This window comes from Cyprinus carpio, unplaced genomic scaffold (assembly GCF_018340385.1).
Source record: "Cyprinus carpio isolate SPL01 unplaced genomic scaffold, ASM1834038v1 S000006449, whole genome shotgun sequence".
NCBI lineage: Eukaryota > Metazoa > Chordata > Actinopteri > Cypriniformes > Cyprinidae > Cyprinus > Cyprinus carpio.
In genome coordinates, this window is record NW_024879132.1 from 307 (window position 1) to 288,664 (window position 288,358).

The window sequence follows — 288,358 nt, forward strand, 5'->3', positions numbered from 1 at the left end:
TCAATACTTAACATACTTCACTCTTAAACTTCTGAATACAAACTGTCACAAAACATGAAATAAATAATTTGCCAAATTGAAGAAATTATATAGGCTGTGTATCTATAGCAAAAATGTAACAGCAGCAATTACATGGCATTTGGCTCCCTGTGCAGGCATTTGTAATAACATGTACATAAATTGTTTATTTTTGTATGTGCCTACAAATAGGTATTTTAAACAGTGTTATTATTAACCAATCATTATTGCCTCATATTTTTTTTTTTTTAATATATAATGCAATAATTTATTGAAGTTCATTTAAAGGCTATTGATGGCTTAGGTCTGTAACAACAACCAACAACAACAACAACAACAAAAATATTACAGTATATTAATACTTCTTTGTAAATTATTATTTGAAGTAACAAAACCATGGTTTAATTTGAAGTTGCCATGGCTACAAGAACAATGATTTGTGGTGTTATTGATAAACCCATGGGTAATTTTTGTAAGGGAACCTGAGAAGAAGAAAAAAAAATGAAGAACTTTAACAGGAATGTGCCTGACAGTGATAAACGGGCCTCGTGTTTTACCTAAATGATTTATAATTTATTTTAATATATATTAAAAATGTATAAGGTGACTGCAAGTCTTTCTCCTCAAATGCTAATGAGCTTCAAATTTGCCTTTGAGCCCATGTGAAAAAGTAGCATAATTTACATATGTCTTACAGTTTGTTTTAATAAATATTCAACATTATATTCAACTGTGCATTATAGCTGACACATAGATGAACAATTACAGTGGTTTTTTTATGACTGTAAGTCATTCTCCTCAAATGCTACTGACGTTAGAAAGTGTATAACAATATCGCATGTAACTTTAGAGACGGTCCCTAAATTTGAGACTCTCGAACGTACAACGACAAGCCACCTTTATGTCCTTTTCTGCGGTCTCTTTTCGGCACCAAGAGGGATACATCCTTTTTGTGACATGGTTTATCATTTATTACAGTGACGCGCACTTGCGTGCCGGCGCGAATTGTCAATGCACGCAAGGTGTCTATGTGCAATTGCGTATGACTAAAACGCTAGCAGACACAGCAGCAGTTGTTGGTAAATAAGTTTTTTTTTGTCTTGAATTATTCATTTATTCGGTTCATTATTCATTCATTCATTCATTTATATCACTTGTTTAAGTTATTTAATTGTAAAAAAAAAAAAAAAAAAAAAAAAAAAAAATATTGGGGGGCCCCCTGGTGGCGAGGGGGCCCCAAGCAGCCGCTTAGTTCGCTTATGCCTCGGGCCGGCCCTGCCCTAATTAACATTAAAACCTTACAAAACTCAACAGGACTTTGCTTTCTGCCATCTCGGTCTACATTAACTTCTTTCTGAAACATCAGAAATGAACCAGGCTCATGCATCAGACGAACCATGTCTAGCTGGACATGTCTACTTTTAAAATAAGCCATTTAAATAGAATAACAATTATAATAATAATATTTTTATATTTAGGCCTATGTAATTCAAATGAAACCAACCAGAGGGTGCAGTGTTTCCCGTCTGAACTCATTATCTGTAATTATGTCACACCATCACTATATTCAAAAGGTCATCTACAGAATTCGTGAATTCAGTTCATAATTCTAAGTAGCCTATAGCCTATAATTAAAATATTTAAAGTAGACTAATTATGGGGAAAACTTATTTTAATATACATTTTATTATAAATGTGGGGTTGGATTTTTCCCATTTTATTTTTTTAATGAATGGCCTAGAATAAAATAAGTAGGCAAAAAAATTAGTAGTAGCTAGGCCTATATTTTATTCCATGTCGTTGTAGATCACCGGCTAAAGTAAAATTCAATTGGTGTTTTATGAATAAAGTTGTCAAGTCTGCTTTGTCAATAATATGTAGCAGGCGGAAAAATATAATATTATTTTTTTATTTTATTATTTATTTAATTAATTTATTATTATTATTATTATTATTATTATTATTATTTTATCTTGCAAGCACCACTAGCAAAGAATCCGCAGGATTAATAAACTCTGCTGTCTGCCGCTTCTCTCCTGGTGAAAATGAACTGCTGAGCTTGCGGTTGCTGCTTGTAGGTGTGGTACAGAAGGGATGAAAGGGGCGTTCAGCGCCGCCCACGCATTCAAACAAATATTAAAACATAATCTCATTTTTTACCCACAAACAAAATACGTAAAATCCAGCTACATTTTCTTTTTCCGTTTCTTAAACACAAAACGAAAAAACGAAAAAATCAAACCGTTTCTCATTTATCTTTATTTATTATTTTTAAATAGAAAATCGAATGACCAAAATATACACGGACCCAACAGCTACAGCGGAAAGTAGTAGAAAGAGAAGAGCGACAGCAGTTGAATTTCGGGGCTGAGCTCCGTCGGGTTTGTCTTGACAAAGTCGGACCAACAACAATATCTAAAAGCTGCTAAATTTGCTGCAGTGGCAGGCAAAATTTATTTTTAATTGCAGATTCTGAAATGATAGCCAGGGGACTAAGGTTTTCACGGATGAAATAGTGCACATAGAAATGTCTCTGTGGACGGCGACGTCTTTTATTTCAACCCGTTATATTCGCAGTAGGCTATCACTGCAATAGTTTGACCAAACTCCCCACCACAATCATTCCCTTTAAATAGATTCCATTATGGTTTGCCAGCTGCTGCTGCTGATGATAACAATAGCCTAATAATAATAATAATAAAAAGAAAGAAAGAATGATAATAATAATACAAATTAAAAAGTTATGTAGACTATTTTTTGTTATGTTTTTGGGCTACATAAATTTGTACAAACTTTTACAATATATAATTTGATTTGATCTTTGAAGTAGCCTATTAGATAGAGATTTTTGATCACTGTGGTTGGTTACAAAGACGTTACTATTCTGAAAATAATAACGAGATAAAACCTGTAAATATTCAATCGACTTTTCTTAAATTCAAAACAAAATATTAATGCATTCGTTATTTCCATTTCTGAATAGTTGCTATATGGTCACGCAGGTTTGCGCGTTAAACCCATGGCCCCGAAAAATATAGCCTATCAACAATTATGTTGTGTTTCCCCGAACATGACCCCTCTCTGCCAACTTTTTGAGCATTTGGTCATTTATTTATTATTATTATTATTATTATTAGTCTATTATAATTATTTAGATAACGCATAGGCCTAAATATAAATGATCAGAAACAAATCGCTTCAACACGTCGAGTTGTTTTTGATTCGGTGTATCAAACGAGTGGATTGAACTCACTCATTAAGACAGTGACTTTCTGCCACCTGGTGTCTGTTTTAGTTTCAATATTAAACGTAGGATATCACTTCATTGATTCCATCATGTCATATTTATGTCTTCAAAATGTAGGCCTAAGACACTTCATAATATTTGTATGCACTTGTAGGCTGATTGCTGTGTAAATGCATTAAGTTTTATTTTGTATTGATGGCTCTGATGAAGATCTGGTTGGATTTTAGTGGGTAGGCTAACTGCCCTATAGGCTACAGTCTTATCCTCTAACTGAATTTATCAATGTGGATTAACGTGACGTTCATACATTTAATAAGGCTGTTGCTGTCAGTATTGTTTTTGGAAATTAGGCTACATTCAAATGCAATGGTCTCGTTTAAAAAGCATTGGTCAATATGCTTGCGTTGACTTCACTGTAGCCTATGTGCCCTGCTTCCTTTCCGTGAGTTTTGACCGAGAAAAATGGAAAAAATAAAGCGCTTCCGTTTCAGAGTTCATGATTTCATGTTTGTTAGCCCAGGACATTTTACAAATCCAGACCAAACGATGTTCTACGACCATGTCCGGAATAAAGACGAGCATATCCATGTCACACAGTAAGATTTTAACCATATACCTCGCAGTCACAGACCGTATCAACGTCAGTGATACTTATTGTATTTCGCCACAGGGGTGTCACTGTGGACTCAACCCTTCGCCTTCGCTTACTCTGAGCTCGATTGCTATGTCTGAGGTAAACCACGCCCTCCTCATTACCCTACGCAGGAAGAAATGTAGGAAGAAATAAATGAAGAAATAAATAAATGTAGAAAAACATAAATGTATAAATAAATAAATGTAAAAATAAATAAATGTAGAAATAAATAAATGTATAAATGAATAAATGTATAAATAAATAAATATGGAAAAAAATAAATATGGAAAAAAATAAATATATACATAAATAAGGAAATAAATGTATAAATAATTATTTATTTTGTTTTTTTGCTTTTCTATGTATATTTATTTAAATATATATTTATTATTTTTTTCTTTTTTTACATTTATTTGTATATTTATTTATGTATTTATATATTTTTTATTTTGGCAGACTTGGCATTCCATATCGCCCAGCCCTATTTATATGCTGATGACATTTTACTCTTTTTGCAAAATCCTCAATCATCTCTGCAAGAAATAACTAAAACCATTGATTCATACTCTACAATCTTAGATTAAGCAGTAAATTGGAATACATACTCAATTCTTCCACTACAGTAGGTTGACAACCAAAGGTGATGGAGATTTAGTGGTAATCACGGAACCGGCTTTACTGACTAGATGCGCATGATCATATCGTTCGATATATCGCCCAGCCCTACATATAAACAAATCTTATGTTGTGTTTGGGGGTGTGTGGATTCCTCTGATGAGTGGGTTCTGGTGGATGGCTGCTTGCCTAGTCCCGCTGTGCAGTGTGAAGCTTTGTAATGTTAGTCCATTGGTGGTGAATGTGGCAGAAGGCATTGTGTATAAAATCTTGATCCAATTAATAAAAAACTCCCCAAAGCCACATTTTTGTAATGTGGTGAATAAAAAGTTCCAGTTGACTCTGTCAAAAGCTTTTTCTGCATCTAAAGTGACTATAATGGTATTTTCCTTTTGTAGTGATGAATAATGGATTAAATCGTATAGTCTGTGTGTGTTGTTGGATGTCTGCCTACCTTTGATGAAACCAGTATGATCTGGGTGGATTATGAATGGGATAATGTTAAATGTTTTCAATTCTATGTGCAAAAACTTTACAGATTTTTTTTGATGTCTGTGTTGATGAGAGATATAGGACGGTAGTTTGACGGAAGGGGTGGATCTTTATTACGTATGAGGATGAGTAAAATAGTGGCTGCGTTCATGTGCACTGGTAATCTTAAGTTTTCTTTTATTTCTGTTATTGCTCTGAGGAATAATGGAGATAAAATGGACCAGAAGTGTTTATAGAACTCAGCAGGGAAGCCATCGGGTCCTGGTGCTTTGTTGTTAGGCATTCAATGTTAGAAACAAAACCCTTCACCTAGGCCATCAGTGTGGAATGTGACTGTGAGGCAGGTAAGAAAGAATGTGAGGAAATTAAGGGAATGGGATTTTTGATGTTTGTATTTTATTTACAACACAATATAATATACATAATAGGTCATAGGTCAAAGTCACATTATTTAGCACACTGGTCTAAACACAGAAACTAAAACAGTCACCATTGTGCAATTGCTGGAAACAGTTCCTGTTCAGCTGGTGGAACTAGTAAAAACCATAACTGGTAAATCCAGTGTGTTTGCTACTGCTTTCCATGCACTGAAAAAAAAAACACCTCATCAGTAGTCATGGAGCTTACTTTATATCCATGTAGAATATCAGCCCACTGCAAGTAAACATCTGATGTTGGTACAGCGGCTGGACTCATTTATGGTGCTGGTATCTGGTCACTTAAAAAAAAAAAAAAAGACATCAGTGAGCATGTTGATATCAGGAGCATTAAGTATATTAAAACATGATTTTGTAGTCATAGACATACTCATGTTTGTATACTATCATGAAGCACAAAAATGGCAATTTTATATCAGAGAAACTAGCTATTGTCAAGCACATTATAAACATCTAATTTTGAGCATTTATTCACAGACAGAGCATTACACAATAAACATTGGTCTGAACGAAAGCATCCTCCTGTCGTACAAAATTTTTAAATGTTTCATTCAGTTTCAAACATTTTAGTCTGAAATTATAGTTTGGGAAATACCAAACTAGTAAAATTATATATATATATATATAAAAAAAAAAATCAAGTTTATGTCACATTAACAAGTTAATTAACGTGTGACACTAATCTGCTTACCAATCATGTGAAACTGCACATATTTAATTGAGACCCTTTATTTTTTCCATATTTGCAGGAAGTACACTAAAATATCAGTCAGTAAAGTTTTTAGAGCTTTATAAATTAAAACCTTTTTTACGGTCAGGGGTCGGCAACCTTTAAGGCATGACGTGCCATTTTTAATTTTCCTTGTTAACCACTGTGCCAACAACCCCCCTTTTAATGCATTATTATACAGAATGCATTAACTCTTTGTACCATTGTACACGCGCACACACACACACCACTGGCACACAGGTCTTAGATCACGCTGTGCAAAAAGTAACATTCAGGAGCTCATAAACTTGTTATATTTCTCAGCAAAGAGGGGGTAATTTTTTTTTTTTTTTTTTTTTTTTTTTTTTTTTTTCATTTTTTCAAAAATGTATAAGTTTTTTTTTAGTTAATATAATCTTCATTGTTTGTAGAGAGAGACAGACGCAGACAATTTACACATCTCTCTCTCTCTCTCTCTCTCTCTTTCTCTCTCAAAATGGCCATGTTTGAGAAAAAATTTGCATCACTGGATATAGCTGTCGGTAATTTAACATTTCTATTGTAAACGTATCGTTAAAAGTTGACTAATATTAAATGATTTGCAGCTTTATCTTACCTCGCTCCAGTGGCATAGCCAGAATTTTATTTTTTGTGGTGCTAAATAGCCTTAGAAATAAGAATTTTGTTGGTAACAGACGGAGTCCAGTGGTGTAGTGCAAATCCACGGCCCCCAACCGCGAACTCAAAACATACTTTGTGTTAAACATTTTTTTTTTTTTTTTTTTTCCTTTTTAAAATAAATAAATTGAAATAAAGCTTTTTCATTGATGATTGCAGTGTTAATAATTTTATTTATAGTTCTATAATTTATTGTATAATAAACCTGTTTTTAAAGACCTTTTTAAAAACATTTTCAGTGAGGAGTAAACTAGCCTAATCTTTATTATCCTCGCAGCATGTCAGTTATGCGGTGATGCGCTATGAAATTAGTGCAGGCCAAATTAATTGGAATATTAATTTAATAATAAAATGAACTTAATAATAATAATATGCCTAATAATCAGAAGAATGTATTAATTGAAAATGCCAAATTAAATATAACTAAAGTGTTTAAAATTATTTTATTCAGAAATGTCATGCTTGTGATTTGTTATTATTTGTTAATTCGTTATTTAAATTAATAAGCTTACAAATTATGAAACAGGTGCAGTTAGTCGCTGGTGTCAGTCACAAAATTTATATAGGCCTTTATAAAAAAAAAAAAAAAAAAAAAAAGAAAAAAAAAAGGCTAATCTTCCTGAGGACGACTGGCTACAGCTGGTCTTAAATTCTTAAGACACCGCACACCAAACGACTTTGAACACCAACCGAAAACACTGACTGAGCTCAAATGACATTCATAATCGGTCTGACAGTATCCCAGCTTGACAGAATGAACCGGTTCGTGCGTGGAACTGAAAGTCTTACCGTTACTTGAAGACTGATGGACGGGCTTTCTTCCTCGTCAGAGTTTTTTAAATGAGTTTTTACAGAATTATTCATTGCTGCTGTTTTTCTAACATTTTCTAACACAAAGCTGCAAATTATAGTCCAACTAAATAGGTGAACAGACACGCAAGAATTTACATGCGCGACATGCCCTAAAAAGCCTGGATAACAATTGGCTAACACTGCTGTCCATCATACTCATCAAGAATTCTGCAAAAACACTTTTATTTATTTTAGTTATTTGAGATGTTATAGTTATCTAATTGTGTTAAAATAGATGAAACAATAATTAACAAATATTATATTTGTTATATCCACTGCCTACGCCCCTGCCTCGCCCTCTTTAACGTTAAGCTGACGCTTTGCGCTCTGCTTCTGTCAACAGTAAACCCGGCCTATTTTGATTTGATTGGCCATCTCAGTCATTTTGACATTGACGAGCGTTGTTAGACCGCTGAGGCTCTAAACTGAAGCGCCTAGTATGTGCAGCGGTCACGCGCACATCCGTAGACTAACGCAAGTTAATTCTCATACAATTCTCAATAATATTTATAGCTCCTAACAGGCTGTGTGACTACGATAAGTTATTACCTCAAAATGTATGTCAGTATGCAGTGTTCCCTATTGCTCGCATGCCAGCGATTATCTGTTGTCACTGTTGGCACGCATGCCATAGGTTGCTGACCCCTGCCGTAGAGGATTAAATGGGTTAAAATGAAGATAGTTATCAATATAAGTGATATCCAAAATGGTAAGCAAGTGCTGCTTTGTTTACGTTTTATAAATCTGCATATATCTCGTGTATTCTTGTTTCAGTTTCTCATTTTAAATTAGGAATATATACTATTGATACCTGCTGATACAGACAGTTGATTCCTCTCACGCAGGCGCAGAACACACAGGCTAGTTTGCAGTCGGCTGTAGTCTGTGCTATGTGTTCTAGCATTGCTTACTGGTCTGACGTTGCCGACCCAAAACTGAAGGATGAATATGTAAATATATGCTGCACACTTTCCTCAACAACAAAAACTGACAGCAATGTGAAAGCAGAACCCATCTGTTTACAGTGATGTGGAAGTTTGCTATATATATATATATATATAGTTTATGGGATGTTTATTTATATAGTAGCTTATCCAATAGATAGCCTTAGATCAAGCAGTATTAAACCTGAAAAATCAGAGTCAGTGTCGTTTTCAGTTAGAATTACAACTTGATTTTCTGCTATAAAGCTTGATAATGATATGATAATGATAAAATCTTTTTATTATTGGGTAAAAAAAATCATTAAAGTGATAGTTTGTTTTGCAGAGATCACAGCTTTATCTAGCTCAAGAATGTTTTGATTATCATAACCCTCTAAGGTATTTTAAGAGAGATTATGTTGTGTATAAAATTTTGAAACCAATAAAATTAGAATAGAATGATGATAATAATAATAATAATAATAATAATAATAATAATAATAATAATATATTAAATATTAATGTTATTCCTATGACAGTAGCAGCCATATATTGTAAAACAATTGCACTGTAAAATAAATTGACAATGAACATGTCATGGGTATATTATTTTTGCTTTACACTACAGTAGGGAAATTTCAATACTTATTTCCAAATTTCTACACTTGAAAGATATATTTTGAATTTGGACTGCATTTTAACCTCTGGCAGTGAGCAATTCATACTGCACTTTTTAGCTTTTATGTTGACAGAAATGGCAGTAGAGCTTTTATTTTGATGGAAAACTCCAGCTTCAGTGAAAACATGCTTACAAAAATGTGTCTCACTACAAATCTAGTAAAGTGCTGTAATCATCTGCCTAACTAGTGGCCGTTGCGTTCCCAAATGCACGCTAAACTCAAAGCACGTGCAATAAACAAGTTCACTGCATTAATTCACTATTAACTGAGCCATTCTGAGCTGCGAAAAACACTGAATAACAATCTGCAGAGCCTAGCATTTTTGGGGCCCTAAGCAGACTTTCAAAAGGGGCCCTCGCTACCTACGGCTTCACCTAACTACCACCTCCTATCTTCCAATGTGCATGTCCTACACTGACACCATACTGTAAAGTTTTAGAAAATTCTCTTAATTTTTCTTTCATGATGTAAATATGAAGATCGGTCTACATTTCATGTAAGAGACAAAAACGTTAAATTAGAAATGTTTGACTATTGCTTTACAAAAATATATCAAAATGTAAGATTAATGCTTTAATAAAGCATAAACACCTGCCAATTGGTTATGGAAATTTGGATTAATTAAATTATAAGTATTAATTATTAATGTTCAATAATAATAATATCTTTTCTAGACTACCTTGTTTAATACCAGATTAAAATGCAATATATATATGCAAACAAGCAAATGAAAACATGTAAATACTGTTTTGACTTCCTTTCTTCTTTGTGATAATCAAGTAGACATGGAAATAAGTGCCACCTCCTGTCAGAGAATGAAGTTGCAATTTTATTCTGCCCGTCTGCGTTTTTTTAAAATTTATTTATTTATTTATTTATTTTTTTAATCAATGTTAAAATCAGACCTAATTTTCACTCAGTGAGGTCAAGTTTAATTGGTCAATAATATAAATATATAAATAAGCTACAAGCTCCTACCTCTAAACCTAACCACAAGTATTTCTTTACAGTATAAGAAAAACATGACAGACAGATAAGTGCAATCACAATCATTTTTTTTATTGCAAAAATGTCAAAAGCAGTACCAACAGCAGGGCCGGCGCTCCGCACACGCACATCACGCACTGCGCGTAGGGCACCAAGTGCTTGGGGGGGCACCAAAAAATCTGGGTCGTGAAAAAATCATCACAATACGCTACTAGTATAAATAACAAATAAAATATTTCTAAAAGCATGTTAATATACAAAAGCAATACAAAAGTAATATAGGCCTAGACCAAATTAGTCGAGAAAAAGGTGAATCTCTGTGCCAGTCTCCCTCTGGTGCCCCCCCCCCTTCCCCACCTCCCCCACCTCCCAGTGGTCTGTTCGATTATGCCTCAATCAATGTCAAATTTGGCAGACACCGACCTCAGACATGGCCTCGAAAAGGCACCAAGAGTCGGGGGCGGAAAAAAGAAAAAAAGAAGAGACAGCGGGATGATGCTCACGCGTCGCTTGCAGGTAAGACAATGTTTTAAATAAAAATGTTAGTTTTGTAGCCCTTGCGTGTAGTATGCATGTCCAGGGGCGTCGGCGCGTCCGCGTCGCTAGTAGTGCAAAAGATCCAGGGCTTTTAGCCCTGCATGTTGAGTCTTTTATTTTAACGGGGTCCGGGGAAATTGTGAAACTTGGGCTGTTAAAGATGCAGTTTGTTTGAGAAGGAAAGGAAGGCCAATCGTTTGGGTCCTCATCGTCATATTTGAATGACAAATAAAGCTAATTTTCCCCGTACGTTACAGATGTGTCATGTGTGCATATAGCTATTAGTGCAGAACGTTCCCTATTGTAATTTCTTCGCTTCAATACAATGTCTATCTGCCTCAGTCTGAACTTTAGAAAAACCCTGCAACTGAACGTGATGTGATTTTGCCAAATTAGACCGCTTAGATAAAGATTTTTCATTGTTGTACTATGGCATGCGGTCATTTTCAAGAGGTTCGGCCAAGGGCGACATCTGTTGGTGAAACTGCAATTAGAAAAAAAAAAAACACAATCTCAGTGGCTGATGACAGCTAAGTGGTCTGGCTGTCATCAGCATCAATGGGGACGTGGCTCAGAAACTGTCATATGATGACCTGATAGCTGATTTTGCAGCTAGGAAATGTAGGCGTGTGCCTCTGTAGGGCCTCTGACAACTGATGGTAGTGAAAATGTTTAATATAGTTCTATAGAATAGCAGAATGGTCTCTTTATAGAGATGTAGTCCCTCTGTTGAGTAATTTCTACTGTGCAGTTATGCATGGTTATTTGCAGTTTAAAATGTGCACTTTAAAATTCATACTTCATACTTCATAAAAGTGCTTAGGGCACCCAAATGGCTAGCGCCGGCCCTGACCAACAGTAATCCAAATGAGGATGCATTGCAGCCACAGTCCTCTCTGGTGGAATGCAGTAGGTTTGTGTGAGGTGCAGAGCAGAATTTAAGTTGTCAGTCGCTGAAAATATGATCACATTTCTTATTCATACACACCTCACCAAAAACATTGTTGTTAATTATTATGGGTATAACTCTAGATCAGTTATTATTTGTTTTGGAAGATACACTTACTTATTGGCAGTCAAAATTTACAAATGCTTATTTGGTGATTGGTGGTGATTTTAATACTGTCCTGAATGAATCCCTTGATAGGTAACCACCTGGTTGCCCAACAAACTTAAACACAGCTTTGAAAGCATTTACACACAGGTGAGAACTTATAGATATATGGATGGTTAAAAATGCAGATGATAGAGCATACACGTGGAGCAATAAAAATTAATCTAGACATTTATGAATAGATTTTTGGTTAGTCTCTAGAAATTTTTGATAAGAGAATTTTAGGTTTAAGGAAGATAGGTTTAACAAGGGCTCTTCTTATTGGAAAATGAACAGTCCATTACATAATCTTAATGAGATTTATTGGAGCAAAGCTAAATGAGAAAATTAATTTGGTATAAATTGGGAATTGTTAAAATATGTATGAAACTGGGAAATACCTAAGAAAATCAGTGCTAATTTGGCTTAAATAAAATGTCTTGAAGAAGCTAATATTGTTAGTGAAATCTCGTCTATTACCAAGATCTTACCTGAGAATTTGTCCAGTAGTCAGAGAGCCTATTTAGTTGATTTGCAAACTAAGTTGGATGACTTGTATAAATTAAGAGCAGAAGGTGCTTTCATAAGGTCGAGGCAAAGGTGCCTTGAATACAGTAAACAGATGTCTTCCTACTTTTTTAACCTTGAGAAAAATAGGGCTAAACATAATTCTGTTTGTCAATTAAATATTGGAGGAGTTGTCTTAGAAAATCCTAAAGAAATTTTCCAATTTTGTTATAAGTTTTACTCAAATTTGTATAAATCTAAATTTAATCTAGCTGATCTGCATACTTTCAGTAAACATGGTAATGTTTATTGAAAGTAATCTTGGTAATGTTAATTCTATTAGTCATGATGAAACATTTTTATGTGACTCGCCAGTTATTATCGATGAGGTTGAGGAAGCAATTTAACATTTAAAAAATAACAAGTCGCCTGGTAGTGACGGGATAACGGCTGAATTTAATAAATTGTATTCTGAGCTTTTATCTCCGTTCCTCCTGCAAGTGTATATAGAGAGTTTAAATTGCTCTGAGCTTTCTGTTAGTATGAAGCAAGGTGTCTTTTGTTTAATACCTAAACCTAAAAAGGGCATGCTTGTCTTAGACAACTGGAGACCTATCAGCCTTCTTAATAATGATTATAAATTGTTCCTCTTCAGGAACTCGAGCTGCATCAAACGCTATGGGGAATGCCCTCTGTGTGACCACACTCTGAATCACATGTGTAATCAGCCCAATGGAAAGGCAAGACGTCATAGGCGGGTGACGTCATTGACCAGGAAGCTTAACCCTCTGAGATCTAGGGGGTTTTGGGGACCTGGAGAAGTTTTGACATCCCCTGACTTTTGTGCTTTTTTTCAGTTGCTTCTAAACATATACATGGCTGAAGTTAAGTTGAAGTTATGGCTACAATAACGTGTAAATAGCATGTATGTACATGATTGTGTTTTTGAGAAAACAACGTTTATGCGTTAATATTTACTAACTAATATTTTGAAGTCACTGAAATAAGGTCATAAAACAAACACACAGCATTTGTTCACAAGACTGTCAAACCTGGAGCTTGTAGCCTAGAATTTTTGCTTCAAAATGATGTGAAAATCATCTTGTTTACTCACTCACAGAAAACAACAGATTGATTTAAATTTTCTATGACATTTTTTTTTGTAAAGGGCATATGCGAGTAGGCGTCAGCTATCATGAATATTTGTGTGATTCACACCTGAGAAGACAAAGCCCCGCATAATGAGCTGCATAATGAGCCTTTCAGCCAGGTGTGTTACTAAGAGGGAAGAGTTACAAGAAAGAATGTGAGGACAAAATAAATGTATATATTTTTATGTTTGTAGTTTATTTAGAATATATTTAATTATCCCACAAAATAATTTGAGATTCACTTGCAAGTGCAGTTTTAACAGTTTATTAGGAACAATCAAAGCTGACTTTCAAAGCTGAATATTTAGCATCATTACTCCAGTCACACGATCCTTCAGAAATCATTCTAATATTCTGATTTTCTACTAAAAAAACATTTATTGTTATTATTATTATTATTATTATTAATGTTGAAAAGAGCTGAGAATATTTTTTTCAGGTTTTTTTTTTTTGATAAATTGAAAGAACAGCAAGACTGAATGCTGAAAATTTAGCTTTGATCACAGGAATAAATGAAATGGTAAAATATATTCAAATAGAAATCAGTAATTTTAAATAGTAAAAATATTGAACAATATTACTGCTTTAGCAAACTGGTATTGACTGGTATTGTGTAATGTTGAAATATATAAATGAACATCACATAACTAGCATTTCCAAAGTGTATATTGTTTATGTTCTCTCAAATAAACTAAATGATAAACTGCATTATTAACATTATTGTGATGGTCACTGATACTAGTAGTACAGTAGAACATTTAGATGATGTAAATTAAACTTCATAAAGTTTCACTCGATTATACATTTAGTCGGGAATTATAGTTTGGAAAAAGTCTAACTAGTAAAACGTGTACACGTTATGTGAATCCTAATACAAGTATATAAATAAATAAAAAAGACTTACTCATGTTTATGATCTCAACTGGTTTATTCGTTTCATTCTTTTTTGTGTGTATTTTTTATGTGCTCTCAAATAAACTAAATGAAGCGCATCTTCTTGGGGTGAATTATGTCTTATTCCTCTCAGAGCGAAGCAAACAGTAAAATATAGTAAAAAAAAAAAAAAAAAAAATTGAACAGTCTCGCTGCTTTGTTTTCTGTATGGGCGTTTACACGCCGCAAGCTTCACATGGAACATTAAGATATCAATACCGCATTTAGCGCGTGGGCGTGGTCGCATTAGATATAATGAAGGGAGACGTGAAAGACGGATATTGCGTTGTTTTCATATGTATTACTTTATCACAGAATATTTGTTTTTGGTAGAACTTGCTTGTGTAGCGGCCCCTAGTGCTAACCAATACCAGAACAGGGCAACTATCTATCCAAGTCCGGGGTGTGGTCTGCCTTGAGTGACTCACAAAAGAGTTAGTAATGAGTTGAACAGTTGATAATTTTATTACATTAGGGGACACAACAATGAACACAGTACTATAATGTACCAAGAATGAAAATAAAATAAAACAAAAATAGAGCTCTTTCAATAATAAAAGGAAAAGAAAATGTCCGTTTGAGCTGACACTTCAGCTCAATGCTCCTTTAAGTTGAGGAGTATGAAATTGAGTTCAGAGTTCAGTTCCTGGTCCTTTTGTGTGTGTGTGTATAAAGTCCAGTACTACTACCCGGGTAGAGTTAATAGCGTAAGTGTATTCTTATCTGTATCCTGTCTGAACGAAACTAGTCCGACGTCCTCGGTGGCTGGTCCCACGGCTGGCCACACCGTTCTCACGACCATCCACCGTCACTCTGGGCTGGGCTCGCCATCTTTGATTCGTCTATTTCTCTCGTAGTGATCAAAATAACAAAAAAAACAACCTACACAAGCAGTGTAAAGTAGTCAGTTATTCTGTTCTATTTCTCCATTTCCAACATGAGATCTCATTAACTTATTTCTGTCATTTAGTGCATCTTATAGTGTATGACCAATGGCTAAAGACATACCTTGCTTACTGTAAAATGAATTACCACATGTAATGGCAACTGGTATTTTAGCACTAAATACATATCATGAACTCTATATATATCACAATTTGCACTTAACATTGACATATTAATTATTTATCATCACATTTATATGTAACATTCTTTTTCCTTAGCTGCTTTTAAGGTAACACACATCTTAATATTAACGCTTTTCAACATGAATTGAATTAAATTATCAGTGCTAACACATATAACATTATAATAAACCAAATCAAACACTGTAGTTTGCTACAAATCATTAGTGTGCCATTAGTATTTAACTCCATTAACTAAATGTTTTAATACCAACAAAAATGAATGTACAGATGGTAGACAACCAAAATGGGTACTACTGCCGCGTGTACCGCCGCCGCAGGGCCGCGGCGTTAACTGCAAGTCAGTCGCGTGTTAAATTCATTCGCGAAACTACCGCCAGGTGGCGCAAAGAGACGGATTGCGAACTGAATGTAATTGTAAAATGAGATAAAAGGAGGAGGTAAAACAACAATAACATTATGATATAACATTGTACCATCTTTAAAAACCATTAAAAAATGTACAGTGAGTTCATTTCAAAATGTAGGATAGTCTTAGGCTACAGTCTACTCATCAGAAATTAAAAGAAGACCTTTACACAAAGGATCTTATGCTTGCTATTGTTATTAAACAGTCATTAAATATAAGGCCTATATATACGGATAAAAAGCTAAATGATTTCATTTCGGTTCATTCTCCTTCAGGTTCCATTTGCAGATCGAAATGAGAACGGTCCAGCATTTAGCAATAATTATTATTAATTCTGTTATTATTCTTGATTTTTCAAACTGCTAACACTTTGCATTTTTGAATTATGCCTTTACTGTGTGTGGACCAAAAATTTAGTATTTTTCTGTTTCAGCTTTTTTGATCGCGCTGGTGTCTCGCGCACATTCATTGGAAACAGTAGCCGTTCACCGTGCCATTCGCCGCGAGCAGCGGTCCACTTTGGCATATTTTTTGCTGGTAAAGAGTTTTTTTTTTTTTTTTTTTTTTCCGTTGATACTGAAACATGCGTGAACTACAAAGCCTATTTTACCTAATGAATAATAGTTAAGCTTGATATAGGCAACATCACGAATATGGAAACGTTTGGATTTCTCCCGAATGAGAGCCCAACCTTACCTTATGGTTCGCTTTAAATTATTATTCATTTATTTTTTTTGTTTGTTTATAGCTAAGCCTATATTATTATATACTGCAATTTTATTTATCCATTAGAATTAAATATTTTTAATTCTTGTGTCTTTTCTGATACATTTGTTAAATTTAAAGGATTTGTTGTAAAGTGAAGGGGAACTAAAAATATCCTGTTGGCACATTATAACATTATTGGGCCAGCCGTTATTATTTCTGAATGTAATAAAATGCAACTTATACATTACTTATATATATTTTTTTTTTCCTCTCACAAACTTAATTTATTTTTTAGCCTGTTTAAAAATAAATAAAAAATAAAAAATGCAGCAAACGAAAATAGGCGATTAATCGGTTAAAATTTGTTACTGTGGGTTAACAGTAATTATAATTATTATATACTTAGAAACAGAGTCTGGGCCTAATCTAGGCTATCCAGGATTTTTTATTTTTTTATTTTCATTGCATCTGAAAATGACTTTGTGCAGGACATTCACATCGCACGCTCAACCTGCCTCGCGCGTTGCTCAGCTGTGGACGATTTCAAAATGTTTAATATAAAGGTTGATGTCCATTTTTATACAGGAATTGTTCATTTAAAAAAAAAAAAAAAAAATCGAATTATATTGTTAGTCTAAATGAACTTGTTATCAATATAATTAGAACTATTTAACATGCACTGTGACATTTTACCCTTTTTACTTATAATAAACTCCTTGTTTTTTTGTAGTTTTTATAGTATTGATGTTGTTGTTTTTTTAAAAAAGGGTTTTTATGTGAAATGTCAATATTCTCATATATTAGGCCTATATTTTAATTTATATTTTAAAATTCCTTTAATAAAACAACATGCATTTTTGTTATTCGTTACCTGTCCTTTATTTTGACAGACAACTTCTTGGGAAAATATATTTGTCTGTACACTGATTAAGAAATTGTTGCGTGTTTTTATAAATTATTTTCTTTATTTTAGTAAAACGTGAGGCACTGTATAATTTCGTTCCCATTATTTAGGCCTAATTAAAACAAGAAACGAATAAATTAAACCTGCACGATTTAGCTAAATCATTGAAAGTCTAAAGAATGGACGGATTAATAAAACATTCTCATTTTTTCCTGATAATGAATTAACTTAAAATTGTGGTGTCTCACATACATGAGAAATATATCAGCAGAAAGCTTGAAATGTCTTTTAAACGAATCAATTCAGAACGAAAGCATTATGTAATCTGTGAAGGTTGTATTTCTCTTTAAAGGCGAGTCCATGTGGATAAAGTCAGCACTGTGAATTTCATCTTGCAGCCGACAAGAAAACAATTTGTTTATTAATAAATAATTAATGTCTCCTTTTTTACAATTATTGGGCTACTTCTGCCTGTGCTTTGTGGCAAACTTAATGCATGTGCTTGAGCGCAGAATATATTAAGGCTCATTATGGATTATAGATGTAAATTTAATATAAACCTGCGATTAGTTGAATAATGACAAATGAACGGCTAGTAACTAGAAAAATCTTATGTGGGGGGCAGACCTATTAAATACCCTCTAGACATCTCTGTTAAAGCTTTTAAAGCATTTTATACGCGTTTGCATTAAATTCTTCTTTCAGAACGGTCTGGAATGGAGAGATGCTTTAACACTGTTTTTTCCTCTGAAACACAAAAACGAAAATTGAAATAAAATTGATATTTTATGTTTTGAGAATGGCCAACCCTTCTCTGCAGATATTGTTGCTTCTGGTTTGTGCATTGTAAATACAGTAGGTAGACATCCAAAACGTTGTTTCTACCGCCGCTCGTACCACCGCCGCGGCGTCTGCAAAGTGCATTTGCAGCTTTTGACCGCTGAGTGGCGCTTTAATCACAGGTTTTCAAACAAGCGCATCAAAGCACATTTTCGCAAATAGACGTCAGCTTTGCCTCACCGAAGTGTTATATTTGATTGCAGTCAGGGAAAATGAAAGAAAAAATATTTAATATTCACAGATGAAAGTTTAGTCCTTATGAAGATATGTTTGTTTCTTAGAACGAATTCAAGCAGGATAAATGTCAAGCCTATGAGCCTGTGCTTATATTTTCTCTACAAGAAAACATTTGTTTATTAATAAATAATTAAAATGTCTCCTTTTTCATAATTATTAGGCTACTTCTGCCTGTGCTTTGTGACGAACTTAATGCATGTTCTTGAGCGTGGAATATATTAAGGCTGGATTATAGTTGTAAATTTAATATAAACTTGCGATTAGTTGAATAATGACAAATGAACGACTAGTAACTAGAAAAATCTTACGTGGGAAGCAGACCTATTAAATACCATCTAGACATCTCTGTTAAAGTTTTTAAAGAATTTTATACGCGTTTGCATAAATTCTTCCTTCAGAACGGTCCTGTAATGGAGAGATGCCTTACTGATTTTTCCTCTGAAACACAAAAAACGAAAATTGAAATAAAATAAATATTAAATGTTTTGAGAATGATTGGGCTCAACCCTCCCCGCGGGTTTGAGACACGCTGCCGAGCAGAGTATGAGCGGAGCGGAGTGATTCTGACTGAAGAGGAGCGGATTTATTAAAAGTCAGGAGCGTCGTGGTTTTCACTCGCTCCAGCACCGCTCCATCACGAATACAATTCATGCCAACAGCCCGTAATATAACTGCATATTTAGCAAGAATTCACATGATAAACATATTTAGCTAGAGCTTGATACACATAATCTCTCCGATCAGAAGACTATAATGACGGCAATAGTCGAGCGGGATGTTACAGGCTAGTTCTCAAGGAATTTGTCTTCCTTTTACTGATTATTTTCGGGTTAAAGCATGATTTAAACAGATACAGCACATTCACACGTAATCGCTGTCGCAATAATGCATTCATACAAATGTAATCTTACAGTAGGCTACTTCATCTGTATTCTGATTTTGAATGAGCAGAAATCTGTAACAAATGCATCGATCTGTAGATAAAATAACTGATGTAAACTGTTATTTTCATCACAAACAAAATTTGCACAGCAGAAAGCAGCAATTATACCTTTTAATGCTGACAATTTTATTAGTTTGGCGTTTGGTAGGACAAAAAGTTTGCACACAATAGCCTAATCCCCTTTGAAACTCTACTGTAATTTTATTTATTTATTTATTTTTATTTTATTTTTATAAGCTATTATGAACATAACATTTCAACTTTAGCCACGGAGTGAAGGCGGAGCAGTGTTTCTGGTATCAGTGAACCGCGGAGCTTAGTGATTATTAAATGCTCGGAGCGCGGAGGGAAATTGTTGCTGCTCCACTCCGCTCACAGGCCTACTGTACTGCCGAGTGAGAGAGATGTTTCGCCCTATATGAACAAGGCCGTCCGGTGTAGACACAGTTAGACAGTGTCTGCTATATTTACAAATAATTGATATAAGAAATAAAAATAAATACATAACCTAAACCAGCGGCATAACAAGATGAAAATATAGACTAGAAAAACTGATTTAGGCCTACACTTGGTCTGTCCTCCGTCCATGACACTGACTCACTGCGGAGCTGCCAGTTTTAATCTGAACAGCTCTTAACGCCGAGTGGATGGCGTGATGGGCTAGTATTAAAAAATAATATATTTGTATATTAAAACTTGTTTTGAACAATTTCTTTGTCATTTGAATATTGATTTTAAGTAGGTAGGCAAAAAAAAAAAAATCGATTAAAAATTGTAAATCGGATTTTTTTGTGAAAAAAATCGGGGATTTTTTTTAGGCCATAGGCCTATAGCCCAGCCCTAATGTAACAGTTTTTTTTTTTTTTTAAGTTAAGGCAACTTCCTCTGAAATTAAGTTATAATAACTAATAAACTTCATTGCGCTATACAGTAGTCAACATTTGAAGTGATCAAACCTTTCTTTAAAGTTGTCCTAAAACCTGTTCTGCAAGTTTGAAACCCTCATAAGACTGTCCATATGAAAGAGCAAGAAATTCACACCTTTATCTTGACCCCCACAAGCTATACAGAACTATGTCCATGTGAAATAGAGATTAATTAAAATCTTTATGTTTGTTGGCTGTGAGGAACGCTGTGTTGTCATGTTACTGGGTTGAAACATGCCTGCACTCACAGCAGCCCTTCTCTTTTTATTCATTATTTTCCCACAGCCCATATTATTATTTTCACTAGACCAAAATAATAACAAATTATCAATTGATAATTAATAATTATTTTTGCCAAAATCATTGTTATTTGTGAACGTAGGCGTTTGCGGAAGGCTTTAAGACCAAGAGGAATCCTCCGTAAGCTGCTCCCGCTTCACAGAGCGTGGGACGCGCGCAAACTGACCCAACATTTAGCAAGGCAGGAAAACATTCAGTCTGCCTGAAGGAAGACGTATTTAACAGTTAATGCTGTTAAATAGAGAGTAAAAAAAAGAAAGAAAAAAAATACAACTAGTGTAGGCTATCCTTAAACTTGGAGCTCATTATATTGAAGTACAAATCCAAACACCAGAAGCCTACACTCTCAACTTTTTAACTGCAGGCAGATATAGGCCTATATTATTGTACATTACAAATATTTGGATGCCTTATTTTATTAAAGAATAAAATACTTATTTTCTTCAAAGAATAAACATTATAAATAAATAATAAAAGAAAGAACCTCTATTAGCCCTTATTTGTAGGTTGTAGGAGATATGCGAGCGATTCATAGATTTAAAAAAGAAAAAAGTGGGTGCTTGGTTTCAGAAAACGAATACAGCTCGTAAAAAATGCTATGATGCAAAAGTCATGCTAACTTATTAATTCATAGAAATAATTTAATAAAATTTTTTTTTTTTCGAGATTCAACTTGAATTTCAATACTATTAAACTGACTTTAAAATCTCAAGGAGTTTATAAATTGAAACGGTAAAATGTCACAGTGCATGCTAGCCTAAATGAACTTGTATCTTGTATAGTATCCGAAGACTTGAGTGCATGTTAGCATAAAACTAACAATATGATTTGATTTTTTTTTTTTTAATGAACAATTCCTGTATAAAATGTGACAGCAACCTTTATATCAAACATTTTGAAATCGTCCACAGCTGAGCAACGCAGGAGGCAGATCTGAAGTTATATTTGTTTGTTCACGAAGTGAATGTGATGCACAAAGTCATTTTTAGATGCAATGGGAAAAATAAAGCTGGATAAAAACATACACGAAAACACGCTAAAATATAAATTACATTTTTGAGAGTTGCATTTTATTACATTCAGAAATAATAACGGCAGGCCTAATAATGCTATAGGCTAATTTACCAACAGGATATTTTTAGTTCCCTTCACTTTACAACAAATCCTTTAAATTCAACAAATTTATCAGAACAGAACAATAATTATAAATATATAATTCTAATGGATAAGTATAATTGCAGTATATAATAATATAGGCTTATAAACAAAACAAAAATAATAATTAAAAATAATTTAAAGCGATACATAAGGTTGGGCTTATCTCTCTCATTCGGGACAAATCCAAAGTTGCCCATTTGAAGCTAAACTCTTATTCATTAGGTAAAATAGGCATTGGATTTCACACGTGTTTCAGTATCGACAGGAAAAAAAATCATAATGAGCAAAAATATGCCAAAGTGGACCGCTGCTTGCGCCGCATGGCTCGTGAACGACTGCTGTTTCCAGATATGTGCACGTGAGGCACCAGCGCGATCAAAGTCACAATTCACAATTTTTGGTCACACAGCAAAGGCATAATTCAAAAATGCAAAGTGTTACCAGTTTGAAAAATCATGAATAATAACAGAGTGAATAAAAATTATTTGTACATGCTGGACCGTTCTCATTTCGCTCTGCAAATGAAACCTGAAGATTATAATTATTATTATTTTTATTTTTTTTTAACCAAGACTGAACCGAAATGAAAACATTTAGCTTTTAATCCGTATATGACTGTTTAATAACAATAGCATGCATAAGAGCCTTTGTGTAAAGGTCTTTCTTTAAATTTTTGATGAGTAGACTGCAGCCTAAGACTATCCTATTTTTTAATGGCTTTTAAGGATGTTATAATGTATATTATAATGTTATTGTTGTTTTACATCTTCCTTTCATTTTACAATCACATTCGCGAATTGCAGTTAACTGACTGACTGACTTGCAGTTAATGCCGTGGCGGTAATACCCATTTTGTTAACAGGTTGAGCGCTCCAATGGGCAGAATCATTGTGGCATTGTGGCAATCATTGTGGCAATGGACCGGTCACTCAATCCTTGAATGCCTTTATTACCCACTTCCGCAAAGTATTTGGTCGGCCAGTAGGAGATGCTTCAGTGGGTGAGGAATTATATCATCTGAAATGAGGCAAAACCTCTGTGCAAGACTATGCTCTACGTTTCTGCACTCTTGCAGCCTCAAGTTGTTGGATGACTGTTGATGACTTAACACCAAGGACTAGAGCCCTCTCTGCAGTTGCATCTCGCCGCTTATGATGACACCATGGGGCTTGAGCGTTTTGTCCAACTTTCCATCTGGGTGGCTAATTGGCTTTATGGCTGTATGGAGGATATTCAATGTCAAAATACACCCATTCCGCTCCGCCAACCAGAGCTTCCCAGCCCTCCAGAACCACAGTATGAGTCCTCGGGCAAACGTCAATGTTGGCTGAACCAGGGATTGTGTCTCTACTGTGGCTAGGGCGGACATGTAATACGGATATGTCCCATCCATCCCCCATGACCAGTGGTGAGTGCAGTTTCCTCTTCCTCAGTAAATGTGCATCTACAACCTGCAGCTCACTACCCCTCTCAACTGTGTTTCAATCCATGCCCTCCTCAATTCTGGGTCAGCTGGCAACTTCATCTCCGCCGACCTATGCAATCAACTCCAGCTCAAGAAAAGACTCAATGACATTCCGTATAAAATTCAGTCAACGACTGGAAGTGCCCTTGGCCGAGGACAAGTTTGACACTGCGTGGGTCCCATCCAGATGCGTGTTGGCCGGTTAGACGAGGAAAATATTTGTCTGTTGGTTCTGGAGGGATCCACCACTGGGATAGTCCTAGGGCACGCTTTGCTCGTTTCCCACAATCCCTCCATCTCGTGGACAACGGGAGAAGTTCTGAAGTGGGGCAATGAATGTTTTCCTGGATGTTTTCCCCCCTCCCAAGACCCATCTTGTCAGTTCTAATGATCATGTTATTGTTTACTTATGTTGAGAGTCAAGTGGAATTGCATAGCATCGACATTTCAAAGGACTATGCCCACTTCATTGACGTTTTCTGCCCGAAGCGAGCCTCCAAATTACCACCTCACAGACCATGGGACTGTGCCATTGAACTCCTACCCAGTGAACCAGTATCCAGAGGTAAAATATACTCCTTTTCCATCCCCAAACAGAAGGCCATGGAGGAGTACATTGAGGAGGCATTACAGCAAGGTCACATCCATCCATCCACCTCCCCTGCTGCTTCTATCTTTTTCTTCATGGCCAAGAAGGATGGAGGCTTGCGGCCTTGCATAGATTACCAGGCTCTAAACAAGATCACCGTCAAATACCGGTACCCCTGAAAGGACTACCAACTGCTATGGAGACTGCATTTTTTTAACCATGTCTTTAACTAGCTGTGAATAGTTCCACACTGAAATCATGAAGGCTGTCTTTATAGATGCTATAGTGAATCTCAAATTTCGTCTTCCGCCACATCTGCTCAGCTTTTCTGCATTGTCTTTACATACTCTGTATTGCTGCTGATTTTCTCCAGGGTGCTTTTTGTCTGCCAGTCTTCTTGCTGACTTTCACAATATCAGAGCAATATCATCAATAACATTCTTAACTTTTGAGTTAAAGGAATCAAGGAGAAGATCAACCGAGTCTGCAGAAATGCTTGGTGTTTTGGCATTATAGACACTATTTAATACTGTAAAGTGCTTTGACACAATCTGTATTATTAACCCTTAAACGCATACGATCACACCGGTGTGATCGGTCTTGGCTGGTCCCTGGAGCGTACGATCACACCAGTGTGATTAGAACTTTCAGTGCGTCACATCATCAACTGCTGAATTTAAATCCGCTTTGGTTGGCGCAGAGCCAGATCGGACGCACTGAGTGCTTGTCATATTATCACAAATATTCAGTGTTTTCAACTATATAATGCTTATTTTAGGTTTCAAACATTTAAATACACATAAGTACTATCAAAACCATACATTTACAGTTTGTAAAATACACGCTGATGTCTATGGAAACAGCAATAATGATCCTTACAATTATAATCTGACTACATGTTTTATTGATATCATATACAGATTGTGTAGGTAACTATAGAGTTTACTCTGCTCTTCTCCCAGTTTACCGGAGACCTACTTTAACGTGTTTCGGGAGGAGAGGATGAATTTACGTGCTGTAAATCCCACTGCTCGGATTCAGCGTGAACTAACATGGCGGCACCCATCACCCGGTATAGATCAACTAACACGATATAAAAGTGTTTAAACTACCAAATAGATTTACTTACACATATTTCAGAATCGGAATATCAGATATTTTATAATATAATGAGCATGTTTGTGAATATTTTAAATAAAACAGGAGAAATGAAATAAAAGTGATCCATGTGTCATACAGATCTATTGTGGCTGCGTTGTGTCACATGACAAACATAACGCGTCACCATGGAAACAATAAGGCAATACATTCTAAAATAACAGTTGCCTAGAAAAAACTCACGCTGGGGGCTCAGCTAGAATATTTTAAACTTACGTGCGAAAGGGTTAAAAGCGCTATATAAATAAAGGTGACTTGATTTGACTTAAAGATATAGCCTTCACAAATAGCACACTAGTGTTCTCGTTAATGCATCTCATTCAGACAGAGCTAAATCTAGATTCAGTGGTAGCAGAGATCAATATATCAAAGAAAATACAGAAGTGATCAGTAAGTCTGCTGTGTGTCCTAGATTGTGTGTGGGTCCATGCACACGCTGAATCAGGTCTAGTGTTTAAAACGGTTATAATTATAAACGGTTATAATAAGTTATAAGCAAAACAGTCAAACTCTGAGGAAATCATTGATAACAGTTCTGCAAACTCTTCAACAAAGACTGGAGAGCATTTTGGAGGCCTGTAGATCATGATAAACAGAATGCATGGAGCACCTTTCAGCACAATACCTAAATATTCAAAAGACAATTACTGACCAAATGACACTTGCTTGCATTGAAATACATCTGTAAATATAGCATCTACACCTCCACATCTCCTAACAGCTCTGCACATACGTATAAAAGAAACGTTAGGAGGGGCTGTTTCATTGAGGACTGTTGCACTGCAGCTGTCTTCTAGCCATGTTTCATTTAGAAATGTAAAATCCAGGTTGTTTGTGGTTAAGTCATTGATCAGAAAATATTTTTTTAGTGAGTGAATGTTAAAAATTGCTAACATGAAGGCATTACTTTTTGTCTCTACAGCAATCTTAGTTTGATGCATAATAGGCCGCAGATTTAGATGGGTCAGCCATACGGCTTGAGAGAAGGCCTTAGAATTTCTATCACATGAAAAAACAGAAATAGAGAAAGCTACAGGCACACTGGGTTGCTGCTTGTTATGTAAACATTTGTGAAAGTTGCTGCTATCATAGCGGGGACTCGACATGTCAATGAGAGCTGTCATCAGTGTTTTTTGGTTAGCCTACAGCAGATGGAGTAGGGTTTGGGCTCTGGCATTGTGGCAGCAGCCGGAGAGCTCTCACAGTAGGCTTTGGTGGTTGTGGAGGGCGCCTTTTTTTGTCTAGGGGCTTGCAGCGAAGAGTGGGAGAGTTTGGTCCCAGCATATACCAGTTCCTCCATTTTCTGTGAGAAGTTTAGAAGTGGAGATGCTGGAGAGAGGCACAATGTGTCTGGTGAGCAGGGCTCTGTCTCTGGTATTTCCGGTGGCTGTGATATGTTGTCCTATTGCCGGCCCGAGACTCGAACTCACAACCTTAGGGTTAGGAGTCAAACTCTCTAACCACTAGGCCATGACTTCCCCACATCTGTCTGTGATGAGCTCTGTTGGCAGGGCTCAGCCAGGATAGTTTCCATGAGCAGTGCTTGTTGTGGCTGCCTGGTGTTATCAGTATCCTTGTGGGATGTTTCAACCACATGATGACTCTGATATAAAGTTCTGTCGTCACCCATACTTAAATAGATATAGTCCTTTAGCGCTCTTACACAAAGTTTGTTTGGGTGGAGGCCATCCAGTTTAAACAGTTGTCTGTGACCCCAGAAAAAATTGAAGTTGTCAATGAAGTTGACTCCTTTTTATACTTCATGTTCTTTGTTGCCATGTATTCATCCCAAAGCAACCGTGAAAACATGTTAGTTCCCCTTGCTGGGAGTGGTCCACTGATGAATGACTGAACATCAAGTCTCTGAAGTGTTTCAAAGTGAAATATATACTACTTAAGGATTTCTGACTGGTTTTTACAAATATCATTCTTCCCCACATGGATGATGATCTGATTTTCTGTCTTATGCTTCATTAGAATGTTCCGAAGTTCCTTGTTCACATCAGAGACAGTTGCTTGGGGAAAGCAGTAAGTAGTTGTAGTCCTGCTACTGATGTTTTTGATAATGGAGTTGCCCACTATCAGAGCCCTGGGCTCGGCTGCACTCTGAGCTAAATGCCGCTGTCTGCTTGACCTTGAGCGCCTGTTAGTAGCGATGTTAGCTGCTGGCTGATACGATCCATGTTCAGTCACATTTGGGGATTCCTCACCTACATACATTAATGCATCAAATCTGTTCTCAAGCTGTATGGGGGTGGTAGAATACCAGTGTTTGCAAGCCTTGTCATAGCCGTTTCTGGGGTAGAGGATGCTACGGCAGCAATCCAAGATACTCGTCTGATGTCTTAAGTACCTTTGGGTCTCGCTCCCTGTTTGTGCCATCGCTTAGTCTGTCGATCAGTTTGGCTTGTTTCTCTAAACTTGGTATAACTGTTGAGATTCACTAGATTCATAGAACTCACCGGCTGTATGCTGAGGGGGTCTATGATGATGATCTGGTGTGTATTCCGCCTGTTTTGGAAGTCCAGCAATTAACTTTGTTTCAAGAACCGCAATCCTTTGTAGAAGTCTGTGGCAGTTCATGCAGCAAGTAGAATCAGTACAATAATTGACGATTAGTTGATTAATCTAATAATCGTTAGATTAATCGATTTTCAAAATAATCATTTATTGCAGCCCTAATAGGAGGTAGCACAATCTGAGTGGGTTGCACAATTCATCAGTTTGCTTACCTCAGAGGGTTAATGACTGTCTTTTGTCTGGTGGTATTTTGATAGTTTATATATATTCAGAATATTTTACATTAGATGAATCAGTGGGCATAGATTTCTAAATTAAGGGAATAATTTACAAATCCATGGGAAGGTGCAGTTGATCAAATCAGTGTGTACAGTTTTTAAACTGAATAAAGAAGCAGAGTACAGAAATCCTACTACTTGGCCTTAGCTAAAGTCCATCTATTTTTAATTTTTTTCTAATGGTTTCTCATTTTGACCAGTGAGATATTCTTTATTTTTTTTAAACAACATACAGAATATGACAGTAATCAAATGCCTTGAGATATTATATTTCAGAATTCAAACACACAAATGCTTCATCTTAAAGGGGTGGTTCATTGCAATTTCACTTTTTTAACATTAGTTAGTGTGTAATGTTGCTGTTTGAGCATAAAAAAAAAAAATATCTGCAAAGTTAAGAAGCTGAAAGTTCAATGCAAATGGAGGAATCGTCTCTCAAAATTCTGGCAGTTAAATGCCTACAAAAACGGCTGGTAGGGACTACAAAAAGTTACTTCCCGGGTTTGTGATGTAACAAATGCAGATAAACCCTGCCCCCAGGAAAAGACAGCAAAGGTGGCGAGGCCATGCTGCACTGCTTTAGAGAAGGGGAAGAAAAAAATAGAGGGGCACGTAAAAATCTATTCATACATGAATCGTGATTCTGTCTTCTAACTATTCTAATGGATTCACAAGTTTCAAAATCAGGGATCTAAAGCAGAGGTTCTTAATACTGTTCCTCATGTCCCCCTGCTCTGCACATGCTTTGCATCTCTCTCTCTCTCTCTCTCTCTCTCTCTCTCTCTCTCTTTCGCTCTCTCTCTCTCTCTCTCATTCAGCTCAGCTCCAACAATGAACTGTTCCAATTATACACTTATTTTCACTAGGGCTGTGCAAAAAATCGAATACGATTTTCATGCGCATCTCATTTGTAAAGATGCTCCTGTAATTAGTAGTATATCTCCAGCACGTGCGTTAAGATCAGGGTTGCCAAGTTTTCACAACAAATCCTACCCAGTTGCTTCTCAAAACTAGTCCAAAACTAGCCCAATCGCGCTTCCAGGAGGTTCCCCGATAAAAATTGCATCCTGGGGTTAAAATATATGTTTTTTTGGCAGGGTTGCCTTGGTAAAATTCTCATTTTAGGGGCTAAATATCATGTTATTGGTATTGGGGTCTCTTCAAACTGCGGACATGAAAAACAACCGCAGACTTGGCAACACTGGTTCAGGTGGAGCGGCATTTACTACACAGAGCCGTATTCCACCGACAAGCTACACAAAATCACTTTCAGAATCGACAAAGAATCGCATGCGATTTTAAAATCGATTTTGTGTAGATTGTCAGTGAATTACGGCTCTGTGTAGTAAATGTCAACCAGTGTTGCCAAGTCTGTGGTTGTTTTTCATGTTCACGGGTTGAAGCGACCCCAATACCAATAACGTGATATTGATGAAAATCAGAGGTAAAAAAAACTACATAAAAACTGTTCAGTTTCTTGCAAAGACTGATCGTTTTGTGTCTTTACACATCAGTGTATCATCAGGAGCCACAGGGTTTAATGTATGTTTTATGACTTTCAAAGCTGTGATTCCCATTCACTGATATTATAGGACTAACAGATTGCAACAGTTTGAGTTAAAAATCTCTGTTTGTGTTCTACTGAAGAAACAAAATCACCTACATCTTGGATGCCCTGTGGGTAAGCAGATAAACATCAAATTTTAATTTTTGGGAGAACTATACCTTTAACACATGTTAGACTGCACCCCATAAACACAATCAAGCCTAGAAAAAAAAAGAAACAAAAAAAAAAAAAAACACAGTCAACCACCCCTTTAACATTTTGATCACTGACATAAGTCATTAAGACATGCTGTGTTAAATGTGCTGTGACTCTCCAATCAGGACTGGGAAGATGACGTCAGACGTTTTAAACGGATCTTCCGTCATCCTAGTGACACAGAGCTTGTGGTTCTTATTGGAAATCATGACATCGGCTTCCATAATGAGTGAGTTTGAGGGTTACACAATTAACCTTCAGGGCAAATGTGTAGTTCATTTGTGGTTTTCATGCTCACACGTTGTCCATGAGAGCTTCTGAGTCAGTGTTTATGATACAGCATGTTTTTTCACTGCTATGGTATTACAAAAATTACATTATATTTATAATATTTTCAGTATTGAATGATATTTAAAAATAATCACTTTTTTGGCTAAATTATGAATTCTTACTTTGAAGTGATGTTAATTTATTATTATTATTATTATTTATTTTATTATTATTTTTTTAAAGAAATGTTTGTTTTTAACTCAAATGTGGATTTTCAAGTTTGAGGTTTTTTTGTAACTTGCTGTCAACATCATTGTTGAATCAGGTCATTGTACATTCAAGGGACTTTTAGCGTGTGTGTGTATGTGTGTGCACAGGTGCCTGATTTGACTAAGGTGTGGTTCCTTGTCTTTCTCTTCCCTTTGGCAGAATGACTAAGCAGAAGTTGGAGAGGTTTGAGAAAGTGTTTAACGTGACATCAGCGCGGATCCTCACCATTAAAGGAGTCAAGTAAGAATTATTAACTACATAAAAAAGTTTGTCAAGACAAACGTTAAATTGGCTTGAGAAAGCCTGACCAGAAAGTAAAAAAAAAGTTTTAAAAGCTAAAATTTTAAAGTTCTTTTTTAGTTTTAAGTAATTTGAAGTTTAAATTAGTTTTAAAGAATAAAGAAAGATAGATACAGTCACTGGCCACTTTATTAGGTACACCTGTTCAATTGCTTGGTAACACATATTGCTAATCAGCCAATCACATGGCAGCAACTCAATGCATTTAGACATCTAGATGTGGTGAAGACGAATATATGAAGTTTTTTGGGGTTTCAAGAATGGGGAAGAAAGGGGATTTAAGTGACTTTGAACGTGGAATGGTTTTTGGTGCCAGACAGGCTGGTCTGAGTATTTCAAAAACTGCTGATCTTCACACACAACCATCTCTAGGGCTTACAGAGAATGGTCCGAAAAAGAGAAAATATCCAGTGAGGGGCAGTTGTGTGGACCAAAATGCCTTGTTGATGTCAGAGGTCAGAGGAGAATGGCCAGACTGGTTAGAGAGGATAGAACGGCAACAGTAACTCAAATATCCACTTGTTACAACCAAGGTATGCAGAATACCATCTCTAAACGCACAACACGTCGAACCCTGAAACAGATGGGCTACAGCAGCAGAAGACAACACCGGGTGCCACTCCTGTCAGCTAAGAACAGGAAACGGAGGCTACAATTCGCACAGGCTCACGAAAATTGGACAATAGAAGATAGGAAAAACGTTGCCTGGTCTGATTAGTCTCGATTTCTGTTGCGACATTCAGATGGTAGGGTCAGAATTTGGCGTAAAGAACATGAAAGCATGGATCCATCCTGCCTTGTCTCAACGGTTCAGGCTGGTGGTGGTGCTGTAATGGTGTGGGGGATATTTTCTTGGCACATTTTGGGCCCCTTAGTACCAATTGAGCATCATTTAAACGCCACAGCCTACCTGAGTATTGTTGCTGACCATGTCCATCCCTTTATGACTACAGTATACCCATCTTCTGATGGCTACTTCCAGCAAGATAATGCACCATGTCACAAAGCTCAAATCATCTCAGACTGGTTTCTTGAACATGACAATGAGTTCACTTTACTCAAATGGCCTCCACAGTCACCAGGGGTCTCATTTATAAAACTCTCTGTAGATTTCATCTAAAAGTGTACGTATGCACAAAAGTTTTCAGACATATAAAACCATGCATAGACCAGAACCTGTGCAAAATACAGACTATGGTTACAGACTGTAAATGCCATTTGTGCCATACACAATTTTTATTGCTAAAAATCATCCAGTATCCTTGTTATGTTTTAGCACAAATATATAAAAATAAAAATCCATAAAAACAAAACTGTTTAAAATAGTTATCAGATAAATATTTTAGAATAGAGTTGGTCTCATTATTTTCCACTGGCCAAATAAAATGTTTAAATTGTTTTAAAACAATTCAAATCAAATTTAAGTAATGCAGTTTTGCTGATGAGGTGAATATCTTTTAGCTATTTTTAGCCTATATTTATTGCAGTGTAAATAGAATTGTCTGACTTGGCGCGTCACTGACAAAGTAGCCTGTTTTAAAAAGAAAAGTTGTATCCTTCAAATACAGTGGTATTTTTCATAATGTTGTGGAGATGCCTTCACACCGCATCAACACCTCCGTTCAGCTGCGGTTGTATTACAATAAGCTATTATTATTGGACCTATTCACACCAGACAATGGACCGTTCGACCACTGAATCCAGCAGTGTCTGCCATAATATCGAAGTTAGTGCGCGTCATTGATCATTGTTCTCACTAAAATATTTTCGCATAGCATGAGATCTGCAGTTTAGTTTAAAGATGAATTATTGTGCACCTATAGCAGTCCTCGCTGTCATTAAAACAGCATGCCACAGGAAATGCGATCAAGCGCATTCCACTAAATATGTCTAAATTCATATCATTTTTAACTTCTGCATAATGACTTTATGCATTTTACAGTGCTTATCTCCATAATGAGTGGAATATTTAATGTAAATGTGTATATCGAAATGAAAACCATTTTTATTAAGTCGTTGCTTACTTCATTACTTTTCTTACACTAGGGAAAAAGAGTGCGTACACATGGTCTAGAATGTCCGTAAGGTGCATACATATTTACGCCAAGTTTATTTTTTATAAATTCTGATATGTGCATGAAAAATTGTGTACGCAATTTCTATGCCTATTTTGTGCGTACGCAACCCCAGATCTCAATCCAATAGAGCACCTTTGGGATGTTGTGGAACGGGAGATTCGCATCATGGTTGTGCAGCTGACAAATCTGCAGCAACTGCATGATGCTATCATGTCAACATGGACCAAAACACCTTGTTGAATCCATGCCACGAATAATTAAGGCAGTTCTGTAGGCAAAAGGGGGTCCAACAGAAAACTGAGTGTACCTAATAAAGTTAGGTAAATCTTGTCTAACTGATCGGACTTATGGTTTTCCTATAATGAAGATTAAAAATCATAAAAAATCCCATAGACTTACATTGTTGGAATGTTCAGATGAGCCAAGACTCATCAAGCTCCAACTGACAGACATTCAAATGTAAACAAACTGAAGCTCATTAGACTCCATTAAGCTGCAACATGGAAAAGAAGTGTCCGTGACATCACTCATAGGTTTCTGAAGAGCATTTTTGAAGCCTAAAGTGGGGGGAGCCGACCGCACGTGTCACACACAAAATCATTAACAGTTCGCAATTAAATGCTTTTCTAAGGTGATGCATTGCTGCCACACATATTATTTTTTCCACTCAATTATGTCGTAATAACGAGATGTTATGTTGTTTTAACAACATCTTTTCTCGTAATAATAAGATGAAATGACAACTTTTCTCGTATATAATACTCAAATAATTTCCTGTTATAATAGATGTATGGTACATTATGTGAACGACCTAAGCGATTGTCTGCACTGCTGTCGCCAAAGTCTGACATAAACGAGGAACTGCACACTGCTGAAATTATTGAAATACACTGTTTTAAATATTTTAATGTAATGGTTTTAAGTGTAGCGGCATGTTTATTAGGATTAATCTTCAAACTATATAATATAGTGCTATCCAATAACTGCACTCAGACCCATGACTCATTTAGGCTATAGCCTATGATCATATCAAAACTTGGAATATTTCTTTATTTAAATAACTGAAGTTTAATTCAACAACAAATCGAAATACGAACAAAAATAGATTTTCTAATGGGCTAATAATAATAATAATAATAATAATAATAATTATTGTTATTATTATTATTATTATTGTTGTTGTTATTATTTCGTTCTTTTGAGAATGAGAAATTATGTCGTTAAAATAACATCTTGTTACTACGACATAATTGAGTGGAAAAAATTATGTGTGTGTGGCAGCAATGTGTCACCGTACTTTTCCTACCTTTTCTTGTAACTTGATAAAATCCATGGCAATAAACGTCAATCTGAGATGTATATTTCACAGTCATTCTGAGCATTATTTCTACTTGTTGGTGTTCACATCAATACATAAGTTGTTCTTATAGGTTAGGCTATTTTCATTCAATTCGACTGTAAAAGAAGGCTAAGTATGTCTTGCATCCTTTAGCAAAAATTAGCAAACATTTCAAATAAATTAGTTTTTGTCTGGTTGTTATGGTCAGAAAGAAATTTAATCACGTTAATATATGTTATAGCCTTTGAGACAGATCACTAGATTATATACAGATGTTACTATAATCATTTTGTTAATAATATGTAATATGATATATAATGTGGAAATTACAGCCTTTTGCCATGGCATGACATCTCACTTTTTGCAGACAATGCAAAGGCAGAGTACAATAACTTCAAAATAGTGGTAAAAATCAAGTTTGAGATCATTTTCATTAAAACATCTAATTGTCAGATTTCCAGTGTCCTACCTATAATAATATGCCATGTCACAAAGTTCAAGTAATCTCAAACTGGTTTCTTAAACATGGCAATGTACACTTTGTCATTGTCTCTGAATTAAACTGAAATGTATAATTGATTTTCATCAGCATAAAAATGGTAATTCATGTTATATTTTTGAAATATATTGCCTAAAGGGAGAATGTTTAATGAAAATAAAAGTCTCCCAAGAATTGATACTTTGGGAACACCATATAATATTTCATATGTCTTTGATATACAGGCACCAAAAATTGCATTTGTGTAATATATATTTAGAAACCAACAGTGTCAAATGCTGCAGTTAGGTCCAGGAGAATTGAAACTGGTTCATTACCTTTATCTGTATTTAATCTAAAATTATTTAACGTATTGTTCTGAATATAAGACAAATCGTTTTTTTTGGAAATACATCTGAAAAAAAGGGATAGTTTCAAATTCAGGATATTGACTTTTACAAAGTCGTGGCCTAGTGGTTAGAGCGTTTGACTCCTAACCCTAAGGTTGTGGGTTCGAGTCTCGGCTCGGCAACACCATCGCTGCGTCCGAAATCGCATACTTCCATACTATATAGTAGGCGAAAAACAGTATGCGAAGCAAGTAGTATGTCCGAATTCTTAGTATTCGAAAAACAGTAGGCGAGATGTACCCGGATGACCTACTACTTCCGCCCGAATTCCGTAGCATGCATACGATGGACACTACACTATCCCATGAGGCCACGGGAGAGGACTCGTCATATTCGAAAATAACGGAAAACCGCGACGCGGCTGTTTTGAAGTGTAAGTACTTTATGGCTAAACATTGTTCATTGTGGGTAAAGTGTACTTGTTTAACATAATCCAAGTAAATGACTGACTTGTTGAAGGTTTACACATTGTAGACCGATGAGACGATTTTGTTAATTGAGTGTAAAAAGATGTTTAATCATCATTATCAATCAGATGCTGTGCATCAGCTTGTTAACGCTGATTTATTTAAACAGACTGCTCGTTAAGTAATTTAATGAGATAAAGTTACAAAACTTTAAGTAATTAAAACGGGTTAATTTATATTTTACTAGTGTTGCTATTTTGATAAAAAAAAATAGTTGGATAACTTACATGACAAACTATTGTTAATAAGTACCTCAGCTTGATCATTGATCATAAATCATCAGTAATGTGTAAATCCTGTTTTGATGTTACAGGGACTGATGAACACAGCCTTGTTCTCATCCACTGATGAAGACTTCTTCACTGAAGGCATAATGCTGCAATCAAAGGGTTTCAGTAAGTATATAAATGAAAATTAAACTTAACTACACACTCTTCACTGGATCTTCATTGATTTATGCTGTTTTTATTATAATATAAATTTCAGGGTATTTCCAGTAGCTATTTTGTCAGTTGCAAAGTGCTAAATAGTGAGTAACTTTGTGTGTTACATTTGTGCACACTGATTTTGTAGAAGTTTCCAGTTGTTTTTTAAACAAGCAACATCTTAACATCTGAAGAATGTTGTCTTGAGAATGGGTGGCACACTTTAGAGAAATACCCATGCACCAAGTCACATTTAGAATTATTCTCTTTATTTATTTATTTATTTTCTACATGGATAAGAGCACAAAGCTTCAGACAAAACCACATTAACTTTTGCATAAAGTAGTATAATAGAGCTTAAAGCAACACCAAAAGGGAATTTCTTAAGATGTTTTTATAATAAGGAAAATGAACTTCAGCAGCTTCAGTTAAGTAACTGTATGTGTACAAGATGAGGACTTTAAATTTGGGTATAAAAAATGAGTGGGAAAAAAGTGGAAGTCTAAAATTTACTCCAGGGATAAAGTAATAAATCTGTAAAATTAAACTCAAAGTAATATAACCCCCAAGTGACATTTGTGGTATGTTGCTAGGATTTCAAATAACTGTAATACAAATGACTAATTATGTGTGTATTGTGTATATTTATATGTATATATAAATACACATTTAAATTAAAATATTTAAAATTACCTTCATTGCTTAACAACACCTATTTATATATTAACTAACAACATGAACTGATTTGCAGAGTCTTAACCTGTTAAATTGTCCTACAGGTAATCATGCTCTTGAAGAGCTGGCACACTGTTGTCTGGTGTGACACACCTGTGGACAGATTGTCCCAAACATGCTCTCCTGCGCTGGCTTCTGTGTTTTGGTATTCCAGTGTATCATCGTCATGATCCTCACAACTTCTTGATCAACAATGTCCTCATTCAGAAGACGGAGGTTGTGGAGCACTGCACAGCATGCAGCAACATCTGGCACAAAGGCAGGACTCACCAGCTTGTCTTCAACATCTCGAAGGCTCTCTCAACAATGTTCCGTGCACAAGCATCATTGGTGTTGAAACAAAGCTGTAAAGGTTTCTGTACAGGCTGTCTGTATGGTGTGATGAGGCAGGTGGGTGCACTCAAGCAAGGACACTCACCATCTCCCAGGATGCATTTTCCTGCAGGTGGATACAGGCGGCCAGTGTAAACAGGGCTGTTCTCCAGCACCATGGCATCGTACACAGACCCAGGATACTCAACAAAGATATCAAGGTACTTCCCCTGGTGGTGGCCTGCAGCTGAACAGATTGAAACCATTTCCTGTTGAAATAACATTGGGTTTCACTTGCCGGTGGTTCAGTTTGTATGTGACAGCATCTATTGTTCCAGCTACCACAAGGAAACCTGGTCCCACTACCTCCAGGTCATCTGCGGTGGAGAGGGCAATCAGCCTTCTCAAAATCTCCATGACAGACCTGCTCATTCTGTGCACAATGTTATGCAGCTCTTGGATGTCGAAGGCCAGTGACAGCAGCCTTTATGATGCTGCTCACAGTCTGTAAATATGTCGGGGTTTTTTTAGAATGTAATTTCAATAGGTTACACTACACATTTTTTGCTGATTTATCTATATCTTTCTTTATCTATCTATCTATCTATATATGTGTGTATATTATCTTTAATGTATATATTATGTATTTATGTATATATTGGGTGTGTTTGTACAGATATATATATATGTGTGTGTGTGTGTATGTGTATATGTGTATGTCAGAATTTGAAGTTCTTTTTGGAAAACTGGGACACCATGTCATCCGGACTAAAGAGGACAAGGACAACCCAAGTTGTTATCAGCGCTCTGTTCAGAAGCCTGCATCTCTGATGGTATGGGGTTGCATGAGTGCATGTGGCATGGGCAGCTTACACATCTGGAAAGGCACCATCAATGCTGAAAGGTATATCCAAGTTCTAGAACAACATATGCCCCATCCAGACGTCGTCTCTTTTAGGGAAGACCTTGCATTTTCCAACATGACAGTGCCATACCACATACTGCATCAATTACAACATCATGTCTGCGTAGAAGAAGGATCCGGGTACTGAAATGGCCAGCCTGCAGTCCAGATCTTTCACCCACAGAAAACATTTGGCGCATCATAAAGAGGAAGATGTGACAAAGAAGACCTAAGACAGTTGAGCAACTAGAAGTCTGTATTAGACAAGAATGCGACAACATTCCTATTCCTAAACTTGAGCAACTTGTCTCCTCAGTCCCCAGACATCTGCAGACTGTTATAAAAAGAAGAGGGGATGCCACACAGTGGTAAACATGGCCTTGTCCCAACTTTTTTGAGATGTGTTGATGCCATGAAATTTAAAATCAACTTATTTTTCCCTTAAAATTATACATTTTCTCAGTTTAAACATTTAATATGTCATCTATGTTGTATTCTGAATAAAATATTGAAATTTGAAACATCATTGCATTCTGTTTTTATTCACAATTTGTACAGTGTCCCAACTTTTTTGGAATCGGGTTTGTACATACACACACACACACATATATATGTGTGTGTGTGTGTGTGTACAGTTTGTATATCTAAGTTTACTATGTGCATTCATTCAAGTTAATTGATTCATGTTCCTTTTGTTTCTTCTGTGTATTTTTATTTGTATTCATTTATTACAAGAAATTATATCCTTACATAAAATTAGGCTGTCGTTCTGTTCACCGCTGTAGCTGCTGTTATTCTGAGGTAAAAAAAAAAAAAAATAATATATATATATATATATAAAAAATTACAAGCTAAATTTATTTAGTAAAAGATTTACAAGCTGTCTATGTAGGCGGTAAGAATAACGAAAAACATCGCCGATGTTCGCTCAGTAGAGTGTGGCCTCTTTAAATTTTCGCGCTGTTGTGACGACGTATGTCACGTGACAATGTCAACATGGCGGATGTAGTACGTCCGAATTTCATTCATACTACCCACATTCATACTATATAGAACGTACTTTTCTAACTGTCGAGTAGTACGTTCAAATTCAAATGTAGTACCCAGTACGCAGTATGCGATTTCGGATGCAGCTCAAGACTGAGGTGCCTCTTGAGCAAGGCACTGAACCCCCAACTGCTTCCCGGGCACCGCAGCATAAATGACTGGCCACTGCTCCGGGTGTGTGTTCACGGTGTGTGTGTGTTCACTGCTGTGTGTGTGCACTTTGGATAGGTTAAGTGCAGGGCACCAATTCTGAGTATGGGTCACCATACTTGGCTGTATGTCACGTCACTCAAGTCAGTTATATACCTGCAAAAACAGGTGGCACCAAATATGTGTGAAGTGAGTGTGCTCCCCAAAGACTAAAGCCGACCTACTATTGCTTATTGCACTTCTGTGTTATGCCAACTAGCCCAGTGTTTCTCATCTGGTGGCCTGAAACCCAGACGTGGGTTGCAGAGTGTGCAGTCAAAGAAACAACAACAAACATTCTGTTTTTTATGATGCAATTTTATTAAAAAAAAAAAAATAATAATACAAAAATAAATCAGAAAAATAAGCATTCCAAAAGAAAGTACAAACTTGCAACATTGTAGTTATGTTGGTAAATTATGAAATTAACAAAATGTACCAATAAATTGCATAACTGGTACTAGCTGGGAAGGATTTATATGCAGGTGTCAGAGTATGTGAGCGGAGTGGAGCGGCAACAATTTCCCCTCCACGCTCCAAGCGTTCAATAATCACTCTGCTCCGGGTCCACCATTTCCTGCTCCTCGCTCCACTCCTCGCTCCACTAATCAGAAAAACCGCTCCGCAGCTAAATTATTTCACTATGCTTTGAAAAAAAAAACAAATTTCTGTTCAGAAATTATATTAAGCAAAAAATAAATGCATAATACTAGAAGAAATGTTTTAACATGGTTTATTGGAACACTACAATTAGCCCAAGTCCATATTAAATGACTGCTTAACTCACTTAGCTTACTTGTTTGTGCAGCGTCTCTCTCTACTATGGCGAAGCTGAGGGTAGTTACTTCAGAAACAGAAAGAATATGCTGTAGCTGAATAGTTAACTTTGTTTTTCTCCAAAGGCACTATGACCTATGAAATACCCTCTTAAAGACTGTGTAAAGGCATTATAAATGATAGAAATTTTGGGTGGGCCTGAAATCATGTCTCGATGATGCACTTGAGCCACTGAACATGGCCCCTCCCCTAACACTGTAATAACTGGAGTGCAATAGCATCAGTGATTCACCAGCTTAGTCGTGAACTATACCTTTGTCACTTAAATGCATGTATGGCTGTGTAAATTTAGTTAACCCTCTGGAGTCTAAGGGTATTTTTGGGGCCTGGAGAAGTTTTGTCATGCCCTGACATTTGTGCTTTTTTCAGTTTCTTATAAATATCTAAATGGCTAAAGTCAAATCGCACTGTAATCAGCACAAACTGGGCTATAATAATATGTGAGCAGCATGTATGTACATGATTGTGTTTTTTGAGAAAAAAAAAAATGTTATGCGTGGTTAGTGAAAAACTAAAAATGTTAAATCACTTGAATAAGGCATAAAAACACATACAGAACATTGGTTCCCGGGACTTTTGAGAACTGGAGCTTGTAGCCTAGAATTTTTTTTTCTTTCTAAATTATGTGAAAATCATCTTGTTTACTCACTTACAGAAAACAATATATTGATTTAAATTTTCTAAGACACTTTTTGTTGGTAAAAGTCATATGCGAGTAGGCGTCAACTATCATGAATATCATTGTAATTCACACCTGAGAAGACAAAGGCCTGCATAATGAGCCATTCAGTCAGGGATGAGTTACAAGAAAGAATGTAAGGACAAAATAAATGTATATAATTTTATGTTTGTAGTTTATTTAGAATATATTTAATTATCCCACAACATAATTTAATATTCACTTGTGAGTGCAGTTAAACATTTTATTAGGAACAAACAAAGCTGACTTTCAAAGCTGAATTTTTAGCATCATTATTCCAGTCACACAATCCTTCAGAAATCCTTTTAACAATCTGATTTACTACAAAAAAAAAATATATATATATATATATTGTTATTATTATTATTATTATTATTATTATTATTATTATTATTATTATTATTAATGTTGAAAAGAGCTGAGAATATTTTTTTTTTCAGGTTTTTTAGGGGGGATAAATTGAAAGAACAGCATTGTTTGTTACATTTGTTACAGTTACATTTATTTGTTACATTTATATTGTTTAGATCAAGCTTTTGAATGGTATAGTATTGTATATTGTTATTGAAACTTCATAATGTTTCACTTGATTATACATTTAGTCAGGAATTATAGTTTGGAAAAAGTCTTTTGAAAAAGTCTAACTAGTAAAATGTTTACACGTTATGTGAAAACTAGTACAAGTATATAAATAAATAAAAAGAGACTTACTCATGTTTATGATCTCTGCTGAATAAAGTGCTTCATTCTTTTTTTCTGAGGAAATCCAAATCTCAAATCCTCAACCACATCACATCTTTTTGAGGTGAAATGTCTTATTCCTCTCATCGTGAAGTAAACAGTAAAATAAAAAAACTTGAAGAACAGTCTCGCTGCGTTGTCTTCTGTTGTGTGGGCGTAGTCAAGCCGCGTGCTTCAGTGGAACATTAGAATCTGAATAGCGCGTTCAGCGCGGGGGCGTGGTCGCATTAGAAGATAATGAAGGGAGACGTGAAAAACGAACATCGCGTTGTTTTCATATGGATTACTTTATCACAGATTATTTGTTTTCGGCAGCACTTGTTTAAAAGTAGACATGTCAGGCTTTCTATAGATATATCTCTCATGTCTCTTTGTTAAGTATTCACTGAGTTACATTTCATTTTAATGACGCGTTTGTAAATGAAGATCAGCGCAGACAAAGGCTGCAGACAGCACACCTTGTTTGTTATCTTTATTTTATAAGTGCACAAAGTTTTGTTGTTATTATGTCTGTATAAAAAAGGTGACCCTTTACAGATTCGATTGATGTATTGCTCTTATCTGTACGATCAAAACTGAAAGTTTAATTTAAGTTCTTTTCTGGGTTATCAGGAGAAAATGCCTCATAACGCGTATACGCGTTAATCGACTTCAGAGGGTTAAAGTGTCAATTGTACTTTTTAAATCTTCTACTTGAGCAATTAGTTCTTGTATGGTCTTTGTCTTGCTCTTTTTCTGCATTTTGGAGTTTGATTCACTCTCGTCGAACCCTGAGTCAATTTGTAAGCTATGAGTCTTTGCTGTATGTCTTGGCCTAATCTTCAATGGCGTTCACTTTCCTTACTTGAGATCTTTGTTATTGTTTCAGCAGTGCTTCATCAGTTACTGTGTGATCTGTGAGCAAAGGTTTCAGTTCACTTCTGTTGTCGCTGTACTTCAGAAGGAAGCCTTGCGTGAATGGTACGCAGGAACACATCCTTAACTGTTCGTGGCTTATATTCAATGTTAGTGTTGCTCTGCTTGGAAGTGAAAATTACTTTGTTTCAGTCCGATTACACGATATAGAAACTGTTGTGGAGTTTCATGTTCCCATTGTCTTGGACTTATTAATTCCTGTAAAAGCTCACTACTGCCTCTCTAACTTAAATGCGACTCTAGGAAACTTTTAAACTCTGGCACAGTCAGATTGTCTTTATGATGAGCATTTCCTTGAACTGTCCCAGTTTCACTATCCACAGAACAGCCTGAATGATTTCACTCTCTGAGTGATTCGTCTTGATGCCTTCATCAATTTGTTTACATCGGTTATTGTAGCCGATGTCTGAAGCACTATCACCTTATCTGACCAACGTGTGTCTTGAACTCTTTATGCGGTATGAAAAGTCTCTTGGACACATTATGCTTTCTCTCTGCTGTCGTGGTAAGTAATCGGGGTAAGAAATCTGTCTTGAAGTTTGTATCGTTTTATCATCTGCCTGTGTGGTCTTGTATTCAGACAGCTTTTTCCCTAACTCTTCATAACAAGCAGTCAGTTTCTGATACTCATTTAACTGCGTATGTGTGAATGCGGCAGTGGAATCTGTGTGCCTGTGTGTGTATTTGCATCAAATTCATTCTCAGTAGAGACAGATGGAACACTCTTTCATTAATCATGTCTCTTAATGTTAGTAATTGTGCAAATCCTTCATCTAATGATGTTTTATTAACAAGGTTCGGGAGGAGCACGTCAGATACTTAGCCTAATTAGCACAGGTGGAGCTCATTTAAGATAATCAACACTAGGGTATAAATACAGCTGACTTACCCCTATCCATTGACAGTTTATCAGCATTCGGTTTGCACCTTTTGCCATTAACGTTATATGGCAGACTCAGCTTCTCTCATTTAGAAGACAAGGTCTATATTGGGGATTTTCCAGTTCTCTGGCCAATCTGCCGGGCCCAGGATCGCTCCTTCTCTGCTAGACACCGCCGCCGAGCTCCGTGTTCCATAGCTAGACCAGCCACACGCTCCCCACGACGCCGAGGCTTAACCTCGCATCTACCGGTGTCACGTCCAATTTTTCCCCGGCGTCCTTTTATCTTTAGGCTGTGCCTACAATTCCTCCAATCGGAAAGTGGACCGCATGTAATCCCGAGGCAAACAGCGATTAATTCCGACGCTCAGTCCTCGCGAAGGTAAACAAAGCGGATCTGTACGATCTAAGTTATTAGTCTCCCAACAATCCGCCAAACCTCACTCCTAAATCCACAACAACAGGGCGGCCAATATTTCAGGCAAAACTCGCAAGGCCCCGAACTCGCCTCCCTCGACACCTCCATCGCCCCGCGTCACACAAAACCCGGCTCTCCTTAAGTGCAGGCTTGCAGTGGCAGGCTTCCAACGAGCCTGGGCAGCGCCCCCGATCTCACCACAGCAAAACCTCACTGGCTTCCCGCTTCGACTCAACCTTTTACCGTGGCTCATCCGGCCGCAGCGTCATCATGTAACCGGGCCTCAAGCTCTCGAGCTAGCGGCACAGGCCGTGTTGCAAATACATTTTTAGGTAAGTCGCTAAAAGGTGTCATTGGTTGCTGAATGTTGTTAAAGACGTTGTGACACAAGGATCCTGCTATTATTTTTAGCCATGTCGCAAACGGCGTAGAATACAAATAAATTTCTAAGATTTTCTTAATTTCGCGAGTATTTTTTCCTGTACTTTAAATTACACTTCACTCAGATAAACGGATGAAAAAGATTGATTTGTGAGAAAATGATTTCAGCTATGTATCTAAACGACTATCGATTATCTACCTTTTTCCTCAACGCGGAAGTAAGCCTATGGTTGAGACTTCTGTTTCATTAGCTGCTATAGGTAAATAACGAGGAGAATAACAACGTGCAATAAACAGTAAAACTGTTTGCAGTACAAACTAGTGTTCTTAATTAAGATAACAGATTAAAATAATATGATAGGAAACATCAATTGTCAATATCAAGCAGCAAAACCAACTGTTTTGTACAGCTAAAAATAAGGTTTACCACAAAGAAACAATCAACAAGTGCAACCTAATTCACATGTGATGTGAGTATTACTAGGCACCTCTCTCCAAGTCTAGCCAACGTGCACATCGGCTAGTTGTTCAATACTTTTTTCTTTCTTCACATGATTTAAGAGGAAATGCATGTTTTTAAACCTAATAACCTTAAAGTTGCACGTTTTTATATATATTAAAAAAAAAAACCCCGCTGCAGTTCTCGCTCCCGCAGGAGCCTCTATCTATGTTTCTCCACTGCCGCTGCAGTTCTCGCTCCCGCAGGAGCCTCTATCTATATCTCTCCATTGCCGCTGCAGTGTCTGCACCCGCAGGAGCCTCTATCTATATCTCTCCATTGCTGCTGCAGTGTCTGCACCTGCAGGAGCCTCTATCTATATCTTTCCACTTCCGCTGCAGTGTCTGCTCCCTCAGGAGCTGTTCCCTATTTTCTCCACTGCCGCTGCAGTGTCCGCTCCCGCAGGAGCCTCTATCTATATTTCTCCACTGCCACTGCAGTGTCTGCTCCCGCTGGAGCCTCTATCTATGTTTCTCCACTGCTGCAGCAGCGAACACTTTCACAGAAGCCAAGGAAAGGAGAAAGAGAGTGAAGGAGAATTTTTTTTTTTTGACTTACTGTAGCAGGCAGATCACTCACTGTTCATGATGCACAAACTATTGGAGGAAAATCCCCAGTACTGATTTGGGGGTTTATATGAACGTGTTTCTGAGGGGAGCTGACTGTCTAATAAAAAGTTTACGTGGTATAATTTCACCAAGCTTGTGAGAACATTTTGTTTTTGCTTCAAATTGGGTTATTAAATCAGATTATGTGTATGATTATTGTTATATAACTAAATGATATGAAATGATACGTACATGAATTATATAACTAAAATTAACTGTAATTACATATTTAGGTTAAATAAAGATGTCAGTCTTCATTTATTTTTCCTTCTCCTTTTTAGGAAACAAATCAAAGAAACAAATCAAATGACTTACCCAGTCATTTATATATATATAAAAATAAAAAAATACTGTAAATATACAGTGATATTTTTTGGCTTAAGGCTGTCATACCGGTCCATACCCATTAACGATCAGGCCTTTCGATGCCCCGCCTTCTCAGTTTTGCATTAGCCACTGGAGTGGCTACTTGGAAAATTCTGGGGTGAGAAACTCCTAATCGATCTGTCAGCTCCGTATAAACGGAGCTGACAGATTTTGAAACATAATCACCTCGATTACTCTTGATGATTACTCTTGATGATTTCTGAAATTCTGAAAAAAAAAAAAAAAAAAAAGCTTATATTTCATGGGTCTTAGCACTTGGCTGGCAAAAGTCGACATCACCTCAGATTTCAGAGTTATGCCTATGCATCCAGATTCACAGCACTTATTTTGGGTACACTGGCACAGGAAATTCAATTTATTTTATTTTTTGTACGCTTAACTTTCGGTTGTGTTGAGCGTGAGTTGTTTTTATGTTATGTTATCGGAAGCGGCTCATCGGATTTTTTAAACAGTCACACAAAGTAATCCTCATAGCATCTACCCATTTAGACAACCCAAATTGTTCTTAGTATTGAACTCCCTGGCAGGTGCTGCAAGAGCTTTCCCGGTCGAGTGAATGTTTTTCTTTCAACTATCGGTGTTGCTTAGCCATCCGCGCAGTCAGTATTGAACTCCCGTCGTTTTCAACTTGCTTAGCCAGTCGCCGCCGTTCAGTATTGAACTCCCGTCGAATGCTGCAAGAGCCCTCCCGGTCAAGCGATCTTGGCCTTTCCATCCGACTACCGGCGAACCTGACCAGTCTGTGTTGTGAGTATTAAGCTCCCACTAGATGCCGTCAAGAGCCTCCCGGCTACACTTCCTTACTTTATAAAAAAAAAAAAAAAAAAAAAACCTTCACTGTCTGGCCAAATACTGGCCAGTCAACTTTACCTTTCCATCTTATGTTCGGAGAGGCTTACCCGTTTGATTTCGCGAGTATTTACCTCCCATCAGACGTCGGCGAGAGCCTCCCGTCTAGACAAACATTACTTTTCCTTTCTACGGTCGGCGAGGCTTACCCGTTCGGCGCTGCGAGTATTGAGCTCCCGTCGGATGTCGGCGAGAGTCTCCCGGCTAGACAACTTACTTTTTTCATCCTACGGTCAACAAAGGCTTACACGTCCGATGTTGTGAGTATTGAGCTCCCATCGGACGTCGTGCGAGAGCCTCCCCGCCCCACACACCCTTACCTTTTCCTCCTTCGGTCAGCGAGGCTTACCCGTTCCATGCCTTGAGTATTGAGCTCCCATCAGACGCCGGCGAGAGCCTCCTGGCAACACAACTTTACCTTTCCGTCTTGCGTCCGAGAGGCTTATCCGTTCGATGCCTTGAGTATTGAGCTCCCATCGGATGGTCAGCGAGAGTCTCTCCCAGCCACATAAACTTTACTTTCTCCATGCTATGGTTGGAGAGGCTTACCCGTTCGATGCCTTGAGTATTGAGCTCCCATCGGACGTTGGCGAGAGTCTCACGGCCACCTAACTTTTTGTTCCTGTTTGACGGGTAGCGATGCTCAGCCGTACGACGTTAAGAGTCTCGACCTCCTGCCAAACGCTGTCCAAATCTTTTCCCCCCTCCTGGTGAGGCTTACCCGTTCGATGCCCTGAGTCCTGATCTCTCATCGGATGCCGCGAGAGCCTGCGCAGTCCAGTTTTCCTTTTTTCTGCTCCCCGGCCGACGAGGCTTACCCGTCTGATGCCGTTGAGTATTGTGCTCATGTAAGATGTCGGCGAGAGTGCTCCCGGTTGGGTTTCTTTACTTGCTGCCCACAATGCATCTGATGCCGTGAGTATTGATCTCCCGTCGGATGTCCCCCTAGAGTCATGATCTATCTGCCCTGGGTTCTGCGTCCCTTGCCTCCTCTGCGGCCGGGTAGTGCTATATCCTTTCCTCACTTGTTTCTCAAAACTTTTCTACAACCCCCCATTACTCATTTTGCATCATCTAAATCTGAGATGTGCTTACTTGTTGACTGTGCTGGTTGCAAAGACACATAACGCGTCTGTATACAGTTGAAATGCTGACTTTCACCATATGGTTGTGCTTCACAGTGTAAATGATTAGCTCAATCTGGGATAATCCAATGCCTGTATTCCCCACTCTCTCCATGCCTCGTATGAACAGAAGAGTAGGACACCACTGCTCCCGGTGCACGGCTACCTGGGGGCTTGTTGTAATCTGTAATTAAGATTAGTCTAGTAATGATTTTAATACAGATTCTCGAGCACTGCCCCTGTTACACAACCTACCCGCACACAGCACAAAAAAACAATGCATGGCCCACACAACAGGGGCTCAGCCAGAACCGGTAAACACATCCCTTTGTCTGTAACACATAATATCTAAAGGGGCGTCCAGGCTGATGTGACACCAGGGTATGATATCTCTCCGTGGAGATAGCGAATATTGGTTGGTTGATAACCTTTAAAATAACAGAAAGAGCAATTTAAAATTAAATAACCTATACAAGGTTTTGCTTCAGGTAAACCCTTAAATGTATTCATGTTTTTTTGTTTTTTTGGAACTTCTTGTGCACAAGATTTCCTCTTAGTGTTTCGTGCAATTAAATCACGTGCTCTCTTGATTTGTTTATTTTGTACCTCACATGACTCCAGTAAGCCTTCCTTTCTTTTAGGGCTCACGAGCTGATTGGATTTGACACAGCATGTCCTCAACGTTTCTGACCTTCTCCACGGCAACTCTGATATAGCGCATGAAACCTTCGTTCATACGTTTAAGAGATCTTTGCCACCCCTCCACAGGGTAATGTTACAACCAATATATACGTTCATCAAGAGATAAGTTTAAATATATTGACCTCAAACTGTATAAACCACTTTGTTTTTTTTAACAGTTCTTCTTCCCAGTTCACACAAAATAACATTAAAATTCATCATCATATTACTCATCTCATGCCATTCCAACCTGTATATTTTCTTAATCCTGCTGCTTAACAAATAAGATGATTGAAAATGTATATTGGACAGTCAATGGTTTTTTGGTTTCAAACGTTTTTTGGTTACCACATTCCCTCATATCTACTCTTTGTTAGCCGCAGAATAAAAGAAAGTCATACAGTTTGGAACATCATCGAATGATGAGCAATACATCATAGAATCTATCTGGTTTTGTTTTTGACCACTTAATCTGCACAGGATGTAGATCAACTATTTTTTCAAAACGAAAGGCAGATCTAATTAAACTGCCCAGTTTAGTTTTACCCTGCTTCAATCTTTTTTTTTTTTTTTAATTGTGTCTGTGTTTTTTGAAAACATGCACACTTTGGTTTCACTTTATGAATGATGGTATATATGGTCCTTTATTTGCTAAATTGGCTACTTTTAAAGAATCCTGAGCTCTGACATAGCAAGGGCCCTTAAACCGTCTGTCGTTGTTCGCGACCGCCGACTTACACTATATCTGTGGGACTTTTCCTAAAATTGGCCCACAAGCTGGTAGCTATCCTGTAAATATCTGCGTGAACTCCTACATCTATCACAGCGATTTCTGGTTTCCCCTCCTCTGTGTGCCAGACATATGAAGCACCTCCCCACATTCCATTAACCTGTTAAAAAGTGATATAACCCCCAAAGCCCGGCCCAAGACACTCTTACCTTATAGCCTATACTCAACACACTACCTTGCATCCTGATTGATAACTTTGATAACCATTTGAGAACCTACTTCACGCTCAGCCTATAATGTAGCTGCAGTCATCACATACAGGGTATCAGATGTATATGAACATGATAAATGGACCAACAACACTGCAAAACATGGTCCGCAAACACATAACACGCAAAGCATTTTTTCCACCTGTAAATTAATGGATGGTAGTACATATTAACCCTGGCCTCTGAACTGACCTCTACTACTTTGGAGAATTAAGAACTATTCATTGAGAATATGGGGCCCTCGCCGAGGATGTGGCATACCATAGGAACAGTTGCGGCTCGTGGTCGTTTAAAATAGAGGAGGCACACTAATTGTATTGGTCTGTGTATCCCTGGCTGATATTATTTTATTATTATTACTAATTTTATATATTATGAAAGTAATTTGTTCTACCCACTTTAAAACGTTTTTTGTGGTTGCTTTATAGGCAGAAAATGTCAAAGAAAACAACACATTCCAAACAATATACATCTAATTGCACTTACCTGGCCTAGCAACTTGAAGCAAAATTGAGCCCTTCTTACAAAAGTCTTTGTTAAAATAGAGCTGGCTCTGTTGTGCGCGCAATCTAAAAGGGTCTATGACGTTGCTAAAAAAGAACAATAGATTTTGTGTATTTGGTGTAATGAAATTGTGACGTGTGTTTAAAGTCTTAAAAAACAACATTATGTTCCCACCTGTCATTATTGTTTCTTCTCCCTCTATCCCCGCCTTTCTGAAAGCACGTCGTTTTTTACAAACGCTCCTGCGGCTCTGAAAACAACAGGTGTGCTCCTGATTGGCCCCAGCTAGCCAGTGCTTTGTTATGGCCCAAATGCCCCAGCCGTGTGACGGAAATGTCTACGCCCCTTAACATACTGTGGTGCGTCGTGCTGGTCAGAACACTCGCTGAGACAAGACAAAACACAATAAACCCCATTACAACGAGTCAGGTTGTTGCATGCAGTGGGACATAATTACGGATCTAATAATGAGTTATACTTGCTGTTCCTTTTTTAACTCGCGTTGTGTTGCCAATCGCGCCGCGTAAAGCTAAAACTCATGTCTGCATTCTGTGATCGTCAGAAATGGCCAACAACAAGCTCTACTCCTACAACTAACACCAATCAGTTCCTCAATCCGTCCTGCCGCGCCCCCCCCAGCTCTGCATATTTTTGGCCAACCTTCTCTTTTTGTTAACACACCTGACATTCAAGAGTTATCAGCTCATTAAAGTTGAGCTCCGTGACATCGAACTATGTTCTAACTGACATGGGCCCTACACCATGTTCATCCTTGCTCCCAACACACCCTGAGCAGGGGAAATCCTGGTGAGTTTACCTCACGTCGGAACATTCTTCCGTATTTTCAACTGCGCAACATCTTCACCCACACTGAGAAGGTGACATCAATACCTCTTAAATAAAAAATTTTAAATTTGCATCTCGCACACACTATCCCATGCACTTCTGAATGGAACATAAACCGCGTCCTTCGACTGGAATCATGGTGAGAGACATAATCCTGTGAGGTCCCCACTTCGTCATTGCACTTACGTTCGAATAGAACAAACCTGTCTTAAGCACATATGGCGGAAACATACAAATGTCTCAGAGCAGGGGGCACGCGAGGAACTGAATTGAGAACTGCTCGCCTACACTGTTCAAAACTCGCATTGAATCATCAGTAGGCAAACTCCTTTAATTTAAACATAACTTACAGACTGTGGTCGCAAACAGCCAGCATTATAGTCTTCTTTCACCAGGATCAACGAAACGTCCTCCATCAAATGTGCTGCACACTAAATATTTGGGGGGGGCTTTGACTTTTCTGGAACGTGTTGTAAATACAACTTACCACTGATTTCTAGTTGTGTCATCTTTTGGAAGGCCAACAAAAGTATTTTTTTGCTTTCAAACGAACGCAGCGTCTCCAAGAACATGCGCCATCGGCAAAAGCTAAAATCACTGTTTACACCGTCTTCTGCGTTAAATTTGGGGCGGTGTTATGCACTCTTGCCACACATTGTGAATAGACTATGTTGGGCTTGTGAAATGAGGCGTTTTAAGAGGGTGGTGGACAAGTCCTAACGTTTATAAAGACATATCTACTTTGGTTTGAACTTTTAGTATTTGCAACTAACAGACTTATCTATTCACTTGTACCACTCAAAAACTCCCAACAGAGAACAGGAACCCTTGAATCACATCACATGACCCCCGTTAAGTCTCCTCCCATTTTCACCTCAAAATTTACGAGTAGCCACTCGCATAGGAGCCGATAGAAATTGTTTACTAAAATAATATATGGGGAAAAATGTCCTGCAGTACAAGTGAGCTGTTATTTTTCTGGTACAGTTATCAACACAATGTTGGGTTTTGCATGCTTGACTCCGTTTATTGTGTTATGATTGATAGTTTTCCTCCTCTACATTTCCCTCAGTTTTCTGTCCTGATCCCTGCAGTTTCCGAATAGGGTGGCGGACAGCCTGTGATAGTCTCTGGCTGGTGTCGGTCTCTTCTTCATGACAATGAGACACCATCGTCTCCTGGGCAAGTCCACAATTCCCAGGTAACGTCTCCAAAAAGTCATCCTTTAGAGATTTTGACTAGTGGAAACATTATCTTTCATATTTTTAACTACGGAATAATAAAATAAAACTAAAAATAAAGAACTGCTAGAATAAATGATTTAAAATGCACTGTTGCTGATTTTCCTAATCTTATTTTCAGTGTTTAGTGATAGTCACCTCAGATGTGGATTGTTTTTCATTTGCAATTACAAGCAGTATATGTTCGTTTCTTACATGGCAACTGGCATCTCGTTCTATGAAAAAGCTATACCATAGCAAGCCCTATTCAACCTATAATAATAATAAATAGCTTTTGGTCATATGACCTCTGCAAGCATGAGACCTTTACCAACATTAATGTATTCTTTAAAGTGTTAAGGCTGGCGGGCTGGGGCTGTTAATACAGGCGCGTGTTATAGTACATAAAGATGAAAACAAATGATTTGAAAACTTAAAGTATAAGAAAAACTAAACTAACATAATTGGATCACAAAGTCAGATCGGCTCCTGTTTTGCTGAGCTTCGCATGTGCTGTATACTGCTTAATTCCTGTGTTTTTCTGGATTCCTTTGACATACATATAAAGTTTCTTCTTCTTTCATGTGATTTTTGATAAACTAGAAACAGTGTTTTTGTTGTTTCCTAATACATTAAATTACTAAAACTGAGGCTTAAAGATAAGAAACAAAATACTCCATCGCAACTCTTAAGACATCTGCTGTGAAACTCAACAAATCTGAAACTTGAAAACCAGCTACTAAACTTTTGTCCACCTTTGCATTAGCGTTAGTTGTATAGCTCCTCATTCTGTACTTACTTTTAGTGGAAGGGCTTTTAATCATACGTTATGGTGAGTTTTTAGTTCACTGGAATATTTTTAGCAGTTGAGTCATAAAGGAGCCTCAAGTGCTGCTGACTCATGGTTTGGGTGTATAGGCGGTTTCATAGCTGTCTTGACAGTTGCTGTCCACAACGGTCATCCCTTCTCCAAGATGGTGACGCCTGTGGGCGGCCCAACCCCCCCCCACACTGTTGAGCCACTGAAAGGAAATGATCCAAGTAATTTAATGAAACTGCTGGGAAATGCGGGGCTGCTCTCAAAATGTGTCCATGTTGTAGAGAGAACATTATACCTCTGTAGGACCACTAGACTGATGAGGAACTTTCAGCCTTTCCTCATAGAGCCTCTGTGCGCTGTTTCTCTTTGACTTCACGCTGGTTTCTCATCAACCTATCCTGTCTGTCAGCAGGAATGATGAGATGCTCGCGGAAGCAATAACTGAGTCCCGTGCCCGTGCTACCATGCGAGCTGTTTTTCCAGAGGAATTACAACTTCTCCCCGCTCTGGATACTGCCTGAGGAACCCAACTCTTCTCCACACACGGTACAAGCTCAATTGAGGGAAACTCCTCAGCGAAGATAGTGTGCTTGTCAGGACATGGTACATTTGTGAAATCACAAAGCAGACCAATTTTAAAGAAACCATGTCTTCTCTGCTGCCAGTCGTCTGTGTTTCTTGCTTCGTCCAGCAGTATTGTCTCTCAGTGCGTGTATCGTATAGGTAATTGCTGTAGACAGCTAATTGGTCAGGACAGAATCACAGTACAAACCAGTTTAAACAATTTAGTGCCAACAACAACTAATTGTGAAATCAAGAGATTGTTAACAAGATCTTGCCTACAGTATTTGTCTGGAGTTACAACAGTCAATCTCCTACATAGTACAGGTACTTTAGCCTTTGCGCTTTATTTGTACAGATGGGATTGGCATGCTTAAAGGGGATTTTCCTCGTACACAGCTCCATAGTTCTCAAAAGCAGTTTGTGCTCTCCAATTTTATTTATTTACAAGAAATTGCTGGAGTGTTTTTTTAACTACTTATTTCTCTTTTTGAGAGTAATTATTCGTACAATATACATATTTTTCTTTTGAGCAGGCAGACGACAATACTTTTTGGGCTTGTGTTTGACACAATAACATTTTACTTTTACAGAAAATCTGCAGAGGGCAGCATAGATCTGTGGGAAGGAAAAGAAAAAAAAAAATAATATATAGTTAATTTGCTGATGCATGCGACTGACAATCATGCATTAATCGAAATCTTACGTCTTTGTTTACCACCCTAATAACCATAATGTATACCATTCGTATAGTCACAAGCACTCACAAAGCCTTTATAAACTTTTGTTTTTTTGTTTAAAATGAACAGTTGGACTCAGTTGTGTGATTGATTGTTAGGGGGTTCAAGCATGAAAGTGCTGAAACCCTATTGTATTTTGTAACGGATTTTGTATTGCAGACCAAACCGTAAGCCTAGAGATTGAAACTTGGCCAGATGGTACAAGCACAGCTTTGGGGAGGCACTGGCAAAGACCTCTCCCCAATCGGCCAATAAGGGCACTACAGTGATCAAAATTCAAAACCGTTCGTACTCTTCCTAGACCGTTCTTGCTTTGTAGACTCAGTGTCTTATTCAATGGATTCCTTGACTCAAAGATAAGCAAAATACGCCTTCATGAAAAAGTTTCTACTATTTTGAAGTTTTCACAAAGCCTAATCCAATGCTTGATCACTGGTGTCATGTATAACAGGGCAAAAAAACATGAAAACTGTCTGTATTTATGCAAACTTTGATTCCAACTGAGCTATGTTTTTAATCCGAGGTGCCACCGATATCTATGAGATTATTGGTGGTATCTCAAGAAGCACGGCCGCCATCGCCAACGTCTTGAGCACCCATTAGACCAAGGTTCGAAGGCTGATCAGAGCAAAAACTCATGGCCTGTCTTGTACGCCATGCCTAGAGGTCTTCTAAAATTTGAAAGAAATTGCCCACTAGGTGCGCTACATCATGTTTTTCTGGCCTTGCAGACTTCACATTTTCCATAACACCAATTAGATTTCCATATATTCTGAAAACTCTTGCCTCTAGAACCACTGCTGTCAATCAAACGGTTTTGTTAAATATTTGACTTAGTGTAAAACAATTTTTTTCAAACTCATCCTAGACAGTTCATCTTATTTTCACCCACAATTGATAATAGACCATCTCTCCGATGACTCCTAACAAAAATTTAGCAAACGCTTTTTGATAGCACCCAACCATTGTCTAATACTTAGAAGAGATTTGCCAAATTGACATGAGGAAAATCTCCCTCAATGCTTATCATTTTAAATTTTGCGTTGTTTCTGACACCATGTCCTGATCTTTCACTTGCCAGTTTCAGCACGTGCCACCTAGTGTCCGGAGATATGCAAAAATGCCAACATGGACTCATGGCTGTATTTCTGCAATGATGTGCACGTTGATTGGCACCAAACTAGGTGTGTGTCTTTTTTTTTCGACACCCTAGCTTAACCCAGACACCATACCACACCATCATTTGCTGGATTCTATGTTACCCTTATTCAGCCCCACTTGTGTGAACTGTGGTAAACAAGAGTATTAAAACAGGATTTGTTCAACTTTTAATTATGGTTTTGTTGAAATATCCATATGTATTTCAATATTTAGCCATTAAAATGGCTGTTAGAAGTTAAATGTTTGCTATAAATTATTTTTTTTTATTTTAAGGACTGCATTTAGAGTCGAAATAGATAAAGATGACCATATTTCTTGTGTCCCTGAAATGTAATCCCGATCTGAAGGGTTCTTTTTTCAGGACCAAGGGATGGTCCTCTTCAAGTTCTTTTTAGAGAATATTGTGAAATGTTCACCTTCCGCTTTTGTCCTATTTTTTAAGATCCGTCTTCTGAAGGACAACCGATTCAACTCTCAAACCCACTTACATTGTTAAACCGCGACAGTGATCCAGGTCGCGACGGTATTCTACCTCATCCGTGACCCCCGTGAGCTCGGGTCGTCTCAGGTGCCCTCCAATCAACAAGCGTTGTTCTGAAGACTATATCCTAAACGCCCTGTGCTCATTGATAAACCAGTTGATCATCCGCCTCCTATGTTCTGGTCCGGTTCATTGGAGCCTCTAGATATCTCCACTTGCTAAAGAGGTTCTGTCCAGTGTCTGCACGACCCTACACACAAGAACCCAGCCATGCAAGAACCTCAGTCATGTTTTTATGCCCTTACCCAACTCTCCCTTCATGTCACAGCGGAACTTTGTCCACACCCTCCGACAGCTGCAGCACGTGCAGTAAACCGCACCTTCTCTAGCAGTCTCTATCGCCTGGCATTTTCCCTTTTAAGGACGTGGACATCAAGAAGGTCTGGTCAGAATTATTGCTTTGGTTATCAAGACGGTATATTGCACTTGTCCCTGAAGGCTAAGTGTACACCAAGGCAGATATAACCACCTGGAAAACCAGGACCGACACTGTTTTCTAGGTATATTTACAATGAATTCATTTTTGTGTGTGTGTGTGTGGTGGTTGCTGTGTGTGTGTGTGTGTGTTGTGTTTGGTATTTGAGTGGCCTGCATCGTTATAGCAGTCAACTGAGAAAAATGCACACAAACAAATCGCTGTTAACTTTGTTTTGCTTTTCACCAGGTGACCATAATCCTACGTCATCTTCTTGATTTTTCAAGTCCAATAAATAATAAATAACAAACTAGATGTGTACAAATTTTAGATCCTGGCTTTGATATCCTGCTGATGAAAACTTGAACCGCCTATCATTTACCTAGAGTCAATGCAAATCCCAGCCTGAGATTGACATGACATGAGGCTGAGGGTGCAGATGCCTCTTTTAGCGTGATGTGATTATTCAAATTTAAACTGGTACCAGATAACAATATAACTGTGGCGTAACGAAAGATAAAGATAGCTTTGATATGTCTTTGATATCATTATTTTACAGTGGTTACGTCTTTCAAAAATACCATTGTACATGTAAAAAAGGTTTAATACTATATAATATATAATAATAATATACATATCCCACCAACAGTTAATAATAACATGGTATTGTCACAGTACATGTCCCAAAACCATAGTACACCACCTACTGTGTCAAAAGTTCGGGGTTCGATAAGTTGCTATATTTTTTTTCCCGGGACAGCCTGTCATAAAATTAATTAATTGACCACAAAGACATTTATAGTGTTACAAAATATTTGCATTTCAAATTTCTTTTAAATTAAAAAAAAGCCACAGTTTCCACATAAAGTCTAAGCAACTGTTTTCAACACTGATAATAAGAAATGTTTCTTTAGCAGCAAAACATCCTATTAGAATGATTTCTGAATGATTATAGGACACCGAAGAATGGAGTAGTTGCTGCTGAAAATACAGTTTTGCCATCCCAGGAATAAATTACATTTTAAAATATTTAAAAATATAAACTTATTTTTAAATGGCAAAAGTTAATTGTAGATGTAATTAATTTTCATCAACATTGCTGAGTTTTTAACTTATTTTTTGCCCAGATAAAAACAGCTTGGTAGCATAAGAAACTTTTTCCTCTCCAAATGATTACAAACATTTGTCTTTCTGCACGCTAAGCTGATACACTGCATATATTTGTTGTTTACCAAGACTAACCTGAGTCTGTTACGAATGCTGAGCATTGCCATCCTGGGTTGCGGTGTCCTGGTATGTGTCTTATATTTATTCCCCGGTCCATTAGATGAAGAGGTGAAAGTGGGTGTGATCAGAAGACACCAACGCTGCGGCTCCATGGACCCCTCTCAGAGGAAAAACACCGCAACTTGATTCCATAGGCCGTGTGTGTTTGTGTGCATATCCTACCCGGGCGTGTATGTCTTCCGCGCCTCAGCTTTGCTGGAGCTGAAATAATTGTCTGCTGAGCTGCAGTTATAATCCCCTTTCAGCACGGAGAAATTAAATCAGGAATGCCGTGAATGGATCTTCACACTTGTGTGGCCACCTTCCCTCTATCTCTCTCAGTCATGAATGCAATACTCTCATGCCCCATGATCAAGTTTGTGTGTCTCTGCATCACTTTTATTGCTTGCTCATTCGTAACACGACAACCTTCACTCGTCCTGGGCCTGGGGGGAAACTAAAACTCAGAAGCCACTGGTCTTTTGAGGAAAGTGTGGAGTCAGCAGAGTTTAATTTGGACTTGCATGTGCACCATTTTGTTTAAATTGCTAATTTAACCTTTAGACTTGCACTTTTTTAATGATAAGCACCAGTTGGTTTCTGAGAAATGAAAAACAGATTTACTCAAGTTTTTCTTTGCGGTGTGTCTTGTTTCAGGTCTTGGATTTATGAATTCTTGCAAAAAAAGTGTAAAATCTGGTGAAATCATTTTGATCAGAAACACCTTTCTTGCTATTATCACCTTGAAAAGAATTTTGCTCCGACTATATTTTTGTTGTAGACCAGATACTTTTCTTCCTAAGTATCGTTTTGTTGTATTTTGTTTTGTTGTAAGATAAGTTTTATTTTTTTTGTATTGATTAATATGAATGCTAATGTCAAAAGAACGTCCACAAAACATTTAAATAAATTAAATTTCATTAGGTTAAATCTGCTGTCCTTTTATTTTCTTAACTTTTGTTTTTTTTCAGTTTCCTACAGGGAGAACGTAATGTGTGTCAGAAATCCATGTACATAAATCATCTCCCCTGCCAAACATAAAGCTCAAATCGGCACAAAAGATAGATAAATAAAATAAATGAAGGCCACTCAGAGAGAAAGTTCTTCATACCTCATGCCACGATCCTCTTTCATCTCGTGTCCATCCTTCAGTGAACCTGAAATAACACACACTTCAGTCGACGGGCAATGGACCATCTGAATTAACCACCGCTCACAAAATCTTCTGATTCAAGTCCTTTGCTGCTTTTTTGAACTATTCTGTCCCATGAGTACAATTGATCACACTCATACTGACAAGTACAAAGTCACTAAGGCTTTACCAAAAGCCAGAACGTCTTCACTAGTGTTTGTTAATGACACCCTTCCTCGCACAGGGCTCTCCAGTTAGATCTTGTGCTGCTCCCTCTATGCGTCCGTCGTTTTGACCAGTTCATCTTGCACGTTCCAGAGGCCTTCTGTGGGAAATTGACCTGTTTAAGACATTTACTTCTATGTCAATGTGGTAATATGTTATTAGATTTTATTAATAATGGGCTGCTCCTCGCACTGTTTGCCCTGTGTATAGAGCCTCCGGCAGTCCAGAAGACAGGTGTGATATTTTAAACGGAATATTCCCCAGGTCAATTACCACGTTAAGCTCGTTCCCGTCATACAGCTTTCTGGGAGTATATAACGTTTGGATGAGCATTACAAATTTTATTGCGCAATAACTACACTTGTACAGCTATTTGCCTGCGTAAAGACAACAGTAATATATTGTGAAAGACGTCATCTCACAAAATTGATGCTTTGTGTAAGTTCGGCAATAGGTGTATGTGAGAGAGAAGACCTCTGCAGTCTTTGGGTAAACCCATTAAGTGTGTTAGTTCACGTCTTATCTCGTTAGCCTCTTGACCCTGTATGTTCAAGCCGCCAACCTCAGGTCAGAACGCCAATGAAGTAACTCTACTTGTACGAAAAGTGCCGAGTTCTTACAGCAACTGCTGACTCATCTGCAGTAACTCCCATCGACGTCCACAACAAACTGCTTTGTGCCTCCAATTCCTCGGCCATCTGGGCGCCGGGCACGTATGAGAGGACCTGGCTGAGGGTTCGTGCCTCTGGGTGGTTTTGTGATTGTCTCCGATTCATGTGTGTTAGTTTTAACAGATGATCTGTGCTTCTCGGGGATCCTGCGAGAGAGAAAAGGAGTTCATGTACAGAAGACATGTCACGGCGGTCGTGTGTGGGGTTTGTGATGCTGATTCACGCTGAGCGATTCGGTTCTAATTTTCTGTTTGTTTGTTCTAGTCCGTCTAGATCCAATAGGGCTATTGCTCTTGATGCCTATGGGCCTACCGTGCCAAAGGCGACATGCAGGCTCGCTCGACTGCTCCCGGGCCGGTGTGGTTGAACAAGGCTGGTCCGCTGTTACCGTGGGGATCCACACATAGGATCCGCAAAGCCCACCAACTCGGTCTGACCGGGGATGTCAGCCTAAATGGAGGGTCTCTGGAGTTCTCTCTCGTAGGGGACCATGACTCGCACGGGTAGTGGGTGGCACCAGTGGACGTGGCGCGCGTGGGTCGCCCTGGGCGCGGCTGTGGCGTGTAAAAGGGGACAACATATTGAAGACAGAGCAAGAACAGAGGCGTAGCGGTGTACGAACGAAGAGACGGACGGTGAATAGGAAAACACAGGGTGTTGCAGCAGGATGGACCATAAGGTATAACGTCTAAGTGGGGTCCGGGGACAGGGTGATATATGAAGTAGAGTGGAAGTCGGGGGCTGTGTCGGGGGCATTGAAAACGTGGTGCGTAGTGTGTGATAGATGAATAAACGCGATCGGAGGCGATAGTAGGAGGAGAACCGATGTACGCGCATATGAAGTCGGACGGTGAAGGAGAGAGTCGGCAGAGGGGCGGTGCTGAACCCCGGGACGGGGCGAGCTCGTGTGTGCCATGTCGACAGTCTGAAGAAACATAGAAGCACAGTATTAGAGGATATGAAAAGAGGGTAAGGATGGCGGGTGCCCGAGTCGGGGGTAAACATTTGTAGGGGTGCTGGGAAGGCACGGGAAAGGGTACAATAGCGAGAAAAGGAGAGGAGAAAAAATAACAGGGGACAGGAAGGGGGGTGTATAGGTGGGGTGGGGACAGGTGGGCTCTCGTACTCGCACGTGTGCCAACAGGTCGTCAACTACGTGGGTGTGGGTCGGGGCAGCGCTGGCGTGCTATGCACCAGATTAACTGGCGTGTGGTGTGGACCACTGCTATGAAGTTGAGTGATAGGCAAAAGGGCAGGCATACGTGTGCGGAAGCTCTCTCTCCTATACTTTGGGATATTAAATAGCCGATCCTCACACAGACCAGATCAAGCTGTACTAGAATATTCATAGTCTACTTGTGCGTGTGGATCGGCTTGAAACGCATCGCGACACCATGTATCATTTTCTGATCTGTGACCTTCGGCCCTGGAACCCAGTGATTCATGTCAACCAAACAGTACAACACTACACACCAGTGCACAAACCTTCTCAGGCAACGTCAATTAGGGCCTAGCCTCAACTGCTAGAGTCCGACACCAGGCTCAAGTCATACTGTGTATCAATGGGTAATCGGTGTGACACACAAGTCAACATTCATCAGTCGAAGTAATAGAATACTGGCAGAGTGTAGAGCATAAAACGGGGTAGTATAGCTGTCGACAGGGCATGAGGGGCTCAAATGTGAAGATGGAAGGCGAAGGTGGTGAGTCTGCCGCTCTCCTATCTAGCCGCGCTGCGGTAGGGCTTTCAGTGCCAGTGGATAAGGCCAGGCAAGGGGCACGGGACCACAAGTATCCCGAGTGTCTCCCCCTGTTGCACCTGCACACCGCACTGAGTGAAACAGCACTTATCGGCTGTCACTCAGCGGGAGCACACTGTATACTAGCGTGCACACCTTCTGCTGCTATACCTGGAAAGAACTCCCCGGGAACCTAGTACGAGGCAGCTACAGCCGGGACCGTCACAATCAGTGAAGCAATTTTACCAGGGCAGCATGCTGGAATGCAAGCCGGGCCAACCACACAGCAATCAAGTCTGGTGTGAATCGTGTGTACAAACCATACACATAACACAGATCGACGGTGGGGGGCGCACTGAGGGCTACTGTCTCTGTGCGATGTTGGCAAGTGCCCTGTCATGTGGGCGGCATAAGTGAGGCACTCGCCGGTATACAGATCTAACGGGGAGACAATAATAGGCACACGGAGGCGTTGCTTATGGCATAGGGGGGGGCACGGACGGTGGGCTAACAGGTCGCAAAAGGAGTGTGTGCGCAATCTAATTGAGGCCACAGGAAACCAACAGTGGGGAAGGGCGGCCGCAAGCTGGTCGAGGTGCTGGGGGGGGGGGGGGGTGGGGTCGGGCCGGTGAAAATGACGGACGTGGGGGGTAAAGGGCGGACCGATACGTGGTGCATACAGCGGAGGGGATCTCCTATACTCAAAGGCGTAATGCGCTTGTGACTCCACAAGGGCCAACACGGCGTCGCGAGGGGCTGGCTTTGGTGAACTCCGGCAGCCTCCGTGGGGGGAAGCAGCGTTGCGGATAGCGTTGTTGTCTCATACTTTTTACAATTGCTTTTGTGGTGTTTGTAAATGCTACTGTTTCTGTTAGCTTTTAATATATGGTTTTATTTTGATTAAAGCTTTAATACAGCACAGCAACCTTACGCACATCCATGTATAACGCTTCTTATTGTTATGTGAAAATAAGTGTATAAATGGAACAGTTTGTTGGAGCTGATCTGACGATCTGAATGAGAGAGAGAGGGAGAGAGATGCAGAGCAGGGCGACGCAAAGAACAGTATTGAGAACCGCTGCTTTAGAACATTGGTTTTGAAACTTGTAAATACATTAGAATCGTTAGAAGACAGAATCGCAATTCATATATGAACAGATTTTTACGTGCACCCCTAGTTTTCTCTTCCTCTTCTCTAAAGCAGCACAACATGGCCTTGCCCCCTTTGCGTGTTCCCGGGGGCGGGGTTTATCTGGGTTCGTGACGTAACAGACCTGGGAAGAAGCTCGGTGTAGTCCCTTACCAGCCATTTTTGTAAGCATTAAACTGCGAGCATTTTAAAAGACGATATCTCCATTTGCATTGAACTTTCAGTACTACAACTTTGCAGATATTGTTTATGCTCAAACAGCAACATTACACATTACACATGTTAAAAAAGTGAAATCGCAATCAACCACCCCATTAAGTAAACTCACTCTGCGTATAAGAAATAATGAAATTCAAACAGCTTTCCTCATCATCCTTGGAGATAGGGGTTGGAATCAAACCTGCAACTAGAGTGATTCTGTCAGTGACCCCAGTTCATGCACAGTCAACATGTGTAGGCTCTTCTTTATGTTCCAGATGAGTCTGTTCCTCTCGTTCGCCATCTTATCCAGCTTCAGACCCTCTCACAACTCTGTAGCAATGTGCCACCTTCCACTAAGCTCTCTGGATGTTAGCAGCAACCCTCGTTGTAGTCTTGTCTCCGTGAAGCCTGGATCCCAGCACTAGCCTCACACTCTGGATGTAGATCTCGGTGGAACCTCCATGAATCTGATACAGGTCCCGGCCGTGGAACATCTTGGCAGATTAAAAGTACCTGAATTATCAGGAAAAACAAAAGCACATGCAAACTTCAATGTTTTTCCACAGGCACAGCTTGGTAGAGTCTCTTTAATGTGATGTAACGTGACGTGACTTGATGTGACGTGATGTGACATACAGCCAAGTATGGTGACCCATGCTCTGCATTTAACCCATCCAAAGTGCACACAGCAGTGAACACACACACACACACCGTGAACACACCCCCAGAGCAGTGGGCAGCCATTTATGCTTTATTATGCTTTATTAACATAAACTTATAGTAACAGTATAATATCAATTATATCATCAATTTTCTGCAATGTCCTTTTTAGGTTGACCATCCAGCTAAATTTCATATAATCACAAATCATGTTCATTTAATTAAACACAGTTATGTACTCTTTTGTGTTTGTTTACTTAACCTTAACTTAACCATATATATATATATATATATATATATATATATATATATATATATATATATTTTTTTTATTTAATTTTTTTTTAATGAGACCATACCTGAATTATCAGGAGAAACAAAAGCACACGCAAACTTCAGTGTCTTTCCACAGGCACAGCTTGGTAGCGTCTGAGGTAAACAAAATGCACATCACCATGGTAGCCAAAAGCGCGTGCTTTCTCTGGTGGCCAGAGCTTTATTGATTCAAAACTCAGTCTTTAGTGGTGATAATTGATAGATGACTGTGTGCACAATAAACTCTTCTTCACATCATACAGTAGGTGGCCAACCAGAGTGTGTTTCTACCACCACGAGCACCGCCGCTTCTGCGAAGTGCATTTGCAGCTTTTGACCATTGAGTGGCGCTTTAACCACAAGTTATCAAACAAACGCACCAAAGCACATTTTCGCAATAGCCGTCAGTTTTGCCTAGCCGATGTAACATTTGATGGCGGCAGTCAGAGGAAAATGAAAGAAAAAAAATGTAGTTAAAATATTTAATATTCACAGATGAAACTTTAGTAGCAAACTTAAGTTATGTTCATTTCTTAGAATGAATAAAACACGCACATACTTTGTTATTCGTTACCTGTCATTTATTTTGACAGATAACTACTTGGGGAAAAGATATCTGTCTGTACACTGATTAAAAAATTGTTGCCTGTTTTATAAATTATTTCCATTATTTTATTAAAACGTGAGGCACTGAATAATTTCGCTCCCATTATTTAGGCCAAACTAAAACAAGAAATGAATAAATTAAACCTGGCCACAATTTAGCTAAATCATTGAAACTGAAAAGAATGGACGGATTAATAAAATGTCCTCATGTTTAAACTCAAGTTCTCTCATTATAATCAACAAAGTGCACACAATGTAAAAAAGAGCTTAATTAATTGACAACTTCAGTGATTTTAAAGGGAGCCTTCTTTACTTGCTTTAATACAATTTAATTAAAACTCAAAAAAAAAAAAAATGCAGCCGCATTTAAATGCAGGAGTGTATTCTATTTCTTTATATCAGAGTGCAAGATTTGTGTGACGCGCATGAAGCTGAGTGCGACGCACAACATTTATTCTTATTTGTCTACATATGTTTTCATAATTACACATCTTTTTTGGTTTTATTTTGTATCATTGCATGTAAAAAATAATTAACTTTGTAATGCATATGCAAAATGTGAAAGTGCAATCTTATTCGCAGTCTATAGCATTTTATAATTATTTGTACAATAATATCTAACTTAACCTGCTTTGTGTAACGAGGAGTCAGAGACATTCGGATCCATGTGCAATGTTTATTAAGAAATCGTAGTGATAACAGGCAGGGTTCAGACAACAGCATCCGCGATTTCAGAGACAATCAAAGACAGTGTCGATTACCAGGCTTGAATCGGGGCAGGCTGCAGACAGTAGACAGGTCGTGGACAGAGCAAAGGGTCAGTAAGGTAGGCGGCAGAGAATCGTCAGGATCAGAACAGTTCAAGGTAATACACGGAAAGGCAGACAGGGATAAATGCTCAGAAATGTCAGACAGGCTAAACAAGACTTCACACTGTGTGTGTGTTTGGCTGCAGCTTAAATAGGGCGTGGAATGAGGAACACCTGGTGGTGATTAGTCCGAGGTATGGGGCCGCTGGGTAATGTAGTCCATGAGAATGTCAGTATTCCGGTGAAGGTGCCCTCCGGTGGCTGTCGGAGAGAGCGACAGAGGCCTGAGTCGTAACACTTTGTATCTTTATTATTTAATGTTAAAACAATCAAAATCAACGAATTGGAGCAGCATCAGCCATTAGATCATTTTAAAATGTCAAATAGCCTTTAATTTACAGGTTAAAACTGCATCTGTCTCTGTTGTAGACTTGTGAAGATTTATTTTTAATACGGATCCCATACTGTAACCTAATAGAAATTATTGATGCACATGCATGACAGGGAGGCGCCCTCGTGATCATTTTTTTTTCTTCTTATTTCCCCTTTTTTTCCTGATAATGAAATAACTTAAAACTGGGGTGCCTAACATATCTACAGAAATCTTGAAATGTCTACTTTTAAACAAACCAATTCAAAATAAAAGCAAATACTCCCTGATTATGCGCATCCTGTGGAAATGAGAGTCATCACTGTGAATTTTTATCTTGCAGCCGACAAGAAACCATTAGTTTATTAATAAATAATTAAAATTTCTCCTTTTTCACAATTATTAGGCTACTTCTGCCTGTGCTTTGTGGCAAACTTAATGCTTGTGCTTGAGCGTGGAATATTTTAAGGCTCATTAGGGCCCGAGCCAATGGGCGCAGGGCCCTATTGTTTTTCTAAGGATTATTATTATTAGGGCCCGAGCACCGATGGTGTGAGGACCCTCTTGTATCTGCTTCGTTTATTCTTCTTCTTCTTCTTCTTCTTCTTCTTCTCCAAAATGAATCGCATTTTTGAGGGCCTAAACATGCTCGAAAAGTCCTGAAACTTTGCACACGCGTCAGACCTGTTGAAAATTTACGTCTGATATAGGTTTCAGAAGAGGGTGTGGCAAAATGGCTCGACAGCGCCACCTACCCGTAAAACAAATCAACAGCCCTCGAGCTGTGTTTCACGTACATGCACGAAAATTGGCACACATATGTAAAGCATCAGTACCTACAAAAAAGACTCTTGGAGCAATATCCGAAACCCAACAACAAGAAGTCGGTTATTTTTAATTTTATGAGCAAATTTTGCATCATTTTTGTCATTTGCATGCCTTGTATTTTAACGAACTCCTCCTAGAGATTTATTCAGATCAACACCAAATTTGGTATGCCTAAACTAAAGGCCTTTGCGATGTTAAATTGCGAAGATCTTGAGTTTTCGTTGAAGGGTGTGTCCGTGGCGGCCTGACGAATTTCGATGATTCGCCATGAAAAATGAAGTTGCTATAACTCAGACATACAATGTCCAATCTGCCACAAACTTCACATGTTTGATAAGACTCCTGACCTGAACAGATTGATATGCCCATATTCAGTTATAGTCATAGCGCCACCTACTGGCAACAGGAAGTGACATATTTTACACTGTAACAAACTACCCCGAGAAATTTTATGACATACATTTTTTTTTTTCAGTCACTCAATTCTAAAGGCCTGTGCGATGTTAAATTGTGAAGATCTTGAGTTTTCGTTAAAGGGCGTGTCCATGGCGCCGTCACAAAGTTCGATGTCTCGCCATGGGAATAAAAGTTATTGTAACTCAGGCATATAATGTCCGATCTTGCCCAAACTTCACATGTTCGATAAGAGTCCCGGCCTGAACATATCTGAAGGCCAATATTCCATTGGGTGTGGCAAAATGCCTCGATAGCGCCACCTATACATTTTCAACGAAGTGCGCCTCGAGCTTCATTTCACGTACATGTACAACAATCGGTACACACATGTAACACACCAGTACCTACAAAAAAGTCTCTGGGTACAAAATTTGAATCCCAACAGGAAGTCAGTTATTTTGAATTTTCTTTGCAAAATTTGTGTCGTTTTTGCCATTTTCAGGGGTTGTACTTTAACGAACTCCTCCTAGAGATTTATTCAGATCAACACCAAACTTTGTCAGTGTAATCTAAAGGCCTTTGCGATGTAAAATTGCGAAGATCTTGAGGTTTCGTTTAAGGACGTGTCTGTGGCGGCCTTACAAATTTTGATGTTTCGCCATGAGGAAGAAAGTTGCTATAACTCAGACATACAATGTCCAATCTGCCCCAAACTTAACATGTTTGAGAAGACTCCTGACCTGAATATATCTACATGCCAATATTCAGATATCGCTATAGCGCCACCTGCTGGCAACAGGAAGTGACATGCTTTATGCCGTAACAAACTACTCCTAGAAATTTTATGACATTTTATAATTTTTTTTGGTCAGTCTAATCTAAAGGCCTTTGCGATGTTAAATTGTAAACATCTTGGGTTTCCATTAAAGGGTGTGGCCATGGCGCCGTGACAAAGTTTGATGTCTCGCCATGGGAATAGAAGTTGCTGTAACTCAGGCATAAGATGTCCGATCTTCCCCAAACTTCACATGTTCGAAAAGAGTCTTGGCCTGAACCACATCTGAAGGTCATTATTCCACTATAATCATAGCGCCACCTGCTGGCAACAGGAAGATTGGCATATATAAATGGCTTTGTCATATTCCTCCTATATTTACCACTTTAAATGCATATTTCTCGCTGTTTGCTGTTTTACTAAAGCTGCCCACTGGCGGTGAGCCCGGGTGCGAGGGCCCGTTCATCGCTGCTTGCAGCTTTAATTATTATTATTTTTTATTTTTTTTTACCTTCCAGGGGTTTTTGGAGGCCTTAACATACTCAAAAACTTGTGAAAATTGGCACACACATTGGAACCTGCGGCCATCAGGACGCCGCAGAGTCTGGGACCCGGGCGTGGCACAGGGGCTCTACGGCGCCCCCTGGTACACAGTCAGAAATCTTGAACCATAGCTCACACATACTTGCATGTATTTATATGAAACTCTGTACACTTATAGATCTCATTGAGCCGAACAACTTTCGCGCTCTATGTCATAGGCTCCGCCCAACAGGAAGTGAGCTATTCAGGGCTGTTTAAAAAAAGCATGCTCTGGAATTTGAAATACTCCTCTGAGGTTTTCCACCCATTCTCCACGAAACTCGGTGAACACGATGTCAAGACATTGGGGATGAAAATTGCCAGGGGATTTTTGATATCTCGAACAGTTTGTCCGTGGCGAGGCGTTGAAATTAGGGCAAAAAATGAGAAACAGGAAATGTCTAATAACATCCACATACATCACCTGATTTAGATCAAACTTCATCTGATTGTTCGATGTATGATGCCGATCGCATATATGTGACTATTAGGAGTCAAAGTTATAGCACCACCAACTGGCAGCAGGAAGTGTGTCATTTTCAAAATGCTTTGAATTCAGCATCTTATTTTCACTCGATTTGCTTCAAACTTCATCAGAATAATGACAATACATGGCCGATGTAAATCTGTTGTGGGGATATTGATATTCTAATATAGTGTTGCCGTGGCAACGTGTCAATCTTGAATATTTTATTCTGGTGATTTTGAGGCAGATAAAATGCTCAGAATTACATGAAACTCAGAACACATATCAGTATTAATGATAGCTAGACAATGGAAAAAGCACATGAAAGGGGGGTTAGTTTTAGCTACAGACACCAAACTTGGTACATATATTGTTCTTATCAAGACGGACAACTTTCTAATTTACAGTCATCATCTACGACCAACAGGAAGTCGGCTATTTTGGTTTAAATGTGGATTTTTGGAAAAATATTGCTGTGAATTAATGCATACTACTCAGAGGAAAATTACACTATACACACTAAACTTTGTCTACATGATGACAAAACATTGAGGAACCTAAATTGCGAATGAATTTTGGATAGCTTGAACGGTTTTGCCGTGGTGATTTTTTGAAATAACAGTAAAAAGGGAAACATTACTTGTCTTGTATTTTTAAACTGCAGCTTGCAAACACTTCAAAACCATTTTTCATACAGAGTAGAAGTCATTCTGAGGAAATATGCATAGTTTCACGACTTTACAACACTGTATGGATAACAGAAAATTAAAAAACTGTCAGACATCTGATCTCACTCTAAGACCACTCTCTCTGTGTGAGGGTAGGGAGGGGGAGGGGGGGGCTGGCTGACAGAGAGAGAGAGAGAGAGAGACAGGGAGAGAGTTAACATCTCTCAACAATCAGTAATTGTGTGTTGTTGTTGTTTTTTATCATTACAGCTTAAGAAATCTCTTAGGCCTTATCCTTTTCTGTCAGTTTTAGGGACAAAAAAACCTAGTACAATTTGTAGGGCACAGACAACATGATTTTAAATAATTAGGTTAAGAATTATGTTAATTGCAACATAAAAAGATATAAAAACAAAACGTAGACTTAGCTGTAATGCAGGCAAAAATATTTTACAAATGCTTATAAATCAATAAAATCATTAAAAATGCTTTTTCGTTGAGTGCATAATAATTAGTCACATTGATATTCTTATTTTTTTTTTCCAAGCACATTTTATTTAATTCCAAATCACATCAGTCTTAATAAATACTATACATTTGGTATTAATTCATTTATGAGTGATATATAATTGTCCTTGAAGACTGGAAGTGAAAAACTCCTTATATTCAGGAGTGCTGAATTATTAGGCATGTTTTCTTGTCATGCATTGGTCATAGAGCTCATTGTAGTGGTGCCTCGTGTTGAAATAGATTTTTTTATAAGTTATATAGGTTCACACGTACTCCGTCTGCAGTGCGTATACAGTATGTGTATGCGGTGCAGAAGCAGCAGCGAGAGCGAGTTATTGTAACGCGAAAGCACATTAAAATAATGCGCGAGCGCGAATCTATCCGTTGGCACACAGATTTCCTTTTCTTTGTCACAAAAAACAGACACGCGTGCTCATATACATGCTGCTTCTCGCTCGGAGAGAGCGCGCGCACTTAAAACGCGTCTCATCTGCTCAAAATGTGTCCTGCGAACTCACAACTCTCTCTATGCTCATGAGCTAGATATTCATTCTTTTCGCACCTTTCTATTTCTAACCTTTTTTGTTCACATCCTTTACTGTGTGCAGTGTGAACGCTCTGATCCATTAACATGGGCTCTGAAAAAATACGCATTAACAGACAGCGTGTGAACCTGGATTTACGGAGGCATATGTTCTGTTCTCTCGCGCTCCATTTAGGCGCCCTTCATTCTGACTGGTTCAGATAGCAACACCAAACGTGCAGTGTGTAATACCAATCATGACCACCACTAGATGGAGCTATAGGATTACTTTTAAATAATTGTTGTAGAAACGTGTATAGAGCATTCAATCATTTATAAAAATCTTTCAAAGAAAAGTAATATGTATTTTAAAAAGCTAATGAATTTGACGGCTAATATAGTTTTATATAATCATTTCACAAATGTTTATAGATCATTAAAAGGATTTTTAAAAATGGTTATAGATCATGAAAAGTGTTGGCAACATTTTATAATAAGCTCTCTTTAGTTTACATTAGTACATGCATTAACTAACATGAACTAACAATGAACAATCTATTTTTCAGATCATTTATTAATCTTTTATTAGTTAGTTAATCCTATCATTAAAAATATTAATGTTAATGTTATTTCACAGTACATAAACTATCTTCAAATAAAACTGTAAATAAAAAATGTATTAGTAAACAATGTATTTAAATATTTTTTAACTAAGCTTTAATTAACATATATGTGTGTGTGTTAAATGATATAGTTAAATAATATAGTCTTTAACATTAGTACAAGCTAAGTATTAACAACATATTTTTACTGCATTTGTGTTAGTAAAAAAAATAATATGTTAATTCATGGTACAGTAACTGATGTACATTAACTATAAATTTTAATTAATAATGTAGTAATCCATTTTGAACATAATATTAACTAAGATTCATAAATGCTATATAAATGATGTACATGTTGACTTATATAATGTTAAAAACTAAATCCTTATTGAAAAGTGTTAGAATAATTTTAGAATAATATATATATATATATATATATATTGTTCTTTGTGTGTGTGTGTGTTTGTGTGTGTTTTTGTTTGTGTGTGAGAGAAAGACAGATAGAGAGAGACTCACATTAATAAATGCCATACAATTGTTGTTAATGTAATTTAATATAATTAATGTTAATAACTGAAACCTTATTGGAAGTGTTACTTAAGTTTTATATGTTGTGTTGTGTGTGTGTCTCTTGATGGTTCGGATTAACGCTTTCATTGCTGTATGCCTTAATTCCAAACTGCTAAATTAAGTGTGTCCAATCCTGTTCCTGGTGATCGACTGTCCTGCAAAGTTCAGCTCCAACTCTAATCAGTTACACCTACCTTTAATTTTCAAGTAATCCTGAAGACATTCATTAGTTGCTTCAGGTGTGTTTGAGTAGGGTTGGAGCTAAACTTTACAGGACAGTCGATCGCAATTAACAGAGTTGGACACCCCTGTGCTAGAGGGTTATTGTGTATGTGCCGCTGGGCACAGTTTTCCTGATGCCACCGGCGTGGCGTTTGCGCTGACGGCTCGGGCCCGCCATCGCTGCTTGCAGCTATATTTATGGATTAGACTGTGTTAATTTAATATAAACATGCGATTAGTTGAATAATGACTTAAATGAATGACTACTAGTAACTAGAAAAATCTTATGTGGGGGGGCAGACTTATTAAATACTACGGAAGCCCTGAACCGCATGGTGGAGAAAAAAAAAAGGAAACTTATCTCGTTATTTCGACTTAAGACGTTATTTCGACATAATATCTCGTTATTTCAACTTAAGTCGTTATTTCGACATAATAACTTATTTCGACTTAAGTCGTTATTTCGACATAAGTCTCATTATGTTAAGGCTTGTGTTAAGTTCAGTATGAGCCACTAGAGGGCAGAATAAGACCGTGAATCAAAGAACGCATTGTAGTTATTTTGACCTTAAGCACTTTTACAAATTGGTGCTCCAATTTCTCAGCGGTTTTGTGCTAATTGCCAGTTCAGTATGAGCCACTAGAGGTTTGTGCTAATTGCCAGTATTGCTTTTCATCCACCTTTTTATCTGTTTGAGTTGCTTTAGGTGTTAACTTTAAACAATCATATTATCGCCTATTATTTTTTCTTCAATATTTTGCTTCATGTGCTTGACCTTTATTGTCCTGATTAGAAATTCTGTTTTAATCAACTTGGCTTGCACTGTGTTAGCCTGCGACTACTACAGGTTCCACTACTGTGGCTATTATTATTTTATCTGTTATTGTTGTTGCTGTCCGTGATAAGAGTAGACTATTATGAAACCTACACTGAAAAAAAAAATGAACATGGCAGGTCTTTGAATTTACAAAAATGAAACATGTACGTACAACTCAATTAATTATGTTTCGGTTGTGAACATGCTTTAATCAAGTAGATTTCAGGTCTGTGTATCTTTTGGTCATTTGATTTTCTACTTAAAAAGAAATAAAGAGAAATGAGAAACGGTTTGATTTTCGTTTTTCCGTTCTGTTTAAGAAACGGAAAACTAAATTTTAGCTGGATTTTTTGTATTTTTGATTTTGGGTAAAAAAATAGATTATGCTTTAATATTTGGCTGCATTTACACTGCAGGTCTTGATGCCCAAATCCGATTTTCTGACTATATCTGATTTTTTTGACGACCCACTTACATCATCTTTTAAAAGTGACCCGTATCCGATTTTTGCACTTACACTATACACTGCTGAAACTACCAAACAAAGACGTTCTGACATGGAAAAGGAAGTAAAACAGCACGAAATACAATGGATGCAGATGCAAATAAAATTATATGTTTTGCTTTCCACAATATTTTGAAAAGTCAACAAAAAAATCAGCAAAACATTGGTCTCGTACGGCGGATAAAAAAGCACTTAAACCATGCCTCCCCATATCTCGTGAAATGTCTTCAAACACAGATTTATTTCTGTAACAACCCTGCATTTTTGCCTGCACTGTCTCTTCGCCCCAAAGACTTAAAAGACATGAAACCTCTGCATTTCTCCACTGTGTGTATCCTTCGTCCTCCATCGCGCCTATAATAAGTCATGTGATCTCAGTTGGTGGTGTTCACCTGAGTTGACGTCACTTTTTTAATGACGTACGACTCGCATTTACTGGGGAATATCCGATTTGTCTCCTTACATGGCACACGCAAATGCACGTATCCGATTCATATCCGATTTATTACCACATATGAATGAGGCCTGAATCCGATCTGAGAAAATCGGAATCCATGCGGTTTTTTCCTGCTTACACGTTCACCGGTCATATCCGATCTTAGTCACATGAGAGGAAAAAAATCGGAATTGGGTCACTTGAACCATGCAGTGTAAATGGGGCCTTTGTTTGAATGTGTGGGCGGCGGTGAAACGCCCCTTTCATCCCTTCTGTAGCTACTGCACCGACAAGCGGCAACCGCGAGCTCAGTTCATTTTCAACAGGAGATAAGCGGCAGACGAGCCGAGTTGATTAATCCCGCGGATTCTTTGCTTGCGGTGCTTGCAAGATTAAATAAATAAATAAATAAATTAAAACAAAATGTAATATAGCTATATATATATATATAGAGAGAGAGAGAGAGAGAGACTCTCTCTCTCTCTCTCTCTCTCTCTGTATAGGCCTATATATTGTTTTCACGACTGCTGCATGTTATTGCCAAAACGGAAATTAATTTATTTACTGACATTTTAATTTTACTGTATGTGTCACATGTGATCTACAACGACATGAAATATGATAGGCTAGTCTACTGATTTTTAGCCTACTAATTTTATTCTATGCCTGTTTAAGAAAAACCTCAAAGGTAACATGTTTTCCTTTGCTATTACAGCAACAGCAGCAGTAGCTAGGCTATATCTTGTAGAGTCTGCTGCACTTCTCCGATCGCCGGATCCCGATCCACACTCTCCATCCCGATAACAGAGGAAAAGAGCTTCAGCTCCGTCAGTTTTGGTCGGAAGACACCCTCAACAACATGAAAACGTTACAAAACTTAACAGGATGTGCTTTCTGCCATCTCGGTCTACATGAACTTCTTTCTAAAACGTCAGAAATTAACCAGGCTCATGCATCACAGACCAACCATGTCTATAAAAGGGACATGTCTACTTTTAAAATAAACAATTTAAATAGAAAAATAATAATATTAATTTTATGTTTAGGCCTATGTAATTCATATGAAACAAACGAGAGGTTTTTCCCGTGTGAACTCATTATCTGTAATGTTGTCACACCATCACTCTGTTCATACGGTCAACCACGGAATTTGTGAATTCAGTTCATAATTCCAAAGTAGGCTATAGCCTATAATTTAAATAGTTTTTATAGTATTTTATTATAAATATTATTATAAATATAGCCTATTTATGTGGTGTTGGGTTTTTTCCCATGAAACTGTGTTATGATGTAAAAAAAAAAAAAAAATGAGAAGGCTAAAAATTTGTAGTATCATATTTTATTCCATGTTGTTGATCACAGGCTAAAGAAAAATTCAAATGGAGTTGTATTGGTTATGAACAAGGCCGGATTAAGGTGGGTGCTATTGATGCTGCAGCATTAGGCCCAGACCCAGATGAAAATGGACGAGAATTTTCCGGAAGCTGAACAGTTTTCCTTTGCTATATTAACCTCAAAATAATTCTTATAATGAAATTTGGAGTCCGACTTTCGGATGCACAAACAGCATTACTTATTATACAGTTGCTATTATTCTATATTGTTTTGCACCGTGATGTTATTGACGTAACTAGGGATTTTAATTTCATTATTTTTTTCCCTAACCAACCGATTATTAACCATTAACCAACAAGATTATCTTAAATTAGAATTGAATTAAATTAGAAAGGTGTCTGTGACCCATAAAAAATACTAACAGAAAAACATAAAGTTTGGCTATATATAGGCCTATATAAATATAACGAATAAATAGGCCTACACCAGAAATATTTTTTACTAAATCATAAATTAAGAAAATGAAAGAAAAACTGTGCAAAGAGTACCTGAGTTTCGGTTCATTTTTGTGCTGCGCGAAATGAAGTCGGCAGAAAGCGACTTCCTATTTTTCTTTAGGCTTATTTTACAAAATCACAGAGATTTGTTTTTATTGTGAATGTACACAAATAAAGGCATACCTTTTACAATTCGGATTATATTTATGACTAAAAGGAGTCCTAAAAAATCAAGTGATTGCAGCCGTGCACCATGCACACATACAGTTGACAATGCAGCCTGTTTATCATAATAAAATACAGTCAGTCTTACATGAAGGAAAAACACACACACACACACACACACACACACACACACACACACATACTACTCAGTTTAAATATTAAAATCTGTTCCATTAAGTGTTATCACCATACAGCCGTGAATCGTGATGTTGGGCCTATGCAAAACATTTAGTTTTACGTGGATATTGGAACGTGAGTGAAGTACATTATAAATAATAATTTGACATTCAAATACATCGCATATACGGAAACATATGATTTTGTGGTTTCAGTTTTGTTTTAGCCTAAATTAATTCGTTTTTGGCTTGTCGTTAATATTGCTATAGCTTCTTATATTTTTAATTCTTGTTCTTTTCTAAATACTGTTAATTGAAAGGATTTGTTGTGGAGTGAGGGGAACTAAATAGCCTAGTTTACAGTGTTTATTAGCCTAATATTTGTTAATATTTGTGTCTGCATTAGGTCTATTTCTGAATTAAATAATAATCTTTTTTTATGCGCGTAGTGTATTTTAACCATTCAGTAAACCTTTTTAAACCGTTTAATTGATTATTAATCGGTCAAAATTAGCTGATTCAGTTTGCTGCATTTATGCGCACTCAGAAACCGGTGACTGTGAACGAATCAGCAGAGCTTTTACAAGCTTTTGTCATCGTTGAATTTTTCTCAGACATTTCCAAACGTCGAAATTGGGTTGCGCATCTATCTGTGCACGATGGTGTCCAATGCCTCCGGCGAGCGGAGCTTTTCAAAGTTGGGAATAGTCAAAGGAGAGCTGCGGTCTTCAATGGGGCAGGAAAGGTTAAGCTTATGAGCATTGAGCATGAGCTGCTGCGCAGCCTTGACTTCACTGAAATACGCTCTTGCAATAGGCTGTAGGCAGCTAGCGCAGTAGTAAGAGTTATATGCTTAGGATAAGTTTATCTGGCTCAGATTGTTTCATTTTTCAGACAATTGCTTTTTAATGTTGATATTACATAGCTTGATGTTAATCTCGAGTTGTTACAATAATAAGTCGTTATTATTATTCATGTTTAATAAAGGCTGGCTGGTTGCGTCACTTCTTGGTCGGTCTGAGTGCGTGTGCATGTTGAGTGTCGAACGCACAAAAAAAATAAGAGAAAAAATAGGCCCTTTTTGGGCTGCAGCATCAGACCCAATTTGGTCTTAATCCGGCCCTGGTTATGAATAAAGTCATTTCTGTTTTGTCAGTAACATGCAGCAGCCGTGAAAATATAAGATTATTTTATTTATTTTTATTATTATTAGCTATCATTTTATCTTGTAAGCACCGCTAGCAAATAATCTGCAGGATTAACAACCCGATCTCACGGCAATTCATACATATTTTACGAGGTGGTTTATTCGTACGAATTCGTATGACCACACTCGTTTTGCCAAATCGTCTGCTCTTATCATGGACAGCAACAACAATAACAGATAAAATAATAATAATAATAGCCACAGTAGTGGAACCTGTAGTAGTCGTAGGCTAACACAGTGCAAGCCAAGTTGATTAAAATAGAATTTTCTGATCGGTACAATAAAGGTCAAGCACATGAAGCAAAATATTGAAGAAAAAAAATAATAGGCGATAATATGATTGTTTAAAGTTAACAGATAAAGCAAATCAACAGATATATAAAAAAGTGGATGAAAGAGCAATACTGGCACATTAGCACAAAACCTCTGAGAAAATTGGAGCACCAACTTGTAAAAGTGCTTAAGTTGGAGCACCAACTTGTAAAAGTGCTTAAGTACGGAAGCATTCTGCCCTCTAGTGGCTCATACGGAACTTAACACAAGCCTTAACATAATGAGACTTATGTCGAAATAACGACTTAAGTCAAAATAACGACTTAAGTAGAAATAACGAGTTATTATGTCGAAATAACGACTTAAGTCGAAATAACGAGTTATTATGTCGAAATATTGACTTAAGTCGAAATAATAGCGAAATAACGACTTATGTCGAAATAACGAGATAAGTTTCCTTTTTTTTTTTCTCCACCATGCGATTCAGGGCTTCCGTAAAATACCCTCTAGACATCTCTGTTAAAGTTTTTGGTCCCACTTTATATTAAGTGGCCTTAACTACTATGTACTTACATTTTAATTAATCATTTGGTACAATGTACTTATTGTGTACATGCATGTTTTACATTGTACTTATATTTTAAAAATACCTTTGTGTAATTACATCTGTAATTTATTTCTGTAATTACATTTATAATTACACTGTTGACCCATCTCTTACACCTTAACCCACCCTTAAACCTACCCATACCACCAAACCTGTCCCTAACCTTACCCATATTCCACTTCAATAGCAGCAAAAGTGTTTTGCAATACAGTATGAACACAATAAATACATTGTACTTATTTTTTGATGCAAGTACATAGTAGTTAAGGCCACTTAATATAAAGTGGGACCAAGTTTTTAAAGCATTTTATACATGTTTCCATAAATTCTGCTTTCAGAATGGTCCGTAATGTAGAGATGCCTTAACATAGATTTTTCCTGTGAAACACAAAAACAAAAAATTATTTAAAATTGATATTTTATGTTTTGAGAATGGCTAACCCTTCTCCATTCTGCAGATATTGTTGCTTCTGGTTTGTGCATTGCAAATCACAGAAAGTCTGCAAAATGGTGTCTCAATATATTTTTAATGTCGCAATATATTTTTACATTTGTATTGCCAAAACGACTGCAGCGTTGCTGCGTATAATTAAAACTACTTAAAAGCAGCATTGGCTATAGGCCTACATTAAGAACAAAATTTTTTGTCTCTTTGGCAGATGTGCTCTCTTTCGCCAGTTTCGTTGTCTCTCTCTCAGAAGCACCTCATCTCTCCTGCGATAAAAACAAAAACATATTATATTGTATGTAATACTCATCAGACACTGTCCATATGAAAGAGCTGACTAACTTGATAAATGAAACTTCCCTTCTCCAGACACGCTCTTCATTCATCTCACTTCGCAATAAAAAAATAACCGTGTCATCAGGCAGATAATTCTTGTGTTTTTTACACATCAAGTTTTTAAACATCTTTTGGTAACACTTTATTTTGATAGCCCACTTTAGACATTCTACTAACAGTAAGTAACTCTGGAACTACATGTCAGCTAGCAGTTATTAGAGTATTAGTAGACTGTTTGCTTAATATCTTCAAACACTTTATTTTGATGGGTCCACAACGTACAACATACTGGCTATGAGAAACTTTGCAAGTATATGTCAACTTATTCTACTAACCATAAATCTAACCTAACAGTCTACTCCGAGAGTTAGTAGACATGAAGTTGCAAATGAATGAGAATTAGTTGGCATGCCGTTGCATAGTTACTTGTAGTTATTAGAATGTCTAAAGTGTACTTTCAAAATAAAGTGTAATCCATCTTTTATGTGAAATATCTTATTCAGGTCAGGACTAAATAAACAATGACATGCATTTTGTATGATCCCTCTTATTTTGGTAAAATAATTAACATTTTGCAGATTCTGCAAGGTGTATGTAAACTTTTGACTTTAACTGTAAATATTTGTAATTGTTTCTAAAACGGAAAGGTCATCCTCAGTTGCGCACACCACAAGGACTCTTTGTTCAATTGAGCACAACTGCATCCCGCAAAGCTTCAGCCATGATACTATGATTTCCTAAAGGTCACATATTTTACACCTTTCTGGAGCTTTATTTTAGGATTTGATGTCCTTAAGAATTTATATTTGCGGTATAGGTACCAAAAACCATTTCAATATATTTTTACAGCTCCTTTCTCAGGAGCTCTGCTGAGAACAGGCCTGTTTGGCCTGTTGTTTTCTGAGTGACGCACGGCCAGGCCAATCACAGGTAACTACATTTACATTTAATCATTTAGCAGACGCTTTTATCCAAAGCGACTTACAAATGAGAACAATAGAAGCAATCAGATCAACAAGAGAACAACAACGGTATACAAGTGCTATGACAAGTCTCAGTTAGTCTAGTACAGAACACATAGGCAGTATTTTTTTTTTTTTTTAAAGAATATGATAGACAAGAAAATAAAAGGTAAGTACTAGTATTAGTTGGTTAAGTGCAGGCGAAAAAGATGAGTCTTTAGATGTTTTTTGAAAATGAGTAAAGACTCAGCTGTTCGAATTGAGATCGGGAGGTCATTCCACCAGCTGGATGCAGTCCAGGAAAAGGTCCTTGAGAGTGATTTTGAACCTCTTTGGGATGGTACCACAAGGCGTTGTTCACTTGCAGAGCGCAAACATCTGGAGGGCGGCGCATAAGATTGAACTAATGAGCTTAGGTATGTTGGTCTTGTAGGCAAGCATCAGCACCTTGAATTTGATGCGAGCGGCTACTGGTAGCCTGTGTAACCTGATGAGGAGAGGAGTAACGTGAGCTGTTTGTTTGGTTATTTTGGTGAAGTGTCGGTGGTGTTTTTTTGGTCAGTTGCAGAGGCTTGATAGTACATGCAGGAACTAGGGTCAGTCGACGTCACAGCACTAGCTGGAGGCAGCACATTCAAACCAGCGCAGATTTGGGTACATATGGAGCTTAAAATATAATCTTGTTGTGATCTTGGGTGCCAGAATTGACGTAATACAGCCTCAAATTAGAATCGATCAAATTTGATCGCATATCTGCTGCCACTGCCAGACAAAAAACAAAAAAAACAAAAACGATGACAGCTGTGGTTAAACGCGATAAAACAAGACTGGACAGAAACAAACATCAAAAATGCTTGCGTTTGCAGTGCAAACTTATTATCAGAAAAGGTTCAATAAAGTATTGTCTTTTGTTGTTATGGACGCGTCTACAGATTTCTTGCCATATGTTTATTGCATCTAATGACTATGTTGTGTATGAAATAATGTCTGTGTGCATGTGTGTAAAACAACAAACTGATGATTTATATATAATCATTTGTAATTGTATATACACTCACCTAAAGGATTATTAGGAACACCACACTAATACTGTGTTTGACCCCCTTTCACCTTCAGAACTGCCTTAATTCTACGTGGCATTGATTCAACAAGGTGCTGAAAGCATTCTTTAGAAATGTTGGCCCATATTGATAGGATAGCATCTTGCAGTTGATGGAGATTTGTGGGATGCACATCCAGGGCAGGAAGCTCCCGTTCCACCACAACATCCCAAAGATGCTCTATTGGGTTGCGATCTGGTGACTGTGGGGGCCATTTTAGTACAGTGAACTCATTGTCATGTTCAAGAAACCAATTTGAAATGATTCAAGCTTTGTGACATGGTGCATTATCCTGCTGGAAATAGCCATCAGAGGATGGGTACATGGTGGTCATAAAGGGATGGACATGGTCAGAAACAATGCTCAGGTAGGCCGTGGCATTTAAACGATGCCCAATTGGCACTAAGGGGCCTAAAGTGTGCCAAGAAAACATCCCCAACACCATTACACCACCACCACCAGCCTGCACAGTGGTAACAAGGCATGATGGATCCATGTTCTCATTCTGTTTACGCCAAATTCTGACTCTGCCATCTGAATGTCTCAATAGAAATCGAGACTCATCAGACCAGGCAACATTTTTCCAGTCTTCAACTGTCCAGTGAGCTCGTGCAAATTGTAGCCTCTTTTTCGTATTTGTAGTGGAGATGAGTGGTACCCGGTGGGGTCTTCTGCTGTTGTAGCCCATCCGCCTCAAGGTTGTGCGTGTTGGGGCTTCACAAATGCTTTGCTGCATACCTCGGTTGTAACGAGTGGTTATTTCAGTCAAAGTTGCTCTTCTATCAGCTTGAATCAGTCGGCCCATTCTCCTCTGACCTCTAGCATCAACAAGGCATTTTCACCCACAGGACTGCCGCATACTGGATGTTTTTCCCTTTTCACACCATTCTTTGTAAACACTAGAAATGGTTGTGCGTGAAAATCCCAGTAACTGAGCAGTTTGTGAAATACTCAGACCGGCCCGTCTGGCACCAACAACTATGCCACGCTCAAAATTGCTTAAATCACCTTTCTTTCCCATTTTGACATTCAGTTTGGAGTTCAGGAGATTGTCTTGACCAGGACCACACCCCTAAATGCATTGAAGCAACTGCCATGTGATTGGTTAATTAGATAATTGCATTAATGAGAAATTGAACAGGTGTTCCTAATAATCCTTTAGGTGAGTGTACATTGTTGTGATTAATTGTGGCTGGAAGAATAATGTAGCTGTAAAAATATTTGCCTGCTGAAATTGAAATGTATATACATATTCATCATGACTAGATAGACGAGTTACTATACACGTTAGATGTGATCCACTTCACAGTAACAATCCTGTCAGATCGTCCATCCTTTGAGTGAGAGTGTAACGTTACAGGTCGGCCGATCTGGTTTTGTGGTTAAAGTTAACCTTTTCGACATGCTTCCATGTTGTTGTTGCTCAGCACTGTTACGGACGTGATGTTGTCTGGGGGTTTGGCAAAAGAAGAGTGGAATGGTGGGTGGTGACTGAAGGCCGTGACTTAGTAGTTCTGATGTCAACTTTTTATGGAAGTCACAACCATTTGTGAAAAATCACAGCTAATTTATGCAGGCTGTGTGCATTTTACTGTGGACTGACTGTTTTGAAACTTATATGGTAGTTAAATAGCCTCTAGTCCTTAGTTATTGTGAAAAAAGCCAGGAAATTTCAGTTTTGACAATATGGGACCTTTAATGTATTAAGCATTTCCATATTTTGTCATTGTTTTGTGAAGATTTATAAACTTGCTCAAAAAAGAAAGTAAACAAACATAGCTAATTGGTTCCCTGTATTATTATTATTATTATTATTTATTTATTTATTTTTGTCTATTTTCACAGTTTTTTGCTGGTGAATAGTGTTGCATTACATGGCGATCACTGCCCCATCTGCCAACGTGTGGAAAAGGAGTTACACAAACTCTCACATGCTCTTAACTGCTCCATTCAGGTAATAAATAATAAAGATATAATTGTTTCATCAGTAATTGTAATTACTGGATTTTTTCTTTTTTTTACTATAACCTGCTGATTTTTAGATGTTTTGATGTTGTAGTATAGTTGTAGGAGTTCTCACAAGAATGTACAAGAATGTACGAGAAGCGACGAGATGAGGTGATTGAGATGAGTGATGGACAAGCAGAACACTGTCCATTAAAATGTTACTTTCAAAGTAGCTACCAACGGTGTTTTTCTTTTATTTGATTATGACATCACTACAAATTTGGTGACGAGGTTTAAAAGGGGAAATCTGTCATTGGACTGGCTTTGGAATAAAGAGAGATCAGAACTTTGTGTCTACAAAGTGCATTTGCAGCTTTTGATCACTGAGTGGCACTTTAACCACAAGTTACCAAACAAACGCATCAAAGAGCATTTTCGCAAATAGTCGTCAGCTTTGCCTTGCCAATGTGTTACATTTGACGACTGCAGTCGGGGAAAATAAAACAAAAACACTGTAGTTCAAATATTTAATATTCACAGATTAAAATTTAGTACCCTACTTGTTATGTGCGTTTCTTAGAAATAATTCAAGCAGGATAAATGTCAAGCCTATGAGCCTGTATATTTACTCTAAGCTACACAGTATTACACCATATTTTAGATTTGAAACATTTAACAGGTTTGCAGTATTATTTATATAATATGAATATGTTATATTGAATATGTTATATTATCCTAAAGAAATGGTGGTTTACTTTGCACAATGGTGGTTTACTATTTTAGTAGGCTACGCTATATACATGGATTTATATGAAAAATGTCAATATTCTCACATTACTTAATATGTGTCACAAGTACATTTTTAATTAAAATTCCTTTAATAAAACAACATGCATTTTTGTAACGCACGTACTTTATTCGTTACCTGTCCTTTATTTTGATAGATAACTGCTTGGGGAAAAGATATCTGTATACACTCATTAAGAAATTGTTGCCTGTTTTATGAATTCTTTCCTTTATTTTAGTAAAACATGAGGCACAATAATTTCAATCCCATCATTTAGGCCTAACTAAAACAAGAAATTATAAATTAAATCTGGCCACGATTTAGCTAAAGCATTGAAACTGAAAAGAATGGACGGATTAATAAAACATCCTCACGTTTAAACTCAAGTTCTCTCATTATAATCAACAAAGTGTACACGATGTAAAAAAAAAAAAACCTTCATTAATTGACAACTTCAGCAATTTTAAAGGGAACCTTCTTTACTTTCCTTTCATACAATTTAAGGAAAAAAAAAATAAAAAAAAAAAAAAATTATATATATATATATATAAAGTATACACAGGTGCTGGTCATATAATTAGAATATTATTAAAAAGTTGATTTATTTCACTAATTCCATTCAAAAAGTAAAACTTGTATATTATATTCATTCATTACACACAGACTGATATATTTTAAATGTTTATTTCTTTTAATTTTGATGATTATAAATGACAACTAAGGAAAATCCTAAATTCATTATCTCAGTAAAATATAGAATATTACTTAAGACCAATACAAAGAAAGGATTTTTAGAAATCTTGGCCAACTGAAAAGTATGAACATGAAAAGTATGAGCAGCACTCAATACTTAGTTGGGGCTCCTTTTGCCTGAATTACTGCAGCAATGGGGTGTGGCATGGAGTTGATCAGTCTGTGGCACTGTTCAGGTGTTATGAGAACCCAGGTTGCTCTGATAGTGGCCTTCAGCTCTTCTGCATTCTTGGGTCTGGCATATAGCATCTTCCTCTTCACAATACCCCATAGATTTTCTATGGGGTTAAGGTCAGGCGAGTTTGCCTGCCAATTAAAAACAGGGATACTATGGTCCTTAAACCTGGTACTGGTAGCTTTGGCACTGTTTGCAGGTGCCAAGTCCTGTTGTAAAATGAAATCTGCATCTCCATAAAGTTGGTCAGCAGCAGGAAGCATGAAGTGCTCTAAAACTTCCTGGTATATGGCTGCGTTGACCTTGGACCTCAGAAAATACAGTGGACCAACACCAGCAGATAACATGACACCCCAAACCATCACTGACTGTGGAAACTTTACACTGGACCTCAAGCAACGTGGATTGTGTGCCTCTCCTCTCTTCCTCCAGACTCTGGGAATCTGATTTCCAAAGGAAATGCAAAATTTACCTTCATCAGAAAACATAACTTTGGACCACTCAGCAGCAGTCCAGTCCTTTTTGAAGCGAGACGCTTCTGATGCTATCTGTTGTACAAGAGTGGCTTGACACAAGGAATGCAACATGCCCATGTCTTGCATACGTCTGTGCGTAGTGTATCTTGAAGCACTGACTCCAGCTGCAGTTCACTCTTTGTGAATCTCCCCCACATTTTCGAATGGGTTTTGTTTCATAATTCTCTCCAGGATGCGGTTATCCCTATTGCTTGTACACTTTTTTCCTACCACATCTTTTCCTTCCCTTCGCCTCTCTATTAATGTGCTTGGACACAGAGCTTTGTGAACAGCCAGCCTCTTTTGCAATGACCTTTTGTGTCTTGCCCTCCTTGTGCAAGGTGTCAGTGGTCGTCTTTTGGACAACTGTCAAGTCAGCATTTTTCACACATGTTTGTGTAGCCTACAGAACTAGACTGAGAGACCATTTAAAGGCCTTTGCAGGTGTTTTGAGTTAATTAGCTGATTAGAGTGTGGCACCAGGTGTCTTCAATATTGAACCTTTTCACAATATTCTAATTTTCTGAGATACTGAATTTGGGATTTTCCTTAGTTGTCAGTTATAATCATCAAAATTAAAAGAAATAAACATTTGAAATATATCAGTCTGTGTGTAGTGAATGAATATAATATACAAGTTTCACTTTTTGAATGGAATTAGTGAAATAAATCAACTTTTTGATGATATTCTAATTATATGACCAGCACGTGTGTGTCTCTGTGTGTGTGTGTGTGTGTGTGCGTGTGTGTGTGTGTGATATGTATGTATATATATATATATATATATATATTATATATATATATATATAAGGCACTGGGCACTGTATATGTGTGTTTTTTTTTTTTTTTTCTTTTTTTTTTTTTTTTTTATATATATATATATATATAAATATATACGGACGGAGTATGGTTCATTTGAATTCTGCCGAAGGCATTCAAATTATGTTCAATAAGATGTACTTGTTAGTAATTATGCGCATGCAGTGCACTCAAACATAGTAGTTTGACGACGACTCTTCCCCTGCGCCTACATTGCTTGGCCCAGCATCTTCTGCATTAGCTAAGGGATGCTTTGCGATTAGGTGGTACTTGAGACTGGAAGAACTCCTGCAGTAAAGTAATTCTGCATTGCACAAGTTGCAAACAACCTTACGCCTGTTTCACACATACTCCGTCTGCAGTGCGTATGCGTTGCATTTTTTATTTTTTTTTACGCACCCATGTTAACGGATTCCAGCGTTCACGCGGTTGTGGTCCATCAGTGCGTTCCAGGAGCAGTGCGTCTGCAGCAGTGCAGCGATCGTTTACGTACCGAGTCTATTTTTGCGGTGCTGCATGCGCTGAATTCAAATGACAGCGCTTTGTTCGCGGTAAAAATTAACATGGATTGCCATGGAAATGCAGTAATTTCACAATAAATGTATACTAATTAAAGCCTACTGTTTTTCACATGCAACACATGGGTTTTTGGCTAGGTTTAAAACAAGAAAAAGAACACCTTTAGATAAACGAGGCAACATGATATAGGCCTATGCACTTTTATGGAAGCAGAAAAACAAAGTTCATTAAGAATCGTGCGATTGTTTGTAATAAAGATTTAAATGCGAAAGGCACGAGGGTCGATTGTTTCTGTCAGTGGTGCTTTAATTTTAAATATTTGCAATATCCCAACAAGAAAAGTAGGCTAATTGTTGTGTTTAAATGTTTTGCCGTTTGCTTGAGCAGCTTATTGTACAAACCTAGAAGTCAAATGCATGAATAATATGTTGTTTATATTTATTAAGTTTAAACTAATGTCTATGATTATGAAAGACTGCAACTGTTCGGTGAACAGAGTCACAATTTTTTATTTTTTTAACATGGTTTGAAATATAGAATGATGAACAAATGTTGTGTTTGTGTACTAAACAGCCGCGGATCAGTAGCGGACTGCAAACGCGTCCTGTGTGAAAGCACAATGAGTCCGTGCTGCTTCTGCACCACATACGTAGCGCACACGGACTGCATACGCATTGCAGACGGAGTATGTGTGAAACAGGCGTGAGTCTTGTCTAGGTTTTTTTTGGGAAGCTTGGTAATTTCACAGTAGGCATACACACAGGTTTGAAGACTCGTTCTCGTCCCCTACAGTGCAAATCGTCTAGGTATACATCCGCGCTAAACTATCACGGTGAAAGTCATCATAGCTTGCGTAGTATAGACCCAGCTCCCAACCCAACTTTGAGAATAGATTAACGGCGATATTTTTTTATCGCAGCACGTTAACACCGATAACGGCCCACCACTAGTGTATATATATATATATATATATATATATATATATGTATATATATATATATATATATATATATATATATATATATATATATGTATATATATATATATATATATATATGTGTATATGTTTGTTTTTGTGTGTTTGTGTTTGTTTGTGTTTTTTTGTATCAAAGTTCAAGATTGGTGAGTGCGGTGCGTAAGAGATGTGCTGTGGGGTTACACCATTTATTCTTATGTCTACATATTTTTTCTTCATTGCAAATATTGTTTGGTTTTATTTTGTATTACTGCATGTAAAAAAAATATTTTCATTTATTACAACACTTTGTAATACATATGCAAAATGTGAAACCTGCTTTGTATCCGTATAATTTAATGCAAAAGAGATTTATTAAAACAAGTTTATGAGAGTCATCTGTTTAATCTTGATCAATAACAACTAATGATCAATGAATTGGAGCATGAAGATCTTAGATCATTTTAAAATGTCAAATAGCCTTCAATTTACAGGTTATAACTGCATCTGTCTCGGTTGTAGACTTGTGAAGATTTATTTTTAATGCAGATCCCATACTGTAACCTAAAAGAAATGTGCTCTATTTTTATTCACATTCAGGTGTTTTTGCGGAAAATTATTAATGCCCATGCATGACAGGGAAGCACCCTCGCGATCACTTAGATTTTTTCCTAATAATTAAATAACTTAAATTTGGGGTGCCTCACATACTGTACATGAGAAATATATAGGCCTATACAGAACGCTTGAAATGTCTACTTTTAAACGAACCAATTCAAAACGGAAGCAAATTCTGCCTGATTATTGTAATCTGTAAAGGTTGCATTTCTCTCTAAAGGCGCGTCCAGTACTGGGTAGATGAGAGTCAGCACCATGAATTTCATCTTGCAGCTGACCATAAAACATTAGTTTATTAATAAATAATTTAAATGTATCCTTTTTCACAATTATTAGGCTACTTCTGCCTGTGCTTTGTTGCAAACTTAATGCCTGTGCTTGAGTGCAGATTATATTAAGGCTCATATGGATTAGTAGACTGTGTTAATTTAATATAAACATGCGATTAGTTGAATAATGACTTAAATGAACGACTACTAGTAACTAGAAAAATCTTATGTATGATTTATGTGTAAATCTCTGTTAAAGTTTTTAAAGCATTTTATACGCGTTTACATAAATTCTGCTTTTGGAACGGTCCGTAACAGAGAGATGTCACTGATTTTTCCTCTGAAACACAAAAACGAAAATTTAAATAAAATTTATATTTTATGTGTTGTGAATGGTCAACCCTTCTTCATTCTGCAGATATTGTTGATTCTATTTTGTCCATTGTAAATCACAGAAAGTCTACAAAATGTCTCCCAAAAACTTGTCTTTTTTTTTTCACGTCCTTAATGCATGTGTATTTCCCAGATCTAAAATAGCCTATAAAACATTCAAACAGATACTTTTCTGATGTCTGAACTCTATTTGGGATTTAGAAAAACATAAAGAGATGGTTCAATATATTAATAATGAATAAATTCTGTGAGAATTTATATTTCAGGTTTTGACTTACTTGTCACGTCAGTAATGCAGGAATTGCCAGATAATGAAACTAAACTGTCTTGGGACAGTTTTATTTACTGCAATATATTTTTACATTTGTATTGCCAAAACGACTGCAGCGATGCCGCGTACAATTACAACCATGCAAAACTGAAAATAGTATAAAGCAGAATATATATATATATATATATATATATATATATATATATATACACACACACACACTGTATATATGTGTATATATATATATATATATATATATATATATATATATATATGTATATATATATATATATATATATATATATAAACACACACACACACAGATGCTGGTCATATAATTAGAATATTGTGAAAAGGTTCAATATTGTAGACACCTGGTGCCACATTCTAATCTGCTAATTAACTCAAAATGCCTGCAAAGGCCTTTAAATGGTCTCTCAGTCTAGTTCTGTAGGCTACACAATCATGGGGAAGACTGCTGACTTGACAGTTGACCAAAAGATGACCACTGATACCTTGCACAAGGAGGGCAAGACACAAAAGGTCGTTGCAAAAGAGGGTGGCTGTTCACAGAGCTCTGTGTCCAAGCACATTAATAGAGAGGCGAAGGGAAGGAAAAGATGTGGTAGAAGTCTCTTTTAGCCAGTTTTTTTGTCTCTCTCTCAGAGGCGCCTCATGTCTCCTGAGAAAAAAACAAAACCATATTATATTGTATGTAATACTCTGTTTGCCATTGCAAAAATTGCAAAAGCCAAATAAAATTAGGCATTTGTCCTAAAACAGACACTATGCCTAAACCTGCTCTGCAAGTTTGAAACACTCAACACACTCTCCATATGAAAGAGTAAGAGATCCACACCTTTATTTCAAGAACCACAAGCTATACAGAACTACCCCCAAACCCCAACCTCCTCTAGCTGGACTGAATTCAGGCACACTACTGGTTGCTTAGTGTAAAATGGACATGCTCTATCTAAAAGAAAAACAAAAGTTGTAACATTAACCAGCGACCTGAAAAATACACACATCTGTATTAATCATTTTATATTTCATTTTATTAATAAAAAAAAAAAATAAAAAAATCACAAACACCCAAACCGGGATTTGAACCTATGTTGCTGAAATCACTGACTAGCTTCTACCACTGGACTACCAACTTCCCTTTTCCATTGCGTATTTGCGCAACCAAGACAGACTTGCTTTTAATTCATCTCACTTCGCAATAATAATAAAAAAAGTGTCACCATGCAGATAATTCTTGTTTTAATTATAGTGTTCAAATGCTGATATAATCTAGGCCTTTTTTTAATAATGAACTGGACTGCCCGCGAGCACGCTGCTTTTGAAATCCGTCATTTTGTAAGGATGTGTAGAAAAAATGAAGCAGAACAGAAAACATAAAAAGAGAGACAAATTGGAATTTAAAGAGAAACTCATAAGAACTGTGCATGAGAATGATTCGGATGATTCAGAGGAATTTGTCTTCTCTATTGACTCAGAAGGTAAAGAGACTGTAAATTTGCAGGGCCAGAGAGTCATAATGATAGCAGATACAGGGAGTGGAAAAAATTTAATCAGTGAGCAATTGTATCAGAAAATTTTTGCACATACAGGTCCTTCTCAAAAAATTAGCATATTGTGATAAAAGTTCATTATTTTCCATAATGTAATGATAAAAATTAAACTTTCATATATTTTAGATTCATTGCACACCAACTGAGATATTTCAGGTCTTTTATTGTTTTAATACTGATGATTTTGGCATACAGCTCATGAAAACCCAACAATTCCTATCTCAAAAAATTAGCATATTTCATCCGACCAATAAAAGAAAAGTGTTTTTAATACAAAAAAGTCAACCTTCAAATAATTATGTTCAGTTATGCACTCAATACTTGGTCGGGAATCCTTTTGCAGAAATGACTGCTTCAATGCGGCGTGGCATGGAGGCAAGCAGCCTGTGGCACTGATGAGGTGTTATGGAGGCCCAGGATGCTTCGATAGCGGCCTTAAGCTCATCCAGAGTGTTGGGTCTTGCGTCTCTCAACTTTCTCTTCACAATATCCACACAGATTCTCTATGGGGTTCAGGTCAGGAGAGTTGGCAGGCCAATTGAGCACAGTAATACCATGGTCAGTAAACCATTTACCAGTGGTTTTGGCACTGTGAGCAGGTGCCAGGTCATGCTGAAAAAACGAAATCTTCATCTCCATACAGCTTTTTTCAGCAGATGGAAGCATGAAGTGCTCCAAAATCTCCTGATAGCTAGCTGCATTGACCCTGCCCTTGATAAAACACAGTGGACCAACACCAGCAGCTGGCATGGCACCCCCATACCATCACTGACTGTGGGTACTTGACACTAGACTTCAGGCATTTTGGCATTTCCTTCTCCCCAGTCTTCCTCCAGACTCTGGCACCTTGATTTCCGAATGACATGCAAAATTTGCTTTCATCCGAAAAAAGTACTTTGGACCACTGAGCAACAGTCCAGTGCTGCTTCTCTGTAGCCCAGGTCAGGCGCTTCTGCCGCTGTTTCTGGTTCAAAAGTGTATATTTTAATTAATTGTGTGAAGCACTTTGTGACTTTTTTGTCTGTGAAAAGTGCTATAGAAATAAAGCTTACTTACTTACTTACTTACTAAAAGCACACGCCTGTGCACGGTGGCTCTGGATGTTTCTACTCCAGACTCAGTCCACTGCTTCCGCAGGTCCCCCAAGGTCTGGAATCGGTCCTTCTCCACAATCTTCCTCAGGGTCACGTCTTCTCGTTGTGCAGCGTTTTTTTGCCACACTTTTTTCCTGCCCACAGACTTCCCACTGAGGTGCCTTGATACAGCACTCTGGGAACAGCCTATTCGTTCAGAAATTTCTTTCTGTGTCTTACCCTCTCCCTTGAGGGTGTCAGGTCGGCAGTCTTACCCATGATTGCGGTTTTGAGTAATGAACCAGGCTGGGAGTTTTTAAAAGCCTCAGGAATCTTTTGCTGGTGTTTAGAGTTAATAGTTGATTCAGATGATTAGGTTAATAGCTCGTTTAGAGAACCTTTTCATGATATGCTAATTTTTTTGAGATAGGAATTTTGGGTTTTCATGAGCTGCATGCCAAAATCATCAGTTTTAAAACAATAAAAGACCTGAAATATTTCAGTTGGTGTGCAATGAATCTAAAATATATGAAAGTTTAATTTTTATCATTACATTATGGAAAATAATGAACTTTTTCACAATATGCTAATTTTTTGAGAAGGACCTGTAAAGGAATCACTCTGAGCCAGGCGAGCAAAAGATTTTATGCTTATGGTCAAAAAGTTCCCCTGAAATGTGTAGGCTCCTTTGATGCTTGCTTAAAATAAAAAGACAGAACCATAAAATATACTATTTATGTGACTGAAGGAGCTGTAGAACCACTTCTAGGGAGGAATGCATGTTTCAAGTTGGGAGTTCTACAGACGCGGGGAGTACACCTTTTTTATATAGCACTTTTAACAATACAGATTGTGTCAAAGCAACTTTACAGTATTAAATAGGAAAACAAACCTTGAGGTCATGAATGCATGAATTAATGTTTCTTTATTAGACATTGAGAGCATAGGTTGTAATTTAGATAAATTTTTGAGATTGAAAAATGCAGTTTTACAAATGCTAGAAACATGGCTTTCAAAGGAAAGATTGCTATCAAATATTACACCTAGGTTTGTTAGTGATGTTGATTTATTGGCAGAGCAGCCATTGAGTCTTAGACAGTGTTGTAGGTTATTACATGCAGGGGTTTTAGGTCTGGTAATTAACACATCTGTTTTTTTCAGAATTTAGCAGTAAGAAATTGCTTATCCAGTTTTTTTTTTATCGACTATGCATTCCATTAGTTTTTCAAATTGACATGTTTCACCGGGTTGAAAGAAATATAGAGCTGCGTATCATCAGCATAACAGTGAAAGCTAACACCGTGTTTCCTGATGATATCTTCCAGGGGTAACATGTAAAGCATGAAAAGTAACGGCCCTAGTATTGCACTTGTGATCGATATGATACCACTTCATTCACTGCTACCAACTGATAGCGGTCAGATAAGTACAATTTGAACCATGCTAATGCACTTCCACTAATGCCACTAATAAAGTTTTCTAGTCTATTCAAAAGAATGTTGTGGTCAATAGTGCTGAATGCAGCACTAAGGTCCAGTAGCACTAATAGAGAGATACAACCACAATCAGATGATAAGAGTAGGTCATTTGTAACTCTTATGAGAGCAGACTCAGTACTATGCACAGATACCACTTTCTCTAAGAAGGAATATAATTGTGAGTATACTACCTTTTCTAATATCTTGGACAGAAAAGGGAGATTCATGATCGGTCTGTAATTAACTAGTTCTTTGACAATGACGAATTACTAATGACGAATTACTAATAGCCAGAAGAGGATCTATGACTTCTGGAAGCACCTCTTTTAGGATCTTAGTTGGAATAGGTTCTAACATACATGTTGTTGGTTTAGATGATTTAACAAGTTTATAAAATTGTTCCTCTCCTATAGTAGAGGATGAGTAGAATGGTTCCTCAGGGGATCTATAGCGTACTATCTGATGTGATAATGTAGCTGATAGCTGCATGGTTACAATCTCTAATAGTATCGATCTTGGAAGTAATGTAGTTCATCAAGTCATTACTCCTGTGCTGTTGGGAAATGTCAACACTTGTTGATGCTTTATTATTCCTTAATTTAATTTAATTTTAATTTAATTGTGCTCCTGTAGCTCAAGTGGTAGAGCATTGCGTTACGAAGTGCAAGGTTGGGGGTTCGATTCCCCGGGAACACATGATAGGTAAAAATTGATAGCCTGAATGCACTGTAAGTTGCTTTGGATAAAAGCGCTGCTAAATGCATAAATTTAATTTAATTTAATTTTAATTTAGCCACTGTATTGAATAAATACCTGGGGTTATGTTTGTTTTCTTCTAAAAGGGACTAAATGTAATCAGATCTAGCAGGTTTTAATGTTTTTCTGTCGGATAGAGTACTTTCCCACCAAGCAATACGAAATACCTGAAGTTTTGTTTTTCTCCAGCTGCACTCCATTTTCCAGGGTGCTGTCTTTAGGGTGCGAGTGTGCTCATTATACCAAGGTGTCAAAATGTTTTCCTTAATCTTCCTTAAGCGTAAAGGAGCAACCGTATCTAAAATGCTAGAAAAGAGAGGGTCCATAGTTTCTGTTACTACATCAAGTTGTTCTGAGCTATTGGATATTCTGTGGAATTGAGATAATTCAGGAAGATTACTTACAAAGTCTTTTGTTGTAGAAGTAATGGTTCAACCATACTTGTTACAAGGATTAAAATTTACAGCTTTAGCTATATGAAGTTTGCACAAGACTAGATAATGATCTGAGGTGTCATCGCTTGGCTGCATAATTTTAACAACATCAATTCCATGTGGCAGTATTAAATCTAGAGTATGATTTTGACAATTAGTAGGTCCTGACACGTGTTGTCTAACCCCAATAGAGTTCAAAATGTCTATGAAAGCTGATCCCAATGCATCTTTTTCATTATCAACATGGATATTAAAATCACCAACAATTAAAACTTTATCTGCAGCCAGCACTAACAAAAATCAGCACATTCTTTAATAAATTCTATATGGTGCCCTGATTGCCTGTATACAGTAGCCAGTACAAACATCACAGGGGATTTATCTTTAAAACTTGTTTCTCTGGATATTGCTATATCGAGCACCATTACTTCAAACGATTTATACTTGAAGCCTGACCTCTGAGAAATACTGAAAATATTGATGTAAATTGTAGCAACACCTCCCCTTTACCTTTTAGACACGGCTCATGTTTATAATAGTAATCTTGGGGGGTAGACTCATTTAAAATAGTGTAATCAACATGATTTAGCCAGGTTTCTGTCAAACAGAGCACAAACAGAGCACATCTAGGTTATGATCAGTGATCATATCATTTACAAAAAGTGCTTTCGTAGAAAGGGAACGGTTATTCAATAAGCCAAGCTTTATCATTTGTTTATCTGTATTACATCGTTTTTTACTCTTAAATTGGTTTGGATGTGTGTTTTTTTTTTATTTTATTTTTTTGTATTTGCTAGTTCAGGGACCAGACACAGTGTCTATAGTGTGATATCTAGGTGAAAGAGTCTCTATGTGCTGAGAATTATCTGACTTCTGTGACATGAGGCGGCTAGCAGACGGTTGGTTTAGCCAGTCTGTCTGCTTCCTGATCGGGGCCCCAGTTAGTCAAGTGCAAACTCTAAGACTATGTGCCATATTTCTAGAGAGAAGAGCGGCACCAACCCAGGAGGGATGAAGACCATCTCTTTTCAAGAGGTCAGGTCTGCCCCAAAAATTTGTCCAACTGTCTATAAAACCTATGATTTAGACATTCAGCCATTGAGTGACGACAGTTGGATATGTCGTTGCCACGTTAAGCAGGGAGGGGACCAGAGCATATTACAATGTAGACAATTCCCGAGACAGGTTTAGCAAACTTGCCAAAGAGTATGAGCCACTTTTCAAAGGACTTGGACACATTTCTGGATATTCTCACAGAGTCACAGTGGATGCAAAAGTAACACCTGTGGCACAAGGACTGAGATGAGTTCCATATCACATGATTGAAGCTGTCAATCAAGAGCTTGATAAGATGATTGAAGAAGGAATTATCGAGGAGGTCAATGAAGGAGCAGAATCAATCTCCAACCTTTTACTGATACCAAGTAAAGACACTTCCGAAGTGAAGATCATGTGTCGATTTACAAGAAGTCAATAAAGCAGTAATTCGTGAGAGGCTTCCAGTTTCTACAGTATATAGCATTCTTCAGGATTTTGGCAGGTTGATTTAGCAGAGCAGTCAAGAAATCTGACAACCTTCATCACACATCAAGGGTGCTTCCATTTCTGGAAAGCTCATTTATCAAAAGGCCATGGACTCCATACTTTATGGGCTACTGGGCGTAGTTTGGTTCATGGATGATGTAGTAGTGTATGCATAGACAGGCAGTGAGCTGGAGGAAAGACTGAGAGCAGTGTTTGAACGATTCAAAGAAAGAGAACTTAAACTGAACCAAGACAACTGTTCTTTTGGACTAAGACAATCACATCTGAAGGAATTAAACCTGACCCCAAGAAAGTGGAGCACCCAGACCACAAAATGTAAGTCAGCAGGGATATTTTCTGGGTACATGCAGATATCTGATGAAGTTTATTCCTAACTTTGCAAACATCTCAGAACCACTCAGATGACTGACAAGAAAGGATGTTCCATAGGAATGGACAACTCCAAATGAACAGGCATTTAACAGACTGAAAGTAGCTCTAACAAGTGAACCTTGTCTTGCATATTTTCAACTTAATGCACCAACATATGTTATGAGCGATGCTAGCACTGATGGTCTAGAGGCTATTCTGCTCCAAAGACAAGGAGATGGACACAGCAAGCCAGTCGCTTATGCAAGTTGTTCCCTAACTGCCACAGAGATGATATTCCTGAATAGAGTGTGAAGCTCTGGCTGTGTTTGGACTGTTGATCATTGCAGAACTGTGGGAAGGAAAATTTACATTACAGACTGATCATAAGCCTCTAATTTACGTTTAATCCTGAAAAAGCCATACTGCACACTTGTTCCACTACGTATTCAGTGTTTAGGATGGAGGCTACAGCCATATAAATATAAAATTGAGCACATAGTTGGTAAGACAAATGTTGCTGATTTTTTGTCCAGGCTTCCCTTGCCAAAGACGGAAACCACTGAATATGTGGAGGATTATGTGAAAAACGTCTTGCTGGTGCAGACACATGACTTACAGGCACTGACAATTGATGTCATTAAACAGGCAATTGAACAGGATCAACAACTTCAGCAGCTGATTAAAGTGATTCAAAGAAACCAGTGGCCCAACCCAGTTCCAGAAGTGTTAATTCCATATCACAGCTGTGCAACTGAATTGTCAGTATATGATGGACCTGTACTTACTGTAAGTAGAATTGTGCATCCCTCATCTCTAGTAAAAAGTGCTTTGGTACTCGCTCATGAGACACACCAGGGTGTTGTGAGAGCAAAGTGGTACATGACGTGTAAGTTTTACTGGCCCAACATGGATTTGGATGTTGAGAGAGTAGTCAGAGATTGTGCAGCATCTGTTATAAACCAACCTCTTCAGGAGGATCAACTGCTGCAACCTCTTGAGCTGCCCCCAAGGCCATGGACAAAACTGGGAATTGACTTAGGACCAGTTCAAGGTGAATATGTTCTGACTGTCATTGACTACTACTCTTCTTTTCCTGAAGCTGCAGTGATAGCTGACATCTCCTCACAAACAGTTACCGCAGAACTGATGAAAATGTTTGCTCGATTTGGCTATCTATTAGAAGTAGCAACTGACAATGGCAGACAGTTTGTCAGTCAAGCGTTTGACACGTTTCTTAGGAATGGAGGTATCAAGCACATACATGCTTCACCTTATTATCCTAAGAGTAATGGGAAGATTGAACGGTTCCATCAATACCTCAAAAAGGCATTTTGAGCATTCAAGTGTGAAAACAAAGTGGAAAGAGGAGTTTCTGAAAATTCTAATGTCTTACCGTGCCACTCCTTATCATGCTTCAGGAGAAACTCTAGCATTTCTTACGTTTTCTAGAGATATTAGAACAAAGATGCCAAGTGTTGACCAGTTACAAGAACAGAGCACACAAAAAGTCAAAATACATCATCAGTTGTACAAGGAGAAAATGAAAGACTATGCAGATAAAACAGAGCAAAGGATAATTTCTTCAAAGTTTTGGATGTAGTCCACATTGCGATCATGGAGCAAAGCAAGTTGGACTCAAGTTTCAAAAGCATTAGATATGTCCTTCTGAACAAGATGTCAGACAGCCCATTTGAACTTGAATACAGAAGATAGTTCTTCGATCAAAAAAAATGGAACAGATAAGACAGTGCTCGTCTTGTGAAGAAACCAGCCAAGTATAAAGATATGGTTACTTAAAGTAATAGTTGTGTTATAGTTAATTAGAACCCTTCTTTGTTTAGCATGAAAAGAAAAGAAGAATAAATTGGTTAAGTTTTTTTGTGTGTGTTTGTTTATTAAGTAAAGAAATTAAGTTGTAGACTTACATTTTAACAAGGGAAGGGATGTAGTATAGTTGTAGGAGTTCTCATGTGGCACTGTGTTCATTTACATCCAAGCAGCTTGTATGACTGTTTGCAGTGACTCGATTTACAGTAAATGGTGCTTCTCACAAACGCTTCGAGTTTAACGTGCAACATGTTTGTTTGGCTGTTTCTCAGTTTTGTTTAAAGGAAGGATTGCAGAAAATAATACACCCTTAATTAAATTTACCAAACATGTAATATTCTAGGACTTAATATGTCCTTCATAACTTTAAGTATACTGCTCTGACCCTTCTTGGCACTCCACTGCATTTCTATCAAGGTCCTTTAAGTAGAAAGTCTTTACTTTGTATCAGCTTCTAAAGACAATGGGTGATTTTTTTTCCTTTTCTAAAATTAAAAATTTTAAGAATTTGAATAATAGAAATGTGTCAGAGTGTTATGTAGTCATGTTAAACAGATGGGTCTTTAATCTAGATTTAAACTGACAAGAGTGTGTCTGCCTCCCGAACAACTCTAGGTAGATTGTTCCAGAGTTTGGGTGCTAATATGAAAAGGATCTGCTCCCCGCAGTTGATTTTGATATTCTAGATATTATCAAATTGCCAGAGTTTTGAGAACGCAGAAGACATGAAGGACTATAATTCGATAAGAGGTCACTCAAGTACTGAGGAGTTAAACCATTCAGGGCTTTATAAGTAATTATCAAGATTTTAAATGTATACCATGTTTAATAGAGACCCAGTGCCAGTGCAGGAGTGTGATATGGCTCTATATTAGCATAGATGTTGGATGGATCATTACTTTTGGCCTTGTGTCTACAGCTGAATTAAATAAAACACAACCAAGTAGTGTCTTAAAACCATCTTGTTTTTAGAACCAGCGATGACGGCAGCGGTATAGCTGATCTGTGTACTTTTGCGTCCATTCGTTTTTTGTGTTTTTAACCATAATGGGGAAAAAATTAAATAAAAAAGAATGGTTATTGTAATTTTAAATGCTATGCTGAAAACCAAAATTGAAATTAGAACTTTACACACAAAATGCTGCCCGAAAATGTAAAATATTGACTTCTTTCCAGATTTTTGTTAATGAATTTTTGCACTTTTAATAAACAAATGCAAAATGCACAAATGAATATAGAAAAATGTGATTTTAACAAGTTTTCTTTGGCCAAATTTAGTAATGCTTCTCCCGCACGTTTGGTTGCGAACTAGAGCCTCCTTTGGAACAATGCAGAGACTTAATATGATTTTTAAAATAGAGGTTGCGGAATCCTGGGAAATCTATCATCATGAAATGATATATTGGGATATAATTTTGTCGTAATTTTGTGTGCTATTTTGGTACGTTATCGGAGAGTTCACTCAACGCATGTACAGGCATTGTGTTAGAGCACTACACATGGTTTAAACATATATATATATATATATATATGTATATGTGGTGGCATCTGGATGTCATGCTGCAGGATGCTGATCTGCCCGAGAAGAGAGGAGAACACATCAGAGAACTGACTGACCAGGTGCTGCAGCTCCTGGTGGCAGGTGGCCAGGTACTGGGTGGCATAGTCGACGATTACCAGGATGTGTTCATGTCCCCCGGCAGACTTAAGCAATGGCCCCACAAGGTCCATCCCGATGCACTCGAAGGGCACCTTGATGATAGGCAGCGGTATCAGCGGACTGGGGGGAGGCATCCTGGGTGACGTCACTTGGTGGGTCGGTCAGGCTTGGCAGAACCGCTTTACTTCGGCCTCCAAGCCCGGCCAGTGGAAGCGGTCACGGATCCGCTGGATGGTATTCGTGGCCACGAGATGCCCTATTAAGGGATGTGAGTGGGCCAGCTCCAATATGGTCTCCTTCTTTGTGCGTGGCACCACCAACAATAATTTTTCCTCCCCCCTTCACTGAGCGACCCAATAGAGCAGGCCGTTTTGGACGAGGAAGTGTGGGAGAGGATGGGGGCCAGGCTGAGCTTCCTTGCCTTCGATGACCCAGACCTGGGTCCAACAATGCTTCAGCCAGTCATCCTCGCATTGTTCCTTTCCAAATGAGCTCCCTCCCGTCACCTGTTGGAACACATCATGGAAGGTTAGGATTTTGGGAGGGGGATTTCGGCGGCCCCCTCTTGGGCTGGCAGGCTGTGTAGCCGTGGACAGCAGGTGGTCAAACCCGGGCCAGTCTCTCCCGATCAACATGGGGACGGGAAGATACTTCATTACACCAACTTCCGCAGGCCCGGCGCCGGGAGCGGCAGAAATGGTCACTCAGCGAGCTGGAACTTGTGGTGTATCTCTGTGGACACAGATTATTGGGAGGAAGGTTTATACTCCATTCGTGGGGCGAGAATATGAGACCGTACCAGAATGACCGCACTGCTGGAGTCCAGGATGGCCCAGTACGGCTTTCCATTTACTTTCACGTCCACTTCTGGAGCTCCAACCGTCAGGTCGTGGTGCACAATGCAGTCTGTCAGCCAGCTCTGTGTGGGAAGCGTGGGGGCCTCCATCGGCATGGGCTCATCCCGCGGAGAGGGAGCCGCCGGCCTGCTCACTGGTCGCCCTCCGGTATGCATCGCTCCTGGACCACCCTCCGGGGAAATGGTGGCACTCGCTCCCCAGCATCCCGATGTTGGGCCACATCTGCCAGCTCGATAGCCTCCACAAGCTCCAAGGTGGTGGTTGGGTTCCTCATTCCAACTATCTGTCGTGAGATCGGGGAAGGGCCCGGAGAAGATGGTCTATGACCACGCGTTCGCCCAGCTGACTAGCCGATGAAGCCCCCTCCAGCAGCCAGTGGTGTGCGAGTCGCGTGAGTTCGGCGGCCTGGGCACGGGCGGGCAGACGGGACTTATATCCCCATTCGTGGAAGTACTGAGTGGCACATATAGAGGATAACCCCAGGTGGGCTAGAATTTCCTTCCTGACCTCCTTATACTGATTGGCGGGAAGAGTGAAGTATGCACGCTAGGCTTCACCCGTCAGCAGGGGAGCCAGCACCCGTGCCCAGTCGTCCGTATGCCATCCTTTAGAGGTTGCCGTTGTTTCAAACATCTGCAAGAATGCTTCCACATCATCATGAGGGGTCAGCTTGGGTAGCAGTTTAGCAGCTTGTACTCGGGGGTCCGGCAGCGGAATGCGTTGAGCTGTGGCGACACGAAGAGCCACGAGCTCCTGCTCCATCTCCCCTTGATGGGTGGCGAGGTGCTCAACGATCTGTTGCTGGCAGATGCTAACTTTGGTGAGCTGCTGGAGTATTTCGTCCATGTTGGGGGAGGAGTGCTCGCTTGTGACAGAAAACCGGGGACAAAAAAAAAAAAAAAAAAGATGAGGTGAAGGAGATCGCTTGCCAGTAATTCTTCACTGATCTTCCTGTATTCTCCACCAGTGTCACAGGGTGAAGAATCACACGACAAGGACTTCTCAAATAAATGCCCCGGAGAGTGGATTTATTTACAAGAGGGAGTGTAAAAGAGAAAGGTCCAGGTGCGTGCTCCAGTGCAGTGAGTGCTCTCTTCCTTCTTTCCAGTGCAGTGGGTCCATGCTGTGCTCCTGTGGGGCTGATTGGTTACACACTGCTGTCTGTGGGAGAAATGAGAGGGCGAGTTAATGCTCAGTCTCATGGAGAAGTGTCTCAAAGTTGGCAGGGCTTGCGTGGCTTATGTAGCCACCACCTGATGAGCTGCAGCTGTGACCGATCAGCCTTTGATGAGGATGGGCAGGTGTTCCTCGCTTGTTTCCAGAGTCGATGCTGATAAAGCTTCGGGATGCTCATCACAATATATGCTAATATAGAAATATATAAAGTTATAATCTCCAGATACAGGCAGGACCGGTTCCTAAATCAAAATACTGAGGGTGCTTCTCTTTTGCCCTGTTCACTGATAGTGGCATCCGCATATAGTCTAAATTTCTCAATTGGTCGCAATTTTTATTTATTTATTATTTATTTATTTACTTATTAATTTGTATTTGTTCCCTGCTTTAGGAAGCGGTCTATACTTTACTTTAGCATGAAAACCAAATCCAAAAATTGTCACAAATGTGACCACTTTAGTTGCAGTCTATAAGCTGATGTCACTTCCGACACTTTGCAGCGTGCAGCTGTCACTGGTCCAATAGCATCATGAAAAGGAAAATGTATTCAAATTCTGAATGGATTAGCCAAGAAAGAGTGCATAGTAAAATATTATTAGTTTATCTCATAAATATTAATTTACTTCGCACCTGCACTCACAACTACCTACCAACCTAAACATCTTTGGCACACCTTTGTACCAAAGCACGGGGAGAATGTATTTTAGACAAGCGAAGACCACTATTAATTTATGGGAACATAGGTAGTTTTAGACAATAAGCTGAGTTTTTTTATTTATTATTATTGTTTTTAATTTATTTATTTATATTGAGTATTGGCCAGCTAACAGATGGCGTACAAAATACTGGCATACAATAGGCACATAGAATGATGAACCTCTTATATGTCTCAAGATCAATGGAATTTTGGTCTCTCAATTCATGACCCTTTAACTGCTTAATTTTTTTGATTTGCAGATTGTACACAGTCATTGTTGCTTGAGGCAATATTGATCCGCTTCTCTCTCTCTCTCTCTCTCTCTCTCTCTCTCTCTCTCTCTCTCTCTCTCTCTCTCTCTATTTTTGTGTACTGTCATAAGAGACTAAATCATAGAGACCCCAAACTTGGTAGGATGGTCCTAATGCATATCTACTAAGGTGCACAGATTCACATTTTTCTAACACTAGGTGGCCTATAATCAGGCAATTTGCTTTTTGAATCATAATTCTAGAACAGTGGTTTTTAATCCTGGTCCCTGCTCTGCAGATTTTGCATATCTCCTTTAACACACCTGACTGACATTATTAGCTCATAAAGAGAGAGCTTCATGAACTGAACTCAGTCAGGTAAGGAAGACATAAAAAATGTGCAGAGCGGGGGGTCCCCAAGACCAGGATCAATAACAACTGTTCCAGAATAATCCAACGGTTTTTATTTTCTGAAAACCTTTATTTTTTATTTTTTTTTAATCCTATTTTTTTCCTTCTTAACATTAAGTTATAAACTATCAGCCATTTTAGCTGAAACATAAAGGTTGTAATACTAATGTAGTAAGAAATTGTTTGTTATTTTTCATGTTTTAATCAGTTTTCATCCTTTTGAATGATAAATAAATACTTAGAACCAGTTCAATTGTAGTTTTATATAATTAATTCTCAAAGAAATCTAAATTAAATCTTATAGATAATAGTATAACATTTCTATTAAGACACTTATGAAGTGTTGCGACACAAATAATAGAACTAGCTTATGTGATTTGTATGAATATTAAGTAATTCAGCACATTTTCACATAAACTGATGCCAGCTCGGAAACACCTGCAGCCCGATCATTTTTTTTTACTTTCTTCTAACATATTGTCCTTAGTATTATGACAGTTTGTTTTTGTTATAATTATATATATTATTATTACAAACCTTAATTATTATTATTATTAGGGCCCAAGCAACGCGTTGCGAGGACCCTCTTGGAATTACACACACACACACACCTCGGGCCGGGTCGGGCCCTTGATAAAGCACGTCATGTGTCATGCACAGCGTCTCGTCCACTCGCATTCGCAGTCTTGCACGCGTGACTCATCACACCTGCTGTGCGTGCTGTACTATTCAGTAGCTTAAGTGCAACAAAAAAAATTAAAACAGGAGAATTAACTTTGAGCAAGTTTGGAGGAAAATCGGAGGTATGGAAACATTTTAAACTAGTCATGGGGAGTGACAATATATGTGTTGGCTTTGTCTCGTGCATAAAATGCGGCACGCTGCTCGTCTATGACAGCAAAAAAAAAAAAAAAAAACGGTCTTAGGCCATCATTTTCTGTGTTCATCATTGTTCACGGTTTATTTTTTATTTTATTTTTTTTACGTTTCTTCATTCGGAATTTCAGATCCATTTACGATCCATTCAGTTATTTCTGAATAAACAAACAATGCAGTTTACATGCTTCTTCCTTGTTGTATTATTCATTAAGATAATAATTAATAAATGCACGCACAATTATGAACTTGATAAATGTTACAGATATTTTACTATGCACAAACAAATGCCTTTCAACTTACATGTGCAAAATTCAGAATTAAATGATTGTGCTGCAATTTGTACAAAAAGAGTCTGTAGTAGCATATGTGTTTTAGCCATTAAATAAGCACATTTAGTTTCAAGTTTGTTTTGTTTTGAAGAAAGATTTTCTTTAAAGTGATTTTCGTTTAGTATAAATTGTATCTTAATTTTAATCAATTTTTCATCAACCAATTGCCTGGATTTAATACATAAAAAGCAATATAGCAGACAATTTAATAATGACATGGAGGCGCCGGCGCACCACGGTCACACTTTCACCATTTGAAACTCACCGAATTTACAAATGCACATCTTGCTTGTTGCTCACACACATATTATGTTGAAATAACAATATGTTGAAGTAACATTATTAATAATAATTAATCTTTAAGAATATTTGATTGAATGCTGAATGTTGTGCTTGTTCAGTTTAATAAAATTAAAACTTTAATTATGATAATTAAAATAATTGAATATTTAATATTGAGTGGCCAATTTTTGCTCATTTATTAATAGTATTTATATAATATATATATATATATATATATAACTGCGCAGCTCCCCCCTGTAGCCTAAATGATCTAGCACAGCAGCACCTGCGTTAAAAAAAAAAACATCTGGCGCCGCCCCTGGTTATAACGGCCCACATATTAAAAATGGTCGGGTTTATATCGGGCTCGGGCTCATAATTACAGTGAACGTGCCGGGCCGGGCTCGGACACAACGTCCTCGGGCTCGGGTAGGGTCGGGCTTGATTTGTTGGGCCCGATCTAAGCTCTATTTGTGCTGCAAATAATAATTTCAAACTCATTTGATACTGACCTATGAAACCCTGTGACATGACATTTATTTGAATTTACATAATCTCATGGATGTAACAGTAAACCTGTTCAGCTCAGAGATGAAGACTAAGCTGTAATGGAAGCAGAACTATTTCACAAATGTTTATAGGTCAATAAAATCATTACAAAATGATGTTTCATTAACAAGGTTCGGGAGGAGCACGTCAGATACTTAGCCTAATTAGCACAGGTGGAGCTCACTTAAGATAATCAACACTAGGGTATAAATACGGCTGACTTACCCCTGTCCATTGATGGTTTATCAGCATCCCCCCTCCACCCCATCTCCTCCACTTAGAGTTCATTTTACACTTATGTGGGGGGGTACTCTAGGTTCGGGCCATTCCCGAGCTCGGAGCCCTTCCCTGGACAGCACGCCAAATATGCATTTTATACTTCAGCTAATTATATGTAAGTGTGAACTCGTGAAACACTTATAAATCATTAAAGGATTTGGTAACACTGTAAAATAATGTTTCATTTGTTAACATTAGTAAATTAATTGGTAACACTTTATAATAACTGCACTCATTAGTAAATAGTCAGTGCATGCGTTATAAAGCCTTGTCCCAACATTAATAGTCATTAGTAAGCAGTTTATAAATCCAGCTATAAATAACTTGTTCTTGGTTTATAAGCACATCTATTACAAAGGAGATTAAAGGCTCAGTTATCTTCCTAAGAAAAATAAATAAAAATAAAAAAATAAACACAACACAGAGTGATACAGACCTCGGAAATATTTATTTCAAGATGCAATAAAAGGAAACTGTACACTTGAATTTATATATTTATCTTCACATTAATTTACATTTACATTTAATCATTTAGCAGACGCTTTTATCCAAAGCGACTTACAAATGAGAACAATAGAAGCAATCAGATCAACAAGAGAACAACAACGGTGTACAAGTTCTATGACAAGTCTCAGTTAGTCTAGTACAGAACACGTAGCCAGGTTTTTTTTTTTTAAGAATATGATAGAAAAGAAAAGGTAAGTACTAGTATTAGTTGGTTAAGTGCTGGCGAAAAAGATGAGTCTTTAGCAGAGGTGGAAAGAGTACAAAACTATTCTACTCAAGTAAAAGTACCATTACATTAATGAAATTTTACTTAAGTACAAGTAAAAAGTAGCTCATTTAAAATTTACTCAGAGTAAAAATTACTTAGTTACATTTTAACAGTGGGAGGGAGGCAAAAATGGGATAGGCCAAGGGTGTCAAACTCAGTTCCTAGAGGGCCACAGTCCTGCACAGTTTAGATATACCTAAATTCCTAAATCCAGCTAATCTAATCATTTAGGCTTATTTGAAAACTACATGATATGTGTGCTGGAGCAGGGTTAGAACTAAACTCTGCAGGGCTACGGCCCTCCAGTAACTGAGTTTGACACCCCTGGGATAGGCTTATTAATCTCAAACTAGTTGTTTTTAATTAAAGGAATCAGTTATTTAGAATAATAAGACATTTGGGTTGTTACCAGGCAAATCAGTATTAACAAACTCATCTTTTCAATGCAGAGGAAATGCAGAAGCTTCATCGGAAGTGGCGTTTAGATGTATTTACACACTGTTTAGTGCAGGACAAGAATGCATTTAACCTGCAGTTACAAATGCATGAATAATGTTTTGATATACAAGACATAAAATGTTGAATACTTATTTGAAATTATAAGAAATAATTTTTTTTTAAAAAAAATCTAAAGATACTTTAAATGTGAAATTAAAATGGCCAGTGTGTGTCAGCAAGTACTGTTAATAAGTGAGTCATTGCGATTGTCTCTTAATTAAGACAAGTCTCTTAATTAACTTGTTTACTGACCTGTTGTAAAGTGTATATATATATTTCTTTTAATTTTGATGTTTATAATTGACAACTAAGGAAAATCCCAAATTCAGTATCTCAGAAAATTAGAATATTGTGAAAAGGTTCAATATTGAAGACACTTGGTGCCACACTCTAATCAGTTAATTAACTCAAAACACCTGCAAAGGCTTTAAATGGTCTCTCAGTCTGATTCTGTAGGCTACACAATCATGGGGAAGACTGCTGAATTGAGAGTTGTCCAAAAGACGACCATTGACACCTTGCACAAGGAGGGCAAGACACAAAAGGTCATTGCAAAAGAGGCTGGCTGTTCACAGAGCTCTGTGTCCAAGCACATTATTAGAGAGGCGAAGGGAAGGAAAAGATGTGATAGAAAAAAGTGTACAAGCAATAGGGATAACCGCACCCTGGAGAGGATTGTGAAACAAAACCCATTCAAAAATTTGGGGGAGATTTACAAAAAGTGGACTGCAGCTGGAGTCAGTGCTTCAAGAGCCACTACACAAAGACGTATGCAAGACATGGGTTTCAGCTGTCGGGTTCCTTGTGTCAAGCCACTCTTGAACAACAGACAGTGTCAGAAGCGTCTCGCTTCAAAAAGGACTGGACTGCTGCTGAGTAGTCCAAATTATGTGCTCTGATGAAAGTAAATTTTGCATTTCCTTTGGATATCAGGGTCCCAGAGTCTGGAGGAAGAGAGGCACACAATCCACATTTCTTGAGGTCCAGTGTAAAGTTTCCAAAGTCAGTGATGGTTTGCGGTGCCATGTCATCCGCTGGTGTTGGTCCACTGTGTTTTCTGAGGTCCAAGGTCAACACAGCCATATACCAGGAAGTTTTAGAGCACTTCATGCTTCCTGCTGTTGACCAACTTTATGGAGATGCAGATTTCATTTTCCAACAGGACCTGCCACCTGCACACAGTGCCAAAGCTTCCAGTACCTGGTTTTAATTGGCCAGCAAACTCACCTGACCTTAACCCCATAGAAAATCTATGGGGTATTGGGAAGAGGAAGATGCGATATGCCAGACCCAAGAATGCAGAAGAGCTGAAGGCCACTATCAGAGCAACCTGGGCTCTCATAACACCTGAGCAGTGCCACAGACTGATCGACTCCATGCCACGCCGCATTGCTGCAGTAATTCAGGCAAAAGGAGCCCCAACTAAGTATTGTGTTCTGTTCATGGTCATACTTTTCATTTTTATACTTTTTAGTTGGCCAAGATTTCTAAAAATCCTTTCTTTGTATTGGTCTTAAGTTATATTCTAATTTTCTGAGATACTTAGTTGTCAGTTATAATCATCAAAATTAAAAGAAATAAACATTTGAAATATATCTTTGTCTGTGTGTAATGAATGAATATAATATACAAGTTTCACTTTTTGAATGGAATTAGTGAAATAAATCAACTTTTTGATGATATTCTAATTATATGACCAGCACCTGTGTGTGTGTGTGTGTGTGTATATATATATATATATATATATATATATATATATATATATATATATATATATATATATACAGTACAGACCAAAAGTTTCTTCTGCTCATCAAGAAGTTTCTTCTGCTCATCAAGCCTGCATTTATTTGATCAAAAATACAGAAAAAACAGTAATATTGTGAAATATTATTACAACTTAAAATAATAGTTTTCTATTTGAATTATACTTTAAAAAAATAATTTATTCGTGTGATGCAAAGCTGAATTTTCAGCATCATTACTCCAGCCTTCAGTGTCACATGTAACATCCAGTCTATCACATGATCATTTAGTAATCATTCTAATATTCTGATTTATTTTGAGTGTTGGAAATAGTTCTGCTGTCTAATATATTTGATGAATAAAAGGTTAAAAAGAATTGCATTTATTAAAAAAAAAAAAAAAATCTAATATGTATTCTAATAATATATTTTCTTTACTATCACTTTTTATCAATTTAACACATCCTTGCTGAATAAAAGTATTGATTTTATTTAAAAAAAGAAAGAAAAAAAATTACTGACCCCAAAATTACTGACCAGTAGTGTATATTGTTATTACAAAATATTTATATTTTAAAAACATAGCTTCTTTTTTTTTTTTTTTTTTTACTTTTTATTCATCAAAGTATCCTAAAAAGAGTATCACATGTTCTGAAAAAAATATTAAGCAGCAGAACTGTTTCCAACTTTGATAATGAATCATCATATTAGAATGATTTCTAAAGGATCATGTGATAATGATCCTAAAATTCAGCTTTGCATCACAGAAATAAATGATAATTTTAAAGTATAATAAATGTAAAAACATTATTTTAAATTGTAATAATATATCACAATATTACATTTTTTTCTGTATTTTTGATCAAATAAATGCAGGCTTGATGAGCAGAAGAAACTTCTTTCAAAAACATTAAAAATAATAATGTTTCCAAACTTTTGGTCTGTACTGTATATTTATATATGTACTGTATGTATAGGCTATATGTATATAGACTATATATATATAGGCTATATATATATATATATATATATATATATATATATATATATATATATATATATATATATATAAATGTGTATGTGTGTGTAATCATGATGATTTTTGGAGGGAAAGACGTCATTTGTGTGATTTTGATTTACTATATGACATGATATAAATATGTAAATTTTCTGCCCCTATATCTTCAGTTTTGTGATCATTCTAAATGCATTTTACAAGACTGAATCACACAGTGAAAGAACGCACTATAAATGCGCGCGCACATCATTAAGACAACAATTATGATATTATCGCAGACGATATATATTGCACACTCCGCACCACTGTCTTTTTGGCTAATTTGTGCAAAACCTCTTGCAAAAATGTCAAAGCTTCATTTTAACCACCAATGCAACGATGCAATTATTTAGCTTACCTCTACATGCTTGCGAAGGGTTGATGTCTTGTCGAGATTTTGTAAGCTGCTAGTTTGGTCTCCCTAGGCAAGCACAGTTTAGACTGCATAATAAAGCATAAATATGGGCAGGGGTTCATTCCATTTCCTTCTAGTTCAACTTCAGAATATGACGGGGTTTCGTTTTCAGCGGTGTCTGTACCACTAACACCTGTTTTGTCCGCCTGCATCTTTCTTGTGATTTTAGCGTCAGTTTGCTCTCCTGCCCATTATTTACTGCAGTAGTTTCAGGGAGCGAATTTTTTTTTTTGTTTGTTTTTTTTACTCCGTAATTAATGTTTTTTAAACTGTAGCGAAGTACAATACTTAAAACTAAATATACTTAAGTAAAAGTAAAATTACAGATTTTAAAAATTACTTTAAAAAGTAGAAGTACACAAAAAAAGCTACTCAATTACAGTAACGCGAGTAAATGTAATTCGTTACTTTCCACCTCTGTTCTTTAGATGTTTTTTGAAAATGAGTAAAGACTCAGCTGTTCGAAATTGAGATCGGGAGGTGAGTGATTTTGAACCTCTTTGGGATGGCACGACAAGGTGTCATTCACTTGCAGAGTGCAAACTTCTGCAGGGCGCATAAGATTGAACTAATGAGCTTAGTTATTTTGGTGCCGTGCCAGTGGTCGTCTTGTAGGCAAGCATCAGTACCTTGAATTTGATGCGAGCGGGCTACTGTTAGCCAGTGTAACCTTATGAGGAGAGGAGTAACGTGAGCTGTTTTTGACTCATTGAAGACAACCCTCGCTGCTGCATTCTGGATCAGTTGCAGAGGCTTGATAGTACATGCTGGAAGGCCCGCCAGGAGAGCATTACAATAGTCCAGTCTGGAGGGAACAAAAGCTTGGACAAGAATTTGGGTGGCTTGCTCTGACAGGAAGGGTCTAATCTTCCTAATGTTGTATAAGGCAAATTTGCAGGACCGGGTTATTGTAGCAATATGGTCTGTGAAGCTTAACTGATGATCCATCACAACTCCTAGGTTTCTGGCTGTCCTGGAAGGAGTTATGGTTGACGAACCCAGCTGCATAGAGAAGTTGTGATGAAACGATGGGTTAGCTGGAACCACCAGCAGTTCAGTCTTAGTAAGGTTGAGCTGAAGGTGATGGTCATTTATCCAGCTAGAAATGTCACTCAGACAGGCTGAAATGCAAGCAACTACCGTCGGGTCATCTGGTTGGAATGAGAAGTAGAGTTGAGTGTCATCAGCGTAGCAGTGATAGGAGAAGCCATGCTTCTGAATGACAGATCCTATGACGTCATGTAGTTGGAGAAGAGAAGTGGACAAGTACTGAGCCTTGAGGAACCCCAGTAGCAAGTTGTTGTGACTTAGAAACTTCACCCCTCCGAGACACCCTGAAGGATCTATCAGAAAGGTAGGACTTAAACCACTGGAGTGCGGTTCCAGAGATGCCCATCTTTCTGAGGGTGGACAGGAGAATCTGGTGATTAACGGTGTCAAAAGCAGCAGACCAGGTCCAGCAAAATGAGTACTGAGGATTTTGAAGCTGCTCTTGCCAGTCACAGGGCTTCAGTAACTGAGAGCAGGGCAGTCTCAGTTGAGTGGCCGCTTTTGAAGCCAGATTGGTTGCTGTCCAGGAAGTTGTTCTGTACTAGAAACATAGAGAGCTGGTTGAACACAGCTCGTTCAAGTGTCTTTGCAATGAATGGAAGAAGGGATACCGGTCTGTAGTTTTTTCTAGAAGTGCTGGATTTAGAGATGGTTTCTTCAGCAGTGGGCTTACCCAAGCCTGCTTAAATGCTGAGGGAAATGTTCCAGAGTGAAGAGAGGAGTTGATAATGTGAGTAAGTGAAGGTATGACTGAAGAAGAAATCGCTTGAAGGAGGTGAGTGGGGATCGGATCAAGTGGGCAAGTAGTAGGATGACTGGACAGGATAAGTTTGGAAATGTCCGTCTCTGAGAGTGGAGAGGAGGAGGAGAGAGAGTGTGCATTAGTCGTTGTGAAGTAATCCTCAGTCTGCGGTGTGGAGAATTGGTCACTGATGGTTCTTGTCTTATTTGTGAAGAAAACTGCAAAGTAGTCAGCTGTAAGAGTCGATGGAGGAGGAGGAGGTGGAGGCGGATTAAGAAGAGAAGAGAAAGTTTTGAAGAGTGTCCGAGCATCACAACAGTTGTTAACCCTCTGAAGTCGATTAACTCGTATACGCGTTTTGAGGCATTTTGTCCTGATAAACCCGAAAAGAACTTAAATTATCCTTTCAGTTTTGATCGTACAGATAAGAGCAATACATCAATCGAATCTGTAAAGGGTCTACTTTTTTTGTATACAGACATAATAACAACAAAACTTTGTGAATTTATAAAATAAAGATAACAAACAAGGAGTGCTGTCTGCAGCCTTTGTCTGCGCTGATCTTCATTTACAAATGCGTCATTAAAATGAACTGTAACTCAGTGAATACTCAACACAGAGACATGAGAGAGATATCTATAGAAAGCCTGACATGTCTACTTTTAAACTAAACAAGTGCTGCCAAAAACAAATATTCTGTGATAAAGTAATCCATATGAAAACAATGTGATGTCCGTTTTTCACGTCTCCCTTCATTATCTTCTAATGCGACCATGCCCCCGCGCCGAGCATGCTTTTGAGATTCAAATGTTTCACTGAAGCGCGCGGCTTTTGAATACGCCCACACAACAGAAGTCAACGCAGCGAGATTGTTCTTCAAGTTTTTTTACTGTTTGCTTCGCGATGAGAGGAATAAGACATAATTCACCCCAAAAAGATGTGATGTGGTTGAGGATTTGAGATTTGGATTTCCTCAGAAAAAAAGAATGAAGCACTTTATTCAGCAGAGATCAGAAACATGAGTAAGTCTCTTTTTATTTATTTATATACTTGTACTAGTTTTCACATAACGTGTAAACATTTTACTAGTTAGACTTTTTCCAAAGACTTTTTCCAAAATATTACGTGTAAACATTTTACTAGTTAGACTTTTTCATTATGAAGTTTCAATAACAATATACACTACTATACCATTCAAAAGCTTGATGTAAATAATATAAATGTAACAAATAAATGTAACTGTAACAAATGTAACAAACAATAATGTTCTTTCAATTTATTCCCCTAAAAAACCTGAAAAAAATATTCTCAGCTCTTTTCAACATTAATAATAATAATAATAATAATAATGATAATGATAATAACAATAAATGTTTTTTTTGTAGAAAATAAGATTGTTAAAAGGATTTCTGAAGGATTGTGTGACTGGAGTAATGATGCAAAAAATTCAGTTTGAAAGTCAGCTTTGATTGTTCCTAATAAACTGTTTAACTGCACTCACATGTGAATATTAAATTATGTTGTGGGATAATTAAATATATTTTAAATAAACTACAAACATAAAATTAAATACATTTATTTTGTCCTCACATTCTTTCTTGTAACTCATCCCTCTCAGTGACACAGCTGACTGAATGGCTCATTATGCAGCTCATTATGCAGGCCTTTGTCTTCTCAGGTGTGAATTCATGATAGTTGACGCCTACTCGCATATGACTTTTACCAACAAAAAGTGTCTTAGAAAATTTAAATCAATATATTGTTTTCTGTAAGTGAGTAAACAAGATGATTTTCGCATCATTTAGAAAAAAAAAAAATCTAGGCTACAAGCTCCAGTTCTCAAAAGTCCTGGGAACCAATTTTCTGTATGTGTTTTATTGCCTTTTTCAAGTGATTTAACATTTTTAGTTTTTCACTAACCACGCATAACATTTTTTTCTCAAAAACACAATCATGTACATACATGCTGCTCACATATTATTATAGCCCAGTTTATGCTGATTACAGTGAGATTAGACTGTAGCCATTTAGATATTTATAAGAAACTGAAAAAAGCACAAATGTCAGGGCATGACAAAACTTCTCCAGGCCCCAAAAATACCCTTAGACTCCAGAGGGTTAATTTTGTTGTGGTAGTATGATGTTTTAGCAGTGAAGACATTTGCAGAGAAGGAAGAGAGGAGAGACTGATACACACTGAGGTCTGTAGAGTTTCTTGATTTATGCCATTTCCTCTCTGCAGCCCTGAGTTTAGAGTGATGTTCACGGTGAAGAGTGCTGGTCTAGATGACAGTGGGCAAAAGTTGTCCAAGCAAAAGGTTAGAGTGGAGCAAAAAGTGTCCTGTTCGTGTCCAGAGCTGAAAACTGAGAGAGTGAAGGAAGTGAGCATGAAACCACAGAGGATAGGCGAGATGGAGAGAGTGAGCGTAGGTTCCGTCGAAAGGTGACCTGCGTTGGAGCGTGTGCTGCTTCAGGAGTAAGTGCTAGGTTAGCAGTAATGAGGAAGTGATCTGAGGTGTGGAGTGGAGCAACTATAAAGTTGTCCACGGAGCAACAGCGTGTGTAGATGAGGTCCAGTTGGTTGCCTGATTTGTGAGTCGCTGTAGTAGACACTCGCTTGAGATCAAATGAGGCAAGCAGAGTGTTGAACTCAGCAGCCTGGGGTTTATCTAGATGGAGGTTGAAATCACCAAGCAGTACCAGAGGAGTACCATCTTCAGGATAGTTTGATAGCAGCACGTCCAACTCCTCCAAGAAGTTTCCCAATTGACCTGGACGATAAATGATCACAAAGTGGATTTTTTACAGGGTGGCTTACAGTAATAGCATGTGATTCAAATGAACCGTTACCTGTAGGTGGTGGTTGAAGGTCAAATTTCCAATCTTTCGATATAAGGAGACCAGTACTTCCACCCCTCCCAGTCGTACGAGGGGTGTGGGAACAAGTGAAATTAGTGGAGAGGGCTGCGGGAGTGGCAGTGTCTTCAGGTTTGATCCAAGTCTCAGTCAGTGCCATGAGGTTGAGACCGGAATGAGTAGCAATAGAAGAAATGAAGTCTGCTTTGTTAACAGCAGACTGGCAGTTCCAGAGACCAACTGGAATAGAGAGTGTAGTAGTAGAGGTCAGAGGGACAGGCCGTAGATTGGTCGGGCAGGCCTTTTTTCGACGTACATAGCGTGCTCTGAGTGTTAGTAGTGATAGTAGAGATCTGAAAGCACATAGTGACTACAAGTGACCGAAATAAGTAGTTGAAAACAAGCTATAAAAAAAAGAAAAGAAAGGGACGAAAAGCAATACTCAAGTGCCTTGTCTGTGTCCTTGCTCGGTGGAGTCGCGCAGGTAGAGTCGATGTTCTTTACACTTGTCGGTCTTCACACGAGTAGGCTTCACACGAGGGCTGCTGCGACCGCTGCCGCGGTGAACTACCCACTTTTATATTTGCCTGATTACCTGCTATTGAAGTCAGCTGGTCAATTAATTCTTAATTATTTTGCAGTTATCTTGTGTCTTTACTTCTACACCTGTTTTTTTCTAACCCCACTGTCCCAGTCAGCATTTTTTTGACCAATGGTCATGTCTTAATTTAGCAATTTCTGTATTGCAATAGTTTTGAATATTTCTCATGGGGATTTAATAATTTTTGACTTTTCAGTCTGAGTTAAAACTCTTTTTTTTTTTTACTTATTTCATCTGTAAAAGAAAATTGGCTAATAATTCTGCACACCTGAATATAAGGAGTTTTTTCTCTTCCAGCCTTCATGGACAATTATATATCACTCATAAATGATTAAATACAAACTTAATGGTAGTTATTAAGATTGATGTTGTTTGGAATTGGTAAAATGTGCTTGGAAAATAATCAGAATATCAACATGCCTAATAATTATGCACGCAGTGTGTAAATCAATAAAGGTTTTAGTAACATATAAGGTCTAATTTGTTAACATTAGTAAATACATTAACTAACATGAACAATATATTTTCACAGAATGTATTAATGTTTGTTGATTTTAGTTCACAGTGCATTAACTAATGGTAACAGATGAAACCTTTTTTTTTAAGTTTTGAATATTAACTGACATTGACATGCTATATAATTATTGTTCATGTTAATTAATATAGTTAAAGCTAATAACTGAAACCTTATTAAAAAGTGTTACTAAAGTTTTATATATTGTTCTTTGTGTGTGTCTTTCGCAGTCTTGATGGTTCGTATTAACCCTTTAATTGCTGAATCCTTTAAAACCAGACTGCCGGAGAGTTACTGTAAATGCATGTGCCCGCTGGGCACAGTTTTCCTGATGCCACCGGGGTGGCGTTTGCACCAATGGCTTGAGCCCGCCATCGCTGCTTGCAGCTATATTTATTAGGGCGCGAGCACTGGTGGTGCGAGGACCCTCTTGGAATTGCTATGTTTATTATTATTATTATTAGGGCGAAGAGCCCTATTGTTTTCCTTAGGATTATTAGGGCCCGAGCACCGATGGTTCGAGGACCCTCTTGGAATTGCTCCGTTTATTAGAGCCCGAGCACCAGGGGTGCGAGGACTCTCTTGGAATTGCTCCATTTATTATTATTCTTCAGATTACTTCTTTTACACTAACTGAAACATGCAATGTCTGATCTGCCCGAAAATTTGCATGTTTGGTAAGAGTCCTGGCCTAAAGACATTTACATGCCGATATTCAGTTATAATCATGGCGCCACCTGTTGGCAGCAGGAAATGTGGCACAAATATTTACCTTTTTTTAAGCATATGGCCCAACGTTCGCTGTTCTCCTTTGGCCACCGGGTGGTGGTGAGCCCGGGGGGCGAGGGCCCTTTCATCGCTGCTTGCAGCTTTTATCTCTGCTTGCAGCTTTAATTAGGGCCCGAGCCATTGGGCACAGGGCCCTATTGATTACCTAAGAATTATTATTATTATTAGGGACCGAGCACCGATGGTGTGAGGACCCTCTTGGAATTACTCCGTTTCTTCTTTTTCTTTTTATTATTAGTTCTTATTTTTTTTTTTTTTTAAGGGCCTAAACATTCTCCAAAACTTTGCACACGCATCAGAACTGGCGAAAATTTACATCTGATATAGGTTTCAGAAGTGGGTGTGGCAAAATGGCTCGATGGAGCCACCTGTTAAATTTCAACGGATTGCGCCTCGAGCTACGTTTCACATACATGCAAGAAAATCGGTACATACGTGTAACACACCATTACCTACAAAAAAGTCTGGAAGGTGGGATGAATCCTCCTGTACGCCGTAGGTAGTTTGAGGCGGACTGTCACCGGACTAATGATCTTGGTGACAGGAAACGGGCCAATAAATTTGGGAGCTAACTTATTAGAAACGGAATGTTGTAAGTAGAAAGCCACACTTTTTGACCCACGACGTATACGGTAGGCTTCGACCGGTGGCGATCGGCCTTGGCCTTGGTGCGCGCCCTTACCTGGAGCAGAGTCTCGCGGGCTGGTAACCTATGCTACCTTGAAATGGAGAGTGGCCCGTGGCAGACACTGGTAACGAGTTATGAGCGTACTCAACCATAGAGAGCTGTTGGCTCCAGGAAGAAGGATTCTTGGAGACTAAACATCACAACGTTCTCTCTAAATCTTGGTTGGCTCGCTCAGACTGACCGTTGCTCTGAGGGTGATAACCCGAAGACAGACTAACCGGCGCTCCTAACAATTTACAAAACTCTTTCCAAAATTTGGATACAAATTGGGAATCCCTGTCAGAAACCACGTCTACCGGGAGGCCATGTAACCGAAAGACGTGATCAATAACAGTGACCGCTGTCTCCTTGGCTGAAGGTAATTTGGGAAAGGGAATGAAATGTGCCGCCTTTGAGAATCGGTCCACTATGGTCAAAATGACCGTCATGCCATTAGAGGGCGGGAGGGAGGTAACAAAATCTAGTGCGATGTGGGACCAGGGTCTCGAAGGGACAGACAGCGGTTGAAGAAGCCCATCCAGGGGTCGGTTAGACAACTTACCACTGGCGCAAACTGAGCAAGCCAACACAAAATCGTGAACATCGCTAGCCATCAGTGGCCACCAGAATCGTTGCTTTACTAAGCACTTGGTGCGGATTATCCCGGGATGACAAGCCACATTAGAGAAGTGACGAGACTTAAGTGGCCACCAGAATCGTTGCTTGGGCAAAATCAACTGATTCGGTGGGCACCCGGGCGGAGGCGTTACCCCTTCTAAGGCTGTCTTAACCTTCGATTCGACCTCCCATATGAGTGATGAGACGACTACACTCTAAGGTAAAATGCACTCGGGAGTCACTGGGCGTTCGGAAGGATCAAAAAGACATGACAAAGAATCGGGTTTTACGTTTTTGGAACCCGGGCGGTACAATAGAGAAAAATCTGGAATTGAGTCTTTTGGCAGTTCTGATGTATTCTAGGTTCTTATGATCGGTCCAAACAATGAAAGGTACCCCCGACCCCTCCAACCAGTGACGCCACTCCTCTAATGCTAATTTGATGGCCAACAATTCTCTGTTACCAATGTCATAATTACGTTCTGCAGGAGATAAACGATGAGAAAAAAACATATGCAAGGATGCATCTTGTTGTCTGAGGCAGCACATTGGGAAATAACTGCACCTACTCCCACCTCTGATGCGTCGACCTCCACCACGAACTGACATGTGGGATCAGGGGCTATTAAGATGGGAGCCGAAACGAAGCGGCTCTTGAGGTTGGAAAAATACAGTTTCGGCTGTATTAGACCACCTGAACATAGTACTGGGGGAGGTCAAGGCGGTCAGAGATGAGACTAGTTGGCTGAAATTACGAATTTACGACGTCGATAAAAATTGGCGAACCTCAGAAACCGCTGTAGGGCCTTACAGGAATCTGGGCTTGGCCAATCTATCACAGCCTTAACTTTGTCAGGATCCATACGTATTCCCTCAGACGAGACGATGTACCCTAGGAAGGGAAACAGACTGTGCGTGGAATACGCATTTCTCCGCCTTGACAAAAAGACCATTCTCTAGCAATCTCTGGAGCACTCGTCTGACGTGTTGCACATGGTCCTGGGAGAGATGAAGAAAAAATCAGTATGTCATCCAGGTAAACATATATAAACTGATCTACCATGTCTCTCAACACGTCATTCACGAGTGCTTGGAAAACCCCTGGCGAGTTGGAGAGCCCGAACGGCATCACCAAGTATTCAAAGTGACCTCTAGGGGTGTTAAAGGCGGTTTTCCACTCATCCCCCTTCCTGATGCCGACCAAATGATAAGCGTTACGTAAATCCAATTTTGTGAAGATGGATGCTCCCTGTAACCTCTCGAACGCTGAAGACATCAACGGCAAAGGATAGGTATTCTTTACCTTGATGTTGTTCAGCTCTCGGTAATCAATACAAGGTCGCAGAGAACCATCCTTCTTCCCCACAAAAAAGAATCCCGCCCCCGCTGGAGAAGAGGAAGGGCAGATGAACCTCGATGCCAAAGAATCAGAAATATATTTCTCCTCTCCGGAATGGAAAGAGAGTAAAGTTTGCCTTTAGGCGGAGACCTACCTGGAACTAAATCTATGGCACAGTCATAGGGACGATGCGGAGGGAGAGAAGCAGCACGGGACTTACTGAACACTTCCTTCAGGTCCAGGTACTCCGCGGGCACGTTTGACAAAACCATGGTCTCCTCCTGTAAGACAGAAACAGCAGGACAAGCAGAAACCAGACAAGACTCATGACAACTTTCACTCCACAAGGGGTGACAGTGTTGGAACCCCAATCCACTCGTGGGTTGTGCTTGACCAGCCAGGGATGACCTAATACCATGGGTGCCACAGGGGAGTTCATGAGGAGAAGGGGTAGGGTTTCGTTGTGGTTGCCAGATGTGAGGAGAGTTATGGGTTCCGTGGTGTGGGTGACGGGCGGCAGTTCCTGGCCATTGAGTGCGCTGACATGGATCTGACGGGACAGGGGAAGGGACAGGAAGGTTCAGGTGATGTGCAAGGTCAGTGTCAATGAAATTACCTTCGGCTCCAGAATCCAGAAGGGCGTGACAGGTGTGAGTGTTGTTGCCCCACCGCAGTTTCACCGGGAGGAGAGTTGACGATGTAGTTGAGGACTTCCCGGCGGAAATCCCACACGATAGTAGCCTCAAACTTACTACCGGGCTGGCTCTTTTACCGGACACGTGCGTAGGAGATGTCCCGAGCCACCGCAGTAGAGACATAGTCCTCGGGACCTCCGCCTCTCTCTCCTCCCGGGACAGTCGAGCTCTACCCACCTGCATGGGTTTGTGATCGATGACGGGACCGACCATGTTCTCTCGACTCGAGTTACCACTCTCCGGGATGCTGAGAAGGCGTGTGACTGGTCTGCGCCCCCAGGCGGTTAATCCAAGCGTCCACGCGGAGCGCCAAGTCGATGAGCCTGTTGAGACTGGTTGGCAAACTCGAGGAGGTAGATCTCCTTGTGAACACGGTCGGCCAGCCCATACAGGAATCTATCCCACTGCGAAACTTGATGGAATAGTCAGCCACGGATAGATCTTCTTGCCTGAGATCCGCAAGCTGACGGGCTGCTTCCTGGCCAGCCGCGGCCCGGTCGAACACTCTCTTCATCTCTTCCGAGAGGGAGTGGAACGAGGCCCAGCATGGGTGGTGGTTCTCCCACACCGCCGTTCCCCACAAAGCGGCCCTACCGGAGAGTAATGTGAGGGCGAATGCTACCTTGGACTCCTCCGTTTCGAAGGTGCGAGGCTGTAGGGAAAAGTGCAAGGAACACTTGGTTAGGATGTAGGAATGTTCTGTATGGATCTGGATAGTAAGTGTATGTTTCTGGTGGAGGAGGTTATGGTTTTTAGTGGGCTTCGGGTTGTCCCGGGGAACGAGTGGTGGTGCGGGGGGCGCAGCAGGAGAGGTCAGCTGATGGATCTGCTGGGTAAGCTCAGACCACCTGTGTCACAAGCACTTGATTCCCGACCGCGCGTCCGGTGTTATCTCCTGCTGCTGATCCTACGGGTGACACTGTGATGAATGAAGTCCGTGAGGAGAAGTGGTGCTCGCTGCTTCCATGGTGGGGTCCGAGCGTTCTGTAATGATTTTCAAGAAGGTGAGGAAGCAAGTGCGAGTTAGGATATTTATTAGATAACAAAACAAACAATGAACATGAAAGACAGGTGGTACGGGGAATCTAGAAGGTCACGGAGATATCCGAGAAGAGGGCAAGGGCTCACGGGGTGATCCAAGGTGTGATGGTGACTTGGCAGCAGGAGAGTGTGACACAGGAACTGCGGGGGAAGAGCCGCGAAGGTGAGTGGTGAGATCCGGGGATGAGGAGGAGTGGACAGGGTTCCGGAGACAGGACAATCCAACGATGAGAAGTACATAAACAGGAACAAGAGAAAACATCGAGGAACACTTGAGATCGACAAACAACACTCTGACAAACACGAGACGAAAGACAAGGCAACATGTAGGGAAAGGGTAACGAGTGGCAGCTGGTGATCATGAACAATTAGCGGAGACACCCACACGAAACAATCAGTGCTGACGCAAGACACACACACTCACTCCACCCACATAGTGCAAAACCCGAGACCATGGTTTACCAACCGTGACAAGCAATGTCTGATCTGCCCCAAACTTGACACAGTTGACAAGAGTCCTGTCCTGAACACATCACCATGCCCGTATTCGGTTATAGTCATAGCGCCACCTGCTGGCAACAGGAAGTGTCATGTGTAACACTGTTATGGACTCCTAGCAACATATTAAAAAGTGTCAGCAAGTGCTAAATACACTGTTAACATGCTAGAACATACTAAAACATGCTAGCAACGCTTAGCTAAATGCTAAAGCATCCTATTAATGCAGTGAAACAGGAAGTTACTGTAATTCAGGCATACAGTGTCCAATCTGCCCCAAATTTAACAAGTTTGATAAGAGTCCTGTCCTGAACACATCACCATGCCCGTATTAGATTATAGTCATAGTGCCACCTGCTGGCAACAGGAAGTGGCATGTTTAACACTGTTATGGACTCCTTGCAAATAATAAAATGCATCAACAAGTGTTAAATAGGCTGGCAAAATTCTAGAAGCATGCTAAAACATGCTAGCAACACTTAGGTCAGTGTTAAATCATGGTACAAATGCAGTGAAAGAGGAAGTTGCTTGTAACTCAGGCAAGCAATGTCCGATCTGCCCCAAACTTCACACCTTTGACAAGAGTCCTGTCCTGGACACATCAACATGCCCAAATTCAGTTAGTCATAGCGCCACCTGCTGGTAACAGGAAGTGACATGGTTAACATTATGGTCTCCTAGGAACATATTAAAAAGTGTCAACAAGTGCTAAAATAGGCTTGCAACAAGCTAGAAACATACTAAAACATGCTAGCAACACTTGGCTAAGTGCTGAAGCATGCTACTAATGCAGTGAAAAAGACGTTTTTGTAACTCAGGCAAGCAATGTCCGATCTGGCCCAAACTTCACACGTGTGATAGGTGTTCTGTCCTGAACACATCAACATGCCCATTTCAGTTATAGTCATAGCACCACCTACTGGCAACAGGTAGTGTCCTGTGTAACATTGTTATGGACTCCTAGGAACATATTTAAAAAGTTTCAACAAGTAAGCTACTGGAATCACCTGACTAAGGCATTTTATAAATGTTATCCACTTCAAAACAAATGAATTACTCTTCTTAAAAATAGTGCTTTAACATACCTGCATGTTTGTCCTTTTGAACACAGACCAGCTAACAAATTCGCCAATAAATCATATTCTGATAATTTCTAATGGTTTGTTCATCATTTGTTCATGATTAACAATTGTTTATTGAGATAATTATACAAAACAATTTTGACATAAATACTTCAATGATTTATAAGTGATAAATAATGTATCAACTAATGACTTATAAACCATCTACTAATGATCAGTTTGATTTATTTTACGATTTGAACTTTTTTTAAGATAACTTGCAACACATTTGTAAATCGTTAGCATACCACTCATTAATCATTTATAAACATATAGTCATGTTTTTGTAAAATGATTCGTTCATCATTAACCAATAAATTATAAGTGACTTATAACTGAATTAATAAAACATAACTAAATGTTAACTCATTACTTATTAATCATTTATGAAAGTATAGTCATGTTTTGTAAATGATTAGTTCATCGTTAACTAATAATTTATAAATAACTTATAACAGAACGTTATTTTAAGTGTGTACTTTTATAATAACTACACTCTATGAATCATTAGCTAAGCATTAGTAAATAGTCAATTCTTCCTTTATAAAGCCTTGTCCCAACATTAACCCTCTGGGGCCTGAGGGTGTTTTGGGGGCCTAGAGAAGTTGGTGAAAAACTTCTTGTTTACTCGTTCACAGAAAACAATATATTGATTTAAATTTTCTAAGACACTTTTTGGGTAGAAAGGGTATATGTGAGAAGGCGTCAACTATCATGAATATTAGTGTGATTCACACCTGAGAAGACAAAGGCCTGCATAATGAGCTGCATAATAAGCCTTTCAGGCAGGTGTGTGACAGAGAGGAGTTACAAGAAAGAATGTGAGGACAAAATAAATTTTTATATATGTTATTTGTAGTTTATTTAGAATATATTTACCTTTCACACAAAATAACTTTAGAAGTTATTAATAACACAGAAGACACAATCAGGGCAAAACTGTGCAAAAAAAAAAAAAAAAGTGGAACTGGAAGAATGCAAGATAAAAAAGGGTGTAAGGTTTGTATAAGCCCACAAACCTACTCTCTCAATAGTACACAGAATTTAACAGCTATACATCTTTGTGCCACTCTAGGAAACAGTTCCTTTTCAGCTTGAACACACAAGTGAACATCACATGCCTGGCAGAAGATTCATAACTGATATTAAATTGCATCACTGATAAGAAAAGGACGCGGGTATATGGTCTGTCGATGGGCCCTTATCGGTGACATTTACAGCTTTCTTATACATTTACACCTCGGACGATCGCGAATGGCAATAGCCGGGTATAATGCATTTAAAACATTTACCACATCAGGGCTAAGTTGGTGAACAATTTCACCATTTGGAAAAATGTAGTCTAAACAATCCATAAATGTAAAAAAACAAATATAAAACATGTTTAATTTTTGTAAGAGATATAATATTGTATTTATGTTTATATCAGCCTGTAGCATTATATATATATATATATTCTATTATATCATTATATAGGCTATATATCATAATTATATATCATTATATACTGTTAAAGATCAGGTCATATGGTATTTTTAAAGTGTCCTAATATTGTGTTGGAGTGCCCTACAACAGGTTTAAATGCATCTAAGATCAGAAAAACATTGTAATTTTCTCTCAAAATATACATTTAATATTAGAGTCATTTGCCAATGATTTCGAAACGATTCGTTCCAAGCAAGTTCGGAGCAAGCCCCTCCCTTCCTCAAGCGTACTCTGCTCTGATTGGTCAGCTGGACAAGCCTGTTGTGATTGGCACAGAGAGGAGTCCTTGAGCCGTTAGCCAGCGCTACCATTGACAAAGCACCTTTACATAAAACAGTAATATATCAATCCGTTCTTATAATGACATAAAATGCAAAAACACTTATGCAGATACATGCAAGCAAATCGTGCCCATAGCTAAAGTTTAGCTGCTAAACTGTGAACACTAGGTGGATACGTTAGCCGAGTGTTAACGTGACTAACTGATTAAAACAATACAGTTTGTAAACCCAAAATATGTCTACTGTAATGTTTGAAGAACGACAGACAAAAGACGCTCATAGGAGCACCAGCCGAAATCACTCATCTCTCCCGCAATAACCCTGTAACTGCCAGTGCAGCACAATAAACAGCAGTTTCACAATTATTATAAAGTTCTGTGTGCTACACTACATTCTTTATTATTAAATAAAGTAATTAGAACAACGTCGAGCTCAGTCTACAATAATCAACATATTCTTAGGTTCCCTGTGAATTTTTAGAACTACTTCAGTAAGACAGTAATATTGTGCTTTACCTGGAAACACCATTTATATGTACTTGAAAAGATAGAAAGCATATATAAAAAAATTAACAATAGTAATAGTTATTTAACTGGGGCTACAACTACACAGAAACAATTTGCAACTTTAAAATACTGATCAGACACACAACGACAAACAATTCACATATCTCAATACAGTTGTCATGAAGACTAGAAGCTAAACGGTTGCTTACACAAACAAACAAAAACAATTATTAAGCATGCTACATAAAAGTGTAAAAGCATCAATTATTAATAACACTTACAGGTTGTGATACGGAGGAGGAAGCTGATGCAAATACACTTTGGAACTGAACTCTTCCTTTCAATATCAGCCGGCTCGCGAATCAAAGTTTGATTGCATTTAAGTTGTGTAAGCAATCGTCTTCAAAATGGCGTGAACAAGCACAAGGCTCGGACTATACTTCTGTGGTACAGTTGTATATATGAATTTGTAGCCACTTAGTCTTCAAATGCTCATCCTTGGGCAGATGAAAAAAAGTTTGCTTTTGAGTCGCACTCTCAGAACACAGCGTCTCGTCGCCATGAAGGTTTTCTAGTTTTCACTGGGTCGTGGAGCGCAATTAGTGGGTGTATCGTATTCAAATAAACTTGTGACAAGTTGACGTCATCTAGTCAGAGAAAAAGATTCGGTCTTCTAACGATTCATAAAAATGACTCAGAGACGACTCTTACTTTTTTTCTCGAATAGACAATAACTTTATATACGGTTGCACTGTTCATATTTCAAACTTTGCAGGATTGTTGTTTGTTCGACTTAGATCTTATGTTTACACACTACCTGAAAGGTAAATTTCACAACACACACAAAAAAACAAAACAATTCTTCAACAATAATCCATGATAGGTGGCTCTTTAAAATACCCGCTTTGTACAACATTAAAAATATATTGCTAATGTAGGCCGGTTTAATAGTGATGGATTTCATATTACCAATTTTATTCTGAAAGCGGATTTTAGTCGTGACAATAGCCGTTTGTGTGGAAAACAAATTCCAAATGTACAAAATTAAAACTAGGCTTATAAGCTGAGGCATACATTTTAATCATGGACTGGTAAGTAATAACAGGGATTACTCGTTCAGGACTTATATTCTCCGCTGGGTACCAGCCGTTCTTCATAAATCCTTAGTATGCAATTTCGTAATGTTATTCCTCTGAGAGAGAAAGTGAGCATCTTTCATCACTGTCCCAGAATCATCAGAAGTGTTCTTCTCACCCGCGGTGTGTATGCCAGTCATGCAAAGCCGCGCAGTAGAAAGTTAGTAATCTAATATCGATGACAGTTGAAGTTTTTTCAAGAAGCGGTCTGGCGTGCAGACTTCATATTTGCACTCTCAGACTTGCATTTCTCAGACTTGCCACTATCAGACTAGGCACTCTCAGACACTTGCCACTTACGGTAGTGACATACTTGCACGTCGTTATTTTATATTTTGTTCTATTTATTTTTTGTGTTGAATCTCTCAACATTTTTACAACAGCAGCCAGCGTTGGTGAAGACAGGAAAAAGCAGAACTAAAATTACGAAGTCACTTTGCCATCGCCACTTGCACTCTCGCTACCTGCGACGTCACTTGCAACCCAAACACAAATCGCTGCATGTTTGCAAATGGAGACAAAGACGGCTGTGGTGAGTTAACACGATTAACAACCCCCACTAAAACAAGTCAGTAACGCATCACATCACAGGGGTCCTGCAAGGAAAAAACAAAAACAACCCGCACAATGACGTGGACCACAAAAACGCAGAATATGAATGCAATGCGCCAAGTATCTCATTAAGCGTTTTCCTCCCGCTAGAAAACATAAACACTTAATATGGCTTCAGTATTAAGATGCTATTCAAATATCAAGCTCCCCCTTCTATTCAATATAGTTATGAATACTAAACGAATAACTCGTGCCAAAACAGGCGCAAAACAGTGGCATAATGTGGCATAATAATAGACTAAGAAGATAAAGAGAGAAAATCAATATGCTCCTCTGCTTATTATGAAAAGTATACTAAACAATATGTAAAGTGCACCACCTAAGCTGAGCCCAGATGTAGAAGTGCGTTTGATGACATGCATGCAAAGTTTCGACGTTATTAAGCGTTTTTCCATTTATAGCAATAATGTCTAAAGCTTCGATTTAGTTTCTTTGTATTTGTCCATAAGCGATGTGTTTTATTTATACTGTTTTTCACCGGAGGGAATGAAACGCTTAACGTAGAGAGACTTTGTGCATTGCGATAAGGATTCTGCTGTTCTGGTGGCCGAGGGTATTTGCGGGTTTGTTTTTTTTCTTGGCAGGGACCCCTGTGATGTGATGGTACTATTTAGTTTTAACGTTTAATCACCACGCAGCGTCTTGTCTCCAATGGCAACAAATACGATTGTGTGGGATTGCAAGTGACGTCGCAGGTAGCTGAGAGTCAAGTGACACGTATTTTGTTTCTGGTTTTCTTGTCTTCATCACCTGCTACTGTTGTTAAAAGATGAGTAGATTCAGAACAAAAGTAACACATAAATAGAACAAAATAAAAAAGACGGCTTGTCACTAGCCGGTAAGCGCAGTGTCTGAGCGTGCAATTGAGAATGCAAGTCTGAGAATGCAAGGCCAAGTCTGCAGCCAGGACCCTCTCACGTTTATTGCATTTCTTTGTGGGGGCGTTGTACATGATTGCCTGACTCACTTCAGTCATTTCCCTATGAACAAGCACACTACAGAGTCGATACGGGAGAAACTGGACAACTCCTTAATTTCATATGGCTACATAAAAATAGATTCAACAAAAAGTAATCCAATAAATAGAACAAAATAAAAAAGACGGATGTCACTAGCGGAAGCGCAAGTGCGAGATGTGCAAGTCTGAGAATGCGCAAGTCTGAGAATGCAAGTGCAGTCTGCAGCACAGACCTTATCGGACGTTTTATGCCATTTCTTGGGGGGCGGGTACATGGATTTGCCTCCTGAATCACCAATTCAGTCATTCACATATGAACAGCACACTCGAGTCGATACAGGGACAAAATGGACAACTCCTTAATTTCTATGGATTACATAAAAATAGCTGATTTGTTTTTGCTGAATTGCGTTTAATTTAAAAGGTAGACAGTGCAAGCTTTCTAGAATATATTCTTTGTATTGAGGCAAGTATTCGCTGAGATTCGGTTACGTTTTATTTATTGTGTCTGTGAAGAGAGAGGCAACACAGGCCGAGTGGAATAACCACGCTCTTGATTCTTCTTTATTCTACAAAAGCACAGCGTGTTGTTGTTATTAGGAGTGTATAAAAATAAAATTGTTGTAGAATCTTTACAGAGCGTTTCGATGGACTGTATTGCTTTAGTTATCTGTACAATTCAGAAACATAGCCGCGCCCTGATGTTCAACCAGGGAGGATATCGCCCCATAAGTACATCGCGAATCCATAAATATAGGGACTAGAAAGACAATTCAGACTAAACAAGTATTCATGACCACACTGTCAATTGACTTGATTGCATTGGCCACGATCCAACTAAAACTTTTGATCGGAGGTGAAGGTCTTCGGTGGGGGTTTATCTCCTTTTTTGTAAGCCGAGCGAGCAGACATGTAAACACATACAGTATTAAAAAACCGAAACCGGAAAAGTATTCTTGCCGCCATTAGACATGGTGTGTGCCGAGATCTAGCGTAAGAACGTACGTAGCCTATGACGGGCGGAACGAGGTGTTCTTCCAGGAAAAAAAAAGTTTGTCCGTATCTATCCTTATACAAACTCCCCCTTTTACTCAGCGTAGGTTGCAGTGGAACAGGGACCATGTTCCTCCAGTACTTGTTTAAGCTCTCATCAACAGACGTATTAGTTTTGGGCTGCGGGATAGGGGCAATTTTACAAGTTTTATTTATTTATTTTAACAGTAACGTTTGTCGCAGCAAAACCACGTTCATGTGCCTGTTGCCGTCTAGCTTATAGACCCGAAAAGGACCCAGACTACATATCGTCTCCGTTTTTGTGCTTTTTAAGACACAGTATGTCATACAGCAGCGGGGATAAAATGTCTATTCATGCAGTGTGCAATTGTTCAAAAATCGTAAATCCGATCAGAAAGTCTTGTGACATATACAACGCACATCATCAATTCGGATCACTTTAGTTTAGCGTTCATGAACATACTACAGTTCGGATTCGTAATCAGAACTGGAATTTCATTCCGATGGAAGCAAAAAGTGGTCACATGTAAACACACCTACATCGAAAAGTGTCATTTTTAAGGTAATTTTCGTCTTGTATCAGGAGAGCGTATGCGACAGACAGGCATATACGGTGTTGTCGGCCCCCTACGGGATGTTAACAATAGTCATTAATACGCAGTTTATTGAAATTACAGCTCTAAAAGTACCGTATGCTCTTGGTTATAAGAACATCTATTACAAAGGAGATTAAATACTCAATTATCTGTTATGTTAAATGCGTTGCAAGGTTAAAAGATGTCCTCACTTTAGATGAGCTCACAAAAACGTAGATGGCTGGCAAATACGAAATATTTAAAGCAGAACAACCTTGACCTTAAATTAGAACTTACATCGAGGACTATGTGTGTCAGATAAAGCAAGGTTCAACACAGCTGAGCAACTAGGATTAGCTATTCATGTTTCTAATAATAAGTCTATATATTGTACATCTTTAATAGTTTATTAATCATTTTATTACACTTTTTTTATGATCTCATGAACCACAGACTAGCCTCTAAACAACTGGGTTTGTAAATAAATAGGGCTGGGCCAGATTAGCCGCGTCTATTATCGTAGTTAACGCCATTAATTGATTAACGCACGACAATTATTTTATCGCGCGTTTAACACGTTTTTTTTTATTAGTATGAAAAGTCCGTTGCTCACTTGCTCTGAATACAAATAACAGAAAATCATGTGTCACAGGATGGTGGATGTCCTTATCAAATTAGGCATCACAACAGTCACAACACCACTTCCACTGTTTTGTTAACACAGAAAAGAATGCAACGAGCTTGTAAATCATGACTTTTATAAGTTGGAAATAGGAACAGTTTCCATAGCACGTGAAGACAGCAGAAAAGTGCTCTCGCCTCAATAAGTGATCGTTTTGTTACACCTTATGGTTTATTATTTTGAGTCAGTACTGGGATGTGGTAACACCACGTCCATCACAATATATTGCTTTAAAGGTCTATCGCTTGTGCCGCTCAGAAATATTCACGCATCATGGCAGCGTTGTCATGAAGATCTGCACTCCGGCCCAGTTAGTGCTCACACTCATGATCTATATAGCACTGAACCGCGATCCTTGTCCAAACTCTTCCAACCGATCCAGGGACTGCTAAACGGAACGATCACAATACTGTAGTCGAAACGAACCGATGATTTGGGGGTCAAAAGCACTCCAGCACGGTGTTACGATTGCTTTAGTGTGAGCACACCCTATTTATTCTCCCTGCATCCTGCCCGCACACGCGATGGTCTATACCGCCCCCTCAGTGGTTTCCCGCCGCCGCACTTCTGCTGCGCTTGGTCGCCGCGATCGTGGCCCCCCAGGGTCTCTAATAGGGAAGGTGCCTGTTACATTGTGATGAATCGAGGCTCTGTCTTGAGCATAACTTGTTTTCTATACAAACTAAATAGTTTCTATAAAACGTTAATGCCCTGCAGTGACAAAGAGTTGTTTATAGTTAATTTAATTACTTATGTATACGTTGAGATTTAAGCTCAATAAATATTTTAACTGCTACTATGTAAAGGAAATACTGCTGTAAAAAAGCACCTTATTTGTTTAAAGTGTTTGCAAAACCAAATGTTATTACACTTTTGTTCATATAGCAGTAGGCCAACCTTTAAATGAAATTAAGTGCACAATACACTACTTTTGAATGCATTATTAGTTTTTTTGCATAGCAATGTGATTCATTGTGATTAATCACAGACAATAATGCATTAATCAAGATAAAAAAAAATTTAATCGTTGCCCAGCACTATAAATATCATAATAATTTAGAAATGATAAATTGATCAGTAAAAAGTATGAAAATACATTGACTGAACATTATAGATATGCTCAAGAACAAACATTTATAGCTGTATTTATAAACTGCTTACTAATGTCTATTAAAGGGGGGCTATTATGCTTGTTCACATTTTCAACTTTTAGTTAGTCTGTAATGTTGCTGTTTCAGCATATAAAAAGATCTGCAAAGTTACAAAGCTCAGTCCAATCTAAAAGGAGATATTTTATTTAACAAAAGTCACTTTTCAAAAACTACAACGAAAAACTTGTTTGGACTACAACACATTTTTTCTGGGATTTGTGATATCACAAATATCGACGAATGGGACGAGACTTGGTTGAGCTGCACTAGAGGAGGCAACGAGTGTGATATATACGTAATTGACCATGAAGGCTGGATGAAAAAAGCTCCTTATATTCAGGTGTGCAGAATTATTAGGCATATTTTATTTTTACTGATAAAATGAGCCAAAAAAGAGGTTTAACTTTATATATATATATATATATATATATATATATATATATATATATATATATATCCCCATGAGGGAAATATTCAAAACTAGTGCAATACAGAAATTGCAAAGTTAGGTTTAGTTTTAGCTACAGACGCAAACTTCGGTACATATACTGCCTCTTATCAAGCCAGACAACTTTCTAATTTACAGTCATTAGCTCTAGACCAACAGGAAGTCGGCTATTTTGGTTTGAATATGGATTTTTGGAAAAAATATAGCTGTGAATTAATGCATACTCCTCAGAGGAGAATTAAACTATACACACCAAACTTTGTATATATGATGCCAAAACACTGAGGAACTTAAACTGCGAATGGATTTTGGAAATATGGAAATATGCATAGTTCACAACTTTACAATATATGTGAGGAAGGGGAGGGGGTGGGTGAGTGTGTGTGTGTGTGTGTGTGTGTGTGTGTCTTGAGTGAGGGGGTCGGTGAGTGTGTGTGCTAAATGTGGGTGGGGTGAGAGAGAGAGAGAGAGGTCTGTTTAAACACTTTTGATTGTTTAAAATTTGTTTAAAAGTCACAGTAAAACAATTCAGCTCACAGATTAAGACTAAGCTGTAATGCAGGCAAAAATATTTCACAAATGCTTATAGATCAATAAAATCATTAAAAAAAATGCTTATAAATCATTAAAGGTTTTGATAACACTAAAACAGTCTCATTTGTTAACATTAGTAAATAAATTAACTAACAAAAACTATCAATGAACAATGTTTTTAGAGCATTTATTAACGGTTGTTGATGTTAGTTAATCAAAATGTTTGTTAATTCACATTGCATTAACTAATGTTAACAGATAAAACTTTAGTTTAATAATGTTTTATATGCGGTTATACGCAGTGTAAATCTACATGCCAATATTCATTTATAATCATGGCACCACCTGTAGGGCAGCAGGAAATTTGGCATACATTTTTTACCATTATATAAGCATATGACCCAACGTTTGCTGTTCTCCTATGGCCGGGTGTGAGGGCCCTTTCATCGCTGCTTGCAGCTTTAATTATTATTAAAATCTTGACCTTTTTTAATTTTAATGGCATTGATGCATGCATTAACTGAATCCATTGTGGTTGATATTGTTTACATTTAACTCTTTTTATTTTGTTAGAGTGAACAGCATTATGACCAGTGCAAGAACACAGAGAGTTTTGCCTCAACAGCACCTGTTCTACTACAGGTGAGACTTTGTGTGTTTTTTCAGTATCTATCAGGGTAACTAAATGCATTTTGTCATGCACATGTAGTTGAAGTAAAGGCAGTATTATATGGTATTTCTTATAAATGCATTGCTTTAGAAATTTCAGTACTATTTTCTTCACTATAATAATGGTATTGTTGATTCCAGCATTACCCTCTGTATAGAGTGAGTGATGCCATGTGTACAGGTATAGATGCAGCACCTCTGGATGAACGATACCAGCTATTTCAGGAGCGTTATGATGTTATATCTAAGAATGCCTCCAAAAAGGTAAAACAAGATGCTCAGTAAAAAACACAAACACATGCATGTTACTTTTTAAAAGTAATGTTCTACATTTTGGCCTTACACCTGGCTACACTACACAATGAATCTGTTTCAAAATCAAGATCATTATATATAATGAACATTAAAAGCCAATAATCTTCTCAATAACAGCTCTTGTGGTGGTTCAAGCCCGCCCTAATTCTCAGTGGCCACACTCACCATGGCTGTGAGGTACTGCATGAAAACCTCTATCCTGAGATCAGTATCCCATCCTTCAGCTGGAGAAACCGCAACAACCCGAGCTTCATCCTGGTAATTAAAGCCCAAGTTTTGTTTACCCCTCATGCCGTTTCAGAGCACTTACTGTCTTCCATGGAACAGCATAACGGAGAAGTTTTTGTAAAATGATCACATTGCACTTTTTTTTTTTTTTTTTTTTTTCATTTAATGACAAGAAGCTTTCAAGCTTCAAGAAAGACAAAGAAACATAAAGTATTAAAGAAATCCATATGACCTTTATGGTAGCAGCCAATAAACATCAATTATTGTGATTATATGATCAGATCAAGACCCAACCCTGCTAAATGCATTTAACAAACAGACAATTGTATTATTTACAAAAGAAACGCAGGGAGTACTTCCAGAAAGCATTAAACATTATGTAACATTAAACGAACCATTACTTTAATTTACATGATTTGGAATTAGTTCAGTCAACTCAGTTCAGTTTATGCATATCCAGTAGTCATATCAAATCAGTGTGTAAAGTACAAATTTACTTAAATAATGCAGAATGTGGAAACTTGATGGGCCACCATATGACAAAAATTAGATAGGTGACCGATCATAAAAATTCCATAACCCCACCACCCCTCCCACCCAACTGGACACTGTTCATACACCCCCCACTGCACCACAAGTGGACATCACTGTGGACATCTTTTTATCCAGCCCACCAATCCAAAGGAATTTCTGACCAAATAAACTTTAAAATGTGAAATGGTGTAGGCTATTGGTTGGTAAAATAACTGTGATCAAGGGAGGTATTTATTAAAGTTTTTTTTTTTTATACACCGCTTTAATAAAAACATCTGTCATAAAAGCAGTAGATTCAATGTAATGCCTTTTCCAGAAAAACAGTAAAACAAGTCAAGAAGAACATTAACCATATTGTTACACAATTTTAGAAAAAACAAGTCAAGACATCATTTATGGTCCGCGACGTTTTGATCATTTTATTTCCTATTTGGAATGGATAAACTAGAAATGAAAAGACGGCTAAGTTTTTGTTTAGTTTAACAAACGGAAGATGAGATTTTGGCTTGATTTCTCATGTTTCGTTTGTGTGTTTTTCAATCGGATTATTGTTTTGATATTTCATTCGCATTATGTGGGCAGTGCCGAAACACCACTTCATCTGATTGGTCAATTCGCTCCGACTTCAGTACGAGTTTTAATTCTGTCAGACAGAATAAGAGTGCGGTGCTGAATATTGCTATTTAATAAAATATGTCTGGAAACCACCAATCACTGTTAACTACGCATAACATTTTTGAAGCAGGAATATGTTGCTAGGCACCAACATAATTTGTGTTGCTGCGACTTGCAAGCGAACTATAGGCTACACTGACAGATTATTTCTAGGATATAAGATTGTATGAATATTCTGTGTCCCATTGGTAAATGCAGTGCAAATAGTTTTATGGATAAAAGTGAAGTGGAAGTAAAAAAAAACAAAAACAATAATAGGCTGAACAGTACCACCTTAATATTTCTGTAACATTTCCCAACTCTCATCTTTTATTTAGATCAAAAGGAACTAGGTGTGTGTGTGTCACATGAATGAATAGGCCTAATTTTGAACATTCTAAATATCTGAGAGAAAATAACCCTTGTCGGTCGACCTCTGTTGCTGACACTTAAATTGTTCTTTATGCACTTGTTATTGCACTTGTTATTGATGTATTTTAAATGCAAAGGATGCTTTATTTTTTCACAAAAAAATACAAAATGGAGGCGGGTCCAGATTGAAATTCCCTCCGGGTCGGATCGGACCGGAGTCTGGACTTTGAGAAGCATTAGGCCCGTATTCACAAAACATTTCATCTTACCACTAAGAGTTCTCCTAAATAAAGGTTTTTGAAAATGCAGGCTAAGTGTCACTAATTAAACAACTGAACAACATTCAGCTAATTGTCAGCCTCTTATAATCTTCTCGTAAACAATTAATCAGTCATGCACTAGGGCTGCCCTTGACAAAAGTTTTATTGGTCGACTAGTAGTTGTTCATTTTAAAGCATTAGTCGACTAGTAGTCACACTTTTATTTAATAAAACATATAAAATCATGATAATGAGACTTTAATTGCCTACATAGCCTAATAAGCGCTCAAACGCACTGGAAAAAAGGCTTGCCACAGCCCACCAGCAAATATAATAATTATGAATGTGTTAGACAAAAACAGCAAGTACACTGCATTAACATTTTAATAATTTATTGTTACACTGGTGCTTTTTGTTTTCAGTTTAAGAGATGATGCCTGTATGCATGTTTCACATGGATTATATAATCTGAGAATATTTGCATTCTATTTGAATTGGACCAAAAATAATGAAGTATTTTAAGAGCAAATCATCGCGCTTTGGCGTCTCCATCTGTCATGCAGTAGGCCAAGTACTGTTCATAGTTTCCAAACTCCACACAAACACATAAACAGTGCACTTTTTTTTCTAGGCTAACATTACATTGAAGCTACCATGTAAAGTTAAAGCTACTACATACATATTTCAGATGATAAGCTATATTTGAGGTCGATGAATGTTAGGTGAGCATATGGATGTCCTACATGATGTACTAGTCTATATTACCACATATACCAGCCGTTAACGATTTGTCCGTCACAGACTTTTTGATTTCCACTTCTTGTGGATTATTGGTTTTGTTTTCTTCCCCTCAGCATCATATATCAACCTTTGTCTGCCCTGAATTCTAAATATCTGCATTTGCCCGAGAAAAACCCTTGTCAGTCGACCTCTATTGCTGACACTTAAATTAATTGTTTTGCCACTTTGCACTTGTTATTGATGTATTTTTAAATGCAATCGATGCTTTATTTTTTTCACAAAAAATAATGCTTATTTGTTATGCCTGTTTTGTATGTTATGACAGTGATGAAAATTCAGATTTGGACCTTTGAATGTAGACTTTGAAAACCCCTGCTCTACACTGAGTCAGTTACTCTCTCATGATAATAATTAATAGCAATGTTTAAATATAAGTTGTCTTGCAACCATTTTAGCATGTAATAAAACTATAAGGCATGCCATACACTCAAACCACAGGTATTTTAATTGTCCCAAACCCTGCTAGTTTTTGCCAGTTTTAAGTAATATGCATATAAACAGCTTTTTAACCCTCTGAGGCCTGAGGGTGTTTTGGGGGCCTAGAGAAGTTTTGACATGCCCTGATATTTGTGTTATTTTCAGTTGCTTATAAAAATATAAATGGTGAAAGTCTAATAACACTGTAATCAGCACAAACTGGGCTACAATAATATGTGAGCAGCATGTATGTACATGATTGTGTTTTTGAGAAAACGCGTTTATCGTGGTCAGTGAAAAACAAAAATTTTGAAGACACTGAAATAAGGCAATAAAACTCCTAGAGAACATTTGTTCAAAAGACTTTTGAGAACAGATTTTGAGGCCTAAGATTTTTTGCTTCAAAATTATGTGGAAATCATCTTGATTACTCCCTCACAGAAAACAATATATTGATTTTACATTTTTTAAGACACACATTTGTGTAGGAAAGGTATATGCATTTATTCTTATTTGTCTACATATTTTATCTTCATTACAAATCTTGTTTGGTTTTTTATTTAGGATAATTGCATGAAAAAATTGCTTTGTAATGCATATGCAAAATGTGAATAATTCATATTCAAGTGTTTGTGCGAAAATTATTACGCATGCATGACAGGGAGGCGCCCTCTCGGTCACGTGATTTTTTTTTTCCTGATAATGAAATAACTGAAAATTGTGGTGTCTCGCATACATGAGAAATATATCTATAGAAAGTTTGAAATGTCTTTTAAACGAATCAATTCAGAACAAAAGCATTATGTAATCTGTGAGGGTTGCATTTCTCTCTCTAAAGGCGATCCATGTGGAGAGAGTCAGCACTGAATTTTCATCTTGCAGCCAGCCGACAAGAAAACATTTGTTTATTAATAAATGATTAAAAATGTCGTCCTTATTTTTCACAATTATTGGGCTACTTCTGCCTGTGCTTTGTGGCAAACTTAATGCATGTGCTTGAGCGTGGAATATATTAAGGCTTAATTATGGATTATAGATGTAAATTTAATATATAAACCTGCGATTAGTTGAATAATGACAAATGAAGCGACTAGTAACTAGAAAAAATCTCTTACGTGGGAGGCAGATCTATTAAATACCCTCAAAGACATCTCTGTTGAAGTTTTTAAAGCATTTTATACACGTTTGCATAAATTCTTCTTTCAGAATGGTCTGTAATGGAGAGATGCCTTAACACTGATTTTTCCTCTGAAACACAAAAACTGATAAAAATTAGAAAACATTTAAATAAAAATTATATTTTATGTTTTGAGAATGGCCACCCTTCTCTGCAGATATTTGTGCTTCTGGTTTGTGCATTTTAAATCACATAAAGTCTAACAAAATATAAAAACTCTTGTGTTTTTTGTCACGTCTGAAAAAAAAAAAAAACCCTATAAAACAATGTTCATAAAGCAGGATGCTTTTACTGATGTCTGGACTCTGTTTGGGATTTAGAAAAACTTCAATATATTTCACACTCTAAAAAATATTGTATGGATGCAACAAAATAAAACCGCCGACACTCCACTCAGGGCTCCTGTAGTTCTGATTGGGCTCAACCCTCCCCCGCGCGGCTTGAAGACCACGCTGTCCGGCAGAGTATGAAGCGGAGCGGAGTGATTCTATGACTCCAGAGCGAGGAGCGGATTTTTTTTAAAAGTCGGGAGCGATCAGTGGTTTTTACTCGCTCCAGCACCGCTCCATCACAGAGTAACAATCCATGCCAACAGCCCCGAATATAACTGGCATATTTAGCAAGAATTCACATGATACAACATATTTAGCTATACAGCTTGATACACATAATCTCTCCGATTAGAAGATTATAATGATGGCAATGATAGTCGAGCGGGATGTTACAGGCTAGTTCTCAAGGATTTTTGTCTGTTCTTTTACTGATTATTCTCGGGTTAAAGCATGATTTTAAACAGATACAGCACTTCACAAAAAACGCAATCGCTGGTCGCAATAATTTGCATTCAAACAAAGATAATTTTTAACAGTGTTTGCTTCATCTGTAACTTGATTTTGAAATCTGTAAAAATTCATCGACTGTAGATAATAACTGACAAAAATGTACTGTTATTTTCATCAACAACAAAATTTGCTTTTAGCAAGAAAGCAGCAATTAATATCCTTTTTAATGCTGACAATGTTATTATTTTTTGGCGTTTGGTAGGAAAAAAGAAGTTTTGCACACACAATAGCCTAATCCCCTTTGAAACTCTCCTGTTATTGTTATGTATTTATTTATTGGCTATTTTTTTTTTTATAGGCTATATTGCTGAACATAAAATTTCACTTTATCCCGGAGGCGGAGGTGCGGTTTCTGGCCACATACCGCGCGGAATGACGGCGATGACTCAACTGAGTCGGGCTGACATCTGGCCAAATCTGGCCCAGTGGTTTTGTCCTGACAGAAATCAGCCACAAACTGTACCATATCCATGCCGCATCTCACAAATGGCATGCGACACCTGCCCAGATGGGTTCACCACGCCATTTCTGAGATGTTGCCCATATCCGTCCCAGTTGTGCGACTTCTGGGTTAATATGCCCAATATTTACCCTTTCTAGACACAAAAGCATATGTAATTCCAGCCAGAATAAAGAAAACACTCAATGTGTGAGGCTAAACCCGCGGCGCGATCTTCTTGAACTCTTAAAAATTAGCCAAATAATATACATACATGAATACAAGGCAATTAGAGATATACAACGAATTACATTTATTCCATTATTACAACAATAAAAATTACAGATAAATATGTATAAATTATATGTTAAATACACGCGCAGGAACATGAAATTTAACATTTAGCAGACTCTTGAATATCCACAGCCACTTGACAAATGAGGAACAATGGCAGCAATTCAAATACATACTACATAAGAGCAAGTGACGATATATAGTGGATTTAACACGTCTGTTATGCTTAACACCAGTCACACACAAAGCAAGTTTTCTTTTTTATTTTTATTACCTATAATAAAGAATAAAACCCCGAGAGTAGAGAACAAAAGAACAAAAGAAGCCAGCTAGTTTGAAGGCCCTTTTTCTTGCTTTTGTTATTTTGCGTGGCGTCATGCATAATATATATATGTATATATATATTAATGTATATATTATATATATTATATATATATATATATATATATACATATATATATAAATTAGATAACACAGCCTAGAGTAGCTAGTATTATTTTATGTTTTTTAACATGAAAACAAGCAGTTAGTAAATCGAATAGACAACATGTACACATGACTTTATACCACATAACATGCGATTTGGGGCAGAATAGTCTAATTGTGATTTTCTTTTTTACAGATAGTGTCCCGTTGCGATTTGATTTTTGTGAGTGTTTTAGATGTTTGAAAGTCAAAGCTTTAGCTTAAGATTGTACAATAGTGTAAGGTGCAGCACCAGTATGGGTTCGTCGTTACCCCTGCTGAGAAAACACAAAAACGAAAAACAATAGAAAAACCATCATCAGAAATTCTTATGGTGTTTTCCATTAAAACATTAAACACAATTACTTTTTTGTAGTGTGGTTTAGGGCATTATTCCAATAATGAATTATTGTTGTTCTATTTATTCCCATCTGCCAGATTACATCCCACCAATAGAATCCAATCAAAATACCAGCAGACACCATGTTATAGTTTACCTTACAAAGCCATAATACAATTCCATAAATTATAAGGTTTTGAGGGACGATTTATTCATTGTTTTTTAAGTATTTAGGATTTTAAGAACAAGTGGAAAATGTGGTGAATGTTTCATTTCTTCTAAGTGAAATTAGCCAATGCAGTTAAACTGAATTTACATTTGTGTTAAAATACAGAGAACCAAGACCGCGTGAGTTGACACAGGCTGCAGCCGTGCATCAAGCCTTGTCCCATATTGCCATTATGTGCTCGTAGAGTCTTGCGGTTTGGAGTATCCGAGTATAAACAACAAGCATTACGAAACAGGCTTCTGTAATGATTTGCTCCTCTGTGAGACGCGGCATGAGAGGAGTGAGTATGATAATCATTTCAGATACACAGGGCTTATTCAGTCTTCTGAATTGGGAGTAGCGAACATGCATTATAAACTTCTTTCAAATTAGAAATCTGTTGGGGAGATATAAATGTGCATAGATAAAGGTATATGTACTAATAAAAACATCCAACAAAAAACATCAAACATAAAAAATGTATCTTTTTACTCTCCAGTACTGAAAGCAGAACTGATAAGGGGAGCCCTTGATACTGTGACACAGCTCTTTCAAATTAACATTACCTTTTTTTGCAGTGGCGGTAGTTGGTATGTCCCATCTATAGTTGCCATCATCTAAGGTCTTTGAGTACTGGTATCATCTGAAGTCCTCACAAGTCCTGCAAGTCCTGTGCTGTGCAGTTTCTAATAACCCTGGGATGGACATTTGCAGAAACAGGAAGGCAAAGGGAGAAAGATTAGCAATAGCTGCTGTTCATCATTTCAGGCAATGTGCACTTTTTACTATTTTCATCCATGGAGAGTACATTGAGTACTATTTTTAATCTAGTAGGTTTTAAACTGAAATAATTTTTCTAGATCCCTTAATAAACATATTATTTTGTTGTCTGTTTTTGGGAACAGATTCCAGTCTCTATAGAATGGACTGCATATGCCAGAGTAACATTTAATTATTTGAATAAAAATGTTAACTGGGAGGAACCATCATAAACTGAATTTACACAACCATTCAAGAGTTTGGGGTCTGTAGATATTTTATGCCTTTATAAGAAAATCTCTTATGCTCACCACGGCTCCATTTATTGAATCAAATTACAGTAAAATAGTAACACTGTGACTATTACAATTCAAAACAACTCATTTATTCCTTTGATCAAAGCTGAATTTTCAGCATCATTACTCCAGTCTTCAGTGTCACATGATATTCAGAAATCATTCTAATATGATGATTTACTGCTCAAGAAACATTTCTTCAGTGACAGATCAATGTTAAAATACAGACGTGCTGAATTTTTTTTTTTTTTTGGATTCGTTGTTACATAGACTCCAAACATTTGAATGTTAGTGTTACATGCATCAAATTGTTTCAAAATCATCTGTTTCAAATAAATGCAGGTCTTTTGAACTTTGTATTCATCTGTGAATCCTGAAAAATAAAAACTCTGGCTCTCACGCGGTTTATCTCACAACACAAAATGCAGCAGGCACAACTGTTTCGATGCTGGTAATAAGTTTCTTGAGCAGCAAATCAGCATTTCTGAGGGATCCATGTGACACGGAAGATTGAGGAATGATGCTGAAAATACAGCTGCACATCACAGGAATAATTACTTTATAATGGTATTCACATGAGAAACAGCTATTTTAAATTGTAATAATATTTCACAATATACTCTTTTTACATATTTTTAATCAAATAATTACTACAGAGGTGAGCAGAAGATAATTATTACAATTGTATCAACTTCAAGCTTTTGAACACTAGTGTACTGGTATATTTGAGTTTGACTTACTGTACTAGTCTTGTGGTCATAGCATCTTGGAGATGTTGTCTTACAGTAGGTTCACTCTGACTCTGCTGGATGCAGCAGGCCATCAGCACTGAAGAATCTAGGAACAAACACAGCAATTTGACACAGAGCCAACAATATTTAGTCTGCAGTTCCAGGTTTATTAGATGGAAACAAGCTATAGCAGGTGAAATGCAAAAATAAATAAATAAAATAACAGTTTTTCATTGTGACATATGTTGTGAAAAAATGCATATTAGGTTACTTAACCGTTTTCAGCGCTTCCTACATCTCTGTCAGCAGCTCCCTTCAGAAATATTGAAATCTTGGACCTCCCTTCTGTTGTAGAAGGATTATTGTGTCACGCTTGAAATCGCAGAACAGTTTTATGTTTAACCATAAAAGATCAAAACAACTCTAGTTTTTCAGCCAATTTTCGCCGCTCCTTGATAACGGACGGTCATCGATAAACAGTAAAGTGTAAATGTTAAGGTTAAATAATAAATTAAGCAATTTCCAATCATCCATTGAAAGATTACCGAACAAAACAGTCAAAAGCTATCATCTACAGATAAAGATTTGATTAAAAGCCCAAACTTTCATAAATAAGAGCACAATAGAGTTATCACACCTGACGATACGTCGTCTGAAAACGGTAGAAATGCTAACGGACTTTTTCGAAGACATTAAACCATTCCTATAAGTAAATAAAACAACAGAAGCGAGTCAATACAAGTAAGAGAAGTTGTCCACACAGTTATGAGTAATATTTGGGTGTGTGATTTTTATGGACTAAACTCCCCTGAAAACAGTGAAAATCACGCGGAGAAGAAACGGGCAACTCGTGACATTTGCAGTGGTGCCCTCCGGTTCCATGGCAACTTTATATCCGGTCCGAGCCCAGCGCCCGCCCATGAAGCACGTCACGCATTAAAGTCACACGCTTACGTTACATAAATAAACATATGAATAAACATATGCCCCCTTATTTGTTTTGTTTCTGTACGAGGGGCGCGGCCATTTTGTAAATTTAATGTTTCCTGGCGTTCGGTGTCATTCCGCTATATTAGCTGTACAAACAAAACAGCTTGTTTTGCTGTTTTACTGTTTGCGAACTTGTTTAGCTTACCATGTTTATTTTTAATGTATTGTCTTAATTATGACGTACTGGTTTGTAGTGCACACAAGTTTTTACAGTTTACTGCACTTTGTTCTTCTTGTTATTTCCCTATCAACATGATCCATAAGTCCAACACATTCACATACAATTTGCTTGGTGGATAGAATTAGCATCACCTACATAAACAATTCAAATGTCATTTTCAATTTATGATATTGCTAATTTAAATTCATTTTGTAGTTCTATAGCCCAGTGCAAAATGCCAGGCCTGCACATAAAGTGGGGACAAAGTGGCACTTTATAGTTTAAGATTTGTATTGTTGGCTTTTCGAACCTCATATATGTATGTATAATAATAATAAAGTGTGTGTGTAATATAATGTGTGTGTGTGTGTGTGTGTGTGTGTGTGTGTGTGTGTGTGTGTGTGTAAGGTGCATCTTGAAGAAATGTGAATATCATGAAAAAGTTCATTTTTTTGTAACTTTTTTTATTAAAAAGTGAAATTTTCATATATTCTATAGATTCATATTTTTTTTTTTTTTTTTTTTTTTTTTGAATGTTAGGGCTTAATTTAATGACATGTAATTATTGCATTTAAGGACACTGAACAAATTATCCAAAAAGTATAAAAAGGAGTTAAACAAATATTATTCTTTTAAAATGAGTTTTAAAAGAAAACTTTGTCCTGTGGTGTGACCGTACAGGTGTCACACTGGAGGAGTTTTTTTTTTTTTTTTATTTGAGCCACACCAAAGGACTTTTCATCGCCTTTTCTGTCAATTAATGACCTTTTGCTATTCCAAGCTAACACCTGTCATTAGTGGCAAGCCAGACACATTTGCAAAATGTTCTAATGATTATGTAGCGTAACATGCACTTTTTAATTACAAACATATAAATTTCGAGGGTGTCAATATTACTGCACAACAAATCATACAACATTTGTAGTGTTCCCCCCAAAACAAAAAAAAAAAGTGCAAGGACTGGTGCGCACACCAGATACATGGTACAAAAAATGTAAAACAAAAAAAAATCGAATACCTTGCCAGCTTATAACAGTTTCCTTAGACAAATAAATGGGGGTATGTATATAAGTAGCGTGTCCTGAAATCTTATGGGCGTCCAGTACTCAAAATATTTTGACCACTTGACTATTAAAGTAAGGTGATCTCCAGACTTGTCAGGGAAAAATGGCACATCGTTCACCTGGATAGGCCCATATCTGGCCCACATACAACAACCTCCGAACTCTACCTGAAACCGGTTTGTCACACATGGGCCGGTAGCTGGCCCACCAGACAACATTCCCTAACTGACGACTGCCTAAAACCGGCTTGAGTGTGTGTGGGCCAAATCTGGCCCAAATGACCTCTGCCACTGCCAGAACTCAGCCATATGTGCCATATTTGGCCCAGATAAGCCCGGAAGTGTATGCTATCAGGGCAGTGGTCTGCTATATTTACAAATAATTGATATAAGAAATCCAAAATAAATACATACCCAACCAGCGACATAACGAGATGACAATAAACTCAGAAAATATTGAAAAAAAATTTTTTTTTGACACGTGCTCTGCCCTACTCCATGAACACTGCTGACCACTCAGAGTCAACAGTTTTAATCGAGAGCGCTCTTAAACGCCGATTGGATGGTTAGATGCGGGTGGCTAGTATTAAATTTTAATAAATAAATAACAGGTCGTTCCAGCATTAAGGTGAAAGACCAAGAGATTCTACACCTTTATCTCGATCTCGACCCCCACAAGCTATACAGAACTACCCCAATCCAGTTGTTGTAAACCTCATGGCAGTGTCTGCAGGGCTGCAGTGTGTACATTTTGAAGAATTCCTGGCATGGCTCAGACTTGTTCTCCAGGTTGTAACACGTGTATATTGAGACGAGGAGCATAAAAACAGCATTATTACAAAGATAAACATTCAGACATGGCAACTGAGAAATTCAATGGTATGGCACCATTTTAACCCTCTAATCAAATATTTAAAATAAAATGCATACTGTCAAGCCAGCAGAAGTGTGTCCTCTTTCGAAATGAGTCTGTATACAACAGACTTCTGAATTTGGAACAAAGTATAGACAGATTTAATAATGCAGCATCACCCTCCTCCAGGACCATGTGAAGAAGAATTTTCCCAAAAGGACAGCATCTGGCAACTATTGGGCATTATAAACAAAACAAATAATATGTCAGTGCCATGGTTTTGTCTCAAGATGGACATCAGTAATGTTTTTTCTTCTAAGGCATGCTTATAAAAGCTACTTCAATGTTCTATTTTAACTATGGCCTAATCCTGGCTTAATCCAAGCCCTGTCTGTGAAACCAGGCCTAAAAGTTATAAGGAATGATGAACAGTTACATTATATTTTGTATAGATTTAAAAAAAAAAAAAGACAACCAAGTGTTTTGCATTCACATGCTTAGAACTTAAACCGGAACACAGAACAGTTTTTTTTCCCCCATGGAACAGAATTATACAGTATGTAAACCTGAACATAGATACAGAAGAATCAATAAGTTAATGGATATCAGACAATCTCCTGAAAGACTAAACTCACAAAAATATATGGTTAGTGTTTCATGTGTATCTTTTGTAATTCCAGTCAAACAACATTCGTTTTTTATTATTCAGTAGACTCTGTTAGCACGTTAACAAACGTTAATATTTAATGGTACGTTAAACGTAATATTTGAAGTTAATGGTAGCCCCCTAACATACTAACAGCAACAATTATACATGATGTAACATTGTACACAATCTACGTTTCTACCACTAATTAGATTACATTGAACAATTAAACTAAAGTAGGCAAAGTTACATTGTCGTTCACTAAGATAACAATTAAAATCAAACTTACAATGCAAAAATTATTAATTACTCATTGATCATGAGCCCAACATTTAGCTAGGTGGGAAAACATTCAGTCTACCTGAAGAAAGACGTATTTCATTGAGCTAATGCTGTTAAATAGAGATTAAAAAAAAAACACTAGGCTATTCTTAATCTTGGAGCTCATTATATTGAAGTACAAATCCAAACACCAGAAGCAACCTTCACTCTCAGTATTTTTTCATTGAAAAGTATGCATTTTATTTATTCACAGGCTATATGGTTGAAATAATATTTTAGTTGAAAACTTTAAGTGCCATTGTTTACAAAAAAATGCATCATAGAAATGTTTCATAGACCTTCAGTTGTCATGCTTTAAAATCCAATGGACAGACATAGGCCTATATTATTGTACATTACAAATATTTGGATCGCCCTTATTTTCTTAAAGAGTAAATACTTATTTTCTTCAAGAATAAACATTATAAATAAAGAATAAAAGAAAGAACCTCTATTAGCCCTTATTTTCCATTTATGAAGTTAATTTGCAACTCTAATGATGATGTGACTCCCCTGACAGTGGCACGTTCCTCAAAAAATAAAATAAAATAAAATAAAATAAAATAAAATAAAATAAAACCTTGTTAGAGCTATGTGAGCGATTAATATATTTAAAAAAGAAAAAAAGTGTGTGCTTGGTTTCCGAAATGGAAAACGAATACAGCTCAGTAAAAAATGATATGATGAAAACAAAAAATAAAAAATAAATAAATTTATTGATAGAATTTTTTTAATTAATTAAAACTTTTTTTTTTTAAATACCATATTCAACTTGATTTCAATACTATTAAACTGACATTAAAATCTTAAAAATTTATAAGTTGAAACGGTAAAATGTCAAAGTGCATGTTAAATAGTCTAAATGAACTTGTATCTAATTATAGTATCTGAAGACCTTGATTGCATGTTAGCATAAAACTAACAATATATTTTGACTTTTTTTTTTTTTTTTTAATGAACAATTTCTGTATATAATATGTGACAGCAACCTTTATATCAAACATTTTGAAATCGTCCACAGCTGAGCATCACGGGAGGCAGCTTGAGCGCGCGGAGTGAATATGTCACGACACGCACACAAACAGGTAGATCCAATTGCAGTATGTTTTATTAGGATAATCCAAATCTCATGGTCAGCCAGGCAAAGGTCACAATCCAGGTAAGCAGTCCAGAAACAAGAAACATAAACAACATCCGAGAACCACGACAAACCAGGGTGACATTCAACAAGGACTGCGTGACAATGACAGAACAACCGGGGTATTTATACACAGGAAATGACAATGCTAACGGGAATTGGATGAGTGCAATGATTGATTAACCACGGACAGCTGAGTGCAATGAGCAGTGAAGAAACAGACAAGACTATGGGAAATGCAGTTCTAAAGTGGGGTGACGATAAGGGGAAGTGAGACCTCTAGTGGCCACCCAGGGAGACACAGAACAGACACCGCGGACACTACCCCCCTCTAAGGAGCAGCTACCAGATGCTCCTCAGAACAAAATAACCACAAAACAAAGAGACCAGGAGGGAGGTGGACTGGTGGAGGCAGAACAGGGGAGGGATGGCGGCCAGGCCCGTAGGGGAACTGGGACCGCAGTGATGGCTCCCCTGGTAGCCCAGGTGGCTCGGTCAGATCAGGGGGCCATGGTGGACCCTGAAAGTTCAGGGGACCACGAGGGACCAGGCAGTTCAGGTGGCCACGGTGGACCCGAAGTTCAGGGGGACCACGAGGGGCCAGGCAGTTCAGGTGGCCACGGTGGATCAGTCCATTCTCGCAGCAGACGGCCAGGAGGAATTCGCCATTTGAGTGGTCTCGAACGGAACCTGCCAATCGGGAGCCAGTAAGGAGCAGGCTGTGGCGATGGCCAGGTCACGGCATTGGGAACGGCATCGAACGGCCTCAGACAAGGGCACCGCCCGGAACGGCCTTGACACGGTATCGCCCGAACCATCTCGGCCCCGCATCGCCTCCGGAACAGCATCGGCACCGCCTCGGAATGGCCTCAGGAACGGCATCGGACAAGGACACCGCCGGGAACGACCTCGCATCGGGCTCCGGGAACGGTCTCAGGAACGGCCTCAGGAATGGCCTCAGGAACGCATTGGACAAGGACACCGCCGGAACCGCCTCGGCCTCGCATCGGCCTCAGGAACGCATCGGACGGACAAGGCACCGGGAACCAGCCTCAACATCGGGCATCACCGGCCTCGGAACGCATCGGCACCGCAGCGACCCCACCGGAACAGCCTCGGTCTCGCATTACATCGGGAACGCCTCTGGCACCGCCTCTGGCACCGCATCGCACCGGGCATCGCCGCCGCATCGGCAACGCCGCTCGGGCATCGGGCACCGCCGCATCGGAACAACATCGGCACCGCCGCATCGGCAACGCCGCATCGGCACCGCCTCGAACAATCTCGCATCGGCACCGCCATCGGAACGGCACGGTCTCGCATCGGCACCGCCGCATCGGGCACCGCATCGGAACCGCCTCGCATCGGCACCGCCGCATCCGATCGGGCACCGCCAGCACCAACCGCCTCGCATCGGCACGCGCCGCCTCGGCACCGCATCGGCACCGCCGCATCGGCACCGCCGCATCGGCACCGCCGCATCGACATTGCATCGGAACCGCCGCCACCGCGATCGGGCACCGCCTCGCACCGCCGCATCGGCACCGCATCGCATCCGACATCGGCACCGCATCGGCAACCGCGCATCGGCACCGCTCGGCATCGGCACCGCCGCATCGGCACCGCGATCGAACACCGCCGCATCGGGCACCGCATCGGCACCGCATCGGCACCGCCGCATCGGGCATCGGCACCGCACCAGGCACGCGCCGGCACCGCACCGCATCGGGGCACCGCACCGGCACCGCCCGCATCGGGCACCGCCGCATCGGGCACCACCGCATCGGGCACCGCCGCATCGGGCACCGCCACCGCACCGGCACCGCATCGGCACCGCATCGGACATTGCATCGGAACCCGCATCGGGCACCGCCGCATCGGCAATCACCGCATCGGCACACCGCATCGGACCGCATCGGGCACCGCCGCATCATCGGCACCGCCGCATCGGCATTGCATCGGGCACCGCATCGCACCGCATCGGCACCGCTCTCGGCATCGGAACCGCCTCGGCACGGCCTCGGCTGGACACCTCGCACCGCTCGGGCACGGGCACAGCCGGCAGCGCCTCGGAACGCCCTCCTGGACGCAGCGCCTGCTCGAACATCCTCCCTGACGGCAGCGCCTGCTCGGGAACGCCCTCCTGACGGCAGCGCCTGCTCGGGAACGCCCTCCTGACGGCAGCGCCTGCTCGGGAACGCCCTCCGGCTTTGAGGAACCGCTGACGCCTGTCTCCTCCTCCCGCGCCTCTATGATGACGCGGCCGGTGGCTCTTTGACGGAAGACTCAGGCGTTGAGTCAACCATCTTGGCTGCCAACACAGGTGTAGATTCGTGCAGTGGTGCTGGGCTGGTGGTCATCTCGTGCTGTGGTGCTGGGCTGGCGGCCATCTTGTGCTGTGGCGCTGGGCTGGCGGCCATCTTGTGCTGTGGTGCTGAACTGGCGGCCATCTTGTGCTGTATACCGGGCTGGCGGCCATCTTGTGCTGTGGCGCTGGGTTGGCGGCCATCTTGTGCTGTGGCGCTTGGGCTGGCGGCCCTCTTTTTCTGGAGACACAGGTGTGGTCGGTATCCCATTGAGCACGATGGCACAGGTAATGGGTAAACCCCCAAAGTCTAGGATCTCCAGCCCTTCATCTCCCATTGAGGTAAAGGGTCATCCAGACAGTTGTTAAAAAGTCCTTCAGTGCTGCATCATTATAACCCATCCCCACTGCCATGGTCCAAAACACCATTGCGCCAGTCCACCCACCTCACTCCCCCTTTGACGAAGGGTGGTTAAGTTCGAATCTCCCCTCCGCTCCTCCATGGTGGCTGGGGAACAGATCCAAATCCCACACCGCTGGATCTAGGCATGACGGAGTCCTTCTGTCACGACACGCACACAAACAGGTAGATCCAATTGCAGTATGTTTTATTAGGATAATCCAAATCTCATGGTCAGCCAGGCAAAGGTCACAATCCAGGTAAGCAGTCCAGAAACAAGAAACATAAACAACATCCGAGAACCACGACAAACCAGGGTGACATTCAACAAGGACTCCGTGACAATGACAGAACAACCGGGTATTTATACACAGGAAATGACAATGCTAACGGGAATTGGCTGAGTGCAATGGTTGATAACCACGGACAGCTGAGTGCAATGAGCAGTGAAGAAACAGACAAGACTATGGGAAATGCAGTTCTAAAGTGGGGTGACGATAAGGGGAAGTGAGACCTCTAGTGGCCACCCAGGGAGACACAGAACAGACACCGTGACAGAATACCCATGCACAAGTCATTTTCGGATGAAATGGAAAAATAAAGCTGGATAAAATTATAGCTACATGAAACTTGTAAATAGTTAATAACATAGCCTAGATTAGGCCCATACTCTGTTCCTAAATATATAATGTAAATTTGTTAACCAACAATAACACATTTTAACCGATTAATCGCCTATTTTCGTTCAGCTGGATTTTTTTAAACACGCTTAAAAAATAAATAAAATTTGTGAGAGTTGCTTTTTATTACATTCAGAAAGAATAACGGCAGGGCTAATAATGCTATAGGCTAATGTACCAACAGGATATTTTTAGTTCCCCTTCACTTTACAACAAATCCTTTAAATTCAACAAATTTATCAGAACAGAACAAGAATTACAAATATATAATTCTAATGGATAAATATAATTGCAGTACATAATAATATAAGCTTATAAACAAAACAAAAATAATAATTAAAAATAATTTAAATCGATACATAAGGTTGGGCTTATCTCTCTCATTCGGGACAAACCCAAACATGCTGCCCATTTGAAGCTAAACTCTTATTGATTAGGTAAAATAGGCTTTGGATTTCACACGTGTTTTAGTATCTACGGGAAAAAAAAATCATAATGAGCAAAAATATGCCAGTGGGATCGCTGTCACACATGCATGGCTCGGGTGAACGACTGCTGTTTGCAGATGTAAGCTACAGAGGCACCAGCAGAGTCGGCCAGAGCAGATCTACTGAGGGGCATTGGATCATCGGCGGGGGGCACTGTCGTTTGATAAATATTTTTGACGATTGGCAACATCATAGTAGCATGGAAATCCAGACCTAAATCTGAAAGATCTATATAGAATGACAATGAACGATTTAGACTTGGTTTTTATCTAAAAGAGGAACAGAAGACAGCGCTGAAATTTGCTGTTTTGCCGAACGGATACCGCAAGAGTCAGTTAGCTCCAATGATCTATATAGAATGACATTCTACCCTAGAATGTTAGCTCCAATGATCTATCTATATAGAATTGTGACGCGTGGGGCGGGGCAGAGAGCCGTGGGAACGGAGCGAGGCCGGTGGAGTGATTGGGAAATGAGCGACACCTGCTCCACTCACCGGTCTCGAAGTCCCACGGAGGAGATTGGGAGGATACAAAAGAGGAGCAACGACAGTGAAGGACGAGAGAGGACCAGGCCTGGGCTTTATTTTATGGTTTGGTTTTTTGTTTGTGCGCTGCAGTTGACCGTGAGGGGCTGTCGGCATTGTTTTATCTTTATTTGGTTATTAAAGTTTTATTTGAATGTTCGCCGTTCCCCGCCTCCTTCTTCCCGTGACTATGGAGTTTTTTATTATTACAAGAATGTCATTGTATAATTTTTTTATTTTTATTTTTACCTGTCTTGATTCCTAATGCACAACAGATGACGCATTGTTAGTTAAAACGCTCAGAATACGATTCCATATAAGGTTAGTATAGCCTAGTTCAGCACTTTATAATGGACAGCTTACTCAAGCAGCACGTAGTAGCCTATTCTCGCTTCTACAAGTTCAGTAGCCTACATTTTGGGAAACGCACAGGAATTGCGGCTAATGTTTATAACCTTGCAAGAGAGAGCTTTTAAGAGCTAAGATAGGCTAGGCTACATCGTTATCGGAAACCCGCCCAGAACAGATAGCCTAAACAACAGAACAGGACAGAAAATAATAATATAAATATAATATAGGCTAAATAAAAAAACATAAAATAGGCCTACAATAAATGAAGCAATATATATTTTTTATACTTAAATAATTAACAAATTACTAATTTTAAAAAAAAAATAAAAACACTGAATCAGTTTGAAGCTTTGAAAAACCGCAAAAAAATGTCCCCATCAGACAAAGTTTTTTTCAGATAGATGTTTCTTCTAAAAACTTAAGGTTTTTTTTTTCTTCATAAAACGAAGTTGGACATGATCACACAAATGTTCATGATAAATCTTTTGGCGGTTGCCCCGAGCTAGCATTTGCAGAAGAAGCGCCAGCTCGGCTCTCATAGACCGTGGTACTGGTGGTCGGGCCGGAGTATCTAAGTCTGCTGATTGACGAGGCTGCGAAGGTCTAAACCATTTTCGTAAATCCATTTGTTTTTTTTTTTAGAAATTTTTTAAATTAGCTGCTAACAACTGTCTATAATATAGACGGACAAACTGTTCTTCAACTTGAAATGGATTTTGCACGCTGCTGCAAATCAAATGTAACAAGTTTACTCGGCCACCAATAAGCATTCACCATGACGAAGCCTAGTAACGTGCTATGAACAACCAAAGTTATGCATTTTCCCCATTCTTTTTATTTTTTATTTAATTTAAGTTACAGTTTGAACATTGAATATTAAAATAATAACTAAAAGGGGATATTTTTTTTTGGGCCACGCTTATGGTACTTTAGGAGGGGCATCAATGACCGCTTAGGGCGGCACGCCCCTCAATGCCCCGCCACAGCCGGGCGCTGGGCACCAGCGTGATCAAAGTCACACCCACAATTTTTGGTCACACAGTAAAGGCATAATTCAAAAATGCAAAGTGTTAGCAGTTTGAAAAATCAAGAATAATAACAGACTTAATAATAATTATTTGTAATGCTGCACCGTTCTCATTTTGCTCTGCAAATGGAACTTGAAGATTATTATTATTTTTTTTTTTTAACCAAGAATGAACTGAAATGAAAACATTTAGCTTTTAATCCGTATATATATATATATATATTTATTTATATATATATGCCTATATATGTAATGACTGTTTAATAACAATAGCATGCATTAGAGCCTTTGTGTAAAGGTCTTTCTTAAAATTTTTGATGAGTAGACTGTAGCCTAAGACTATCCTATTTTTAAATGGCTTTTAAGGATGTTATAATGTATATTATAATGTTATTGTTGTTTTAATGCCTTCCTTCCATCTTACAATTACATTCAGTTCAAGTAATTTGTCCCTTTGCACCACCTGGCGGTATTTTAACTTTGCGACTTTCAGTTAACGCCACGTCCAGTGTAATACCCATTTTGGTTGTCAACCTATTGTAGCACACATATTATCAGTGATATTTACAGCTTGCTTGATACATTTACACCTCAGAGGATCCCGGGATAACTAACATTCAAAATACTTACGCCAGAGTAGATATATATGAACAGAAGCTTAGTTACATTCATAAACACAAGCATGCTTTGTATGTAGGTCTATACAATATATATAGTTATAAACATATTTGGCTATATTCGTGAACAGAGAATAGACTATCTCAGTAAAGTTTTGTCTAACCATTCTTACTGATATTAGGCTAGCAACAATATCTATTTTTTTAATATCGTATTGCTGTTTATGTTATATAACATTAAAAAAAAAACATCCTGGTGAGAGATTTAGATGCTGTGAATTAAACTTTATAATGTTTCACTTGATTATACATTTAGTCAGGAATTATAGTTTGAAAAAGTCTAACTAGTAAAATGTGTACAGGTCACGTGAAAAACTAATACAAGTAGGATAATAAAAAAAAAGACTTTACTCATGTTTAGGATCTCTGCTTGATCAAGTCAGCTGCATCAATAATCCAAAGGTTCTTGAGGTGAATTCTTTCTTATTTGTCACAGCAAAGTTTTTCTCAGTGAATTCAGTCTTATTCCTCTCAGCACAAAGTGCAAAAGCAAAATGTAAAAAAAACCCTCACTGCTTTGTTTGTTGTTATGGGGCATTTACCCCGCCGTGGAGCTTTACGATTATAATGGCAATAACTTCGCCGGGCGCTGGTCGCATGATTAAATATAATGAGGGGAGACGTGAAAGACGGACATCGCATTGGGTTTCATATGGATTACTTTATCACAGAATATTTTTTTTTGGTAGGACTTGCTTAGTTTAAAAAGTAGACATGTCAAGCTTTCTATAGATACATCTCTCATGTCTCTTCGTTGAGTATTCACTGAGTTACAGTTCATTTTAATGACGCATTTCTAAATGAAGATTACCGCAGACCGAGGCTGCAGACAGCGCTCCCTGTTTGTTTTCTTTATTTTATAAATGCACAAAGTTTTGTTGTTATTATGTGTGGATACAAATAAAACTAGACCCTTTACAGATTTGATTGATGTATTGCTCTTATCTGTAAGCGATCAAAACTGAAAGTGTAATTTTAAGTTCTTTTTGGTCTTATCAGGGGAAAATGCCTCAAAACGCATATTTTCGTTAGTCGGCCCCAGAAGGTAAATTAACAGAGTAGAATAATCATGGCTGATAGTAAGACATGCAAACATAAAAGAAAACCAAACTGGACACAAGAACATCTATACATGAAGGATATAATCAAAAATCTGAAATTGGGAAAACCTCCAAAGCCGATACCTTTTTAAAAGCTCATTATTGTCAATCTTTTCTGAAATGTTTATATTCCGAGGCAGATTGCCGGCAACAGCTATTTTTAGGATAGTTCAGATTTGTGAGTTATGGGAACTGCTTTTAGGTTTAAGATGTTTTGTGAATCATGGACCCCAGTCTAGATACTTTTAATGCTTCACCAAACTCGACTCAGACCTTCAGACTAGTCTGACTCTTTTCAGAGTAGTTTGTTTAAACCCCATTGACTTGCGTTATCAGAGCAATGAAGTGTGACGCTTGTTCTTGTACACAGATATGGCCTATTCATGTCAGTACAAATTAAATTCATGCATTTATTTGTCATTTAAACTGATGTCAACAGAGAGGAAAAAATAGTTAAACTGAAAAATTTCTGTATCCTGTTTGCCCCATCTAGTGGACAGCATTAAGTATAACGGCCTTGTTGCTCCGATAACGCAAGTCATGGAATTTGAACAGTTCTAACCAGTTAGAAAAGAGGCAGACCAGTTGACATGTCTGAGCCGAGATGGTGAAGCATTAAAGCTCTATACTGGGGCACATATTCACACAAACTTCTTAAGGCTAAAAGTAGCTCATAACTCACCACTTTAGGAGAAAATCCTGAAGAGAACTACTACATTTTGTGTTCTAAGCGTATTAAAGCTCCTAGACTGAATCATTTACTTCTCATGATAATAATTAATAGTAATGTTTTAAAGATACCGTTGGCTTGCAAGCCACCATGAATAAGAGAAAACATCAACCAATTTACCATGTAATAAAAACACAACTTAAGACAGGTTGTACACTCAAACCACAGGGACTTTATTCGTCCAAAACCCTGCTAGTTTTTGTCAGTTTTTAAGTAACATTCACTGATTATCGCTTGGCTCATTTTTTTTCGTTGTTTTTTTTTTCATGTGAACAGAGAAGGCCTACACGCTTACATTCATAAATGTAAACTTGATTTCTATTAATGTACCACAAATACGCCTATTGTTCATGTGTCACACCCACCTAGTGCCTTTTGATCTAAATAAAAGATGAGAGAGGGCCAATGGTTACAGACATATTAATGTTGTACTGTTCAGCCTATTAGGGATTTATGTACTTACACTTCACTTATATCCAAAGCACGAGTTTTGCAACTGCATTTACCCATGGGACACACATTGAGGGTCCCCGAGGTCCAGGACTCAGTATTTTTCTAATAAAAGAAGTTGTAAATAATTCCATATTTGGTAGCACTTGACACTAAGGTTGTATTAGTTCACATTAGTTAATGCATTAGTTTAACATGAACTAAAATCAATGAACAAACTCCACTGTTCAGGATTACTTATGTTTTGTGAATGTTAACTTACACATGTACTAATGCATTTCTTCACATTAACAGATTAACTAGTTAGCCGTTGTGGTTAAACATTAGTTAAAATTAACCTAAATTAACAACACCATCTGTTTCAGCAATACTTAATCTTTGCTCAGTTTAATTATTCGTATACGGAATGCATTAGTTCATGATATTAGTTAACATGAAACTAACAATGCACTATGCGCATGTTGATCGCTGTTATTTAATATGCTTTATTTAATTATAATAAAGTATGTACAAATACTTTTATTTAGCACTAACACATACAGATGGAATATAACAATACTAACTCCACCATTTGGGCACTGATTGGGGCTAATTGGTAAACTTAGAAACCATCTAAACATCAACTGATAATGTTGTAGACCTGTTTATTAAACATGACTTACTACTAACAAATCATTATTTAGGGAATTGTGAACCTTATTGTTAAAGTTACACTAGTCACAACATGCATGATGTTGTCTACTAATAATGTAGACTGTTTATTAACACGATTTAGGCATACCACTGCAAAAAAACAAACAAACAAACAAAAAAAAAAATCCTTAAAAAAAACCAGATTTAACAGCTCTGTTCCTATAGAGTGAAAGCCTTTTTTTTTTTTTTTTTTTTTACAGTCCATGGTGACAGCACACCACACACTAATAGATTCTGTTCACATCAAAAATAAATTAAATTAAATTTAATTTTCATTCTGAAACACTTTTTACAATACAAATCATTGCAAAGCAACTTTACAGAAAATTAGATTCTACAATACTTAATAGTAACTTATCAGTGGTGACTGTCAGGTTATGTGCTTACGGCAGAAATGTTCAGACATAAACAAACAGACGATTAACACTATAAACAGCAATTATGCAATCAAACTTATAGCAAAATGTGGTAGTTCTGTATATTGTCTCTGGGTTAGCATCATCTGAGGTCCCCTGAGGGCCTGCATCTCTCTCTCTAGGTGTCTGGATCACAGACTGGAGCTTGTGTGTAATCCTAGTTGACCACGGGATGTAAATCCGTGGCAAAACAAGAGAAACAAATAGGAGACATAATTAGTGTAGCTGCTGTTTCCAGCCAAGTAAAATAATTAGTGTTAACCCAAGCTAAAGAATAATAATGCGCGTGATTGATCAGATATAACTGCAGTCCAAAATTATGAGATGCATATTTGAATGCTTGGCCAAAGAGGTGTGTTTTTAATCTAGATGTATTTGAATGCTTGGCCAAAGAGGTGTGTTTTTAATCTAGATGTGTATGACAGAGTTTGGGAGCCAAATGCCGAAAAAGCTCTACCTCCTTTAGTGGACTTTGCTATCCTAGGTACTATCAAAAGTCCAGCGTTTTGTGACCTTAGGGAGCGTGATGGGTTATAGCGTGGTAGAAAGACTAGTTAGGTACGCAGGAGCTAAGCCATTAAGGGCCTTATAAGTAAGTAATAATAATATTTTGTAACTGATACAGAAACTTAATAGGTAGCCAATCTAGTCCAATAGTCCAATCTAGAGGTCATGAACGCATGAACTAGCTTTTCTGCATCAGAAACAGGTACCCATGTTTCATAGCTTGGCAATGTTTCTTAAGACGGGAAGAATGCTTTGTTTTTGAAACATGGAAATATGATTTTCAAAAGACAAGTTTACTGTCTAATATAACACCCAGATTTTTGACAGTAGAGGAAGTAACAGTACATCCGTCTAATTGCAAATTGTAATCTACCAGATTCTGTGTAATGTTTTCTGGTCCAATAAAGTAATATCTCTGTTTCTTATCTGAATTACATAGGAGAAAATGATTGGTCATCCAATCTTTTTACATTTGTTAACACCACATCCTGTTAGCTTAGATAATTTTGAAGTTTCACCTGGTCTTGTTGAGATATATAGTGTGAGTATCATCAGCATAACAGTGGAAACTAATCCCGTATTTTCTAATGATATTACCAAGGGGCAACATGTATATTGAAAATAGCAGAGGACCTAGGGGACAGATCCTTGTGGCCACTCCATATTTACTGGTGATAAATGAGGATGACTCCCCATTTAAATAAACAAAGTGGTAGAGATCCGACAGGTATGATCTAAAACCGTCTTTAAAGCCTGCCCTTGGATACCAGTATAGTTTGTAATCTATCTATGAGTATGTTGGATCTATGGTGTCGAACGCAGCACCTAATATCAAGTAAAACTAGCAATGAGATGCAGCCTTGGTCTGAGTGCAAGAAGTAAGTCATTTGTAATTTTAACAAGTGCAGTTTCTGTGCTATGATGGGGCCTGCATGAAACCCGACTGAAATTCTAATAGAGGTCATTTTTTGCAGGTAGGAGCAAAATTGAGCAGACACAACTTTTTCTAAAATTTTAGACATAATTTGAAGATTTGAAATGGGTCTGTAATTTGCCAGTTCACTAGGATCTAGTTGTGGTTTCTTAATAAGAGGCTTAATAACCACCAGCTTGAATGGTTTTGGGACGTGACCTAAAGATAACGACGAGTTAATAATATTGAGAAGCGTTTTTTTTCTGCTACAGGTAACAACTCTTTCAGTAATTTAGTGGGTACAGGATCTAATAAACATGTTGTTGGTTTAGATGCAGTGATACGTTTATTTAGCTCTTCCTGTCCTATAGTTGTAAAGCACTGCAGTTTATCTTTGGGTGCGATGGATAAAACTAAAGTATTAGACGCTGTAGAATCTACATTTGTTATTGTATTTCTGATGTTATCTCTTTTATCAGTGAAGAAATTCATAAAGTCATACTATTTAACTGTGAGGGAATATTTAGATCGGGTGGGCGTCTGGATATTTGTTAATCTAGCCACTGTGCTAAATAAACCTTTGGATTGTTTTGGTTGTTTTCTATGAGTTTGTGGATATGCTCGGCCCTGGCAGTTTTTAGAGCCTGTCTATAGCTGGACATACTGTTTTTCCACGCAATTCTAAAAACTTCCAAGTTAGTTTTTCTCCAAACACTACGAGTTTCTTTCTTGAGAGCATGGGTATTACTGTTGTACCATGGCACAGTACGTTTTTCTCTAACCTTTTTCAATTTGATGGGTGCAACAGCTTCTAATTTATTAGAGAATATAGTGCACATGTTGCCAGTCATTTTGTCTAGTTCATGTGTATTTATGGGTACACAGAGCAGTTTGAGATAAATCAGACAGGTTTTTTGTGAATCTGTCTTTGGTGGCTGGAAGAATAGTTCTGCCTGGACGATAACGAGAAGCTATACAGTCGTGGCCAAATTTTTAATAAATAAATATTAGTTTTCAAAAAGTTTGCTGCTGAACTGCTTTTAGATCTTTGTTTCAGTTGTTTCTGTGATGTACTGAAATATAATTACAAGCACTTCATACGTTTCAAAGGCTTTTATCGACAATTACATGAAATTTATGCAAAAAGTCAGTATTTGCAGTGTTGGCCCTTCTTTTTCAGGACCTCTGCAATTCGACTGGGCATGCCTCAATCAAACTTCTGGGCCAAATCCTGACTGATAGCACCCATTTCTTCATAATAACTTCTTGGAGTTTGGTCAGAATTAGTGGGTTTTTGTTTGTCCACCCGCCTCTTGAGGATTGAGCACAAGTTCTCAATGGGATTAAGATCTGGGGAGTTTCCAGGCCATGGACCCAAAATGTCAACATTCTGGTCCCCGAGCCACTTAGTTATCACTTTTGCCTTAATGCACGGTGCTCCATCGTGCTGGAAAATGCATTGTTCTTCACCAAACTGTTGTTGGGTTGTTGGAAGAAGTTGCTGTTGGAGGGTGTTTTGGTACCATTCTTTATTCATGGCTGTGTTTTTGGGCAGAATTGTGAGTGAGCCCACTCCCTTGGATGAGAAGCAACCGCACACATGAAAGGTGTCAGGATGCTTTACTGTTGGCATGACACAGGACTGATGGTAGCGCTCGCCTTTTCTTCTCCAGGCAAGCCTTTTTCCAAAGCCCCAAACAATCGGAAAGGGGCTTCATCGGAGAATATGACTTTGCCCCAGTCCTCAGCAGTCCATTCGCTATACTTTCTGCAGAAGATCAATCTGTCCCTGATGTTTTTTTTAGGAGAGAAGTGGCTTCTTTGTTGCCCTTCTTGACACCAGGCCATCTTCCAAAAGTCTTCGCCTCACTGTGCGTGCAGATGCGCTCACACCTGCCTGCTGCCATTCCTGAGCAAGCTCTGCACTGGTGGCACTGCGATCCCGCAGCTGAATCCTCTTTAGGAGATGATCCTGGCGCTTGCTGGACTTTCTTGGACACCCTGAAGCTTTCTTTACAAGAATTGAACCTCTTTCCTTGAAGTTCTTGATGAACCTATAAATTGTTGATTTAGGTGCAATCTTAGTAGCCACAATATCCTTGCCTGTGAAGCCATTTTTATGCAACGCAATGATGGCTGCACGCGTTTCTTTGCAGGTCACCATGGTTAACAATGGAAGAACAATGATTTCAAGCATCACCCTCCTTTTAACATGTTAAGTTTGCCATTCTAACCCAATCAGCCTGACATAATGATCTCCAGCCTTGTGCTCGTCACATTCTCACCTGAGTTAACAAGATGATTACTGAAATGATCTCAGCAGGTCCTTTAATGACAGCAATGAAATGCAGTGGAAAGGTTTTTTTGGGATTAAGTTAATTTTCATGGCAAAGAAGGACTATGCAATTCATCTGATCACTCTTCATAACATTCTGGAGTATATGCAAATTGCTATTATAAAAACTTAAGCAGCAACTTTTCCAATTTCCAATATTTATGTAATTCTCAAAACTTTTGGCCACGACTGTATAGTTATCATCATCAATACGCAGAATGCACGATACAAGGAAATGGTCAGTAACATCATCACTTTGAGGTACGATATCTATGTCAGTAAGATCGATTCCATGCGATATAATTAAATCTAGCGTATGAGTAAAACGATGAGTGGGCCCGGTGACATTTTCTTGCTTTACTCCAAAACAGTTCAATAAGTCAGTAAATGCAAGTCCTAATGCATCATTTGTATTATCAACATGAATGTTAAAATCTCAGAAAATTAGTGCTTTTATCAGCAGTAACCAACAGGTCTGAAAGGAAATCTCCAAATTCTTTTAGGAATTCTGTATATGGCCCTGGTGGTCTATACACAGTAGCCAGAGAAAGAGATACAATCGATTTATTTTGCATATCTGACAGTGTAACATTAAACATAAGTATTTCGAATGATTTAAACCTGTATCCTGTTTTCTGGGTAACATTGAGAATATCACTATATATTGTTGCAACACCTCCCCCACGGCCAGTCTGACGGGGCTCATGTTTATAACAGTAGTTTGGTGGAGTAGACTCATTTAGACCAATATAATCAGTTGGTTTTAGCCAGGTTTCAGTCAAGCAGAGTACATCAAAACTATTATCTGTGATCATTTCATTTACAATAACTGCTTTGGGTGTGAGTGATCTAATGTTTATGAGGCCAGACTTTAAAAATTGTTTTTGTTCATTTATTTTACGTTTTTCTGGTTTAATCACGATAAGATTTTTTCTAGATCCTACATTAAGTTTATATTTTGACCTCATTATTCGGGGAACAGACACAGTCTTAATAGACTGGACAGCGCAAATACTTCTAACATTTAAGCGGGTAGAATAAAAGCCATCATAGCAGTTATTTGAGAATTGGCTTACTAGTCATATGGAGCGTAGAGTCCTGGAGATGTTGTCTGAGAGGAGTTCTGCTCCGACTCTGCTGGGGTGCAGGCCATCAGCGCGAAAAAGCCTAGGACGCTCCCAGAAAAGATTCCAATTATTAACAAAGAGCAGTTTCTGTTCTTTACACCATGACAATAACCATTCATTTAGAGCAAAAAGTCAAGTCAAGTCAAGTCATCTTTATTCATTTAGCGCTTTAAACAAAAAAGATTGTGTCAAAGCAACTGAACAACATTAATTAGGAAAACAGTGTGTCAATAATGCAATATGACAGTTAAAGGCAGTTCATCATTGAATTCAGTGATGTCATCATGCAGCTCAGTTCAGTTTAAATAGTATCTGTGCAATAATTTGCAATCAAGTCAACGATATCGCTGTAAACGAAGTGTCCCCAATTAAGCAAGCCAGAGGCGACAGCGGCAAGGAACCAAAACTCCATCAGTGACAGAATGGAGAAAAAAAACCTTGGGAGAAACCAGGCTCAGTTGGGGGGCCAGTTCTCCTCTGGCCAGACGAAGCCAGCAGTTCAATTCCAGGCTGCAGCAAAGTCAGATTGTGCAGAAGAATCATCTGTTTCCTGTGGTCTTGTCCCGGTGGTCGTCTGAGACAAGGTCTATAGAGGGGATCTGTCTCTGGGGAATCTAGTCCTGGTCTCCGCTGTCTTTCAGGGCTGTAGAGGTCCTTTCTAGGTGCTGATCCACCATCTGGGCTGGATACATACTGGATCCGGGTGACTGCAGTGACCCTCTGACTTGGATACAGACTGGATCTGGTGGCTACGGTGACCTCGGAATAAGAGAGAAACAGACTAATATGAGCGTAGATGCCATTCTTCTAACGATGTAGCAAGTACATCGGGTGTTATGGGAAGTGTTCCCGGTTCCGGTTTACCTAATTGATGCGGCCTAAAAATCCTTTAACGGATTTGGATATTAGAAGTGTATTAGTATGTTATGGGTAAGCCAGGTTAAAGAGATGGGTCTTTAATCTAGATTTAAACTGCAAGAGTGTGTCTGCCTACCGAACAATGTTAGGTAGGTTATTCCAGAGTTTGGACGCTAAATAGGAGAAGGATCTGCCGCCCGCAGTTGACTTTGATATTCTAGGTATTATCAAATTGCCAGAGTTTTGAGAACGGAGCGGACGTGGAGGACTATAATGTAACAAGAGCTCGTTCAAATACTGAGGTGCTAAACCATTCAGGGCTTTTATAAGTAATAAGCAAGATTTTAAAATCTATACGATGTTTGATAGGGAGCCAGTGCAGTGTTGACAGGACCGGGCTAATATGATCATACTTCCTGGTTCTAGTAAGAACTCTAGCTGCTGCATTTGGACTAACTGGAGTTTGTTTATTAAGCGTGCAGAACAACCACCCAATAGAGGATTACAATAGTCTAACCTTGAGGTCATAAACGCATGGATTTAACATTTCTGCATTTGACATTGAGAGCATAGGCCGTAATTTAGATATATTTTTGAGATGGAAAAAATGCAGTTTTACAAATGCTAGAAACGTGGCTTTCTAAGGAAAGGTTGCTATCAAATAGCACACCTAGGTTCCTAACTGATGACGAAGAATTGACAGAGCAGCCATCAAGGCTTAGACAGCGTTCTAGGTCATTACATGCAGAGCTTTTAGGCCCTATAATTAACACCTCTGTTTTTTTCAGAATTTAGCAGTAAAAAATTACTCGTCATCCAGTTTTTTATATCGACTATGCATACCGTTAGTTTTTCAAATTGGTATGTTTCGCCGGGCCGCGAAGAAATATAGAGCTGAGTATCATCAGCATAACAGTAAAAGCTAACACCATGTTTCCTGATGATATCTCCCAAGGGTAACATGTAAAGCGTGAAGAAGCGTGAAAAAAGTCTACTGAACCTTTCATGTCCTCGTCGATACGTGGGCTGTGGTCCTGAAGCGATGATCGTCGCTGCGGGAATCGTGCTGCGAACCGTCTCGATCAGGCTCCTGAAGTCCCTCTTCAGCGTTCCTCCGTCTGCTGCTGCGGGGTGTCATTAACCCCGGCATGAAGCACGACCGCTCTGGGGCTCTCGTCAGCCTTCAGGATCGCGGGTATCTGCACAGAAACATCGAGAACACGAGCACCAGGGAAACAGTGAGTGTGCACTTTACCTTCGGTTAACGTAGCACGGATGTGTCGGACGATGGAGTCTCCGACGATCACAGCGTCGCGTTCCGTCTCGCGGAGGGGAGAGAAGCGGTTCCGTGTGGAGATCTCGAGGACTGGAGAGGGAAAAGTCGTCACCCAGGGCCTGGCTCGCGTCCTCCGCTGCGGATGCACCCAGGGTCCGTGGTGTCCCGGCACCGGAGTGAAGGACATCTGGGCAGATCGCGTCCTGGGTGCACCAGGCCTGTGCAGAGAAACACACGGGGTGGAGGTGGTGGGACTGTTAGTAGCGCACTGCATACTTACCCTGGACTTGTGAGCGTCAGCCCGGGATGTTTCCAGCACGGCTCTCAGCTCTCTCAGCTGGGCCTGCCTCTGCTCCAGGACCCGAATCTGCTTCTCCACAGCCTCCAGCTCGAGCTGCACCGAATGCAGCTCGAACGTGTCGTCACCTGCACTCAAAGGTTGACAAACATCCGCCATTAAAGCAAGTTACAGTGAGTAAAGCAATTGTAATGTGTGTGAATAGAGTATTAGTGATGCACGCGGGTTTAGCGACAACCACGCTGGTGATGCTAATGGGCTATAAGCTACTAGTGGACTTGGGAAATCAAAATAAAACTAGTGATAACAAGGCGCTCTGATTGTTTTTGTTGTAGACTACGATAGAGGATATATTCACACGTTTATAGAAACGAAAATGATGGTGTATAAAATAGATTTCAATAATAAAAAATAGACGATAAAGAAATAACGTGGGAGCTCAAACTAGAGGCATACGGCTGCAAGGTTTTGAAAATTACAAATCACGACTGTAAATGCGGGAAATCTCTGAAAATGTAAGAGATGCATAAATGGCTTTCACTCATTTATGGTCCAGTAAAATCAATAATGACTGCTTAATGTTTGACTAGTGCACACTTTACAATAAGGTTAACAAATCCCCTTAGTAAATGCTTTGTTAATGGTGGGTCATGTTAATAAAACATTCTACAAATGTTAGTTAAACGTTAGTTAATGTTTGACTAGTGCACACTTTACAATAAGGTTCACAAATCCCCTTAGTAAATGCTTTGTTAATGGTGAGTCATGTTAATAAACAGTCTACAAATGTTAGTTAAACGTTAGTTAATGTTGGACTAGTGCACACTTTACAATAAGGTTCACAAATCTTCTTAGTAAATGCTTAGTTAATTGTGAGTCATGTTAATAAACAGTCTAAAAACATGAGAAACATTATCAGTTGATGTTAAGATGGTTTCCAATTTTACCAATAGCCCAAATCAATTCCCAAATGGGGAGTTAGTATTGTTTATCCATTGTGTGTGTTAGGTGCTAAATAAATGTATGTGTATACACTGTATGTAGTATAATTAAATAAAGCTTATTAAATAAAGCTGTCTACAGGCATAGTTCATTGTTAGTTCATGGTTACTAATGCATTAACCCAACATTAACTAATAAAGTTGTTAATGTGAAGAGAAGCATTAGTATATGAATAAGTTAACATGAGCAAAGATTAAGTAATGCTGAACAGATGTGTTGTTAATTTTTAGTTCATTTTAAATAATGCATTAACCACATCGTTAACTAGTTAATCTGTTAATGTGAAGAGATGCATTAGTAAATGTGTAAGTTAACATTAACAAAACATTATATTAAGTAATTCTGAACAGTGGAGTTGTTCATTGTTAGTTAATTGTTAGTTCATGTTAACTAATGCATTAACTAATACATTAGTATATGAATAAGTTAACATTAACAAAGATTAATTAATGCTGAACTGATGCGTCGTTCATTGTTAGTTCGTTAACTAATGCATTAACTAATGTTAACTAATACAACCTTATTGTAAAGTGTTACCAAACTTTTTACCAATCAATACACCATTTCACATTTGAAAGTTTAAAGAACGGAGTTTTGAAAAGTTTCAATGTTATGCACAAAAAAACACATTCCCAAACAATATGAGGGCTCGTAAATTCATTTGAATTGTTGGGGTGGATAAACATGTACAAACAGATGTTCAGTTGAATGGGTGGAGGGTGTACATGAACAGGTGTCCAGTTAGGGTAGGGTGGGGTAGTGGAGACGTATGGCATTTTTTATGAGGGGGTCATCAATCAAATTTTTCTCATATGGTGCCCTGTCAACTCTCTTTAACATGACTGTGAACATGAATGTTTAACTATTATGTTTGCACATTGGTGTTAAGGTGAAATATAGAAAATGTAATTGCCAAAGAAAAATTCCTTTTGAGAAAATGTTGGGTTTTGTTGTCCTGCCCACTGGATGCTATTTACAGGAGAATGCTAAATACTATGGCAAATCCAGAAAGTAATCTAGAGATTAATTGTTCTCTGTGGTGGGTAAGTATTTTTTTCCCCTTAGACATACTGATGCATATTAATGTGAAGCAAAACATTTCAAATATGTAAAGAGTTTCAGCAGAGACAGTTTTACGTTATACTCCACAGTCTCAATCATTATTGTTGGGTAGCAAATATACCAAATATATTAAATGACTTCAGCAGCCATGTTACCCTGCAGCCCAAGACTGGTTGCCCACTGAAGCTAAGCAGGGTTGAGCCTGGTTAGTACCTGGATGGGAGACTAGGTTGCTGCTGGAAGAGGTGTTAGTGAGGCCAGCAGTGGTGCTCACCCTTTGGTCTGTGTAGATACTATTGCCCCAGTATAGTGACGGAGACACTATACTGTAAAAAGCACCATCCTTCAGATGAGACATTAAAACTAAGTCCTGACTCTCTGGTCATTTAAAATTCCATGGCATTTCTTGTAAAGAGTAGGGGTGTAACCCCGGTGTCCTGGCCAAATTACCTCCACTGGCCCATGGCCTCCTAATAATCTTCATCCACTGAATTGGCTCTGTCACTCTCTCCTCTCCACCTGTAGCTGGTGTGCGGTGAGCACACTGGTACCATTGTACTGTGGCTGCCATTACATCATCCAAGTTGATGCTGCACACTAGTGGTGGTTGAGGAGAGGACCCCCCCACCCACCCCCACCCACATATGATTGTAAAGTGCTTTGGGTGTACAGCAATACAAAATAAAGTGCTATATAAATTGCTCATTCATTCATTCATTCATACTTGAAAGGATCTTGGCAATATACCCAATGTCCAATGGTGGCAAATGTTTTTTGTTTAAGTTTTATAAGTTTCATAAGTTTTAATTGAGAATGTTTCAATTATTCTGTATGTAGTTCTATACGCAACAATTATTTGTTTAATTTCAGCTCAATTATATCCAGACTTTACAGAATGGTGCAGATTAAGTTTTCTCAAGTTTACAAATCTATTTACAGGACATTTCATACAATTGCTACACTTTCCACACAATTAAGTTCAAACATATTTTCAGGTCTGTCATTTTACATAGTTACAGAGTGACACTTTTCTTATTATTAAGATGACATGAAAAGTGAAACAAGTGAAATATAATTTAACTGATTCTTCATTCTGTTGCTTTTTTAAATTAAAACAGCAAACATATGTTTTTAGAGTTTAAGTTTCATGATTTTTAATATTTATTTAGTGTTAATGTTACTGTATTTCTGTCACTTCCTGTAGGGCACATTCTCCAGGTCTGACATCCGGCTGTCAAAGTGTTTTTTGCCAGAGGAGAGGACTGTGTTAGCACTTTACTGCAGCAGCTGTCTGATCATTGCACTGATAACACTCAGTCATATCAAGATGTTCAGAAGATCACTGCATTTGCCAAATAGCCTTCTAGTAAAGCACAAGACTTTGTAACATGCACAAAAGGCATGTGAGAGTTATGTGGCACTGTTAATGATAACAGTGGTTTAACAGTAAGCCCTGAATTTATGTGCACAGAAACAAGAAATTGTTGAAAATAAATTATTTTACTGGTTTGGATGTTCTCACAGCATCTTTGATTTCTGATTTTAAATGGTTAATAAATAATTTTGATGCACAATAGTTTAATTCAAACAGAAGTCACAATTTCAAAACTCTTAACATAGTGAAATAGAAGTATGTGCGGACCAAACTGTGAATATTTTGTTTTCCTTAGGATTATTAGGGCTCAAGCCCAAAGGGTGAGAGCCCTATTGTTCTCTTTAGGATTATAAGGACCCGAGCCAATAGGTGCAGGGCCCTCTTGTTCCCTTAAGGATTATTCTTATTAGGGCTCAAGCCCAAATCGGTACACACGTGTAGCACACCATTACCTACAAAAAAGTCTCTTGGTACAAAATCCAAAACCCAACAGGGAAGTAAGTTATTTTCAATTTCCTGTACGATTTTTGTGCAGTTTTTGCCATTTCCATGCCTCGTACTTTGATGAACACCTCCTACAGTTTTAATCGGATTATCTTCAAATTTGGTGAGGGTCATCATAAGACCTTTGTGACGTTAAATTGCGAAGATTTTCATCAAGGGGCGTGTCCCTGGCGGCCTGACAAAGTTTGATATTTCACTGTGAAACAGGAAGTTGCTGTAACAGGCAAGCAATGTTCGATCTGCCCCAAACTTCACAAGTTTGACAAGAGTCCTGTCCTAAGCACATCAACATGCCCATATTCGGTTATAGTCTTTAGCGCCACCTGCTGGCAACAGGAAGTGTCATGTTTAACACTGTTATGGACTCCTAGCAACATATTAAAAAGTGTCAGGAAGTGCTAAATACACTGGCAACATATTAGAAACATACTAAAACATGCTAGCAACACTTAGCTAAGTGCTAAAGCATGCTATTAATGCAGTGAAGCAGAACATTACTGTAACTCATGCATACAATGTCCAATCTGCCTCACACTTCACAGGTTTGATTAGAGTCCTGGCCTGAAGATATCTACATGCTCATATTTGGTTATAGTTATAGTGCCACATACTGGCAACAGAAAGTGACATGTTTTACACTTTTATGCACTATTAGCAACACAGTAAAATATGCCATAGTGTGCTAATCATACTAGGAATACTCTCAAACATGCTAGCAAAACTTACTATGTGCTAAAGGATGCTATTAATACTATGAAACAGGAAGTTGTTGTAACTCATACATACAATGCCCAATCTGCCCCAAACTTCACATGTTTTATAAGAGTCCTTGCCTGAACACATATAAAGGCCAATATTCAATTATAATTATAGCGCCACCTGCTGGCAACAGGAAATGACTTATTTTAAACTAGCTTAAACATGAAATGTCTGATCTGCCCTAAACTTCACATGTTTGATAATATTCCTGGTCTCAACAGATCTTAAGGCCAATATTTCAGTTATGATCATACCACCACCTGCTGGTGACAGGAAATTATTTGTTTTAAACTAACTTAAACATGCAATAGCCGGTCCGTCCAAAGTTCATGTTTGATATGTGTCCTGGCCTGAACTCATCTTTAGGCTAATATTTATTTATAGTCCTAGCGCCACCTGCTGGCAACAGGAAATTACTTCTTTTACACTAACTTAAACATGCAATGTCTGATCTGCCCGAAACTTGGTGTGTTTGGTAAGAGTCCTGGCCTGAAAACATTTACATGCCGATATTCAGTTATAATCATAGCACCACCTGTTGGCAGCAGGAAATGTGGCACAAATATATATATATATATATATATATATATATATATATATATATATATATATATATATATATATATATATATATAAGCATATCGCCCAACGTTCGCTGTTCTCCTATGGCCACTGGGTGGTGGTGAGCCCGTGTGCGAGGGCCCTTTCATCGCTGCTTGCAGCTTTAATTAGGGCCCGAGCCAATGGGCGCAGGGCCCTCTTGTTCCCCTAAGGATTATTCTTATTAGGGGTTCAAGCACGAAGTGCTGAAACCCTCTTGTAATTGTTAGGATTATTATTATTGTTAGGGGTTAATGGATGCTTTGATGTTTAATTATTAGTGTTTTAATTGTTAGGTGCTTTATTATTATTGTGGTTTTTAGGATTATTTTTTTTAACCCTATTGTAATTGTTAAGATTTTTATTATTATTATTATTATTATTCCGCCTTAAAACTGAACGGGCAGCCCAAACCGTAAGGCCTAGAGAGCTGAAACTTGGTCAAAAGGTAGTAGTCTTGCTCGCTACTCAGATACAAAGATCCGGAGGAGCATCTCGCTGCAGCCTGCGGTGGACATCCAACCCGGCCCACATCCAAGTGTGACGTCACAGACTACGCCCATGTCAAAATACGTCACAATCTCAATCATTTTGAAACAGGAAGAAGCATCAATAAGAAGATAATTTGTATTGTTTGCCAACCGCTAAAAAAGAAGCTGTTGTTTGCCGTGTCGGTAAGTAAAAAAAAATATCTTTGGTCTTTACCAAAAGTTGACAACTTTAAGAATGTGTGCGTCATTTGTGTGCATGTGCATAAACAACAGTATTTTTAATTTCAACTTCACACAGGCACGTTATTGCTAGCAACAAATATACTTATATATATGTGTGTGTGTGTGTGTGTGTGTGTGTGTGTGTGTGTGGTGGTGGTGGGGGACAGGTAAGTACATATGTGTGAGAGGGATGAAGTGTGTGTGTCTGAGTGGGTAAGATGAGTGTTATGTGTGGGGGGGAAGGGTATAAAAAATATTGCACATTGATTCATAATTGATTTTATGTTGTAAGACTTGTGCCTTCTATCTATCTGTCTGTCTCTCTATCTATCTACACATGTATGTATATATGTATGTATTTGTGTGTGTGTGTGTGTGTGTACGCATGCATGCCACGAATACATACATACATACATGTGTGGATAGATAGACCCCCCCAACATCAAAACACTCATCTCACCCCCCACCCCCAAACACACACACACACACACAAAACACTCACATACATATGACATCTTTAATGATATACTCTGATCACAGTACCCATGCACAGTAACTTAGTTGGGCAACCGCATCATTTCATTAAGTTTTGCTGGATAACTCTGTGTATGTCACAAATTATCTTTGTATTCTTCTATGTTAACGAAAAGATCACATAATGTTTATTTGTCATGTTTTACAGCATTCTACACATTTTCAGTCCAAGCCTGATGCAGAGCAGTTCTCCCGGGTTAAGGGGTCCCTGCTGCAGTTTCACCAGTAAAGAAAATTACTTGTTACAGTTCACTTGAAGGACCACATAAGCCATGCAGTATTGCATGGAGGTATGGTGAGAGCATTTCTTTAGATATTGATTGATTTTTGTGGTTTAAAATCATAAATATGTTTATGTAGAATGATGAGGTAAATAATTTTTAGTGGACACACATACCCCCAACACGTATGTATTCTCTCTTTTTAACAGGAGCGCCAAGAGGGCATAAAGTGGAAGTTTGTAAGGGACATTGGTCCAGCGTGGTACAGAGTCATCGTGGGTTATTCTGTGGGGAGATGACAGGGCCTGCCGTTCTCCAGATGGACAGTAAAAATCAACAGAATGCCATCAAAGACTACCTGGAGGGAGAATCGGAGGATATATTGAAGCAAGGAATCTCTCTGTGTAGTCTATGTATGTGTTTTTTTTTTTTGTGCATGTCAAGAACTGTTTATCTGATCATTCAGCTGCTCATTCAGCTGCTCAGACTTTATAATATTTGGAGCATACCTTTTGTTAAACACAACCAGTCAAAAGTTTTTGAACAGTGACATTTTTTAGTGTTTTTAAAGAAATATCTTCTGCTCATCAAGCCTGCATTTATTTAATCCGAAGTACAGCAAAAACAGTCCAATTTTAAAATATTTGTATAATATTTTGCTTTTGTAATATATTTTGCTATTTAAAATAACAATTTTCTATATTTCTATTAAAATGAAATTTATTCCTGTGATTTCAAAGGTGACTTACTCCAGTCACATGATCCTTCATTCTAATATGCTGATTTGATGCTCAAAAAGCATTTTATTATTATTATGTTAATACACTGAAGACTGGAGTAATGATGCAGACAATTCAGCTTTGATCACAGGAATAAACTGCATTTTAAAATACATTCAAATAGAAAGCAGTTCTTTTAAATTGTAAAAATATTTCACATTACTGTTTTTGCTGTGTTTTGGATCAAATAAATCCTGGCTTGGTGAGCAGAAGAGACTTTAAAAAATAATAAAAATCTTACTGTTCAAAAACTGGTGGTGTATATTATTATTATTATTATTTTTTTTTTTTTTTTGTAAAATTGTACATGTAATTATTTTTGTAAAATAATAAATATAAAAATACCCAATGAAACAATGGATGCCTTTTTCATTCATCTTTAAGTATGTGGAGGACCTGGACATGTTTCATATCAAGTTGTGATGAACAAGGCCTGAAGGTCAATGTCATGTTACTTATATAATCTATCAATGCAATCTTTTTTCAGCCTAAGTATGTGTAGCCTACTGCAAATGGGGAACTGTTGATTCTATCATTCAAATGTTAACACTTTATTGATAAGTGGAATAAATCTTTAGAAAATTAAATGACAATTATACAATACCAACTTTTACAATAAATTTGCATACTTTTACAATACCAAAATCTAATTGTCCCCTTTAAATTTGATGCATTTCAATTTTGCCTTGGGTCGGTAAAAATCGTTTTTTTAATAAATGTGAATTTATCTCATTACATAAATGAACAAGGTAAAGTTTAAAAGTTTTAATTGACAATTAGCCTACTTTATTCAACATAAGCGTTTTAGGACCTGTTATGATGACAAAATCAGCTTCCATATATTAGACATATTAAATATATATTAGATTTAAGTTGTGCCATTTTAGCCTAGACATCCTTTACAAAAATAAGAAAACGTGTATTAGTAAAACGAAGGACAATATTATTTTATTTAGATCCCATTAACTTCCATAAATTGTTTCAACATACTTCCGGGTTTCCAGGTACGGGGATGGGGAAATCACATGAGGAGACGTATTTGATATATCACACGTATTTTGATATATCACACTTGGATGTGGGCGGGGTTGTGTCGGGGATGGGCGTGACTTCTGACGTCACACTTGGATGTGGGCGGGGTTGGATGTCCACCGCAGGCTGCAGCGAGCCCTACTTGAAGATCCGGCCCATTCGGCCAGTGGGGGGCGCTACAGCGATCAAAAATGCGTTTTTGCTAATAGCGCCTAAACCGCTTGTCGTAGACTCAAAAATGTAACATTTCTGGAATCCTTGAGTCAAGCGAAATTAAAAACGGTCACTCTGATTTTGGGTCTAGGAGGATTGTTTTTTCGCAAATTTGACGTATGTCCAAAACCTAGTTTTGCGAACTAGTCCTAGGTTTTTCACCCAATCGGAACCAAACCACTGCAGAAGTTTTCTCTGGACAGTGAATATCAATAATTATCAAAAAAAAGTAGAAATTTCGACTCACTGTTGTAATGGGATGCCAAAACGTTCGAAAGTCGAGGACCAATTTTACGCAACAGGCTATAACTTGTGAATGAAATGAGATATCTTAACGAAACTTGCTGGACATTTGTAGGAGCTAAAACTTTGGTCAAATAAAAAAAATTGCACACCTCTGCCACTTGGGGGCGCTATAAGATAGAAAAAACACATAAATGGCTATAACTAGGCAACCCTTGGTCCGATCGACTTGAAAATTGGCATGTCGTGTCTTTGTCAGAAGTGGCACAAGTATATATGAGGACATTCACGTAACTAAAAAAACATGGCCCCATTGGCCAAAGAAGTTTGAGCACCTATTTAACAAGGTTAACGGAGGTCAATCGGAACGAAACTTGGTGGGCATGTTTGACTCATAGCCCTAAAGGACTGTAAGAATTTTGAAAGAAATCGGCCACTAGTTGGCGCTAACGATTTTTATGGCTCTGTAATCACGTGGTGTTTCACATATCAACACAATATGCATATCATTTGATAGATCTCCTCATATTGCACAACTTTGCCTCAAGAACCATTGCTGTCAATCAAATCGTTCAATTGTTATTCACAAATATGTTTAAAACATACTTTTGCGAACTAGTCCTAGGTTTTTCGCCCAATCAGAACCAAACCACTGCAGTAATATTCTCTGGACTCTCTAGATCAATAATTATCAAAAAAATGTTGAATTTTGTCCTTTGGTTAGCTATAACTGGGTTATTTTTAAAAGGGGCGTGGCCAAATATACTCAAAAGCCTATAAAACCTAAATGAAAACTCAAATCTTTATGAAACTTGGTGAAAACATGTAGCAGGTGACTCTTTACAAGCATGCAAAGATTCATCGAGATCGGACCATAGGTGGCGCTATAACAGTTAAAAGATCATCACAAAAACACAAGATTTCTATAGAAAATGATATATTCACACAAACACTAGATCTTAACATCATATGATAGAACTCCTCATTCCGAACAACTTTGCCTCTAGGCCTAATGCTGTCAATCAAATCAATCATTAAATATTCACAAATATGTTAAAAACTTACTTTCGCGAACTGTGCCTAGGTTTTCCACTTAATCTCGATCAAACTACTACAGAACAACTCTCTGGACTCTTTAGATCAATAATTATCAAAAAAATGTTGAATTTTGTCCTTTGGTTAGCTATAACGGGTTAATTTAGAAAAGGGGTGTGGCCAAAAAAAACCAAAAGCCTATAAAACTTAAACGAAAACTCAAAACTTTACGAAACTTGATGACAACATGTGTCAGATGACTCTTAACAATTATGCAAAGTTTCATAGAGATCGGATCATAGGTGGTGCTAAAAACAGTTACAAAGGCCTCAAAAACTCAAGATTTATATGGTAAATAGCCTCAAATTGGATGAAAATGGTCTTATATTTACACAAACACTAGATCTTCATATCATATGATACAGCACCTCATTCTGAAAAACTTTTGGACCAATGTTGTCAATAAAACTGTTAATTAAATTTTCAAGATTATTTAAAAAAGCTACTTTTGCAAACTAGTCCAACGGTTTAAGCTGAAAATCAATAAAACCACTGAAGTACAATTCTCTAGACTCTGTAGGTCAATAATTATCAAAAAAGATTTTTGAACAATTGCATTTGGATAATTATAAACCGGTCATTTTATAATATGTCCTTTACATAGTGTACCCAAAGGCCTATTAATACAAACAGACAGCCCACAAATTATCAAAACTGTGTAAAATAATGCATATTTTCATTCTAGAGAAGCATGCAAAATTTAAGAGGAATTGGGCAAAAAATAACGCTCTAATAGTTATAAATTTTAAAAACATAGTGTTGTATGAGAAATTGCCATTTTTAACCACTAGATGGCAGAAGAAGATCACTAATGGGGTAATTCAATTAACTTAAACAGTACTGTTCAAAGGTTTTATGGATTCATGTCAAAACATTATAAAACCACTGTTATAACATTTAAAACCTCATTAAGTCAAAGTTTGTCAGCCATACATCCAGGTTGGCCGAGACCACCCCAAAGGTCTTAAAGTGCTTGAACCCCAGTAATCGCTGCTTGCAGCTTTAGTTGTTTTTATTAGGGCATTATTATTGTTGGTGTGAGGGCACTGTTGTTTTTGGTTCGTTTTTTTATCTGCTTTTCTTCTTCTTCTTCTTCTTCTTCTTCTTCTCCTTCTCCAAAATGAATCGCATTTTTGAGGGCCTAAACATGCTCGAAAAGTCATGAAACTTTGCACACGCGTCAGACCTGTTGAAAATTTACGTCTGATATAGGTTTCAGAAGAGGGTGTGGCAAAATGGCTCGACAGCGCCACCTACCGTAAAAAAATCAACAGCCCTCGAGCTGTGTTTCACGTACATGCACAAAAATTGGCACACATATGTAAAGCATCAGTAACTACAAAAAAGACTCTTGGAGCAATATCCGAAACCCAACAGGAAGTCGGTTATTTTAATTTTATGAGCAAATTTTGCATCATTTTTGTCATTTGCATGCCTTGTATTTTAACGAACTTCTCCTAGAGATTTATTCAGATCAACACTAAATTTGGTATGCCTAATCTAAAGGCCTTTGCGAATTAAATTGCGAAGATCTTGTGTTTTCGTTGAAGGGCGTGTCCGTGGCGGCCTGACGAATTTCGATGTTTCACAATGAAAAAATGAAGTTGCTATAACTCAGACATACAATGTCCAATCTGCCCCAAACTTCACATGTTTGATAAGACTCCTGACCTGAACAGATTGACATGTCTATATTCAGTTATAGTCATAGTGCCACCTACTGGCAACAGGAAGTGACATTTTTCGCTGTAACAAACTACTCCGAGAAATTTTATGACATCAATTTTTTTTTTCAGTCACTCTATTCTAAAGGCCTGTGCAATGTTAAATTGTGAAGCTTTTGAGTTTTCGTTAAAGGGCATGTCCATGGCGCCATAACAAAATTCGATGTCTCGCCATGGAAATAATTGTTATTCTAACTCAGGCATAAAACGTCCGATCTTGCCCAAACTTCACATGTTTGATAAGAGTCCTGGCCTGAACACATCTGAAGGCCAATATTCCATCGGGTGTGGCAAAATGTCTCGATAGCGCCACCTATACATGTTTAATGGAGTGCGCCTCGAGCTACGTTTCACGTACATGTACAAAAATTGGTACACACATGTAACACACCCCAACCTACAAAAAAGTCTCTTGGTACAAAATTCGAATCCCAACAGGAAGTCGGTTATTTTGAATTTTCTCCGCAAAATTTGTGCCGTTTTTGCCATCTCCTCCTAGAGATTTATTCAGATCAACACCAAACTTTGTCAGTGTAATCTAAAGGCCTTGGCGAAGTTTAATTGCGAAGAACTTGAGGTTTCGTTGAAGGGCGTGCCTGTGGCGGCCATACAAATTTCGATGTTTTGCCATGAGAAAGGAAATTGTTATAACTCAGACATATAATGTCCAATCTGCCCCAAACTTCACATGTTTGATAAGACTCCTGATCTGAACATATCTACATGCCCATATTCAGTTATAGCCTTAGCGACACCTGCTGGCAACAGGAAGTTACATGTTTTACACTGTAACGAACTACTCCTAGAAATTTTATGACACTTTATAATTTTTTTTTGGTCAGTCTAATCTAAATGCCTTTGCGATGTTAAATTGTGAACATCTTGAGTTTTCATTAAAGGGTGTGGCCATGGCGCTGTGACAAAGTTTGATGTCTCGCCATGGGAATAGAAGTTGTTGTAACTCAGGCATAAGATGTCCGATCTTACCCAAACTTCACATGTTCGAAAAGAGTCTTGGCCTGAACACATCTGAAGGTCAATATTCCACTATAATCATAGCGCCACCTGCTGGCAACAGGAAATTGCTTGTTTTACACTAACTTAAACATGCAATGTCCAATCTGCACCCAAACTTCAAATATTTGGAAAGAGTCGTGGCCTGAAGATATCTAAAGGCCAATATTCAGTTATAATCATAGCGCCACCTGTTGGCAATAGGACACGTCATGCTTTATACTAACTCAAACATTCCATGTTCAATCTGCACTAAATTTCATATGCGTGATAAAAGTGCTGGACTGAAGAAATGTACATGCCAAAATCCAGTTATAGTCATAGCGCCACCAGCTGGGCAGCAGGAAGATTGGCACATATAAATGACTTTGACATATTTCTCTTATATTTACCACATTAAAGGCATATATCTCGCCGTTCGCTGTTTTACAAAAGCCACCCGCTAGCGGTGAGCCCGGGTGCGAGGGCCCGTTCATCACTGCTTGCAGCTTTAATTATTATTTTTTTTTTTTTAAACTTCCGGGGGTTTTGGGGGGGCCTTAATATACTCAAAAACTCTTGAAAATTGGCACACACGTTGGAATCTGCGGCCATTAGGACGCCACAGAGGCTGGGACCCGGGTGGGCGTATGGGATCAGAATCCCGCCAAATGTATTGCAGTCATAGATCGAAAAATAATAAGCATAAATAAAATATTTAAAAACACATGTAAAATAATAACACACAAAACTGAAAAACAAATGCATTTTTTTTTTTTAAATAACAAACAACGCGGTCATTTATCAAAAAATAATAAGCTTGAATCAAAAAATGTAAACACATTTAAAATTATATTGCACAAAACTGAAACATGAATCTAAAATTTTTCCAAATCGCAAAAACAAAATCAGGTTTCCTGCTCATATGTTATTTTTTTGTGTGCTTATGGTCTTTTTCCCACTTTTGCTCTTGTTTCCACGTTCTGCGCTTGCGTTTCTAAATGTTGCAGTTAGAGTTTCATGTTAAATCAGGGCGAGCTTCAGCGTCACCATTGGGCCACAAGTTCTAGATTGACAGCTGCTCCTCTAGCCAATCAGTCCAAGGGGGAGTGACGTCCACTCCAATGCGACTCGTGGCTGCTGTGGCAGGTGTGTGAAGCTGGATAACCAGCGTCAGCAGGCAAATCCCGGACGATCTCAGGTAATTAGCCATAAATATTTTGTTAATGGGTGACAGGAATCATTCCCTTTGTGTGTTTATGATATTTTCTGCAAGCTCTATGTTGTCCGAGTAGGCCGATATGTAGCCCGCTAACACGTGTCTTGTTAGTTTTTTGGTTTAGTGAGCAATACTTTATATTTTAGGCAGTAGGGCTGCATTATAAATCGCACGCGATATTTGATGCGCAAGCTTGTCAGTAAAGCCGGTTCTGTAATCAGCGGTAAATCTCCATCACCTGCGCACTTTCATGGAGCAGCATTTACTAGCCGTTATGCTGCTGCTCCATGTGAAAGCGCGCAGGTGATGGAGAATTACCGCTGATTACAGAACCGGAATGCAAATACAGTATTTTATGTGTTATATATTTGTGGTTGTAGCTTGAAGGGATACAGTTACGGGAAACCAACATTAAATATTTTTTTTCTTACAATTAGATTGTGTTTTTTATTAAAGTTTACACCTACCCCAACCCTAAACCTACCCTTACAGTAATGCATATACGTTAAAAATCATTGTTTAGCACGAGAAAAAGGACGCGATATTGATGTGCACATGCGCAGTAAACCCTGGTAGGAAATGTCAGGACACCGCCTTTACTGACAAGACGCGCATATCGCGTGCAATTTATCGTGCAGCCCTACAGTGCCTAAAATATAAAGTATTGCTTACTAAACCAAACTAACAAGACACCTGTTAACTAGCTAGATCGGCCTAGTCGGACTACATAGAGCTTGCAGAAAAGATCATAACACATAAAGTGAATGTTTCTGTCACCCATTAACAAAATATTTATGGCTAATTACCTGAGATCGTCCAGGATTTGCCTTCTGACACTGGTTATCCATTCTCACACTAGATCTTCACACTGTTAATCACGGGATTGGGACGGGACAGGAAAAAATGTCAGCGGGAGTGGGCGCGGACCGGGAATCGTAATAACACTTTGATCCCCCAACTTTATACACAAATATAGCCTACCTTTTAAATAAACTATAAACTGTAGGCTTATATTTTAATTTTGAACTCAATTCTACTCCCCCTGTGTCTTTATGTTCTCCTCCTGTCTGCTTTGGTGTGGCTGGTTCAGTGAATGACCTGCGCGTGAAGGACAGACCGTTAATGGCTGGTGTATGTGGTAATACAGTAGCCTACATCGGGCAGGACATCCAAAAGCCCAGCTATCATTCATAGACCTCAAATATAGCTTTTCATCTAAAAGATGTATGTAGTCATAACTTTACATGGCCGCTCAATCTAATATTAACCCACAGAAATGTGCGCTATTGAAGTGTGTGCGCAAACTGACAGCAGCAGCGCGCCACACAGCAGGACAGATAGGCACCGGTGCTCTCACTGGCTCTTAAAATACTCCGTAATCTTTGTTCATACAGATAAAAGTAATAAATCTTTCGAATCCGTATACGTTCATTTGTGTGCAATTAGAATAACAACGGAACGTGCTTCTGTAAAATAATTAAAGCAAACGATGCGGTTTCTGTCGTCTCGGTCATGTGAATTTGAGCGAGAAACTTCGAAACTCTGTGTATGAAAAATAAATCTATAGACAGTGAAATGTCTACGCTCAAATGAAAAAAATAAAATAAAATAGAAAACGTGTGTGTTAGCATGGATGTTTTACATTAAATTTAATGTGTGTGGAATGCATGTGCATTAAGATGGCTTTCAGTTCAATAAAATAACAAAAAAAACTACATTTTGAATTTTTATTTAACTAAAGTGGGCATGCTGTGATCTGTACTGTATTTTATTTTAATTTTTTTGTGACAGATTCCGGCCAAAAAGAAATACAACATAGTGGGAGGGAACGTGAGTCATTCTTCCGGGATTGAAACGGGACGGGATTTTCCCCCAGTATTTTTTTGTGTGATTGGGACGGGATGGGGATCTTTTTTTTGCGGGAGTGGGACGGGAGCGATTTGAAAATCCACTCCTGTGTCACCCTCTACTTCACACCAGAGCATGTGAGCGGAGTGGAGCGGTGAGAATCTCCGCTCAATCGCTCACGTAAAAACTGTTCACAACCCCTCCGCTCCCCCGCTCAAAGCTACATAAGGCCGCTCCGCTCATTATGGCTCAGCGCTCAACGCAGTTTGCTTCGCGCTCCTCCACTCAAATCGCCCCCCCGCAGCCTCGCTCCAAAAAAGAAAAAAAAATCTATATATATGTCTTTTTAGCTTAGACCACACCCTTACCTCCTAAGAACTAATGAGTCAAAAACAACAACAACATTTTTCAAATAGAATTTTTTTTTTTTCAAATTACAAATGACAAATTAGTCACAAAAATTCCTGTAAAATTAAACGAATAAATGGGCCTAATAATATAAATAAAAAATTATATAAACAAAAATATACATAAACGTTTTAAAAAGTAAATTAACTATTAGGCCAACATTCTTATAACTGAACTTTTGCGCAGCGCGCAGGATTAAAATTTAAATTGGCTTATATACGAAAAAAAACTGCTGTAAAATTAAATGAATAAATGGGCTTAATAATATGAATAAAAATTATATAAACAAAAATATACATAAACGTTTTAAAAGTAAATGAACTTTTAGGCCAACATTCTTATAACCGAACTTTTGCGCAGCGCACAGGATTAAAATTTGAATTGGCTTATATCAATTGTACAAAAAAACTGCTGTAAAATTAAACGAATTAATGGGCCTAATTATATAAATAAATCACTGTTAGTTCGTTTTTTAATAGTACACCTGTATGATTTCTCGTTTTCTTTTTTTGAAGTACTTTTTGAACTCCATTATTGAAGCCAAGTTTTGAATGAAAATAGTCTGTTGATGACAGTAAAAGACAGATGGATTCTGGGTCAGGCTTGACTGAGCATGGTTCAGACTCGTGGTGAGCGGAGCGAAATAGGAGCAGGAAATAGAGCGACGCTCCGTCCTTTTAAAAATGCCGCTCTGCGCTAAGACCCCGCTCCCGCTCCACTCCGCTCACATGCTCTGCTTCACACACCTGCCACCACAGCAGCCACAAGTCGCATCGGAGTGACGTCAACTCCCCCTTGGACTGATTGGCTAGAGGAGCAGCTGGCAATCTAGAACTTGTGGCCCAATGGTGACGCTGAAGCCCGCCCTGATTTACATGAAACCTCTAACTGCAACATTTAGAAACGCAAGCGCAGAACGTGGAAACAAGAGCAAAGGGGTAAAGAACATAAGCACACACAAAAAATAACATATGAGCAGGAAACCTGATTTTGTTTGCGATTTGGAAAATTTTGAATTCATGTTTCAGTTTTGTGCAATATAATTTTTAAATGTGTTTACATTTTTTGATTCACGCTTATGTATTTTACGATCAATGACCGCGTTGTTTGTTATTTTTAAAAAAAAATTTGCATTTGTTTTTCAGTTTTGTGCGTTATTATTTTACATGTGTGTTTTTAAATATTTTATTTATGCTTATTATTTTTCGATCTATGACTGCAATACATTTGGCGGGATTCTGATCCCATATGGGCACAGGGGCTCTACGGCGCCCCCTGGAACGCAGTCAAAAAATCTGGAACCATAGCTCACACATACTTGCATGTATTTATATGAAACTCACTTATAGATCTCATTGAGCCGAACTACTTTCGCGCTCTATGTCATAGTCTCCGCCCAACAGGAAGTGAGCTATTCAGGGCTGTTTGAAAAAAAAACATGCTCTGGAATTTGATATACTCCTCTGAGGACTTTCAAGCGTTTGCCTCGAAACTCAGCGAACATGATCTCAAGACATTGGGGATGAAAAATTGCCAGGGGATTTCTGATATCTCGAACGGTTTGCCCATGGCGAGGCGTTGAAATTAGGGCAAAAAATGAGAAACAGGAAATGTCTAATAACATCCACATACATTGCCTGATTTAGATCAAACTTCATCATATTGTTCGATGTATGATGCCGATTGCATATATGTAACAATTAGGAGACAGAGTTATAGCACCACCAATTGGCAGCAGGAAGTGTCATTTTCAAAATGCTTTGAATTCAGCATCTTATTTTTACTTGATTTGCTTCAAACATCATCAGAATAATGACAAAACACGGCTGATGTAAATCTGTTGTGGGGTATTGATATCTAATATAATGTTGCCATTGCAATGTGTCAAACTTGAATATTCTGTTCTGGTAATTTTGAAGCAGATAACGTGCTCAGAATTTCATGAAACTCAAAACACATTTTAGTATTTATGATAGATACACAATGGCAAAAGCTCATAAAAGGGCATGGAGGAGGCACTCTATAGTGCCACCTTTTGTCAAAAGTGGGGGGGTTAGTTTTAGCTACAGACACCAAACTTGGTACATATATTGTTCTTATCAAGACAGACAACTTTTTAATTTACAGTCATTAACTACGACCAACAAGAAGTCAGCTATTTTGATTTTTAATGTGGATTTTTTAAAAATCAGACTATAAATTAATTCATACTACTCCAAGAAGAAACAAGTAGTTCACACCAAACTTTGTCAACATGATGCCAATATACTGAAGATGTTAAATTGCGAACGGGTTTAGGATACCTTGAACGGTATGGCCATAGCGATTTATTAAAGTAACATTAAAAAATACAACAGTTATTTTCCTATATCTTTTCAATTCTTTAATCTAACTCTTTTTTACGTATGTAGAAGTCATCAATCTTAGAAAACACAGTAAGTTTCATAACTTTGTCATGCTCAAGGGCCAGCAGAAAATTTAAAATATCATAAAAAAAAGAGAAGTTGAGGACTGTAATAGCAATAATGACCACCTGATGGAGACATAAGATTACTTATTCTCTGTGTATGAAAAAATGCACAATAATGGATAGAAATGCACTGTACTCTCAGTATTCTTTTAAATAAATATTGTACAAATGTGTATAGAGCATTTAAATAATTTATAAAAAATATTTAAAAGAAAATATGTATTTTAAAAAGTTAATAAGAATTTAACTGGTAAAATAGTTTCATAATTATTTCACAAATGTTTATAGATCATTAAAAGGATTTTTAAAAATGGTTATAGATCATGAAAAGTGTTGGCAACAATTTATAATAAACTTTCTTTGGTTTACATTAGTTAATGCATTAACTAACATGAACTAACAATGAACAATCAGTTTTTCAGATAATTTATTCATCTTTTTTAATGTTAGTTAATCCTATCATTTAAAATATTCATGTTCATGTTATTTCACATTACATAAACTAATATTAAATAAAACTTTAAATTAAATATAATAATATAATAATAATAATGTATTAAAATATTTTAAAACTAAGCTTTAATTAACATATACATATATATATATATATAATTTTTGATCATATTAACTACTTGTAACGAGGAGGCTGAGGCAGTATTAGAATCCATTTGCAGGAGTTTATTAAGGAAAGATCTTACAGACAGAGTCGCTAAACCAGGCAGAGGGTCAGTACTGTAATGGCAGTCCGATCTTTCAACATGCACAATGGGAATCCAAAAGGCAGAGACGAGTAGGCAGGCGATCAGGTCAAACACTAACACCAGTCCAATCAGGCAGTAAATCCAATGGGGCAATCCAAGAGGCAAGAACGTGAAAACAGGCAGAATCATACACAAACAGGCAGTCAGAATAATCACTGGGAAAAACGCTTGGTAAGGCAGGTAAACTGGCAATACTTCGCAAGGATTGAACACGCTGACTCGTGTTAAATAGTTCCAAACAGGAAATGACAGTAGAAGCAGAGGGAGCGGTGAACAGTCAGTACTCAGGTGAGCGCTCCCTCTGCTGGTGTGGCGTTACAGAATCCCCCTCCCTATGAGTGCCTCCTGGCAGTCGGCGTGGACGTCCCCGAGGTCGTGGCGCTGGTCGATCGGGTCTTGCTCGATGAAAGTCCTCCGTGAGAGATGGATCCAGAATGTCACTAGCGGCTACCCATGACCTCTCCTCAGGTCCATAGCCCTCCCAGTCCACCAAATATTGGAGCTGACCCCTCCTTCTAGAGTCCAGTAATTCATTGACCTTGTAGGCTGGCATTCCATCTATGTCCAGCGGTGGTGGTGGATCTTGAGTCTCATGATTGGGGTCAGCATCCGAGTGGACCGGTTTAAGCAGCGAAACATGGAAGGAGGGAGAGATACGGTAGTTAGCAGGAAGCTCTAATTGGTAAGTGACCTCATTTATTCTTCGTAGAATCTTGAATGGACCAGCATACCTTGGGCTGAGCTTCCTGCTTGGTAGCCGCAACTTGAGGTCCTGTGTAGAGAGCCAGACCCGCTGTCCTGGTTGGTAGGGAGGGTGTGGCCGACGTCGCTTGTTGGCCTGGAGTTCCTGTATTCTGACAGCTCATTGAAGGCGGACATGAGCACTGTCCCATACCCTCTCACTACGTCGAATCCAGTCATCCACAGCGGGGACTGATGATGGTTCGCTAGACCACGGGAACATAGGGGGTTGATATCCAAGGACACACTGGAACGGAGTCAGACCTGTTGACGAGTGAGTCAGTGAGTTCTGTGCGTATTCTGCCCATGGGAGGAATTCCGACCATCGATGTTGTTCTCTGCTGCAATAGGATAGTAAGTATCTGCCTAGTTCTTGATTTAATTGTTCGACCTGACGATTAGCTTGTGGATGATAACCTGATGTGAGACTGACATTAATATCAAGTTGCTTGCAGAATGCTTTCCAGACTTGGGACGTGAACTGGGTGCCTCTGTCACTGACAACATCTTCTGGGATACCATTGTTCCTGAAAACATGGTGGAACATTGCCTGTGCGGTTTCCATGGCTGTGGGGAGTCCTTTCAAGGGGACCAACCTGCATGACTTGGAGAATCGATCTATGATAACTAGGATTGTGGTGAAACCATTGGACAGAGGTAAGTCAGTAACAAAGTCTATTGAGAGATGAGACCAGGGGCGTTGTGGAATTGGCAGAGGTTGAAGGAGTCCGGATGGTAATTCCTTGGGGGTCTTGGATTGGGCACAGACCTTGACAGGCTTTTACATAATTAATGACATCTTTGGACATTGAAGGCCACCAGAACGAGTTGCGTATCAGGTGCAGAGTGTGGGAGATTCCAGGGTGGCCAGAGTTATCCTATGACGTAAACTTTGTGGGACATAATGTGTGTTAGGGGGGCAGTTGGTAGGAGCTGGTTCTTGGAGCTGTTCTCTTTGTATCTCCTCCATGATATCCCAGGTAATTGGGGCAGTGATTACAGACGGGGAAGAATGCATTCTGGGGTATGATTGTCTACGGGAAGATCATACTGCCTGGAGAGAGCATCTGCTTTGCTGTTTTTGCTGCCTGGACGATAGGTCACTGTGAATTGGAATCTAGTGAAGAAGAGAGACCAGCGTGCTTGGCGTGGGTTGAGTCTCTTGGCACATTTAATATATTTTAAATTCTTGTGATCGGTGATCACCTGAAAAGGATGGACTGCTCCCTCGAGCCAGTGTCTCCATTGTTCTATCGCGGCTTTCATGGATAGTAGTTCTTTATTTCCGATGTCATAGTTTCTTTCAGCTGTTGTAAGTTTTCTCAAGAAGAAGGCACAGGGATACAGTTTACCAGGTTGGCCATGGCGTTGGGAGAGCACGGCTCCTATTCCTGAGTCTGAAGCGTCCACCTCCACTATGACCGGGAGATTGGGGTCCAGATGTTTAAGAATGGGGGCCGTGGTAAATCTTACTCTGAGTGTTAAATGCTTGAATGGCCTCTTCATTCCACTTGAGTTTTGAGGGTTTTTCCTTTTAGCAGTGATGTCAGAGAGGAAGCAACCATACTGTAGTTTCTAATGAATCGCCTGTCGAAATTAGCAAACCCCAAGAACCTTTGCAGCTCCTTGACGGTGGATGGTTGTGGCCATTCCGTGACTGCCTTAACTTTGGCTTCATCCATCTTGATACCCTGGTGACTAATGTGATAGCCAAGAAACGCTGTCTGCCTGACGTGAAACTCACACTTCTCAGCCTTTACATACAATTGATTCTTCAGGAGCCGAATGAGGACGGTCTTGACATGGGTTATGTGTTCTGCTTTTGACTTAGAGTAAATGAGATTGTCTTCTATATAGGCTATGACGTAATGGTTTTAGGAGGTCTTGGAAGATCTCATTTATGAATGATTAGAAGACTGCTGGAGCGTTGGCAAGTCCATACGGCATGACCTGATACTCATGGTGCCCCCTAGTGGTGAGGAAGGCAGTTTTCCATTCATCGCCATCCTTAATTCGGATCAGGTTATACGCACTCCGTAAGTCGAGTTTGGTGTATATGGTAGCTTCCCGGAGCTGTTCCAGGGCTGAAGGAACCAGTGGTAGGGGGTATCGGAATTTTACCGTGACATTATTCAGTCCTCTATAATCAATACAGGGCCTCAGTCCTCCATCTTTTTTCTCAAAAAAGAAGAACCCTGCTGCAGCAGGTGACGTTGATGGCTGAATAAATCCAGAACTCAAGGCCTCCTCAATATAATCCTCAATGGCTTGGGTTTCAGTTCGAGATAGAGGGTAGACACGACTTTTGGTGATGGCTGAATAAATCCAGAACTCAAGGCCTCCTCAATATATGCCAGGGACGATGTGTGGTACTTTGGGTTGCCTTGGTTTTGCTAAAGACCTCTGCCAGGTCGTCATAACAGATTTAAACATGGGGGTGCTTTGGTTAATGTGGGACTTTCAATGCTAGTGGTATAACATGGTTGGGGAACTGAAGAGAAACAGTGACTCTCACAGAAGGCAGACTACTTGGTCAACTCAGCCTGATGCCAGAAAATGATGGGGTCGTGAACAGACAGCCATGGAAATCCTAGAATGACTTCATGCTTGGGAGAATCGATGATATAGAGTGATATGGATTCCTGGTGAAATAAGCCAACTTGAAGGGTCAGTGTTTTGGTTTGTTGACTGATACCATCCCCAATTGCAGTATCGTTGATGGCTTTAATCTTTATAGGTGGGTTACATGGTTGAGTTGGGTATATTATATTTCTTGACTATATCTTTATGGATGAGGTTTAATGCAGCTACAGAGTCAATCATCGCTGTTAACGAGATAGACATGTCTTCAGTTTGCAAGGTCAAGGGAAGTTTGAAAGACTGGTTACTGGGTAGTGAGAAATGTTCTATATTTACCAGCAGGGTGTTTTGAGACTTGTGTGGGCATCCCTGACAGCGATTGCCTGGTTCACAAGGGAGTAGAAACAGAGACAAAGTTGGCGCCGCCTTGCTCTTTCTCCCTCGGAGAGCTTGCCAAAACTCACTTGCATTGGCTCCTCATTGAACTTGGTGGTAGATGTAGGTATAACACTTGAGGAGTAACACTTGAAGTAACAGGCAATATCTCTTTCATATGCCTTCTTCGTGGGGTTTGTCTCATTAGATTATCGATCTTGATCGTGAGTGTGACAAAGTCATAAAACGGTAAATTAATTTTCTCCCTTACATACCAATTCTGCCTGTTCAACGTTGAGACTTTTTGGAAACACAGCTTTGAGAGAAACATCATTCCATCCACTCTGACCAGCGAGCGTGCGAAACAAAATGGCGTAGTCAGCAGCTGTTCTGTTATTACATTTGCAGAAGCTTGGTTGATATATCCTTGCCCCCTGCAGGATATTCGAACACTTCTTGCAGTTGTTGAGTGAAGTAGTCAAACGATTGTCTGAATCGCATGTCAGTGTCCCAAATGGCTGCAGCCCAGTCGATTGCCTTTCCAGACAACAGTGACATCATGACAGCACTTTTTAATCGTCACAATTAAACTTGTCTTCTTGGTTATCGAAATAAATCTTTACTTGTCGAACAAAGCCTCTACATCGATCAGCAGAACCATCAAACTTATCGGGTAGTGTGAAACTCACCGCCCTAGGCATGGTTGATGGTAGAGACTGGATGTAGTTCGTCAAGTGCTTGTTGACTGCTTGAAGGTTACCCAATTGATTTTGGTACCCCTAAAATACTTCATTTTGATAAGCGAATGCTGCTTGCATGTTTGTAACTTACGCTGGATTTAGTTGCGGCGAAGTATTCTGTAACGAGGAGGCTGAGGTAATATTAGAATCCATTTGCAGGAGTTTATTAAGGAAAGATTTTACAGACAGAGTCGCTAAACCAGGCAGAGGGTCAGAACCGTAATGGCAGTCCGATCTTTCAACATGCACAAGGGGAATCCAAAAGGCAGAGACGAGTAGGCAGGCGATCAGGTCAAACACTAACATCACTCCAATCAGGCAGTAAATCCAATGGGGCAGTCCAAGAGGCAAGAACGTGAAAACAGGCAGAATCATACACAAACAGGCAGTCAGACTAATCACTGGGAAAAACCGCTTGGTAAGGCAGGTAAACTGGCAATACTTCGCAACAATTGAACACGCTGACTCGTGTTAAATAGTTCCAAACAGGAAATGACAGTAGAAGCAGAGGGAGCGGTGAACAGTCAGTACTCAGGTGAGGCCTCCCTCTGCTGGCGTGGCGTTACACTAATATAGTTAAATATAGTCTTTAACATTAGTACAAGCTAAGTATGAACAACATATTTTTATTGCATTTGTGTTAGTAAAATATTTTTTATGTAAATTCATGGTATAGTGACTGATGTACATTAACTTTTAAGTTAAATAAATTTGGATTAATAATGTAGTAATCCATTTTGAACATAATATTAACAAAGATTAAAAAATGCTATATAAATGTTCATGTTAAATAATATAATGTTAAAAACTAAAACCTTATTAAAAAGTGTTACAATAATTTTATATATCATTCTTTGTGTGTGTGTGTGTGTGAGAGAGAGAGAGAGAGAGATCCACATTAAAAAATGCCATATAATTATTGTTCATGTAAATTAATATAATCAGTGTTAATAACTGAAACCTTACTGGAAGTGTTACCAAAGTTTTATATATTGTGTTGTGTTGTGTTGTGTGTGTGTGTGTGTGTGTGTGTGTGTGTGTGTCTTTTGATGATTCGGATTAACCCTTTCATTTCTGTATCCCTTAGATCCAAACTGAACAGAAGTGCCCAATCCTATTCCTGGCGATCACTGTCCTCTGCAAAGTTCAGCTCCAACTCTAGTCAGTCACACCTACCTTAAAATTTTATAGCGATCCTGAAGACCTTAATTAGTTGCGCTTCGGTGTGTTTGATTAGGGTTGGAGCTAAACTTTGCAGCACAGTTGATCGCCATTAACAGGGTTGGAAACCCCTGTGCTAGAGGGTTACTGTGTATGTGCTCGCTGGGGCAAAGTTTTCCTGATGGCCACCGGGTTGGGCGTCTGCGCTGACAAGCCGAACACTTTCGGGCCGCGCTCTATATCATAGGCTCCGCCAAACAGGAAGTCGGCTATTCAGGGCTGTTTAAAAAAAGCATGCTCTGGAATTTGAAATACTCCTCTGAGGTTTTCCAACCATTTGCCTCAAAACTCAGTGAACATGATCGAAAGACACTGGGGATGCAAAATTGTGCCAGGGGATTTTATGATATCTCGAACGGTTTGCCCATGGCGAGACGATGAACTTATGGCAAAAAATAAGAAACAGGAAGTGCCTAATAACATCCACATACATTTTCTGATTTTTATCAAACTTCAGTGGTTTGTTCGTTGTATGATGCCGATCGCATAGATGTGACTTTTAGGAGCCAAAGTTATAGTGCCACCAACTGGCAGCAGGAAGTGTGTCATTTTCAAAATGCTTTGAATTCAGCATCTTATTATTACTCGATTTGCTTGAAACTTCTTCAGAATAATGTCAAAACTGATACAAAACTTTTGAGGGGATATTAACAGCTATAATATTATTGCCATGGCAACGTGTCAAACTGTCTTGCTTCAGGTGCTTCAGGTGTATTTGATTAGGGTAGGGGCTATACTTTGCAGGACAGTCGATTGCCATTAACAGAGTTGGACACCCCTGTGCTAGAGGATTACTGTGTATGTGCCCACTGGCACAGTTTTACTGATGCCACGGGGTGGCGGTTGCATTGACAGCTCGGCCCGCCATCGCTGCTTGCAGCTATATTTCTTCTTCTTCTTCTTCTTCTTCTTCTTCTTCTTCTCCAAAATGAATCACATTTTTGAGGGCCTAAACATGCTCAAAAAGTCATGAAAGTTTGCACTCACGTCAGACCTGGTGAAAATTTACGTCTGATATAGGTTTCAGAAGAGGGTGTGGCAAAATGGCTCAACAGTGCCACCTATTCTAAAAAAATCAGCAGCCCTCAAGTTGTGTTTCACGTACATGCACGAAAATTGGCACACACGTAAAGCATTAGTACCTACAAAAAAAGACTCTTGGAGCAATATCCGAAACCCAACAGGAAGTCGGTTATTTTTTATTTTATGAGCAAATTTTGTGTAATTTTTGTCATTTGCATGTGTTGTATTTTAACGAACTCCTCCTAGAGAGTTATTCAGATCAACACCAAATTTGGTATGCCCTAATCTAAAGGCCTTTGCAATGTTAAATTGCGAAGATCTTGAGTTTTCGTTTGAAGGGCATGTCCATGGCGGCATGACGAATTTCGATGTTTCGCCATAAAAAATGAAGTTGCTATAAATCAGACATACAATGTCCAATCTGCCTCAAACTTCACATGTTTGATAAGACTCCTGACCTGAAGATATCTAAATGCCCAACCATGACAAAGGTCAATGTCTCGCCATGGGAATAGAAGTTGTTGTAACTCAGACATAAAATGTCTGATCTTCCCCAAACTTCATGTTCGAATAGAGTCTTGGCCTGAACACATCTGAAAGTCAATATTCCACTATAATCATAGCGCCACCTGCTGGCAACAGGAAATGGCTTGTTTGACACTAACTTAAACATGCAATGTCCAATCTGCACCAAACTTCAAATTAGTCGGGCGTACTGGGAAAGAGTCATGGCCTGAAGATAACTAAAGGCCAATATTCAGTTATAATCATAGCGCCACCTGTTGGCAATAGGACATCTCATGCTTTATACTAACTCAAACATTCCATGTTCAATTTGCACTTAATTTCATAGGCTTGATAAAAGTGCTGGACTGAAGAAATCTACATGCCAAAATCCAGTTATAGTCATAGCTCCACCAGCTGGCAGCAGGAAGATTGGCACATACAAATGACTTTGACATATTTCTCTTATATATACCACATTAAACGCATATATCTCGCCGTTTGCTGTTTTACTAAAGCCACCCGCTAGCGGTGAGCCCGGGTGCGAGGGCCCGTTCATCGCTGCTTGCAGCTTTAATTTGTTATTATTATTCTTTATTATTATTATTTCCAAGGTTTTGGGGGCTTTTGGGGCCCTTAACATGCTCAAAAACTCTTGAAAATTGGCACACACCTTGGAATCTGCGGCTATTAGGGCTGGGCAGAGGCTGATACATGGGCATGGCACAGGGGCTCTACAGCACCCCCTGGAATACTGAGGGCCATATATCATAAATACTTGCACATATACATATGAAACTCAGTACACATATAGATCTCATCAAACCAAACAATTTTCGCACTGCATGTCATAAGCTCCGCCCAACAGGAAGTGGCTTTTAGGGTTTTGTGAAAAACACACATGCTCTGGAATTTGGATTATGGAATTTGATAGGAACTCCACCCGTTTGCCACACTCGGGGAACATGATCTCAAGACATTGGGGATGCCAAATTGCGAAGATATTTTTGATATTTCTCGAACGGTTTGGCCGTGGCGAGGTGTTGAAATTATGGTGAGAAATGAGAAACAGGAAATGTCTAATAACATCCACATACATTGCTTGAGTTTGATCAAACTTCATCGGTTTATTCATTGTATGATGCTGATCGCATATATGTGACTATTAGGAGTCAAAGTTATAGCACCACCAGCTGGCAGCAGGAAGTGTGTCATATTCAAAATGCTTTGAATTCAGCATCTTATTTTTACTCTATTTGCTTCAGACATCATCAGAATAATGACAAAACACGGCCGATGTAAATCTGTTGTGGGGATATTGATATCTAATATAGTGTTGCCATGGCAATTTGTCAAACTTGAATATTCTGTTCTGGTGATTTTGAAGCAGATAACATGCTCAGAACTACATGAAACTCAAAACACATATCAGTTTTAATGATAGATAGACAATGGCAAAAGCTCATAAAAGTGCATGGAAGAGGCACTCTATAGCGCCACCCCTTTTATCAAAATTGGGATGGTTAGTTTTAGCTACAGACACCAAACTCGGTACATAAATTGTTCTTATCAAGACGGACAACTTTCTATTTCACTGTCATCAGCTACGACCAACAGGAAGTCAGCTATTTTGATTTTTAATGTGGATTTTTTTAAATCAGCCTGTATATTAATGCATACTCCTCCAAGAAAAAACAAGTAGTTCACACCAAACTTTGTCAACATGATGCCAATATACTTAAGATGTTAAATTGCGAACAGGGTTTTTTTTTTTTTTTTTAGGATACCTTGAACGGTGTGGCCATAGCGATTTATTAAAATAACATTAAAAAATTCTGGTGGTGCTCGGGCACCACCAGAAAATTAAAACTATCACAAACTTAACTAAAAGGCATAGACTGTAATATCAAGGGTGACCACCCGATGGAGACATGAGATTACTAATTCTCTGTGTATGAAAGAATGTAAAACAATTAATAGAAATCCCCTTAGTCTCAGTATTCTTTTAAATAATTATTGTAGAAATGCGTATAGAGCATTTAAATAATTTATAAAACTCTTTAAAATAAATATATATATATATATATATATATATATATATATATATATATATATATATATATATATATATAATATATAGATTATTAAAAAAAGTTAATATGAATTTTACTGGTAATATAATTTTATAATTATTTCACAAATGTTTATAGATCATTAAAAGGATTTTTAAAAATATTTATAGATCATGAAAAGTGTTGGCAACCATTTATAATAAGCTCTCTTTGGTTTACATTAGTTAAGGCATTAACTAACACAACTATCTATTTTTCAGATAATTTATTAATATTTTTTAATGTTAGTTAATCCTATCATTATTTAAAATACATTTTTTTTTTTCCATCATTACAACTTAAGAAATCTCTTAGGCCTTATCCTTTTCTGTCAGTTTTATAGTTATGTTAATTACAACATAAAAAGATAAAAATAAATACATACAGGTGGACTCATAATTTTTTATGCTTCAAATAATATTTTGAAACTCATTTGATACTGACCTATGACAGACATCCTGTGACATGACATTTATCTGAATTTACACAATCTAATGAATGTAACAGTAAAACAGTTCAGCTCACAGATGAAGACTAAGCTGTAACGCAGGCAAAAATATTTTGCAAATGCTTATAGATCAATAAAATTGCAAAAAATGCTTTTTCACTGAGTGTATAATAATTAGGCACATTGATAATCTGATGATATTTTTTTTCCAAGAACATTTTACCAATTCCAAATCACATCAATCTTAATAACTACTATACATTTGGTATTTAATCATTTATGAGTGATATATAATTGTCCTTGAAGGCTGAAAGTGAAAAACTCCTTGTATTCAGGAGTGCTGAATTATTGTTTTCTTTTACTGATAAAATGACCCTCACTTAATTAGAATAACATGCTGAAGTATTGTGAAATACTGTATAGTAAGACTAATTCTTTATAGGCTTTATGGACAGGTAAGTTTTGAGTGACTCTTGAAGGATCAGCACCACATCCTCTTTTACCATTGTTTGAAGAATTTATGTTCCAGAACAGGGGTCGGGAACCTATGGCTCGTGAGCCGCACCTGGCTCTTTGACAAAAATCATGTGGCTCGCCAGATCTCTTACCCTTTACCAACAAATGATCCATTACAAAAAATAATATATCACTAGAGATCAGCTATTAATTTGTTGCAGAGTCTAACTAGCTGATAAAAGGTTTAAAATGTATTATTTTTTTCCCCGCCAATGTGCGTTTTCAGTGTGCAATCAGTGCTGTTCACGAGAGTCACGGCAGCAAACCACTGACTTGTCTATGGTAACATAGAGCTGATAAACTAGTTAGTTTGTGGTTATAGCGAAAAAAAAAAAAGTGTGTATGTAAAAAAAGTGACAGGACTAAAAACATATACTTTGTGCCAAGAGCCAGTATGAAACATTTTGGCGGTTGCTGCTTTCGCTTTTTCCATGCAAGCTTTCAGCGGGTGGGACTGTAAGCATTAATAAAGGAATGTGAATGAATGAGACAGTAAAGACCAGGACATGCTTGATATTAAAAAAGTTAACAGAATTAATTAAACTCAAAGCTGCGAAACAGAACTCAATCTGCTTCTGACTGGATGTTTTCTGCGCGTGAGGTCTGAGTGTAACATTTCTTGTCTTCAGTGGCACGCCTAAAAAGGCCAAAACATGGAGTGTCAAAATGCCTGCACTGGTGTGTATTCACATAAATATGGTCCACATGCACCGTGCATTATTCTGCACTCAATCGGTCTCTCTCTCGCTTGTCTCTCTCTTTCTTCTCTCTCTCTGTTGTGCCTGTGTGGTGTGTGTGGTGGTGTGTGAGAGAGAGAGAAATCTGAAAAGAATTCATCCCCCTGTAAATCAACCTTAAAGTAAATCCTTGCACAATTTATGATGGTTAGTTGCATATTTGTTTATTTTAGTTTCCATAAAGTTACTATTTAAACGTTATAAAAAAATGCATTTTATTTATATATTTTGTATTTATATATACAGTAGGTAGACAACCAGGGGTGCGTTTCCCGTACAACTACGTAACTCGCCGATAACCACCCTAGTATGAGGCATCATTATGAAAACGAACTAGCTCTAACTCGAAGAAAATAACGCTTTTGAGATGACCTTACATAGGAGTCGAGTAATAACGATCATTTCATTCATTTGTTCTGCAATATATTATATACATATTGTGACCCGTCACGGAACCAGTGACACAAGTCGGCAGCACAACTTTCGACAGCAAAGAAGCGTTTTTTTTTTTTTTTTTTAATTTGTGATTTTAGTTTGCAGAATCTGTTAGTTGAGATCACGAAGAAGCCTCTCTGTGTTTTGAGATAGCAGTATTGGTATATTTAAAAGCGTACATTTTGAGGTTGAAAATCGGCTTGTTTTTCGGTGGAGAGGATTCTAGCAACGCAGTAGGGGCGTGTCATTGCCTGTGTGTATTTCCATACTGGATAAGCCGGCTTTTTTTTCTTTCTTTTGTTATTGCCCCCCCGCCCCTCCAAGGGAAGCGTGGCTAATTATTATGCAGCTCGCTCTGGCCGAGCGAAAAATGTTTTTGAAGTACTTCTTCTACAAGCCGGATGCTTATGAACAAGCGCTCACTGATTCACAACTGCGCTCACTGCAACTGAAGACGATCTCTGAGCGACGATGTGAAAGCGGCATAATAAGACTGAATAATATCCCGAATCTACAACTGAGGGCAAGATAAAGACGAGGGAAGAATGTATCGGACTGGCGTCAGAGACGAGTTGGACCGTAAGATATCAGAGGCTATATATTGATTGTAACATTTGATGGGGATAAAGACATGGGGGGGAAAAATCCGTAACTTTGACTGTAAATGCTACATGAGGAGGAAAAGAGAACTCTCGGCATGGGAGCACAGTCCTGTAGCCAGAAGCTTTCTCCAGTAACATTATGTACAACATACGGCTGGATTCTTTAGCTGAGCGCGGAAAAAGAGTGGCAGGACACATGCGAATTATTGGACATGGTTCCACAAAGGGATTAAATAAAAGAGGCAAACAAAAAAATTAAAAAAAGACGCACAAGTAAAAAAAAAAAAAATGGCAACTTCAGGAGATGGTAACATTTTTTTGTTAAAATCCACAAAGCAAAGATAAAGAGAAAGTGTGCCCGAACGACTTATTTCATTGGAGGCAACGAGATCTGCAAGAACTACCTTTTCTGTTTCTTATGGGGTGAGTTTCCATAAACATCAAAGTTTGGTCGTTTTGTGTTAAAAATTAAAAATGAATTGGCCAGATTTTTAAAGGAGTGTCTTGCAACGTTATCTCTACAATGCACAAGTTCAAATAGAGTTTTGACAAAAAAGGTTTTATAAAAAGATAAAACTCACACATATCCAGCCTCTAAATCATTTTTAAAAGTCAAAAAAGATAAATTACTGACATTTTACAATGCACACTATCCTTTATTATTAATAGTATGCGGTCCCGATTTTTCCCGTTGCGTCTGTCGTTGTTATGCAACCATGCAGCTTTCAGGGGGTATGGCTTACTCTAAATGAGATGTAAATGGAGCGCTATTGTCACTCCCAGCAGGTGAGCACTATGTGAGAACTGCACAATCTTAGAGGGCCATTTTTCTCCCTTTTGAGCTTTTTTGGGTGCCTACCTTCAAAATGGCCATAACTTCTCCAAATATGATCAGATTTCCATGTGATACACATCGTTGAAAAGCTTGGAGACTACACTTTCAGAATATGTAATTAACTCAAAACTACCCCAGAACCGACACCTTGTGTCCCTACTTTTCCGTGATTGGTCAAATATATGGACACAGATTTAAAAATGGCTCTTTTCTGATCCCAATGTCTATAATCACAATTTATATAAATACCATTTCTTATTTAATATGTGATAGGCCTACATAAGCACAGTTGAAAACATGTTGCAAAAAAACTGTGATGTAGTCTTGTGGACATCCTGTTCAGTTCAGGCCTCCAACATCAGGCCCTTTCACCATGGGCCTCTAACTATCTAGGCTCTTTCACATTTTCAGAGGGCCAATAAGAAGATCTGAGAAACAACGCGTAAGTTCAGTTTGTTAGCTACACTGCATTATTATGCTGTTGGAAATTTTATGGAGGTGGTGGGTGATGGCCTGGGGCTCAGCAAATCTTCAGTCAAGCAAAACTGTGACAGCAGTAAACACCTTTGCTGTTACAGCTTATGAATCTCTCTCTCCTCGTAAATCCTGATTTCCCCCCAAACTCCGCTGACCCCCCCCTCCCTCGAAATCCAGCTGGCCAATCAACAGTATTGACAAAACATCTCCAGAGTTACTGGGCATCACTGATGGCACCCTTATACCCAGTGTCAAACCCTGTGGTAAATGAGCCCTTTTACATTTACAGGAAGGGCTTATCCAGCCATAAATGTCCTCACCAATAGTGTTGTGATCACAACGGGGTGGAGCAAATGTTCAATGACATTGTACATTGAGTCAGCAAAACATTGGCTTGAAGACTCTATGGACACTCTTTTGTGTGGGCCAATTCTGAGTTGCCAGGTGTTCTAGAAGTGAAGGAGTTGTGTGTGTTGCTTTCGTCAACAAAAATTATTACTAAAATATCGTCGTCAACACACCTTTATCATGTGACGAAAACGAGGACGAGGCACACGTAAATGCTGGTCATGTGACGATCACTATAATTAAAATGTATAATGCAATTATCGTTGACAACATAAAAAACGAGAGGGACTAATGTGGTTTACAAAATAGAAAAAACTATGCTAAAATGTCTTTCATTTGTCATTGACCAAAACGAGACAAAACCGAAAGTTTTAACGTTATTTCGTCTCATTTAGTCGTGTATTATTATTTTGCGAGTATTCTGTTTCCTCTGTCTCACTGTGCAGACGCGACCGACGTCACTTCCTCAAGTCCCACTCGCGGCGATTATTAATAAGATACAACAAACAAAGTTAAGCGGGATTTATACTCTCGCCTGGCTCAGCTGACTGCGAGCGCCCTTCCCAAAGGGAAAGAGGCTTTTATACTGTCCGTCGCGTCGCGCCATTGTACTATTCTTTGAAATGTGACAGGGGAGCGACGAGGATTAATTGTCCTCTAAAACCGCGGGGATGATTACCAGTGAGAAAGTCATTTGCCAGTACATGATTGTCTTGTGATGAATGAGTTGATGAATTAATAATTTCTTTATGTACAAACTTAAAAACAATCTTAAACTACGGGCTCTGTATTACGTGTCAAACCATATCCCTGTCAAACAATTGGGTCCCAAAATACGGGAGACGGGCAAAAGTATCAATTATTATATTATATTATATTATATTATTATTATATTATATTATATTACTATTTTATTATATTATATTATCTTATTAATTTATTATTTTAATTTAAACAATTATTATCAAACAATTATTTAAACTGCGTGTTTTCTGCGTATAAAGAAGTGTCGTTTTTGGCTTTGGACTAAAAAAATGGAAGCGCTTAAATTTATTCTCTCTTCCATTCTCTTTTCGTCAGGAATATAAGCCATTTCCCCGGTAACCGCGCAGTAAACAAAGCAGTGCAGCACCTGATTTTGAAACTTGCAGTGCTCATATTTAATCAATTAAACCATAGCCGTTTGATTTGTAAGCTATCTCAATTTTCATGTATGTTTGTTGATGTTTTTTTTCACCGGAGCACCACCTGAGTCTTCTCCTCCTGTCCCGTTTCTATCCCTTCCTTCCCACGGTACTCGTCACTGTTGTAGGTTGCCAAGTTGAGGAAACAAATGGTTTTGAAACTTTTATGTGTCAATTGTGTGGAGAAGGATGCGTTTCATACAATAGTTGGCAAACTGGGGCAACCTTGGAATTTGTTGTCGTGATTATTCTTGTAGGCCTAAGAGGTTTGGGCATTACAATTTTAGTGGGAGTTTTACGGAGGCGAATATAGCAAACATATTAAAATACGCCCATTGGTATTTTTTTTTTACAGAAGTATTAAAAATATGGGCGAAGAGAAATACGGAACAAAATATTTAAACAGGATGATAGCGGGATAGAATGGTAAAAAATACGTGGGAATCCCGGGAAAAACGGGAGGGTTGACAGGTATGCATTCAACACACAACACAACTTTAAGCAAATAGTGTATAATTAATATCTAACATGAATTCTAATTCTATTTATACAATAAAAATAAAAAACATACTTCAAATAAGAAGCCTTGGCAAAACTATGCAAACATTTATTTATTTATTACTTTTTCTTTTCAAAAAAAGCATTTTTGGTGTAAAAAAGCACTGATGGAGTTTGAACTTTCACATTAAACTGCTTCTGTTTCACACAATAGACAAACTTGACACAGACGTGCATGTTCGGCTAGAATTGTCCTGAAACTTGTGCATGTTCGGATGCGGAGCTGGGTAATTATACAGAAAATGTCAATTTTTCTGTCCCTAGCCTTTACAGAAATATTACAATTGAAAAACCACATTTTGATATTTTAACAATAAAACAATATGTTATTTGAACAATTAGACCTTCTTGCACCATCAATATGGCAAATATTTGTGTTTTTAATTAAATTATAAAGAATTCCAAGCACCACAAAAACTGCTTGTCACCACCACAGCCATTGTACACAGAGGGAAAGAGTGCTTTTATTTTGCAGTCAAAAAGACAGTTTTTTCTACCATTTAAAATACAATAATGTATTCATAAACTATCAAATAGATGATATAAACTGACCTAATAAAAACAAAATGCTGAATAAATATTATAAACATATATAATGAAAAACAGTGGTCCCCTGAAGTTGTGTCACTGGTGTTAACGTTGACAAAAAACCGTTACCGTTTGAAATTAAAACTCTCCACATGTGATGACATCCCTTGACTTTCCACCTTCCTATTTTCTAAAGAAATCTATGAAAAAAAGGCCCATGTTAAGTCCACTGTTCCCTTTTCAGTTATCAGAAATGTTCTCATTAAACCCCCGAACCCGCAGGGATTTCATATGAAGCTACTTTAGTTGACATCAATGGTATGATCTATTTATTGTTAGGGAATTGTAAAAATTAACTATAATACAAATGGATTAAAACACAAAACTTTTAACATCCCCCCCTAAAAAAAAATTTAGTGGGTATACGATTGACCTGACAAAACAATGTATTGATTTGATCACCTTCACTACAGCAGAAACCTAATTCTTGTGACAAAAAATGCATTTTTTCATTAAAATTGGCAACTGGTGTTACTGTCCAACTGGTGTTACCTTCCTTATGGCTGCTAACACCAGTGAAGATCAGTTATATCAGCGTCTATCTATGTAGTGTCACACCTGGTTGTGTACTTCGTGTGCTGTGTTACTGTATCTTTGTTTTTTCTTTCACATTAAATAACGCACATAATCTGCCTTATTTCTTGCATTTTCCATTATTCTTCCTGTAACTCTGAATAGTGCTGAAAAACAAAATATTTAGTAATATCTTTAATATATTGATAAAGAATGTAACACCAGGTTGAACAAAAAAAAAATGGTACAATGAGGTCTTAAAATAATTGCCACCAACAAAAGCTAAAACAGAAAAATAATTAAGCCTCGTCATTTATATGTCATTCATAAAGTCCAAATGTAATACTAACGTGGTCTAAGTTTAAATGTTAAAAAAAAGAAATACATTTTAAGACATTTTGCAAATACCAAGAAGTGGACGTTCTGTAGAATGACCTAGCTCTGTGGAAAGTTACAAAAAATGGCGTGCCAACTCTATGATGATGTCATATTTTCCGTGCCACCAAAGCGAAAATTGCGGACGTGTCTGAGTTATAAATCAGCCTTGACACAGAGAAAGGGGCCGATGGCGGCAGCCGGGGTTCGTCTTTGGGAGAAAAATTAGCAGATTATTTCTTATTATTGTAGTTTTATTGTTTTTATTTATTTTATTAAATTTATATGTGTACTTCTCAACTGTTCAGTGGTTTAATAAATTGAAATTCAAATGAAGAGTCTTACTACGGTGATGCGGGAATGGATGGTAAGTTCTCTTCGAGTCCTATATAGGGTACAATATAAAGATAACCTTTGTTTGAAATGGGTTTGGCTAAAAGAAGTTAAGTTTAGGTCTTCGTCGTCGCATACTTCTAGGTACTTGTAATTTTATATTGACTGGGGTTAAACAAAGAACTGCATTACTAAAAGAGACTAGAGGACTAAAATTACAATTTTCCATTCTGACTCTAAAACTCAGACTAAAGTGCCATCAGTTTTTCGTCGACTATAACTAGACTAAAAATGTTCATCAGTGTTTCGTGACTAAAACTAGACTAGACTAAAAAGAGTATTGAACGTGACTTAAACTAATAAACTAACTAAAAGACAGCTTTCACACAAAGACTAGACTAGACTATAAATTAAAACAACACTACTGAAGAGTGGTGCAATGGCTTTTGTGTGTCCTGGCTGTGAGATAGACAGTGGCGATATCCTCTTCGCCCATACCGTCCTGACACCTGTGCAGCATCCAGCCACCCATTGTGCAGTTTAAACCCATTTGTTTAATCTGACATAACATCTGTTAAATATATTTGTTTATATTGGCCATATGTCCAGTGGCCCTGCAGACTTAAATGAACACTTACAAAAATAAAACAATACTTTTGCAACACAACGTGTATATACTGTGTATCTGTGTGTGTATGTACAACACGTGTGTGTGTGGGTGTTTGTGTGTGTGTTGTGTGTGTGTGTGTCTGTGTGTGTGTTTATATAATATATTGTAAAGTGTCAATCAATGACATGACGGACACACGAAAACTAACCACGAACTATGCCTCGAACCCGGGTTTGAAGAGCTGTCGTTCCAACGACACAAGTTGTGCTATGCGAGTTTGCGAATGTTCGTTTGGAAACTATGGTTTCGGGGAAAACACTGAATCCGTGACTAACGTTGGGTGGGCAACGACGGAACGAAGCGACCGTCGTTGGCTAACGATGCTTTTTGGGATTCTGTGTTTCCCGAAACCATAGTTCAAAAACGAAACATTCGCAAACTGCTCGCAAACCTGTGTCGTTTGGAACGACAAGCTCTTCACCTGTGGTTAGAGCGCAAAATGTAGTCGTCGTTAAGTTTGGCTAGTGTCTACATCGTTGATATGCACGCACCTGGGCTGTGTGCTAGTCAGAGTTATCGACCCTATGCCCTTCCTTTCGAAGATAATTTCACCAACCACTTGTGTGATTTGGAGAAAGGTGTGGTGCGAGATCTTACATAATTCACCTTTAAATATTTTATATTTATCCCAAATTCAGTTTGAAACTTAAGGCAGGCATGGGGGGTGGTCCTCGCAATTAGGTCCCGTTCGAAAGTGCCCCTCCGAAAGCATTTACATCATTGCCGCTATTGGAAACACAGCCTTCATTTCATTTGTGTGAAGAAAAGGTGAGTTTGTCAAGTGAGTATTTTAAAACATACATAAACGCTATTTCTCATCTGGCCAATATTGAGTATAAAAACGACGTATGTTACAGGATTTCCCTAAATTAAATGTTAACACTTAAAAATCACAGTATTTAAAGAATGTACCCAAATAAAGTAACAAAAATGTACCTATAAATAAGTGAGTGATTTTGTTGTTTTACATAATTAGAATAAAGAATATTCTCTACATATGAGTGTGTTTGTGTGTGTGTGTGTGTGTGTGTGTGTGTAATATATATATATATATATATATGTGTATATATATATATATATATATATAAAACACACACACATACCTATTGTACATACACACAAACATACACAGTATATACACTGTTTGCAAAAGTATTTTTTTATTTTTTTAAGTGTTCATTTAAGTCTGCAGGGCAGGGGACATATTGGCAAATAAACAAAATATTTAACAGATGTTATGTCAGATTAAACAAATGGTCTACACTGGAATGGTGGCTGGATGCTGCACAGGTGACAGGAGGTATGGGTGAAGAAGATATCCTCTGTCTCCCAGCAGTCAGCTATCACCAAAGTCACTCCCTCTTCAGCCACCTGCAAAACTGCAGAAGTGGCCAACACAAAAGAGTCAAAAATTTTTGCTACAATGTCATCGAACATCCCGTTGTGATCACACACTATTTGAACATTAATGGCTGGATATCCCTTCCTGTAAATGTACAAGGGCTCATTTACCACAGGGTTTGACACTGGGATAAGGGTGCCATCAGTGATGCCCATAACTCTGGAGATGTTGTCAATATGTTGATTGGCCAGCTGGATTTCTTCAGGAGTTTGGGGGGAAATCAGGATGTTCTTCATAAGCTGTAACAGCAAAGGTGTTACTGCTGTCACAGTTTTGCTGACTGAAGATTTGCTGAGCCCCAGGCCATCACACACCACCTCCATAAAATTTCCAACAGCATAATAATGCAGTGTAGCTAACAACTGAACTTAAGCCGTTGTTTCTTCTTATTGCCCTCTGAAAATGTGAAGCCTGATGTTGGAGGCCTGAACTTTGAAGGCAAAGGCCTGGTTGATTCACATGTATCTATACCTCCAAGGATCCTTCCAATGCAACAGGCCCCAGGATGGCAAAACGTTCTCTTCTTCTGTAGGGGAGAGGAGGAACTGAATTGATACCCCATCAGTCTTGTTTGCTTCCCTCTTATGTGCCGCAGTCCTCCGCTTTGTCACCCTTGTGAAATCCCTCCACTTATTCCTGACTTCTTTTGGGCTTTGTTCGTATCCATAGCCAGCATCATTTATTTTTGAGTGATTTCTGCCCATCTTTTATTTTTTGTCAGTATTTGTAATGCAGTATTTTTTTTCATCTTGGAAAATAGCTGGCCTTTATTATTTTCTTCTACCTCCTCCGAAAGAACTGCGATTTCATGCTTTGAATATTGGGGTTTTTGTTTAATTTTCATTAACACTTGGCAAGGAGACTTTAATAGGAAAAATTGAGCAAAATAAGAAACAGGTGTCCACAACATTATTTTAAAAACCCATATATTTTTTCAACTATGCTTATGTAGGCCTATCAATATTAAATAAGAAATGGTATTTATATGAAATTGTGTCAGGTGAAATTATAGACACTGGGATCAGAAAATAACACATTTTTAACTCCGTGTGTGTATATGTATATAATGTATTTCTGAACAAATGAATGATGCGTTATTACTCGACTCCTACGTAACGTCATTTCAAAAGCGTAGGAATTCGAGTCGAAGAAAAGAGAAAATAAAACCATATTACTGTAGGTGGCGGTATGTGCTCATGGCTCCAGTCAACCATTAGATCGAAGAAGAAGAAGAAGAACGACAGCTCAAACCAACGTAGTTTGAACGATGGATCTGTGACACAGGTACCATGGTTTCGGGAAACAGTCGTGATTAGCTAGTTCGTTTCCATAACGATGCATCATTACTATGGTGGTTAATCTCGCGAGTTACGTGGTTGTACGGAAACGCACCCCCAGAATGGGTAATACCCACTGATCTATATATATTCTATATTATAGATCAGTGGTAATACCACCGTTAACTGCAAGTCAGTCGCGTGTTAAAATCATTCGCGAAACTACCGCCAGGTGGCGCAAATGGACGGATTGTGAAATGAATGTAATTGTAAAATTAGATAAAAGGAGACAACAATAACATTATGATATAACATTGTAACATCTTTAAAAACCATTAAAAATATACAGTGAGTTAATTTCAAAACGTAGGATAGTCTTAGGCTACAGTCTACTCATCAAAAATTAAAAGAAACCTTTACACAAAGGATCTTATGCATGCTATTGTTATTAAACAGTCGTTAAATATAAGGTATATATATATATATATATATATATATATACATACATACACACAGATAAAAAGCTAAATGTTTTCATTTCGGTTCATTCTTGGTTTAAAAAAAATCTTCAGGTTTCATTTGCAGAGTTTAAAAGAGAGCGGTCCAGCATTTAGCAATAATTATTATTAACTCTGTTATTATTATTGATTTTTCAAACTGTTAACACTTTGCATTTTTGAATTATGCCTTTATTGTGTGACCAAAAATTGAGTATTTTCTATTATAGCTGTCTGATGAGCCTCACGCGCACATATTCATTGGAAACAGTCGTTCACCGTGGCATCCGGCGCGAGCAGCGGTCCACTTTGGCATATTGCTAATTATGATTTTTTTTTTCGTCGATACTGAAACACGCTTGAACTACAAAGCCTATTTTACCTCATGAATAATAGTTAAGCTTCAAATGGGCAACATAACGAGAATATGGAAACATTTGGATTGGATGAGAGAGCCCAACCTTACCTTATGTTTCGCTTTAAATTATTATTCTTTTTTTTTTGTTTGTTTGTTTATAGATAAGCCTATATTATCATATACTGCAATTATATTTATCCATTAGACTTATATACTTTTAATTCTTGTTCTGCTCTGATAAATTTGTTAAATTTAAAGGATTTGTTGTAAAGTGAAGGGAACTAAAAAATATCCTGTTTGCACATTATAACATTATTAGGCCAGCCGTTATTATTTCTGAATGTAATAAAATGCAACTTACACATGACTTATATATTTTTCCTCTCACAAACGTGATTTAGTTTTTAGTGTTTTTTTTTTTTTTAAACATGCAGAAAAGCGAAACGAAAATAGGCGATTAATCGGGTGTTACTGTGGGTTAACAGTAATTATAATTATTACTTAGGAACAGAGTCTGGGCCTAATCCAGGCTATCCAGGTTTTTTTTTTTTTTGTTTTCTTTTTTTTTTCATTGCATCTGAAAATGACTTTATGCAGCACATTCACTTCATGCGCTCTGGTGCAGATCTGCCTCCCCTCGCTGCTCAGCTGTGGACTCGATTTAAAATGTTTGATATAAAGTTTGGTGTCCCATTTTATACAGGAATTGTTCATTTTTAAAAAAAAATCGAATTATATTGTTAGTTCTAATTATATTGTTAACACAAGTTCATTTAGGCTATTTAACATGCACTGTGACAATTTACCCATTTTAAAGGGGGGTTAGAATGGTGTTTCATGTATTTAGAGTTGTTCACAGTGTTAAAGAGATGGATTCTCATTCTAAACATGGCCAAAGTTGTAAAAAATAATTCGGATGAATGACAGAGAATTTCTGTGCCGAAAATCTTACTTCTGGGTTGGTACAAGTTTCGGCTGTTTTTTTTTTTCGATCGTGGATCTAATGACGTAGACGATGGTGGAACTCCTTATATGAGCATTTCTCTCGAAAAGCGCACCGCAGCATTATGTCGATTCAGAGGAAAGCGGAGACCGCGCCTTCATCGGGAAATCGCCGGCAGTGCTGCATAGGATTTGTTCGAGAATGTTTCCAAATAAGTGTGTTTTTGGATGTGATGGAAAGTTACCGTGTTCAGCTTCCCAAAGAACCCAGCGCTAAGGCTGGTTCACACGGCAGGATAATTAGGCCGATTTTAGCCCGATTCACCCCTTCCCGACAATCTTAGGATGTCCGACATCATAAAATAATCTGATCAAATATTCCTGCCGTGGTGGTGTGTTAAGACTGCTCTCCTCTGCTCGAAGGATCGCGGGACCCTCCGATCTCAAATCGGGGATATCCAACATGTTGGATTTATTTGGCCCGATTTCTTCTCGTGTGTGGTGTCCCCGAGGACAAACGATCACGCAGCCTGTGGACTGTGGCGTGTAGCCAATCAGAAAGCGCCAGACGAGGCGGTGAGGAAGTACCGGGAAACAAAATCAAAACAGCCGCGACATGGCGCACCAGAAAGTCCCGTAACGCGTTACTTATTGTGTGGTTGACGGACTGTTTATCAGTTTGGACCAGTGCAGCGCCTGAACCGATTGTGATCATGCGACGCTGTTACTACACGGCGCGCTAATGAGATCCAGTAAAGAAAGCATTTGAATTTCGCCACAGAAGTAATAACATCGCTGTGAGATCTAGAGAGAAACATTCACATTTCTCCATTATTCACGGATCAAACAGCGCGTGGAAACCAGGAATGAATGAAGCTAAACTTATCCAGTGTCTACAGATCAGCAACATTCGTCTGCCATGATTGTTTACTCAAGTCACGTTTGATCTCGAGGGATTTTGGCGTAGATTTCCCGCCTGACATGGGAATGCTCGAGTCAAATCGGTTCGTGTGTGATGTGTTGATTTTGCCGTGTGGCTGCACACCACACACTGTATGACCAAAACTGTTAGACCCGTGGATTTTTATCTCGCGTGGTAGGGGTCTCTCAGGGTTTGGAAAATCGACCGACAATTTTAAAATCGTCCGTGTGAACCAGGCCTTACGCGAACAGTGGATGCAGTTTTTTTTTTTTCGGGGCAGCAAACAAGGCCCAGGTCGACTGGATTTGCACATCGCTTGCTATTAAAACATGGAGCGGTCCTAGTGATAAAGACCCCATTCATTTAAGTACAACTGCATCAGATTTCTGTCTTTTTGTTGGAAATCAGCACATAAGTGAATATATATTGTTAATGGAAACAACACGAAACATCAGTATTATAGCTCCTACCACAGCACGCCTCCAGGAGCTCGGCTTTTCCTCGAGAGAATCGGAAAGCTGTATTTTTCTTTTATAAATATGATAAATTTAAAGACTTTTTGGAGAAATGAAGGATGCAGTACTACACTATAGCTACTCAAGATTAACACAAGATTAGGTGAAACTGTGTATGTTATGTACCCTTTAACTTATAAACTCCCTTGAGATTTTAAGTTTAAAAAAAAAAAAAAAAAGTTTTTAATTGCTTAAATTATTTATATGAATTAATAATATGTTATCATGTTTATTCTTGTAGTAAATAAGTGTATATTCTTTAAGAAAATAAGGGAAAAAATAAGGGACGATCAAATATTTGTCATATTTGCTTTGCTTCACCTATTTATGTAGGCTACAATAATAATAATAATAATAATAATAATAATAATAATAATAATAATGTCATTAAAAAATGCCATCGGTCTGAGTAAATTTGACCATTATAGAATTGTGACTTTAAAGGTTAGGGATTTAGGAGGTGAAAATACTGTGAAATTACAAATGGCATGGATTTTTAAAGCATAACAACTGAAGGTCTATGAAACGTTAGCCAATAAAAAAAACATTTTTATTTAACAATGGAACTTAAAGTTTTGAACTAAAATATTATTTCAACCATATAGCCTGTGAATAAATAAAATGCACTTTTTCAATGAAAGAACACTGAGAGTGTAGGTTGCTTCTGGTGTTTGGATTTGTACTTCAATATAATGAGCTCCAAGTTTAAGAATAGCCCACACTAGGTTTTTTTTCTTTCTCTCTCTCTCTCTCTCTCTTTAACTCTATTTAACAGCATTAACTTACTATGAAATACGTCTTCCTTCAGGCTGACTGAATGTTTTCCTGCCTTGGCTAAATGTTGGGTCAGTTTGCGCGAGTCCCACTTTCGGCTGTGAAGCGGAGCAGCTGATGGAGGATTCCAGCTTTGGTCTTAAAGCCTTCCTCCAAATGCTACATTCACAAATAACAATGATTTTCAGAAAATAATGATTAATTATCAGTTGATAATTTGTTATTATTATGGTCTTGTGAAAATAATAATATGGGCTGTGAGAAAATAATGAATAAAAAGAGTAGGGCTGCTGTGAATGCAGGCATGTTTCAACCCAGTAACATGACAACACAAGTTCCTTTCTTTCAGCCAAAAACAGAACAAATTCAGTTTAGCTGGAGGGGGTTGGGGGGTAGTTCTGTGTAGTTTGGTGGGGGTTGATATAAATGTGTGAATCTCTTGGTCTTTCATATATGCACAGTGTCTTATGAGGGTTTTCAAACTTGCAGAACAGGTTTAGATAGGACTCTGGTCATTTTGGTTTTAGGACAACTTTGAATCCAGCCAATTTAGCTAAATTGTGCAGGTTTAATTTATTCGTTTCATGTTTTAATAAGGCCTAAATAATGGGAGCTTAAATTATACACAGTGCCTCACGCTTTTACTAAAATAAAGTAAATAATTCATAAAACATGCAATAATTTCTTAATCAGTGTACACAGACAAATGTATTTTTTCCCCAAGAAGTTATCTATCAAAATAAATGATAGGTAACTAATAAAAAAAAAATGCATTTTCTTTTTATTAAAGGAATTTTAAAAATACTGTAAGGAAATATTAGCTCATTTATTTTGAGAAGAATCGACTCTAAAGATTCGAATTGCTTTAATTGAACTGATTCCGAATTTAATTAGTTTATACTTCATCAACGGTTAGGTCCAGCTGTAACGTAAAATTCAGTATATCCCTTTCCATTCTGTTTATATTACTTCATGGCTTAATGAGAATACAAACAGAATGATAATTTATAAACTACTAGCTAGGTAGCATAGGATCTGGGGAAAGTTTAATCTTAAAATACACCACACAGGACAATACTTCTTTTATAAATGAAACAAGAATTTATTGAGCTACTCTATTACATGGATCTAAAACCTAATGGACATACACATACATACACACACACACAATTACTGAAGAGGATGATAACGGAATTTGAATGAAGTCCCAGGAGTAAGTTATTCATTAGATCACACCAAGAAAATCACAAAAGCAGAGATGTGTCTTATCTTTACTGCTTAAGATCAATCTGCACTTATTTCAGCAAGGAATGAAGTTTGTTTGTTTTACTTGCATTTGCGCTGAAAAGCCGGAGTTGGATATTCGCTTGTTGCCTCGTCTCAGGGAATCCCCACTGGGTTGGTTGCAGATCTGTCGCTTTGATGACGTCTTTTTGGGAAAACCCTCCTGGTGATTGGTTGGTTGCCTGGTTACATAGAGCTCGGAATTCCTTCGGATAGTTTCAGCGGGTTTGCAAGACTTCAAGATTCTTGGCAGTCACGGCGTTAACGGAGTGTTTTGAGTTCTGATGACAAGAACGCTTAGCAGCGTTGGAGTAGGTAGTTCAAGCCATGGCTAAGAAGGAAGCGTGGCGCTGAATTAGTTCAGGCATTGGGGTTTTATCCAAGAGGATTTGGTCCATCCCACGATCACGATCTTCCAATGGGATGCTGTTGCAGAACTTAGACATGCCCCTGCACTGTTTCTCTTTGTGCATTGATTAAGCATCCTGTGGCATCGCCATGTGAGATGAACTCCATTGTGGAACTTTGGTGAATACCTTATAAAGTGTCATAATAGGCACCCAATACAGAATTTGGACATTTCATTAGCTCCAAGTTTAAGCAAATAACGTGAGCTTTCGTTCAACACTAAACTTTCCATATCTTACACACATTTAATAGCACTATCTGCTAAAACCAGTAAAACATTGATTAAACTTGCACCGATTACATTTGAACACATCAAACATATATAAGACATAAAACATATTATTTGTGAATATAATTAAACCTTCAGATTTCTCAATGGTTGTCCTTTTGAGATCATTTATTGAAAAGTTCAGTTTGTAGAAAACTTCCCAACCAAGCAGGAAGCAGAGTCATGGGATGGATCCTATATGGATCCTTTGTGTTGAGGTCCATTAATTATTAATGATTCCTGTGGGGCCGCTGTGGTTTCCATACGTTGTGATCATGAGGATGCTTCTTGATACACAGGGTCCTTGTATCTTGTGAAAAGAGTTAATGTCGTCAGCTCTTTTAATCGGAAAACAACAAGGCTGACAGGAAGCTTACACATGATGTCGACGTCACATAATTAGCTCCTGATTAGTTTTTTGATTTGCGGGGCTATTTTCCAACAAAAGTCCTCTGTTGCGGAATCACATTGTCACTTCTATTAAATGCAGACTTACAACTGAGCATTGTTACTCTTTAGTTAATAATTAATGGAGTTCAGAATGTGCAGATGGGAGGAAATAGGCTCTTTTAATTCCTTTGGGAGAAGTAGCCGATTCTGCAGTTATTGGTGTGACTGTTCACCGAGGTCCTACAATATAAATTAAAACATAGGCCTAATATATGAGAATATTGACATTTTGGCAAATTAATCCATGTAGCCTAGCTCACTAAAATAGGCTACCACTTTTAATGCTCCTATGCAAAAGTAACCCACAATTTCTTTTGAATAATATAACACATAATACATATAATATAAAAAATACTGCACACCTATTAAATGTGTCACATCTAAAATATGGTTTAATACCATGTAGCTTAGAGAAAATATAAGCACAGGCTCAGGCACAGGCTTGACATTTATCCTGCTTGAATTCGTTCTAAGAAACACACATAACTTCATAAGTACTTCATAAGTACATAACTTCATCTGTGAATATTAAATATTTTAACTACAGTGTTTTTCTTTCATTTTCCCTGACTGCAGCCGTCAAATGTAACACATCAGCGAGTAGGGCTGTGCGAAATCGCAAAAGCCTGCGATGTGGATGCGATATTACTCGGTTCCAGAGTAAATGGATGACTGAGTGCTTTTTTTTGTAGTGTTGTTAACGGGTAGAGTTAGATCTCTTCCGTTCTAACATTTCGGTTATGCTATTTGCAATTGCGTGAAATGTAGACAAGATATTAAGGAAAGCGGGAGAGAGATAGAGTAGGATTGTATCATCTACAGGGTCAGATCAATAGTTAGGCAAATCAAAACTAAAGAAAAAAGTTATGTAACTTAAGCTTCGAGGAAACGACAGACAACGAACAAAAAGGTAATTTGCAAAAGCTGCGTCACAATTCATATCAAGAGCATCCCTTATTGTAAAGTGTTCGCTATTCCCAATTCAAAATACCGCACACAAAGCCTATGTCTCTGAATGCTTCTCATACTCGCGCTGCACTCTTCCCCACGAGGTGCGAATCCCGCTTCACAGCCGTGCTGTTCAATGGATTTCAGGGTTATAATGGGAATTGTATGGTTTTAATGTAAACTATATTGGTGTCTATTTGATGGATTCTGTTGGTGGGAGGTAATATGGTAGATGGCAACCAATAGAACAACAGTAATTCCTATTGGAATAATGCCAAAAACAAGAAGGATTTTTGTAATGGTTTAATGGAAACTGTAAGAATTTATGCTTTTTTTTTCAGCAGGGTAATGATACTCATACTGTGCTGCACACAATATTGACAATATTGAGCTGAAGCTTGACTTTTCCCCATATCGCACAGCCCTATCAGCAAGGCAAAACTGATGGCTATTTGCGGAAATGTGCTTTGATGCGCTTGCTGATAACTTTAAAAAGCTTTGAAAAGACTTTCTTTTCGGACTTATCAGGAGAATATGCCACAAAACACGTATCCGTGTTAATCGAATGCAGAGGGTTAATAGCTGAAACAGTAGTATAAGCTGTTTTGGGAGAAGGGGGAAAAGACGGGCTCAGGCTGGTAATTCTTATAAGCTGTGCCTCAGGCCTACATCTGAGGCCTGTGCAAGGCTCTAAGCCGAACCAGTGGGCAGCGTGAGTGCAAGCTGCAGTAGTCTGAAAAAGTTTGGATATCTGTTCTTCTGTAGCCTACTTCATCTAAGTTTCTCAAGGGTGATCGGTGGTGTGATCGGACATTTCACAAGATCCATTTCAGCTGTCACAAGCCGAAGGTGAATCATAAGGCTTGCGTACATGCTTGGTAGAGGACTGATACCGTTTTTCTCACAACTGAATACTGTGTCACACGCTACACTCGAGGCCAATGCTCAATGTAAATATCGCCTGTTCAATTCAGGCAGCAGTGACTCAGTCCACCACATTTTTATTTGCAGGTTTATTAAAAAATACAACGATTTTCCATTATTCAGTTAACTTGCTAAAGTGAGAAATAATGAAAAGAGAGTCCTCTCATGTGGCCTGTCGCGACAAGTTAAAAATCATGAGTCACGGCTCGCGATGATGTGTGAGTGTGTGTGTGACATGACATACAGCAAAGTATGGTGACCCATACTCAGAATTCGTGCTCTGCATTTAACCCATCCAAAGTGCACACACACAGCAGTGAACACATACAAAGGGCACACACACAGTGAACACACACCTGGAGCAGTGGTATGCTGTTTTTGTTGGGGAGCAGTTGGGGGGTCGGTGCCACCTCAGTCATGGTATTGCCGGCCTGAGACTCAAACCCACAACCTTAGGGTTAGGAGTCAAACTCTTTAACCATTAGGCTACGACTTCCCCATGGGGCTTAAATATCATAGAAATTAATTTAGCCAAAAATGTACTTATTCTATCCACTAAAACAACAAGATAATACAAATATTTCAAACGTACTTCCAAACGTACAAAATTCACAAACACTGTGAAAGGTGGAAAAGCAACATGATATTCTTGCTTGTATCTGGATCCAAATGACATCCACTTTTCTTGAATGTTATATGGAAGTTTAGTAGGATTAGGATATAGGATTTACTCACTTAGAATTGTCCAAGTATGCTAGGCCAAGTAATTATCCTTCAATCTTAGCAGCTTCTAGTTTGTGAGGATGTCTCCTAAATCTCGAAGCTTTTGTGGGTCCTTCCACTCTGGGGAAGTTTTCGGGCTTAGCAAAAAGTGTGTGTTCATTCGCTTCTGAAGAACCATATGAAGAGTTTGGTTCCCAAACGCAGTAAATCCATTTTGATCAATTTGAGTAAAAATGTGTTTTCTTTACCAAGAAAGTGGCAAGTTGAAAACCACTATTTTCTGTTTCAAACTTTCACATAGCATCTTTAGGTTATAATAACATTAAAAATTCAAATCCAGATTTTGATTTTCAAAGAAAACAACAACATCACATTAAACCACATAAATTCCAAAATGATATTTCCCTTACATTCAATTCAGAGCGCTGCCATTATTGTCTAGAGCAGGGGTCTCCAACCCTGCTCCTGGAGATTTCAGCTCCAACCCCAATCAAACACACCTGAACCAGCTAATCAAGGTGTTCAGGGCTACTTGATAATTACAGACAGGTGTTTTGGAGCAGGGTTGGAACTGAAGTCTGCAGGATGGTAGCTCTCCAGGAGCAGGGTTGGAGATCCCTGGTCTAGAGTGTATGGAATGGTGCGCTGTGATTGGTTGTTACAGTTTACAGTGCGTGGAATGGTGCGCTGTGATCGGTTGAGCGGATATATTACATTCTGCAGAGAAAGGAGTCTGTTTGTCGCGGTTAGGAAAAAAGGTAGAAAACATGACAGAATAACTTGGCGGATATCACATTTTGCGTAAAATTAAAAATGGACTTTTCAATACCGACCAGATACAATACTGATTTTGGAGGAAACTTAATTTTTTTTTAAATGGCGTTTATCGCATTTTGGAACCAAACTCTTCATATATTTCCTTAAGTCTCTACCATGTCATTATCATTGCAGCTGATATGGACAGCTTTCAGTCTCTGTGCATGCTCATAGGATTCTCTACCCATGTATTTGATTAACAGATCCAGTTCTTCTGCAGGGGTAAGATCCAGACCAGAAATACTATAGCACATTGCAAAGATGATATCCATGCCCAGTAGTTAATGGGTTTGTCAAAGTAAGTTAGCCCTGCTGACACAAGCTGCATACAAGCTAGATACTTTGCGAGGTCATGGGTAATGGACAAGGAATCTCCTTTATCAGGAGGTCTACCCTGCATTTGGCAGTGATAACGAGGAAACTGCATTTGAAATCTGGCTCACTATTAATTGAAGCAATTAAGTGAGAAGCTTGAAGTGGTGGTTGCATTTCTTCACTTCCACTAGAAAGAAGTGGACCACTACTAACTTTAGTCAGTGCTTTCCAAACCTGTCCTGGAGGTCCCCCTGCCCTGCACATTTTGTATGTTTCCCTAACCCAACCGAAATTGGGTGTGTCTGATTAGGGAGACATACAAAAGGCAGGGCAGGGGGGCCTCCAGGACAGGTTTGGGAACCATTGCTTTAGAGAAACACGTGCTGACGGAATGCACATCTTCCCCTATGCCTTTAAGATTTAAGAAGAGTCTGTCTGATCTTCTGCCATGCTTATGTGAGGCTTTATTGTATGCAGGAAAACCGGATTGATGTGATAAAGTATCTGGAATGTTTTAATCTTGATTCCACACAATTCTTGAGCATCTTTCTCAGTCTGTCGTATAAATGTCTTTTCACTATACTGGCCTTATTAGATTTCTCTGGCAACTAACTATCCAGTAAGTTCAACAATGACTCAAAAAACTTCACTGGAGACATCAAGTTGTTTCTGAAGTTTAAGATTCAACTGTGAATCTGTAAAAATATATTAAACAACAATTACAAAATATGAAATTGAAAAATTATCAATTTACAATAAAGACAATTAAACTAAGAAAATAGACATCATAACAAATAGATCAAAATAACATTCTTATATGTATCACAAAATATATTTAACATTGCATACTCACTGACATTGCATCCAACAGAAGTAGAGAAAGAAGATATTTCAGAATAAGCCTCACTCCGAACAGCTACAACATTCTGCTGACTGCAGTACTAGTTGAACTTCCTGCTGCTTGAACTATGTAACTGCTTTTCAAAATTAAAAGTCCTCACTTGAGTAGACGTACAAAATAATAAATTCAATGAAAAATCTAATTCAGTTCAGTCCTACACATAGAGACAAATCAGTCAGGAATGATAAAGAGAGCAATTGTCTATGGCCACCACTGCAAAACCATTCCCTTTTGGGGGTTGTCATGCTGTTGCCTCTGCAGTGCACCTGTTGTCACTTTAATTTGCACTAAAGCAGGTGAAACTGATTTACAATCATTTATGCTTCCTAACCGGGAACATTGATTTTCCTGAAGTTTAACAGACTTGGTGTTTTACTGTGATTATTAAGTGTTCCCTTAATCTTTTTGAGAAGTGTATATAGTCCTAATCGGACGGGACTAGTTTTCTAAACTACATTTGCATTTCGATACTTATCACTTGATGTCAGGGATTTTCATGTACCAACTCAGATGGCTAACATCTCTGTGTTTATTACATAGGTGGGAGTGTCTGTTTTGAACATCTTGGCATTGCGGAGATCACACACTCTATATGCATGCATAGCATATAGTCATTTCAATTGATAGTATAACCCCAGTTTTACTACAAATGAAGCTGGTGAAGCTATATGGCTAGTATAGCAAAACCATGGTTAATGTGTGGTCACTTTAGTTTAACCATTTTTTTTATTATTTCTAGTAATTTCATGTTTAATTTTCATAAAGTTATATATTTAAATAAAATATTATGTAATTGATTGCAAAAAAATAAGGTGACGTAACGCTAATATTACCTGGCACTGATATTACAGTAGCCAGTCTTAACAGTTTATGTGATCTGGCTCTTGATTTTATTATTGTTATTATTATTATTATATATCAAAAATGCACAAACTGCACATAAAACTATCTACGGTAATTTACTTTGGCCAAAACACACAAGGAAAACACGTTGTGAAAAAATATTCTGCCTCCTCCCTGAATTGTGATATGTACACTCATAACAGCATTTCTCCCCTGACCTTCTGGAGGTCTGTGCACACCACTGAACAGTTGGATGTACATTATCTCATTTATTACACGGCTATTTGCCACATATGTAAATGCACAAGATTCAGAATGCAGCGGCACGATTGGTCTTCAATGAGCCCAAAAGAGCCCATGTTACACCTCTCTTTTTCTCCTTGCACTGGCTACTGGTTGTGGCTCACATCAAGTTCAAGACATTGATGCTTGCATATAGAACAGCCACAGACTCAGCACCCGCCTACTTCCACTCACTACTACAAATCTACATTCCCTCCATAAGTCTGAGATCCGCTAGTGAGCAACGCCTCATGGTACCATCACAGAGAGGCTCAAAATCACTTTCCAGAACATTCTTGTTCACCATTCCTGGCTGGTGGAATGATCTTCCCACCCTATCCGGAATGCTGAATCCATGACAATTTTCAAGCAACAGCTGAAAACTCATCTCTTTCGACACTACTTCATCCTAAATTAAAAAAAGGTATTTCTCTTTATTTATTCCTCCAGTCCAGGAGCCTTCAGAATCCACTCCAGAGTCTGCTCTAGTCCGGGAGTCCCCAGAATCCACTCCAGAGCCTGCTCCAGTCCGGGAGCCCTTCAGAGTTCACTCCAGAGTCTGCTCCAGTCCGGGAGCCCTCAGAGTCCACTCCAGAGCACGCTCCAGTCAAGGAGCCCTCAGAGTCCACTTTAGAGCTTGGTCCAGTCCAGGAGCCCTTAGAGTCCACTCTAGAGTCTGCTCCAGTCTGGGAGCCCTCAGAGTCCACTTATGAAACCGCTCCAGTCTCGGAGCCTTCAGAGTCCACTCATGAACCTGCTCCAGTCCAGGAGCCTTAAGAATTCACGCAAGAGCCTGCTCAAGTCTACGAGTTCATTCCAGAATGCGTTCCCATCTACGAGTCCACTCCAGAACCTACTCAAATCTATAAGTTCACTCTTAGGTTCACTACAGTCCGGCATCCTTCAGAGTCCACTTCTGAGCCTGCTCCAGTTCCCTCTGGGGTGGCGACTTTTCCGACAAAACTTCCTGAGGTGGCAGAATCCACTTCAGCTCCTCTCTGGATTGTGGTGCCCACTCCTGTCATTGACTTGATTGCAAATGATTGCAAAGATACTATTTAAACTGATCTGAGCTGGATGATGACATCAATGAATTCAATGATGAACTGCCTTTAACTGTCATTTTGCATTATTGACACACTGTTTTCCTAATTAATGTTGTTCAGTTGCTTTGACACAATCTGTTTTGTTTAAAGCGCTATATAAATAAATGATGTTTTATTAACAAGGTTCGGGAGGAGCGCGTCAGATAATTAGCCTAATCAACATCGGTGGACCACAATCAAGTAATCAATACCACAGTATAAATACCGCTGACTTACCTCTATCCATTGACGGTTTATCAGCATCCCTCCTCCACCCCAACTCCTCACTTCAAGTTCACTTTACAACTAGACGGGGAAGTGGGGGTACTCTAGGTAAATAATGATCGAGCTCGGAGCCCTTCCCCGGACAGCACGCCAAATACGCATTTTCATACCTCAGCTAATAATATGTAAGCGTGAACTAGTGAAAGGTGACTTGACTTGTCAACTCTGTTGAGGTGTTCATCAGCTCCGCTCTTGCTGCCTGCCAAGCTCCCGGCTACACCCTGGTCGCCTGCCGGGGTTGCTGTTCAGCCAAAGCTTCATTGCTCAGTCCCTCCGGTCCTGCCCTGGAAGTCTGCTGGGGTTTCTGTTTGGCTCGAGGCTCGCTGGTCTGTCCCTTTGGCGCTGCCCTGGCCTCCTGCCCTGCCGGCTCCGCCCTGGACTCCTCTGTGTCCAGGCCCTCTTCCACTAAACGGACCTGGCCTACCATCCCTCCCCATAATTCACCTCCGTTCCACCTCCCTCTGGGATTTCTTTGACTTTTGTTGGAACCTCTGGAATCCACTCCTTAAGGGAGGGCTTATGTCACAGTCTTCAGCTTGTGAGCACATGGCTTGTCATTGTTTTTGTTGGTGCCATGTGCTCTCCAGTCTATTGTCATCCTTCTTGTTAGCTCATTAGTGTTTCAGTTACTCCACCTGTGTCTCCCTCCTTACCCTCCTCATTTGTCTCCCTATTTATTCTCCTTGTGTTTGCAGTCCTGTGCTTCTTCATTGTTGTATGTGGCGATGTGTCTGTGTGTTCCTGGATTGGGCCTGCTCTACCTGTTTCTGTCCTGGCCTTCCCTTTCCTTGCCTTGCCATGCTGTGCCCTGTTCTGGCCTTCCTGCCTGTTTTCTCCCTCAGTTGGTTTTTTTTTGTTTTGTTTATTTTAACTATTAATAAAGAGTCAATTTCCTGCATTTTGAGTCCTCGCCTCATCTCTCCACCCCGACCGTGACAACTATAGAAAATTAAACCAATACATGATTTAGTTTAAAATAAATACAGTCTTCTAACTCAGCTTCAAAGTATGTATCTTATTACAGATTTCTTAAAGAATATTTTGCTGTAGTTTTCATTGTCAAAAAAAAAAATGCAGAAATCATGCTATTGACATTCAAGACTAGCTTGCAAAACCTTCCATAGAGTCTCCAGTATTACTGCCCCCAGAGGAAGATACTGCAGTTGTTTTGACTGATTTTAATTTAAAATGCAGAGTTTTCCATCTCAACTTAAAATGCTGTGTCTTATTACTGGTTTCTAGAATAATATTTTAATGTTGGTTTTAGTCACAGAATTATGAGAGAACACATGCAACTGAAACTGAATAGCCAATTAAATTGTTTATTAAGCTGATTAACCAATACATCAATTAGTTAACAATTCAATTTTCAAGCTCATTTTCAAAGGGTCTGTTTTGTTTCTTTAAAAACACTTTAATGTTTTGTAAAAGGGATCACCCAAAATGCATGTTATTTTATTTTTTTTAGTACTGTCCTGCGTAAGATATCTTGCATCAAAGATGTTTACATATAGTCCACAAGACAAAATAATAGCTGAATTATGCCAGAAGCTTCGAAAAAAAAAAAAAAAAAAAAAAAAAAAAAAAAACTATATGATTCCCATGTTACCTGGAGAGTTTTTCTGAAGAAATAATGGACAGTTTAACTGCTCAGGACAAATAAGGGACTCATGAACAACTATCAAAAAAAATAAAAAAAAAAGAAAGAAAGAAAAATAAATAAATAAAGGAATTTTCAAATTAAATTCAATAGCATATGTCCTGATTTACATATGAGAGTAAAGCCTGAATTGAAATGTTTATTTAGGAATCAGAAACAAGACACACCCTTTGATGTTGAAATTGAAGACTGTATTGTTTTTAATTTACTTTATTAAAGGTTTGAATGTCAAACTCAGTCAAAACAACTGCAGTATCTTCATCTAGGAGGCAGTAATACTTAAGATTTTTTTGAAGGTTTCGCAAGCTATTCTTGAATGTCAATGGCGTGACTTCTGCATCTCTTTTGACAATGAAAACAACTGGAAAATGTTCTTTAAGAAATCTGTAACAAGACAGCCTTTGAAGCTGAGGCAGAAGATTGTATTTAAAAATAAAAAATGTATGTTTTAATTTTCTATAGTATGTGTTCAATTATAGTTCTGTGGCTAAAACCACCATCAAAATGTTCTTCTAGGAATCAGTAACAAGACACAACTTTTGATGTTGAGATGGAAAACTGTATGCATTTTAAATTAATTAATTAAAAGTTTGAATATAAAACTCTATGAAAGGCTTTGTAAGCTTTATGCTTAATCCTTGCATTTAAATGTTTTGCTGTGTTGCAGTTTCGTGACTAAAACCACCATGTAAATGTTGCTCCATGAACCAGTAACATGACATACCCCTTAGAATTGGGACAGTAGAGCGTATTTGTTAGAAACCAATAGATGTATTTGTTGCCATTTCCAACATTGTGCATTGTGTTATAGTTCTGTGCATGAGACCAGCATGTAAATGTCATTCTATGAACCAGTAACAAGACACAAACTTTAAGTTGACATGTCAGACTTGGTGTATTTTAAATTTGTTGATTCCCATTTCTGAATATCAAACTCAGTCGAAGCAACTGCAATGTATTCCTCTAGGGGGCAGTGTACTACACACTCTTTGGGATGCTTCCAGAGCTCTTTCTCAGTTTTTACAATTCAAAAAGTAAATTTTATTGTGTTACACTTTTGTGAATAAAACCAACATCTAAATGTCATTATAGGAAACAATTACAAGACCCATAAAACTTAAATAAAAGAGTTTTTTTTATTTATTATTAATTGATGTATGTGCTTACATTTCAGTAGCATGTGGTGTGCTATAGTTCTGCAAATTCAACCAATATCTAACTGTTTATGAACCAGTAACAAGAAACAGCCATTGAAGATGAGATAAAATGCTATGTTTACAAAAATTATATGTTAATAGGTTTTTATTTGATTAAATTGCATGTATCCAAAATTTTTATGAAAGAAGAAGATACATAGAAATGTGGTTCTATGAACCAGCAACAAGACACACCCTTTGAGGTTGAAATGTCAGACTCTGTGTATTTTAAATTAATTTATTCACATTTCTGATTTTTAAACTCAGTCAAAACAACTGCAATATTTTCCTCTAAGGGGCTTTGCACTGCACATCTTAAAGGTGCACTATTATGCAAGATGTAAAATAAGTCTCTAATGTCTCCAGAGTGTGCTTGTTGAAATGGCCATTTTTAGGGTATAAGCCAAGATGCTAAATTCGCTATCATACTAAATAGATTGTAAGAGCAGAGTGATTGCTATAAAAGGAGGGAAGAATCGCTTCCAATCATTGTGTTCTTTATAGCAATGGTTACCTTCAAAGAAACAAGTGCAGCCATCATCACTTTGCATGGCTTCACATGCAAAGAAATTGGTACAAATAATATTGCACCTGAAAGAACCATTTACAGAATCATCAAGAACTTCATGAAGAGAAGTTTAACCGCAGTGAAGAAGTCTTCGGGTCGTCCCAGAGTGTCCAGCAACTGCCAGGACTGTCTCCTCCTGAGAAGTCAGCTATGGAATCATGTCACCACCAATGCAGAGCTTGCTCAGGAATGGCAGCAGGTTGGTGTGAGAGCATCTGCACGCACAGTGAGGCGAAGACTTTTGGAAAACGGCCTGGTTTCAAAAAGGGCAGCAAAGAAGCCAATTCTCTCCAAGAACAACTTCAAGGACAGACCGAAATTCTGCAGGAAGTACAATGATTGGACAGCAGAAGACTGGTGCAAAGTTATTTTCACTGAGAAAGTTCCCTTCCGACTGTTTGGGACATCTGGAAAATTGATTGTTCAGAGAAGAAAAGGTGAATGCTACCATGATTCCTGTGTTGTGCCAACAGTGAAGCATCCTGAGACCAACCATGTGTGGGGTTGCTCTCCAACCAAGGGAGTTCTCTCATAATTCTGCCCAAAAACACTGCCATGGATAAAGAATTGTATCAAAATGTCCTGCAAGAGCAACTTCTTCCAACAATCCATGAGCAGTTTTGTGGTAACCTGTGCATTTTCCAGCATGATGGAGCTATCACAAAGCAAGAGTGATAAAGAAGTGGCTGGAATATCATTCCATTGAAATTTTGGATCTGTGGCCAGGCAAATCCCCGGATCTCAATCCCATAGTGAACTTGTAGCCAGTCCTCAAAAGGTGAGTGGACAAGCAGAAGCCCACAAATTGTGATCAACTCTGAGAACTAATAAGGCAAGAATGGATCACCATTAGTTAGAATTTGGCCCAGAAGCTAATATCCAGCAGGTCACAGCGAACTGCAGAGGTTGTAAAGAACAAGGATCAACACTGTAAATATTGACTCATTATATATATATATATATATATATATATATATATATATATATATATATATATATATATATATATATATTTTTTTTTTTGCCAATAAAAGCCTTTAAAGGGGTCATATGATGCTACATGCACTTTTACAAGTTGTTTGAACTGAAATGTGTGTTGGCAGTGTGTGTACACAACCACCCTAAAATGATAAAAATCCACCCAGCGGTTTTTTTTTTTTTTTTTTTTTTAAATCTGCTCATATCTTTACCCCTTTCTCAAATTGTGCCGATCTCACAAAAACATGCCCCTCCCAAGATAGTTTGATTGACATGTTGATTCAGCACAGACTGGACTGGCGTCTTACCTTAGACCCACCCTGAGGGAGCTGTCATAAGTCTGCCATTGTTTCAACGCCGGATCAGATGTAGACAAGAATGAACCCAAAGCGATTGAGGTGTTCTGTTTTTGGATGTAATAATGAACATAGCAGTTGTCATTTACTCCCGACATCTGAGCTGCTGAAGACACAGTGGATTCATACCTGTCAACATTTGGATACCGAAATCCGGGAGACTCCGGGGGGGCGGGACTCGGCAGATGGGGGTTGGGTTTGGGGCAGGTCAGAGGCAAGTTAAATACACATAAGTAAATACATGATACATAATTATTAATAAGAATTACTGTGATAATAATGAGACTTATTCATGTTTCTTTTTTCTTTATCTTTATTATAACAAATTTTATATTGAATAAAAGGAAACAATGTGGTGCATGTGGAACATGTAACAAGAAATTTCATGTACTTGAAGTACATGGGAACACCTTCATGTTAAATACATGAAGTACAGTACTTCATGTATTTAACATGAAGGCGTTTCCTAGTGTTTCTTACATCCGGAATTATAGTTGTAAGTAGCAGACTTTGATAAAGTTTGTAATCGCGGGTGTGCCTCTTTGTGCCTCCACAGTGTGATTGTGTCAGTGGGATTTATTGAGCTGCGTTACGTCGTTTTTCCCACCGTGTCCGATACTGAAATCAGTGTGACATACTTTGCAAAAAGCGTGGGAATTGTCGATGCTGCTTCGTGATAAGAAATTTAATTCCTCCGACCAACTGTTGTTATATTTGCAGCTATATTAAGTTTTTTTCGCCGTAGCATCACCTGCTTTCTAATGCCATTTTTAGTGACGCTTAATTCAAATTCCCCCGTCTACCTGCGCAGATATCAACTGCGCAACAGAGCTGTAGGTTGCCAGGTTGAGGTCACAAATGGGTTCAAAATTGTATGATGTATCCATTGTGTGAGTAGGATGCGTTTCATAGAAGATATGGCAACTGGACAACCTTGGAATAATGTATTGATGTGATTATTCATATAACGAAGTAGGGCCATACAAATTACGGGAGTTTCCCGGGAGAAATAACAAAACGGGAGGTGGGCGGGAGATGGGTGTGAAATACGGGAGACTCCCGGGAAAAACGGGACTGTTAACAGGTATGAGTGGATTACGTTTGTTTCTGAAGGCAATGCGCCCCTGATATACATAAATGCATCTATGTTTATGCGAATCATTCGTGATGCAGCTTCACCTACAGAAGAAGTAAGTGTAAGGTTTTTTTAATGAATCTTTGCAAATTGCCTTTCCTAATAATGTGCTAATTAGTAAGTTTCATGATGAATGTGGCTAAAGTTAACAGTCACTCAGAGGCTGTGTCCCAAAGTTGAGTGTGCACACCTCAAAGGCCACAGACTTCAAAGCCCAGGCCTCCGAAATGCACAAAGGGGCCTCCAAAGTGCATGAAGGATGCGCCGCCTTTGCAGGATTTCCTAATTGCGACACCAGAGGTTCCGAATTAGCGCTCTGTCACATAGCAATGATGCGAGAGGAGAGCTGAAGAGAGGACAATTCTGCCAGGTTGGAGGAGTCAGAATTGTTAATTTTTGTTTTTATGTTTTACGTCATAATGGAGGAGACAGTGATGTACCTCAGGCTTAGCCAAGACCGAGGCCAGGTAAGTTACTCTGGTTTGCTGCGTCCTTTGTCAGATTACAACTTTAAATGCATGAACTGGCTTGGAGCTTACCATGTAATGATACATATGAAAAAACTACAAAACACACACACACACACAAACGTAGCGGTTCAAATGCTAACTGATATCTTACAAAGGTGCGATTTTATATAGTTTATTGTCTTGAGCGTGGTGGTCATATGTAGACAGGTTAGCAAAAATAAAACTGTGAATAAAGAAAATAGATCATAGTACAGCTCAATGTTCAGTGGCAGCTGTCATAGCTGAACAGTGCTCTGTTTGACCGGTCCGAGTCAGTCTTTACTCACCCTTATGTTGTTCCAGATTTGGACTTTTAATTTTTGGGTGAACTATCCCTTTAGCTCATTAATTTATTTATTAACAAATTAACACCCTTACACCATAACAAGCTAAGGTTTTAAGTATGACTAGTAGTTTTTCCCCAATGTGGTATTAGTAGTTAATAAAAGTAGTTTACTAAAGTATCTTAATATTTCTTCTACTAATTACTTTGTAATAACTTTAAACTGTTTCTCTTTTACTTCTTTTCCTAAATCAGACCAGACCCCTGCACTGCAGGGTAAAGCTGAATGTGGCAGTGCTGGACAGGTTTTTAATGGTTTTGGGCTGAGCAGGGAGGCCCTGACAGTTCTGCTGGATCTTTTGAGAAGTGCCACAATCCAGAACCTAGTTTTTCTTTTCTGTCTGCAAGTGGTACATCATATAGAGTGGTCTCCACTTTGTTCAGCTTTAAATAAAAAAAAAAAAAATATATATATATATTGCAGCAAATACACTTTATTTAATTTTATTTATTTATTATTTTATATTATTGTTTAACTCATCCTGCATGCCGGATTGGACACCTCTGTGGGCTGTATTTGGCCTGCGGGCCGTATGTTTGACACCCCTGATTTAGATGGAATAACTGTGCTTTTTGCTCTTGATTTTGCACTTTGCAGACAGTCCCTGTCCTGCACTTTTACATTATGAGGTGTATCAGTTACAATACCTTAAGGCAGATTAAAACAAACACATTATGTTTCTTGTCTTTGTGCTAAATTGTTAAAGAACTATTGAAGATTTCTGATGCAGAATCTCTGAAAAATGTCAAACGTCAAACCAACTTTATATCAGTCTTGACGAAAACATGAACTGTGCACCGTAAGTCTTGTTTTTGTAACATTTGCTTACCACCAAATCAGTGAACATGATGGTTTCAACAATGAGGAAACGTGATGTGCATAAGTTGTTGTAAAGAACTTTAGCTAGCTTGTAAACATTAGGATATATTTTTTAAACTGTGTAAAAATGTTACCATTTGAGAAGGCATAACTGGTAACCTCAGTTTGCTAATATTTAGATATAAAACATTATATCTAAAAACTATCACCTGTCTAATGTTACACAGTTACATGGTCCTAAGCTCGTGGTGTGTGTTGTTAGAAGGTTTAAAGTCCTGCATAAGGTTTCTGACTGAGCAACATATGCAAGTCTCAGCCCTCATCACAGACAGAAATCAGCAGGTAAAGATAACACAGTATTCTATATTTGAATATTCTGTCCTGTCCATGAGTAATGGCCCTTTTTAGTCACACAGGGGCAATATCAATTAAAAATATTTTTTTCCACATTATATGTGGCTTTAACTTCTGGGTTTATTCACATATGCACAACTTGTAATGGGTACAAATTATATATATTTTTTACAGACTTCTCTTGGCAGCCCTGCATTTTAACCAGAATGGCAGCAGAGAAGTTACTCGAACTAGTGATGGTGAGGTGTTATGCGGTTCGCTACCCAAAGTTCCACAAAGGTGGCTGGATAGTCCATCCTGTGAAGGAAAAGCCATCATATGTTTAGGAGATTCAGCCAGTTCCTAAGGGTCTGTTCACTCTAGGAAAGTCCGCTAGTTCACTTGCTTTGGTCCTAATCAAATGTAGAATATTTTTTTTTTTTTTTTTTTGCAGTTCGCTTTCACACTGCTCTATTTGCAAGTTAACCTGAAATTGCATACAAAACAACACATGTGCTAAGGACATCCATTCATTGGTTCATCCATTCAACCATACCAGAGTTCATTTGGAAGCGGACCGAGACCACCTCTTCAGCTGGGTCTTGGTACCAGAGTATGTGAGCGGAGTGGAGCGGCAACAGTTTCCCCTCTGTGCTCCAAGCATTCAATAATCACTCCGCTCTAGGTTCACCATTTCCCGCTCCTTGCTTCACTGATCAGAAACACCACTCCGCGGCTTAAATATTTCACTATGCTTCAAAAATCAAAGTTCTGTACAGAAAGTATATTAAACGAAAAGTTAATGCATGATGCTAGAAAAATAGTTTTAATATGGTTTATTGGAACACTACAATTAGCTAAAAGTCCATATTAAATGACTGCTTAACTAGCTTAGCTTACTTGTCTGTGCAACGTCGCTTTTTACTATGGCGAAGCTTAGGGTAGTTACTTCAGAAACAGAAAGAATATGCTGTAACTTTTCAGTTTTTCTTCATTCCTGAATATATGCGCATGATCTGTGCATTATGTGCAAGCTTGTTTGCTCTGTCCTTGTGCAGCAATGTAGCAACACATTAGTTTCGAGCGTAGATTAACAAACTGTACAATTTACAACATGCTTTAACCTCCTGCACTCATCCATCGCCATTTTAACCTTCGTATGTGATCCACATATCTGTCAAGCTAACTAATTATGTTTAATGCGTGAGTTGGCATAATTTGTGCTTGTTACGGAGCAGTAGCGGCGCGTTCTCGGATCAAGTGAAAACCTCAACGCTCCTACTTCCAAAAAATCCACTCCTAGCTCCAGGCAAAATCACACCGCTCCGCTCCCACTCCGCTCCACTCACATACTCTGCTCAGGACGGTTGTTTGGTGTGCACCTGAGTGCGATTGCTGTATTCACACCTGCCCAAAAGAAATGAACTTGATATTTAAGATAAATGAAGTTCTATTCAATCGAACCAAACAAAACATGTGTGAATATACCCTAAATATCATTAAAGGGGGTAATATGATGCTGCTAAAAAGAACATCATTTTGTGTATTTGGTGTAATGAAATTTATGCAGTTAAAGGTTCAAAAAACATTTTTTCCACATACTGTACATTAGTGTTTCTCCTCTATGCCCCACCTTTTGAAACGCGTCAATTTTTAGGTTCATCGGTCTGCGTTGTGATTGTCTGAATACCTCAAACGTGTGACTGAAATGTTACGCCCCTTTACATATTGTGATGCCCTGTCCGGCCAGAGCGACGAGACATAAACATAAAACCCATTATAAACGTAATATAAACATGATTTCTAGTCATTTCCTCTTTTGGAAGGCCAAACAAAGTAGTTTCGCTTTCTCAACGAAACAACTTCACACACCGCGGACTAGAGTGAGTGGAGGCTGGCTTGAGTGAGTGTAGGCTGGTGGGCTTGAGAATGGTGCGGCCGGTGGATTCTAGGAAGGAGCATCCGTTGGGCTTGCGGCAACCATATGTGATGCCCCTGGGCTGGACTCCGCTTAGTCCACAGTGAAAGCCAATCCGGTGATCCACACTGCAAAGTTGATGTATTTCCTCAGCAACCAGCACGTAAAAGCTCCAGGCATGACGAAGCGGATATCATCCTGTTTTGGAAGGCCAAACAAAGTAGTTTCGCTTTCACAGTGAAAAACGCAGCGTCTATACGACATGGTGGTGGCGGCAACAACAATACTACAACGAGAATAAAAGGTACGCCTTCTTTCTTTGCGTGAACATCTGGGCAGTGTTATGCAAATCTTCCCACATAGTGATGTAAAGATGTGGGGGCATGCTAGAATGAACCGTTTCAGGGGGGCGTGGACTTAACTTAAGGTCTTAACTTTTATAATGAAATATCTCTTTGGATTTGAGACTTTAGTCTTTGCAACTTTAAAGATCTTCTTTATGCACCAAGAGCTTGTAACACTCCAAAGAGAAAGGAAAAATTTTAATTGCATCATATGACCCCTTTAAGTCAGACCATGAGTCAGAAATTAATGTGATATAAACTTTTCCTTCCTTCTGCCAACATATGCATCAGCCCTCATGAAGTCTCTGATAGTGGAATACTCCAGGTCACCACAGGCTCTATGTATCTAGCATAGCATTTACAATTTATTCACACATGTATCTAGCATAGCATTCACAATTTAACACACGCTGACAACATGTTAGTGTGATACCTGCACAGATGTTGGGCAAGTTACTGAAAGATTATTAAACGTTTTTAAATGGGTCAGATGGTATATTTTTCTTTCAGTAGTTCATGTTTGGTACATATATATTTTAAGAGTTGCAATGTTGTGTTTTGAGTTTGGTATTGAAGGAGCTGAGGATCCTCAAATGCAGCCTGTGTGTGTTTTGCCTTAAGTACGGTGCCCGTAAGGTGACATGGTCGGTTCACTTAGTTTTGTCGTGGCCACGACATAATAACTCGTGGGAATGTGATATGTTGTGTTCATGAGATATTAATTTGTGGGAACATCATATTAACTCCACAAGATCATTTTGTCGAGGTTTAGGTTAAACATTTATTCATGATAAACTTAATTTGAATGCTGACAATCGCATGTGTAAAACAGCCCGGTAGCCAAGGCCTATGGTTAATATAATAATTTAATAATTTTTATAATAATAAATAATATAATCATTTCTTAATTCAAAATAAAATATTAATGAATCCATCTCTGATAATCCCGGATTGCTATGGTCACGCAGGTTTGTTTACACATTACTCATGGCCACAAGAAAAACATGTTGTTCCCTCAACATAAGAAGTTGTGGCCATGAGAAATGGATGTCGTTCCCTCAACATAACATCTCGAGGCCACGACATAAGGATGTCGTTACCTCAATAAAATGATCTCATTGCCATGACATAATATCACATTGCCACGAGTTAATATGACATTCCCACAAATTAACATCTCATGGCCACGACATATAATCACATTTCCCACGAGTTATTATGTCATGGCCACGACAAAAACTAAGTAAACCGACCATGTCACCTTAGGGGCACCCCACTTAAAGGCAGGGTAGGTAAAAAATTTATAAACAACTTTTTTCCAAATTTGTTTAAACTTTCTATATATATCAATGCATAATTAAAATGTAAGTACTCTGATAAAAAGAGTATACAAATCGAGTGACTCTAGACCGTTTAATCTGTATTAAACACAGCTCATTATTTCCATTCGGGACGAAACATAGGATTGTCTTAGGCGACTGTCACTCTCTCGCAACCATGGCAACCACCCTTTTGACTGTAATGACCTGCCCACTTGCACACACACATTTGATTTGAGGAATTCAAGAGGCACGGATCCTAGGAATACCAAAACAATGGCAGAGAAACAGCAAGCAAAATTCACAGTACCGGCCTATGCAGTTACTGAAGGCAAACCAGGCAAAAAAAGGAAGACAGTAACAGTACAAGAAAAGGCAATGAACAAAAAGTCTTTGGATAAACAAAGAAATAAAACGCGAGTTAATATCGGCGTGGCTTTCCAGCGATGGCGAGAACTGAGGGAACTCAAGGGGCTGAAAAGTGACTCCTTGATGGCTTTATTTCTGCTGGACAAGGTAAATCTTTCTTTTTGTATTTTGATCATACATATTTTTTTGTTTATTTTTTCATGAAGCATGTGTCATTAGCACACGTAGCTGCGTAATATAGCTAACATAACATTACTTAGCGAGCCGTAGTAGAGAAGATAAATAATCTATAGGCCTAGCTCAAGATGATAGCTATAGTGTTGAATTGTGCATAATTTTGCTTTAGATAACTAAATACATGTTTAACAGATAGTAGGCCTTACGTTACTCCGCATCTAGGAACTTTTCTTAGAACTATATTTACCCTCTGTCTAACTCTTTTACCATGTTCACCTGTAAGTTTACCTGCACGTTTTTTTCGCCTTTGTTTTGTTTTTATATTCTCTACCTATGTTTACTGATGTCTTTATCTTGTATCTGTGTGTGTCGTACACACTTTGTTGTATGTGTGTGTTATTATTTTGTGTCTGCAATGCAGTTGTGAGTTGATATTTGAGTGTATGTTACTCTGTTTATCTGTAATCAAGACATTTTATAAATGTGATGTAATTGTTGTGTTGATTTGTAAAAAATTTTTTTATTAGTTATGAGAAAGACATATCAACGTCCACACCATCGAAAAGTGGATTTACAATGGCACCACCACCTGTATCCACTATTGTCTCAGAGTCGCTTTCTGACCGGTGAGACTTGTATGTTGTGTCGTTCAGTGAACGAGTGACAGTTTTTTATAACAATCAACATGTTTTATCTGTTTTTTATTGTCATTTTTCCAGAGATGATGACTTCTCAGTCCCTGGAGTTGAAGAGTTGGATAGTAGCAGCGTACAGGGTAAAAACATTCATTACATGTGATTCTGACATGATGTCACTACATGCACTGTGCTCCTTCCTCTCCGCTCATCTCAGGTAAATAATGCGTCTTCCAGCTCAGTGGTCGGAGTCGCGCGTTCATGTATTTTGGGGGCGTGGCTTTGGAAGGAGCCCAGAAGGGAGCGGGTGGAGTGAATGGAAATAATGAGCTGTCTTTAAAACAGTCGTGAGAGGTCTGTCCCAATGTCCAGCGACTGCCAAACTGTCCCTAGCGATAATTAAAAATAAATAAATAAATAAATAAATAAATATAAGTATATGTTTTGTAATTTCGCATCTGATGACGCATCTGAAACATCATACCATTGATATTATTACCTAAGAAGTAAATAGGCTACGTTAGAAAACGGCGCGCTTTCAAGGACGCGCATTTATTATTTTTAAATGGGCGGATTGTAGTCACTCACCGGGCAAGAAGCGCAACAGCTGATGATACTCAACTGCAGCGTGCCGGTTAGAGCGGTTCTCGTTCTCGAGTCAAGAACCGGTTGCATCGGTTTTCGGATCACCAGTACACTGAACCGAGAATCGTTTCTATCGGACACGTCCGAACCGAACTGGTTCTTTTGGTGATTGATTCTGAACTGATTCTGTGCTCATGTTATGAGCGCGGGGAAACCGAAGGCTTGAATGAAGGGCAATCTGGCGAAACGTAAGTTTATTTAATAACAAATAAATCGCAATGGATTATGTATTGTAAGTGGATCATTGGTTCTGCGCTGATGACACCTAATTTATTTACTTTATATCTTCAAGACTTAAATCCTCGTATGCACATTGCTGTTACTGTGGGTGCATTGTTGCAAAACTTAATTGTAAACTTTTCATGATTATGAGGTTTTTAACTGACTAAAGTTATGATTACTGACTTTGTATATTTGAATGTTTGATAGACTTATCGCCATTACGTCATCGCCAATGGCGTCATTACGTCGAGCGTAAAAGAACCGGCGAACCGTTTTTTTCAACCAGTTTATTGAATCGAACTGTCCGAAAGAACCGGTTCGCAGAAAAGAACTGAACTTCCCATCACTAGACTGGGATCGTTGGTCATATTCGCGCCAGTTATTCAGCCAATAAAGTGTAGGCCTATGTATTTCAAAATTGTGTCTAGTACTATATAAATTACAAAGGTTTAATTGGCATCTTTATTTTCCAACGACCCGACCGAGCGCGACCCGAATATCATTAAAAAATATTTTTGGATGACTCGTAACCGCGGGTGACCGCAGGCACCCGCTCATTTTGGATCAACCCGCGCATCACTTATATATATATATATATATATATATATATATATATAATTTTGGATATATATATATACAGTGTTTCCCACACAAACTGGCTGTTATTAAGCCTCTCATCAAAGAACCACAACTTGACCCAAAGAACTAGTTAATTATAGACCGATCTCGAATCTCCCTTTTCTGTCCAAGATACTAGAAAAGGTAGTATCCTCACAATTATATTCCTTCTTAGAGAAAAATGGCATCTGTGAGGATTTCCAGTCATCAATTCGTAGCAGTGAATGAAGAGGTATCATATCGTTCACAAGTGCAGGTATGGAGTACCGCAAGGCTCAGAATGCATAGTCGATATAAAAAACTGGATGATGAGCAATTTCTAAGTGCTAAATTCTGAAAAAACAGAGGTGTTAATTATAGGACCTAAAAGCTCTGCATGTAATGACCTAGAACGCTGTCTAAGATTTGATGGCTGCTCTGTCAATTCTTCGTCATCAGTTAAGAACCTAGGTGGGCTATTTGATAGCAACCTTTCCTTAGAAAACCACGTTTCTAGCATTTGTAAAACTGCATTTTTCCATCTCAAAAATATATCTCAATTACGACCTATGCTCTCAATGTCAAATGCAGAAATGTTAATCCATGCGTTAGGTTAGATTATTGTAATGCTCTATTGGGTGGTTGTTCTGCACGCTTAGTAAACAAACTCCAGATAGTCCTAAATGCAGCAGCTAGAGTTCTTACTAGAACCAGGAAGTATGATCATATTAGCCCGGTCCTGTCAACACTGGCACTGGCTCCTTATCAAACATTGTATCGATTTTAAAATCTTGCTTATTGCTTATAAAGCCCTGAATGGTTTAGCACCTCAGTATTTGAATGAGGTCTTGTTACATATAGTCCTCCATGTCTGTGCGTTCTCAAAACTTTGGCAATTTGATAATACCTAGAATATCAAAGTCAACTGCGGGAGGCAGATCCTTCTCCTATTTAGCGCCCAAACTCTGGAATAACCTACCTAACATTGTTCGGGAGGCAGACACACACACTCTTGCAGTTTAAATCTAGATTAAGGACCCATTTCTTTAACCTGGCTTACACATAACATACTAATACACTTCTAATATCCAAATCCGTTAAAGGATTTTTAGGCTGCATTAATTAGGTAAAACGGAACCGGGAACACTTCCCATAACACCCGATGTACTTCCTACATCATTAGAAGAATGGCATCTATGCTCATATTAGTCTGTTTCTCTCTTATTCTGAGGTGACCGTAGCCACAAGATCCAGTCTGTATCCAAGTCAGAGGGTCACTGCAGTCACCCGGATCCAGTATGTATCCAGCCCAGATGGATCAACACTTAGAAAGGACCTCTACAGCCCTGAAAGTCAGCGGAGACCAGGACAACTAGAGCCCCAGAGACAGATCCCCTGTAAAGACCTTGTCTCAGACGACCACCTGGACAAGACCATAGGAAACAGATGATTCTTCTGCACAATCTGACTTTGCTGCAGCCTGGAATTGAACTGTCCCCAGACGTTTGCAGACTGTTATAAAAAGAAGAGGGGATGCCACACAGTGGTAAACATGGCCTTGTCCCAACTTTTTTTGAGATATGTTGATGCCGTGAAATTTAAAATCAATTTATTTTTCACTTAAATTATAAATTTTCTCAGTTTAAACATTTGATATGTCATCTATGTTGTATTCTGAATAAAATATTGAAATTTGAAACTTCCACATCATTGCATTCTGTTTTTATTCACAATTTGTACAGTGTCCCAACTTTTTTTGGAATCGGGTTTGTATTTGGTATTACTAAAAAATATCAGATTACTCACATGTCAAAATAATCAGATTACTTGATTAGCAAAATAATCATTAGTTAATCCCTAGATTAGTTAAAACGTTTCAAAATACAACTGCATTGCTTTACTTTTTGTGATTAAAAGACAAATATTTTGTCATTCAAAATTTTCTTAAAGTATTAAAACATTCTCATTCTAGTTAACCAATATCTGCATTTTGTCACACCTTATGAGCTAAGTGTATTGTCACACCCCTAGTGTCTGTGAGCGTGATAAGGCTCATAATTTTCAATGTGTATGATATAGCTTTCATTCTTCAAGTCAATCATATATTCTTAAAAAAAAGGAATAAGGAAAGCGTTAATATCACGATGAAATCAAAATTTAAAATTCTTATTGTTTATTCTAAATAATTTATATGTGCACTTCATTTTTTTTTTTTATAATTCATGTGCCCAAGTAATCTTTAATCAAAAATGTTAACCTCCCCTTCCCCTCAAAACAACTCATCTTTTCTTCTTGTCACAAGCTATGGCGCAAGGGCGGAGCTAGTGACGTGAGGGGTAAACACTGGGATAAACAACGGGGGGAATAAACTGAAGCTGATGCTTCACTTTATAGAAATCAATGCATTGACCAGTGCTGACACAAGCCAAGGGGGAGTACACTACCCTTAAAAATTTAAAGGATATTAGGATATTACCAAAATAATACTCTTAGGACTTTCGCAAACCATTTTTTTTTTATGAATATAACTTAACCTGATGGAGGACGCGCTCAGTCATTCAGGTTGTCAGTCTCTCTCTCTCTCTCTCTTGCATGCTGTTAGGTATGTTTTGTGCCATTGATCGTCCTCGTCTTCCTCAATAAATAAAAAAAAATCCTTCATGCTAGGGTGTCGCCGGAGAATCCACTTGAGAGAAATACCCTATCAATTAACTACAAACTGGCATTCAGATCTGCCTCCATTTTGTTAGCAATGTCCCAACTTCCAACCATCCAATTAATTCCCAAAGGACGAAATCAAGTCCCGCCCTCTCATTTCAGATGCCATTTCACTCGGATAGACGTCACAGTAGAGAAAAAAAGACAATCGCTACTTCTGTTTCATGCCGACTTAAACTTTGCCATAGTATTCTTTCAAATGTTAAAGTTGCCACAGTCATTGCATTCTTTGCTTGTATTGCACTTTATTTGTACCATTTTGTTTTATTCATTTATTTATTAGAATCTGAAAGATAATAACAATATTGATTGATAAGTGAGATCTGATTTTAGTCCTTGAAAACCAAAAAAGTAGTGCAAGTCCTTGAAAGTCATGGTATTTTATTTTTACAGTATCTGTATGTATAACGGCTCCTGAAGGTTTTCTTCTGATTAAAAGAATCACGCTTCAACTGATGTCTTAACGTTTAATATCTTCTTTTCAAAGAGTATAAGTGTCATCTTCATCGCCATCTTGATTATTTTTCGACATCACTTGAACATCGTGACACCCTTTGGATATCGACATCTTTACATCATGACACCGTGAAAAACTGAAACAAATAAAATTACATTCAGATACATAACCTGTGAGTGTGTTTCTGTTTTTACCGCAGTTTAACCAAGTCTGTTTCTTACTGAATAGCAATACTGAATATCAATACACACAACACATAAACCTTGCAAAGTAACAGATGAAATCCAAAGTATAAACAACATACCGTGTGCGCCTTCTAATCAAAAATCCAGGAGACATTTATGTAGACATTCTTTCTGCCAATCGTACAATTAAACAGCTCTTAGCATGTGCGCATTTCTTTGTGGATCTGATACTCAAAATGGCTAACTAGATCATGTGACAAATTCAACTAATGTTACACATTTCACCAGTAGGTGTCACTATTACCCAGTATTTATAATACTCAAATACAATTTACAAATGAACATTCATAAAACATTACACACCATTTGTGAACTAAATACCTTTTCACAAAAATAAATGACTGAAATACTTAAAAGAAAATTCAACCTTTTCAGCGACAGCTACACTGCCACCAAAATTACAAAGATTTGAGTTTTGATCGGAAGCAAATAAATCTGGTAATTTTCCTATAACCCGTCACTTAACTTGTGAACACCTTTTAATACTTTTATAATAATAATTATTTTAATTTTACTTGATTCTTCTTGACCAACTCTGATTTAGATGTTGAGATATCTATTTTGCATTATTCAGTCATTATTTAGGAATTGTTCTCAACTATTAACACCAATTTTTGAACTGAACGCTCAAGGAAAGATGTTTTTGTCAAGCGTTCACCTTTCTTACCCAAATTACTTTGACCCATTTGGAGTTTAACTTTCCGCACTAGACCATCATTGTCTACGCTTGTCTCAACGACTCTAGCTAGCCTCCATTCATTTCTGGGAATATTGTCCTCTTTGACAATTACTACATCTCCGACGTGAACATTTCTTCTAGGTTTATGCCACTGTTGCCTGAGGCTTATGTTGGCTAGATATTCTTTGCGCCACCTGCTCCAAAACTGTTCTGACAAATACTGCACTCTCCTCCACCTTTTCCTAGCGTACAGATCTTCACGGTCAAATTTTCCAGGAGGAGGAAGAGGCACTGAGGTCTTCATCGTGAGCAGATGATTAGGCGTCAAAGGCTCAACACTCTTTGGGTCATTTATTGTGTCAGTGGTAAGCGGACGACTATTTACAATTGACATTGCCTCATAGAAAAATGTTCTTAATGAGGTGTCATCCAGTCTTCCTTTAGCTTGTACCAAAACAGTATTCATTACACTCCTAACTGTCCTAATTTGGCGTTCCCACACGCCTCCCATGTGGCTTGCTTCAGGAACATTCATGAGGAAGTCACATTGTTTGTTTGCAAGGTAGGTAGAGATCCTTTCTTGGTCTAAATCCTTAAAACCTTTCTCCAGCTCATTTTTTGCCCCCACGAAATTTGTGCCCTGGTCGCATCTGATCTGTCGCACAGCTCCTCTGATTGCTATGAAACACCTTAAAGCATTCAGAAATGCATTGGTCGTGAGATCCTCTAACATTTCTAAATGTACAGCTCTGGAGCTCAAGCAGGTAAACAACAGACCATACCTTTTGAATTCTTTCCGACCTTGTTTTGTGTAGAAGGGGCCGAAACAGTCAATACCAGAATACAAGAATGGGGGTGAGGGTTCCACTCTGTCAGCTGGAAGGTCAGCCATACGTTGTTCTTCAACTGGTCTACGCAGCTTTCTGCAAGTAACACAATTTCTGATGTACTTGGCCACTACATTACTTGCACCCATTATCCAATATCCACTGGCTCTAAGTTCATTCAAGGTTTGACCTCGACCTTGATGTTGAGTTTTCTTGTGACAATGGTCAAGTATTAGCTGTGTGACGATGCCTTCCTTAGGAAGAATTACTGGATGTTTCAACTCCAATGCTGCGTTAGACTTTCTTAACCGTCCTCCAACCCGGAGTAGTTCATTCTGGAGGATAGGATCAAGTTGGTATAACCTGTTATTTTTTGACAGCTTGGCAGGGTTTTGACTGAGCCATTTCAATTCTTCTTCGAAGGCTTCTCTTTGTGCTGCCTTGATGAGCACAAGAGCTGCCTCTTCTCTCTCTTCTACACTAATGAACCCTGACCTATTTCTATACACTAGTCTTTTGATCCTAGCAATAGCATTGAGTGCTGTATTCCAATCTGAGAATCTTGACAGTCTTTCAAGAAAGCTGTCTCTTACGCAGGCCACTGTTTTCAGGACCTTTACCTCAGGGTCACCTACAAGAAGCTTTGGGGAATTTTCAGGAGTAAGAATCTCTCGTTCCCATAAGAACTTAGGACCTATCAACCAACTTGAGTCCATAAGGTCTGCCACCTTGAGACCCCTAGATGCCCAGTCTGCAGGATTTTGACTTGTTTCCACATAGAACCATTGTCTTGGATCTGTAGAGTCTCTTATCTTCTGGACACGATTAGCTACAAAGACATGAAAGCGCCAGGCTTCATTCTTGATATACCCTAGCACTACCTGGGAATCGGTCCAGAAAAAACTCCTCATTTACCTTCAGATCAAGCTCTTCTCTAAGAACATGACTGACTGCCGCAGAAACTGTGGCTGCGGTCAGCTCAAGGCGTGGTATGCTGATAAACTTTTGTAGGGGCTACTCTGGGCCTTGCCCATGACCAAAGCACAATGCACTTGTTCATCAGCAACAGTCCTGATGTATGAACACTGCCCATAACCCTCACTGCTGGCATCTGAAAAATGATGCAGCTCTATTTTCTGTATTTTTTTTGCCCATATTTTCAGGAATGAAGCATCTTGGTATTTGAACCCTTTGGAGATTCTCCAAGTCATGGAGCCATGCGTCCCACTTCGGCTTCAGATCAGAGGGAAGAGGTTCATCCCCCAATCCATCACTCGTTTGCACATCTCTTGGAGCACTCTTTTCCCAGTCAAGATATAGGGAGGGAGAAAACCTAATGGGTCATACACACTCGCAACCACTGACAAAATTCCTCTACGAGTGGCTGGTCTTTCAGTAAGATCAACTTTAAAAGAGAATGCATCAGTTTCTATGTTCCACTTTTACTCCCAGAACACTCTGCGTTGGAAGTTCATTGTAGTTCAGATCTACATCCTTCACTGCACTTGCACGTTCGCTCTCTGGAATTACACTCAAGACTTCTCTGCTATTAGACACAAACTTGTGCAAACGCCGTTTTCCTTTTGCCAAGATTTCTTGTGCTTCATTAACTAACTTGTTGGCCTTCTCATTGGAATCAACACTGACAAGTCCATCATCAACGTAGAAATTTTTTCAAATGAAGCTTGCTGCCAGTGGGTAGTCCCCTTTCATATTTGCTAGCAAGATATTTCATGCCATAGTTTGCACAACCTGGAGAGGATGCCGCTCCCAAAAATATGCACCACTCGCATGCGATATTCCTTGGGTTCCTTCTCAGTGTTCCCTTCATCCCACCATAGGAATCTCAGGAAATCACGATCATCTGGACTGACGTGAAATCGGTGGAACATCTTCTCCACATCGCAAACAATCGCAATCTGATGCTCACAACGAAATCTGGCACAACAACCCCAGTCAGAGCATTCGTTAAGTCTGGACCTGAAATGTATGTCTGAAAACTCAGTGAATGTCTGAAAACTCAGTGAAACTTGGGTATGGCTTCTCTTCGTCAAGTGCTTTAGTGACCATACCTATTCCAGCGAGTTTTTACCCCCCAGTCAGGAAGTTTTCTGCAAAGCAATTTCTGATTTTCCTTCACAATCGTCTAAAACACCCAAACCATGTACATGAGGCATTGCATTTTTGCAGGAGATCGTGGAAATCCACTAAACTCTCTTAATTTCAGTGATTTCTTTTAGGTCCAATTTTTGGCCAGTTACTCAGCTTTTGCCCTAAAGCGCTCTTTGAACTACAAAGGGGTGTCCCATAGCGCTTATTCAGGGTATCCCCAAGCTTGCGTGTATGCATCCTCATCACTCCTATAAAATGTTCCCGCCTCTAGTACACTAAGCGCATCTCCACTTATGTACCTTTTCAGATCGAACAGTCTATGTGCTGGAGTTGTACAGTTTATTTCAATCAAAGCTTTAAAGCAAGTGCGCCATTCAGTGAACTGGAGTGGGTCACCTGTAAAACGTAAATGGCTCTGGAGCTGGGAGTTTGGTCACTTGTCAGGGATTCTTCTTTCAGCGCTTTCACTAATAGGACCTCATCTCTACTTTCTTCTCTAGCTCAATTTTCAGAGCATTTTTTCGAGACAAAGTTTTTCTTGAAAAACCTTGTTGCTCCTGAAGGGTTATTGTGTTGCAGAGGATGCTGACATGGAGGCAGAATGATTTTGACTTTCTTTAGTATCTCCTATTTCGCATTCAATCTTGATTCCTCTTCTGCATACACAATGTATTCAGCTTTCCATAGCTTCAAGATCCCTTTGCTCCTCCAACATTTTTTAACCTCTCTTGTTGGACTAGCACCTCTTCTTTTCTTTGAGCTGAGATTTCCTTCTCTCTCTTCAGTTCAACACGTTTTGCAGCTAAGCGTGCCGCTGCTTCCGCTCTTTTTACTGACACATGACTTTCCCTGCTGACTATCTCTTTTCAGCTCTCGACACAGTTTTGACCCATAAATTGACTTGGCATCATCTTCTTTGCATTTAACTGGAGGAGTGTTTTTTTTTTTGCAGCCGCAGCAATCAAACTCTTTAGTGCCAACTTCTGTGTAATGTTTTTTTTCAGTTAATGCAGTTTATTTCACTAGTAACCGAAGTACAGCTATCCATTCTCTCCTTCTTGTATCTTGAGATGGGACATTCAACGTACGAATACTCTCATATATTTTGTTTTTAACTCTGATTCACGTTTTTCTGCAGTCACCCATCATATCATCTATCTCGGTTTTTAGAGCACTCTTCTTTTCAGTTTAGATCTGATAAACTTTAGGCTTCAGCTTTAAAGTTTAAGTATGTGAACCATAAACTTCTGTTTCTCTTTTTTGCTAACTCGTCACGTCTCAACTCCTCAAGCATATTTTTTCTGTTGGACGCCTTTCTCTTTCTGATCGCCTAGCTTTCTTGCTCAACTTGTATGGATGATTACTGGAATCTTGCTTTTATTAACTTCCAGATCTGCATTAATTTCAGTTAATCGTTTCTCATAACTTTTGTCTGTCTGAGACATCAATTTCAGTTTCTAATTTCCCCTCTAATTGTGGCCTTTTCATCTTCAAGATCTTGAATCACTTGGTCTAAAACACTGTCTGATCTATTTTGATCATCCATGTTTGGTAACTTTACTTTAAAACCACACTATTTTTTTCAGCTTTAAACACTGATAGCAAGCTTAATAAAACATTGGAAACTGCATAGTCAATTATAAAACAAGTTACAAACTTTTACCAACTCAGAAAAATTATCAAATGCTAATATTTGTTTTCAACCATTTTGCATACAATTTCAACCAGCAATAAATGTTAAAGCAACATCAACCAAAAAAAAAATGAGATTTCAAGGTGAAAATATACAGTCTGACCTGTGAATGTGATCCAAGGTAGCCAACTCTTATTGCCAACCAAATTGTCCAAACCTTGCAACGTTGCCGCGGCCCGCCTTGTGGCTAACCTTCGTCACTGCAGCAATATCTTCTTGAATTCCGTCACGCGAAAGGCAATAACGCGAGTTTCAATGCGACGAAAATCGCGTTTGCCTCATTGAATGACGACGTATATTCCTTTAACACCGGTGGGCTGCAATTTTCCACCGAAGTCGACTGGATACTCTTCACATGGAGCGCTGGCCACGATCTTCCCTTCTCCACAATGAATTCTTGCACTCTTCCAGTGGGGTTTTGAAAACGGGTTTTTTTTCTTTTCACTCTTCTAGGGGTGTAAACAACACGTTTTTTCACTATAACGGCTACTGAAGGTTTTCTTCTTCTGATTAAAAGAATCACGCTTCAACTGCACATGTTCTCCTATAACGTTTTAATATCTTCTTTTCAAAGAGTATATAGTGTCCATCTTCATCTTCATCGCCATCTTGATTACTATTTTTCGACATCACTTGAACATCGTGACACCCTTTTGGATATCGACATCTTTACATCATGACACCGTGAAAAACTGAAACAAATTAAAATTGCATTCAGATACATAACCTGTGAGTGTGTTTTCTGTTTTTACCCACAGTTTAAACCAAGTCTGTTTCTTACTTACTGAATAGCAATACTGAATATCAATACACACAAACACATAAACCGTTGCAAAGTAACAGATGAAATCCAAGTATAAACAACATACCTTGTGTGCGCCTTCTAATCAAAAAATCCAGGAGACATTAGGAGATATTTATGTAGACATTCTTTCTGCCAATCGTACAATTAAACAGCTCTTAGCAAATGTGCGCAATTTCTTTTGTGGATCTGATACTCAAAATGGCTAACATAGATCATGTGACAAATTCAACTAATGTTACACATTTCACCAGTAGGTGTCCACTACCGCGGTTTACCCAGTATTTATAATACTCAAATACAATTTTACAAATGAACATTCATAAAACATTACACACCATTTGTGAAAACTAAATACCTTTTTCACAAAAATAAATGACTGAAATACTTAAAAGAAAATTCAACCTTTTCAGCGACAGCTACAGTATGAAAGACTATAGTTTTAAGTTACCAGTTCTTGGACCACTTTAATGTTTTATTTGTTGTTATTTTAACTAGGGCTGCTCGATTATGGCAAAAATCATAATCACAACTAATTTGGTCAATATTGTAATCACGATTATTTAACATGATTATGAGGGGGCCATATGACCAAAACTTTATATGAGTGATTTATTTAAAGACAGTGATACATATCAAATATGTATTTCCTGTAAATAAGGTTGCTACAATCATTATATCTGCGGCACTGTTTACTTCACTGGTTTGCACTCTATCACAACCCATTTATTTGCTGCTCTTTACTTATCTTTTTTTTTACATAACCTAATGGTGTATATTTGTATAGTTGTTACTTTATATTTTATTATCTGTATTTAATGTTCTACTGTTAGTGTTATTTGGTATGCACCAAGGGTATGTATGTACTGTACACGTGGAAGAATTGACAATAAAGCAGACTTTACTTGAACTTGATATGACATCTACATTATAGAGACCAGCAGAATTTCAAACAAACAAAAAGTCCTCAAAATTTATTGAAAATAATTAAACTGTCCAGTAATTAACATGGCAAAGGGAACAAATACAATAGAATAAAAAGATACAAATTAAACAAACTGTGCTTTATTTTTATTTTTTATTTTTTTGCAACTCCCAAGCAGTATGATTATTTCATTTATTCACACTATACCATTTATTATTAATGTCTTATTTCAGTTTAAGTTTGGCTTTAATTTTGTATTTATTGCAGTTTATATGAAAAGGTTTCATAGTGTGGTACAGCCTACTGCAGAAATCAATAATCAAATGTAAAATAAAATATAGCCCGCTGTCACTTTTAAGAGCCGCACGGATCCAAATTACTTGTTGGGCGCACATGCGCACAAGAGCAGTGTGTGATTTTGAATTTGTCTTCAATTTACCGTAAACATGAATAATCACCCAGCGCAGCATTTTTTCATGTACTTGACCGATTATGGTGCGCACCTTGAGCTGAAAGAGGACTTTAAATGTCCGTGTTCTGTTCTGTCTCTGAGCGCATATCATTCTTCCTGAGTAGGAGCAGTGCAAGTTCTCTTTCATGCTTTTAAAAACATGAATAAACATACTTCGATAATTCAAAGCACGTCCCCATTTTGCAATGTCACATTACAGTGATTTTAACTGATTTGCACAGTAAATTGGGCTTTTACTGGAGTAACGAAAGCGCAGCGCTGCACAAGGGGGAGGAATGGGGCACAATAATCGTTTTTACAATCTCGATTATTGGATTTTCATAATCGTGGGAGGTCAAAATCGAAATCGAATAGTTTTTTTCGATTAATTTGCACAGACCCTAAATTGAACCTGAACTGTTAGTTTTCTGTAATAAACTGTTTTTGTATATTTTCCCTTTTATAATTTCATTTTCTAACCCTAACCCTAAGTATATAAAGGGTTAGTTCAATCAAAAGGGTGGAAAATTAGGCCATAAATTACTCACCCTCAAGTCATCCTAGGTGTATATGACATTTTCTTCTTTCAGACGAATCCAGTTTGGAGTAATTATTAATTTTTTTTTTGTTTTTTGATGTTTTTTGATGCTAATTGTTTTTTTTTGTGTATCGGTCCAAAAGAAGTGAAACAAAAAGTGCCCATCCATTAAAAAAGTGTCTCACATGGCTCCAGGGGGTGAACCAAAGGCCTCCTGTACAAGTGAATCGATGCTGTGTTTTGTAAGAATGATATAAATTTATTCAAAAACGATAGTAATAACCTTTAATGTAGCTTGCGCCAACAGTTGTACACAAAAGCAGCTCCAGGGAGATAACGTATGAGGTCAGCACTGCGCCATGTACTGGTGAGTCTCGTGAAAACCCAACGTTTGTTAACAGTAGCAATAGAAGCAAAGTTTCCTTACCTTTAGCAAAGAAAAAAACCAGTCTCCCTCCTCTTGGCTTATATGAAACCATACTCCGACATTCTTCATTTACAATAATCAATCCTCATATTATTACTTCTAATTAGTGACCCATTGTTTTGATCTTCTCTCCAGCACTTCCCCGTGCATCACTTCTGAGCAGTGCATGCACAAAGCCGACCTCCATTGCGTCATCTGCCTGGAAATGCTTCCATGTACAACAGTGGAGAGCAAGCTAGAATAAATTCATTATTACGTTTTGAATATGGATATTTTTCTTGCAAGGAGGCCTTTCTTCATCCCCCGAAGCCAGGTGAGACACTTTTTTTTTTTTATGGATCGGTGCTTTTTTATTTTTAACAAATTCTTTGGACTGATGCATGCAACACCCACGAGTGTGCATTAACACAGCTGAAAGATTCAATACATTTTTTAATAAGAACTACTGACTTGATTCGTCTGAAAGAATGAAAGTCTATATACCTGCCTACGTATGACGTGAGGGGGAGTATTTATGTGGCCTATTATATACTTGGGTGGGTGAACTCAAAACACCTTAAATAATATTACGACCATTAATCTTTTATTTTGAACAAAACGTTTTTAGATTGTAGGTCTTCTTAAACCCTAATCAAGGACAAAGTTTAAACCGAACAAACTTATCAAAAAGCATCCTAAATGTTTGCATGTGGTTTACACCATATTGGTCAGTGGAGCTAACCTTTATTGATTATTGCGGTTTCAAATAATTCCCACAACAATCTGTTAGGCTGAGGCCTGTCAAGGGCTAATGTTAATGGCAGATACGTTTCTAGTTAGTTTCAAGGAAAAATAATTTTTCTTTTTTTGTTTGCCCAATAACCCTGGTGGTATGGGTGTCCACACCCGCAAACCCCAAAGTGCCAGACTGTCCCTTGCAAAGTTGGAATATTGCCTGGCCCCACTTTTATATCAAAACAGACACTGACAGCATGTAAGCTACACCTCCTTCCAGGAAACAGACCTCGTCCTCCATAAATGTGCTGCACACTATCTGAATATTTGGGTGGAACTGTACAGAAACAGAGTTGTAACTGTAGATACAACTTAACCACTGAGTATCTAGTTGTTATCATCTTCGGTAAGACCAGAAGACCAGACAAAGTCTTTTCGCTTTCACAAAACGAAACACACACTGTCTCCACAACATGGCAGCGTGACGGGCACACGATGAGAATGTAAAAGTTACGCCTTATTAGCTCTGCAATTTAAACATTAAGGCAGCGTTATTGTTGCAAATCTTCCCACAATCGTGACTTGTAATGAAACATGTAGGGCTACTAGATGTTAGAATTATCCTTCTTTATGCACCAAGAGCTTGTAACACTCCAAAAGAGACAGGAAAAATTGCATCATCATGGATACCCCTTTAATTTACTACTTTTTATTTTTATAGATCCCTGTAAAGTACATTTAGCTCAGCGTCTAACGTCACTTATTGCTGCCATAAAACGTAATCATGTTACTTTCTGGACCTGGAGAGGTCCATGCTCCTGTCTGAAAGTGCATATAGTGCTACCAATCTGTAAAGTACATTTACAGTAGGTAGACAAACCTGGGGTGCGTTGCCCCAAAAGCATCGTTAGCCAAGTGCCGTAGTTCAACGATCGCGGTGTTTCCCGAAACCATAAAAAGTTCAAACGAACATTCAGCAAAACTTGTGTCCGTTGTACAAAAACACCCCTACAGCTCTTTCACCTGTGGTTAGAGGCATAGTTCGTTGTAGTTTGCTGTGTCGACGTCCCGTTGATTGAGCCGCACCTGGGGTGTTGTTTCTAATTCAGAGTTATCGACCCTATGCCCTTATTCCTTTTCTAAGATTTCCACCATCCCTTTTGAGTGATTTTGGAAGAAAGTTTGTGGTGCGTTAGATCTTACATAATTCACCTTTTAAATATTTTTTTTATTTATCACAAACAAATTCAGTTTGATAAACTATATAGCAGCCATGGTCCCCCTCACAATTATTCTCGCCTTCAAAGTGCCCTCTCACAAGGATGAATCCTGGTCGATTGGAACGCAGCCGTCATTTCGTTTGTGACGCAAAAAAAGGTTGAGTTTTTTGTCAAGGTTAGTTTTTTAAAACATACAAAACGCATATTTCTCATATAACAATATTGGGGTAAAACAGTAGGTTATAGAGGTCTTTCACTTATATTACATGTTAACACTCAAATCACAGTATTTTAAATGGATGTACCCAAATAAAGTAACCAAAAATGTACCTATAAATAAGTGAGTGATTTTTTGTTGTTTTTTATAGATTTTTTAGAATATAGAATATTCTCTACAAATGAGTGTGTGTGTGTGTGCGTGTATGTGTGTATATATATATATATATATATATATATAGAGTATATATATATATATATATATATATATCACACACGTACACACACACACCCACAACACACACACACACACACGCACACACCTATTGTACATACACACACATACACAGTATATACACTGTTATTTTGCAAAAAAATAATGTTTTTATTTTTGTTCATTTATGTCTGCGGGGCAGGGGGCATATTGGCAAATAAACAAAATATTTAACAGATGTTATGTCAGATTAAACAAATGGTTTAAGCTGCAATGGTGGCTGGATGCTGCACGTGTCTGGAGGTATGGGTGAAGAGGATATCCACTGTCTCCCAGCAGCCACCAAAGCCATGCACCCTTTTCAGCCACCTGCAAACTGCAGAAGTGCCCCACACAAAAGAGTCAAAGAGTTCTTCCAAGCCATTTTTGGTACAATGTCATTGAACATCCCCTTGTGATCACACACTATTGAACATTAATGGCTGGTATCCCTACATGTAAATGTACAAGGGCTCATTTACCACAGGGTTTGACACTGGGATAAGGGTGCCATCAGTGATGCCGATAACTCTGGAGATGTTGTCAATACTGTTGATTGGCCAGCTGGATTTCTTCAGGAGTTTTTGGGGGGAAATCAGGATGTTCTTCATAAGCTGTGAAACAGCAAAGGTGTTACTGCTGTCACAGTTTTTGCTGACTGAAGATTTGCTGAGCCCCAGGCCATCACCCACCACGTCCATAAAATTTCCAGCAGCATAATAATGCTGTGTAGCTTACAACTGAACTTAAGGCGTTGTTTCTTCTTATTGCCCTCTGAAAATGTGAAGCTTGATGTTAGAGGCCCAGGGTGGCCTCCACTTATTCCTGACTTCTTCTGGGCTTTGTTCACTATCCATAGCCATCATCATTTCTTTTTGAGTGAATCCTGCCCAGATTTTAGCTTTTGTCAGTATTTGTAATGCAGTATTTTTTTCAGCTTTGAAAATTAGCGGCCTTTCTTTATTATTCGCCCATCGTCCCGCCTGGGCCAAAAGAACTGAGAACGAGAAAAGAATTCGAGTCAAAGAAGAAGAGAGAAAATAAAACCATATTCTGTAGGTGGCGGTATGTGCTCCTGGCTCCAGTCAGCATTAGGTCGAAGAAAGAAGAAGAACGACAGCTCACCCCAGGGGTATCGTTTCCCGTACAACTACGTAAATCGTTGATTAACCACCATAGAACGATGCATCGTTATGGAAACGAATTAGCTAGTCACGACTGTTTCCCGAAACCCTGGTTCTTGTGTCGCAGATCCATCGTTCAACTACGTTGGTTTGAGCGGTCTTCTTCTTCTTCTTCGATCTAATGGCTGACTGGAGCCATGAGCACATACCGCACACTACAGTAATATGGTTTTATTTTTTATTTTCTTTGACTCGAATTACGCTTTTGAAATGACTACGTAGGGGAGGCAGTAATAACTAATCATTAATTTGTTCTGCAATACATTATACACATACACACACAAAGTTAAAAGGAGTTAAAATGTGCTCTTTTCTGATCCCAATGTCTATAATTTCACAATTTCATATAAATGCCATTTCTTATTTAGTATTGACAGGCCTACATAAGCACAGTTGAAACAGTTGAAAAAACTGTGATGTAGTGTTGTGGACACCTGTTGCTTAATTTGCTCAATTTTTCCTATTAAAGTCTCCTTGCCATTCAGCCATGTGTTAATGAAAATGACACGAACAACCCAAATTTTCAAAGCATGAAATTGCAGTTCTTTTTTGGAGGAGGTGGAAAATAATAAAGGCCAGCTATTTTCAAAGCTGAAAAAATACTGCATTATCAAATACTGACAAAAATAAAATCTGGGCAGAAATCACTCAAAAAATAAATGTTGTTGGCTGTGGATACAAACAAAGCCCAGAAGAAGTCAGGAATAAGTGGAGGGACTTCGCAAGTGTGAAAAAACAGAGGGCTGCAGCATGTAGACGGGAAGCAAACAAGACTGAGGGGGTATCAATTCAGTTCCTCTCTCCCTACAGAGGAAGCGAAAGTTTTGGCCATCCTGGGGGCTGTTGCAATGTAAGGATCTTTGAGGTATAGATAAATGTGCATTAACCAGGCCTTTGCCTTCAAAGTTCAGGCCCTCCAAAATCAGGCCCTTCCACCCTGAGCCTCTAACATCAGCCCTATCCAGTCTGGCCCTTCAACATCAGGCCCTCTCTGCCTGGGCCTCTAACACAGGCTTAGCCCATTTTTAGAGGGCAATAAGAAGAAACAACGCGTTAAGTTCAGTTGTTAGCTACACTGCATTATTATGCTGTTGGAAATTTTATGGAGGTGGTGGGTGATGGCCTGGGGCTCAGCAAATCTTCAGTCATGGGAAAACTGTGACAGCAGTAACATGTAACCTTTGCTGTTACAGCTTATGAAGAACATCCTGATTTCCCCCAAAACTCCTGGAGAAATCCAGCTGGCCAATCAACAGTATTGACAATATCTCCAGAGTTATCAGCATCACTGATGGCCCCCTTATCCCAGTGTCAAACCCTGTGGTAAATGAGCCCTTGTATATTTACAGGAGGGGATATACCAGCCATTAATGTCCCAAATAGTGTGTGATCACAAGGGGATGTTCAATGACATTGTAGCAAAATGGCTTGAAGACTCTTTGACTCTTTTGTGTGGGCCACTTCTGCAGTTTGCCAGCTGGCTGAAGAGGGTGCATGGCTTTGGTGGCTGCTGGGAGACAGTGGATATCCTCTTCACCCATATCTCCTGTCACCTGTGCAGCATCCAGCCACCATTGCACTTTAAACCATTTGTTTAATCTGACATAACATCTGTTAAATATTTTGTTTATTTGCTAATATGTCCCCTGCCCCGCAAACTTAAATGAATACTTAAAATTTTTTAAAACAAAAACTTTTGCAAATAGTGTATATACTGTGTACTGTATGTGTGTGTATGTACAACACGTGTGTGTGTGTGTAAATAGTGTATAATACCTATTATATATATATATATATATATATATATTATATATATATATTATATATACACACGCACACACACACACCACACACACTCATTTGTAGAGAAATTCTATATTCTAAATCTATAAAAACAACAAAATCACTCACTTATTTATAGGTACATTTTTGTTACTTTATTTGGGTACACCATCAATTTAAAATACTGTGATTTGAGTGTTAACATTTAATATAAGTGAAAACCTCTAACCTACTGTTTTTACCAATATTGTTATAATGAGAAATATGCGTTTATGTATTTTCAAATACTCACTTGACAAACTCACCTTTTCTTCGCACAAACGAAATGAAGGCTGCATTCCAGTCGGCATGATTAATCCTTTCAGAGGGCACTTCGAAGGGAGAATAATTGCGAGGGCCATGCTGCTATATAGTTTTTGTGTGAGAGATTATATATATATATAGTTTTTTGTGTGAGAGATTATATATTATATATATATATATATATATATATATATCTTATATATATATAGATAATATATTATTATATATATATATAATATATTTTTTTTTTTTCAAGGTGACATTAGGTAAGATCTGTGCACCACACTTTCTTCCAAATCACTCAAAGTGGATGGTGAAATCTTCGAAAGGAATAGGGCATAGGGTCGATAATCTGAATAGAACACACCCCAGGTGCGGCGCAATCACGACGTCGACCACAGCAAACTAACAACGAACTATGCCTCTAACCACAGGTGAAGAGCTGTTGTTCCAACGAACACAGTTTGCGAATGTTTGTTTGAACTATGGTTTCGGGAAACACGGAATCGTTGAACTACGTTGGGAACGACGGAACTGCTACCATAGTTGGCTAACGATGCTTTTGGGAACCGCACCCCTGTGTAGTAAATGCCGCTCCCGGATTTTACTGGGAGCGGAGTGATTATTAAATGCACAGAGCGCGTAGGGGAAACCGCTCACATACTCTGATTTGAACACACATGCAGGAGATTACCTACTTATCACAGGAGCGGCTCTACTGATAAGATGCGCATGAAAAATCTATTTTTTTGCCTTGCCCTACCTGTGGTGATGAGAAACCCACTATATCATACTATGTTAATGTGGAAGGATATTAACGAGTTTGACATACGCCTGATCAACACTTATTAGTTTCTGTTACTGATAAGTATCAAGAGTACATTAGCATCAGCTGTTCGCCATTGAATTAAATGCATCTTTTTAAAGTAATGAGTGTCAGCCAACAAGCACGCTATTTGCACTTAATGTTAAGACACTCCAAATTTTTTTTCTTCCCCTCACTTGGGCCCCAAGTGTGCATGAGCCCCTGGGCCCGTGCCCATAATTCCCATTGTATAATCCGGCCCTGGCTAACAATATTAACCACTATGCTGTATCAGGCAATAGCAAAGCTAGTATTGGTCATCTATGAGTATTTGTTCGTCTTGAAGCAGTGCTGCGCAGGTCGATTGGTGTATGATGACAAAGTACTGCAACAGCAATTAGAAAGCATAAGGAGCCATCTGCTCTCTATAGCTTTCACTGTATTTTGACACACAGTGATCAGTCTGTGTAGTGAGTGCTGCTTCAAGTCGAACAACTCTCCATATTATAGAGGATGGAGGGGCCATGCTCAGTGACTCCGTTTCGTCATCAAGTCACGATTTTAACCCTGCCCAGAAAATCCCGAATATGAAAATGGTGAAAACTGTTTGGTGAAAAACTGTTTAACGGTCTAACTTTACAATTAAGTACTACATAGTTTCCAGTCTTTGTAGCATGTTTCAGCAATGCATTTCTAACATTTATAATGTGTTTAGAAACAATTCTCAGAATTGACTTTCGATGGACTTTAAGCTTCTTTAAAGGATCCACTGATAAGACAATGCCTGCTCAGTAAGTTTTGTCTGCAGTTGGAACAGGTGCATCCATATGGTGATGTGACACAACAGCAGGTGAAACTCACTGAACAGACATTGTCTTATCAGTGTATTGACAATGACTGATAATGATTTTGATGGAACATTTTAAAGGTTTTGTTTTAAAACCATGTTTTAGTCATAATAGACTTTTCCAGATCTAGTCTTCTTTATGTATTTTTTTTTCTTTTTTTTTCGTATGTAACTGTGCATTATGCACTTAGGGGGATTATCAAAAAGAACATCTTTTTTATAACACTATCCTGCAGCCTGACTTACTGAGTCAGCTTTATGTGTGGATGTAGCAACCAACCCCATTAGAACTACAATTATGATAAAGAAAATAAAAAAGTTACCTTTTTACTGTGTAGAAAAGAAAGTAAAATAAAATATATTACAAAAATATAGTCACAGGCAACAAGCTTGGGTGTCTGAGCATGTGATTGCCAAAGTATACAATTAGGTGACACAATTGTCAGAGCTTAAATTATTATTATGATTGTATCTGTCATGGTAAACAGCTAATATTTATAAATAAAGTGTGTAGGCCAATATTTATGTTTAGTAAATTTTTACAGATTCACATGTTACTAGTAATCTCTATTGATAATAGCCAAGGCTTGTTGTGTAGCCCACATGGTGTACTGCAGAAATTGTTTTAAAAATTTAATTAATGAATTAAGTTAAGCCAAATTTACAAAGACTTCAGAGTGGCATGTAGGTCATTCTCAAACACTGCCCTTTGGAAGGGTAAATTTCTGTTTGTGTTTCAGACTATGCAAACATGTATAGCCCTATTCTCAGTACTTGGGGCACTGCATGGGGCATTTGCCTGTGCGGATCTGAGCTGCATCTGAAAGAATTTACTGGGTTTTACATGCAAATGTGCATCATTCATGGGTTTTTATAAGTGGTTTATCCATCAGATACACAGTGGGGTTTTACAGAAGAGTTGTGAACATAGTGAGAACGTGGTTATCCAAAACCTACAAAAAAAAAAAAAAAATCTAACTTCAGTAAAAGCATTCAAGTAGTTTTCTTTCATTATATTTACCACATTACAACGTTATAACTACCGCTTGAAAAAAAAAAAAAAAAAAAAAAAAAAATCGGGGTGTTCGGGTTCTTTTCTGAAATCCATGTGGGCCTCGCAGGGTTGCTTTGGTTCAGACTGTGAACCCGTCATCTGATAGTCCATGTCATCGTAACAGCCGAGACTTGAGCCCCTATTGGTCATCCTCACTTCCGTTACACTTTTAGCATCACCGCGCCACCTCGCGTCACTCTCCAGCGCTTTCGGGATCGGACGCACATACATTAGTTCGTTCTTTAAGTAATTCATTCCACAGCAGAGGAGCGGGCGACCTAGATCAGTCTACAGTTTCCAGCTGTCCCTTATTGTTTTGTGGAACTAGTAGATATGGTAAGGACCGCCGTCTTCATATGAAATACGTTTTGCGTGGGATTTTCTAATTTACGAGAACATTAAAGTCCCGTGGATGATGAGTGATCAAGAAAACTAGTAATTTAGTAAAATCACATCCGAAACTAAAACACTCTACTTTTATTTATCTACGTGTATTATTCAAGTATTGTATGCATTTATCTTTTGTCTAGCTATGACTGAACTTTTTTAACTGACTATAGAACATCACTGCAGTTAAACTCTCAAAAACTCATGCTTTAAAAATGTTTTGTTAGGTAAATTAACACATTTACTTTATGTTGTTTTATGTGTTATTAACCATTTAATTGACTGATTTTATTCAAATCCTGTAGAAAATAATCAGTGCAATTCTATTTTTTTTTTAAATGTACTTTATATATCAGAAATGACCCCTTGTGAACGCTCTTCTCATTGCTCATGCGGTGGCATTTCAGTTTAATTATATGCACTGTAACTGTTCACTCTCTGCTGAAGAAGTCAGGTTACAAAGGTTTTATATCAGGGTAACCTGGCAATCCAAATGACCTGAAAAACTCCACATGATCTTTATATATTTCTTTGACAGCTGCTTATAACTCCAAATTCCTGTATATGAAGTGCCTCTTGATCATCAATTTAAGGATCATAAATATATTGAAATTACATAATACAGTGTCACTTCAGGAATATACTGTACTGTGTGTAGCTATATGATAATTAACTGTATGGTTAAAACACATTTTATATAGCACCCATATTGTGTACTGAAATTTCCACAGTATCAATGAATTAAAAAAAAAACAATCCCTTGATCCATCTGAAGGACAGAAACCAGCATTGCATCATAAATCTTGACAAGTCAAACTACATTTGACTCAACTGCATGGGGATGTACAATGTACAGTGTGTGTACTTGTTTGAGCTATATTATTACTATTATTACTGTCACTATAAATTGACCTGTCAATCATCTTGTCACAGTTAACATACTAATACCCAACATTTCATTTATACTACTTAAAAATTCTTCCCACTATATTGGAGAGAAAAGATGTTCATTGATCTGCCAGTCATGGTGTTCAATTCAAGTTTATTTGTATAGTCCTTTTATGATACAAATCATTGCAAAGCAACTTTACAGAAAATTACGTTTCTACAATATTTAGTAGTAGCTTATCAGTGATGACAGTCAGTTTATGTGCATACGGCAGAAATAAAAAATAAAAAAAATCAGTAAAAGATGTAAACAAACAGACGATTAACACTATTAACAGCAGTTATGCAATCAAACTTATAGCAAAATGTGGTAGTTCTGTATGTTGTTTCAGGGTTAGCATCATCTGAGGTCCTCTGAGGGGTTGGCATCATCTCTTCTCAGGTGTTCTGGATCCAGATTGGATCTTGTGTAAATCCCGTGGCAAAACAGAGAAACAAATAGAGACATAATCAGCGTAGCTGCTGTTCAAGTAAAATTAATTAGTTTAACCCAAGCTAAAGAATAACAATGCACATTTGATCAGATATAACTGCAGTCCAAAATTATGAGATGCATTATATGAATGCTTGGCCAAAGAGATGTGTTTTTAAGCTAGATTTAAACAGAGAAAGTGTGTCTGAACCTCGAACATTATCAGGAAGGCTATTCCAGAGTTTGGGAGCCAAATGCGAAAAAGCTCTACCTCCTTTAGTGGACTTTTCTATCCTAGGTACTACCCAAAGTCCAGCGTTTTGTGACCTTAGGGAGTGTGATGGATTGTAGCGTGGAAGAAGACTAGTTAGGTACACAGGAGCTAAACCATTAAGGGCCTTATAAGAAAGTAATAATATTTTGTAACGGATACAGAACTTAATAGGTAGCCAGTGCAGAGACTGTAGTACTGGGGTAATATGATCATATTTTCTTGACCTGGTAAGGACTCTAGCTGCTGCATTTTGGACTACCTGTAGCTTGATTATTGCAGATGCAGGACAACCACCTAGAAGTGCATTACAATCATGAATGTATAAACTAGCCTTTCTGCATCAGAAACAGGTAACATATTTCCTGGCTTGGCAATGTTTCTAAAATGGAAGAATGCTGTTTTTGTAACATGGGAAATATGATTTTCAAAAGACAAGTTGATGTCTAATATAACACCCAGATTTTTGACTGAAGAGGAAGTAACAGTACATCCGTCTAGTTGCAAATTGTAATCTACGACATTCTGTGTAATGTTTTTTGGTCCAATAAGTAATATCTCTGTCTTATCTCAATTTTATAGGAGAAAATTATTGGTCATCCAATCTTTTACATTTTTAACACACTCTGTTAGCTTAGATCAGGGATCTCCAACCCTGCTCCTGGAGAGCTACCGTCCTGCAGACTTCAGTTCCAACCCTGCTCCAACGCACCTGTCTGAAATGATCAAGTAGCCCTGAACACCTTGATCATCTGGTTCAGGTGTGTTTGATTGGGGTTGGAGCTGAAATCTGCTGGACAGTTGCTCTCCAGGAGCAGGGTTGGAGACCCCTGGCTTAGATAACTTTGAAGTTTCATCTGGTCTTGTTGAGATATATAGTTGAGTATCATCAGCATAACAGTGGAAACTAATCCCGTATTTTCTATATTAACAAGGGGCAACATTTATATTGAAAATAGCAGAGGACCTAGGACATATCCTTGTGGCACTCCATATTTTACTGGTGATAAATGAGATGACTCCCCATTTAAATAGGTAGGATCTAAACCATCTTAAAGCCTGCCCTTGAATACCTGTATAGTTTTGTAATAGATCTATGAGTATGTCGTGATCTATGGTGTCGAACGCAGCACTAAGATCAAGTAAAACTAGCAATAAGATGCAGCCTTGGTTTGACGCAAGAAGCAAGTCATTTGTAATTTTAACAAGTGCAGTTTCTGTGCTATGGTGGAGCCTTAAACCCGACTGAAATTCTTCATAGAGATCTTTTTTTTTTTTTTGCAGGAATGAGCACAATTGAGCAGACACAACTTTTTCTAAAATTTTAGACATGAATGGAAGATTTGAAATGGGTCTGTAATTTGCCAGTTCACTAGGATCTAGTTGTGGTTTCTTAATAAGAGGCTTAATAGCTGCCAGCTTGAATGGTTTTGGGACATGACCTAAAGATAACAACAAGTTAATAATATTGAGAAGGGGTTCTTCTACATGTAACAACTCTTTCGGTAATTTAGTGGGTACAGGATCTAATAAACATGTTGTTGGTTTATATGCAGTGATAAGTTTATTTAGCTCTTCCTGTCTTAAATCACTCACATATGCTACTAAATTTGACTCTGGGCGACTAAATGATGTCTATCGTTAGCCATTGGGTAATAAATTCTTAGATTTTACTCGCCAATGCGTGTCTTTGAGGCTATTATAAGTTAAGCACAGATATATTTTCACTCGCTGAACACTGACTGAGCGCTTAAGGGTTTCGCTCTCCATCAAGCGATCTGTACTTTTTCAATTCATTTCAATGGACGCACAGCGCACCTGTACTTGACGCACTGTATACTCTGTGTGAAGGCGCACGACTCGCCGTCGTTTTGCTGATAGCGCTGTTTCTCACACATGCAAAGATAGAGAGCGATAGTCTTACCACGCTGAATCGACACGATACATGTAAACTATTTTCTTTGTTGTATTTTCCTGTCAAAATAATGGAGTGGATTTAGAATTATTCAGCTTTTTAGAACAAGCAGAAGATATGCTGGTTTCTCCGGTAGTGGGCGGAGCTAATGCGCAAATGGCAATGTCATTGGCTGAAGCTCATCTATTACCGTCCCTGTTTTGATTTCAGCAAATCAGTTTGACTGAACGCAGACAACGTGATTAATATTCATGAACCCAGCAGCTCATCAATTTGTAGTGCATTGTATATTGTTAGTATGGTAGTAGAATTAGAAGAAGTATTGTAATAATAATTTTAATAATAATTAATATTATCTATTACTATTATTTTTTTTACAGAAACCCTGAATGACCAACGATATCTTAAGCATCCCCACCAGTCTTAAGTTCAGTTAAAATTACAAATACCATACCATACCAACTTTATTTGTTAAGCACTTTACAACAACCACAGTTGACCAAAGTGCTGTACAGAAAAAAATAAACATATGTACAATTAATAACCACCAGAGGTGGAAAGAGTACAAAATATTCTACTCAAGTAAAAGTACCATTACATTAATGAAATTTTACTTAAGTACAAGTAAAAGTACCAGTCTAAAAATCTACTTAAGTAAAAGAAAAAAGTAGCTCATTTAAAATTTACTCAGAGTAAAAATTACTTCGTTACATTTTAACAGTGGGAGGGAGGCAAAAATGGGACCATGGGTGTCAAATTCCATTCCTGGAGGGCCCCAGTCCTACACAGTTTAGATATAACCTTAATTAAACACATCTGATCCAGCTAATCTAATCATTTAGGCTTATTTGAAAACTACATGATTTGTGTGCTGGAGCAGGGTAACAACTAAACTCTGCAGTTTGACACCCCTGGGATAAGCCTATTAATCTCAAACTAGTTGTTTTTAATTAAAGGAATAAGTTATTTAGAATAATAAGACATTTGCGCTGTTACCCAGGCAAATCAGTATCAACAAACTCATCTTTTCAATGCAGAGGAAATGCAGAAGCTTTTCATCGGAAGTGGCATTTAGATGTATTTACACACTGTTTAGTGCAGGACAAGAATGCATTTAACCTGCAGTTACAAATACATGAATAATGTTTTGATATACAAGACATAAAATGTTGAATACTCATTTGAAATTATAAGAAATTAATTATTAAAACAAATCAAAAGATACTTTAAATTGAAATTAAAATGGCCAGTATGTGTCAGCTAGTCACTGTTAATAAGTGAGTCATTGCGATTGAACCGAATCATTTTAACGGTTGATTCATTCAGGAACGAAACACTGTCATGTTGCTCAGAGACGCAAAACTGTGCTTTGGTGACTGTGTTTACATTTATATTACATTTAATCATTTAGCAGACGCTTTTATCCAAAGCGACTTACAAATGAGAACAGTAGAAACAATCAGATCAACGAGAAAACAACAATGGTATACAAGTGCTATGACAAGTCTCAGTTAGTCTAGTACAGAACACGTAGCCAGGTTTTTTTTTTTTTTTTTTTTTGGAATATGATAGAAAAGAAAAAGAAAAAAGGTAAGTACTAGTATTAGTTGGTTAAGTGCAGGTGAAAAAGATGAGTCTTTAGATGTTTTTTGAAAATAAGTAAAGACTCAGCTGTTCGAATTGAGATCGGGAGGTCATTCCACCAGCTGGGAGCAGTCCAGGAAAAAGTCCGTGAGAGTGATTTTGAACCTCTTTGGGATGGCAACACAAGGCGTCGTTCACTTGCAGAGCGCAAACTTCTGGAGGGTGCATAAGATTGAACTAGTGAGTTTAGGTAAGCAAGCATCAGTACCTTGAATTTGATGCGAGCGGCTACTGGTAGCCAGTGTAACCTGATGAGGAGAGGAGTAACATGGGCTGTTTTCGGCTCATTGAAGACAACCCTCGCTGCTGCATTCTGGATCAGTTGTAGAGGCTTGATAGTACATGCAGGAAGGCCCGCCAGGAGAGCATTGCAATAGTCCAGTCTGGAGAGAACAAGAGCTTGGACAAGAAGTTGGGTGGATTGCTCTGACAGGAAGGGTCTAATCTTCCTAATGTTGAATAAGACAAATCTACAGGACCGGGTCGTTGTAGCAATATGGTCTGTGAAGCTTAACTGATGATCCATCACAACTCCTAGGTTTCTGGCTGTCCTGGAAGGAGTTATGGTTGACAAACCCAGCTGTATAGAGAAGTTGTGATGAAACGATGGGTTAGCTGGAACCACCAGCAGTTCAGTCTTAGTAAGGTTGAGCTGAAGGTGATGGTCATTCATCCATCTAGAAATGTCACTCAGACAGGCTGAAATGCGAGCAACTACCGTCGGGTCATCTGGTTGGAATGAGAAGTAGAGTTGAGTGTCATCAGCGTAGCAGTGATAGGAAAAGCCATGCTTCTGAATGACAGATCCTAATGACGTCATGTAGATGGAGAAGAGAAGCGGTCCAAGTACTGAGCCTTGAGGAACCCCAGTAGCAAGTTGTTGTGACTTAGAAACTTCACCCCTCCAAGACACCATGAAGGATCTATCAGACAGGTAGGAGTTAAGCCACTGGAGTGCGGTTCCAGAGATGCCCATCTTTCTGAGGGTGGATAGGAGAATCTGGTGATTAACGGTGTCAAAAGCAGCAGACAGGTCCAGCAAAATGAGTACTGAGGATTTTGAAGCTGCTCTTGCCAGTCGCAGGGCTTCAGTAACCGAGAGCAGGGCAGTCTCAGTTGAGTGGCCACTTTTGAAGCCAGATTGGTTGCTGTCCAGGAAGTTGTTCTGTACAAGAAACATAGAGAGCTGGTTGAACACAGCTCGTTCGAGTGTCTTTGCAATGAATGGAAGAAGGGATACCGGTCTGTAGTTTTCTAGAAGTGCTGGATTTAGAGATGGTTTCTTCAGCAGTGGGCTTACCCGAGCCTGCTTAAATGCTGAGGGAAATGTTCCAGAGTGAAGAGAGGAGTTGATAATGTGAGTAAGTGAAGGTATGACTGAAGAAGAAATCGCTTGAAGGAGGTGAGTGGGGATCGGATCCAGTGGGCAAGTAGTAGGATGACTGGACAGGATAAGTTTGGAAACGTCCGTCTCTGAGAGTGGAGAGAAGGAGGAGAACGAGTGAGCATTAGTTGTTGTGAAGTTATCCTCAGTCTGCGGTGTGGAGAATTGGTCACTGATGGTTCTTGTCTTATTTGTGAAGAAAACTGCAAAGTCATCAGCTGTAAGAGTCGATTGAGGAGGAGGTGGAGGCGGATTAAGAAGAGAAGAGAAGGTTTTGAAGAGTGTCCGAGCGTCACAACAGTTGTTAATCTTGTCGTGGTAATATGATGTTTTAGCAGTGAAGGAAGGGAGGAGAGACTGATACACACTGAGGTCGGTAGAGTTTCTTGATTTAAGCCATTTCCTCTCTGCAGCCCTGAGTTTAGAGCGATGTTCACGGAGTACATCGGACAGCCAGGGGGCAGATGGGGTGGTGGGTGCTGGTCTAGACGACAGTGGGCAAAAGTTGTCCAAGCAAGAGGTCAGAGTGGAACAAAAAGTGTCCGTAGCACTGTTCGTGTCCAGAGCTGAAAACTGCGAGAGTGAAGGAAGTGAGGATGCAACCACAGAGGATAGGCGAGATGGAGAGAGTGAGCGTAGGTTCCGTCGAAAGGTGACCCGCGTTGGAGCGTGTGCCGCTTCAGGAGTAAGTGCTAGATTGGCAGTAATGAGGAAGTGGTCTGAGGTGTGCAGTGGAGTAACTAAAGTGTTGTCCACTGAGCAACAGCGCGTGTAGATGAGGTCCAGTTGGTTGCCCGATTTGTGAGTCGCTGTAGTAGAGACTCGCTTGAGATCAAATGAGGCGAGCAGAGTGTTGAAGTCAGCAGCCTGGGGTTTATCTAGGTGGATGTTGAAGTCACCAAGCAGTACCAGAGGAGTACCATCTTCAGGATAGTTTGAAAGCAGCACGTCCAACTCCTCCAAGAAGTTTCCCAATTGACCTGGGAGACACAAAGTGGATTTTAACAGGGTGGGTTACAGTAACAGCATGTGATTCAAATGAACCGTTACCTGTAGGTGGTGGTTGAAGATCAAATTTCCAATCTTTCGATATAAGGAGACCAGTACCTCCACCCCTCCCAGTCGTACGAGGGGTGTGGGAACAAGTGAAATGAGTGGAGAGGGCTGTGGGAGTGGCAGTGTCCTCAGGTTTGATCCAGGTCTCAGTCAGTGCCATGAGGCTGAGACCAGAATGAGTAGCAATAGAAGAAATGAATTCTACTTTGTTAACAGCGGACTGGCAGTTCCAGAGACCAACTGGAATAGAGAGCGTTGGAGTAGAGGTCAGAGGGACAGGCCTTAGATTTGTCAGGCAGGCCTTCCTTTGACGTACATAGCGTGCTCTCCGAGTGTTAGTAATGATAGTAGAGATCTGAAAGCACATAGTGACTACAAGTAGTGATAGTAGAGATCTGAAAGCACATAGTGACTACAAGTGACCAAAATAAGTATTTGAGGACAAGCTGTACAAAAATTGAAGGGGAGAAAAGCAATACTCAAGTGCCCTGTCGGTGTCCTTGCTCGGAGGAGTCGCGCAGGTAGAGTCGATGGTCTTTACACTCGTCGGTCTTTACACGAGGAGGCTTCACACGAGGGCTGCCGCGACCGCTGCCGCCGGTGACACCTACCACTTATATATTTGCCTGATTACCTGTGATTGAAGTCAGCTAGTCACGCCTCCCTATTTAGCAGACCATCACTGTCCAGTCCCCGCGATAGGCAAACGCAAAGCCACAATTCACACGTATTTACCAGGGTAAGACACACAGTAATTCAAGCAAAGTTTCCCTAGCAACGATGATCACGCAGTAGTCTAATGAGAAAACGAGGCAAAAACACTTACAAACTGCTGTCCTTCTCTGTCGCTCGACTGTTTCTTCTGACAAGCGCTTACAAAACAGCTCTTTAATTAGTTTTTACCGGCTTACTGGCTATTGTCACGCCTCCCTATTTAGCAGACCAAAAGACTGTCCAGTCCCGTGATAGGCAAACGCAAAACCAAACGCCACAATTCACACATATTTACCAGGGTAAGACACACAGTAATTAAAGCAAAGTTTCCCTAGCAACGATGATCACACAGTAGTCTAATGAGAAAACGAGGCAAAAACACTTACAAACTGCTGTCCTTCTCTGTCGCTCGACTGTTTAGAATTATTTTTTGTTGTAGAAATAGAGCAAAAACAGGCAATATGGTGTCTAAAACGCAAGTCTTTTAATTACCTTGTTTACTGACCTGTTGTAAAAAAAAAAAAAAAAAAAAAAAAAAAAAAATATATATATATATATATATATATATATATATATATATATATATATATATATATGTTTAGTGATAATCATGATTTTTGGAGGAAAAGACGCCATTCTTTGTGTGATTTTCATTAACTATATGAAATGATATATGTAAATTTGTGATAATTCTAAATGCATTTAGCAGACTGAATCACACAGTGAAAGAACGCACTATAAATGCGCGCGCACATCATTAAAACAACAATCATATTATCGCAGACGATATATATCGCACACTCCGCACCACTGTCTTTTTGGCTAATTTGTGCAAAACCTCTTGCTAAAATGTCAAAGCTTCATTTAAACCACCAATGCAACGATGCAATTATTTAGCTTACCTCTACATGCTTGCGGGTTGATGTCTTGTCGAGATTTTATAAGCTGCTTGGTCTCCCTAGGCAAGCACAGCTTACAATGCATAATAGAGCATAAATATGGCCAGGGGTTCACTTCATTTCCTTCGAGTTCAATATGATGGGGTTTCGTTTTCAGCGGTGTCTGCTCCACGTTTGCATCTTTCTTGTGATTTTAGCGCCAGTTTGCCCTCCTGCCCATTATTTACTGCAGTAGTTTACAGGGAGCTATTTTTTTTTTTTTACTCAGTAATTAATGTGTTTTAAAATGTAGCGAAGTACAATACTTAAAACAAAATATACTTAAGTAAAAGTAAAATTACAGATTTAAAAAATTACTTTAAAAAGTAGAAGTACACAAAAAAGCTACTCAATTATAGTAACGCGAGTAAATGTAATTCGTTAGTTTCCACCTCTGATAACCACACAATAAAAGCATTCAAAGTAACAAATTAAATCAAATAAATAAAGTCGACATCTTACTAGGTGTCAAAAAGCCAAAGAGAAAAGATGGGTTTTAAGAAGGGTTTTAAAAACAGCAAAGAAGAGCTTAACATGCATCATTCCATAGTTTAGGGGCAGACACAGCAAAGGCACGGTCCCCTCTGAGCTTACGCTTAGTTTTAGGCACATTTAGGAGCAGCTGATCATCTGATCTGAGAGAGCGGACGGATTTATAAGAGTGTAGAAGCTCAGAGAGGTATGGCGGGGCAAGACCATTTAGTGATTTAAAAGCAAATAACAGAATTTTAAAATGGATCCTAAATTGAATAGGCAGCCAGTTTAATGAAGCTAAAATAGGGGAAATGTGCTCATGTTTACATGTGCCCGTTAAAAGACGTGCTGCTGCATTTTGTATCATCTGGAGACGGGTAATGGAGGACCCACTAACCCCCACATATAGTGAATTACAGTAGTCCAGCCATGTAGTTACAAAGGCGTGGATTACAGTTTCAAAATGTTGTCTTGACAGAATTGGCTTTATTTTGGCTAGCTGCCTCAAATGAAAGAAGCTTTATTTGACAACAGCTTTGATCTGACTGTTAAATTTAAGCTCAGTGTCCACTTTAACTCCTAGGTTTGTGATACTAGGTTTAATATAGGGTGCCAAGGAGCCCAATTCTACAGGCGGGGTCCCAGTGGTACCTCCAAAAACCATCAGTTCTGTTTTTTAATCATTAAAATTTAAAAAGTTCAGAGCCATCCAGGCCTTTATGTCGTCGAGACAATCGAGTAGTTGTCCAACAGAGTTACCATTTTTCTTTTTAAAAGGAACATAAATCTGACTGTCATCTGCATAACAGTGGAATAAAATGCCGTATGGAACCAAGTGGAAGCAAATACAGAGAGAAAAGTAGAGGGCCGAGGACTGAGCCCTGTGGGACCCCACACAAGAGAGGAGCAGAGAAGGATACGGAGTCACCTAAGCTAACACAAAAAGTTTGATCCGCTAAGTATGACCTAAACCACTCCAGAGCTATGCCACTGATGCCCACCCTCTGCCTTAAATGTGAAATCAATATTTCATGATCCACTGTGTCAAATGCAGCAGTTAGATCTAAAAGCACAAGGATAACACAGTCACCAGAGTCAGTAGCTAAAAAGATATCATTAAACACTCTTAAAAGGGCAGTTTCGGTGCTGTGCAAGGTTTTAAAGCCGGACTGGAAAACCTCTAGTATATTATGTTCTTCCAAAAAGGCCAATAATTGACTGTACACAATCTTCTTCAGGATTTTTGAAGGGAAAGGTAATTTGGAAATAGGCCTGAAGCAATTATTTCATATAGGGAGGTAATTGTCTGTTGATCAAAATGATCAAAGACAGCCGAGCGGGGGACAGAGATTGAAGGGTCTGAAGCTGAAGGTACAATTTGAGACCTAATAGAAGTGACCTTATCAATAAAAAAACAAAGGAAGTTTTCACACATAGCAGGGGATGCCTCCATATAAGTATTCTGCGGGGCATTTAAAAGTGAGTCAATGGTGTTAAACAAAATACGAGGCTTGTGAGAATTTGCCAGAATAATATCTGAGAAATGTTTTCTTTTAGCATCTTTCATTCCTGGTAATGAAGCCAGCAATCCGTTAACATTTGAAGAGACACCTGCAGTTTGTCCTTCTTCCACTTGCGCTCAGCTCTGCGGCACTCACGTCTGGCAGCATGAGTCATATCATTTAGCCAGGGCTCAGATTTAGTTTTAGCCTGCCTAGATTTTAATGGAGCCACAATGTCTAAAACAGTTTGGCAGGTGGAGTGAAATACATCAGGAGTGATGGAGTTCTGACTGAAAGCAACCGAGAACTGAACAGCAGTGGAAGGGTTAATCATGCGACAGTGCCGTCCAATAGCGCAAGGTTTAACTGTATGACAGGCAAGAGTAGTCTCAAATAATACAGGCATATGGTCAGAAAACACTGCGTCACATATCTCTAGATTAAGAACAGACAAACCATATGATAAAACAAGATCAAGTATGTGTCCATATTCTTGTGTGGGTCCAGACACAGATTGCACAAGATTAAAAGAATCAGTGAGGTTTAAAAAACCCTTTGCCATTGGCTTATCAGGACAACACACATGAACATTAAAATCCCCAACAATAAGAACACGATCATATTTAGGCATGATTTCAACCCAAAAATCAGAAAAATAATTTAAAAAGTCCTTATTGTACTTGGGGGGCCGACAGACCACAGCACACAACACTGTGTGAGAACGACCCATCTCAAATAAACTCAGTTCAAAGCTGCTGAAAGCGCATTACAGCAATATCTGCTTACATTTATAATGACTCTTATATACAATCGCTATTCCTCCTCCTCGGCCAGATTTTCGTGGGGAGTTAAAATAGCAGCAATCATGGTGTAAAAATTCAGTGAAAGCACTAGACTCACCATCACTCAGCCATGTCTCAGTTACACAGAGGAAATTCAAATCCTTTAATTCAAAAGTTTTATTAGCTAGAGATCTAGCATTTACCAGCCCAAACCTGGCAGGAACCGGCGGGTCCGCGGCGCTGGATGTTCGTGAAACCCGACACAGAGATCGCAAGTTGTTGTGATTCACTCCGCGCCAGCGGGGACAAGGAGAGCAGGGGCCGCGGGGCTGGAACACCTCTTCCGGGCCGACGACAGGTATCAGCCAGGCGTCAACAGGGTCCAGCGAGCGTCGAGGAATAACGAGGCTAGGCACGACTCCAAACTCAGTCCAAAATGGCGTAGAACAACAAGCAAGACGGGCCTTCAACCTCACCGCTGCGTTTTCCCCGGCGGCGGGTGCGCTTTTGTCGGTGCTCACGCCGAGAAGATGGAGCCGTTGCGCACCAAAGGTGAACCGGGAGCCTCGCCAGGAGCGGGGGCACAGTTTCACGTCCACCATCATCCAATTTTACTATATTTTCGGCAGAAAATCGCAGATCCAGCAGTGTTTGGCGATCATACACCAGTAGAGAGTCGACATCCCGGGCAAAAAGTAAAACAAACAGCAAAAACACACACAGCAATGACAGTGACAGACGGCAAGCCACACCAATGGCGCCATCTCAAATATGCATTCATACATGGTTACCAAGTTTTAGTTCTAATCAATAAAAGTTATATCATTAAATAGTGCTTAATTATCATAATACCATAATATAATGCTTGACTGACTGATTAAGAAGCTAAGATTAAAGAAGCTGTGCCATTTTTCAAAGATAAGCTGATTGGAATCGTGTGTGTGTGTGTGTGTGTAAAATAGTATATCAGTCTGGCGATAAAACTAAAAAATTTACTAGCCAATGGCGATTATATTGCCAAGGTGTGCGTAGAGGGTTGTTATAGTTGTAAAGCACTGCAGTTTATCTTTGGGTGCAATGGATAAAACTGAAGTAATAGACGCTGTAGAATCTACATTTGTTATTGTATTTCTCTATTTTATCAGTGAAGAAATTCATAAAGTCATTACTATTTAACTGTGAGGGAATATTTAGATCGCGTGGCGTCTGGTTACTTGTTATTCTAGCCACTGTGCTAAATAAAAACCTTGGATTGTTTTGGTTATTTTCTATGAGTTTATGGATATGCTCGGCCCTGGCAGTTTTTAGAGCCTGTCTATAGCTGGACATACTGTTTTACCACGCAATTCTAAAAACTTCCAAGTTAGTTTTTCTTCATTTGCGCTCAAGACTATGAGTTTCTTTCTTGAGAGAGTGGGTATTACTGTTGTACCATGGCACAGTACGTTTTTCTCTAACCTTTTTCAATTTGATGGGGGCAAAAGCTTCTAATGTATTAGAGAAGATAGTGCCCATGTTGCCTGTCATTTTGTCTAGTTCATGTGTATTTATGGGTACACAGGGCAGTTGAGATAAATCTAGCAGGTTATTTGCGAATCTGTCTTTGGTGGCAGGAACAATAGTTCTGCCTGGACGATAACGCAAAGCCATATAGTTAATATCATTAATACGCAGAATGCACGATACAAGGAAATGGTCAGTAACATCATCACTTTGAGGTATGATATCTATATCAGTAAGATTGATTCCTTGTGATATAATTAAATCTAGCGTATGATTAAAACGATGAGTGGGCCCGATGACATTTTGCTTTACTCCAAAACAGTTATTAAGTCAGTAAACGCAAGTCCTAATGCATCATTTGTATTATCAATGTGAATGTTAAAATCTCAGAAAATTAGCACTTTATCAACGGTAACCAACAGGTCTGAGAGGAAATCTCCAAATTCTTTTAGGAATTCTGTATACGGCCCTGGTGGTCTATACACAGTAGCCAGAGCAAGAGATAGATTTCTTTTGCATATCTGACATTACATTAACATGTAACATTAAGCAGAAGTATTTTGAATGATTTAAACCTGTATCCTGTTTTCTAGGTAACATTGAGAATATCACTATATATTGTTGCAACACCTCCCCCACGACCAGTCTGATGGGGCTCATGCTTATAACAGTAGTTTTGTGGAGTTGATTCATTTAGACCAATATAATCATTTGGTTTTAGCCAGGTTTCAGTCAAGCAGAGTACAAACCCGATTCCAAAAAAGTTGGGACACTGTACAAATTGTGAGTAAAAAAGGAATGGAATAATTTACAAATCTCATAAACTTATATTGTATTCACAATAGAATATAGATAACATATCAAATGTTGAAAGTGAGACATTTTGAAATGTCATGCCAAATATTGGCTCATTTTGGATTTCATGAGAGCTACACATTCCAAAGAGGTTGGGACATGTAGCAATAAGAGGCCGGAAAAGTTAAATGTACATATAAGGAACAGCTGGAGGACCAATTTGCAACTTATTAGGTCAATTGGCAACAAGACTGGGTATAAAAAGAGCCTCTCAGAGTGGCAGTGTCTCTCAGAAGTCAAGACGGGCAGAGGATCACCAATTCCCTCAATGCTGCGGCGAAAAATAGTGGAGCAATATCAGAAAGGAGTTTCTCAGAGAAAAATTGCAAAGAGTTTGAAGTTATCATCATCTACAGTGCATAATATCATCCAAAGATTCAGAGAATCTGGAACAATTTCTGTGTGTAAGGGTCCAGGTCGGAAAACCATACTGGATGCCCATGATCTTCGGGCCCTTAGACGGCACTGCATCACATGCAGGAATGCTACTGTAATGGAAATTACATCCGGCTAAAACTCTATAGGTCAAAAAAGAAGCCATATCTAAAAATCCAGGAGTGCATGCATTTTCTCTGGGCCAAGGCTCATTAAAAATTGACTGTGGCAAAGTGGAAAACTGTTCTGTGGTCAGACGAATCAAAATTTGAAGTTCTTTTTGGAAAACTGGAATGCCATGTCATCCGGACTTAAGAGGACAAGGACAACCCAAGTTGTTATCAGCACTCAGTTCAGAAGCCTGCATCTTTGATGGTATGGGGTTGCATGAGTGTGTGTGGCATGGGCAGCTTACACATCTGGAAAGGCACTATCAATGCTGAAAGGTATATCCAAGTTCTAGAACATCATTTGCTCCCATCCAGATGTCGTCTCTTTCAGGGAAGACCTTGCATTTTCCAACATGACAATGTCAGACCACATACTGCATCAATTACAACATCATGGCTGCGTAGAAGAATGATCCAGGTACTGAAATGGCCAGCCTGCAGTCCAGATCTTTCACCCATAGAAAACATTTGGTGCATCATAAAGAGGAAGATGTGACAGAGAAGACCTAAGACAGTTGAGCATTTAGAAGCCTGTATTAGACAAGAATGGGACAACATTCCCATTCCTAAACTTGAGCAACTTGTCTCCTCAGTCCCCAGACGTTTGCAGGCTGTTATAAAAAGAAGGGGATGCCACACAGTGGGGCCTTGTCCCAACTTTTTTTAGATGTGTTGATGCCATGACATTTGAAATCAACTTATTTTTCCCTTAAAATTATACATTTTCTCAGTTTAAACATTTGATATGTCATCTATGTTGTATTCTGAATAAAATATTGAAATTTGTAACTTCCACATCATTGCATTCTGTTTTTATTTACAATTTGTACAGTGTCCCAGCTTTTTTGGAATCGGGTTTGTACATCAAAACTATTATCTGTGATCATTTCATTTACAATAACTGTTTTGGGTGTGATTTTTTCTAGATCCTACATTAAATTTATATTTAGACCTCACTATTCGGGGAACAGACACAGTCTTAATAGATTGGACAGCGCATGTACTTCTAACATTTAAGCGCTTAGAACAAAAGCCATCATAGCAGTTATTTGAGAATTGGCTTTCTAGTCATATGGAATGTAGAGTCCTGGAGATTCCTCTCCGACTCTGCTGGGGTGCAGGCCATCAGCGTGAAAAAGCCTAGGACGCTCCCAGAAAATATTCCAATTATTAACAAAGAGCAGTTTCTGTTCTTTACACCATGACAATAACCATTTATTTACAGCAAAAAGTCTACTGAACCTTTTGTGTCCTTGACGATACATGGGGAGTGGTCCTGACAGGATGATCGTCGCCGCGGGCGTTGTAGTGTGCACAGTCTCAATCAGGCTCCTGAAGTCCCTCTTCACTGTCTCCGTCTGCTGCTGCATGGTGTCGTTAACCCTGGCGTGAAGCACGACCGCTCCGGGGCTCTCGTCGGTCTTCAGGATCGCTTATATCTGCACAGAAACATAGAGAACATGAGCACCAGGGAAACAGTGAGTGTGCACTTTACCTTCGGCTAATGTAGCACGGACGTGTCAGACATTGGAGTCTCCGACGATCTCAGCGTCGCGTTCCATCTCGCGGATGGGAGCGAAGCGGTTCCGTGTGGAGATCTCGAAGACCGGAGGAGGAGAGTTTGTCACCCGAGGCCTGGCTCGCGTCCTCCGCTGTGGATGCACCCAAGATACGTGGTGTCCCGGCGCCGGAGAGAAGGACATCTGGGAAGATCGTGACCTGGGTGCACCGGCCTGTGCAGAGAAATACACGGAGTAGAGCTGGTGGGACTGTTAGCAGCATGCTGTATACTTACCCCAGACTTGTGAGACAAGTCTTCAGGTTTGAGTCGTTCGTTCATCACGTGACAGCCCCATAAACTAAACTTATGCTGTCTGAGCTGGAAAGAGAATTGATTAGTTCATCTTTCGAGTCTTTCGAGTTGTACGTTCTTTTGTCACGTGACATGACAGCATTGGATAGAAAATTTCATTTCTTTATAAAAGGGTGCATAGTTATTATTATTATCATTATTATCATTATTAGTTACTCTGACAGTTACATGATGCATTTCTGGTCTCAGATTGTAGCTTTTTCTTTCTTACAGTATAATTTTTGTCATGAAGGCTCTTTTCCATAACACTGAATGTGGTAACAAAGGAAATAAAGAGTTGGTTATTTCCGGCTCAGGCTGCATAGGTAAAGCTTATGGGGCTGTCACATGATGAATAAACAACTCGAAAAACCCGAAGACTCGAGGGATGAACTGATCAATTCTCTTTCCGGCTCAGACTGCATTAGTTAAGCTATGGGTCTGTCACTTGATGAATGAAGGACAAGTGAACTAATTTCAGTACAGAACCCATAGGATGGTGCACATGTGCAACTGAAAGAATCACTCCCCGAGATGACTCATTCATTCCGAAACACGTTAAAGATTTGTTCAAAATAAACGAATCATTTCAAGAACGACCCATCACTACTGAGAGCGGCAGCACCTGAGCACACAGTGCTCACATTCTCCCTCTCGTTCGCTTTTATCATTAACAGTTCTGTTTTATACTGATATAAGTCTAATAATCCGATAGAACAGTTAAACAAAGGAATTAATGCATACAAAAAGTATTATAACGATTGCTTTTATATTATTACAAATAGAAAGGCAAACATTATAATACTTTCTCATTTGCTGTCAGCATTAAAGCAAATACAAATTTATATCATTTAAACAAATCTTTGAATGGCTAATGAACATTTCATTTCACAAACCTTTGCGTAACGGCCGGTCCGTGTGAATTGAATGCTTTAAACTTTAAACTCGTGATTTCAAATTATGCTGCACTTTTAAGCATTTGCCCACTGTCATATTCATGTCATTTTCTCTGTGTGCTGTATGTAAAATGAGTGTTACCCTGGCTTTATTTGAAAAATATGATTCCCAATGCACACAAACTTGCCAGAATACTGAGTGCCCTGTTGGTTACAGTGTTTACTTCCTTTTTAATTATATTTTTATGAAGTATATTTTATTTGTGAAAAATACTTTATCATCTAAAGTATAAGTATGTTTATTTTACACATTTAATTCATTGTCAAAGGATTTAAAATTTCTAAAATATTAATTAAAAATTATATATCTTTCCAAGATATTGGCAGTCAAAAAAACAATATTTTGTGTAACACAATTTTGTGTGTAAGCGGTTGAAAAAAACTGTAAATGCTTACACAATTCAAATACACAGAGATCAATAACACTGTAACAACAACAACAACAACAAAAAAAAAACTCTTACTAGGATTCAGGAATTATTTTGCAGCCCATTGTCATTTATTTTTTTGTTTGTTTGTATTTTTGTTTATTGATGTATAATTCAGCAATTAACTTTTAGAAAAAAAAATTACATTTTACTACTGTAAAGTAATCTTGCAGTAGATGAAAAGCACTAGAAAAGTTTATATCTTTAGGCAGTCTGTTCTGCAAAAATAAAAAATGGTTATAAATAAAATTTGACAGTCACACACTTGAAGGTGTACAACATGTGCTACAGTTTACGGTACATAGTGAAATTTCCATAATCTAATGTACTGGTACTGTACTGCAATTATACTGTATGTGTAAGTATAAAACACCTGTAGGTCATGTTTGGCTCAGCTCTCTCCTCTCTCCATTGTTAGGATGCAGAGTTTCTGATTGGTCCTCAGTTTTGCTACCTAATGTTTAACTTGCTCGTTAAACTTTTTGAGAAATGTATCTGTTTTGAAAACCAAATTAATGGTTTGGGGAAAAAAGTGCCAACTAAAATCAGTTATATTAACAATCAAGAAAACTGCAATTACGATTAGATTCTTATCTAACTCTGCTACTAGTTTCTGTGATCGGCATCTTTTTGATTTCATGTTATTGTTACGGCTTATATCCATGATGAAAGTGGAGTGAGCAGTCTGAGAATCGGATTACCAAACAATTACGTGATGAATCTCAGACATATTTGGACGGGATTAGATTCCTCAGAGGACTTCTGAGTTACCTGAAAAACAGTAATTATCTGATTCAGGAACAAATGTAAAAACATTTTTTTTATATATAAAAGCTTTGTGGTTTTGACTCAAAAGTCATAAGAGTCATTTGTTAATGAAGCCAACTACATTGGCACACTGCGTGCGCGAGCAACCATTGTGCACATTTTATTAAAAGATGTGTTTTTGCCATTATTTTGCGTTACTCTGTCATCGCCATGGCTGAAAAGTAGCACATGAAACACTGCTCACATTGATATTTTATTCTGTGATCATTCTGGGTGGGCACAGCTTTTTTTAGGGTGGCAGTTGCCACCCTATGCCACCCCAGTAGATCTGCCCCTGTATAACAGAAATAACATTAAATAATTATTTTAGATTGGAGTTAAATTAATCATTAGTCACTCAAACCCAGTAGCAGCTCCTGACTTTATATGTCATTGGTTAACATGTTCTAAACACACAGATGACAAAGATGAAGGTAAACAGTCTTTAATAAATCCACAGATAGGTATGTCCACATTGATGGAAGGTTGTAACACATATAACATGTTCAAGACCCAACAAACACTAACTGAACATGCAGGAACGCAAGTATACAGACCAAATGAAGTTAAATAACGAGACACACCTGAACATAATGACAAACTCTAATTAGAAAACATGACAACAACTCAGTGAAAACGGAACAAGCTACCAAAAACCATGATAGAATGCCCCCTCCTGGCATGCCTGACCTCTCGCCGTAAGGAGAGTATGAGGAGATGAAGAAGGGCTGGCTCAAGGATGGCACCCTGGTGGAGAGATGCAGGAGGAGCTTTAGGCCACATCCACATGAAGCCAGAACTTTCCCTATCCAATTTTTTTTCCTCATCTCAAGAAATATCTGCGTACACACAAAACCGACACAAAACGGTGTAGTGTACATGCCAGACCAGTATGTTGGCGCTGTAATTCTGCCACAGAGATACACTAAAAACTGAGAAGAAGACTTTGACTATGTGCATAAACCTTGTGCGCTGTATACAAACGAACATGGGACAATACATTGATTAATCGATGTTAATATATATATATATATATATAGACTTTGACTATGTGCATAAACCTTGTGCGCTGTATACAAACGAACATGGCTATCTCTCAGTGTTTGTTCATGTTGTTGTTGCTGTTACATGATGTAGCGTTGTCTGACAAGGGCCGAGACATGGCGTGACAGCGTCATTGCTTCATAAAATATACAGATTGGCTTTACACATGAAAATGCAAAGGTGTCATTTTCAGATTTATCAACTCTGGGACCCAGTTTCAAAAAAATTAAACGTCAATATGATACAAAATATTTACATATACAGCTAAACACGTCTCCGTGTAGGCCTGTCATGATAACAATTTTTTGTTGTGTGATATATTGCCCCAGAAATAATTGCGATAAGCACTATTATTGTCATTTTAAATACCATTTTATGCCACTGAATATATAATCATAATGTAACAGCATAATAATGCAAGAAGGCCTACACACTTCTAAATGACAACAAACTAATGGGGCAAAAAGACGATGATAAAGGCAGAATAAGTGGGGGCATATCAGCATGCAAATCAAAATCCTTTGAGTCCAGTGGCAGCTCATTCCCAGCCATGATTCAATGGATGGGGCTTTCCTCCACGCTCTCACTCATGCACCTGGTCAGACGTCATGCGAGGCTCTGGCTCCGGGTTGGTCCTCATCAGCATAGTCAAGTCAAGACACCTTTATTTATATAGCACTTTTAACAATACAGATTGTATCAAAGCAGCCCTACAGTATCAAATAGGAAAATAGTGATTCAGTGATGAAAAAGGACAATAGTAAACACTCAATTTTCAGGTCTAGGGGGTTTTGGGGGCCTGGAGAAATTTTGACATCCCCTGACTTTTGTGCTTTTTTCAGTTGCTTATAAATAGATACATGGCTAAAGTCTAATAACACTGTAATCAGTACAAACTGGGCTACAATAATACGTAAATAGCATGCATGTACATGATTGTGTTTTTGAGAAAACAACGTTTATGCGTGGTTAGTAAAAAACTACAATTTTGAAGTCACTGAAATAAGGTCATAAAACACATACAGAGCTTTTGTTCACAAGACTGTCAAATCTGGAGCTTGTAACCTAGAATTTTTGCTTCAAAATGATGTGAAAATCATCTTGTTTACTTACAGAAAACAATAGATTAATTTAAAATTTCTAAGACACTTTTTGTTTCAAAAGGCTATATGCGAGTAGGCGTCAACTATCATGAATTTTTGTTTGATTCACACCTGAGAAGACAAAGACCAACATAATGAGCTGCATAATGAGCCTTTCAGCCAGATGTTTGACTGAGAGGGAAGAGTTACAAGAAAGAATGTGAGGACAAAATAAATGTATATATTTTTAAGTTTGTAGTTTATTTAGAATATATTTAATTATCCCACAAAATAACTTGAGATTCACTTGCGAGTGCAGTTAAACAGGTTGTTAGGAACAATCAAAGCTGACTTTCAAAGCTGGATTTTTAGGCATCATTACTCCAGTCACACAATCTTTCGGAAATCATTTTAAAATTCTGATTTGTTACTCAAAAAAACATTTATTATTATTATTATTGTTATTTTTTTTTTTTTTTTTATTGTTATGTTTTTTTATTGATTGTTTTTTAATTATTTTTTATAACATGATTGTTTTTTTTATCATCACTTGTGTGCTATATAATTTTTTATATATATATATATATATATATATATATATATATATATATATATATATATATATATATATATATATATATATATATATATATATATATATAAATATCTTCACTGGGGATCTGTCTCTGGGGCTCATCTAGTTGTCCTGGGCTCCGCTGACATTCAGGGCAGTAGAGGTCACCTATAGGTGCTGATCCACCATCTGGGCTGGATATGGACTGGATCTGGGAAGTGGCCCCAAGTTCCAGTTCCTAATTAATGCAGCCTAACAATCCTTTAACAGATTTGAATATTAGAAACATATTATGTATGTGTTACGTATGTGTTAAGTGTAAGAGGTTAAAGAGATACAGAATCTTAATCTAGATTTAAACTGACATAGTGTTTCTGCCTCCCGAACAATGTTAGGTAGATTATTCCAGAGTTTGGGCGCTAAATAGAGTTTTGAGAACACAGTGGATGTGGATGACTAAAATGTGATAATAGCTTGCTCAGGTACAGAGTTGCTAAACCATTTAGGGCTTTATAAGTAATTAGCAAGATTTTAAAATCTATACAATGTTTAATAGGGAGCCTGTGCAGTGTTGACAGAACCGTCTAATATGGTCATACCTCCTGGTTCTAGTAAGAACTCTAGCTGCTGCATTTTGGGACAGCTGGAGTTTGTTTATTAAGTGTGCAGAACAACTACTCAATAAAGCATTACAATAATCTAACCTTGAGGTCATGAACACATTAATTAATGTGTTGTAATGCTATTGAGTGCATAAATCGCAATTTAGATATATTTTTGAGATGGAAAAATGCAGTTTTAAAAAATGCAAGAAACATGGATTTCAAAGGAAAGACTGCTATCAAATAGCACACCTAGGTTTCCCAACTGATGACGAAGAATTGACAGCAGCCATTAAGTGTTAGACAGTGTTCTAGGTTATTACATGCGGAGGTTTTAGGTCCGATAATTAACACCTGTTTTTTTTTTCTTCTTCTTTTTCAGAATTTAGCAGTAATAAATTACTTGTCATACAGTCTTTTATATCGACAATGTATTCCATTTGTTTTTCAAATTGTTAAGTTTCGCCAGGCCGTGAAGTAATATAGAGCTGAGTATCATCAGCATCACAGTGAAAGCTAACACAGTGTTTTCTGACGATATCTCCCAAGGGTAACATGTAAAGTGTGAAAAGTAATGGCCCTAGTACTGAGCCTTATGGTACTCCATACTGCAATTGTGATCGATATGATACCTCTTCATTTACTGCTATGAATTGATGGCGGTCAGATAAGTATGATTTGAACCATGCCAATGCACTTCCACTAATGTCAACAAAGTTTTCTAGCCTGTTCAAAAGAATGTTGTGGTTGATAGTTTCAAACGCAGTGCTAAGATCCAGTAGCACTAATAGAGAGATACAACCATGATCAGATGATAAGAGCAGGTCATTTGTAACTCTAATGAGTGCAGTCTCTTTTTTTTTTTTTAATGAGAGGCTTAATAACAGCTAATTTGAAGGTTTTGGGGACATATCCTAATGACAATGACGAAATAGTAATTGCCAGAAGAGGATCAATGACTTCTGGAAGGACCTCTTTTAGGAGCTTAGATGGAATAGGTTCTAACATACATGTTGTTGGTTTAGATAATTTAACAAGTTTATACAATTCTTCCCCTCCTATAGAATGAGTGGAATTGTTACTCAGGGGATCTATTGCAATACTGTAGCTGACGGCTGCATGGTTACAATTTTATCTCTAATAGTATTGATCTTGGAAGTAAAGTAGCTCTTAAAGTCATTACTGCTGTGCTGTTGGGAAATTTCAACACCTGTTGATGCTTTATTTTTCTTTATTTTAGCCACTGTATTGAATAAATACCTAGGGTTATGTTTGTTTTCTTCTAAAAGAGATGAGAAGTAATCAGTTCTAGCAGTTTTTAATGCTTTTCTGTAGGATAGGATACTTTTCCGCCATGCAATACAAAATACCTCTAGTTTTCTTTTCTCAAAGACCCAAAAACAGAAATATCTGATATATCATCCATATATCGCTGTTTATATTAAACTTGCGTTAACAAGGCAATGACTGACGCATTTGTATTGTATTCCAAAGAGCTCTGATGAAACTGTTTCCATGCTGACTGGCCCGGAATGGCACGGAATGGAACGATTAGAGAACCGTTCGGCCTGATAGTGGAAAATCGGCTTTTGTAACGCCCATGAGTGAACGTCATAATTCAGTTCAATTCAGAGTTCTGTAAGTAGTACGCCTATATTAGGCTATATTGTTGGTGTAAAAAAACAAGCTGCTTTTATCCACCATGTTAATCAATAATTTTACACATGATAAAAATGTGCAATTAATTTACTTGGAAAATATGGCAGCCATAAAAAAATAACAACAACAACAACAACAAAAAACATACAGTAGACCAGCCTAATAATAATTTGTCTATATTAAAAGTATTGCTCTTAACAGACCTGTGTGTTTTGTATCACTAGTGCAGTGTCTGTTCTCGGAGCATATAAGCCTTGCCCATGTGAGGCGTGCCGCTTCCAGCTCACGCTGTTCTGTAGTTTATAAATGGTGATTAAATCTGAATGTGTCTCGTGTCCATATTGCGCCAAAATGCGACACTGCACTCCCTTGGGTCTGCAGCAACACACCCGCCATGTGTGAAGTCAATTGGATGAATGGTTCTCAACATAATAAAAATGCAAACAGACAGACACACTGAGATTCCTGCCTTTATTAGAGAGAAGAATATGTTCAGCCCCCTCCCTCCAAAGTTTCGAATATTCGGTGTTGATTACTACCGAAACTTCGAAGCTCAAAAAATGGTATTTGGACCAGCCCTAAAAATCAGCAAATTCTTTAATAAAATCTGTATGGTTCCCTGGTGGCCTGTATACAGTAGCCAGTACAAACATCACAGGGGATTTATCAATAATAATTGTTTCTCTGGATAATGTTATATGAAGCACCCTTACTTCAAACGAGTTATACTTGAAGCCCACCCTCTGAAAATTACTGAAAATATTGCTATAAATTGTAGCAACACCTCTCCCTTTACCTAAGTGTCATTGCATTTTAGTGCTTTTGTTAGGCTATCCAGCTGAACCCACTAGATGTGGCGCTGCGACGTTGTTCATTCAATATATTGTGGAAAACAAATCACATTTTCTAGAGAGACATCTATCATCTATCATATTTAGAAAAGCCATGTAAAATTAATATAAGGTCAACTTTTAAAAAACATGTCTCAAGACTTTATGGCGGTTTTTCCCCATCCCACTGTATCTCAAATAAAGAAAGTGGCCTACTCTTTGTGACTGGTTTTCTGTCCTTTGTACTAAACTATACATACATGCATGGTGCCGTTTTATTTTTATTTTTTTTATTGTTTAAGCAAGTTTACACCCTTTACACGATGCACCCTCTTGTGGCCTCAGGAGAGAAGCCAAAAGATTTTTCCCCCTAACTGAAATTATGCCTTTTAAATTCAAATATAATTTGAATTTTGATAATATTTAAGTAGATAATTCGAATTTTTTCAGTCATTTTGACAGCTCTACATCTAGGTTATGATCAGTGATCATATCATTTACAAAAAGCGCTGTCATAGAAAGGGACCTGATATTCAATAAGCCAAGCTTTATCATTTGTTTCTGTATTTTATATATACATATATATACACATTTGTTTTTTGGAACATCAATTAAATTGTTACTCTTAACCGGTTAACCTGTACCCCCCATTTCGGGACTCACTGCTGAAAATGACCTACATAACTTAATTGTAACAGTTTCTGACTTCAGTGTGCTACACACACATTTTTGGTGTCTTTGGAAAGAAGACCCTTTGGGCTTCACTATCCATTATCCAGAGTTGATGTTGATGATTATAAATTTATAGTTATTGAAGTTGATTTGAATTGGATAGAAATAGTTTGTTTTGTACTGATTTTGTTTTTTGTTTTTTTGTCATATATAAAATACATGAAATATGTCCTGGAGCAATCCAGAAAGGTAATGGGTTGAATGTCACAGGTCTCATGAGTTTATATTTCCAATCTGAAGATGATACTGTGAAAAATTAGATTCCTGCAACCATTTTTCTGAGACTATGTCTAGTACTCCCCACCCCTGGAAAATATTTACCAAATGTATTGAAGGGTTCTACAAACTATTTTAGTCATTAAATATACCACTGCATAGTTTTCTATTATAAAACAATAGACAGAATCTTAGACATTGTATAAGTGACTTATTTGAGCACTAGAAATACACAATAAGAATAATTTGAGTAATAAAAAGTAATAAGAAAAAATAAATAACTATGTATGCCAAGTACATACTGTGATTGCTAGACATACAGCATTCACACTGATAGCTGCTCATACAGTCAGTAATCACATGCTGATGTCTGGTCATACAGATGGTAATCATACAGATGGCCGGCCATATAGTTAAAAATAACACTATGGCCGTTCATATAGACCGCATTCACACTGATAGTGGTCATACAGACAGTAATCACATGCTGATGTGCGGTCATACAGAGTGTAATCATGCAGATACAGCCACATTCCCCACAAAACACATATGAAAAATGTTAAAAAAATAAATTAATTATGTGTGCAAAAAGCTGATCGCTAAGTTATGCCCCTATCAAATGACAGGTGCTCCACAGTGTGCGTCATGAGCCGTCACGAGAGAACGCTAGAATTCAAATAAACAATATTCCGCTTATCTTTTCCTTTTTTCTTTTAAGTGGATGGTCTCATTCTGTATGTGACACTGTATGCTACAAAGCCATGTTGTTTTTTACTACCAAGATGCAGTTTTTTGAGAGCAAGTTATTCCATAATGGATAAAAGCAATAACTGTCCCCGAAGAAATGAGACGAAAACAAAGTAATTACCATCCATATTACAACGTTATTGTTTCATTTGACTAATAGTGCTAAATGGGATGTTGTTCAATGGACCCTTACCTTTCTAAATAAACTGGGATTTACAGCTGTGGATGCGTTTATGACTCATTATTACAATGAATCTGGTACGTACTGCATTTTGATTATGCATGTTTTGATGTGTAATGCTTACACAAATTTTGCAAATACATTCTTTAAAAGCTTTCCATTGAAAAACAGCAATCTATCATTGATGCTTGAGGCTTAGACTATTAGAATGATATATAGTTTGTCAAGATTAATTATGTCCCTTTTCATTTAATCTATTCATAAACATTGACACATGCAAACAAAGACTGTTCAATGTGCTGGCGTCCAGGTCCGGGGTAACAGGTTAAATTGGTTTTGAAGTTTTTTGTATTTTCTAGTTTGGGAACAGACACAGTCTCTATAGTTTGATATCTAGGTGAAAGAATCTCTGTGCTGAAAATGAACTGTTCTCTGTGATTTCTGTGACATGAGGCGGTTAGCAGATGGTGGGTTTAGCCAGTCTGTCTGCTTCCTGACCTGGGCCCCAGTTAGTCAAGTACAAACTCTAAGTCTATGTGCCATATTTCTAGAGAGAAGTGCGGCTCCACCCCTGGAGGGATGAAGACCATCTCTTTTCAACAGGTCAGGTCTGCCCCAAAAACCTGTCCAATTGTCTATGAAACCTATGTTATTCTGCGGGCACCACTTAGACATCCAGCTATTGAGTGACAACAGTCTGCTATGTATCTCTTCACCCCGGTAAGCAGGGAGGGGACCAGAGCATATTACAGTGTCTGCATCGTACTTCCAAGTTCAAACACCTCTTTAATGTAATTTTTAGTGATCTCCGACAGGTGAGGTCGAACAACATTAGTGCCGAAATGGATAACAATCTGTATGTTTAGCATTAGCCAGCACTTTTAAATTTGCCAAGATGTCAGGCACTCTGGCTCCTGGTAAACATTAAACTATGGTTGCTGGTGTCTTTATTTTCATGTTCCATACAATAGAATCACCAATAACTAGAGCAATTTCCTCAGGTCTCTCAGTGGGTGTGTCACTGAGTGGGGAGAACCTTTTTAATGCTTTGATCGGAACAGAAGAGGTGTTTTGACCCACGACAATGGCGCTTCACAGTCACCCAGTCAACTTGCTGCAGAGGCTCTGTAACTGGAACTGAAAAATGTACAGGACTCCCTGAGGTAGTCACATCCAAAGCCGTGTCTACAGCCCTCACATTCTTACTATCCTGAATTAAAGTTTGGATGCGTGTCTCTAGTTCTTAAATCTTCTGTCAGCCTTACTATTTCCCTGCATTTATCATATGTCAGTTCCTCGTCGCCGACAAAGAGAGATACATGTGGATGAAGAAACAAAGCGAGAAAAAAAAATGTGGGATGTTTAATCCAACACGGTGTCGGTGTTTAATCCAACACGGTAGAACATGGTGAGGCAGTCGTCTGGGTAGTGTGTTAAGTTAGTGAGGTCCACAACGTCTCTTGTGTGGTCCTCAAGAGAGCGATCCCCCTGCTGTAGGATGAGGACGGCAGGACCATCCATAACAAATAAAAGACAAACTTTCAAAAATGAGAAAAAAATAAACACAGGGAAAAACGCTGCTTATACCCTTTGTAGTTTGGGTCTTCTGTCACAGGTTACCGTGTTCTAAACACACAAACAACAAAGATGAAGGTAACAATATTTAATAAATCCATAGATTTAAGGTAAATCAACATAGAGGAATGGTTGTAACACATGTAGCATAGACGTTCAAGACCCAACAAACACTAACTGAACAGACAGGAACTTAAGTACACAGACCAAATGACGATAAATAACGAGACACACCCGAACATCATGATGAACTAAAATTAGAAACCATGACAACAACTCAGTGAACAAACTCAGTCCAAACTACCAAAAACCATGAAAATATAGTTAGGTGGGGCAGATTCTGAGACGTATTTATTGTTATTGTCTTGTCACGCCAGTGTTCTGACTGGGACACATCACAATATGGCAAGTGGTGGAACAATTCACGACGCGTTTCAGGAAGGTGGGGCATAGAGGAGAAACAAAAATGTACAGTATGTGGAAAATAATGTGTTTTTTTAAAACCTTAAACCGCATAAACACATTTCATTACACCAAATACACAAAATAATGTTCTTTTTAGTAACATCATATTAACCCCTTTAAAGTTTGTTTTTGGATTATTGTCTAGTTGGAAGATCCAAACATGGCCCATTATAAGATTTCCAACAGAGTCAGTCACTTTTTGATTTTTCATCTGTTGGTATTTGATAGAATCAAAGATACCATGTATCTAAACAAGATGTCTAGGACCTCCAGCAGAAATACAGGCCCACAACATTAAAAATACTGCAGTGTGTTTCATTGTACACATGGGGTACTTTTTATCCCTGTTTGCACCAGACCCACCTTGAGTGTTTGTTGCTAAAAAGCAAATTTTTTAGTCGTGTCTGACAACAGAATGTGCTGGGATTTTTTCAAATTCTGCTGCTCTGTGTTTCACGGAAACTTGAGTGAACGACGCCATTCCAGGCAGCACCCTCCATCTGCCCGGCTTTCAGCTGTTTAGAGCAGATCGCGATGCAGAATCAACGGGGAAATCGTGCGGCGGCGGGACATGCTTTTACATCAGTGAGAGGTGGTGTACAGGCGTAACAGTGTTAAAGAAGATGTGCTGTTCAGATCTAGAAGTGCTCTTCATTAACTGTAAGCCATTCTATTTGCTGCGGGAGTTTGCTCATTCATTCTTGTAAGTGTTTACATTCCACCGCAGGTGCACGTGAGTTCAGCTTTACAGAAACTCACTGAACTGATCACAGACACAGAACAACAACACCTGGACTCTGTTTGAATCTTTCTCTGGGACTTTAACCTGTTAACCTGCACCAAGACGCCGGCGTCCTCAACTCCCCTTGTTTGCACGTGTCAATATTTACGAATAGATTAAATGAAATGGGAAAAATTTAATCTTGACAAACTATACATCATTATAAAGATCTAAGCCTCAAGCATCGACGATAGATTGCTGTTTTTCAATGGAAAGCTTATAAAGAATGTATTTGCTAAATTTGTGTAAGCAGTACACATTAAAACATGAAAAATGAAAACGCAGTACATACCAGATTCGTCGTAATAACGAGTCATAAACACATCCACAGCTGTAAATCCTGGTTTAGTTAGAAAGGTAAGGGTCCACTGAACGACATCTCATGGAGCACGTTTAGTCCAACGAAGCAATAACGTAATATGGATGATAATTCCTTTGTTTAAATTTAAGTTTTTCAGAGACAGTATTGTTTGTGTCCATTATGGAATAACTCACGCTCAGAAACTGTGTCTTTGTTGTAAGAAAACGGCATGGTTTTGTAGCATACGGTGTCACAAACAGAATGAGACGATCCACAAAAAAAAGTGGAAGATAGGCGGAAGATTGTTTATTTTAATTCTGGCACTCTCTCGTGACGGCTCGAGATGCGCGCTCTGACGCACCTGTCATCTGATGGAGGCGGAACTTAGCGATCGCCTTTTTCTTTTTTTTTTCTTTTTCAACATTTTTTGTATATGTGTGAGTGTGTTTTATGTTGAATGTGCCTGTATCTGCATGATTACCATCTGTTTGAGTGCAAATCAGCTCGCTATTACTGTGTAATCACAGCTATCAATGTGAATGCCATCTATATGAATAGAGTGTGATTTATTGACTTTATGGCGCATTTGTATGATTACCATCTCTGTAACTGGCCATCAGCACATCAGCACGTATTTTCATTGTAATTCATTGTAAATGCTGCATTTCTAGCAATCTCAGGATGTTCTGTAATTGGCATACAAAGTTAAATCTGTATTATTTTTCTTATTCAAATTATTCTTATTGTATTTTTCTAGTGGTCAAATAAATCACTTATATGATGTCTAAGTTTCTGTCTAGTGTTTTATAATTGAAAAAAAAAATATGCAGTGGTATGTTTAATGACTAAAATAGTTAGTAGAACCCTTTAATACAGTTGGTAAATACGTTTTATATTTGTGGGGTTGGGGGGCTAGACAGTCTCAGAAAAATGGTTGCAGGAATATCATTTTTCATTGTATCTCCTTCAGATTTGAAATAGAAACTCATGAGACATTTGACTATCAAATAAAAAAAAATTCAGTGTGGTAAAAAAATTTCAAGGCACTTCAGTGTCTATAACTTTTAATATTTTTAAGCATTATCAACTCTGGTTGAGAAAAAGTACAGCCCGAAGGTTCTTCTTTCCAAAGACACCAAAATTATGTGTGTAAGTTAGGTAGGGCACTTTCAGCTGTGGGTCCCATAATGGGGGGTGCTGGTCTAACAGGTTAATAAACCCAATCTCTCCCATGAACTACCAAAATACTGACACCACATCACATGTCCCACCAGAGACAGTAATATATTGGTTCACTGTTACACAGCAATAAAAGATGCAGATCACTCTGTCCCACAGGCAGCTTTAGGACTCTCTGATTATTGTTTGGTTCATCTTATACCGACCTACAGGTAGAAACTGAAATCAGCTAAACCTGTTTTAAGGACAGTTAAAAGATGATCTAATGAAGTAGAGCGGGATTTACAAGCCTGTATTCACCTCACTGATTGGAGTGTTTTTGAAGCTGCTGCCACTGATCTGGATGAGCGCACAGAGGCTGTAACATTATATATCAGTGCATTCCTACCAGAACTCATTTAACCTACAACTACAAACCGTTGTTCACTTCAAAACTCAGACAGCTCCATCAGGCAAAAGAAGATGCTTACAGGAAGGGAGACACTGTCTTAATAAACAGGCTAAATACACACTGGAAAAGGAGATCAGAGTGCCAAGAGGAATTATTCAAAAAAAAAAAAAAAAATAAGGATTCAATTCTCTTCCAGTGACTGAAATGTCTGAAAGAGATTACCAACCACAAGACACCATCCCCCAGCACTTTGGAGAATCAACAACTGGCAGACGATCTGAATGAGTTTTACTGCAGGTTTGAAAAAACACCCAGACACCCTGAACGCCTCTCCACACAGCCATTCACACCTCTAGCAACCCCCTTCTCCCCCACAACTGCAATTTAGATCAGCAAAGACGAGGTGCGCCAGGTCTTCCAGAAGCAGAAAAGGAAAAAAGCACCAGGCCCAGATTGTTACACCAGTCTGTCTGAAATCCTGAGCTGACCAGCTGCTCCCCCATCTTCACACAGATCTTCAGTAGATCACTGGATCTGTGTGAAGTCCCTTAATGCTTTAAACACTCCACCATCATCCCCATCCCAAAGAAATCAGAAATTACAGGACTAAATGACTACAGGGCCTGTGGCTCTAACATCTGTGCTCATGACGTCTTTTGAAAAACTGGTGCTGGCCCACCTGAAGGACACTACTGAACCCTTACTGGATACTCTTCAGTTTGCCTACAGAGCAAACAGGTCTGTGGACGATGCAGTCAACATGGGACTGCATTATGTTCTGCAACATCTAGACAGACCAGGGACTTGTGTGAGGATCCTGTTTGTGGACTCCAGCTCAGCCTTTATCACTATCATTCTAAACCTCCTCCTCCTGCCCAAACTCAGCTCTCTGTGCCCACCTCTGTCTGTCAGTGGATCACCAACTTCCTGACAGACAGGCAGCAGCTAGTGAGGCTGGGAAAATACACATCCAGCACTCGTACGATCAGCACTGGAGCTCCTCAGGGATGTGTTCTCTCCCCACTGCTCTTCTCCCTCTACACCAACGACTGCACATCTAAAGACCCCTCGGTCAAGCTCCTGAAGTTTGCAGACAACACCACACTTATCGGCCTCATTCAGGACAGACAGGAGGTTAAGGAGCTGGCTGTCCGGTTCAATCTTAACAACCTGGAGCTCAACATGCTCAAAACTGTGGAGATGATCGTGGACTTTAGAAGAAACCCCCCTGCTCTCCCACCACTCACCATCATGAACAGCACTGTAACGACAGTGGAGTCATTCAGGTTCCTGGGCACCACCATCTCCCAGGACCTGAAGTGGGACATTCACATAGACTCCATTGTTAAAAAGGCCCAGCAGAGGTTGTTCTTCCTTCGCCAGCTGAGGAGGTTCAACTTGCCAAAGGAGCTGCTGAAACAGTTCTACTCCGCCATCATTGAATCCGTCCTCTACACTTCAGTAAGTGTCTGGTTCGGCTCAGCTACCAAATCTGACCTCAGAAGACTATAGAGGGAAGTCTGGACTGCTGAGCGAATCATTGGTACAACCCTCCCCACTCTCCAAGAACTGTACTAATCCAGAGTGAGCAAAAGGGCTGGAAAAATCACTCTGGACCCCTCACATCCAGCACCCTCCCTCTTTGAACTGTTGCCATCTGGTCGATACTACAGAGCTCTGAGCACCAAAACGGCCAGGCACAGAAACAATTTCTTCCCTCAGGCAATCCATCTCATGAACACCTGACAATAATTGTGGAACACACACTATTTATACACTTATACACTTATTTATCTAACAAACATACTTACTGGACAACACTTGCCTCAAACCATGCCTTTACAGTAGTTCAGGCTGACACATAATAGCGGCATGTCACATACGTCCTCCATGCTCCATGGTGAGCTATGTTACTAGTACCTATGTTAGTCTTTCTACTTTGTCCAAAAAAGTGACTTTTAGTGCATCTGGCATGTCTGTTTCTGTTATCTCGAGCTCAAGAAAAAGTCTAATGAAACGTCCTACCAGATCCACTCCATTATTGGAAAGCTGCAGAAAAGTCAGTTACTGTGTAGGAGCCATCCAGCTGCAAGTAGGCTGTTTCCATTAAGAAGACAGACGCAACGGAAAAAAAGACTGAGCAGCGCTGTCATCATAAATCACCCTTAATGTCCCTGTGAAATCAAAATGACATTATATTACAACAACAGTGATGGAAAAAAAAGAAAAGAAAAAAAAACATGGACAAACAATTCACTCTTGTTCAATGTGAATACCGTATGCTGCAATATGAGCAGTTATTTATGCCGTCATCGTGCTGATAGCGCACGTGCATAGGTGAGGGTAACACTTTATAATAACGTTCTGTTATAAGTCATTTATAAATTATTAGTTAATTATGAACTAATCATTTGCAAAACATGACTATACAATAATAAATTATTAATATGTGATAAGTTAACATTTTAGTAATGTTTTATTAATTCAGTTATAAGTCACTTATAAGTTATTAGTTAATGATGAACGAATCATTTACAAAACATGACTATATGTTCGTAAATGATTAATGAGTGGTTGTGCTAACGATTTACAAATGTGTTGTAAGTTACCTTAAAAAAAGTTCAAATCATGAAATAAATCAAACTGATCATTAGTAGATGGTTTATAAGTTATTAGTTGATACATTATTTATCACTTATAAATCATTGAAGTATTTATGTCATAATTGTTTTGTATAATTATCTCAATAAACAATTGTTAATCATGAACAAATGATGAATAAAACCATTAATAAATGATCAGTATATGTATGAATATATATGAAATGTTTATTGAGATAATTATACAAAACAATTTTGACATAAATACTTCAATGATTTATAAGTGATAAATATAAGTGATAAATCTACTAATGATCAGTTTGATTTATTTCATGATTTGAACTTTTTTTAAGATAACTTACAACACATTTGTAAATCGTTAGCATACCACCCATTAATCATTTGCCATTAGGCCGGGCAGAGACTGGTACACGGGCGTGGCACAGGGGCTCTACAGAATATTGAGGGCCATATATCATCCATACTTGCACGTATACATATGAAACTCGGTACACATGTAGATCTCATCAAACCAAACAACTTTCGCACTGCATGTCATAAGCTGCGCCCAACAGGAAGTTGGCTATTTAGGGTTTTGTGAAAAACACATGCTCTGGAATTTGATATACTCCTCTGAGGAACTCCACCCGTTCGCCACAAAACTCGGTGAACATGATCTCAAGACATTGGGGATGCTAAATTGCGAAGATATTTTTGATATCTCGAACGGTTTGTCCGTGGCGAGGCGTTGAAATTATGGCGAGAAATGAGTAACAGGAAATGTCTAATAACATTCACATACATTACCTGATTTAGATCAAACTTCATCGGTTTGTTCGTTGTATGATGCCGATCGCATATATGTGACTATTAGGAGTCAAAGTTACAGCGCCACCAACTGGCAGCAGGAAGTGTGTCATTTTCAAAATGCTTTGAATTCAGCATCTTTTTTACTCGATTTGCTTCAAACTTCATCAGAATAATGATAAAACACGGCCGATGTAGATCTGTTGTGGGGATATTGATATCTAACATAGTGTTGCCATGGCAACACTTCAAACTTGAATATTCTTTTCTGGGGATTTTGAGGCAGATAACATGCTCAGAATTACATAAAACTCAGAACACATATCAGTATTAATGATAGCTAGACACTGGCAAAAGCTCATGAACGGGCGTGGAGGAGCCACTCTATAGCGCCACCTTTTGTCAAAAGTGGGGGGGGTTAGTTTTAGCTACAGACACCAAACTCGGTACATAAATTGTTCTTATCAAGACGGACAACTTTCTCATTTACAGTCATCGGCTACGACCAACAGGAAGTCGGTTATATTGATTTGAATATGGATTTTTGGAAAAATATAGCTGTGAATTAATGCATACTGCTCAGTGCAGAATTACAGTATACACACCAAACTTTGTCTACATGATGCCAAAACATTGAGGAACTTAAATTGCGAATGGATTTTGGATAGCTTGAACGGGTTTCGCCGTAGTGATTTATTGAAATAACAGTAAAAAAGTAAACATAAATTGTCTTATATTTCTTAAAGTGGAGCTTCCAAACACTTCAAAATTTTTATATATAGAGGACAAGTCATTCTGAGCAAATATGCATAGTTTCACGACTTTACAATGCTCTATGGATAATAGAAAATTAAAAAACTGTCAGTCATCTGATATCACTCTGAGGCCACTCTCTCTGTGTGAGAAAAAGGAGGGGGCTGAGTCACTCTGATGGCTCTGCCATTGCCCTTTGAAGAATGTGTGTGTGTTGAGAGTATGTGTGTGTGTGAAAGAGAGAGAGAGAGAGAGAGAGAGAGAGAGAGAGAGAGAGAGAGAGAGAGAGAGAGAGAGAGCTAGAGAGAGAGAGAGAGAGAGAGAGAGAGAGAGAGAGAGAGAGATGCTAACAGATAATTTAATTAGTGTTTTGTATTGATATTGTTTATGTTGTTGCTAATGGTGTTTTTATTTTTTTTTTCAAAAAATCATAGACTGCATAGTCTTCACTGTTTAAAACTAAATATAGATTAATCGTTTTTGATGTTACAAAGGTTATTTAGGTGGGTTTTTTTTTTTAAAAAAAATCAGAAAAAAATCAAATGTAAATAACAGCATAGTCTTCACTGTTTAAAACTAAATATAGATTAATCATTTTTGATGTTACAAAGGTTATTTAGTCAGAAGCAGTGAGCACTTGTATTTTTCTTTGACAGCATTAGATTTATTATTAGTTTGCTTTCACTTTAAGAACCAATCACGTGTTTAATATACACATGCCTTTTCTTTCTGAACTGTTAACATTAAGAAATATGCCTAACTGACTGTGTTTACTAGGATATTCCCCAAAACGCGCATTTAGATGTTATTATGTATTTATTGATCCATGCACAAAAAAAAGCGGAAGATAGCTCAGTTTAGTATTCGCGCGTGCGGCTGTCTGTGTGCGTGCACGCGCTTCAGATGTGTGCGGTGAAAACTCACACAGCGCTCGACTGTTCCGCGAACAATCCCGAGCGTTTTATATGCTCACCTTGTGCCTTATACCGAGTCCTAATCGGTGAGTTTGAACGAGAATGCACCCGTTGACGGACATTATGTGAAAATGTAGACAGTGTCAAATAAGCTGCCTATTTATATAACAGATATCGATATTGTACGTGTGCTATCGATGCATCGATCGATCCATATCGATGAATCAATACACCCCTAATATATCAAATGTAAATAACTGCATAGTCTTCGCTGTTTAAAACTAAATATAGATTAATCGTTTTTGATTTTACAAAGGTTATTTAGGTGTTTTTTTTTTTTTAGGTGCTATCGATGCATCGATCCATATCGATGAATCAATACACCCCTAATATGTGCTATATATATATATATATATATATATATATATATATATATATATATATATATATATATATATATATATATATATATATATATATATATATAATTGCATAGGTTTATAATAATAATAATAATAATAATAATAATAATTTCAAACTCATTTAA

The 288,358-nt window shown here is 38.4% G+C and overlaps 1 protein-coding gene and 1 long non-coding RNA gene across 2 annotated transcripts; both read left to right on the forward strand.

The window, feature by feature from the left end:
- Positions 1–29,897: 29,897 nt before the first annotated feature.
- Positions 29,898–166,871, forward strand: mppe1 (metallophosphoesterase 1; the record flags this gene model as incomplete). Its single annotated transcript, XM_042754073.1, has 7 exons — positions 29,898–30,004; positions 30,475–30,555; positions 81,826–81,934; positions 131,386–131,454; positions 131,623–131,745; positions 131,914–132,054; positions 166,210–166,871. Coding segments are annotated over 7 exons (813 nt in total), but the record flags the coding sequence as incomplete, so codon positions are not given.
- Positions 32,119–37,552, forward strand: LOC122143566. Its single transcript, XR_006159225.1, has 3 exons — positions 32,119–35,293; positions 35,701–35,782; positions 36,592–37,552. It is a non-coding gene; the product is annotated as an uncharacterized LOC122143566 (long non-coding RNA).
- Positions 166,872–288,358: the final 121,487 nt, after the last annotated feature.